This window comes from Suncus etruscus, chromosome 5 (genome assembly GCF_024139225.1).
Source record: "Suncus etruscus isolate mSunEtr1 chromosome 5, mSunEtr1.pri.cur, whole genome shotgun sequence".
In the NCBI taxonomy this organism is placed as follows: domain Eukaryota; kingdom Metazoa; phylum Chordata; class Mammalia; order Eulipotyphla; family Soricidae; genus Suncus; species Suncus etruscus.
Genome location: NC_064852.1, coordinates 24,190,356 through 24,478,713, shown reverse-complemented (window position 1 = coordinate 24,478,713; position 288,358 = coordinate 24,190,356). Strand labels below are relative to the sequence as shown.

At 41.2% G+C, this 288,358-nt stretch overlaps 2 protein-coding genes, 1 non-coding gene and 1 pseudogene across 3 annotated transcripts; 2 read left to right on the top strand and 2 right to left on the bottom strand.

The window, feature by feature from the left end:
* Positions 1 to 8,322: 8,322 nt before the first annotated feature.
* Positions 8,323 to 8,486, bottom strand: LOC126009901 (U1 spliceosomal RNA). Its single transcript, XR_007496071.1, has one exon. It is a non-coding gene; the product is annotated as a U1 spliceosomal RNA (small nuclear RNA).
* Positions 8,487 to 64,474: 55,988 nt separating this feature from the next.
* PRTG (protogenin) lies at positions 64,475 to 227,414 on the top strand. Its single transcript, XM_049772838.1, has 20 exons — positions 64,475 to 64,568; positions 66,864 to 67,166; positions 127,200 to 127,344; positions 128,747 to 128,880; positions 132,566 to 132,706; positions 141,224 to 141,382; positions 142,445 to 142,604; positions 144,622 to 144,869; positions 149,919 to 150,083; positions 153,786 to 154,091; positions 155,428 to 155,616; positions 196,232 to 196,327; positions 197,048 to 197,234; positions 198,113 to 198,240; positions 199,210 to 199,380; positions 210,711 to 210,893; positions 211,412 to 211,532; positions 214,279 to 214,438; positions 225,494 to 225,598; positions 227,010 to 227,414. Exons 1-20 carry the CDS (start codon positions 64,475 to 64,477, stop codon positions 227,412 to 227,414), a joined length of 3,600 nt encoding a protein of 1,199 aa, XP_049628795.1.
* Positions 117,479 to 117,599, bottom strand: LOC126010231 (uncharacterized; annotated as a pseudogene).
* A 22,880-nt stretch (positions 227,415 to 250,294) lies between the features above and the next one.
* On the top strand, positions 250,295 to 288,036 carry PYGO1 (pygopus family PHD finger 1). The gene is made up of 3 exons (XM_049773678.1): positions 250,295 to 250,426; positions 282,896 to 282,984; positions 285,725 to 288,036. Exons 1-3 carry the CDS (start codon positions 250,378 to 250,380, stop codon positions 286,847 to 286,849), a joined length of 1,263 nt encoding a protein of 420 aa, XP_049629635.1. The 5' UTR covers positions 250,295 to 250,377; the 3' UTR covers positions 286,850 to 288,036.
* The last annotated feature ends 322 nt before the right edge of the window (positions 288,037 to 288,358 follow it).

Sequence of the window (288,358 nt, the reverse complement as noted above, 5' to 3'; positions counted from 1 at the left end):
CGTTTGCCTTGAATGCTGAAGATCGGTGGTTCGAATCCCAGCATCCCATATGATCCCCCCGGTCCTACCAGGAACGATTTCTGAGCATTGAGCCAGGAGTAACCCCTCAGCGCTGCCAGGTGTGACCCAAAAACCAAAATAAATAAATAAATAAATAAATAAATAAATAAATAAATAAATAAATAAAAGACGACATGAGGAAATGGGAGCATATCCCTTGCTCATGGAGTAGGAGGCTTAACATTATTAAAATAATAATAATACTCCCCAAAGCATTCTACAGATTTAATGCAATTCCTCTAAGGATACCCAGGACATTTTTCAGAGAAAAAGATCAAACAGTCCTGAAATTCATATGGAACAATAAATCTCCAGAGGGGCCAGAATGGTGGCTCTAGAAGTAAGGCATCTGCCTTGCAAGCGCTAGCCGAGGAGGATTACGGTTTGATTCCTTGGAGTCCCATAGGATCCCCCAAGCCAGGAGCGATAGATATCTGAGTGCATAGCCAGGAGTAACCTCTGAGCATCAATGGGTGTTCCCCCCAAAAAAAATCTCCAGAATAGCTAAAACAATCCTTTGGAAAAATAAGGTGGGAGACATCACTTTTCCCAATTTTAAAACGTATTACAAAGCACAGTAATTAAAACAGCATGGTATTAAAATAAAGATAGACCCTCAGATGAATATATTTGAATATTCTTGATATTCAAGACCCAAATAGACTTGAACATCCTGAGACAGAACCTCAGGTATAGAATAAATGAATGCTTGAAAACAGCAAAAAATACAGAGTGGAGCAGGAAAGCTCTTCAACAAGTGATTTTGGGAAAACTTCAGCTACATGGGAGAAAAAATGAACTCAGATCTCTTTTTAAGGTGGTCCAAAAGTCCAATCAAAATGGATTAAAGACTTTAATATCAGACCTGAAACCATAAGGTACACAGAGTAAAATATAGGCATAGAACTCCATGACATTGGAGCATCTTCAAGGATGAAACACTACTGAACCAGCTAGTGAAAGCAAAGAAAAAAAAATGGGAGTAATTAAACTAAGAAGCTTCTGCACCTAGATGGAAATAGTGACCAGGATACAAAGTCTTTCTATAAATGGGGATAAATTATTCACCCAATAGTCATTTGATAAGGAGTTAATATCTAAGCTATATATGGCAGTAAGAGAACTTACCAAGAAAACTCACCTAACCCCATCAAAATATAGGGAGAAGAGATTAACAGAATCTTCCTCAAAGAAGAAATGCAAAAAGCCAAAAGTGGCCTTTTGTATAGTGGCTAAAAGGCACATGAAAATTGCTCCACATAATTAATGACCAGAGAGATGCAAATCAAAACAACAATGAGATACCAATTCACACCACAGACTGGCACACATCAAAAACAAGAACAGGGGCTGGATTGATAGCACAATGATAGATGTTTTTCTTGCATACAGCTGATCTGAAATGGACCCAGGATAGACCCAGGTTTGATTCCCAGCATCCCATATAGTTTCCGAGCCTGCTGTGAGTGATTTCTGAGTGCCACCAGGTGTGGCCCCCTAAAAAAACAAAAACAAAAAAACAACCAGTGCTGACTCAGATGTGGGGACAAAGGGATTCTCATTCATTGCTGGTGGTAATGTTGACTGGATCAACATTTTTGAAAAACAATATGGATATTTAAAAAAGAACCTAGAAATTGAGCTTCCATATGACCAGCAATACCACTCTTGGGAATATACCCTAGGAGCCCAAAAACATGGTGTAGAGAAGGTTTTCCATTCCTATGTTCATTGCAGCACCCTTCACAATACCTAGAATCTAGAAACAACCCAAGTATACGAGCACAGGTGAACAGATGAGGAATCAATCATACATATACTCAATGGAATACTATACAGCTGTAAGGGAAAATGAAGTGATGACATTTTCTTATACATGAATAGATATGGAGTGTATTCTGCCAAGGGAGAGAGATAGATATAGAATATTCACTCATTTATGGGATATTAAAAATATATAGTATGGTAATAATACCCTGATACAATAGAGATGAGGGCCAGGAGGAGGGCCAGCCAGTCCATAGTAGGAAGTTTTCCACAGAGTGGGGGCAATATAGTTAGGGAAGAGGAGGGACCACTACGACAATGCTAATTGTCATAGAAAATGATCATTAAACAAGAACTGGATGCTGAAAGGAGGCAAAGTGAAATGCACGATACTCTTTCAGTAGCAATATTGTAAACCACAATACCTCAAAGGAAAAAAGGGAAGATAAAGAAAGAAGGGGCAAGGAGGAAAATTATGAGTCAGATTGGGGATGGGAGGGTGAAAGGGAGACTGACAACTTTAGTGGAAGGAAATGTGTACTGGTGATGGGTGTTGGAATATTTTATGACTGAAAGTCAATCATGAATAACTGGGACTATTTATCTCAGGGTAATTCAATTAAAGATTATTAGTTATGGGCCCGGAGAGATAGCACAGCGGTGTTTGCCTTGCAATCAGCTTATACAGGACTTAAGGTTGTTGTTCGAATCCCGGTGTCCCATATGGTCCCCCGTGCCTGCCAGGAGCTATTTCTGAGTAGACAGCCAGGAGTAACCCCTGAGCACTGCCGGGTGTGGCCCAAAAACCAAAAAAAAAAAAAAAAAAAAAATTTATTAGTTATATTCCCTGGGTGCCGGCTCAGGTGGACTCTATCGTGGTCCTCAGGCTTTCCCCCTTCTCTCCCTAAACTAAGGGGGCGACGCATGGGGAGGAGGGCGGGCCGATGCAGCACTGGTGTATGTTGGGACATTCACTGGTAATTTTCTTTTTCTCATTGGTATCCATTTTAAAAACCGCACGGGGGCGCTATATATTGAAAAGAAAAATGAGAGGATGGACTCTCAGGCTGGGAAGAGACCAGTACTCTTTTCCTACTTGTTTACTTTCAGCAGCCTCTTGGCCTCTTCCTGCCTTCATTGTGTAACTGTGGTTGCTAACATACTAGGTTTCAGATTAGTTCCTACTCAAATGCATTTCCCCATATGGAACTGTGGAGCTGTTCAATAAAAAATTTCGGTAAAAGAGTCCCTCAGTTTAATGCTTATGATTGAACCATGTCATGGGGATTGTTGGACTTGTTCTTACGGCCCCTAAATGCGCCGATAATGCCACGTGGCATTGTTCCTTTTTTGCACAGGCACATTAAAATGAGAAAATACTATACATACAAACAAGTTCTTATCTTATAGAGATTGGAACACACAAATCTTGTAGTACAATGGGACCTTACACCCTGAACATTGACAAAATGACCTGGCACAGGCCTCAGAAGAATGGGCTTTCTCCATTCACCCCTGAACCAGGGAAGCTATCTACAAAATATCCAAGGTTTTTTTATAACAACACCTGGAGGCGACCCTCTACCAGGGAAGACCCTACCGCTGCTCTGACATCGAACTGCTCAAAAGAGACTTCCCTTAACAGTAAGAAGACTTGATAACATCAATGACCTGCTTACAGGACAGGGCTCTCTGTATTGCCCTTTAATTGTGAGGTGAAACTAGAGGATGCTCCACATCCTGACTTCAATATAAGATATGCAGATTCCAGGATCTTTAATACAGAAACATGATACCAACAACAGAGATTGTGTGAAAAATAAAAGTGGATTGGTACTACAGACAATGACTTGGATTGGACTAACAGTTTCCCTGGAGCCTTGAGTTGGTCTTATGCCAGGAAACTTCAGGGGTAGGGTCTCCTTGTATTTAGGCCAAGGCTTTTCCTTTCTATGTCCCTCATATTTTGGTGGGCCTATGCAAACAATAATTGCCACTCTAACACCTGTTTTACTGTGCTCCTTTGACAATCCTTAAGGAAAACAACCCACTTTAACTTTTGAGGTTAACTTAAACTAATATGCATGTGCATGGAAATGTAAAAAAAAGTACTATGCCTTCAATGTTTAAGGAGTTACATAAGTTTTATGGCTTTAGATTGCCTTGTCTGCTGCTAAGAAATATTATGTATTACAATCTGGGGACTTGAGGGACAAAGTAATTGTACATGGGTTCTGCTTTATTTTTCTTAATGTTCTTTGGCTGAAAGTTCAAAGTTAAGATATCAGCAAGGGGACTTCTGAGAATTCTGTTAATGGGTGATTGTCCTTCCACTGTAACTTTACCTTGCCCTCTTTCTTTGCACCTTTGTTATTATAATTAAAAATAAAAATAGAAAAAAATTATTAGTTATAGGGGCCAGAGCAATAGCACAGCAGTAGGGCATTTGCCTTGCATGCAGATGACCCAGAACGGACCCAGGTTCTGGACTCCGGCTTCCCTTATGGTCCCTTGAGCATTGCTATAGTAATTCCTGAGTGCAGATCCATGAATAAATCCTGAATATCACTGAGTGTGGCCCTAAATCAAAAAAATTAAAAAATTCCTTTTCATCCAGAAAGCTTTTTTTGTCTTGTTTTTATGTTGTCACATTTGCTTGCTCATTTTGTTCAATACCAGTAAAATATGTAGGTCCATATTATGATTCTGACCTGATTTGGATGAGAAAATTAAAACAAGACTCAACAACTGGGTTAGAGTGATAATACAGAGGGTATGGCATTGGCTTTGCATAAATCCAACCCAGGTTTGATACCTAACACCTCATCTGCCCCCCCCCCAAGCCTGCTAAGAGTAAGACCAAAGCACAGAGCCGAGAGTAACGCATGAGTATTGCTGAGTGTGCCCTCTACCTCCAAAAAAGGCCCAATAAGGACCAACTTCAGTCACAGAGGAATTAGGAGCTGGCCTTGATCTAGAAGAAGGTCAGCACTTTGGGTAGTCTTCTGAGCAATAGCTCCACCCAGGCTTTGAGGCACATATAGATGTTGTCTAGGAGCCAATCAATAATCATCCCTGGGTCTTACTATAGTCAGTTTGCAGGTGAGGCAGAACATGTGTGGCAACAGTGAACGTATCCATCTCTAAGACAAGACCTCAGCCAACTCAGTAGAAATTCACTAGATTTGTATTCTTTCACATGCGCTATGGACTTTCTAAGAACCAGACCTCACTAAGTCTCAGAATAATTTGTGTTGAGGCAGAGAGGAGAGTGTGGTTCAGCGGTAAAGCAATGAGGAAAGCTTCACGTAAATCAGAGTTCAATTCCCAGAACTAGAGGGAAAAAATGAATGTAGTAAAGTTTGTCAGCAGCGGACAATTGTGCTAAACGACTCAGCCTTGAACTGACCAAAACCAACACTGATGTTTCAGGGACTTAGGGTTCAGGAGTCCTGCTAGAACTTTCTGGGACTCCTTGCTGAGGATGTTCTGGTAAGGAGGATGAGTCAGGACCTTAGCTCTGTCCTTCTTTTTGAGTTTTGGGCCACATCTGTACACCCCATATGTGCTCTAGATTACTCCTGGCTCTGCACTCAGAAATTACTCCTGGCAGACTAAGGGGGTCATATGGAATGCCAGGGATCAAACCAAACCTGGGTTGGCTGCATGAAAGGCAGCTCCAGCCCACAGCTTTGTCCTTCTTGCACCTTCTCTGTATCCTGATCAGTTATCTCTCTTGCTTTGTGCAATCAGTGGTCCTCAAACTATGGCCCGCGGGCCACATATTGTATTTGTATCTGTTTTGTTTCTTCATTGCAAAATAAGATATATGCAGTGTGCATAAGAATTCGTTCATAAGTTTTGTTTTTACAATAGTTAGACCCTCCAATAGTCTGAGGGACAGTGAACTGGCCCCCTTGTTTAAAAAGTTTGAGGACCCCTGGTACATGTAGGTGTCTGTGTGAAGTCTCTTCATGTATTCTTCTTGCCTAGTTCAGTGACATTTTTTTTTTTTTGGTTATATCAGCCTCCCTCCCCTTTGTGAAGAAAAGGAGACACTGTTTTTCTTTCTCAAGAAATTTTATGGTTTAGTTGGGAAAGATCTGGCTCCCTGCAGAGTCCTGAGAGGAAGATCCAAGAAAGAAAATAATCTTGGATTTCTGGCATTTCCTGGATTCCCAAAGCATCCCTCAACAGCTGACATTGATAAAATGTCATCAAAGAGCTAGGTCAGTCACACTACAGTTTTTTTTCTTCCGGGAGAGTTGGGGGAAGGATTATTTTTGGTGTTTTGGGCCCTCCCACGAAGGCCTCCCAAGTAGTGATTAGGAGGCTCAGGGCCTCTCCTGGAGGTTCTTTGCCAGCCAGGCAAGCAGTTCAATGTAGGATTAGTTCTACTCTGACTCTGTGGAGTTAGAGATTATCTGGGTCACCCTAGCAGTTTTTAGGGGTCTCCGGGGATGTCCCCAGCAATGTTTGGGGAACCATATATTGCTGGGAATCTAATCAGTCTTGACCCCTATACCATCTCTTCTATCCCAATAATACAGATTTTTAAAACATCACTTCCAGGACCAGAGAAATAAAACAGGGATTAAAGTGATAAGATAGCAAGTAGGGTGCCTTGCACGCAGCCAACCTGGGGTGGACACCTGGTACTGCAGATGTTCCCCACAAAGGACCTTCGGGTGTGACTCCTGAGGGCAAAACTAGGAGTAAATTCTGAGCATTGCCAAATATGGCCCCGAAGCAAAGAAACAATTAAATGTACAAATAATTGGAGCTAGAGTAATAGTACAGCAGGTAGGGCATTTGTTTTGCTTGCAGCCAACCCAGGCCTGCTCCCCAGCATCACATTTGATTCTCTGAGCTCCACCAGATGTGATCCCTAAGCACCTCCAGGAGTAAACCCTGAATGCTGCCGTTTATGACCCCAAAACAAAACAAAACAAATAGTATCTCAAGACCTGAGGATGTGGTTCAAGTGGGACTGCATAGACACTTTGCATGTACAATGAATCCCTCCTAATATTTTCTGTTCCTTACCCACCAATATCACTACCAGCACCACTAGATGTGTTTTTTTTGGGGTTTTTTTTTTTTTTTGGTTTTTGGGCCACATCCGTTTGACGCTCAGGGGTTACTCCTGGCTAAGCGCTTAGAAATCGCCCCTGGCTTGGGGGGACCATATGGGACGCCGGGGGATTAAACCACAGTCCTTCCTTGGCTAGTGCTTGCAAGGCAGACACCTTACCTCTAGCCCCACCTTCCCTGCCCCAGCACCACTAGATGTGATCTAAAATTTTTTAAATAAAAAATAATTTTGACCTAAAAATACCTCAAATCATAGAATAAAGGTAGACATTTTATGCCAAAGCCATTATACCAGGGGTAGAGTAGTTACATTTCACCCAACTGACACAGGTTTGATTCTTAGCATCTCTTGAGCCCTCCAGGAGCAATCCTTGAGCACACAGCCAGGAGTAAGCCCTAAACATTACTGGATGTGCCCCCCAAAAATAGTGGATGGTTTAATAAATGGATGATTCACAACTGCCTAAAAATGAAAACAATCCAAATATCTGTCATCTAATGAATAAAGTGCAATATTACTTGATAAAGGAATAGAAATATTAATATAGTTTATAATATGTATGATCCTCAACAACATGAAAGAAGTCCGTCAGAAGACAATGATCATGGGGGCTGGAGAGATAGCATGGAGGTAAGGCGTTTGCCTTTCATGCAAGAGGTCATCGGTTCGAATCCCAGCGTCCCATATGGTCCCCCGTGCCTGCCAGGAGCAATTTCTGAGCATGGAGCCAGGAGTAACCCCTGAGTACTGCCGGGAGTGACCCAAAAACCACAAAAAAAAAAAAAAAAAAAAAAAAAAAAAGAAGACAATGATCATGGGACGGAGAAATAGCACAGTGGTAAGGCTTTTGCCTTGCATGCAAAAGGACGGTGGTTCGAATCCTGGCATCCCATGTGGTCTCCGAGCCTGCCGGGGGCGATTTCTGATAGAGCCAGGAATAACCCCTGAGCACTGCTGGGTGTGACCCAAAAACAAACAAACAAAAAAAAAACAAACAAAAAAAAGAAGACGATGATCTATGATTTTGTTTACATGAAATGTGAAGAACAGGCACGTTTTTAGGGTCAGGAAGTGGTTGGTATATATCAAGGACAGGGAGTGAGAAGAAGAGGGAGTGGAGAGCCAGAGACTTCCAGTTTAAAAACTGGAAGAAGCCGGCGAGGTGGTGCTAGAGGTAAGGTGTCTGCCTTGCAAGCGCTAGCCAAGGAAGGACCGTGGTTCGATCCCCTGGCGTCCCATATGGTCCCCCCAAGCCAGGGGCAATTTCTGAGCGCTTAGCCAGGAGTAACCCCTGAGCATCAAATGGGTGTGGTTGAAAAAAAAACTGGAAGAAAAAAATAATTAGGGAAGTGGATACTAGATTTTCTTTTTGTTACATTGTGGATTTTTTTCTTTATTTTCAGGGGAGAGCGTGAACACAGTCCCCCACTACCACAAATTATGCAGTCCAGTTTCCCATATTTGGGGAAATCGCAGGGGTCAGCACATCCGGAGTGCAATGGATAAGCCTCGCCCTGGGGAAACCACCTTTGTGATCATGGTATCTCTCCTGCCAGATAAGTATTACATTGTGGATTTTATTTTTAATGTTTTGCATTACAATGACCAATGCTTAAGGGCTACTCCTTGCACTGAACTCTGGCAGTGCTTGGGGGACCATATGGGATGTGGAGGGATCAAACCTGGTCAGCTGCATACAATGCAAATGCTTTACGGGTTATCTAGCCTACCATACTATGTCTCCAGTCCCTTATTACATTACATTGATGATTACCGAAAACCCTTCAGTTTCCTAAAACCATAGGAAAAAAACGGTGTTGGGATCGGAGTGATAGCACAGTGGTAGGGCGTTTTTCTTGCACGTAGCTGATCCCACGATGGACCTCAGTTCGATCCCCAGTGTCCAAGCAAGGAGCAATTTCTGAGTGTATAGTCAGGAGTAACCCCTGAGCGTCACCAGGTGTGGCCCCAAAACAAAAAACAAACAAAGAAATAAACAGCTTGAGTTTGTGCTCATGGCTGGGGGGGGGGTGCATAAGGATGTTTTTAAAAATTAAGGAACAAAATTACCAAAATGCAGTAGAAAAATGGGGAGCATATTTGTCAAATACATAAAAACATGTTCAAATTCGCTACTAAAGAAAGAGGTGCAAATTAAAAACAACTATGTTTCTCATCTGTCATTCTGGCAATTTTAGAAGTTGACAGTTCTGTGGGCATTCTGAGGAAACAAGCATTCTCACAAAATGCTGGTAGGAGTGCAAACTATGAAGAGTGATGCACAGCACTAATAAAATTACATGTAAAGTTTGACTCAAAAATGCCACTTCCTGGAGCCAGAGAGATACCTGAGCATCACCAGGTATGGCCTTAAAACAACAACGAAAAACATATTAAGAAAATAAAGAAGTTCCATTTCTTGAGATCTATCCTGAAAATGAATTTCTAGCACTGTGAAAATAGATGTATGTGAGGCTATTCATTCACTTTTGCCAGTGATTACAGGCCTGAATATTCAATCTCAGGAGATTTTTATTTTATTTTATTTTTTTGGTTTTTGGGTCACACCCGGCAGCACTCAGAGGTTACTCCTGGCTCTACACTTAAAAATTGCTCCTGGCAAGCTCGGGGGACCATACGGGATGCTGGGATTCGAACCACCGTCCTGCAAATGCCTTACCTCCAAGGCATCTCTCCAGCCCCAATCTCAGATTTGATGGAATAAATTTGGGTGGTTTTATTTGTTTTGGCAGGGGGAGCCCACACCCACTGATGCTCAGGCTTACTACTGGTTCTGCTATCAAGACTTAGTCCTTAACCTATATAGGGTGCTAGGAATGGAACCTGAATTCTCTACATGCTAGGCAAGCACCCTATTCGCTGTACTATTATACTTTGGTCCCTCATGCAATAAATTTGGTTCATTGAAAAAATGTAATACTGGGGCTGAAGAGATAGCATGGAGGTGGGGCGTTTGCCTTTCATGCAGAAGGACGGTGATTCGAATCCCGGCATCCCATATAGTCCCCTGTACCTACCAGGGCTGATTTCTGAGCATAGAGCCAGGAGTAACCCCTGAGCGCTGCTGGGTATGATCCAAAAACAAAAGAAAAAAAGAAAAAATGTAATACTAACCAGCTCTATAAAAGAAGGGGGAAGGTTTCTTTAATTTTAATTAAAATGGTATAATTTTATTATTAAATTAAAATGGGATAATTTTAAATAAAAAGATAACATGCCAAAGAATTGTGTGCAAGAAAAGCACCTGAGGGACCAGACAGATAGCATGGAAGTAAGGAATTTGCCTTGCATGCAGAAGGACAGTGGTTTGAATCCAGGCATCCCATATGGTCCTCCAAGCTTGCCAGGGGTGATTTCTGAGTGTAGAGCCAGGAGTAGCCCCTGTGCACTGCCAGGTGTGACCCAAAAATAAACAAACAACACCAAAAAAAAAAAAAAAAAAAAGCACCTGACACACTTCACTATCTCCAACCTGCAGCCCAGTTATTTTTTTTATTGGATCCCATCAAGTTAAAGACTAATTATATAGAGACACTATTCTTCATTTCAGAATTTTTTTTTATTTTTGGGCCACACCCAGTGGCACTCAGGGGTTACTTCTGGCTCTGCACTCATAAATAGCTCCTGGCAAACTCAGGGTACCATATGAGATGCCAGGAATTAAACCGGATCCGACCCACATCGGCAGCATGCAAGGCAAATGTCCTACCATCACTTCGGCCCCCAAATTCAGAAATTTCTTTTTTTTTTTTAATAATATGATTTTTATTTTGATCATAGTGTCTTACATATTGTTGACAATAACATTTTAGGTACATATTTACATAAAATCAGGGGGATTCCCATCACCAAATTGTCCTCCCTACACCTCCATTTTTGTCCTACCTCCCATTTACTCTTCCCTCACCCCCAGGGCAGCTAGAATATGTGGTCCCCTCTGTATCCAACCCACTACTTAGTAGTCTTGCACCTGTTTGGTCTTGATGCCTCCCTTATCTCCCCCTCTAACTGTAGGCAGGACTAGCTAGTTCAAGTTGCATGGTTTTGCTGGAAAAAGAGAAGATATATAAACTGGGGTAAGAGTCTAATACTCCAAAAATGGGTGGAATCCTTCTAGAGGCTCTCATCATCGATTTGGGAGATGAAGGAGAAAAAGAAGGTGAAACACTCCACCAGTACCAAAAAAAAGTGTCAATTATCCAGTGAGGACTCCAGCTATATCGATAAGCACCACAAAAAATAGACAAAAAACAAAACAAAACAAAAAAAGACAAACAAAAACAAACAAACAAACCAAAAACACGCCATGGTCTTGAAATAAGAAACATGGTATAGCCCATAACGAAAAAAGATAAAAGAAGAGAAAAAATTAAGTATAATTGGGGACGATTTCAATAATCACACCCAAACAGAGAAATCGACCAAAATAGATAGGTAAATAAAAATAATAATAACAATAATAAATGAAGGTAAAAAAATATATATAAAATAACCAAGGTTTTGTGCTTTTTGTATTTTTGTTTTTTCCCCTCCTGCTCTGGCACAGTAAATATTGGGGTCATTCGAAAAGGAATTCACTTGGCCTAAGAAATATGGGGTTTCTCCGTCCTTGGAGTATACTGTCATGGGATCAGCTCTAGACTTTGCTCAGGATCATTTATTCTCCCGGTGGTGTTTTTTTTTTTTTTTGGTGTGTGGAAGACTACTGCTCTGTCCAGGGTGATCCAATCAGAGCTCTGTGTTTAGAGGTCTCAGTATCTGCACAGATCCTGAGGTGGGACTTATGATGAAGTCAGTCTTTGTGGTTCTAGAGGTTCTGTTACCTCAGTGTCATTTTAATCCATCCTCTGTGGTTGGTGATCTTGGTCTTTGCACTGAACCTAGGATGGCACCTAGGATAGCGTCTTTCTTTGTGCTTCCAGAAGCCCCATTCTGTTGCAGTTGTCTCTGTCAGACCTTTGGGACTGGGGATCATGATCATTGTGCAAGTCATAGTTCAAACCCTAAACTAGGGCTTTTTTATTGGTCCCAAGATGTATACTGTCTGGTCGTGGTTCTAGTAGCCAGTCATCTGTAAGTCACGATCTTGGCTTTTGGACCTACCAAAGGGTGCCGAGTCTTCTGGTTTTGTCTTGTCGTTAGCTGGTAAGGTATGCTATTCTGCTCTCAGGTCAAGTTGTTCACATTTTCCTCAATGTCAGGATATCATGTTAGAGCTGGCCCTTGTTGTTGACCCCGCAATATTAAGGCTATCCCAGATGGAGTTTGTTTCCTGCAATTTCTTACCGGTTTATAGGTTAGTAATACTGAGACTACTACAGGTATTTACTAGTATTAAATAAAGTATATTGTAAATACTGAAAGTATGTTTCTCAAAGTCTAATAAGAAAAAAAGAATAGTGGGAAGGTTGAAAGAGCTGTATAATGTTGGATTAAATTAGGAAAAAATAGGGCCTGGACTGAAAGGTCAATGAGTAAGGTGCTTGCTTTACACACAGCCTGCCTGGATTCTATTCCAAGCATCCCATATGGTCCCGTTGAGCACCGCAAGGAATAATTTCTGAGTGAAGAGCCAGGAGTAGCCTCTGAGCATTGCCAGGTGTGGCCCAAAATGAAACAAAGAAATAGCACATCTGGTAAGACACTTGCTTTGCAAGCTGTCAACCCAGGTTTGATCCCCAGCACCCCATGTGGTCCCTCAAGGCCCATTAGGAGTGATTCTTGAGCACAGGGCCAGGAATAAGCATGTACACCATGAGGTGTGGCCCCAAAATAACAACTGAATTGCTCAGCTAGGCTGGTCCAAGGCTCAGCAAAGTAAGGGCAGTTGGCAAGAGGTCTCTGTGTGGCTCTGAGAGGCAAGAAGAAAGACTTGACTTGAAGCTGGCTCTATAAAAAGTGTTGGCGATTACAGAGTAACACTCCTTTTAAATGCAGAGACTTTATAGCTTTCTATTCAAAACAGTCCTGGACCACTGTTTATTCTCCGTGGGGGGCAGTTATAAAAGCCACCTTGTTTCACAGCTAAGGAGAGGTTATAAGGCCATTAAAATATATTTCTCTCTTGCTCTTTCTCTCTCTCTCTCAGTGTTTTAATAATGGCTCCCATGTGATACAATTAAAACTTTAGTTTAATCCTCTTGTTCTTTTTCAGACTCTGGGTAACAGTCAGAAATAGCTGTGTATTCATTTTTAAAGGGTACTTTCCCCTTAGAAGATTAGAACAAACGCTTCTTAGGCTGGAGTGATTCAATGGTTCCCATCTGTCACCGTATTGTAGCAAATAATGATAATAGCCCTTATAAAAGTTACCAGGAGTGGGGCTGGAGAGATAGCATGGAGGTAGAGCATTTGCCTTGCATGCAGGACGGTGGTTCAAAACCCGGCATCCCATATGGTCCCCCGAGCCTGCCAGGAGCGATTTCTAAGTGTAGAACCAGGATTAACCCCTGAGCGCTGCTGGGTGTGATCCAAAAAAAAAAAAAAAAAAGTTACCCAGAGTGATACTATAATGGGTAGGGCAATTGCCTTGCATGCAGCCAACCCAGATTTTATCCCCTGCATCCCATATGGTCTCTCAAGTACGCTAGGTGTAATTTCTGCATGCAGAGCCAGGATGGGTATAGCCCCAAAACAAATAAACAAAAAACACTACCCTCCTAAACTGAAGAGATAGTACAAGAGGAACACCTGAGTGCTGCTGGGAGTCACTCCGGAGTACAGAACCAGAAGTAGCCCCTGAGAACCAGAGGGTGTGGCCCTCAATACAGAACTGAACTATCCTTCTGAGGAAAAAGTAGCTATAATAATGTATGATTGGCCCTGGTATATAGAGTCACTTGGGGGTTTGTGCAAAAATTGTGTTTAACTCCTCATAACAACCTCACAGTGCAGACTGGGCATATGCCATCTCAACCTTCATACAGACAGACTCAGCAAGGCCTGTAGGATATGCATCACCTAAGAGCTTTATGTCTTGGCATTAAATGCCACTGTTAGGATAAGTTCAAGGAATAGAGACTGCAGCCAAGGTGTATGGAAGAGAAAAGAGTTTATTCCTATGAACCAAGAGTTCAGGTAGCCCTGGAAACTCTCTGCCCGGAACAAAGTGTCAATTCTGTTTTTATGTCTTTAAACACAGAAGCAAGCAAGCAAGTGGGCTTACACAAGCTACACTGCAGCTAAGACTGATGTGCCTTGAAAGAACAAAGTGTTTTGTAATAAACTGTTTTGCTTCAGTTTCTAAGCTTTGGAGATGCTGATCTTTTTTATGCTCTAAATTCTTCAACACCTTCCTTTACTCCCCCTTAGTGCCTAAATTTTTAATTTTTCTCATATTCTCAAATTTCCATCAACTTGCCTCACAACACCAAAACCTGTTCTGCTTGTTCACTTCTCCTGAGGTTTCCCAAGAAAACTCACAGCATAGCCACAACCATGCCCACCTCCCCAGACTGAGTCTCAACATCTAGAGGAGGCCATTTGGAGATGAGAATTTGCTTGCTCCAGCTCTGCTTGAGGAATGATTCTCAAGGAAGAGGAGAAAGCTCATTTTTAATGTATGGGTTCTTGCACTCAATAGGAATAGATTCTGCAGAAGTCTCCCCTCTCTGCCTCCCTCCTTTCTTCTCCCTCCTTTTCTTCCCTCTCCCTCCCTCTCTCCCTCCCATCTTCCCTTCTCCCCCCCTCTTTATCTCTCCCTCCCTCCTCCCCTCCCTCCAAAAGAACAATTATGAAAATGGCTTCCAAGAAGGAAACCATTACAAAACAAATTAAAGTTGTTCCATAGAAGAGAAATCCATTATCCATCACTGCTTCTGGAAACTTCAAGTAAGCACTTAGGTCTCTTAGGAAGATGTCGATGGAGCTGGCAATAGTGACAGGAGTTCAGAGAACACTGAGCCAGGGACAGTCAGTGCATTTTCACAATGCTTGGGGGACTACTTTTGCGAACTAGAGAGCACAGAACAGTACAAAGCAGCTTTTTCTCTTAGGTAGGAAGCATTCAACAGTGAGAGGCTTATTTTCCCCACATGACAAGTCCTGAGGTATACCAGCTGAGCTTGTTCTCCAAATGAGCAAGAGATTTACTCGAGCAGTATTTGCTAAGATTCTGGATAGGATTCTGGGGGATATACTGCAATTAGAAGAGAAAGAAGGAAGAAATTAAGGACATTAAACTAAAAGGGAAAGAGCTCAATGGAAAAAAAAAACGCTGTTTCTTCAGACAAATGAATTAGGCCTGGTGAGGCTCAAAAGTCAGGAGTTAGGACTAGGAATTAGACTTGTTGAGTGATAAACTGACTCAACCACACAAAACTGACTCAATTATATTTTTCTTTTGGTTTTGGGGAATAAACTTAGTGGCTTCATGAGTGAGATCCACACTGTCCCCTGAGCTACATCCTGGCCTCCAGAGGAATTATTTTCATTGATTTGTGCTTCTTAAAAATAGTCACATCTCTGGGGACCAGAGAGATAACACAGTGGTGTTTGTTTTGTATGGAGTCGATCTAGGACAGACAGTGGTTCGAATCCTGGCATCCCATATGATCCCCTGTGCCTGCCAGGAGTGATTTCTGAGCACAGAGCCAGGAGTAACCCCTGAGAGCAGCGGTGTGTTCCCCGCAAAAAAGTTACATCTGAAGCTAAGTAAGAACATGGAAATGAATGTGTGTGAGTAGAGGCTGAAGAAGAGGAGGAGGGTAAAGGGTTCTAGCATTAAATTGGAACATAATCTTCAAACACCCTTGTGGAACAATTCCTAGTGAAGCAGGAAAGCAGATGAGAAATGCCCCTCTCTCTACACCTCCATCGCAATGAGTTTTTGGGACAAAAATAAAACCAAGAGATGGGAATTGAAGAAGTCACTCTGTCGATAACCCTAAACTGCTAACTACACAGCCTGATAAGAACTCTAACTGACAAACTCTGTAGGTACAGAAGGCCAAAACCTGAGGCCAGAGGGCTGGCACATCAGTAGGGATTTGCCTGGCATGTGGCTGACCTAGTATGGACCTCGGTTCAATCCCCTAGTGTCCCATATGGTCCCCCAAGCCAGGAGCAATTTCTGAGTACAATGCCAGGAATAACCCCTGAGCATCACCGGGTGTTGCCCAAAAACCAAAACCAAAAACAAAAAAAAGGCTGAAAACCTTCTGGGAGAAACTCCAGCAGGTACAAAAGCTGAGCAAGGAATATCAAAGACCATTGATTACTCCTAACTCTATTCTTTGGCAGCCACCCTAGCAATGGATCTTACCTAAGTAGAAAGTCCCATATGGGGCAGGTTGAGACAACCAATTTGGAACAAAGGAAGTATGCATATTTGTGTTGCCAACCAAATGCACTTGGAACCTGAGCTATGTTGCACACATGTCCCCTTTTGAGATGTGTTCTTTTCTACTTCAATACTTTAACTTCTGATGTGTACTGGGGCTCTCTCTCCACCTTGAAAAAGCTTGCATTCTCTCTTGAACATGTCTGTGTGTGTGCATGCCTCCCACTATATATCTGTCTTCTCTCTGTTCTCTCTTTTTCTCTGTCTCTTTGTCTCTCTGTCTCTATCACCTGTCAATCTGTCTCTCTCTCTTTCTCCTCTTCAAAACTTCAAAGTAAACCCATTTTTATTTTACTGTTGTCTCCTTCTGAAAGTCTTTTCTGAGAGAGAAAGGCTATGACCCAAAAGGCCTAGTTAACGTCTGGGACTGATTTTCTTTTCCTGCAGAGATCAATGATCATAGCAGACTTTTATCAGTTCTAGGTTTCCCCAGCTTTACCCAGGCAGAGGTAGATAACAAAAAAACAAACAAACAATGTGTGTGTGTGTGTGTGTGTGTGTAAATAGGTAGATCTCTTTCTCAAGACTACTGCCTCTCTCCTGCCCACTCCATATTAGTAAACCACTGCCATCACTAGGGCAAATAATTTGTTGAGTTTTTACTGTATTCCACAAAGAAGCCGTATTTTCCAAATCAGAAACTTGTCTGACATTAGTCACTAATGGAGAGAACAAAGTAGAGTATGGACACTGTTTCTTTTTTTTAATTTTTAATTTTTAATTATGAGAACAAAGATGCAAAGAAAGATGACAAGGTAAAGTTACAGTGGAAGGACAATCACCCATAACATAATTCTCAGAAGTCCCCTTGCTGATATCTTAACTTTGAATTTTTAGCCAAAGAATATTAAGATAAATAAAACAGAATCCATGTACAATTACTTTGTACCTCAAGTCCCCAGATTGTAATACATTATAATACTTCTTAGCAGCAAACAAGGCAATCTAAAGCCATAAAACTTATGTAACTCCTTAGACATTAGAGGCATAGTATTTTTTTACATTTCCATGCACATGCATATTAGTTTAAGTTAACCTCAAAAGCTTAAGTGGATTTTTTTTAAGGATTAGAGTCAAAAGAGCACAGTAAAAACGGTGTTAGAGTGGCAATTGTTGTTTGCATAGGCCCACCAAAATAGGAGGGGCATGGAAAGGAATAACCTTGGCCTAAATACTAGGAGACCCTACCCCTGAAGTTTCCTGGCATAAGACCAACTCTAGGCTCCAGGCAAGCTAAATAGTCCAATCCAAGACATTGTCTGTAGTGCCAACACACTTTTATTTTTCACATAGTCTCTGTTGTTGGTATCATGTTTCTGTATTAAAGATCCTGGACTCTGCATATCCTACACTGAAGTCAGGATATGGAGCATCCTCTAGTTTCACTTCACAATTAAAGGGCAATGCAGAGAGCCCTGTCCTGTAAGCAGGTCGTTGTTGTTGTTGTTAAGTCTTCTCAGTGCTAAGGGAAGTCTCTTTTGAGCAGGTCGATGTCTGAGCAGTGGTAGGGTCTTCCGTGGTAGAGAATTGCTTCCAGGTAATGTCATAGACAAACTTGGATGTTTTGTGGATGGCTTCCCTGGTTCAGGGGTGAATGGAAAATGCCCATTCTTCTAAGGCCTGTGCCAGGTCATTATGTCAATGTTCAGGGTGTAAGGTCCCTTTGCACTACAAGATTTGTGTGTTCCAATCTCTATTAGATAAGATCTTATTTGTATGTATAGTATTTTCCCATTTTAATGTGCCTATGCAAAAAAGGAACAATGCCACGTGGCGTTATTGGCGCATATGGGGGCCATAAGAACAAGTCCAACAATCACCATGACATGGCTCAATCAACAGCATTAAACTGGGGGACTCTTTCACCAAAATTCCTTATTGAACAGCTCACAAAGAGAAGATAAAAAAGTGGTTAGAATCGTCACTGTATAAGAGAATATTTAGTAAGACTTATAGCTGTCAGAGAAAAAAACACATAAAATATTGAAAAGAAATACGTGTCCATTTTATGTCTTTTGAAATAGTTGGGGGTTGTTACACACAATGCACGGCTTTGGTCTGTGATTAGGATTGTGCAGTACTGAAGTTAAAAAGAGTAATGTGGGTTAGTGATGTTTGGGGGGTGAGAGAATTAAGGAGTAAAAATTAGCTTTGTAGGGGTGTGGGAAGGGGCAGAATACAAAATGGATATTCTGGATACGCAAAACATAATATAAGGATAGGGAATACTCTTAACGCCCCCGCGTGGTTTTCCACATGTAGATTGGTCAGAAATTGACAGTGACAAACAGTGCAACCGAGCAAATCTCAGCACACCCCAAGTTAGAACCTACCATTTCTGGCCGCCTGGGCTGGAACCCAGGGAAGGCCTGGAGGCCGGGGGCAGAAGAGGGGACGGCTGGGGGACTATCAAGGCTCCCAGCGCACCCAAGTTAGGGAGAAGGCCTTCCACATGGGGTCTCCCCAAACCCCATGCCGGTTAGAGATAGCCTCCAGATCAAGCCAGAAGCCAGGATCTGCCTGCATTCCACCCTGTGCCCTTCCCACCCTAGTGCAGGGGGAAGGGCGGGGAAAGCTTGGGACCCCATCCAGGAGGGACCCCACCAACACCCACTTTGTCTGGCTGCCTGGGCTGCCACCCCAGGAAGGATACTGTTTCTTGATTGATTTCTCAGGAAACATTTACTTTTTCCAGAATCTAAGCAAGTGGTGGATTCCATGCCACCATTCCTGAGTGGGCTAGGGACCTCCACTCTACAGATCAGGGCCTGTTCCCATTCAGTCTCACAGGCCAAAAAACATGGCCATCCTGGCAGAGAATTAGCTACATTTTTCCAGACTCGCAGAAACAGTCCTTTAATATCTATGACAAAATTGACTAAATTATATGCTTTTGTCCAAGAAATTCTGGAAAGAGAGTGGGAAGCTCAGTCCCTCACTCTTCTTCTGGGGAGCATATCTTCCTCTGAGCTTCCTTATAAGATGAAACTTGAATCACAGGGATTCAACAGATGTGAATTCATACAGCTCCTGCTTCATTCAGTTCTGCCGCAGATTTCACTTTGTCTCGTCACCTCTAGCTGACCAACTAGACCAGAGTAGGTGGAGAGTTCTCCTTGCTCTGAAGCTTTTGACACCCAAACAAGATGGCCGCCGTGTGTTCCTAACATTGCTGGAGGTTGTCTCTGCCAGGAGGTGGCGCCACTAATTCATGCTTCAGCAGAGATTTGGTGACCATTTGTTAAAGAGAAAAGGGCTAAGATGTTATCTAATCTAGCTGCTACCTCTAAATTGACTTTTAAATTTAGGCTGCTGGTATTTCCCAAGTGTGACGTTTGTGAAGGCTTCTTGTTGTTGTTTGCTTTTTGCTTTCTTTCTTCAGTATTTGCTTGCTTCCTGCATATCAAAGAGAACTGCGCTTTAACTGCTTCCGTCAAAGAAATCTGGCAAGATTTTCCCTTACTCCAAAAGCAAAACTACAGGTACCAAAAAGCATGCGCTGTTGAATTACACCAACAACCAGCCATTTGTATGCTATTCTAAGGGCACAAATGGCCAGTTCTTCTAACAATGGCAATTGCCAGGAGCTCACAAATACAATTTTGTAGTCTCAGATCTTTAGAAGCAGCTATGCTGGAGAGGTTAAAAAAAAAAAAAAAAAAAAAAAGGTTTCCTAGTCTTCTCAGGTTACCATCAGCAGTAAGTATTGCAGGACATGAGCATGCATTCTTTATTTTGCCGAAGGCCAATCTGGATATGTAAAATGAATTTAGGATAAAAAAATCTTAACTCTCTCCCACTTTTTTCTTTTTCTCTCTCTCTTTTTTAAAAAGAGTTAAGCAGAAGAGGAAAGAAAGAAGAAAGGAGGGAGGAGGAGAGAGAAAGAGAAAGGCAGATGACTTTTTTTTTTAATAATGTTCAAATCTTGTCTCTTCCCTCTCAGTCTTTTTTTTTTTTTTTTTTTTTTTTTTGTGGTTTTTGGGTCACACCCGGCGGTGCTCAGGGATTATTCCTGGCTCCAGGCTCAGAAATTGCTCCTGGCAGGCATGTGGGACCATATGGGACACCGGGATTCAAACCGATGACCTTCTGCATGAAAGGCAAACGCCTTACCTCCATGCTATCTCTCCGGCCCCATTGTCTCTTCCCTCTCAAGGAGTTGATCATTTTTTACACTCAAGAGCAGAAGATGTTGACATGTTATTGAACCATCGCCACTAATTTTCTCTATTAGTTTTATTTTTTTATTTTTTATTTTTTTTTATTTTTTTTTGGTTTTTGGTTTTTGGGCCACACCGGTTGGAGCTCAGGGGTTACTCCTGGCTGTCTGCTCAGAAACAGCTCCTGGCAGGCACGGGGGACCATCTGGGACACCGGGATTCGAACCAACCACCTTTGGTCCTGGATCGGCTGCTTGCAAGGCAAACGCCACTGTGCTATCTTTCTGGGCCCTAGTTTTATTTTCTTTATACACATAAACACTAAATATTTATTTGGTTGATGGACTGAACAATGAGTGGGATAAATCAAACTATCTTCAGAATTGATTTTGCCATTCTTAAGTGTTAGTTTATCAAAACTTCCATCTCTGGTATCAGCTTTAACAGAATATTTAGGATATATCCTTTTTGAAGAAAGGAAAATTATTTTCAGAACAATGCATTATTTTTTAAATCATTCAACAAGGACACGATAATTACTTGTTAATTGGCAATGGAAGCAGTCCAGGCAGGCATTTTTCACACCCTCTCGCATATTCTATTAAAGCTTAAACTGATGATTTTAGTTTGTTAGAAAAAAATCATATCACACATGGTCAAGTTTCATTAATGGAGATGTACATCTTGTCAAGTAAACCATTTTTCTTCATTGCTAACCAACTGCATGGTCGGTATGTAGCATTGACATGTAAGGAAAAGTGCTACATCTTTTTAGTCTTTTAGGGTTCAAGGGATAGGATAGCATCAAGGATTGCAACACTGGGTACAATTCACTGGAGCTTTTTGTTGTTGTTGCTGTTCTGTTAGGTTGTGGGTTTTTGTGTTTTTGTGGGGTTTTTTGCATTTTTTTGGAGGGGTGTCATGTCCAGCTATGCTCAGGGCTTACTCTCGTCTCTGCACTCAGGAATCAGATACTGAGGGCTGGAGTGATAGCACAACAGTAGGGCCTTGCACGCAGCTGACCCACGATGGACCTGGATTCGTTCCCTGGTATCCCATATGGTCCCCTGAGCGTGCCAGGAGCTATTTCTGAGCACAGAGCCAGGTGTAATCCTTGAGCACTGCTGGCTGTGGCCCCTCCAAAAAAATAAATAAAAGGAATCAAATACTGGAAGGCTCAGGAGTGCACATGGGGTGCCAGGGATTGAACATGGGTCAGATACATGCAAAGTAACTCTACCTGCTATACTGTTGCATTGGAGTTTATTTTGACACTGTTGGAAAGACAAATTTTACTGTAGCCTCACAAATTGCCCCCCTGCTCTTATTCCCACACCATCTGCAGAATGGAAGCAGTTGGTGTGTAGTTAGAGTTATATTTCCATCCACTGATGCCAATGGCAAGATGACTTCTCTGCCAGAGTCTGGCTTTCTCCTATCTCATGACAGAAGCCTCTCATCTGAGAATGCCACCATCTCCAGTAGGGGATACTAGACAGCCTCTCCCTATCTACCCAACCCAATGCCATTTAGTCCCATGCTTAATCTATCACACTTCTGCTGAGAAAAATGTCTTTTGTGCCTTTTGAAAGGAAATGTCTTTTTTTTCTGTTTTGAGACAGACACAGTCAAATTTTTATAAGCCTGGAAAGAGACTTTGGTCCTGTTGTTTTGTTTGAGACTTTCCCATGGATTAAATAATGATTGGATAGGTAGAGGCACCGTGATCCTATTATCGTTATGAAGAGCAATGCTTGATTGAAATGCATGTCAGTTGGAATGGGGATTCAATAGCATTCATTAGAAACATATGAAGGGCACATTTAGCACAAGACATCATATTGCATTGTCATAACTGTGCAGGAAGTAGAATTTGTCATTCCATCTCTGAGACAAGGAGACACGTTCAGATCAGGGAGGAATAATTTGCTCTGAGTCACATTAAGAGACCCCAGGAAGGGCCGGAGAGATAGCATGGAGGTAAAGCATTTGCCTTATAGGGAGAAGGACGGTGGTTCGAATCCTGGCATCCCATATGGTTCTCTGTGCCTGCCAGGGGCGATTTCTGAGCATAGAGCCAGGATTAACCCCTGAGCACTGCTGGGTGTGACCCAAAAACCAAAAAAAAAAAAAAAAAAAGAGAGAGAGAGAGAGAGAGAGAGACCCCAGGAAAAAAGGAAACTTGACTTTTTTGCCTGAAGGCTGAGTTGTCTGTGTCCTTTCCCTGTACCATGTGGGTGCACTTAACAGTGAAAGTTGTAATTTGTCATCCTTTGCTCTAGCAAGTCCTATATGTAAATAGCTATTTTAAGTTAGGACAGACTGAAAGACACCTAAAAAGTGGAGCTGGGAAAATGATGCAGTGTTGTTGCCAAAGGGAATATCAATGGTAACAGCATGATTGCCCTGAGTGTGAGCCCTGAGGTGAGAAGGCAGCAGCAGCTTGGGACACCAGGGTTTGGTCTGTGGGTGGAAGTGACTCCTTTTCCAGGCAGCACAGCTGCTTTGTGCACAAAGTCCAGGCAAACCTGGACCCAAGGAAGAGGAAAACACTAATGTAGACTCATTGAAGCAGGTTTATTCTCAGTTGAATGTCTTCCTGAGACAGCTCCTTATAACAGTAGAGTTTTCAAGGGCCCAGATTCAGCTATTGGGCCTGACTTCACATCTTTTCTTTTCCCTTATCACTGTGTGTTCCTGAACTTCAATTCCCTGATCTCTGATAACAACTGTTTATAGGATTATTAGATGAAGCCAACAAGCTCAAATATGAGCACTTCTTAGCATAGAGTTAACATGACACAAGTTCTACCTTCCAGTTTCTTCTAGGATTCGGTTACTCAGTTATCCCCTTCCCTCTACCATTTTCAAAAGCTCCATCTCTAACTCTCCCCTTAATCTGAATCCAGACTCTGGTCTTTTTATTCCAAGAACAGGAGAGCTCAAGGTGTTTTATCTCATTCCAAAATAGCAACAAGCCAAGACAAACTTTACCTCATCAATTTGCTGGTACCATTCCTTGTAGCTCCTGAAATCTCCTTGAATGAGGACTCCACTCTTTTTTTTTTTTTTTTTTTTTTGGTTTTTCGGGCCACACCCGTTTGATGCTCAGGGGTTACTCCTGGCTAAGCACTCAGAAATCGCCCCTAGCTTGGGGGGACCATATGGGACACCTGGGGATCAAACCGTGGTCCTTCCTTGGCTAGCGCTTGCAAGGCAGAGACACCTTACCTCTAGTGCCACCTTGCCAGCCCCTGAGGACTCCACTCTTAAAACTGCTGCCACCAAAAGATAGAGTCCAGGGGCAGGAGACATAGAAACCTTTAGTTTCTTCTTCCTGCAGAGCCAGCACAGAAACACCAAAGAGCATAATCCCTCCAGGACCCACACTCGGTAAGATGTCCCCACCCAATGAAGGTGGGGCTGATTCCTGCCATGTGATTGGGCACCCAGAGACTTAAAAAGGATGGCTGCCCCACTCTCTGCCTTATCTTTTAACCCCTGAACTCCATTTCTCCACATCGTAAAAAGCAATTTACAGCCTAAACAATGGAAATTTTTGCAGTACAACCCCATGTTTAAAGAATCAAGGTGGCTGCTCTGATAACCCAAAAAGTAGAAGACAGCTACGAATCCTCTCAAATAAGACGTTTAGTGTAGAATTATGGAAGATGTTCAAGGAGCTCAAAAAAAAAAAAAAAAAGACATCGATAGACTTGACTGGAGCACTGAAATTAGAAATTTTCACACTGAAATAACAGGTCTGAAAAACTCAGCTTATACAGCTCTTGCCAGATATGCAGTTTGGGAGACCCTATGCTGGAGGCCCTCTTTCTAGCCTGGGAAGTGCTGGGAGGCTTGGCAGGCCCCCAGCCATTCCCCCCTTTCTCCCCTGGACTCCAGGGGGAGGTACATGGGGAGGAGGACAGGCAGATATCTGGCTTCCGGTCTCCACTTTGATTCAGGAGGCCAGCTCTTGCCAGGTATAAGGTTTGGGGAAGCCCCATGCCGGAGGCCTTCTCCCTAGCCTGGGGAGTGCTGGGAGGTTTGACAGGCCCCCAGCCATCCCCTTCTTTCTCCCCTGGACTCCAGACCCTCCCTGGGTGCCGGCCCAGATGGCCAGAAGTGGGTTCAGGTAGACTCTTAGTGGTCCTCAGGCTTCCCCCCTCCCTCCGTACTCCAGGGGGGAGGTGCATGGGGAGGTGGGCGGGCAGATATCTGGCTTCTGGTTTCCTCTCTGATTTTGGAGGCCAGCTCTTGCCAGGTATGGTGTTTGGGGAAGCTCCATGCCGGAGGCCTTCTCCCTAGCTTGGGGAGTGCTGGGAGGCTTGGCAGGCCCCCAGCTGTCCCCCCCTTTCTCCCCTGGATTCCATGCCTTCCCTGGGTGCTGGTCCAGGAGGACTCTATAAGGATCATCAGGCTTTCAATACCTCTTCCTACACTAATCGGAATGTGCTTTGGGAGGAGGACAGGCTGTTGCAGTACTGGTTTATGTTGGGACAGTCATTGGAAATTTTTTTCCCTTGGTCTCCATTTCCAAAACCATGCGGGGGCTAGTGCCCCCAGGCGTACAATATATATTGATAGTATTAAATGCATATAGTTTATATATGCATAATATCCATCTTGTATTGTGACCTTGATACTGCCCTACAAAGCTCATTTCTAATCATTTACTGCCTCAGTCCCAACCATTATTTCCCCCATTTACCCATGTAAGTGCAGCTCATGACATGAAACTCACGACATAGAGTGATGAGTGCAGTTAGAGCAACAACTACACTGAAAACTATCATAACAATGTGAATGAATGAGGGAAATAGAAAGTCTGTCTTGAGTACAGGTGTGGGTGGGGTGGGGAGGAGGGATATCTGGGAAATTGGTGGTGGTAATCTTGCACTGGTGAAAGGGGGTGTTCTTTATATGACTATAATCATACAACTACAATCATATTTGTAATCACGGTGTTTAAATAAAGATAAAAAATGTGAAAAGAAGATAAGCTGTAAAATTTTACACACTGTATCCTCAAAATTCACTAGTCTTGATGTTTTTTTTTTGTTTTTTTTTTTTTTTGTGTGGTTTTTGGGTCACACCCGGCAGTGCTCAGGGGTTATTCCTGGCTCCAGGCTCAGAAATTGCTCCTGGCAGGCACGGGGGACCATATGGGACGCTGGGATTTGAACCAATGACCTCCTGCATGAAAGGCAAACGTCTTACCTCCATGCTATCTCTCCAGCCCCTAGTCTTGATGTTTTTTATATGATTATGGTTACATTGATTTGATGTACCACCTTCCTTTCTTTCTAGTAAAATAGAAATTAACTTTGTCCAGTTTTACCTTTGCTTTCCTAGTAAAATTTTATCCTCACTATCCTAGATAGGAATAGAAATTGCTGATAATTTCAACATTAATATGACTTAAATTTGTGACAAAATCACAACCTTTTCAGTTGTTCTTGACCTTTTTGTCTTTCTCTCTGAAAACTTATAATTTCAGGATGTAAAACTTCAATAGGAAATTAAAGTCAGCAGCTCTGGATTTTACATTCATGGTTTAGACCAGGGGTCTTCAAACTATGGCCTGCGGGCCACATATTGTATTTATTTCCATTTTGTTTCTTCACTTCTAAATAAGATATATGCAGTGTGCATAGAAATTTGTTCATAATTTTTGTTTTTACTATAATCTGGCCCTCCAACAGTCTGAAGGACAGTGAACTGGCCCCCTGTTTAAAAAGTTTGAGGACCCCTGGGTTTAGACTGTAAACTATCTTTAATCTCTTTGAATGACTGTCAACCTATCTATTACTAACAATTGCTCTTTGTAAAAAAATTACTGATAAAAAGGGTCTTCATTTATTAATAACATTTTTCCTGTTTCAGAGACACATGCATTAAAGCATAGACTTTGTAAAAAAAAGAAAAGAAAAGAAAAGAAAAGAAAAGAAACTTTCAGTTTTTGTCTGACAAGGGAATGGAGGTTATCAAAGGGTGTTGTTGTGGAATAAATGTCTAAGGGGTGCAGGATATTGATTCTTCGATGGTGGGCCTGGTTTCTTTTTTTTTTATGGTTTAATTTTTTTGGTTTTGGGGTCACACCCAGCAGCGTTCCGGGGTTACTCCTGGCTCTGCTCTCAGAAATCGCTCCTGGCATGGGGCCGAAGAAATAGCATGGAGGTAGAGTGTTTGCTTTGCATGCAGAAGGATGGTGGTTCAAACCCTGGCATCCCATATGGTCCCCGTGCCTGCCAGGGGTGATTTCTGAGTGTAGAACCAGGAGTAACCCCTGAGCACTGCTGGGTGTGACCCAAAAACAAAACAAACAAAAAAAATAAAAAATAAAAATCACTCCTGGCAGACACAGGGGATCATATGGGATCATATGATACCAGAATTCGAGCCACCATCTGTCCTGGGTCAGCTGTATGCAAGGCAAACACCCTACTGCTATGCTATCTCTCTGGCCCCAAAACAAGTTAATTTTTAAACTTTTTTAATTAATCAAGGTTCTGTGATTTATAATACTATTAATTATATTAATGATAGTTTCTCAAGCACATAATTCCTATAAAAACAAGTTTTAAAATAAATTCATTTTTTTGTTAGAACCCTCCAAAAGCAACCTACCATCATCCTGCTTTTCTCTTCATTGCTCCTAGCACACATCAGCACACATCAGCACCATAAAGTGTGAACAGCCTAGAGCCATACCTTCTTTTATTTATTTATTTATTTATTTATTTATTTATTTATTTATTTATTTATTTTTGGTTTTTCGGGCCACACCTGTTTGATGCTCAGGGGTTACTCCTGGCTAAGCGCTCAGAAATTGCCCCTGGCTTGGAGGGACCATATGGGACGCCAGGGGATCAAACCTCGGTCCTTCCTTGGCTAGCGCTTGCAAGGCAGACACCTTACCTCTAGCACCACCTTGCTGGCCCCAAGAGCCATACCTTTCTAAGAACAATTTTCCAAAACATACTGATAAACTGTCTCTTTTATTTTTTCCTAGACTCGGGGTTATTCATAAACATACCACAGAACAAAAAAAAAGAAAGGTCAACAAACATGTTATGGGAAGTTTAGAAGGTCTGATTACATTAGGAAATCCCATGGAAGTGGAGGGATTAGCAGTCCCCAAAGGGACAGAATATAAACTGCTTCCTAAATCCCAAGGACCCACTGTTTCTCAGTTCTTTACAAACTGCCACTAGATTTCAAGGTACATGGCAGAGGCATTTTCCTATAATGTCTTTATAAGTTTCTTAATGTCAGAAAACTGCTTTCTAAATGTTAGAAGGTAAATCAAGCCATTTGCCTTTTCCGATGTGAATGTTTAATTTATTGTTGAATTGTTCAATGAATGTGAATGTTCAATTTTGTCTTTCTCAGATCTGGAAAATTAGTATAAGGATTAAGGCACTTGCCTCACAGGCAGCTGACCCTGGCTTAATCTCTCACACTACATATGGTGTGACCCCTGGGCCCAGAGTCAGGAATAAGCACTTGAGCACCGCCCAAAACAAACTTAGCCTTTCTCCATTTCAGGTGAAGAGGAATTTCTGAAGGAAAGGATTTAAGATCTTTGCTAGTTTGACTTTTGACCATCTTCAAAATAGAAGTGGGAACAAGTATTTCCAAGACAACCTGTACATTATTATTATTTTTTTTTTGTCTTGTTTTGGGGCCACACCCACACATACTCAGGAATTACTCCTGGCTCTGCGCTTAGAAATCTCTCCTGGCAGGCATGGGGATGAGCTGCCAGAATTCCAACCACCATCCATCCTGGGTTGGCCACTTGCAAGGCAAACACCCTACCGCTGTGCTATGACCCCAGCCCCTGGGATTTTTTTTTTTTTTTTTACCTGGAATTTCCTTGTTGGCTTAGTAGTGTGTCCTCTTAGAATCTTTGAAGACCTTAACAAAGAAAACCTCCCACTTTCCTGCAGAATGGTGAGCCTTAAGACTAATGGTGGGCATAGCAGAGAGAATGGCTTGGTTTTCATCCTCCCTTGCCACTTCCTAGTTGTATGATATCAGAGACAGGGCACCCCTGCTCAATTCTATTAGCTGTGAAATGGAGGTAACTGGACAAAGTGTGTGGTGTGGACAAGTGTGGACAAGTCAATGAAATTTACTAAGCAGGGGGCCGGAGAGATAGCATGGAGGTAAGGCATTTGCCTTGCATTCTAAAGGATGCTGGTTCGAATCCCGGCATCCCATATGGTCCCCCAAGCCTGAAGGAACGCTTTCTGAGCATAAAGCCTGGAGTAACCCCTGAGTGCTGCCAGGTGTGACCCAAAAACCAAAAAAATAAAAAAGGAAAAGTAGGGGCCGGTGAGGTGGCACTAGAGGTAAAGTGTATGCCTTGCAAGCCAAGGAAGGATGGCGGTTCAATCTCCCGGTGTCCCATATGATCCCCGCAAGCCAGGGGCAATTTCTGAGCACTTAGCCAGGAGTAATCCCTGAGCATCAAACGGGTGTGGCTTGAAAAACCAAAAACTAAAACAAATAAGCAAACAAAAAAAGGAAAAGTACTAAGTAGAGAGGGGTCTGGCTCTATGTGTCATGTGAGCTGCATTTCTTCTTTGTCCTCCCCCTGAGCAACAGATCCCAAGAGGTTTTCTATAAATATCATTGGAAGAGAAAAAAGACATTTCAGAGCAAGGAAAGAGACACTTCGAAAGGTGTCCCAAGCAGATCCCTTGTTTCTCATTAATCCAACACTCACCATCATGCAGTTTCATACCAAAGGACTGGACCCAGGGATCATCCAGGCCCAGAGAACAGTCAGACTAAAGCCCTAAAGGCATAAGGAATATCTTTCCAGAGAAAAGATATGGGATTTGCTTTATACAAGTGCCTCCAAAGGAGGTACATTCAAGTGGAATTCTCAGGGAACACTGTTCTCCTGGGAGTCCCAGCAGAAGGTGGTAAGGTGGGGAGATACCCCCTCCCCGATGCTTTACCTACATTTCTTATAGCTGTGGCTCACTCTCTCTTACTTGAGCAGAGATGGAAAACTCCTTTCCCTTGGAGTCCACTGGGAAGGGTTTTGAAGTCCCAAATCTTGATCTCCTGCCTATTCTGAAGTTAAAAGGAACTGTATGATACATGGGGCCAGAGAGACAGTACAGCAGTGGGGCATTTGGTTTGCCAAAATCCTGGCCAACCCAGGATCGATGGTGGTTTAATTCTGACATCCCATATGGTCCTCCGTGCCTGCCAGGAGTGATTTCTGAGGACTGAGCCAGGAGTAACTCCTGAGCACCACAGGGTGGTGTAAATTATCTTGGCTGTTAAATCCTTTGTTGGGTATTTGTGAATCCAAGAACAGTCCCCAGAATGAGAAATTACTTCCCATCCCCTTGTCCCCTTTAGGGGGAGACCTTAGTAACATTTATCCGCAGCAAATAATAATCCACACAGACAAGAAGGATAGGGTGTAAAAGATTGGGCAAAGAGAGGGAGAGAATCCTCTTGCAGCCTGCATCTTTCGCAAAAGGCACCCTCTCCCCTGTCCATCAAGCTATTTAATGCCAACTCCACAGCGCCCCCACCTGAAAGGGCTAGGTGGGGCAATAGTCATAGAACAATCCTAAGGAAATACTTTTATATACAACAATTCCAAGAATAATCTTATGGAAACTTTTTCATATACTACAGGGTGGGACCTAAAAAATAATAAAGGGGGAGAATTATATAATACATATGAGGTATAAAACTGAGCCAAGGTCACGGGAGACATTGAATGTCCACCATCCAGGGACTCAGCTCTGAGCCTCTAAGACACAATCAGACAGAAAAAACTTCCTCCTCCCTTCTCTCTCCTTCTTGCTCCTCCTCTTCCTTTTCTCTTTCCCTTCCTCTACCTTTTTCTGTCCTCCTTTTCCTCCTCTTCCCTCTCCTCCCTCCTCTCACTCCTCTCTTCTCCCCTCCTTCCTCTCTTCCTCATCTCCCTCATTTCTTCCTCTCCTTCCTCCTCTCCTTTTCACTTTTCCCTGAAAAGTGCCCTTCTGCTGCTATGAAAGAGGGGCACCTTTCCCTTTCTCCTATCCTTTCCTCCCTCAGACCCTCCCTTGCCTGAAATATGATTCTGAAAGGGAACCTATGTCTGGAGAGGATTTTCTAGGACAAAGCAAGTAGACACCAAGGACTGTGCTGCTGACTATTAGGACCTTTGGGCAGGAGCTCTGTTTGCAACTCACCAAACCCCTTTTTTTACCTGCCACCTGTCACTCGGTGACAGGTCCCCTATTGGTTCTCCCTAGAGCTTTCCTACCTGACCCAGGGCTGTGCTTCTGCTTGCTCAGACTCAAACCACCCCCAGCCTTGGAGACCAACAGATTTACAGATTTGCGTGTGTGGATCCTTTAGTGTTTATCCCCCTTTTTATTTGGGGCCTCCTCTTTGAAAACCTAAATCAGGACTGGAGCATCTCACCAGTAGGTAATTGTCATTGTCCTGACAACAAAACCAATTGCTTTGGCCATGAATGGGAAGCCAACTTTTTGAGAGCGGGCCCATTGCTTTTTGTAACCAAATGCGGAGTTGCAGGGCAACTTGAGTCCTCTCAGGAATAATTGCTCTCCACTCCCACCTGCTACTAACGACTGCAGAGCTGTAACAAAGCAGAACTGTGGGCTTCCATGATGCTTTTCTTCTGGAAGAGGAGGAATAGGCACAGGAGGTGTTTGTAGGAGGAAGAGGAGATGTGAGGAGGAGTGAACCCCAATGAACTGGGTCCCCAGCTCAGTAGAACAGGATAGGTGCTTCCTAGAGGAATTTTGATAAAATCCATATGTTTCCAGAAAGAAAAGGAAGCACCCATGGCAGATGCAATTATAACATGAAAGAACCACCCACTGGCAATATCTCCTCGCCTCTCTCACTTTTTTTTTTTTCCGTATCCATATAGGATATCAGGGTTTGAGCATAGGTCTGTCGCGTGCAAGGCAAGTGCTCTATCCACTATGCTACCTTTCGGACCCCAATTTTTTTTTGGGGGGATAATCTTCTCTCTTTTGGGTTTCTGTTTGCCCAGCTCATTTTGAAGTACTTTGATTCTTGCCTAGAAGAGATTGGGTGTAGAGAATGGGTGCAGAGAAATGCTGCTTAGTGTGGGGGGTTTGTTTTTAAAACAGGGGGATGGTCAGAAGGCTCTTCCAGCCAGGGTAGGTCGGTGGTGTTGGGAAGCAGCTCTGCAGACGGAGAAATCTGTTTATCTTCACACTCAGGAGATGCCATCCCTCTTCCTCTGACAGCGAGTTGGAGAGCGCATTCCAGAAGTGGAGCTGTGTGGCCTGGGGCGAGGGGCCTTCTAATCAGCAGTGGGTCTAATGAGATAAAATGGGGTGAGAGCAGCAGGAAGCCTGGTGCGTCTTTCCCCCAGGTTTTCAGAAGAAACTGATCAAAGGAGAAATGGTATTTGTCAAGAGCCCAGAAAACTTGAAAGAAAATCACCACGGTGGGCATGGGTATTTGTTTATATTTGTCTAAGTTTCTGCAGTCTGGCTTGCAGCTATTCCACAGTTCTGCCCTTCCTACATCCCTGCACCCCTCACCCTATCTATTTCTCAAAGTGAGTAGGTTTCCTAACATTAAAAAAATTTCTCATAATTCTGTCATGTTTCCAAGCACCTAATTCATTCATGAGTTTATAGGTGAAGAGGAAACCACAATGGATCATGTGGCTTTTTCGACTTGAATTGAATTCTAATTAAAGGAGAATATCTCAAAATAGTTTTAGCTTTGTGTTCAAGTATCAGAATCAAAGTCTTGTGTGGTGGATGAAGAGAAACCAAATGTGTGTGTGTGTGTGTGTGTGTGTGTGTGTTGTGCGTGTGTGTGTGTGTGTGTGTGTGTGTGTGCGCGCGCGCGCCCATGTGCGTGAGCATTATAGGGGGCCTTTTTTAGATCAAAGACTTTCTCATTTGGTGTCTTTCCTTCTCTCTCCTCCTCCCCGCCCCCAGATCTGTTTGAAAAGAACTGAGATCTCCTTTCCCACACACAGACTGATAATGGAGGGCTGAAGGGGGAGGGGGACCTTGCTATGGTCAGTTCAGTCCCCCCAGTCTCTGATCTAAAGAGCCTGGTGGAAGGAGACTGTAAGAAGTTCAAAAAATAGAAACAAACGCTCTGCTTTGATTTTAGGGTCAAGACAGAGGGAGCCTTGCTTTGCTTTTCCTCAGACTAATAGCTGCCATGAATGTTCAGGTTCTTGTATCCATCGCCTTAGGTACCTTGCAGGCATCATGCATGGATTTGCACACTTTATCCACAGAAAACACTCTGTGATAGGTATGACTCCTGATTTCCACAGGGGGAAAATCTGAGGATAAAGGATACTCCCTGGCTTGAGGCCGCAGAGTAGGAGCCAACATCTACACCTAGGCCTGTTTTCTCCTCAGAAACAGAATGACTGCAGACCAGACCACCCAGATGCTATGTCCAAAGCAAAGCTAAGTAGAAAGGTCTACATGCATCTGGTTCTGGAAAGTTACATACGGGTCAGAAAATGAACCGTCCACCACAGTCAGACAAAATGAGTGATTTCTGGGGGATGGAGCCATCCTGCAAGGAGCAGGGTGCAAGCAGGGTGCATTTACAAGGCACTGAGTTTGATCTATGATGCCACCTGCCTTAGGCACTGTTGATTATCACCCCTATGAAGAGTAGAAGGGTATGCGAAGAGATGGTACAGCAGGCTAGAGGACTGCCTTGCATATTGCCAACCCAGAGTCAATCCCTGACACTATACACGATTCCCCCTGCACCACCAAAAGTAATCTCCAAGTCAGGCATAAGCCCTAAGCACTGCGAATGTGGCCCAAACCCCATCCCATCAGAAAATTATATATATAAATATATATATTATGGGAAGAATAAAAATTAGGAGTGGAGAGATAGTATAGTAAGGCATTTGCCTTGCTGTGGAAGACAATGAATGGCTCAATCCCCAGCACCACAAACATTCTCCAAAGCCCCAATAGAAATGATCCTTGAGTGCCCAAAGTACTGAGCACTGACAAGTGTAGCCTCCAAAATAAAAAATAAAAAAATAAAAAGTCAGATCAGGGCTGGAGCCATGGCGCAAGTGGTAGGGTGTTTGCCTTGCACGTGCTAACCTAGGACAAACCGAGGTTCGATCCCCCGGCGTCCCATATGGTCTCCCAAGCCAGGACTGATTTCTGAGCGCATAGCCAGGAGTAACCCACACACACACTCCCCCCAAAAAAGTCAGATCAGACATTAGTGAACATGTTTGTTGTGAGAGCAGTAGGGCCAGAGATTGGTTATTACGGGAGATGTTGTTAGCCCATTACTGGCACATCTGGAAACAAAGGCCCCCCTGAAACCCAATGCATTCCACACACATATAGCTCACTACCAGCCCCCTACTCCTTTGATGGGTCCTGCTGTGCCCTCCAGCTAGGATCCTGTTCTCTCCTCTCTTTTCCTGCCAAACTTTCACCATGAAAAATGGAGCTGCTCAGATCCAGTTTCCTCCTCCAGAGGACCTGCACTTCTGCTTCCTTCCACAGTTCTCCTGAAGGCTGGAGGATCACGTGAGTGGCTCAGTTCCAAACCCGAGGACATTATCTCTGTCTTCCTTCATTTGAACTTTCTGCACCTTTTGTCCTCGGATATTGGTTTTATATGGTTCTTGGATCCTCTCTACCTTGTACTCAAATCCTGCTTTATGTCCTATTTTCTCTCAGTGACATCTCCTGCTTTTATGGCTTCACCTGTCATCACTGTAAAGAAGGGACCTAAGGGGATTCAGTAGAAAGAGAACAAAAAGGGCCCAGAGAGATAGCACAGTGGTGTTTGCCTTGCAAGCAGCCGATCCAGGACCAAAGGTGGTTGGTTCGAATCCTGGTGTCCCATGGTCCCCTGTGCCTGCCAGGAGCTATTTCTGAGCAGACAGCCAGGAGTAACCCCTGAGCACTGCCGGGTGTGGCCCAAAAACAAAAAAAAAAAAAAGGAAAGAAAAAAAGAAAGAAAGAGAACAGAAGAATGCCTCAGTGGCATTGTACATATGAGTCCTGGGTTCAATCCCTAGTACAGAAAGAGAGAAAACTGTCCTAAGATGCACCTCAGCCACTCCTTCCACACCCGAATCAGCCACATAATATATATGTGTGTATATATCCCTTATCTCCCTCCTTTATCCCCCAGAATGCTAGTGCATCTAAAAGCATATATGTTAACACTAATGAAACCATTTTTTTTTTGCAGTTCCAGATAATTTTACTAGTGGTTTCTTAAAGGTTTAGAGTCAAAGGAGCACTGTAAAAACAATGTTAGAGTGGCAATTATCTTATATATACAATATATATATACGATATATACGATATATATATATATATGATATATATATATATATATATATATATATATATATATATATATATATATATATTGGTTTTTGGGTCACACCTGGCAGTGCTCGGGGGTTACTCCTGGCTCTATGCTCAGAAATCGCCCCTGGCAGTCTAGGGGGACCATATGAGATGCCGGGATTCAAATCGCCGTCCTTCTGCATGCAAAGCAAACGCACTACCTCCATGCTATCTCTCCAGCCCCAGCCACATAATTTTTTTTTTTTTTTGTGGTTTTTGGGTCACACCCGGCAGTGCTCAGGGGTTACTCCTGGCTCCATGCTCAGAAATTGCTCCTGGCAGGCACGGGGGACCATATGGGACGCTGGGATTCGAACCGATGACCTCTTGCATGAAAGGCAAACGCCTTACCTCCATGCTATCTCTCCAGCCCCACATAATATTTTTTTAATACTTTTCTTGAGAGCTTGTTTGGAGGTTCTGTCAGGGGAGTGCAGCTACTCGTATACCCTCGAATGGCCCGTCTCTATTCGGGGAAGGCCGTCCTCTTCAACCAGCACGCAGCTTCAGGAGGGGACACCCTGGAGCATTGAGGGAGGAAGGGGACACCCGCCTAGCCAGCCAGATCAGCCAAATCAACCCTGGCAATCAATGGGGTGACAGATGTCGCAGCCAGATCACCCTCACATTCTTTAATACTTTCTGAGCTTCATTTTCTTCATTGGGAAATTAAGGAATCACTAAACTCATAAATAATCAACTCCACACAATCGTCACACCATTTTAAAGTAAAGTTCACGTACACACATCACATCGCATCACATATGGTCACATTCAACTTTTTCTCCAAAAAAAAAAAAATTAAAGAAAGAAATTGATATAGTAAGCCAGAGAGATAGTAGAGTGGAGAAGGCACTTGCCTTGCACTCAGCTGACCCAGGTTCAATTTCTAGAGGGTCACATAGTCCCCAGAGCTTGCCAGGAGTGAATCTTGAACACAAAATTAGGAGCAAGTCCAGAGAACTGCCAAATGTGCCCCAAAACAAACAAACAAACAAACAAAAATTGGCATACATTCTGTGATGATTATGTGATTATGGAACACAGTCATAAAATATGAAGTCCACATTGATTTACTCAAGATTTAAACAACAACGACCTGCATACTGGACAGGGCTTTCTGCATTGCCCGTTAATTGCAAGTTGAAATTAGACGCCACTCTGCACCATCCTGACTTCAATGAAGAATATACAGATTCCAGGACCTTCAATACAGAAACGTGAGATCAACAACAGAGACTGTGAAAAATATAACTGTATGGACACTACAGACAATGACCGGGATTGGGCAAACTAGTTTGCCTGGAGCCTAGAAATGGTCTTATATCAGGAAACTTCAGGGGTAAGGTCTTCTTGTACTTAGGCCAAAGTTTTTCCTTTCCATGACCCCCATACTTTGGTGGGCCCATGCAAACGATAATTGCCACTCTAACATTGTTTTTACAGTGCTCCCTTGACTCTAAACCTTTAAGAAACCACTAGTAAAAATATCTGGAACTACAAAAAAAAAATGGTTTACATTAGTGTTAACTTATATGCTTTTAGATGCACTAGCATTCTGGGGGATAAAGGAGGGAGATAAGGAATATATGCTTGGAAACAGGGATGAAGGGAGGACAACACTGCTGGTGGAAAAGCCCTCATTTATTGTCACCGTGTACCTTAAATTACACTGTGTAAGATTTGCCGTTGTGTACCTTAAATATCACTGTGTAAGATTTGCTGTTATATATTCTAATAAATATCTGTCATTTAAATATAAAAAAAAGAAGAAAAATCCCTCACAAAAAAAAAAGTGAAGTCCAGGGCTGGAGAGATAGCATGTAGGTAAGGCATTTGCCTTGCATGCAGAAGGATGGTGGTTCAAATCCCAGCATCCCATATGGTCCCCTGAGCCTGCCAGGAGCGATTTCTGAGCATAGAGCCAGGAGTAACACCTGAGCGCTGCTGGGAGTGACCCAAAAAACAAAATAAAATAACATAACATAAAATAAAATAAAATAAAATAAAATGTGAAGTCCAAAGTTAGGCCTCATTATTATCTTTATTTTCTCACTTGCCATGCAAAGTAGTACTCTGTGACTTTCCCCCAAATTTGGAACAGGTTTTCTCCAATCTCAAATACTTCTGTTGCCAGTGCAAAACTATTGACGTTAAAAAAATATATATTGAGGCAAGAGCAATAGCACAGTGGTAGGTCGTTTGCCTTGCACGCGGCTAACCCAGACCTGGGTTCAATGCCCTGCATCCTATACGGTCCCCCGAACTGAGCCAGGAGTAATCCCTGAGAGTGTCCGGTTGTGCCCCCCCAAAAAATATATGTATAACAGTTGGTCAATCTCCTCGTTTGGACCTGCCATGAGAATTTCCTCTTCTTCAGCACACTTAAACCCTGGTCCTGAAGTTCAATGTTTGCATTGTGCAAGACCTCTTGAACATCCCATTTTCTCTTCCCTCACCCATTCCCAGTTCACAGAGAAAATGAGAGCATCTCAGCCTAAAGTTAGAGATAGCTTCACACCCTGGCTTTGATGCTCACTGGTGGGAACATTTTGGCAATGTCTTGCCCCTCTCAGGCCATTGATCTCCTTTTCACTGTTCCCCTCTGGAAACCACACTCTGCAGTTGCGGTCCACAGTGGGTTGTGTCTGTGGGTTTTGTTTTCACATGTTGGTGAGAGAAGTGATACAGGGACACCACTAGACATTGTTTTTAGTTATTGCGCCATTCCCAGTGCTGCTTAGTGGTTATTTTTTACTCTGGCTCTGAAATCTTTCCTGGTTGTTTCTGGAGACCATACGGGAATCAAACTTGTATGGCCATATGCAAGGCATATGGCACCCTACCCACTATAATTGTCAGTCGAGCCCATCATTAAACTTTTATCTTCATTGTATGTGGCCTCAGAAATTGATAAATGTCCTCCATTGCTTGAATATGAGGTAGTCTCACACACCTAATAGCTTCTTTGCTTCTTGAAATCCTTCCAGCAAGGATTGTACAGGGGTTGTGGTGCTTGTCTAATACACAGAGATGCTAGGTTAATCCCCAGCATCAGGCACCACATTTGGTTTCTTTAGCTCAATCCAAAATAATCACTGATCCTGGACTAAGTGCAAGCACAGCTGAATGTGACCCTCAAACAATAAATAAACCAAAATAAAGAAATTCTTTGAATGATTGTGCCAGAGACACACCCAAGGCTGATAACAAAGATCCCAACCTTCTCCCAACCCTTCTTAATTGCCCACCATCTTGCCAGCATCAATAACACCCTTCCCTTTCCACTAATAGAACAAGAACCATCCCTACAATGTGCAGTCTCTTTATGCCTCCCATGTTGTTTCCATTCACTGTTGATTCTTCAAAGAATCTAGGCAGCAGTGGTGAAAGAGTAAGTGCTTGGTTAGAAAAGTTTAGCCTTTTCCAGTTCATCTCTCCCAGGTCTATAAAACATCTGTAAGGTAAGTGTCTTGAAATCGTAGCATAAATTACAGGGAGTCTGTAAAGTAAGTTATTAGGAGTGTGTAGACTAAGTTACTAGAAGTATAGGGAATAAGTAGAAAGTGTAGTAGAGTAAATTGCTAGGATATAGAAAGTAAGTAACTAGAGCATGTTGGAGTAAGTACGAGAAGCTCGATAACAAAAGAGGGAAACAAACATCTTCTTTTCCAGCATTTTAGGATTATCCAGTAAGAATTTCACTCTTGGCTGGCACGATAGTGCAGTGGTAGGGAGTTTGCCTTGCATGCAGCAGATCCAGGACAGACCTGGCTCAATCCCCAGCGTCCCATATGATCTCCCTAGCCAGGAGCAATTTCTGAGCACATTGCCAGGAGTAACCCCTAAGTGTCACCAGGTATGGCCCAAAATCCATAAATAAATAAATAAATAAATAAATAAATAAATTTTACTCTTATCCAACACTGGTCTTCTTCAGAGGTTATGTTGAGTGGTGAGGAAGTTGGATTTAGAGAGCCACACTTATGCTTGAGCCCCAGTTGATGGGGCTCAATTCTTTATTTCCCTCTTCTCATATCAGGACTCTGCAGTAGATGGTTCTTGTGATACTTCAGAGTAGCCAAGACTCTTCTTTGAGGATGAGCTCCAGCCCAACGACCTTGGTCATAACTGATCTATCTGGGTGGCTAGTCCCCCACAGTGACCCCCTCAAGAACCAGTGTAGAGATGGGAGCCTGGAGGTTAAAGCTTAATCCCCTCTAAGGTCAGACACTGAGTCCAGGTCACCCTTGAAACTTCCTAGGCTGTTGCCCTAATCTACATTATTTTATGTTTTTTTGTTTTTGATTCTTTCTTTTGGTGGGGATTGGGGATTTTGAGGTCAACCCAAACCCAGAGTTGCTCAAGCTTACTACTGGATCCCTACAGTTTGCGTCACCGCTCCGGCCCTTCTTATGTTTTCTTAAACCCATCCTGCTGAGACTTCTGGTTTTTGTTTTGTTTTGGTCCGTGGTTTGGAAATTGCCACTTATGTCAGAACAAAATAGAAATTTGGGAACAAACTGAACAATAAATGCTCTTCTTAGCTGCATCCAAGCATTGAGATTCAAAACCAACTCCCTGCTCCCATCTCTCTGGTCAAGTGGAGGAGAGAGACAGAAAGATACAGACAAGGAGGAGAGAGAAAAATTACAACTTGCCAGACTGAAAGCCCAGAGGCAGAAAACTTCAAAAATCCTCCAGGGTCCTTTTTCTGAGCCACACATCTGCTCCCAGCCTTGTACATGCTCTCCTTGCTCTTTCTCAGTATCACTCAGTGTGACTGAGACTTTGTAGCTTGAGCTGCTCAAGCTACAATTTAAGCTACACTTAAGGAGCCTGTATCTTTTCTAGCTTCATTCCTTCCTTTACTAGCTGCCAGGTGCCTAGGAAATGAGAAGGTGATGTGATCAAGAATGGGAAAATATGTGTTCTTAATTTTTCTGCAGCTCACAGCCCATTAGAGCAATTTTACACAAGCAACAGATACAGTTTTGTTTGTGTTCTCCTAAGATGGGGTGCCAGGAAGTGTTAAGAGAATAGGTGTGGGTAAGGTAGGGGAGGGATTGTTGTTGTACTACAGATTATTGAAAAAAATATCTCATTGCCCCATGTCCAAGAGGGTTTCCGCAGACCCAGATGGGGTAGGCTCGGTTCCCCGTACAGGGCAGCAAATGCAGAGCATATTGAGTTTAAGGTCCAAACTTGCAGAGCAGGAAATATCTGCAGATCTGTAGCCCAGAGTTGAGAGGTCACACCTGAGATTTAAGGAAGCCATGTAAGATGAGCTGGAGTAGAGACTGAGAGAAAGGTCAGAGCAAACACAGCAGAGGTCATGAATTGACTGGTTTGATTAGCAAGTTTCCACCTTTCTGGAGCTATGAAAACAGCATAAGTGGAGTAGAAGTCACACCTCAGATTCTGAGTTTGGATCTTTTCCTGGGGAGAGGGGAGGGAAACAGTGTATGTGATGAGTCTTTCTCTCAACCAGCCCCAGGTTTTGCCAACACTTTATTATTAAATATGTTCCTTGATTTTATCCACCTATAATTAATATAAGTGTTTTGAGCACATATTGAAGATAGGCCAGATATTTATACAAAAAGAGAGTATATAGGACTTAAGACATTTTCATTAAGATTTGCATGTGGGGGCCGGAGCAGTGGCGCAGACATTAGGGCATTTGCCTTGCACGCGCTAACCTAGGACGGACTGTAGTTTGATCCCCCAGCGTCCCACATGGTACCCCAAGCCAGAAATGATTTCTGAGTGCATAGCCAGGAGTAACTCCTGAGTGTCACCGGGTGTGGTCCTAAAACAAAACAAAACAAAACAAAAGACTTGCATGTGGTGGAGTCTGGTTTGATCCCTGGGACCCTAAATGGTCCTTAAATCTCTTCACGAGTGATCTTTGAGCCCTGTGCACTGCTGGTGTACCCCCCCCAAAAATATAGAATACATATAAACATATATAGAGATATATAAAGATATATATAAAAATAAATCTTTATAGATAGATAGATAGATAGATAGATAAATAGATAGATAGATAGATAGATAGATAGATAGACTACTATATGATATATCTTTTTTGCTTTTGGGCCACACCTGGTGGACTCAGGGATCCATGTGGAATTCCAGAGATCAAACCCAGGTTGGCCACATTCAAGGCAAACACCCTATTCATAATACTATTGCTCCTGCCCTGGTATATTTTTGCTGTATTTTGGGTCATACTTAGTGGTACTAAGGTTTGATTCTTGGTTCTATGCTTAGAGATTACTACCGGGAGATGTTCAGGAGACCATGTAGGGTGCCAGAAATTAAATCCAGGTTGACCACATGCAAGGTAAGTGCCCTACCTACTGTATTATCTCTCCAACTATTAGACCAGATATAAAATGTTTGTTTGTGTGGTTGTTTGTTTGGTTGGTTTTGAGGACACATCTAGCAATGCCTAGAGGCAATTCTGGTTCTGTGTTTGGGGGTTGCTCCTGGCAGTGCTTGGGGAACCATGCAGGACTAGATATAAACCCAGGCCTCCTGCATGTAAAGCTTGAGCTCAATTTGCTTAAATATTTATATGGCCCATCGTGTCAGTTTTAACTTAAATATTTGAGGCCAAGAAGATGGTCTGCTGGTCTAAAGAGTCCATGTAGTAGCACTCAGGCCATGATTCAAACCCCAGTGCCATCTACATTTACTGAGGTGATCTTGGCCGGTTCAAGCGAGGGAAACAAAGATATTTTAGCTCCCTTTGGATTAATTGGGGTTGAATCTCATTGTACATTGTATTTAAAACCCAAACGAGGAGGTGCAAGAGAGTTTAACTGAGCTTTACAGGAGGCCTGGATTAGGTCCCCAGCATCATATGGTTCTTTGAACACCCTGAGCACAGAACCTCTCCTGATTGGAGCCCCCAAATAAATAAATTTTATAATCACAAAATTATAAAGAGGGTCCTACAGGTCAGGACCCCCAAAACTCCATGTTCTTTCTCCAGCTGCACCATTTATCTGGTCTACCTAGCTCCCTAACATAGAACAGGATTCTTCTCAAGACCTCCCAGACCATAGATATTTTTATCCCTATGGATTATACGGGGCCTGGGATATGCCTTGAAAAAAATAAAACATCAAGCTCTGGAAGGAGAAATACATTTGGCAAAACTGAGGTTCAGCACTGAAAAGAATGTACTAGTATCTTGGGGCCAGAGCAGTGGCACAGCAGTAAGGTGTTTGCCTTGCACTTGGCTGACCCAGGACAGACCTCAGTTTGATCCCCAGCGTCCCATATGGTCCTCCAAGCCAGGAGCAATTTCTGAGCGCATAACCAGGAGTAACTCCTGAGTGTCACTAGGTGTGGCCCAAAAACAAAAAACAGAAAGACCCAAGAATGTATCTCAAACTATTGTAATTTTTCTTCATCAGCCATAGAGACAATACTGAACTGGAACAGTGACTGCTATACCCATGGAAGTTCTTTCCAATGGCCTGGGTTCCTATGTACTCTTTTTCAAGTATCATAGGCAAAAAACTAAGCTCTTAATTGATAGAGGGAGAGTGAAACATGTTTTAAAAAGACTTAAAAGTAAAAATATCACCTCATACCAAATAAGATACATTAAAAAAAAAAAAAAAAGAAACTGAGAAAATGGAGGGGAGAAGAGTCCTGATTTGCTGTTGATGAGATTTTAACTGATCCAAACTTTTTTAGACAACAATACTGACACTCTTCAAAAGACAAAGAGCTTCTTTAGTCTTTAAGACTAGGAAATTCTGGGCTTCCATTTAACCCAGAAATTCCACTTCTGGGTATCTATCCCAAGGACCCAAAATTCTATTCAGAAAAGACATCTGCACTCCTATGTTCATTACAACACTATTCCCACCAGATCAAATCTGGAAATAACCCAAGTGTCCAAAAACAGATGGCTGCATAAAGAAACTACAAAATACCACGCAGCTTTAAGAAAAGAGGAAATCATTCAAGTTGCTGCTTCATGAACAGAGAGATATGAGTAGTATTATGCTGAGTGAAATTAGTCAAGAAGGATAATCTCTCTTATGTGTGGGATATAAAGAATAATAATAGAGAGGTAGCAAATGGCCAAAGGAAATTAAATATGAGATCTGATTTACAGAATTGAGTTTATCATGATGGGGAGGCTCAGAGGGGACTGGCATAATTGCAAGAGGAGGGACCCTGGGACATGGGTGGAAAAAGCAGGCACTCTGGCAGAGGTTGTGTTGTTTGAACATTGCAGGAATTAAACCCTGTTGCATTGTAAATCCTGGTGGCTGTCAGAGACTTCTGGAAGTTCAGAGGCCTAGGGGAGGCAGCCTGACCTGGCTCCAAAGGTCCCTGGAGATGTCAGCCACAAAGCCAGCAATCCTGGAGTGTTTGGCGGCTAAGAGTCTCTGCAGAGATGAGTGGGAAAGAAGTGAAGCTGGGCTATTGGTGGGGCAGCAGTTGTAGGACAGATTTGTATGTGTAATCCTCAGGGATTCTGCAGGGTTGGGGACTTGCTAGACTCCCTCCAAAATGCAATCAGCTATGAGGTCTGTATGGCCATTAATTTTTCCTGCTAGTTCACCACAAACTTTTTTAGGGAGCTGTTTGCTCGAAGGGTTGCCTTCCAATTTTTGATTTGAGCCTGTGTTTGCTCTGACTATTCACTTGTGTTTTAGGCATGTAGCAGAATGTTATAATTATTTGTTGTTGTTGTTTTTTGTTTTTGTTTTTTGTTATTGGGCCGCATCCAGTGGCGTTCAGTTCCTAGCTGTGCACTTAGAAATCACTCCTGGCAGGCTTGAGATCATGTGGGATGCCTGGAATTGAACCCGTCTCCTTGCTGGGTCGGGCACATGCAAGGCAAACACCATACCTCTGGCCCCTAAATTCAATTTTTTTTTATTATATTTTTGGTTTTTGGGTCACATCCGGCCGCGCTCAGCGGTTACTCCTGGCTCTATGCTCAGAAATCATTCTTGGCAGGCTCCGGGGACCATATGGGATGCCAGGATTTGAACCACCGACCTTCTGCATGAAAGGCATACGCTTTACTTCCATGTCATCTCTCCGGCCCCATTTCAATTTTGTTTTGTTTTGTTTTGTTTTGGGTTCACAACTGGCGGTACTCAGGGGTTATTCCTAGCTCTGTGCTCAGAAATCGCTCCTGGCAGGCTCAGGAGACCATATGGTTGCCAGGATTCGAACCACCATCTGTCCTCGAAGGCAAATACCCTACTGCTGTGCTATCTCTCCGCGCTCCGTCTCCCCGCCCACCATTTAGTTTTTAAATCTATTTTGCCACTCTGTTTCTTTCCTCTCCCCACTCCCCCACATCTAGTGGTGCTCAAGGATTACTCCTAGTTCTGAGCTCAAAAATCTCTCCTGGCAGGTTCAGGATGACCATACGTATGTCAGAGATTATACAAGGCAAACACCCTACAACTGTGCTATCGTCCCAAGCCCTACATTTCTGTCTCTTAATTGGTGCATTTAGTCCACTGACAAAGAGATTATTGCCATGGAATTTTGTGCCATCTTTCTGTAGAAGTTTAGTGTATATGTGGAATTCGTTTTATCTTAAAGTACCCTTTCAGGTCTTGTTCTTTTTTTTTTTTTATTGTGACTGAAGTTCATTACACAGAATTATTTACGATACATAGTGACAATGAATGAAGGGCTTTCCCACCACCAATGTTATCCTCCCTCCACTCTTGTACCCAGCATGTCTCCCACATCTCCCTCCTTTACCCCCCAGAATCCTAGTGCAAATGGTCTGCGCCTTACAGCTTGTTATAGGTTGGGTATCTATTCTGTTTGGTGTTCCAGTCTGGTCATTTTTTTATTTACACTACATGTTCATATGACTGGTCCTGGTATCATTCTTCCCCCCCCCCTCAATTTATGAGGCTGAATGATTCAAATTATGCTATTCTGTTGGAGGTAAAAAGGTTAAGGAAAAGAGGAGAAAAAATTTGGTATCAACTACTAAAAAAAAAAAAAAAATCACCGAATAATATCCACAAAGGTGGAAAAGAAAGAAAAAAGTGGAAGGGAAAGGAGAAGGAAAATAATATCAAAAAACAAACAAAAAATAAAACAAAACAACACCAGAAAAAGTGCTGCAGTGGCAGGGTTTGTGTTAACACCACCTTTTTTTTTTTTTTTTTTTTTTTTTTTTTTTGTACAGGCACAGCAAGTATTGGGGAAGGAAGGAAATTCCCGTGGCCTAAGAGATTCAGGGTTTCTCCACTCTTGAAGCATATTGTCATGGGAACAACCACTGGCTCCATACCTTCTCATTGCCATATCCCAGGTGTTTTTTTTTGTTTTGTTTTGTTTTTTTGTGGTGTCAGGAACCTTTCTTCTCTATTGTGGATGAGAAAATAAGGCCACTATAGCAAGCAATCTTGGTATTTGCGCAGGTCCTAGGACAGGGCCTAGGATAGAGTCTTTAAGGTTCTAGAGGTACTTTTCCACCATTGTTGGTGTGTTCAGTTTTCTGTATCATGTGCTCCATGTTTTTGCTCGTTCCCTAAGCTGACGTCTAGGAAATTATGGTTCCAATGGTTCTGCTCAGTCTCTGTTGTCAGAATTGGGCCTCTGTAGTAAGAAGTCTTGATTTTTGTAAAAGACCTGGGCTATAGCCTAGAGTAGGGTTTTCCTTAATGGTCTCAAGGTACGTTCTGTTCAGTCACAGTTGTCAGAGTCAGTTTTCTGTAGTTAGTGCTCTTATTTTTCATAGTTCAAAGGACAATACATCTTCTGATTTCCACTTAGTGTTAGGTGATGTGATAGGACCTCCTGGTCTTAGGTCAAGTTTTCATTTCCTCACTGTCCTTGTTGTCATATTAACACTGGCACAAGTATCTCTCCCAACGCAGCTTAGTTCCTGGTGTTGTTGCATGAGTTTGTTTCAGTTCTACGTCTGGGATCTGGGATTTGAGAATGAACTAACACTGTCCAATCTTGTGGAGACTGAGTTGTATCCACATGACATATGTCCAGGATGGGAGGCACCCTTGTATAAAAAGTGTGAGTTCTTATCCTAGAAGATAAGATCTTGTGTCTGAGTCCATGATTTCCCTTTATTTACTGTGCCTATACAAAAATGTATGGTGTCCTTTTGTATTGCTGGTGCTATTCCAGGTAGGGATGACAGGCTACATGTACAGTATCTGTGGTGTGGTCTGAACTTTTATCCCAGGCAAGACGTTTTCTTGGTTTTTGACCAAGCAGCACCAAAACTGGTGAGGGTAGAGAAAATATGTATATATAAAAAATAGAATATATAGATAAAATTGAGATATATAAGAAAAAGGAAATTGAGGAAAAAAGGGAAAAAGGGTATTTGAAAAAAGAAAGTGATTGGGGAGGCTATTTGTATGTTTAGGAATACATATCTTAAGATACATTATTATAAAGGTATTAAGCTAACATAGGCAATATAGGCCTCTCAATTAGGTCTTCTGAGATATTTTTGTGGGGAACAAAAGCCAAGGTACTTTTTCATATCAAAGACTTTGGTCTAGAGTTTAAGATGATTTGCAGCATTTCAGAGTCCTATAGTGTCCTTGAGCTGGGGGGTTTGCTGCAGCTGAATCCGGTATCATGCAACCATCCATGATTTGAAGAAGGTGAGAGGGGTCACAAGCTTGAGTCAGGAGGCTTATTGGTTGTGGTTTCTTGCTGAGACACAAGATGAGGGGTCAAGAGGGTGTTGTTCATTGAGGAGCTGGATGGTGGTCTATTGGGAAGGAGGTTGGTCTTGGTGCCTAACGAGTTAAAAACTAAGGGTAAACAGGGTTAAATAAGGGGGAGATAACAAATCCAGGTTGGGATATGGGGGGTAGAAAGGTCTCTGGGTGTGGAAAGGCAATATAGAAGAAGGGCTCTATACATTGTATAGATAAAATGTTTAAGGCTAAGGCTCAGTAGTCAGAGAGGACAACTGTATAGAAAGTAATGTTTACTTAGACACTGACTTTAGAGATCTATTTGAGTGCTATCCTCCATACATAGGATATTTCATTTTCTTACCTACAAATAGTCAAGAATTAGAATATTTTTGGACTATGATAAAAAGTGTATATGTTGCGCGGGCACATCTGTGCCCGCACGCTTTTGAAAAACGTTGAGATAAATCTGCTTTGGCTAGCTGTCCAGCCCAGTGCCCACCACATACCAGTGCAAGGGACCAACTCCTGGCGTGTGGCTTCTCCAGGCCCAGCTCTCGCCTCTGTAGCTTGCAAATGAATCTCAGGTCTTCTTTTAAAGTTAGTTTAGTTTCAAGTCTATGAAGTTCCTGAGCTGTTGTTCAGTCAGGAAGTTAAGTATCCTCTCTTCAAATCTGAATGATAGTCTGACTGGGTATTTTTGGTGTAGCATTAATTTCATTCGTTTTGTTTTTGTTTTTGTTTTGATTTTTGAGTCATGGAGTTCAGGGGTTACTCCTGCTCTGTGCTCAGAAATTGCCCCTGGCAGGCTCAGGGACCATGTGGATTGCCAGGAATTGAACAGATTTGGCCGCGTGCAAGGAAAATGCCCTACCACTGTGCTATCGCTCTGGCCCTCATTCAGGTTTTTTCCCTCCACTATATACCACAATTGCTTTCAGGCATGGAGTGTTTCTTTTGGTAAATCTGCTGTAAATCTTAAGAACACTTCACTCTATGTCATTTTCATCTTTGACCTTGCTACTTTGAATATTCTATCTCCTTTATTTCCTATACTTCATTTTTGTGAGGGTGCTAATATGTTCCTTTTTAAAAATACATTTTAATTGAATCACCATGAGATAACAGTTACAAACTTGTTCATAATTGCATTTTAATCATATCATGTTTAACACCTTTACCAGTGCACATTTCCTGCCACCAATATCCCCAGTTTTCCTTCCAACCTCCCTCATGCCTTCCCCCCTTTCTGTCTCCATGGCAGTAATTTTTCTTCTCTCTCCTCTCTCTCTTTCTCAGTCTACGTTTTTTCTTCTTTTTACTTTTAGATGTTGTGATCTGCAATACTGTTACTGAAGTTGTACCATGTATATAACTTTTCAGTATTTTATCTGTATCTATGGTTTCCATCATTCTGATTAGTATGTATCTTGGAGTATTTTTATTTGGAATTCTTTTGGTGATACCCTTAGGGCATCCAGACCATGGGTACAAGCACTTTCCAATTATTAGAACTTTTCAGCAATATCTTTGAGTGTTGCTCTTTCATAGTGGTTGTCTTCCTGGAATTCTAAGATGCCAAAGATTTTTATGGTAAATCTGCTGTAAATTCATCCTGAAGTTCTCTTGCCAGCTGTTCATATAAGACTCTTTTCCATCTTCTACTGTTTTCTGGAGATGTTATGCAGCTCATCTTTGAGCTCACTGATCCTGTCCTCAACAACTGTTACTCTGCTGGCGAGGTCTTCCAATGAGGTGTTCATTTCTCCTACCAAGTTTTTCAGTTCTGTCATACCTATTTGAAGTTTTCTGATTTCTGGCACTCTTGAGTCTTTTTTTGGCTGGGAGGCACACCCAGTGGCGAATAAGGGTTACTCCTGGCCCTGCTCTCAGAAATCAATCTTGACAGGCTCAGGGGAATTGAACCCAGGTCTGTCCTGGGTCTGCTGCTGCAAAGCAAATATCCTATCACTGTGCTATTGCTCCAGCCCCACTCTTGAGTCTTAATTAATAGCTGTGCATTCTATGGTTTCTTTGAATTCCTTAAACAGCCTCAATATTTCCTATCAAAGGTCTTTATCATGGTGCAGGCGCAGCGGTAGGGTGTTTGCCTTGCATACGGCTGACCTAGGACGAACCACGATCCATCAGCATTCCATATGGTCCCCCAAGCCAGAAGCGATTTCTGAGTGCATAGCCAGGAGTAACCCCTGAGCTACTGAATATGCACCCCGCCCCCCAAAAAAGTCTTTATCAAAGAAATTGGGCTAGCAGAGGTACCCTCTTTGCTCAGTAAGCATGATGGGGTTCTAACTTTCCTATCATGACCTTTGCAATTTGGCGGTGTTTATTGTGTGTTGTGGTGTGGTTGATTGACTGGGAGAAATGGACAGCCTGTGGCTGGGTGGAGCCTAGCCAAATGGCTGAAAGACCCCTTCCGGGTCCTGATGCTTATCTTTCCCGTGGGGCTTTGACCTGCATGCAAAAATGGTGATTTTGAGTCACTGAGGTCCCCATTGCTGTTCTGTCAGTTATACCTCAGGTTCTGTTTTGTTTTTTGGGTCACACCTGGCTACACTCCGGAGTTACTCCTGGCTCTACTCTCAAAAATCGCGCCTGGCAGGCTCAGGGGACCATCTGGGATGGCGGGATTCAAACCACAGCTGGTCCTGGGTTGGCCGCTTGCAAGGCAAACCACCCTACCACTGTGCTATTTCTCCGGCCCCTATACCTCAGGTTCTGGGACCATCTCACTACATTTTTCTGATTATTTTCTCTTCTTCCTCAGGTATTTTCTCCTAAAATATTGGAGAATGAATGAACATCCAGTAGCCAACTGCTGTCATGTCTGCCAGTGTAGTCAATAGGCAAACACCATAGGTGTGTGATTTCGGGGAGACATAGCAGAGTGCTGGGTCTCCAACTTCAGAGTCAGTTCCTGCAGGGCCTTCCTTGAAGACTGAGCATATCTGATTTTAGAGAGTTCAGTTCACTGTGCTGGAGTAAAACTCTAAAGCAGCCAGAAGTCAGCCCAGATTTCAGCAGATTGTCCGAAGAGAAAAAGAGGAAGCAGAGGTAGAGAAGATTCATGGCTAAGACTTGCTGTTTTTCTTTTCAAATTGATAGAGAGGGGTTAATGAGGAGGAAAGAAAGGTCCCTGAGTCCATTAAGGTATATGAAGCAAATCCCTGAACTTCTCTGGTTAAGACTCCAGTTCAAATATACATTAAAATATTCAGGAGGGAAAAACACAAATATCTAGCTGCTTCTTAAACCATGTATTAAACTATGTGTTACTGAATTTGCAATGACCAAAAATTAATTTTTTCATGTGAGTAATGAATCTGAAGTTTTCTGTCACATTTGGTAAATGGGAGAAGTGGAAGAGCCCTGGTCTAGCTAGTTTCTTCAGTTTTGGGGACACACGGAAGTATGCAGTACTCAATCCTGGCAAAGGAGACTAGATGGGAGTGGGCTGTTTGCTCAAACCCAGCTTCCAACATTATATCAAGAAGCTCTGTTCTAAAGTACTATTACAAGACAGCGGAGATTGGGGCCAGAGAGATAGCATAGAGGTACGGCATTTGTCTTGCATGCTTAAGGTCGGTGGTTCGAATCCCGGCATTTCCTATGGTCCCCTGAGCCTGCAAGGAGCGATTTCTGAGCATAGAGACAGGAGTAACCCCTGAGCGCTGCCAGGTGTGACTCAAAAACCAAAAAAAAAAAAAAAAAAAAAAAAAAAACAGTGGAGATTACATACAAAAATTAGGTGCTGAATAGCACACAAATTAGATGCTCAAGAAGCTAAACATAACCATACAATGCACACATCTTACCTAAAATCTTAGAAGCTTGTATTGACATGCTTTAGTAATTTGGTATATAAGGCAAGTGTTTAATTCTTGGGATAAGTATCCAAACACTCACTGTACATTCTAAGATATACAGAGAACAGTTTTTATATATAAGACTAATTCAATGTCTTCATTCCTAGAGAGATGTTATAAATAAATATAATGCATAAAATAGAACCAGTGGGCTGGAGAGGTAGCACAGTGGTAGTGCGTTTGCCTTGCATGCAAGCCAATCCGGGACCAACGATGGTTTGAATCCTGGCATCCCATTTGGTCCCCTGAGCCTGTCAGGAGCAAGTTCTGACTGCAGAACCAGGAGTAACCCCTGAGAACAGGATTAAGGCACTTGCCTTGTATCCCACCAAGCACTGTTCAACTCCCCAGTCCCACATATGGCCCTCATAATACCACCAAGAGTGATTCCTGAGCACAGAACTAGAAACACAGAACCCTGAGTACTGTTGGCTATAACCCTCCCAACACACTCATGCACAAATCGAATGGGATTTTCTTAAAATATTCACTACTCAGGAACAGGAAGAAACAAACAAAAATAGCTTTCCTTTAAACTATCCAAAATAGTGGGGAGGGATGTAATTCAGGGTAAAATACATGTCTTGCATGTGTAAGACCTGGTCTCCATTTCTAGCACTACAAATTTAAAATACCCCAATTGGCAGCATAAGAAGCAAGAACATATTGAGCAATCTCATTTTCACATATATTAAGGAGAAAATACAAGTCCCCAAAAGGCTAATTTCATCTCAGTCTGCTCATTAGGTTTTGTTTCAATTCTATCAATACTGTTGGAAAACGCATGAAGTCAAAAAACACTGGCAAAAAAATCAACAAGAACTGAAGGCCATTTCCTCTAGAAAGAATGAGGGGTTGAAGATTCTCTACTTCCGGTGGTTAAGACAGGACTGGACAGCCTGCCAATTAGGAAGAGGTAAGAACCACAGTATGTGCCCCTGGACTGAGGAGGTCAGCCAGTAAGCCTGTTTTCAAATCCTCTTGGCTTTTAGAAAAGAGCCCTGCTGGGAGGTAGTAGAAAAAAGAGAGGGAGGGACAGTGAATTGAAATGTTTTGAAAGTTCTCCACAAAAGGCAGAGTTCTTCTCTACCAAGCCTGACCTCTACTGCCCTCAGGAACTTGTTTCCTAAAGTCAGAATAACACTTCAGAAATGTTCCTGGCCAGCTCTATAAGCTGTCACTCACAATGAACAAATATGTTTTACTGAAGTTATCTTTTGGCCAGAAACTGACCGATTCTTCCATTTTCTTCACATATTATCCAAAAGTTTATTTGATCTGTATAAAAAAGAAATTCAAACTCATGCAAAATCATTTTCACTACTTTGAATGCTGCAAGAAAACACAAGTTTTCTAGTCTAGATTGGCATATGGTTTTGCATATATTTGCTCTGTCCCTATAAAACTGGTCAGGCTGCTCATCGAGGAGAGAATATTGGGGAAATGAGAATAAATGTTAGGGATCCATATAAATCCTGTCTTTGGGGCAATTGTCAATACGTTTTCTGGAGTATAGATGCTTAAATGGAAATAAAAGAAACTAAGGTAAGGCAAACCATGATTATCAGTTCTCATCACATGGTAAAATGTTGAGATATCAAGAATAACTAGTAAGAAATCACCAACAAAGCACAAGTAGACAATTAAGAACATTGCAGGGGCTGGAGAGATAGCATGGAGGTAAGGCATTTGCCTTGCATGCAGAAGAATGGTGGTTCTAATCCCGGCATCCCATATGGTCCCCTGAGCCTGCCAGGAATGATTACTGAGCATAGAGTCAGGAGTAACCCCTGAGCACTGCCGTGTGTGACCCAAAAACCAAAAATCAAAAAAAAAAAAAAAAAAAAAAGAAATCCATGATAATAATCTTAGTAATAGTAATAATCTTAGTAATAATTTAGTCAATAGACTAAATGCACAAATTAAGAGACATAGAGTGGCAAAATGGACTTAAAAATTGAATCCAGGGCCGGAGTATCCCCTGAGCACTGCCAGGTGTAACCCTGAACACTGCTAAGAGTGGCACACATACATACACACCAAAAAGAGCTTTGAATTAAGCAAAGCACAGCCGTCCCCCTCTGAGAGTTTGGAAAGACGGAAGGCTATCTGACTTTCACCCAGAAATAACCCAGAATCAAGGAGAAGTCAGGAGATGTCAGAGAGAAGACACAGGAGCCTGTGAAGTGTGGATACAAGCTGAGGTGTGTCAGGTAGCTGTGTTTGTGGCAAGGCACTCACCAACCTCCGCATGGCCCACACTGACCTTGTGTCTACTCTTCTCCTGGAATACCCATCCATACTGATTCAGAGTTAGTCTCTACAGCTTTTTGGACTTCAGAATCTGGTGACAGTGCTGGTGTGTGCCTTTGCTTTCTTGGATCACTCTGTTCTGGAGGACCTGTTCACAGGAGAAGGGGGCCCCAGAGAAAGAGAGGCTGTATTCTCATAAGGCATCTCTGACTTGAGAGACTCCTGGTTCCCTATCTGCCTAGAGACAGGCCAAATAACCATCCCTCCCAAAGACATCCATAACACTCCCTATAGTTGCCAAGGAGATAGCATAGAAGTAGAGCATTTGCCTTGCATGCAGAAGGACAGTGGTTTGAATCCCGGCATCCTATATGGTCTCCCGTACCTGCCAGGAGTGATTTCTGAGGGTAGAGCCAGGAGTAACTCCTAAATGCTGAAAGCTCCTGAGTAACTCCTGAGTGACTCAAAAACAAAAAGCAAAAACATAATACTCCTCAGAAATTGTAAATATGTTTGTGTTATGTGGTAAAAAGAATCCAAAGGAAGCAGAGACAATGAAGATTGAAGGCTAAGATGAAAATGGGGAGATTGACATGGATTGCTCCCTATGCAGCCGCAAGGCTCTGAATTGTTAGAGAGGGGGACAGAAAGAAGCTATGGAGAACTCCACTGCCTTTGCAGGCTCTGAAGGTGGGAAAAGGAAGAGAGAGAGGAATGTGGCTACTAGAAAGTCCAAAACAAATTCTCCCCAAAGCCTCCTATGAGGAATGCTGTTCTGCCAGCATCTTGCTATTAGCTCAGGGAGATGATTTCAGACTTCCAGACTTCCGAACTATAAGCTAATATGTCACTGTTTGTTTGGTTTTTAACAAGCACATTTTTATTGTCTAGAAATATGTTAAAGCCCCCCAAAAGATGCTACTCTCTTATTTCTTCTTCTTCTTCTTCTTCTTCTTCTTCTTCTTCTTCTTCTTCTTCTTCTTCTTCTTCTTCTTCTTCTTCTTCTTCTTCTTCTTCTTCAACACCTCTAATATAAAGGACATTATTACACCTTATTAAAACTTATTAAAACACCTTATTAAAACCAGATGTCCCGATAATGCTTCATCTATGTATTCTTCTGTATTTGCTAGCTGCATATTCATATAGCCATCTACAGAGGCCAGGTACCCTTTGTACACCATTCCCCACTTCAGTTTCACCATTACTGGTTTTTCTGTTAATCCATTGAGGAATGGTTTAGGATTAAGGGTAAACTCATCACAACTAAGGGCAAATGCTGCTGCTGATTCTTTGCCAACCCAGCTGTTGTCTGTTCCTCGTGACTGTTGTTTTAAGCCACTGTTAGTGGTTATTTGCTACAGTAATCATAGAAAAGTAATATACAGATAGTGACTTTGTAAAGATAAAAAAAAAGACATTCAGTATTATTTTAAGATATTTAATTTGGGGGTATTAATTAGCTGTCTATAGAGAAAACAATACATTTTTTGGTGCCTACTACTTCTGAAACAAACTTAGGCTATGGGAGGAACTTGGATCTACACAATGGAAAAGAGGCAGAAGAACTTTAAGGAGAGTATTAGTAAAAACAAACAAAAACCTCAGGGGCTCTGAAAAGACTGTCAATGGAAGGCTCATGGCCTTTAAAGAAGCAAATAGATGTTAATGTCAGGGGGAAAAATGGAAGTTGTAAGAAAAGCAAACCTGGGGACTGGCCTTAGCTCAGCAGTTACTTTGGCAAGCTTGGCCTTACAATCATCTTTGATGGTTCGAGACCCGCAGGTGCTTCCAGTTCTTTTTTTTTTTTTAAAGAAAAAAGAGAAAAAGAAAGGTAATCCTGGTTATAGTTGTTGAAATTTCACTGCAATGGTGTTCCATGCATGGGAAATCATAAATGTATTTTGTGAACTAAGTGGTCCAACTAAATTGATTCTAGGTAGAACTAGTGGTATCACTGTTACTAACAAAATGGAGAGAGGATAAAAATGAGAAAAAGAAGGGTCTGTTGCGAGGGCCCGGAGAGATATCACAGTGGTGTTTGCTTTGCAAGCAGCCGATCCAGGACCAAAGGTGGTTGGTTTGAATCCTGGTGTCCCATATGGTTCCCCGTGCCTGCCAGGGGCTATTTCTGAGCAGACAGCCAGGAGTAAGCCCTGAGCACCACCAGGTGTGGCCCAAAAACAAAAACAAAAACAAACAAAAAAAAGAAGGGTCTATTGAATAAGCAGTTTCAGGAGCTTCTTGAGTTTGAAATTCCTTTGTAAGCACTTCTAATAGGTCTTCCCTGACACTTCTCAAATATAGCATCAGACATTCCATCTTGAAAAATGAAAACACTGAATTACTTATTCTGAGCTCAGTTCTTATTGTATCACTTAAGATGTTCTCTAAGGAAGTAGTTTTTCTATGTCATAAAATGAGCATTTGTTGGCAGGCAGTATATTAAATGATAGAGATGAAAATTTCCTTTTGTAGTAACAGCCATACAACACACAAACTAGGAAATATATGTGTATGTCTATTTGTCAGAAGCACATGCATTAGTATTAAGGAACTACAGCATTATGAATCCCTGGATGGAGATTGGGAAGTGTTGGGAGATTGTAATCCAACAACAGCATTTCCTAAATAAGTCTAGTGCTTTATTTCCAGTAGGAGCAGGAATAATAGAAAAACAATTGTATAATAATGAATTTGATATTTCCTAGTAACATATGATACAGCATATTTTGTTTGGGAGGGACATACTTTCTAGCACTCAAGAGCCACGCTTAGCAGTGTTCGAGGAACCACATGCAGTACTAGGATTCAAATCCTTATTCTGTATCTCTCTGATCCTAAATGCATTTCAAACTTGAATTTATAGTGGTGATTGCTTTATAAAATGCAACTCAATCAATTATGGACTAGTGATTGTGTTTTTCTCTATATGTCTTACCAACATTTTCCACAGCAGGAAGTGCAGAAAACTTGGTATTCCTTGAAGCTTGATTTAATACCAGCCACTGGGTTAGAGAGATAGTATTGAGGTTAAGGCACTTGCCTTACATGTGGCTGACCTGAATTTAACCCCCAGCACTACATAGGGTCCCCCATGCCCTGCCAGGAGTATCTCTGTGCACAGAGCCTGAATTAAACTCTGAGTATAACCTGGCATGGCCCAAAATCCCTGTCACCCTCAACCCCCAGAAAACCCCCCACAAACACCAGTCAGGTGTACTGAGGGTGGGAAGACAGTTCAAAGATTCAAGACTGAACTCTTTCCCCTTCTCACTTCCCTAGCAACTCTATGACACACACAAACTCACTGTGAATTATAGACCATCAGTATCTCTCCCATCAATAGGAGACAAAGTGAAAAGCAGTGAATGCCTCCCCTAGAAAATTTGTGGATTCCTTCCTTGTCCACAAATACTAGCAAAATACTTTTCTAGGTACTTTGGCAAGATGCTGAGGCATGGTGTGTTATTTGAGAGCAGCCATCAAAGAGCTATAAATGTACTAAATAAAGGCTTAGCATGGGTGTGTCTGGAAATATAACACTGGAAGCTGAAGTCCTCACCAGCCTCTGGAGCACCTCTAATGAAGCATGAAAGATCAAGATTTCTCTCAGGTTTTTTTTTTTCTTTTTCCCACCCTCCAAACAGCATGAGAGGGGACTTCTTTAGTAGCCAGGAGGTCTGCAAAAGGATGAAATGGGAGATGGGTTCTTTCTTAATTCCATAGATCTATGGTGTGAACTTATTTATCCTATTACTTTTTGTTTCTTGGGTGTAAACATCTTTCTGCCACTTCCTTGATAGTACAGAGGTTAAGGCACTTGGCTGACCTGGGTTTAATCCCCAGCACTGCATAGGGTCCCCCACACTCTGCCAGGAGTGTTCACCAGTCACTCCTTACTGTAAGGTTTCCCCGTACAGAACTCTATTTACTATGTTTCGCTTCAATATCCTCAATATTGGCATTTTCTCCCCACCCCTTTATTTTCTTTTACTTGTATCAAATGCTGGAAAGAGAGGACCCATGAGAAATCCATTGCTAGGTCCAGAGATAGCTAGTGGGATATGCATTTGCCTTGCAAAGGTGAGACCTCAACTTCTTTTTTTTTTTTTTTTTTGGTTTTTGGGCCACACCCGGCAGTGCTCAGGGGTGACTCCTGGCTATCTGCTCAGAAATAGCTCCTGGCAGGCATGGGGGACCATATGGGACACCGGGATTTGAACCAACCACCTTAGGTCCTGGATCGGCTGCTTGCAAGGCAAACACCGCTGTACTATCTCTCCGGGCCCGAGACCTCAACTTCTAACCCTGGCTCTGCCCTTCATGTGCCAATGTGACCTGGTAAACTGTTGGTTTGAACTACAACCAAGTCTGTGAGCCCTCCAATATCCCCCACAAACTCCCTTCCTGGAGACAGCACACTATAGTGAGTGAAAACTACAATGAAGTAGATTAATTTCTAGCCATTACATCAATCACAGCAGAAGAAAAGAAAGGGAGGACCAAACAGGATAGGGCATTTGCCTTGCATGTAGCCATCCTCGTTCTATCCCTGGCATTCCATATAGTCCCCCAAGCACACCAGGAATAATTCCTGAGTCAGAGCCATAAATAAGCCCTGAACATTGTTTGGTGTGACTCAAAGACCAAAAAGAAAAAAAAAGAGAGAGAGAGAGAGAGAGAAATAAACTTTTAAAAAGCAGTGCTGGAAAGAGAGCACAATATATGGGAGTACATCTGCATGTATGTGCGTGCATGAGGAAGGCCTTAAGTTCAATCTCCAGCACTGTATGATTTCCTGAGCACAAAGCAAAGAGTAACTCCTGGGGATCACTGATGATCTTCTCACCCTCTGCCAAAAATTAAGCTCATTAATTTCAGATGGTAGAAGTTACCTAACACTTAAGTATCTTTTTTTTTTTTAAGTATTTTGTGTTTTGCTTTTTTGTTTGTTTATTTGTTTGTTTGAGGGTCATGCCCAGCAATGCTCAGGAGTTACTTCTCATTCTGTGCTCAGAGCTGTATGTTATGCATGCAGAAATTACTGATGGAGTTTTGGGGATCATATGGGGCTCTAGGGTTCTAACCCAGGTTGACTGCATGTAGGGCAAGCATTCTGCCATTGTACTCTCTCTTCAACTTCAATGCTTATTCTTTCTTACATGCATTGTGGTTGAGCTATGGGAATATTTGTCCAGTTATGATATTTAATCCTGTGGATTCTAGACTGATAAGCTTGAGCAAAGGCAGATGTGGACCTCATGATTGAGCTGTTCTGTCTGTAATTAAGGAAACAAATACATAGGGATCAGACTAGTTAACATTTGTGCATATTGCTTTCCTGTTTATGACCTTGAAAAGATTTTTTTACCCTTCTAGCCAGTGTCCTCCTCTGAATGGCTATTATAGCTGTTGTATGATCATCAGGACTTCCAACAAATTTACCCCCCTTAGTTATTTTTTGTAAATGTAGAGAAACCAGGCTTTTCCATGACCAGCCTTGAGTCCTCACCATCAAACGTAATTGAATAATGTTAGAGTTTTGGCTTATATCAAGACAAATACCATTGCTCTGAAAAATAAGATGTTCCTTGCCTATCACACAGCCCATGTTGTACCAAGTTGCTTTGTGGCAAACGGCGGCCAGTTCAAGAAGACCATGAATAGGACCAGAATGATAGGTCTTTTGCCTTGCACATGGCCGACATGGGTTTGATCCCAGAACCCTAGAGTTCAGCCAGGAGTGATTTCTGAGTGCAGAGCCAGGAGTAACCCCTGAGCGCAACTAGGTATGGCCCCAAAACAAAAACAAACAAACAAACAGGCCATGAACAAAGGATCATCCAAAACCAGTGGGGAGTGTCATTTCAGTGCATAAAATATGTAAGAGTTCTTGAGTAACAATTATTTTGCAAGAATCCATCAGTACTCTTAGTCCCACTTTCAGAATATTTTGGGTGAAATTGTGCTCCTGGGCAGAATCCAACTCCTCAACCTGGCACTAAGACTTCTTCTGACATGTCCCTGTCTTCCTTCCTTTCCAATGTGGCCTATACTCTCCTGTACTGGCCTGCATTTTTCTTTTCTAAGATGGGAATAGAGAGTTGGGTAACACCTGATAATTCTCAAGGCTTCCTCCTGGCTCTTTGCTCAAGGATTACTCCTGGAAGTACTAAGAGGACCCTATTCAGCACAAAGGATTGAACCAGGGTCAGCCACTTTGAAGACAAGTGCCTTAAACCCTGTGCTGTCTCTCTCTTCTGAACTGTGTTTTTCTTTTCTTTTTTGGAGCTGTGCTCAGGGGTTACTTCTGGCTCTGCACTCAGAAATTGCTTCTGGCAGAGTTGGGGGACTATATGGGATGCTGGGGATCGAACCTGGGTCTGTCTGGGGTCGGCAGTGTGCAAGGCAAACCTCCTACCACTGTACTATTACTTCAGCCCAAGATTCCTTTTTATTGGGAGGGGGTTTGGGGTCACACCCAGCAGTGCTCAGGGGTTACTCCTGGCTCTATGCTCAGAAATCACTCCTGGCAGGCTCGGAGGACCAGATGGGATGCCGGGATTTGAAAGGCAAATGCCTTACCTCCATGCTATCTCTCTGGCCCCAAGATTCCTTTTTTAAACAAATAAACCAGCCCCAAGATTTTAGTCTCTCTCTTTCCTAGTTTTTGGGCTATACCTGGTGGTTCCAGAGGACCATATGTGGTGCTGGGGATCAAATCCTGGTCCTTTGTATGCAAGGCAAAGACTTTACTGAACATACAATCTCTCAGGCCCCTTTCGTTCTCTTTCAACTCCATAGGTTCTATTATTCTCTAAATATCCTTGTTTTAAACTATGAAAGCAAAATTGGGCTTAGTAGTTATTTATGTCATTATCTTTCCTTCAAAGGAAGTAATTTTTGGAGGTTAAGCACATTAGAACTTCCTCCCTCTTCATTTACTAACTAACAGGAACTAGGCAAGGATATCACTAAGCCAAGAGTCACAAATGATTCTAATTTGATCTTTAAATGTTTGAACATTTTAAAATCAAGCTCCCTTGGAAAGTAAAAAAAAAAATCACTTTTGGATAAGTTTAACTAAGTAATAATAGAATTTATTTTATTTTATTTGTTTTTGAATCACACCCAGTGATGCTTGGGAGATACTTCCAGTTCAGTGCTTGATGAGTCATTTCCCGTGGTGTACCACTTTACATAGTGCTAGAAATTTCACTCAGGTCTCACACATCCAACACTCAATGTTCTACCACTGAGCTACAACCCTGGTCTTGATAATTATTTAATGAGTTACAAATCAGGTGCACTGTGTATACTAGTTATCACATTATAGCAGCACTAGAACTATGCTGTAAATCTCTTCATGGAATAAATATAACTTGAGACTAACTTATCTATATAATACTAAAATTTGAATTCTGGTCTATTGAGTACTAAAACCCAGGCTTTTGTTGTTGTTCACACCTAGCAGCTCAGGGCTTACTCCTTGCTCTGAGCACAGGGAATCACTGACAGCAGTTTCTCAGGTGCTGGTTATTGAGCTAGGTCTGCTGTACCAAGATTGTAACTACAGGGCTACCTACAATGCAGCAGATATTTTGTTGGACTATATGAAGCATTAGATAGTGAGTAACAAGTACAGAAATAGCTTATTCAACCTAATACTTATATCAACGTAAGACAACTATATAAAGGAATTGTAACTGTTAATGAGGGCATGTACTATCCTATTGCTGATATGCTAGACATTTTGAAGACACCAAAATTAAGTGTTGTTCAAAAGTTTTTATTTTAGCCACTGTGATTTAGTTTTACTTGTAGGGCTTTGCATATAACATTTCAACATACCAGACCTGGCTTCCAGAGTGCTTGTTTCCTTCCACCATTGTTCAGTGTCTCCTCTCACCCCACTTCCATCTCATTATCCTCATACCCCTCCCCATTTCTCACTGCTCTAGTAAGCTACATTCTGTTGAAAACTTCTCATATTCATTTGCTTCAAATAGGAAAAGAAAAACAGAAAGGAAGTTACCGGGAAAGCGTAGAGGAGGAAAAAAGCAACTAGTACTGGATACACTACCATAACTTTTGGTACACTACAAAATTATGGCATAATTAGAAGGGTCAATGAGACAGTATAGCAGGTAGGGTGCTTGTCTTCCATGTGGTTTAAGTTCCACTTCACTTATAGTTCCCCCAAAACCCCCAGGAGTAATTTCTGAGACCAGAGTGAGGAGTAATCCTATAGTACAGCTCGGTGTACCCTCCCAAAGGCATAATTATATAGTCATTATCACCAAGTCTATTGCATGGAAAGTAAAATCAGGAAAGTTCCATAGGTCTATTTAATCTCATTACACTATGTGCATTTTATTATGTGCATTACAAATCATATTATTTCATATTAGGTCTAGTGCTATCTTTTCCCCAATACAATTCCAGTTTTAGAGCCGTTTTCAAAGAAGGCTTCCTATGACTAATTAAAATACAGAAGAAAATGGGCTGGAGAGAGAGCACAGCGGTAGGGCATTTGCCTTGCAAGTGACCAACCCAGGAACAATGGTAGTTTGAATCCTGGCATCCCATATAGTTCCCCTGCCTGCCAAGAGCGATTTTTGAGCACAGAGCCAGGAGTAAGCCCAGAGCGCTACCAGATATGGCCCAAAAACCAATAAAATAAAATAAAATAAATGAAATACAAAAGAAATGGCAAACTGGCAAGGGAAAACATTCTTCCCTTGCTTATTTGCTTCTCTCCCCATTAACTCAACCTTTATTCTTCTGATTTATTCAGAAAGAGAGCATAAGAGCATCTTATTAGCCCAACTTATCCGAATATATGAGCACTTAGGGTCAATTGAAAAGGAACTGGGGGACTGGAGAGAGAGCACAGCAGTAGGGTGTTTGCCTTGCAAGCAGCCAACCCAGGACCAAAGGTGATTCGATTCCCAGCATCCCATATGGTCCCTCGTGCCTGCCAGAAGCGATTTCTGAGCAGACAGGAATAACCCCTGAGAGCCGCCGGGTGTAGCCCAAAAACCAAAAATAAAATTAAATTAAGTTAAAAAATAAAGAAAAGGAACTGGGAGAAGTAGTCAGGAGGGACACTGTCATAAAAAAGTCTTTAAAGGAGTTTAGCTGCAAAAGCAGTTAAGACTATCACTTTGGGGACCGGAGAGATAAGACAGGGCACTGTAAAGCTTGCTCGAGGCCGACCTGGGATGGACCAGGGTTCGATTCCCTGCATCCCATATTGTCCCAAGCCTACCAGGAGCGATTCCTGAGCACCACTTGGTGTGGTCCCAAAAAACAAACAAGCAAACAAAACCCCTCTAAAAAATCACTTTGAGTGAGCTCAATTTATCAGATATTTGAAACATACTAGAACATGAAAAGGGACAACCTCATTTTATTTTACCACCTCAGCATGTTCCCTTTTCATGAACCATCGTGATTCGGGCTGGATAGCATGGAGATAGGGCGTTTGCCTTTCATGCAGAAGGTCAGGTCGGTGGTTCGAATCCCAGCATCCCATATGGTCCCCGAGCCTGCCAGGAGCAATTTCTGAGCATAGAGCCAGGAGTGACCCCTGAGCGCTGCTGGGTGTGACCCCCCCAAAAAAAATAGTTCAAATTCACTTAAATTATAAGTTTTAGAAGGCAAGGTAATCAAGCCCCTTCTTAAATACAGTTAAGTTGAAATTGTTGTGAAGACTGATCCTGCTTATAAAAGGCTTTCTGGGAAGGAATTTTTACCTTCCAACAGATGTTCTAAAACTGTTGATTCCAGTCGCGTCTCATCCCCACGAACATAAAATCATAAGGAAGATTTCTGGAAGAGCCAAAGGCCTTGCTTGTGACGATGATGTCTTAATAAGAAAAGCTTGTTTGGCAGCTTCAATGAAAGTTAGGTTTCAGTCTGCACAGTCGCGACGACGTGCCACAGGTTTTAAATTCTGGCTTAGGAAATGTTAATTCACATGCAAACAAACGCGCTCTCTATGATTCCCTAGTTCAACTCTCTGATTACACGTTTAAACCTACGTTCAAACTCCTCCTTATTCTTCCTTTGCAGAGCGGTAAACACAGGCTGATGTGAGTGAGTTTGGCTAAACAAACTTCTAACAAGGTAGCCTATATCTAAAAACCTGGTCCCCCTCAGAGCCGACTCGGGGAGATTAGAAAATAAAAAACCCCAGTCTGGCCTCAACTAACTCCTTGGGACCGGGCAGGCCTTTTGTGTGCACTAGGATTCAATCTGATCAGGACACAACTAGTTCCATCATCATCATCATCATTATCATCATCAACCTCAGAGATGGTTGAGCATGCAGGGCACTTTCCAGGACCTCCAGGTTGCATCTTTGGGGGTGGGAAAGGACCCCTCGAAGCTCCATCCACCTCACCCCTCATCACCCCAGATGCCTCCAGTGCAAGATGACAGATCTCTGGAGCGGGTCACCCTCCTCTCCCCTGGTCCCACAGTTTCCCCCCTCAGGGTCTGTGTATGTGTGTTGCATCTTTGGGGGGAAGGAACTCCCCAGGCTCTATGCACCTCACCCCCCATCACCCCAAGATGCCTCCAGTGCGAGATGACAGATCTCTGGAGTGGGGTCACCCTCCTGTCTCCTCGCCCCACAATTTCCCTCCTTAGGGTGTGTGTGTGTGTGTGTGTGTGTGTGTGTGTGTGTGTGTGGTGCATCTTTGGAGGGGAAGGACCCCCAGGCTCTATGCACTCACCCCCCCCATCACCCCGAGATGCCTCCAGTGCAAGCTGACAGACAGATCTCTGGAGCCTCACAATTTCCCTCCTCCTCAGGGCGTGTGTGTGTGTGTGTGTGTGTGTGTGTGTGTGTGTGTTGCATCTTTGGAGGGGAAGGACCCCCATGCTCTATCCACTCACCCCCCATCACCCCGAGATGCCTCCAGTGCAAGCTGACAGATGTGTGTGTGTGTGTGTGTGTGTGTGTGTGTGTGTGTGTGTGTGTGTGTGTGTGTGTGTGAGTGAAGAGGAGGAGGGCTGGTCAGGGGCCATCGGGGGAGAAGTCTCCGGCCTTTCCCCGTCTCTCAACACCCTCCCCTCCCCCTGCCCCGTCTCTCTCCACCAGCGCGAGAGAGGGAGAGGGGGAGATGGAGAGAGGGGGAGAGGGGCCGAGGGGCAGAGAGGGGGAGAGGCAGAGGGTCCCCGGGGGCAGCTCGGCCTTTGTGGCTCCGGCCTCGGCGCGGGCGGGGAGAGGCGGGCGGGGAGGAGGGGGGCCGGGCCCCGCAGCCAGCTCAGCCCAGCCGGGGCCTGACCCCCAGGTGCATTGTCCGGCGGGGCCCGCCCCCGCCCTCCGGGCCGTGACCCGGCCGCCACCGCGGGCTCTCCCCTCCCTCCCTCCCTCCCTCCCTCCCTCCGTCCCTCTGTCCCCGGCCCGCAGCGTCTCCCTCCGCGCCGACCCCGCGCTCCCTCGGACCGGGGCCAGATGCAGAAAGTAGTCCCGCGCCCGGCCACTGTCCACTCGCCCCCGCCCGCCCTCCGCGCCTCACTCCGCCCCTCGGCCGGACCCCGCCGCCTCGCGCCTCGCGCCCCGCTCGCCGCCCGCGCAGCGCGCCCCGCAGCAGCCGGACGGACCGCGGGTCCCAGACAGCCCGGGCGGCGCGCGTGGGGAGGGAGGGTCGGCAGCGGAGGCCCCGCCATCCCACGCACCCACCCACCCACTGCAGCGAGGCGACGCGAGGCCAGGGCCGGGCCGGGCCGGGCAGGGCAGGCGGCGTGGCGGGGAGCATGCCCGCGCTGCCCCGCTGAATGGCGCCCGCGCTGCCGCCCCGCGCGGGGATGCTGCGGCCGCTCCCGCTGCTGCTCGGCGCGCTGCTGCTGCTGCTGCTCGGCCGCGTCCCAGGTGAGACCGCCAGACGGCCGGCCAGCGCGCATCAGCGCGGGCACGGAGGCGGACTGCGTGCGTGTGCAGCCTGCAAGGGTGCGTGGTGCGCGGTGTGTGTGCAGCCTGAGAGGTCGTGTGCTGTGATGTTGCGTGAAGGCTACGGGAGTGCGGTGTGCGTGTGCAGGGGTCGGCTCGGCCCTCACTCTCTGCTGCGGTGTGCGCGGTGCTGGCCGGGCCGGGCCGGGCCGTGGCTCGGGCTCTGCACCCCTCGATCCCTCTCCGTCCCTCCCTGGCGGGCCTCCGCGCTGTCCACTCGCGCCATTGTCCAGCTCCGGCTCCGGCTCCCGCCCCGCCCGCGCGGCCGCACGTGGCTTTATTTATCTGCTTCCCTTCGCGGGGCTGCGAGGGGCGCCGTGGCTTTTGGGGGGCGCGCTCAGCGCCCCAACCAGGGTCCCCCCCACGCACGCCCCCAGAGGAGGCGCTGGGAGCTGGGAAGGAGGCTCGGATCGCCAGTGGCCCGGCCCGTCTGGGTGCCCGCGAGGGCCGGAAGGAACGTGCCCCAAGCTGGGAAGGAAATGTGTCTGTCTAGGATTTTTATTTTGGGGGGGGGTGGGGGCGGGCGGGAGGGAAGCAGCGCTTTGGGGGTACAGGCTCAGAGGTGTCCGCCTATCTCTAGCCGCTTCCCCGGCTCAGGGTGAGCCCGGTGCAAACTTGGATGAGCTTTATTATTATTATTATTATTATTATTATTATTATTATTATTTTTAATGTTTTATTGTTTTTGATTTTGGGGTCACACCCGGCTGCGCTCAGGAGTGACTCCTGGCTCTGCGCTCAGAACTTGCGCCTGGCAGCCTTGGAGGGGACCGTATGGGATAGCGGGATCCGAACCTAGTCCTGGTCCGTCCTGGGTTGGCCGCGTGCAAGGCAAACGCTTCACCGCTGTACCTATTGCTCCGGTCCTGTTGTTTTTATTTTATTTTATTTTTATATTAATTTGCATCCGTGTGGATTTCACCTCCGGGCATCAAACGTGTTCCTGGAGAATAAGGGAAAAAAAACGTCCTAGTCGAGTTGATACCCAAGTTAGAAACCTGTGCTTGCAAGACTTGTTTCCGTTCCCCCCAGCCCCCAAGGAGTTTTCTGTTAGCAAGAGAAAAGGATCAAAGTCAGATGTGGCTCCGAAGTACAATGGGCGCTCTGGGGAGTGGTCAGCCAGGCACGGGGCGGGGGGTGTCCCTAAGGGTCACCCTAGTTGTGCTCCATTTGCATTTCGAAGCCCGAAGGAAGCGCAAGCTTTGAAGCACTAGCCTGCAGCCTGAGAGTGGGAGATTTCCAGGACCTGCCTCCGGGACAATCAGAAATCAATGGGGGTTGGAAGGTGGAGGGTTGTGTAATCTTGGCTTCACTACCGAAGGAAGAAACATTCTTCCCAAAGTCCCAGTCAACAGGCAAGACATTTTTGCGCAGAACAGAAGTGACTGAGATAGCACCCTGACAAGGGATGCTGTCCTGAGATTGGGGAGTCGTGTATGCGTAAAATAAATCTTGGTTCAATCTGATAAAAACCTGTATGGGTTGATTAATCTTTATCCCTTGACAGTAAAAACCAATTAGTCATGCTTTTCCCCAACAGTGGGAAGTTCTAAAAAAAGTGGGGGAGGAATGAAAGGTTCCTAATCTGATGACCCAACTTCTCAAAAAGTTCTTTACATATCTACCTTACTCTGTAAAAATGAGTCTTCTATGAGGAAAGGAGACAATGCTTGCTGTAAAAGACCAACTATAAAAATGTGGACATGTAATTTGTCACAAAAGATATAAACGCCCTTCTCAAAAGAGTAGGTGCCACAGCCCCTTTCCCCCCACTTTTCCCCTCAAAAAAAAAAAAAACCTAAAGGGATGAAGGAATCAAGGTGCTAGTTCAGAGAGTTGGGGTTTTGCTAATGATTTCTTGTAAAATTAGACTTTTACGACGTACTCTCTGTTCAAGATCTTTTTGACAAGCTTGTAAAAGTTGCAGAGTTTGGACGCGGGATGAGTTTGAAAATCTAGCAAGGAACTGAGAGCAGGATTCTTGCAAGACATAGACACTGAGACGCTCCTACGTTTTTAGGGTAGATGTAAAAGGACATTTCTCTGACTTGCTGAAAAGGTGTGCCACAATTTAAATGGACTTACTAAGCTGTAAGCCAACTACTGCGATCTATTAGACTTTGCCTTACTCCACTCTGAATGTGTTTACGATTGTGCGTTAAAAATGTTTTTATACCTATAATTCTGGCGATGACTTCCCCCCCTTTTTCCTTATAGGAGTATGGTGCTTTAGTGAACTGTTTTTTATAAAAGAACCACAGGATGTAACTGTCACACGAAAGGATCCAGTCGTTTTAGATTGCCAGGCTCATGGAGAAGTTCCGATTAAGGTCACGTGGCTGAAAAATGGAGCAAAAGTGTCCGAAAGTAAACGGATCCAGGTTCTCTCCAATGGCTCTTTGTACATCAGTGAAATGGAAGGCAAGAGGGGAGACCAGTCGGATGAAGGATTTTATCAGTGTTTGGCAATGAACAAATATGGAGCCATTCTCAGTCAAAAAGCTCATCTCATCTTATCAAGTAAGTGTTGATGTTTTTGATAATGTTTTTCATTGTTACATTTTTATGATTTCTTGATCCATTTATATACTTGTCCTAAATCGTATGTATATTAAGAATTTGCATGGTAACCGTTGATGCTAACTGAGGCCTGCAGAGAAGTTTAAGGGAAAAATCTACAGATGACTGGATATAAATTTAAGTGTTTCATACTTAAGAATTAGGCATAGAAGTGGTCCAACAGCAAAAGTTAGTCTCCTTTTATAAAAATTTTTTCAATTAAATTTAAACATCCCAAACAAATCTTTGTCTATTGAGATGGCTTTTTTAGTCATCTTTTAGTTGGCTCTTGAGTCCTAAACCTTTCTTATAACTCAACCTTCTGTTTCTTCCTCTGACTGCTCTAAGATCACCCATGTTGTTTTTTAATTGTAAGAGAGCGCATTGGTCTTAAGCCTTTGAAGTACCCACAGTCTTTTCCTGCTAGGAGGGAAGAGGATTAAGACTATTTCCATATTATGCGTAACAGACTTAAACCAGATCTGCTCACCTTTTTTCCAATTGTCATAAAGTTCTCTGTCTAATGATTTCCTTTGTATTAACAACCCCATCAGATCCACCATTTGTCCAAGTGATCCATTGCTTGCTTGGAGGCTTAACTGACGACTGTTGAGTGCCAAGAAGTGCCAAGAATGATAGAGAATGTCTTAGTTTTTCTGTGTCTCTTCTGTACTGTACCTCTGAGGTGATCAACCTCATTCAACAGCATTTCAAGACTAACAACACATAATTTAAATCTACAAAAAAAAAATGCTGTATCTTTAACAAGATTTTTTTTTGCATCCTAACCACGTGCTTTTCGTTAATCCACAAGAGATTATTAACACCAGACGTTTTCAACTACAAGATGAAAATTAGGAAGTGAGTCCTAGAGATAAAGGTATAATCTTTAGGAAATAGTTTCTTCAACAAAACTGAAATTTAGGAAGCTATTGTCAGAAATTTCCATATGACTTTGAGCTACTATAGAAGTCTCTGGCTAACTCATTAGTAATTTATAATTAGCCTTGTAATAAATACTCATTTCACTTTGTACTATACTGATTAACATCAACCTAAAAAATTGCAAAAATATTACTTTGAAATGTCAGGAAAGTAGAAACATTCTAGTTCTTACCCCTTGAAGAATAGGAGGTTCCTTTTTGTTGTTGTTGTTGTTGTTGGTTTTTTTTTTTTTTTTGGTTGCTATCATTGACTGTTTTTTCCCCCTAGATAGGATACCCAGTATAAAAGATACAGACTAGCAAACAGTGGGTTTATAGTAATGTATCTGTTCATTTCATTTTTGACTATTGTAACCTGTTATTGTAAATTTATGGAATCTTGTGATTTTATAGCCAGTCACTGTCACTTGTCTCCTTGGAGAGCAGGGGCAGGATAAAAAGGTGTTGGGGTTAGAGAGACTGAAAAAGTCAAGTATTTGTCATGAATATCCTTTATTTCTAGGACCCCCTAAGAAGCCTGATGCAATTTTGGGGTCCTCAGAACACTGTAACTAATGTTTGAGCATTTTCAGGTGTTTTTTAAATCTTTTTAAAAATAAATAGAAATAGATGACTAGATTTTAATTATTTGTGATGACATAGTTTTCATGTTATACATATCAAAAACTTGCCAGTGAAACCAAAGGGCATTGATTGCTATTTAATTATAAACAGTAAACACCTAATGAAGGACCACACTTCGCATATGTACCCACACATCTTATTTAATTCTGAGCCAGCATATTGGTAGAAACTACCTAGTATTAAAGATTTAAACTAGCAAACAGTGGGGTTAGAGTAATCTTTATAAAATATCTACAATATCCTTTCAAATATCTTCAGAAATCTCTTAACTTCCTTAGAGATAATGAAGTTGCAAAGTTAGTTTTAATATCTAGGTAGTTTCAGAGATGTAGGAGTGATTTTATCATTGATTTAGAGTTATACATATTCATTGTTATACATATTCAGCAGGAAGAGAATAGGCATTAAATGGACATTCTGGTGTTTTTTCTTTTTCTGTTTTTTTTTTTTTTTTTAAACATGTTCTCTCGTAGATAGCAGCAGGGTGCAGATATGTTCTTTTTATTTGTTAGTCAGAGGTTTTGTCAGCAAGTATATCTCTTTTGGTTTACAGGTTTAAGAGACTAGCACCTAGAAACCTAAAACTTTAATCCGTTCAAATTTTAGATTTTTAACAAGGCTATCAAATCTTGGTTTCTAAATTTAGGAAGTAGAAGCTGAAAGTTGCACTCTAGGCAAGAATTCCATTATTCATGTGTAAATTAGGAATTCACAGGGTTAAAAGGTTAGAAACCGGCCAGGATGAGGTTTACCCTTGTGATAAAGAGCAGATGACCCTCATTCATTGGCTAAAGCTTTCATGTAGCTCTTCTGCAAAGTTAGTTATTGCCATGAATTGTTCTTGAGGAATGCAGAAATTCTAATGTGAACAGGCCTTTCCTTAAGTGTCACTGTGAACTCTTATCTCCTCAGCGCATCAGAGCCTGGCTCAGGGGACAAGGTTCCTCCCCAGAGGCCTGGAGGCTTTACTTTCCTGTTGTTCACCCAAGCACAAAAGAATTTGTCTTAGTTTTTCTAAAGGAAAATATAAGGTTAAAGTAATATTTAGGGTTCTTTTTAAAAGGCAATCCTTTTTCTTGATAGCCTTTTAATGATTGCACATTTTCAAGAAATTAGAACCGAAAGGAAAGGGATACAACCTACTTTTAGGTTATACACAGTGATAAGAACAGAAGGTTAAACCGTTTCTTATACATTTCAATAGTTTGAACTTTGGGCAAAGCGGATATCCACTTTCATAGGTGCGAGGTTTTCGTACTATGCTGTTTAAATAATTCATAAGTAAGAACAAATCTAGAGACATTTTGATGTTTTTGCTTCCTGTGTGTTGAAGTAAGATATGTTCCATAGGAGAGCATCTGCATGGTAAAATGGTCTCATATTTCAACAACTTTAAATGAAGATAAGAGATATTTGAGAGAAGTAGGGGAGGAGGCAGTTGGGTTCTGTGATGTGTAAAAGGCTGGCTGTAAGCAAGTGATTGAGCAGGAAGCTAAGTGTTTATTTCCTTTCCATAAAAGGTGGAAATGGAAGTCTCAGGATAGAGGGAATGAGAGTAGAAAGCTGGCTTATGTTTGAAAGGTTTTTCAGAATGTTCACTGGGGTGAAAATAATTTTTAAGTGAACACTTAAAAACTGGAATACTTTAAAAACTGGAACAAGAATTACTGTGATTATGATGAACTTATTTTTTTCATGAGGTTTGTTTTCACATCTCTCTATAAGAGTGGGGGCTTATGTCTTTAATTTTAGAGATAATCCTTCTCTTAGGAGGCAGAGTGCTTTTCATGAGGACAGTATTCATTAAGTTTCATTTTAGATAAATCTTTTTTGTTCTGTTTTTGGACCACATCCGGTTGATACTCAGGATTTACTCCTGCTATGCTTTCTGAAATCGCTCCTGGCTTGAGGGACCATATGGGACGCTGGGGATCAAACCCAGGTCTGTCCTGGGTCAGCTACTTGCAAGGCAAATGCCCTACTGCCGTGCTATTGCGTGGACTCCTTGAGATGAATCTCTTTTTTTGTTTTGTTTTGGGCCACCCCCAGGTTACTCCTGGCTCTGCACTCACAAATCGCTCCTGGCTTGGAGGACCATATGGGGCGCCAGGAGATCTGAAGGGAAAGCATCAACTTTTACATAAGGGGATTTGGTTCAGAAGTGCATGTTTATCATAAAAGCTGACCATATTAAAATAGCAAAAGTTGGAACCAGAACGATAGCACAGCAGGTAGGGTGTTTGCCTTGCACATGGCTGATGTGGGTTTGATTCCATATGATCCGTGAGCCTGCCAGGATGATTTTTGGATGCAGAGCCAGTTAGTAACCCCTTAGTGCTGTGGGTGTGGCCCAGAAACCAAGACAAACAAACAAATAAAATGGCAAAAGTTATGTTGAGTGAGTGAGTGCTGCACTTAACTGTTCTAAAAGCTTATTTACAAGGCCGGAGAGATAGCATGGAGGTAAGGCATTTGCCTTGCATGCAGAAGGACAGTGGTTTGAATCCTGGCATCCCATATGGTCCCCCAAGCCTGCCAGCAGCGATTAGTGAGAGTGGAGCCAAGAGTGGCCCCTGAGTGCTGCCGGGTGTGACACAAAAACAAAAAAACAAAAAATGAAAGCTTATTTACAATGACAGTTGGTGCTTAAAGTTTCTCTACTTAAAAAGTTTATCAGGTGCTTGCTAGATAATCTCTGAACCATGGAACCAGGTTTTCCTATTTTACTTAATTAGTGAGGATTATTTCTCATTTTCACAGATCTGTAATATCTCAGTTTTTCAAAGTTATTAGATTAAAAAAAATTTTTTTTTTGATTTTTGGGCCATACCTGGTGATGCTTAGGGTTACTCCTGGCTATGCACTCAGCAATTGCTCCTGGCTTGGAGGACAATATGAGGCGCTAAGGGATTGAACTGAGGTCCGTCCTGTGTCAATTGCATGCAAGGCAAACACCTTACTACTGTGCCATCACTCCACCCTCTAGATTTAAAAATTTTCAATGGGTTGGGTGAGGGTTAGAGATCTATTAAAGTGTAGAATGATACTTTTCTTAAGATATATCTGTTTATTTATTTCTATTCAGTTTCTGAATGGAAATTTGCAAGTGCATTTTGTATGGCCCTCTTTTGTCAGCTCCAATTATTCTAGTCTCTGTTGTCTGATATTAGTTTGGCCACCCCAGCCTTTTTGAAAGAGTTGTTTGCTTGAAGGATTGTCTTCCAACCTTTGACTTTTAAGTCTGTGTTTGTTCATGCTCTTTAAATGTGTTTCTTGCAGGCAACAGTATGTTAGATTTCATTTTCTGATCTATTTTGCGACTCTTTGTCTCTAAATTGGTGCATTTAGTTCATTGATATCAAGAGAGATTATTGTCATGAATTTTGTGTTATTTTTTTTTTTTGTGGAAATTTGGTATGTTTAGTGGGGTTTGTCTTAGTTTAGTTTTTTTTTTTTTCCTTTGGTTTTTGGGTCACACCCGGCAGCACTCAGGTGTTATTTCTGGCTCTCTGCTCAGAAATCACTCCTGGCAGGCTCAGGGGACCATGTGGGATGTAGGGATTCAAACTACCGTCCTTCTGCATGCAAGGCAAATGCCCACCTCCATGCTATCTCTCCAGCCCCACCCTTTAGTATTTTAAAGTTGGTTTTGAATTTCTAAAGTTCCTGAGCTGTTGTTTTTTTCTTTGGTCTTTGAGTCACACCCAGCAGTGCTGAGGAGTTACTCCTGATTATTCTCAAAAATCTCTTCTGGCAAGCTCGGGGGACCATATGGGATGCCGGGAGTCAAACCAACGTCCTTCTGCATGCAAGGCAAATGGCCTACCTCCATGCTATCTCTTCAGCCCGTGAGCTGTTGTTTTTCTTTCAAACTGTGTATCCTTCTTTCAAACATGAATGAGTCTATCTGAGTGTAGTAATCTTTGGTGATGTGTTCATTTACATGTTTTTTTTTTTCACTATATCCCAACACTACCTTTGGGCCTAGAAGGTTGCTTGTGATAAATCTGCAAATCTGAAGGATACTCCTTTGTATGTAATTTTCTGTTTTGAGCTTGCTTGCTTTTAGTATTTTATCTTTTTCTATGGCTTTCATCATGTATCTAGGATTGCTTTATGAGTGTTTTTATTTGGGTTTCTTTGAGCTGATATTCGGCAGACAATTTAGGATGTGTGTTCATGCACTCTTCAGCTCTGGGAACTTCTCAGCAATGATGTCTTTGATGTTGCTTCTTCGTAGGGGTTTTTCTTCTTGGCTCTCTGGGACCCCAATGATTCTTAGGTGGATTCTATTGAATTTATCCCAAAGTTCTATTGTTATCTGTTCATTCATGCAGATGTTTTAAGACTCTTCTGATGTTGTGTGGAGGTATTAAGCTATTCATCTTTTTATTTATTGGGGGGGGTCACACCTGGCTGCACTCAGGGGGTACTCCTGGCTCTACGCTCAGAAATCACTCCTGGCAGGCTCGGGGGACCATATGGGACGTTAGGATTCAAACCACCGTCCTTCTGTATGCAAGGCAAGTGCTCTACCTCCATGCTGTCTCTCCAGCCCCTAAGTTGTTCATCTTTGAGTTCACGGATTTGGTATTCAGAAGCTGCTAATAACTACTGTTGAGGGCTTCCAAAGAGGTTTTCATTTCACCTACTAAGTTTTTCAGTTCTGTCATTTCTGTTTGAAGTTTTCTCAATTCTACTCTCATATCACCTTGAGTCCTATTGGTTGTCTGTTCCTAATACTAGTTGGATCTTCAGAACTACCATCTTTTTTTTTTTTTTTTTTTTTTTTTGTGGTTTTTGGGTCACACTCGGCAGTGCTCAGGGATTATTCCTGGCTCCAGGCTCAGAAATTGTTCCTGGCAGGCACGGGGGACCATATGGGACGCCGGGATTCGAACCGATGACCTCCTGCATGAAAGGCAAACGCCTTACCTCCATGCTATCTCTCCGGCCCCCAGAACTACCATCTTAAGGGGCCGGAGTGATAGCATAGTGGTAGAGCGTTTGCCTTGTACACGGCTGACCCAGGACAGATGGGTTCGATCTCCAGGGCGTCTCATATGGTCCCCTGAACCAAGAGTGATTTCAGAGAGCATAGCCAGGAGTAAACCCTGAGCATCACGAGGTGTGGTCCAAAAACCATAACCAAAACCAAAAAACCCAAGCAAACCAAAAGAAAGAACTATCATCTTCATGCACTATGTGTGGTGTGGTTCTGCATTTTCCATTGTGATCTTTGCAATGTGGTGGTGTTTTGAGTTGACGATATGTATTCTGCTTTGCTCCATATTCATGCTCTTCTTGGGGCACCTGAGCTGGGGTGAAAATGACTCTTTAGAGTCAAAGAGGACCTGCTGCCAGTCTGTCTGTGTGCCACAATTTCTTGGGACTTAGCTCTGAGTAGTCTAAAGAAAATTCTCTCAGCAGTTGTTTGCTCAGGGATTTGTTGTCATTGCTTTTATTTAATATAGCTGGGCCTGTTGATGAAGTACAGAGCAATTTAAAAAGCATCAAGAAAAGCCGAATATTTTAAAGGTAGTCTTAGATGAGAAGAATATTTCAATTAATAAACCAGCCCATTTAATATTTGTTTTAAAAATCATAATATTGTTTACTATAATTTTGAGGATTGACTTCTCTTTCATAGATGAGATCAAGTCAATAAAGATGGACCACTTCCAGTTGTAAGCTAGAATTCTGTTTTTATGGAAATTAATAATGATGATTTGTTGAAGTTTTTATATGAATTTTAAAAACAGCTATGCTTATTGAGTTTTTAAAAGAGAAATTCTAATAGTTATATCTCAAATTAAGTTTTCATTGTCAAGAATTTTAATATTTGTTGGAGCCGACGAGGTGGCGCTAGAGGTAAGATGCCTGCCTTGCAAGCGCTAGCCAAGGAAGGACCGCAGTTCGATCCCCCGGCGTCCCATATGGTCCCCTCAAGCCAGGGGCAATTTCTGAGTGCTTAGCTAGGAGTAATCCCTGAGCATCAAATGGGTGTGGCAAAAAAAAAAAAGAATTTTAATATTTGTGAAAGTTTATTTACAAAAGTTTATTCACTAAAGCTTATTTTTAAAACTCATAAGTTAAATCTTGGTAACTAAGAAAGGAAAAGGAAAATAGAGTTATAATCATTGAAACAATGTTAGAGGTTACCCTAAAGTGATACTTTGCAAAAAAGCAGTTAGAACGTCAACAGTCAAGAGTGGTGATGCATAAAAAAGTGGTAAAAGGTACCAAATGACTTCAGTGGCCAATTCTGAAATCAATTTGAAACCAGTTCTGAAACCAAGCGAACCACAATAGGGATATATGTTACAGAGGATAAAGGTGTCATCTTCACTAAGGATTCTGACACTAATCTGACAAATACTTTCCCAGTTTTTACATTCCTTGTTTTCTTTTCCTTTTTTTTTTTTAACTTTGGTTCTGAGAAACTGCTCTTGATTACTGAGCAGAAGGCAGAATTAAAAAATGTTTAATTTTTTAAAAGTTTTTGGAAGATTTCTGTGAGTGTGTGTGATGAGAGTGTGAAAGAGTTTGTGTGTAAAATAGCTTCAACATCTTTACTTATTGGATAAATCAACTGATTGTTAGAGGCTTCTGATTTCACACTTGCATCTTCTGGTCTTGGTTCTTGGGACTGATAGAAAGGAAGTTTTCTTTTTCTTTTATACCTCCCTTCCTTCACTAGTGCAACCTTCCTACCACCTCTCCCCCACCATCTCCCTTTTAAAAACAAAACAAAACAAAACAAAACAAACTTTATGCAACAGTAGTCAAACTGTTTTAGACAGTGTAACAGGCTTTTGTTTTGTTTCTTACTGAAATCTAGCCTGTTTTTCTCTAAATAAGTCACATTTTTTGGCATAATCCTCCCAAATGCCCCTTTATTCTTCTGTACTCCCCACTTCCCTTTCCTGTTGGCTATTAACACACATGAATAGCTGGAGTGGAACAGGTTTGTTTGTGCTCTGTGGGGCTCATACCACTAGTATATAGCAGTGCTTGCTTATGTACTTCGTCTGAGAGCCAAACTCACTGATAAGGTGTCACATGTATTCTGATTATAGTCTCATGTGGGCTTGCAGTGGTCCTCACATACCTGTGTATTTAGACTTCGGTTCCTGGCCGTGGTTTCTCAATATCTGTTTCAGTGTGCTCACTAACAATGACTATGTTTCTGTGGTTGCAGAACTCTCATCTGAGTCTGCTGTAGACATTGCCCTGGAGGTGCCTCCTGACTTTCTGATCCTGAATAGAAAACTTCTTCCCATTGGACACCAGGCTATTATTGTTTTTTCCCTATTTTATGATTGTTAACAATATCTTTTTGTTTGTTTGTTTATTTTGGGTCACACCTGGCAGTACTCTGAGTTTACTCCTGGCTCTGTGCTCAGAAGTTACTCCTGACAGGCTTCAGGGACCATATGGGATCCCGGGGATTGAACATGGGTCTGCAACATGCAAGGCAAATGCCTACCTGCTCTGCTATCGCTCTGATCTACACTATCTCTTTTTTGGGACTCCTTGTATGAACAATGCTAAATTTATTGGAGTATTATTTTCTATTTATATGTATACAAATGAAGAATGACAGATAGGAAAAGTTTTTTGACTGGAGAGAGAGCTCAGAATATTAGAGAGCAGGCTTTTAAGTACAGGAGGCTATATTTATAGATCTCTGAGCACAACTTGATATCTCCCCTAAAACCAAAAAGAAAAGGAAAGGAAAAGGTATTTAGAGCACTGCCAATGTTGGAGTGATATTATTCCTTTGTGTCTCTATTCCACACTTTGAACGGTGCTGATTGAGTACACTCTTTAGCCTATTTATTTATTTATTTATTTTTTTTTTTTTGTGGTTTTTGGGTCACACCCGGCAGCGCTCAGGGGTTATTCCTGGCTCCATGCTCAGAAATTCTCCTGGCAGGCACGGGGGACCATATGGGACACCGGGATTCGAACTGATGACCTCCTGCATGAAAGGCAAACACCTTACCTCCATGCTATCTCTCCGGGCCCAACCTATTTATTTTTTATTTCAGGATTTTAGATCTTTCATAAAGGCAATCTAGAGAACAAATGGAAAACTTTATTTAGCTCAGTTTACTGTGTTAAATAAGGGTGTGCCTTTTAACATTTTTCAACCTTTACTATCTTGATGTGATGGGTAGTTATACTTAAAAAGGGGAGATTTCCATATGTGCTCAAAGGCTTTTCTTGGCTCTGCTCAGGAGTGACTCCTGTGGTCTTCAGAGGACATTAGAAGAGCCAAGGACTGAATCAGGTTGGCCTAATGCAAGGCAGACACTTTTCCTGCTGAACTGTCTCTCCACCTTTCATATTTGTAATAAATTAAAATTTGTAATAAATTTAAATAGTATTTGTAATAAAGATAAATAATATTTGTAGTAAATGTTAAAGGAATTATTTTTCTCTACACAGAGAATAAATCTGTGTGAAATTCATTAGTAAACAGGCTAATATTTGCTTCTTGGTCAGTGGTCTGTTTAGATGAAATCAGTCATAGAATTCTTCACTTAATTTACTGGTGTATCGACTTGTTTACAGTAGAGGCAATTTGAATGTCTTCAAAGATGGTTGCATTTTAAGAAAACATCACGGAATAAGGGATGAGTAAATGGGCAAGAATTAGACACTATGACTTAATAAATTAGATTTAACGGTTCAGAGTGATAGCACAGTGGTAGGTAGAGCATTTGCCTTGCAGTGGCCAACCTGGGACTGACCCCGATTAGATCCCCTGGCATCTCATTTGGTTTCCCAAGCTACCAGGGTGATTTCTGAGCACAGAGCCAGGAGTAACCCTTGAGTGCTGGATGTGGCCAAAAAAAAAAATTAGATTTAACACTTGTCATTATAATTCTATTTAAAAGGTGTTTCTGGAGAGCCATAGGCACTAATGCTTTGAGCAAAACATTGCTGTTATAATTTTGTAATAAAATTCCAGAGTTTTAAATAAATTGCCATTGTAGATGTATGAGATTAAGTCCATCACATTGTAAGGGACCCATTTAAGTTACTGAGAAAAAGTTAAAATATCTTGGACTTTAATTCCTGATTTTGGGAGTCCTTGAGGTGTCATGAGCCTTAGAAGACCTGCTTTTGAAGAGTGGAAAGTTGTCAACAGGTACTGGTGATTTGAACTCTACCATTTGTAAGTCTAAACTCAGAATAGTTGTGCTCCTTTGAAAGCTGACAAAGAGTTGTATAACTGTGTGTGTGTGTGTTTTTTTAAGTAAATGTGCTAAAAAGTAATAGTGAATTCTGATATTGTTGATCCAGTTCTTGAGGGGTGCACACCTGGCAATGCTCAGGGTTTACTTCTGGCCCTTCTCAGTAATTACTCCTGGAGGGACTTGGGAAACTATAACTGGTGACAGGGATTAAACCTCAGTCAGTCACAAGCAAGGCAAGAGTGTACTATCTGTTCAGCACCTAATGATCCATTTTAAAAAATACTTGCTCCTGACTTTAAGTGTTTTCCCGATGGTGGGCAGGAGAGATAGTACGATAGTTAGTGCTTGCATGTGACCAACCCAGGTAGATTACTGACATCCCTGAGCCTTCCAGGAAGGATTCCTGGGTATTCCTGGGTACTAGTGACTTGTGCTTTAATTTTTTTTTTGGATGGGAGTTGTAGAATAATACTGGGAAAGTTAATTTCTTTAAAATATTAATATTATTTTCTTTCAAATGGTTAATGAACCATTTTGCATGTTAATGTAATTCTAATAGCTTAGCTGCCACTCGTAATCTAATTAAAGAAGCAAATTGAAATGTAGAATACTCATACCTCTCAAAAAAATCATAGGGTAAAAGTTTGCTAATTTCACATTGAGTTAGCTGTAAGTTTCAATATATAATTGCCCTTTATAGTAAGGAAATTATTATTATTATTATTATTATTTGGTTTTTGGACCACACCCGGCAGTGCTCAGGGGTTACTCCTGGCTGTCTGCTCAGAAATAGCTCCTGGCAGGCACGGGGGACCATATGGAACACCAGGATTCGAACCAACCACCTTTGGTCCTGGATCGGCTACTTGCAAGGCAAACACCGCTGTGTTATCTCTCTGGCCCCTATATTAAAGGAAGTTATTTATCTTAGTTTTAGTGTTCTATTATAAGAGTGCTGGATTTTTCACACCTTTTTATTGGAGATTATCATACAAGTATCCCCTTTACTGTTTTTATTTTTTTTTTTAATTATTTTTTATTTTGGCCTACAGCCAGTGGTGCTCAGGGCTGATGCCTGCCTTTGTACTCAGGGATCATTCCTGCCTATACTTAAGGGGCCTAAATCTAATCTAGTCTGCTACATGCAGTGCAGTTGTCCTACTTAGCATACTTTCTTTCAGCTCCTATTAATGTTTTGACTTTGCATACTTTACTTCTGTTGAACCATCTTCATCTCTTATACTTAATATGAAAAAAAAAATTGGCACGGTGTTGAGTATTGAATCCTGGGTATCACACATACAAGGCAAGTATACTAGCATAGTTCTAACATAGTTCCACATGTCCAGCCCTGTAATGAGATTTGAGGAGGAGTGCATCTGCAGTGCTCAGAAACGAATTGCTGAGGAGAGCAATTAGTTCTCCTGGTAGAGATGGGAGAACCATATTTGGTACTAGGAATTCAAACTAGAATTGTTACATGCTGGGCAAGCTCCTTATATCCTAAACTGGCTCTGTCTTGAACCCCCACCTAAAAGAAACCTTTTAAATATGATGTTAAACTTAAGTTTGCTAGCAATTTTTACAGACTTTGTTCTGCATTCGTTAGAAACTTTATTGGGGGCCTGGAGAGATAACATGGAGGTAGGGCGTTTGCCTTTTATGCAGAAGGATGGTGGTTCGAATCTTGGCATCCCATATGGTTCCCTGAGCCTGCCAGGAGCGATTTCTGAGTGCAGAGCCAGGAGTAACCCCTGAGTGCTGCTGGGTGTGACCCAAAAAAAGAAACTTCATTGGATGTGCATCAGAGTTGGTGATTAAATTCAGAGGAGGTACATGGTGTTCCTTCCTGTTGTTTTCTGGAAGAATTTGAAAGATTAATGTTAATCTGGCAGGATCGGGGGACCATATGGAATGCCGGAATGTGAACCATTGTCGGTCTTGGATCAGCTGCATGCAAAGCAATGCCCTACCACTGTGCTATCTCTCTGGCCCTCCTTTTTATTTTTTAATTTTGATGTTGAAATCTCTGAGGGAAAAATTTGCTTGAAAGTACGTTTAGGTTGATAGTTTCGTTTTTTCAGTATTTGATGGTATTTTCCCATCTTTTGACCTCTGATTCTTAGAGTAATTTATTTGCCTATAATGTCAGTTTTTTTCATCTACTATCTTCTTCATCTTAGTTTTTTTTTAAGATTTTTTTTAAAACTGATGTTTGAAAGTTTCATTGTGATTTTTTGGGGGGGATCACACCCAGGGGCAGTCAGGGTCCACTCCTGGCTCTACACCAAAGAACTGATCCTGGCAGGCTTGGGGGACCATATGGGATGCCAGGTTTTGAACCACCAAACTTCTGCACGCAAGGCAAATGCCCTACCTCCATGTGGCCCCTCACTGTGATCTTTTAAGGTGTAAATACCTTTTTGTTTCTCAAATCAGAATTTCACTCAGAATTCTGAGAACTTGAATTTTCATTGCCCATTATTCATATGTCGCAATCCAACATGTTAAGTGGCTTTTCTCCAAGCAATGCCATAGGAATTCAGACTTTTATCTATTTTGTAATACTGCCATATTTGATATATTGCCTTTAAGCCTATAGAATATAAGTTTATGGGCCCGGAGAGATAGCGCAGCGGTGTTTGCCTTGCAAGCAGCCGATCCAGGACCTAAGGTGGTTGGTTCAAATCCCGGTGTCCCATATGGTCCCCCGTGCCTGCCAGGAGCTATTTCTGAGCAGACAGCCAGGAGTAGCCCCTGAGCACCGCCGGGTGTGGCCCAAAAACCAAAAAAAAAAAAATATATATATATATATATAAGTTTATTATGAAATGATAAAATGCAGCTAGGGATTCCCTTCAAATCTGAGGAAAGGGATGTGGTGCCCCCTTCTCTGTTGTAACATTCACCAACTGATTCCACACATAAATCAGACCCGAAGTTCCTAGTCCATTCACACCTAAAGCCACTTTTGGCAAGGATCTCTGCTCTTTTGCTATTTTCTGTATATTGTAAATCTTTTGATTCTAATTTCCTCCATTCCAGCCTTTTTTGGGAGGAGGCTTTAACTGATTTTGTAGTGAATTCTTTTTATTTCCTTTTGCCTATATTTTTAGATAACTTTATTATTTCCATAAGTCTTATATTTACATTTAATTGAGGTCAGCTTAATTTCAGTGACTTAAAGAGATAGTTTCTGTGCTACTCAGTCTCTTTTCTGTCATTGTTCTAACAGACAATATACACTATAGCCTAGTAACATAGATTTATTGTTACTTTATGCATTCATCTTCACTGTTTTGGGGTCCACTGTGGCAGTTAGAGGACTGCTACTCCTGGCTTAGTGCTCAGAGGTCATTCTTTTCTATGGACAGTGTACTTTTCTTTATGACAGATTATTTCCTTATGTGAGTTGTCATTTTTACCATGGGCTCATGCTTTTCTTTGAGGGTAGCACAGCCAAGTGCTGCCTAGAAGCTATTTCTGGTGTTGCTCAGGGAACCATGCAGTGCCAGAAATCAAACCCAGGACTTCTACATACAATCATGTACCTTGATTCTTCAAACATCTTGTTAACCTCTAGGCTAAATACTTATGTTTGTGAGAGTGTTTTGCTTCTGTTTGGTGCCCCCCCAAAGTTTGTGAGCAATTTAGGGATTAGTTCTTGACTGTTTGACCTTAGTGTATGGTATACCCAAGTGTATGGTATAGATTGAGGACATGTGGTTTGTCACAGAACGACACATTTCTTCTTATTCAGGATAAAGTTTCAAGGTTGGAAAGATAGTACAAAGGTAATATCTTGCAAGAAGCTGGCCTAAGTTTAGTCCCTAGCATTGTATATGGATCCTCAAATCCTGCCAGTACTGACTGATAATGAGCATTATCAGGCATAGCCCCACAATAAAACAACCTATAGAAAAGAAAAAAACCTACTTATTGATAATCTTACTTTTTGGTTTGTTTGTTTTCTGGGCCATACCCAGTGATAGGGATTACTCTTTACTCTTGGCTCTAAACTCAGGAATCATGCCTGGTGATGCTTTAGGGGACCATATGGGATGCTGGGGATTTAACCTGGGTAGGCCACTGCTTGGCTAGTACCTTACCCAGTATACTGTCCGAACTTCAGGTATCATTTAGTCACCCTGTGATAAAACAAATTCACTTGTTCTTCCTAGAAACCTCGGTGCCTGAAGCCACATCTGAGTCATCATGGCACAAAGTGTTCTGCTATGACCTAATCCTGAAAATCAGTGCTGGGGACTATTCTGTTCAGCATTTCTTTTCTTTTCTTTCTTTTTTTTTTTATGAGGGTGGAGGGTAAGGGGCCCTCTGGACTACTATTTTGAAGGAATTGGAATAATTATGAAGTTTTTAAACATCAATTCTTGCTGTAGAAACTAGCATGCCTAATTTTTTTTTTTTTTTTTTTTTTTTTAGTAATTGGCTCTTAAGTTTCTAGCTTCACTTTTTTCAATAGTCCAGTTCTCTTCATTTTAGTGTTCAGCCTCCTTTCTGAGTACATTCTGTCTTTCCTCATTGTCTCTGACCAGGGCCACTTAAATGAGATTTTTCAATGCCTTGGTTAATGCTCTTTTCTATCATCAGGCACTTAAGAAAATTCTTAAGCACATTGTAGATGTTAAATACTGACTGATTAAGAATTCTTTGTTTAGGCTTATTTCTGACAGCACTGTCATTCACTTTCCCAACAATTGTTCATTGAAAACCAGGCTAGACTGTCAGAATTAATTATAAAATAGCTTAGAGACCAGTGATAATATTAGAAAAAAGGAATTAATGATGTTATCAAAACAGTATGGTTGTGTGGCAGTATAGTGAACTCCCAAGAGCATATGTGTTATAATTTTTGTTGTTGTTTCATTTTGAGCACATCTGGCAGTGTATAGGGGCTACTCCCCTTTCTCTGCTCAAGGGTTGCTACAGGCTGTGTGTGGGGCATTGGTCTGGGCTTCCTGTGTGTGAAGCATGTGCTCAACCCTTTACTTTTTCTCCTTGCTCTTTATATGTCATTATTTCCCACCTTTTTTTTTATTGGTTTTTCGGGCCACACCTGTTTGATGCTCAGGGGTTACTCTTGGCTATGCGCTCAGAAATTGCCCCTGACTTGGGGGGGACCATATGGGACACCGGGGGATCGAACCGTGGTCCTTCCTTGGCTAGCGCTTGCAAGGCAGACACCTTACCTCTAGCGCCACCTCACCGGCCCCGATTTTCCCACCTTTTTATATTGACATTTTCAGATATATTGAACATGAAAGAATGCTTAGATGTGGGCCAGAGCTATAGCACAGTGGATAGTGCGTTTGCTTTGCATGTGATCAACCCAGGTTCAATCCTTGGCATCCTATCTGGCCCCCTAAGCTTGCTAGGAGTGATTTCTGAGTGCAGAGTCAGGAATGCAGAGCCCCTTAACATTTCTGGTATGGCTCAAAAACAAGCAAACCAAAAAAAAAAATACCTGGATGTTGTTCACCTCGATTCTTGACTGTTAATCTTTTGTCACACTTCATTTTTCTGAAAAACAAGGAAAGTTTGAATACTTCCTTCCCATTATATCTTCTTTTTCTTTTATCTTTTAATAAGTTTTATTATTCGGGTCCTAGAGTGAAAGTACAGAGGGTAGGGTGTTTGCCTTGCACGTGACTGACCCAGGTCCTATTCCCAGCATCCCATATGGTTCCCCGAGCACCCTGAGTACTACCTGGTGTGGCCCAGGGAAACCCCCCCCTAAATTAATTAAAGAACCTTGATTTACAAATTGATTGGTAACTGAGTTTTAGACATGTTATTTGATATTTTGATTAATTGTTGGATTCTATTTGCTAGTATTTTGTTGAGGATCTTTGCATCTCTGTTCATCAAGGATATTGGCCTGTAATTCTTTCTTTTGGTCATGTCTCTGCCTGCTTTTTTTTTTTTTTTTTTGGTTTTCTTTTTTTTTTTCTGTTTTTATTTTTTTTTTTATTTTCTGTTTCTTATTTAAGAAAGAGGACAGGGTAAAGTTAAAGTGGAAGTCCAATCACCCATAAGCAGAATTCTCGGTAGACCCATCGATGATATCCCAGCCTTGATCTTTCAACCAAAAAAAAATTAAGAAAAAACAAAACTGAACCCATATACAATACAATAATTTGTCCCTCAAATCCCCAGTTGTATTACATACTATTTCTTAGCAGCACACAATATAATCCAAAGAGATTAGACTTATGTAACTCCTTAAACATTGAGGGCAAAGTACATTTATCTAGTTCCATGCACATGCTTACTAGTTTAAATTAACCTCAAAAGTTTTAGTGGTTGTTTTTCTTAGGATTGGAGGTCAAGGGAAAATAGTAAAAAATGGTGCTACAGTGGAATTTGTTTGCCATAGGCCCACCAAAATATAAGGGACATGGAAAGAAAAATTATGGGTCTAAATACAAGGAGAACCCTACCCCTGAAGTTTCCTGGCACAGGACTGACTTTAGGCTCCAGGCAAACTAGTTTGTCCAATTCAAGTCATCGTCTGTAGTGGCAATACACCTCCATTCCTCACATAGTCTCTGTTGTTGGTATCATGTCTGCCTGCTTTTATGTAGTTTCTTTGATACTGTTTAGAAGTGTTTCTGTTTCTTTAGTTACCTGAAATAGCTTCAAAAGATTTAGCAGTATGCCCTCTTTTTTGTTTTTTGGGTCATACCCGGCAGCACTCAAGGGTTACTCCTGGCTCGATAGTCAGAAATGGCTCCTGGCAGGCTCGGGGAACCATATGGGGTGCTGGAATTCAAACCACCGACTTTCTGCATGCAAGGCAAACGCCTTACCTCCATGCTATCTCTCCGGTCCGCAGTATGCCCTCTTTAAAGGTCCAACAGAAGTAACTAGTGAATCTAACTGGGCCTGGGCTTTTTTGTTTTGGGGAAGCCTTTTGATTACCATTTCAATTTCTTGACAGTAATATGTCTGTTCATATCATATGTCTGTTCGCCAAACCAGGAGCACTGCCAGATGTAGCCCCCCAAAAAAGATAGACTTAAGCTTTACCAGGTCTAAAATGGAGGTGGTGGTTTTGTTTTTATTTTTAGGCCACCCTAGTGATGCTCTGGCTACTATTAACACAATCATCTTAGTTTACTTTTGGGAAGTTATAGGAGTCCAAGAATTTTTTCCAGGTTCTTTTGTTGCATAAAGAGCTTATGTGGACCTGGATAAAGCATTGGTAAGGGAACTAGGGAAGACAATTTTTTATTATAATTGGGATTTAAAAATTGGTCCTACAGTTAGGTGTGCACAATAAAGTTAGGAGTAAAGATAAGAAGCGATTAGCATTTCTGTTTTGGGTTACTTGGTCAATGGTGATGCCACCTATTGAAATAGAGAACACAGAAGGAGATGCTAACACATGAACCAAGGTTGGAATTTGTCTTGAACATTGTTCATTGGCTTTGGGAAATGTCTAATTTGAAGCTGTCTAGATATTATTTCAAGAAAGCAGTTGAGAGTCAACAGAATTAGGGGCCAGAGTGATAGCATGCAGCTGGTTCTCACCACCCCATAAGGTCCTTCAAGCCCTACCCAAAGTGATCCCTGAGTACAGAACCAGGAGCACTGCCAGATGTAACCCCTCAAAAAGGTAAGTTAAGCTTCACCAGGTCTAAAATGGAGGTGGTGGTTTTGTTTTTATTTTTAGGCCATCCCAGTGATGCTCTGCCTACTCTTAACACAGTGTGCACAAAATGTCACAAAGTGTGAGTCACTCCTACCTGGCTCTGTGCTTGGGGATTACATCCGGCAGTATTCAGGGAATATGTGGGTACTTGGAACTGGAATCTGGTTTGGCTTCATGCAAGGCAAATGTCCTGCCTTGCAGGGGCCACTTGACTGCCCCAGAGTGGGTTTTTGGCAGGATGAATATGCAGTACAGGAGGCTCAGGCAACCAGAGACAGGAAAAGTATCAGGGAATTAGGTGATAGACCAGGAGAGTTAGACACAGAAGCTGGGTCCTGAGCGGTGGCGTAGTGGTAGGGTATAGTCTTGCATGTGGCTGACCTGCCAAGGTTCGATACCCTGGCATCCCATGTGGTCCCCCAAGCCAGGAGCGATTTCTGAGCATCACTGGGTGTAGCCCCAAAACAAACAAACAAACAAACAAACTAAAGAAATATAGGGGTCGGAGCTGTGGTACAAGCGATAGGACGTTTGCCTTGCATGTGCTAACCTAAGACGGACTGTGGTTTGATCCCCCAGAGTCTCATATGGTCCCCCAAGCCAGGATCGATTTCTGAGCACATGGTCAGGAGTAACCCCTGAACATTACCAGGAGTGGCCCCCAAACAAACAAACAAGAAACACAAGCCAACAGACCAGCTGTTGGGGGCCAGGAGGTAATACAGTGGCTCAGTCTCTTGAAATGAACTTGTTTGAGTTCCTGGTGCCACATAGTCTCTGGAGCATTGGGGTGCAAACTTGGAGGTCTCCAAACACCCTGGAGGCATGAGTAATCTCTGACAATTCAAGGTCTGAGCTCACAGCACTACATCCTTATGTCCTTGTGTCAAAACCTGAGCGCATCCCTCTGTCACTCCCTAACTCCCATCTTCTGAGCACCTATTTGGAGTTTTGCATTTTCTAAACCCCAAACACAAAATTCCTTCTCTATTTCTGTCTTCTAATGTGAAATCTGCCACAAAAAAATAGATGTTGTTTAATAAATACCAGCTATTTTGATTAGCCTGTATACTTGAAACAGTTTAGTAAAAGAATCACTTAGAGATACGGAACACAGTCATTAAATCCTATTTTGGCAACTCTTTGCTTTCTAAGCAACCTAAAATAATATAGTGCTTTTAAAAGTGTATTTTGGGGGCCTAGGGGAGATGGTACAAAGGAGTAAGGGTACTTGCTAACTCTGGTTTGATCCCTGGTACTATAGGGTTCCCTTGAGGTACTTGCCAGGAATGGTTTCCAGGATCAGGACAAAAGCCCTCGACATTGGCTGGTGTGGCCCTAACTCTCCCCACTCCACAAAATATATATTTAAAGCCAGTTTTATATATGTATGTGGCTTTATGAAAAATAACTTGAGTCTTAAGAACTATCATAATAAATGTATATTCATGATATTTAAGAAGTCAAATGAAAGTATTATGCTAACCACTTGCATGAATTTTTACAAGATGTTTTTCTTTTTAGAACAAAAGTTAACCTTTTTAAATGAGTTTTTAAATGCAGGTGGTTTTTATATAAGATCGTAAAAGTGGGGATGATTTTGAAAAATACAAAAATTTTACCTTAAATGTAGGGGCCGGTGAGGTCGCGCTAGAGGTAAGGTGTCTGCCTTGCAAGTGCTAGCCAAGGAAGGACCGCGGTTCGATCCCCTGGCGTCCCATATGGTCCCCCCAAGCCAGGGGCAATTTCTAAGTGCTTAGCCAGGAGTAACCCCTGAGCATAAAATGGGTGTGGCCCAAAAAACAAAACAAAAAAAAATGCTCTCTCAGGGCTGGAGTGATAGCGCAGCGGTAGGGCGTTTGCCTTGCATGCAGCTGACCCAGGAAGGACCTCAGTTCGATCCCTGGTGTCCCATATGGTCCCCCAAGCCAGGAGCAATTTCTTTTTTTTTTTTTTTTTTTTTTTTTGGTTTTTGGGCCACACCCGTTTGACGCTCAGGGGTTACTCCTGGCTATGTGCTCAGAAATCGCCCCTGGCTTGGGGGGACCATATGGGACGCCGGGGGATCGAACCGCGGTCCGTTCCTTGGTAGCGCTTACAAGGCAGACACCTTATCTCCAGCGCCACCTTCCCGGCCCCCAGGAGCAATTTCTGAGCACACATGAGCATCACCAGGTGTGCCCATAAACCAAAAAAAAAAAATTTTTTTTTACCTTAAATGTAAACTGCTAACTTACATGTTGTTAAGTTAGAGAATGACATTTGGTACACAAGACTAAATGAAATTATTGATTCCTGCTTCATTACTTACATACATTTATGACCAGTTTTTTTTTTTTTTAACAACATAGCACAGTATCAAAGGTCATAACTTTCTTTCTTTGGAAGAATAAAAGCTTTCAGATGGCAAATTCTAGAAACCTTCACTGTGGCCTTTTGCTTTCTCTCCCTTGCATAGAATTACCAAAGAGACCTTGTTGAAAGAAATATTTCATAAATCAACAGGACAGAGCCTTTACCCTCTGAGGCTTCTTACAATCATTGACTACTTGTAGAATTCCACTACAGGATAATAGTGTGTTTTGCTTCAATTTTGACAGGTTTTTTTTTGTTTTTGTTTTGTTTTTTGTTTTTGTTTTTGGGCCACACCCGGCGATGCTCAGGGGTTACTCCTGGCTGTCTGCTCAGAAATAGCTCCTGGCAGGCACGGGGGACCATATGGGACACCAGGATTCGAACCAACCACCTTTGGTCCTGGATCGGCTGCTTGTGAAAAGGGAAATCAGCCCCCCCCCACCAACCTTGGTGGGTGCCCTGCCCCTTAAGGAAGTCGTCACTGCCTCGGCCCCACCTCTACCCCTACCTCACGAATCATTGGTGTTATCGTAGCGGAAGTCCAGCCCTCAAGGACTCTTCTTCCCCTCCCACTTCCCATCCTATATAAGGGGGTAACGAGGGACCCACGAGGTCTTTGATTCTGGTGGGAATTCATAGACCCTGACCATTCATAATGGTCAGTATTAAAAGCACTTTTTAAAGCATCTGCTGGAACTCATAAGCCTCTTCATTTCTTTGCGCCGGGCAGCTAAAATTAGGACTTCCGGACCTTTCATTTTGGCGAGCCAGCCAGGAGTCCTCATTCTGCCCGGCACGGAGTTATGAATAGGTGTCTGGTGAGTTCTGATGTGTATGTGTGTGTGTGAAAGCGCGCGCTTTGCTTCATGTCTGAAAGTAAAGGCCCCAAAATCACATTGGCTTCTAGGATTAGAAGCCTCCAGTACAAGAAGTGGGGATTGAAAAGGGAAATCAGCCCCCCCCCACCAACCTTGGTGGGTGCCCTGCCCCTTAAGGAAGTCGTCACTGCCTCGGCCCCACCTCTACCCCTACCTCACGAATCATTGGTGTTATCGTAGCGGAAGTCCAGCCCTCAAGGACTCTTCTTCCCCTCCCACTTCCCATCCTATATAAGGGGGTAACGAGGGACCCACGAGGTCTTTGATTCTGGTGGGAATTCATAGACCCTGACCATTCATAATGGTCAGTATTAAAAGCACTTTTTAAAGCATCTGCTGGAACTCATAAGCCTCTTCATTTCTTTGCGCCGGGCAGCTAAAATTAGGACTTCCGGACCTTTCACTTGCAAGGCAAACGCCGCTGTGCTATCTCTCTGGGCCCCAATTTTGACAGTTTTTAATAGGAAATGGTTTATGGTAACATGTTACCTCTTGTCTCTGATGTAAAATGCCACATAGATTTTTAGTTAAAGTAATCAATTAGAAATAACGTTAGGGGGCCGGGAAGGTGGCGCTAGAGATAAGGTGCCTGCCTTGCAAGCGCTAGCATAGGACGGACCGCGGTTCGATCCCCTGGTGCCCCATATGGTCCCCCAAGCCAGGGCGATTTCTGAGTGCATAGCCAGGAGTAACCCCTGAGCGTCAAACGGGTGTGGCCCAAAAACCAAAAAAAAAAAAAAAAAGAAATAACGTTAGACTGTTTTGCCTGTATTCAATTCAACACTTTGAATTTATAAAAGTCAGGTCTCTTATGAAATTAGAATGAACAAGTAAACATTTAGGGATTCAAATTATTTTTTTCTTTAGGTGTGCCTTGTAATTTAAGCTTTGGCATCTATGGTTGAGATTTTCACTTTTCATCCAGGTGGCTGGCAGTGTGTGACGCAGGCTACAAGTTTTACTGTAACTGGGTCACCATTTCTCATGTGAAGTTTTTTCTTAGATATGATTGCCATTTGAAAAGGACAAACTTTAAAATTCATGACTATAGTTTGCCTTTTAGGGATTATCATGTATATATTCACATTATATATGTGATGTTTTTAAAATATTGTTTTCTACACAAATGAATTCAGAGTTCATAATCACAATTCTATTGTAAATCAATTAACATTGATTTCAAAAATTTTTCTCTGTTTTTATTTAAGTATATCCAAAAAGGAAGATAAATGTTTTTCTTTGTGGCTGGTCATTGAGGAAAAAAATTTAAATTATACTAGAATCTTGAAAGCAGATTCTCTAAATCCTGGCTTCAAGGGAGTTTGCATATTTTGAGACATTGCAGCATTGTGCTAAGATTTTCTTGATATTTCTAAGCCCCTCTAATGATTCCTTGCCTCCCAGATGGCTAAAGACCATCTGCTGGTTGACTCACAATAAGAGGGGTCAGGAAATGGTTCTGGGGTTGACAGAGGGAACTGCCTATAGGTGGTTTTTGCTGACATAAAGTTCGGTCTTTCACAGAGACATTAAGCACTGATATAGGGCTGATGCCAAATTTAATTTGTCAAATTTGCTGATTTTCAGTGAAAATTCATTTATAGGTTTGGGGCAGATGCCTTTTTTATTTTTGAGGAAAGTGCTGTGACCTGCTCTAATATGATAATTTAGGGTGGTTATTTACCTATGCTTGTCCTCCAGTTTGAACCATTGAGAAAGAAAAAATAGTTCATTGACATGCTTTGTTACTAAGGTTTCCTTTAGTGTTTTCACTCAATTCGAATTGTTATTGTTAAATTAAGCTAATGATAATTTTATCCCTTTTTGAGTATATTTCACTCCCTTTTTGTTTTGTTTTGTTTTTGGGCCACACCAGGCAGCACTTAGGCATTACTCCTAACTCCATTTAGAAACCACTCTTGGCAGGCTCAGGAGATCATATGGAATGCCGGGGAATTAAACTCAGATTGGCTGTGTGCGAGGCAAACGCCATACACCCTGTAATATTGCTCTGGCCCCTCACTGCCTTTTTGGCTTAAAGTTAAGCTCTTGCGGATTTTAAAGTTAATATTGTTTTCCCAGCCAATTTAAGACTGGGCCTCCACTATGCAGGGTTTTTGGGAAACTTCATTCCAGAGAAAACCTTGTGTGTAAGTTGTGATCCCAAACTAGACATTTATCTCTTCTAAGGAAAAGAGGATTAGGAACTTCCTGCTGCTTTGACAAACACTAAAAGCATCCTTTATGGCTTGGAGTTGCCCTGAGGTCACTTTTACAAATACTTTAAATACTCTCAAGGCCTCAGGTCAGCTCTGAACTCCAACCATTCTTGTTTTTAGGCATAAGAATTTAGAATTCTTATTAGTCTAGTAGCATTGTTTATGGAATCGATGCGTTAATCAAAAGCAAAATTGGGATTATCTAAGGAAAATATTCTTGTTTCTAAAGTCAGGTGAAATTTATCTGCCTGAACATTCAGGTCAATATTCTTTCCCTTTTGCAGGACCATAGTGGAAACTTAATTCCTTAGACAAGAAACATATGTAAACACTTTGCTTCTGATTTCATTTGATGATACTTTGTCATCCATAGTTTTATTTAAACAAACAAAAAAAAAACCACATTTTTTTTTTTTGGTTTTTGGCCACACCCAGTGATGCTCAGGGGCTACTTCTGGCTTTGCGCTCAGATATTGCTCCTGGCTTGGGGAACCATGTGGGACACCTGGGAACGAACCACTGTCCATCCTAGGTTAGCGAATGCTCTGACCCCTATTTAAACAGTATTTAGTAGTATCTTTGTAAATATCAAGAGAGCTGATACTTTATTAAATGTCTTTATTAGTTGATATTTTTAATGCCCGAATGACTAAATGAAATATGATTTATAACAATAAATAATGGTATTCTATTGTATTGGAGCATATTATCCTATAAAATAGAGATAAATCATTTAAAGGGACTGGAGTACAGGAGGTAAGGCTTGCAGCCAACTCTGATTTTATCCCCAGCACCACATATGTTTCCTCAGTACCACCAGGGGTCATCCCTGAACACAGAGCAAGCCCCTGAGAAATGCCAGTGATGGCCCCCAAACTAAAGAAACACTATAAGAGCAGAAAACTTAAAACACTCTCTGAAAGGTTTTATCTTAAAATCCCCTCTCTGGGAGCTGGAGAGATAGCATGGAGGTAAGGCGTTTGCCTTTCATGCAGAAGGTCATTGGTTTAAATCCAGTCATCCCATATGGTCCCCCAAGCCTGCCAGGAGTAATTTCTGAGTGTGGAGCCAGGAGTAATCCCTAAGCGCTGCTGGGTGTGACCCAAAAACCAAAAACCAAAAAAAAAGAAAAAAAAAATTCCCTTTCTGGAGTTGCCATTTGAGTTTATTAAACACTAAGGATTTTTTTTTATTTAAATAACTTTATTGCATACATGATTGTGTTTGGGTTTCAGTCCTGTAAAGAACACCACCCATCACCAGTGCAACATTCCCGTCACCAATGTCCCAAATCTCCCTCCTCCCCACCCAACCCCCGCCTGTCCTCTAGACAGGCTTTCTATTTCCCTCGTACATTCTCATTATTGGGATAGTTCAAAACATAGTTATTTCTCTAACTAAACTCACCCCTGTTTGTGGTGAGCTTCATGAGGTGAGCTGTAACTTCCAGCTCTTTTCTCTTTTGTGTCTGAAAGTTATTATTGCAAGAATGTCTTTCATTTTTCTTAAAACCCATAGACGAGTGAGACCATTCTGTGTCTTTCTCTCTCTCTGACTTATTTCACTCAGCATAATAGATTCCATGTACATCCATGTATAGGAAAATTTCATGACTTCATCTCTCCTGACAGCTGCATAATATTCCATTGTGTATATGTACCACAGTTTCATTAGCCATTCATCTGTTGAAGGGTATCTTGGTTGTTTCCAGAGTCTTACTATGGTAAATAGTGCTGCAATGAATATAGGTGTAAGGAAGGGATTTTTGTATTGTATTTTTGTGTTCCTAGGATATATTCCTAGGAGTGGTATAGCTGGGTCGTATGGGAGCTCGATTTCCAGTTTTTGGAGGAATCTCCATATTGCTTTCCATAAAGGTTGAACTAGACGGCATTCCCACCAGCAGTGGATAAGAGTTCCTTTCTCTCCACATCCCCACCAATACTGCTTGTTCTCATTCTTTGTGATGGGTGCCAATCTCTGGAGTGTGAGGTGGTACCTCATAGTTGTTTTGATTTGCATCTCCCTGATGATTAGTGATGTGGAGCATTTTTTCATGTGTCTTTTGGCCATTTGTATTTCTTCTTTGTCAAAGTGTCTGTGCATTTCTTCTCCCCATTTTTTGATGGGATTAGATGTTTTTTTCTGGTAAATTTTTGTCAGTGCCTTGTATATTTTGGAGATTAGCCCCTTGTCTGATGGGTATTGGGTGAATAGTTTCTCCCACTCAGTGGGGGGCTCTTGTATCCTGGGCACTATCCCAGGAATGCAAGGCTGGTTTAACATCTGTAAATCTATCAACATAATACACAACATCAACAACAAGAAAATAGAAATCACATGATCATATCAATAGACACAGAGAAAGCAGTTGATAAGGTCCAACACCCATTCTTTTTTTTTTGGGGGGGGGCCCACACCCGGCGGTGCTCAGGGGTTACTCCTAGCTGTCTGCTCAGAAATAGCTCCTGGCAGGCTCGGGGGACCATATGGGACACCGGGATTCGAACTAACCACCTTAGGTCCTGGATCGGCTGCTTGCAAGGCAAACACCGCTGTGCTATCTCTCTGGGCCCCCAACACCCATTCTTGATCAAAACTCTCAGCAAGATGGGAATGGAAGGAACCTTTCTCAATATAGTTAAGGCCATCTACCACAAGCCAGAGGCAAATATTGTCCTCAATGGAGAAAAACTGAAAGCCTTTCCTCTAAATTCTGGCACAAGACAAGGCTGTCCTCTCTCACCACTCCTATTCAACATAGCACTGGAAGTACTTGCTATAGTGATTAGGCAAGAAAAAGATATCAAGGGAATCCAGATAGGAAAGGAAGAAGTCAAGCTCTCGCTGTTTGCAGATGACATGATACTCTACTTAGAAAACCCTAAAGTCTCTATGAAAAAGCTTCTAGAAACAATAGACTCATATAGCAAGGTGACAGGCTACAAAATTAACACACAAAAATCAATGGCCTTTCTATACACCAATAGTAATAAGGAAGAAATGGACATTAAGAAAACAACCCCATTCATAATAGTGCCACACAAACTCAAATATCTTGGAATCAACTTGACTAAAAATGTGAAGGACCTATACAAAGAAAACTATAAAACTCTGCTCCAAGAAATAAGAGAGGACACGCAGAAATGTAAGCATAGACCCTGTTCATGGATTGGCGGGATTAACATCATTAAAATTGCAATACTCCCCAAAGCATTGTACAGATTTAATGCAATCCCTCTAAAGATACCCATGACATTCTTCAAATAAGTGGATCAGGCACTTTTGAAATTTATATGGAACAATAAACACCCTAGAATAGCTAAAGCAGGGGCCGGAGAGATAGCATGAGGTAAGGTATTTGCCTTTCATGCAGAAGGTCATCAGTTCAGATCCCGGTGTCCCATATGGTCCCCCGTGCCTGCCAGGAGCAATTTCTGGGCATGGAGCCAGGAATAACCCCTGAGCACTGCCGGGTGTGACCACACACACACACACACACACACACACACACACACACACACACACACAAATAGCTAAAGCAATCATTGGGAAAAAGAATATGGGAGGCATTACTTTCACCAACTTTAAACTGTACTACAAAGCAATAGTTATCAAAACAGTGTGGTATTGGAATAAAGACAGGCCCTCAGATCAGTGGAATAGGCTTGAATACTCAGAGAATGTACCCCAGACATACAATCACCTAATTTTTGATAAAGGAGCAAGAAATCCTAAATGGAGTAAAGAAAGCCTCTTCAACAACTGGTGTTGGCACAACTGGCTAGCCACTTGCAAAAAATTGAACTCAGACCCCCAGGTAACATCAGGTACTAAGGTTAAATTCAAATGGATGAAAGACCTCGATATCAGACCCGAAACCATAAGATACATAGAACAACACGTAGGTAAAACACTCCAGGACATTGAGACTAAAGGCATCTTCAAAGAGGAAACTGCACTCTCCAAGCAAGTGAAAGCAGAGATTAACAGATGGGAATATATTAAACTGAGAAGCTTCTGCACCTCAAAAGGATTTTTTTTTTTTTTTCTCTCGGTCCACACCTGGCTGGACTTAGGGTTTACTCCTGACTTTGCTCAGAGATGACCCCTGGTGGTGCTTGGGGGACCATGTGTACTACTGGAAATTGAATTGGGGTTAGCTGCATGCAAGACAAATGCCTTCACCCCTTCCTTTCTCTGTTTATATCCTTTGATTACCAGTTTCATTTCAAAGTATATGATAAATTTATAAGGAAACATAAGAATGCTCACTGTAGGGCCAAAGTGATAGTGTAGGTGCTTGCCTTCCATTGATCAACCTGGGTTTTGTCCTTGGCATCAGTATTGTCACACACAGCCAACCCAGAACGGACAGTGGTTCGAATCCCAGCATCCCATATTGTCCCCCATGCCTGCCAGAAGTGATTTCTGAGTGCACAGCCAGGAGTAACCCCTGAGTGTTGCTAGGTGTAGGCTAAAAATAAAAAAAAATGGAAGAAAGGAAGGGAGGAAAGGAGGAAAGGAAGGAATACCAGGGGCTTCAACTGTGTCTGTAATATTTCATTTTTTTATAAAAGATATTTGGGGGCTGGAAAGATGGTTCATGAGAAGGTACTTGTCTTGCATACAACTGACTCAGGTTCACGCTCCAGCAACCTGTGTGATCCCTTAAGATCTGGCAAGAGTTATCCTTGAGTGCACAGCCAGGAATAAGCCCTGAGTATGGCCAGAGCACTGGCTGTGGCCCAAAATAAACAATGGGAGGGGGAAAAAAAGAATTTTCTCAAGAAATAGGGTGGTGGGAGGGAGTTTAAGGAAACCTTGGGTTATTATTAGAGAGAGACTAACACTAATAGGGAGTTTGGAATTGAATACCTGCAATTCTATTACTAAAAACTTTATAATCATGATGCCACAATAAAATTATAATCATTATATCATTAAATTATAATTATATTAATCATTATGATCATTAAATGCAAGGATGTAGTTCAAGTGGTAGAATACATGTGAGGTTTATGGTTTAGTCACTGGCACTACATAAGTCCTTGAGCACTCGTGAGTATGGCTTCCACCGTGAAAGCAAAGGAGGGGCTATAGAAATAGTGTAATGGGTAAGGTGCTTGCCTTGAATGTAACTGAGCCAGGTTCAGTTTCCTAGTACAACACATGGTCATCTGAGCCCTTCAAGGAGCACTGAACCAGACCCACAAGTAATCCCTTAACACTGCTGAGAATCCAAAACAACAACAATAAGAACTTTGGAGTTTAGGATGTAACTCAATGGCAAAGTACATTCCTTATATTCATGAAAACTAGGTTCAATCCCTGGCACCACATACCAGAAAAATGTTTTGTATTTTGTGTTTTTTTTTTTCTTTCTTCTTTTTGGTTTTTGGGCCACACTGGGCTGCACTCAAAGGTTACTCCTGGCTTTGAGCTAAGAAGTTGCTCCTGCCAGGCTCAGAGGACCATATGGAATGCTGGGAATTGAACCTGGGTTTGTTCCGGGTTGGCTGTTTGCAAGGCAAACACCCCACCACTGTGGTATCACTTCGACCCCCAGAAAAATGTTTTATTCTGAAATAAATAGGTAAAATCAACACTATTTGATACAATTTGGTACAATATATATAATTTTATGTTATTTTATTCACTCATCTATAAATTTGAAAGAGTTTGAATATAGTCTTTAGATTAGTGGTTTAAAATGCTTTCCCCTATTTTGTCAGAGATAGTGTCTTATAGTGGCCTGAAATTATCTTCTGTTTTCTTAATTTATTTGGCAGTGTAGTTTAAAAGTTTATCTTGGGACTTGCGGGCATGGTTTGAGCATTAAGGCATGTGGCTTTGTACACAACCAATCCTGGCTCACTCCTCAGCACTACATGGTTGCCCAAACGTCACTGCTGTGGCTTGGAGACCCCTGAGCATTGGCAGGATAATCCTCAGCAAATCCTCAGCACATAGGTCCAAGGCTCTACATCTCAATCTTTGATTAGGCCCATTTGGCCAAGAATCACCACCCATGACCTCCGCAGCTCCCAGGCACAGCTTGAGAAGCCCTCTCATCCTCCCCCTGCAGATAAACACATGTTTTAACTGGCTTTTTATTAATTTTCTTTGGACAGAGGCACATCTGTTGGCGCTCTGGGGTTATTCTTGGCTCTGTATTCATAAATTGCTCCTGGCAGGCTCGGGAGACAATATGGGATGCCAGGAATCGAACCCTGGTCCATTACGGGTTACACTTGCAAAGCAAATGCCATATCACTGTGCTATCTCTCTGGCCCTATTAATTTTCTTTTGATGAAAGAAAATTTTACTTTTCATAAAGGCTTTTGCTGAAAAGGATATTAAAATTTTGTAATAACATCTGTCCTCATATATGTTGGGAAATTAGAATCATTTCTTTGTGTGGTACTAAATTATCTTGTTGATTCATCAAAGCTTCTGAGTAGTCAGTTAGATGGTACATTCCATTTGGGAAGCATCCCAATGATAATAACCAGATTATACATCATTGTTTTGGTTGTCTTCATGATCAAGTTGGATGCACAATGAGGGTTGAATCAGCTGCTCTTCTTTCAGCTTGCTATTACAATACACAAAGAAGGCAAAGCTACCTTAGGTACTTTTTTGTGAAGTTGGTTGAAACAGCAAAGCTGTGTTCTGGAAAGTCTTTGCTGGTGCAGAAAATGAACCTTTCTTTCCATAAATGAAAGCTATTATTTGAGACAAGAGTCTTTGTTTGACTTTTGGCTAGTGGTCAGGCATTTTATTTTATCATCTTGACTACAGTATGGGTTGTTTCATTAAGATTGGTTCATTAACTCTGTAGAGTTCACATTACTTATATCTGAAACTTACCAAAGATTTCTATTTTGGGGGGGGGGGTTTGGGCCACATCCAGTGACACTCAAGGGTTACTTCTGGCTATGCGCTCAGAAATCGCTCCTGACTTGGGAACACATGGGACAGCAGGGGATCAAACCACGGTCCGTCCTAGGTTAGCGCATGCATGACAAATGCTCTACCGCTTGCGCCACCACTCTGGCCCCAGATTCTGATCGTTTTATTTAAAAAGTTAGAATGCAGTTGCTATCCTTAGTTTGAAGTATGGGGATGCCTAACTTCACTGCCCATTTTTATTTGTTCCAGTTCACGTCCTATATCTTGATCTATTCTCTCATTGGGTTGTGCTTACTACCAATTCTGTGCTTAGGTACCACTCATGGTAGTTCTTGGGGAACAAAATGAGGTGCTAGTGATCAAATCAGAGTCAACCACATGCAAGGCAAGCACCTTATTACCTGTACTATATCTCTAGCCCTTCTGTTGTTTTTCAGAAAGTCATTTTTATGTTCTTTTTCAGAAATAACATGTTTTTTTAAGTATGAGAATTGTTTCTGTGGCTTTATTATAAACCATTAGAGGGGGAAAGGTCAGGCTGCTTGCCTAATCAAAATATTAAAAAGATATTTTTCTCAGTTAAATTTCCTTTACTTAAACCCCTGTTCCCATATGCATCTCATATCTCCCTCCTTTACCCACCTCCCCCAGAATACTAGTGTAACTGGTCCCCACTCATACAGCTTGCTGTGGATTAGGTATAGATTCTGTTGTTGTTGACTTTGGGTTTGATGTTCAATTCTTATCATTTTTTATTTCCACTAAATGTTCATGTGAGTGTCTGGACCTGGTACCATTCGTTTTTCCCCCTTAATTTATGAGGCTGAACAAGATGATTCAATCAATGTGGTTTTGTTGGAGATATAGATAAGAAAAAAAAAACTAGAAGAGGTTCTTCTAGGTGTTATAGATATCAGTTTAGTAGAGGGAAGGGAAAAAAGAAGAAAAAGGTAACAAGACCAAACAAACAAACAAACAAAAACAACAAAGCAATATTAAGAAAAAACAAAAAAACACAAACAAAAACAAACCTAAAACCAAAGCCAGCAACAAGGGGAAAAAATCACCCAAACAGCAACTACATGAAAAGGTTTCTGCCGCCGCCGCCGCCGCCGCCGCCGCCTCCTCCTCCGCCTCCTCCTCCTCCTCCACCTCCTCCACCTCCTCCTCCTCCTCCTCCTCCTCCTCTCCTCCTCCTCCTCCTCCTCCTCCTCCTCCTCCTTCTACTTCTCCTTCTCCTTCTCCTTCTCCTTCTTCTCCTTCTCCTTCTTCTCCTTCTCCTTCTCCTCTTCCTCCTCCTCCTCCTCCTCCTCCTTCCCCCCCCCTCTTCTTTTTTGCAAAGGCATATTAAGTATTAGGGAAGTTAGAAAGGGAATTACCTTGGCCTAAGAGATTTCGGGTTTCTCTGCCCTTGAAACATTCTGTCATGAGAACCACTACAGGCTCCATGCATGCTCTTTTTCTCTCCCAAGGTCTTTCTGTGGTGTCAGGCATCTTTCCACTCAATTGTGGATGATATAAACAGGCCTCTAACTCGTTATCTTCTATTTATACAGGTCATAGGATGAAGCCTAGGAATAGTCTTTCTTTATAGTTCTAGAAATTCTGTTCCATCACTGTTGTTGTATTCAGACTTTTATAATTGATGGTCTCAATTTTTGCACAGGTCCTAAGGCGAAGTCTGGAATAGACTCTTTTTTTTTTTTTTTTTTTGGTTTTTGGGCCACACCCAGCGGTGCTCAGGGGTTACTCCTGGCTGTCTACTCAATAGCTCCTGGCAGGTACGGGGGACCATATGGGACACGGGGATTCAAACCAACCACCTTTAGTCCTGGATCGGCTGCTTGCAAGACAATAGAGCTTTTAAATTATGATTCCAGAAGTTCTATTCCATTGCAGTTGTCACAGTCAGACCTCTGGGATTGGAGATCATGGTTTTTGTACTGATCCCAGGCCAAAGCATAGGCTAGGATCTTTTTTATTGGTTCCAGGGTAAGTACTGCTCAGTCTTGGCTTTCATTGTCAATCTTCAGAAGTTGGTAATCTTGGTCTTTGCATAGGTCAATGGGTGACGTGTCTTCTAATTTTATTTTACCATTAGGACGTTTTGCTCTTTGATCAAGTTATCGCCATTTACTTTTTGTCAGGATGTCATATCAAAACTGGCATAAGTTGGTGCTAGGGAGGTATTAGGAATTTCCCAGGGGAAGTTGGTTCCTGGTGCTGTTGCTGGGAATGGTGTCGGTTCTATGTCTGAGGTGCTAGGTCTCAGGATTGGATGGTTGCTGCCAGGTCACATGGAGTCTAAGTTGGGAACACATGATACATATTCAGGGTGGGAGACGCTGTTGTATTATAAAATGTATGGGTTCTTTTCTCTAGTAGATAAAAGTTTGTTTCTATACTTAAAATTACCCCTTTTTTAGTAGTATGCCTTTGTGAAAAGGAATGGTGCCATATTATATTGCTGGTGCATTTGGGATAAGAATGCCAGGCTACAGAATCTTTGTGCTCTGGTTTTAACTTGAGCTTTCATCCCAGGAACATCTTGTATGTTTTTGTACCAAGCAGAGCCAAAACAGGTGAAGTTAAAGTGAAAAAAATAATCAATGAATATACATGGAAATAAATAAAAATGAATTTTAGAAAAGGAATTAAAGAAAATAAGGTGTTTAAGGGGCTACCTTTTATTTGAGAATATACAGACTAGGAGGAATTTTTATAGAGGTATAAAACATATAAAGGAAATATAGGCTTCCTCATTAGGTCTTTCTTTTTTTTTTTTTTTAATTTTTTTTTATTTAAACACCTTGATTACATACATGATTGTGTTTGGGTTTCAGTCATAAAAGGAACACCACCCATCACCAGTGCAACATTCCCATCACCCAAGTCCCAAATCTCCTCCTCCCCCCCCAACCCCCGCCTGTACCCTAAACAGGCTCTACATTTCCCTCATACATTCTCAATATTAGGACAGTTCAAAATGTAGTTATTTCTCTAACTAAACTCATCACTCTTTGTGGTGAGCTTCCTGAGGTGAGCTGGAACTTCCAGCTCTTTTCTCTTTTGTGTCTGAAAATTATTATTACAAGGGTGTCTTTCATTTTTCTTAAAACCCATAGATGAGTGAGACCATTCTGCGTTTTTCTCTCTCTCTCTGACTTATTTCACTCAGCATAATAGATTCCATGTACATCCATGTATAGGAAAATTTCATGACTTCATCTCTCCTGACAGCTGCATAATATTCCATTGTGTATATGTACCACAGTTTCTTTAGCCATTCGTCTGTTGAAGGGCATCTTGGTTGTTTCCAGAGTCTTGCTATGGTAAATAGTGCTGCAATGAATATAGGTGTAAGGAAGGGGTTTTTGTATTGTATTTTTGTGTTCCTAGGGTATATTCCTAGGAGTGGTATAGCTGGATCGTATGGGAGCTCGATTTCCAGTTTTTGGAGGAATCTCCATATCGCTTTCCATAAAGGTTGAACTAGACAGCATTCCCACCAGCAGTGGATAAGAGTTCCTTTCTCTCCACATCCCCACCAACACTGTTTATTCTCATTCTTTGTGATGTGTGCCATTCTCTGGGGTGTGAGGTGGTATCTCATCGTTGTTTTGATTTGCATCTCCCTGATGATTAGTGATGTGGAACATTTTTTCATGTGTCTTTTGGCCATGCGTATTTCTTCTTTGTCAAAGTGTCTGTTCATTTCTTCTCCCCATTTTTTGATGGGGTTAGATGTTTTTTTCTTGTAAAGTTCTGTCAGTGCCTTGTATATTTTGGAGATTAGCCCCTTATCTGATGGGTATTGGGTGAATAGTTTCTCCCACTCAGTGGGTGGCTCTTGTATCCTGGGCACTATTTCCTTTGAGGTGCAGAAGCTTCTCAACTTAATATATTCCCATCTGTTAATCTCTGTTTTCACTTGCTTGGAGAGTGCAGTTTCCTCCTTGAAGATGCCTGTAATGTCCTGTAGTGTTTTGCCTATGTGCTGTTCTATATATCTTATGGTTTTGGGGCTGATATCGAGGTCTTTAATCCATTTGGATTTTACCTTTGTACATGATGTTAGCTGGGGGTCTAAGTTTAATTTTTTGCAAGTGGCTATCCAATTGTGCCAACACCACTTGTTGAAGAGGCTTTCCCTGCTCCATTTAGGATTTCCTGCTCCTTTATCAAAAATTAGATGGTTGTATCTCTGGGGAACATTTTCTGAGTATTCAAGCCTATTCCACTGATCTGAGGACCTATCCTTATTCCAATACCATGCTGTTTTGATAATTGTTGCTTTGTAGTACAGTTTAAAGTTGGGAAAAGTAATTCCTCCCATATTCTTTTTCCCAATGATTGCTTTAGCTATTCGAGGGTGTTTATTGTTCCAAATGAATTTCAAAAGTGTCTGATCCACTTCTTTGAAGATGTCATGGTATCTTTTAGAGGGATGGCATTAAATCTGTATAATGCCTTGGGGAGTATTGACATTTTGATGATGTTAATCCTGCCAATCCATGAGCAGGGTATGTGTTTCCATTTCCGTGTGTCCTCTCTTATTTCTTGGAGCAGAGTTTTATAGTTTTCTTTGTATAGGTCCTTCACATATTTAGTCAAGTTGATTCCAAGATATTTGAGTTTGTGTGGTACTATTGTGAATGGGGTTGTTTTCTTAATGTCCATTTCATCCTTATTACTATTGGTATATAGAAAGGCCATTGATTTTTGTGTGTTAATTTTGTAGCCTGCCACCTTGCTATATGAGTCTATTGTTTCTAGAAGCTTTTTGATAGAGTCTTTAGGGTTTTCTAAGTAGAGTATCATGTCATCTGCAAACAGTGAGAGCTTGACTTCTTCCTTTCCTATCTGGATTCCCTTGATATCCTTTTCTTTCCTAATCGCTATAGCAAGTACTTCCAGTGCTATGAATAGCACTATGAATAGGAGTGGTGAGAGAGGACAGCCTTGTCTTGTGCCAGAATTTAGAGGGAAGGCTTTCAGTTTTTCTCCATTGAGGATAATATTTGCCACTGGCTTGTGGTAGATGGCCTTCACTATATTGAGAAAGGTTCCCTCCATTCCCATCTTGCTGAGAGTTTTGATCAAGAATGGGTGTTGGACCTTATCAAATGCTTTCTCTGCATCTATTGATATGATCATGTGGTTTTTATTTTTCTTGTTATTGATGTTGTGTATTATGTTGATAGATTTACGGATGTTAAACCAGCCTTGCATTCCTGGGATGAAACCTACTTGATCGTAGTGGATGATCTTCTTAACGAGGCATTGATCCTATTTGCCAGGATTTTGTTGAGGATCTTTGCATCTGCATTCATTCAGTGATATTGGTCTGTAATTTTCTTTTTTGGTAGCGTCTCTGTCTGGTTTAGGTATCAAGGTGATGTTGGCTTCATAAAAGCTATTTGGAAGTGTTTCTGTTTGTTCAATTTCATGAAAGAGTCTTGCCAAGATTGGCAGTAGTTCCTCTTGGAAAGTTTGATAGAATTCATTAGTGAATCCATCTGGACCTGGGCTTTTGTTTTTCGGCAGACATTTGATTACTGTTTTAATTTCATCAATGGTGATGGGGGGTGTTTAGATATGCTACATCCTCTTCCTTCAACCGTGGAAGATTATAAGAGTCCAGGAATTTATCCATTTCTTCCAGGTTCTCATTTTTAGTGGCGTAGAGTTTTTCAAAGTAGTTTCTGATTACCCTTTGAATCTCTGTCATATCAGTAGTGATCTCTCCTTTTTCATTCCTGATACGAGTTATCAAGTTTCTCTCTCTCTCTTTCTTTGTTAGGTTTGCCAGTGGTCTATCAATCTTGTTTATTTTTTCAAAGAACCAACTTCTGCTTTCGTTGATCTTTCGGATTGTTTTTTGAGTTTCCACTTCGTTGATTTCTGCTCTCAGCTTGTTATTTCCTTCTGTCTTCCTATTCTTGGGTCCTTTTGTTGAGCATTTTCTAGTCTATTAGCTGTGTCATTAAGCTACTCAGGTAAGCTCCTTCTTCCTTCCTGATGTGTGCTTGCAAAGCTATAAATTTTCCTCTCAGTACTGCTTTTGCTGTGTCCCATAAGTTCTGAGAGTTTGTGTCTTTATTGTCATTTGTTTCCAGGAACCTTTTTATTTCCTTCTTGATTTCATCTCGGACCCACTGGTCATTGAGCATGAGGCTGTTTAACTTCCAGGTGTTAAAGTGTTTCTTCTGAGTCCCTTTGGAGTTCACAAATAATTTCAGAGCCTTGTGGTCAGCGAAGGTAGTGTGCAAAATTTCTATCCTCTTGATCTTATGGAGGTATGTTTTATGTGCCAGCATGTAGTCTATCCTGGAGAATGTCCCATGTACATTGGAGAAGAATGTGTATCCAGGTTTCTGGGGATGGAGTGTCCTATATATATCCACTAGGCCTCTTTCTTCCATTTCTCTCCTCAGGTCTAGTATATTCTTGTTGGGTTTCAGTCTGGTTGACCTGTCCAGTGTTGACAAAGCCGTGTTAAGGTCCCCCACAATTATTGTGTTGTTGTTGATATTATTTTTCAGATTTGTCAACAGTTGTATTAAATTTTTTGCTGGCCCCTCATTCGGTGCATATATGTTTAGGAGAGTGAATTCTTCCTGCTCTACGTACCCCTTGATTAATATAAAATGTCCGTCTTGTCCCTTAAAACCTTCCTGAGTATAAAGTTTGCATTATCTGATATTAGTATGGCCACTCCAGCTTTTTTATGGGTGTTGTTTGCTTGGATAACTTTTCTCCAGCCTTTTATTTTGAGTCTATGTTTTTCTGACTATTCAGGTGCGTTTCTTGTAGGCAGCAGAAGGTTGGATTGAGTTTTTTGATCCATTTAGCCACTCTGTGTCTCTTAACTGGTGCATTTAGTCATTGACGTTGAGAGAAAGAATTGTCCTGGGATTTAACGCCATCTTTATTTCAAAATTTGGTGTGTCTTTTGGGTAGTCTTGTCTTAGATTAGGTCTTTCAGTTTTTCTCTTAAGACTGGTTTTGTGTCTGTGAAGTTTCTGAGCTGTTTTTTTGTCTGTGAAACCATGTATTCTTCCATCAAACCGGAAAGTGAGTTTTGCTGGGTATAGTATTCTGGGTGAAGCATTCATTTCATTCAGTCTTGTCACAATATCCCACCACTGCTTTCTGGCATTGAGCGTTTCTGGTGACAGGTCTGCTGTAAATCTCAGGGAAGCTTGCTTGAACATGATTTCCCCTTTTGATCTTGCTGTTTTCAGAATTCTGTCTCTATCTGTGGATTTGTCATTGTGACTAGGATGTGTCTTGGGGTGTTTTTTCTGGGGTCTCTTTTGGTTGGTACTCTTCGGGCATGCAGGATTTGATCACATATATTCTTTAGCTCTGGAAGTTTCTCTTTAGTGATGTTCTTGACCATTGATTCTTCCTGGAAATTTTCTTCCTGGGTCTCTGGGACTCCAATGATTCTTAAGTTGTTTCTGTTGATCTTATCATAGACTTCTATTTTCGTCTGTTCCCATTCTTGACTAATTTTTCCATTGTCTGCTCATTTGCTTTAAGTTTTTTGTCCAATCTCTCCTGCTGTATGGAATTGTTATGTATCTCATCTTCCACAGCACCAAGTCTATTCTCAGCTTCTGATACCCTGTCCCAGAGCTTATCCATTTTGTCATTCACTTCGTTTACTGACTTTTTCAGTCCTGTTAGTTGACATGTTATTTCAGTTTGGAGTTTTGTCATTTCTGCCTTCATATTTTCTTGGTTCTTATTAGTGTTCTGTTCAACTCGATCCATGGTTTCTTGGAGTCTGTTGAGCACCTTCCATATGCTAGTCTAAAGTCCTTATCTGAGAGGTTGATTAGTTGTTCAGTCATTATCTGGTCCTCAGAATTGTCATCTTCATTCTCTATGTCTGATGCTGGCCTGCGTTGTTTCCCCATTGTCACACTTGTATTGTGGGTTTTTCTACGTGTTGTAGTGGTATTCATTGTCTATATGATGTAGGCAGCACACTCCTCTGGCTCCTCCCTTTCTGGATGGGCTGACTTGCCTCTAAGGGAGGGGAGTCCTCCGTGGATGAAGCCTCACACTGGGACAAATCTTAGGCCCGAGCATGCAACAGAGAAGACAATCCAGAGAGAAATGTTTGCTTCTGTGATATAGCGCCGTTCTTAGTGTGATTTTTCCTTCTTGTTGCAATGGAGTTCTTTCCTTAGAAAGAGTGCACGGCCGCGTAGCGAAGCGGAGCGGCCGTGCTCCTCTGAGCCTCTTTTTGCCCCACTCGCAAGAGTTTCACGCAAGAGGACAGTAGACAGACATAGACAGGTCACACTCACAGTCTTTCACAGCTGAGCCCCACTGGGCCGGTGTACTTTTGTGGATTTTCCCCGCCTGGTGTCACACACAGGGAGCCAGCTTTTGCAAAGGTTAGCCGGTTTTTATGCTCTGAAGTCCCTTCATTAGGTCTTTCGAGATATTCTTGTGAGGGGTGAAATCCATGTCCCATTTTCATCACATGTTTTGGTCTTGTTGAGTTTGAGAGGTGATTTGCAGCCATAAGGGATCTAGTAATGTCCTTGGGCTGGGGGTTCTTCTGGAGCTGAACTGGTAGCATGCAACAGTCCACATTTGAGAGGGTGAGAAGAAGGGCCACAAAGATTGAGTCAATAGGAGTGTTGTTTGTAGTTTCTTGCTGAGGCTTGAAATGTGGGCTGAGAGTGTTCTTTCACTTTGGGAGCTGGGTGATGGTTTATTGGGGCAGGAGGTTGGTCTCGGTACCTAATGGGTTAAGAACTGTGGGTTAAGAGAGTTAAATACAAAAGGATCATGGATCAGGATTGGGGAATGAGAGGATAGAAGAATTTCTAAAGGGAGGAGGAGTGATAATATATAAAAGGGGCATGGATTGTTTATATTTTAGGTTTGGCAATCTCAGAGGAGTCCACTGTCTACAAATTCATGCCCACGTAAAGATGAACATTAGTGATTTATTCCTAGGTTGTTGTTGGAGGCCTGATCCTTATAGGCTGGGTCTGAGCTCTTAAGAAATAATTGAGTTAAGAAAAGATAAGTAATTGATATATGGATTAGGAGAGAAAGGAGGGGGAAACAAAAGATAATAGAGAAGAGAAAAGAAGAATAAGTAAATATTGTAAAAACAAGTTGAAAAAGATTGGGCTGGTGCTTCAGTGTTGGAGGGTTTTCCTTTTTCAAGGCTCTTCCTCACTGACGGGGGTAGGCTTTGCTAAATAAGGGTTTTAGGGTTACATAGTGGCTGGAGCTTTTTAGGATAAACACAGTTTTGCTTTTAGTGTACTGAGTGGTGTGGTAGTGAGGATTATAAGCTGTGACTGCCCTTAATAGTATTGATCGCTGCATCTTAAGTATAGAGGTACTTTTTTTTTTTTTGTGGTTTTTGGGTCACACCCGGCAGTGCTCAGGGGTTACTCCTGGCTCCATGCTCAGAAATTGCTCCTGGCAGGCACAGGGGACCATATGGGACGCCGGGATTCGAACCGATGACCTTCTGCATGAAAGGCAAACACCTTACCTCCATGCTATCTCTCCGGCCCCTAGAGGTACTTTTTTTAAGGAGCAACTGACAGCGAGGGCATTATTAAACATAGATTGAATTGATGAAGAAAAGTAACAGAGAGAGGGAAAGAAGGGAAAAAAAAGAAGAGGAAAAGATAGAGGAGAGAGAAAGAAGAAAATAAATAGGAAGTAGTAACTTGCAAAAACATGTTTGATAATTGGGACCTGTAACATAGGTCTGTGGTGCGCCGTTGACTGTTCCAGTGGTCTGAATGAACATACGCTTTGTGTTCTAAAAGAAGACATAAATAAAAGGAAACGGTTAAATTAGAATATTTTATCGAGACATTGTCATAATGAGCACTGTAAACGGTATCTGTACGTTGTTTTGATTTGACTTATTGAATCCTTTACAAGGAGTTTGTCTATGGTTGTGGTGCAGAATTGTCTTTTGTATTGTTTTGATTACACATCACTTAGCAAAAATCTAAAAGAATAATTGTTTCCTCATTTGAAAAGGGGCTGTGAATGGCAAGTAGCATCTATTTCTCTTTTTCCAAAATAAAAATTCAAAGGCCTTTAATATCATAAAAGATTAAGTTGTGGAGCCAGAGTGATAGTACAGCAGGTAGGGCATTTGCCTTATACACAAATCTGGGTTTGAACATAGAGCTAGGAGTACAGCCAGGTGTTGCCTCCACCCAAGAGAAAAAATTAAGGTTTTATTGATGAAAATTTTTAGGGAACATGATGGTATAAATTTGATTTAAGCACTTAATATGGCAGGTTAGACCTGGCTTTGTTCTATAAAAGGCACATTCTTGGTGTTTCGTTTGGTTGGTTTTGGATTTTGGATCACACCCAGCTCCACTTAACCTTTACTCCTAATCTGCTCCTCGGGGATCACTCTTTTGGTAGTGCTCTGGGGGGCCATTTGGCATGTCAGCGATCAAACCCTGCTTGGCCACATGCAAGGCAAGTACTCTCCTTGCTGTACTGTTCCAGCCTCCATTCTTTGTGTTTTAAAGCACATCATTGGGAGCCTTTGTTTAGGAAATTAAACTTTTTAATTTTGTTGAGGACTAATTGGTGCATTAAAAAGTAACAAGATATTTTTATATTTATTGAAGTATCATGATTCATAATCCTGTAATTTATAATTTCATACAAGCAACATTCTAGCACAGAATCCACTACCAGAGTACTCCCTCTACCACAGTTCCAAAGGCCCCTCCACTTCAACACCCCTCTCACCTACCCTGACCAAACTCAGTTCTGTAGATCATGTCTCCAGTTCCGCTACCTTTAGCCATTTGTTGTTTCCTATGTGCATCTTTAACTCCCATACATGAGAGAGATCATTCTATGTCTGTGACTTGCTTCTGACTGACTCCACTCAGCATGATCCCCTTTATAGTCCCATCCGTGTCATGGCAAATTACTTGATCGTTGGTCTTCATACAGATGTGTCAATAGTCACAGTCTATACCACACTTTTTTTTTTGACTTATAATACTAAGTTCTATAAAATAAAAAATTTCAGTTTAAACTTATAACAACTTGGAATTTCTTTTTTTATTGATATCTTTATTTAAATACCTTATTACAAATATACCACACATTCTTGATACATTCATCTATAATTGAACATTTGGATCATTCATGTATCTTGGCTATTGTACTAAGCACTATAATGAACATAGGCTTGTATACTTTTGGATTAATGTTTTTGTGTTTTGGATATAGATACCAAAAAGTGGTATCTTTGGGTTGTACCGGAGATCTGGTCCTACTATTATGAGAGATCTCCATGCTGCTGTCCATAGAGGTTGCACCCATCATAAAATTATAAAATGTTTAAAGAGTACACAGTGGTGATATATTACACGGAATCATGTTAAAGGACTGTCATATTTTTGGTAAGAACATTAAAGTTCTACTCTGTCAGCACAGTGCAGAATTAGCAACTTCAGCCACCCTGTCTTTTTGGATCCTCAGACCTTTTTTAGAAAGTTGTTGCCTGGAATAGCACAATGGCAGGGCATTTGCCTTGCACTTGCCCAATGAGGGATGGACCCCCAGTTCGATTCCCAGCATCCCATGTGGTCCTGGGATCCTGCCAGGAGTGATTTCTGACTGTAGAGCCAGGAGTAACCCCTGAGCAGATGACCTCTCCCCACAAAGAAAGAAAGTTGTTGCCTTTCCCTCCTTCTTTTCCCTCTCTCCCAACTAGCTCCTGGCTATCATAAAAACAGACAAAATAGAAAAGTAGGAATCAATTTTATGAAGCAGCCATTCTCAAACTGAAGACTCCCATAAAAATGCATTTTTATCTTCTCATAATCTTCCATATTCTCAAGTCTGATTGTGTTTATTCTGTTTTTATATATTTTATTTAAACACCTTGATTACATACATGATTGTGTTTGGGTTTCAGTCATGTAAAGAACACCACCCATCACCAGTGCAAAATTCCCATCACCAATGTCCCAAATCTCCTTCCTCCCCACCCAACCCCTGCCTGTACTCTTAGACAGGCTTTCTATAACCCTCATATGTTCTCATTATTAGGATAGTTCAAAATGTAGTTATTTCTCTAACTAAACTCATCCCTGTTTGTGGTGAGCTTCATGAAGTGAGCTGTAACTTCCAGCCCTTCTCTCTTTTGTGTCTGAAAATTATTATTACAAGGGTGTCTTTCATTTTTCTTAAAACCCATAGATGAGTGAGACCATTCTGTGTTTTTTCTCTCTCTCTCTGACTTATTTCACTCAGCATAATAGATTCCATGTACATCCATGTATAGGAAAATTTCATGACTTCATCTCTCCTGACAGCTGCATAATATTCCATTGTGTATATGTACCACAGTTTCTTTAGCCATTCGTCTGTTGAAGGGCATCTTGGTTGTTTCCAGAGTTTTGCTATGGTAAATAGTTCTGCAATGAATATAGATGTAAGGAAGGGATTTTTGTATTGTATTTCTGTGTTCCTAGAGTATATCCTAGGAGTGGTATAGCTGGATCGTATGGGAACTCAATTTCCAGTTTTTGGAGGAATCTCCATATTGCTTTCGATAAAGGTTGAACTAGACGGCATTCCCACCAGCAGTGGATAAGAGTTCTTTTTTTCTCCACATCCCTGCCAACACTGTTTGTTCTCATTCTTTGTGATGTGTGCCAATCTCTGTGGTGTGAAGTGGTACTTCATAGTTGTTGGGGCAAAGAAAGCCTCTTTAACAAGTGGTTTTGACACAACTGGCTTGCCACTTGCAAAAAATTGAACTTAGACCCCAGTTAACATCAAATACGAAGGTAAAATCCAAATGGATTAAAGATCTTGATATCAGACCCGAAACCATAAGATATATAGAACAACATGTAGGCAAAACACTCCAGGACATTGAGACTACAGGCATATTCAAGGAGGAAACTGTACTTTCCAAGCAAGTGAAAGCAGAGATTAAAGGATGGGAATATATTAAGCTGAGAAGCTTCTGCACCTCAAAGAAAATAGCGCCCAGGATACAAGAGCCACCCACTGAGTGAGAGAAACTATTCACCCAATACCCATCAGACAAGGGGCTAATCTCCAAAATATACAAGGCACTGACAGAACTTTACAAGAAAAAATACATCTAATCCCATCAAAAACTGGGGAGAAGAAATCATCAGGGAGATGCAGATTGTGTTTTTTCTACACTTGAACTATTTCAGTGACTTTTTATAGCCTTAGAAAAGCTGTGGTTCTCAGTTTTATTGTTTGGTTACACCTGGTAGTGGTCAGGGGTTACTTCTGGCTCTATTCAGTAATGCTTAAGGGACCATCCATATTCAGTGACGGGGATTGAACCTAGGTCAGATGCAAGTACTATGTATTGTATTATCTCTCCAGCCCTCGTGCTTTTCAAGTTTTAAGGTGCATATAGATTACTACAATCTCTTTATAAAAAGCTGATAAGCCCTAGAGTCTGTGGGTGTGGCCCAAAAACAAAAACAAAAAAAGTTCTAAGGCTGATTCAGTTCAAAGATATCTGACAAGTCAATGGCATGGGACCAGAGAGAGTGCCCCATTAAGAGTGATCTCTGAGTAGAACCAGGATTAATCCCCAAGTAGAGCCAGGTGTGGCCTCAAAATGATAGTATGGCATTAAAGCCTAAATACATAAGTTTTTAATATCCAGTCTGTACCCGCCCATGCTGCATCTTCTACCATTTCACCTTACCCTTTGTTTATTCTACCCCACCTGCTAACTCTTGTATATATCCCATTGCCCCGACACATGAAATTGAGTTGTTTGACTGTGCTCTCTCTTGGTTCATTAATTCTTCCCACACTATTCCCTCTCTGCATGGAAGACTGAGGATTCTTTGCTGCTTATTTGTCATTTAGTGCTCACCCTCACATGTCACCTCCTCTGTGAAGTCTTTTCTGATTCTGTTTTGTACTGTGGTTTCCCATGCACACCCTGCACTTGTAGCATCTTCTGGGCTCAATTTTTTTTTATTAATTATTTTTTTTATTATTTTAATTATGACAACAAAGATGCAAAGAAAGAGGACAGGGTAAAGTTACAGTGGAAGCCCAATCACCCATAAACAGGATTCTCAGTAGTTCCATCGATGATATCCCAGCCTTGAACTTTCAGCCAAAGAACATTAAGAAAAACAAAACTGAACCCATGTACAATACAATTACTTTGTCCCTCAAATCCCCAGTTATAGTACATATTGTTTCTTAGCAGCACACCATATAATCTAAAGATATTAGACTTATGTAACTCTTTAAACATTGAGGGCAAAGTACATTTATCTAGTTCCATGCACATGCTTACTAGTTTAAGTTAACCTCAAAAGTTTTAATGGGTTGTTTTTCTTAAGGATTGGAGTCAAGAGAACATAGTAAAAAACAATATTAAAGTGGCATTTGTTTGCATAGGCCCACCAAAACATAAGGGACATGGAAAGACAAATTATGGTCTAAATACATGGAGACCCTACCCCTGAAGTTTCCTGGCACAGGACTGACTCTAGGCTCCAGGCAAACTAGTTTGTCCAATTCAAGTCATAGTCTGTAGTGGCAATACACCTCCATTCCTCACATAGTCTCTGTTGTTGGTATCATTCTTCTGTATTAAAGATCCTGGAGTCTGCATATCCCATATTGGGCTCAATTTTTATAGTGGACTTTAACTGTGTAATGGTTTTGTTTTTGTTAAGTTTGATTTGGGGTCACACCTAAAGGTGCTCAGGGCTTACTCCTGGCTCTGTGCTCATGGGTCTCTCAATGGGGCTCAGGAGACCATATTGGGTTGCTGGTTTTGATAAATTAAATTGGACTTATCTGATTGCAAGGTCTTATCCCCTCCCAGGTAGTATTTCTGGCCCTATTTATATTCCCTCTTTTTATAATTTTTTTAAGAATAGAGATTGAATTTGTTTAAATTGGGCAAGAAAGTATACATTGGTGAGTAATATGGTATATTGAGTAAGTAATATATAATCAGTGTTACTCATAAATATGTAATATTGTGGGCAAAAGACCCTCAATGGTGACATTGGGAGTGATGTAATATTGAGTTCAGTGGAAGGATGGGGAAATATGTTTTCACTGTTACTTCTAAGAAGATTGAAAGGAGGAGAAATTGGAGAAAAGGAAACCTATTTGTGCACAATGTACATTTCCCACCAGAGACCAAACTCCTGGGGCCAGATCAGTGTCACCTTTCTAAAGATGTATAGCATATCTTTTGGTGGACCCAAGCCATTTGGACAACCCAGCATGGGAATAGTTTAATAAAGGGATGGGGAGGAACATTGGCCTCCTAGTTCCACTGTTTATTATTTTTCTGATCCTGCTCAAATAGATTAATCCATTGGAATCATTTCTTCTACCTTTCAGTGAAGGTAAAGTTATTTATCTTTCAAGATTTTAATGACTGTTGAATGAGCTTGTGTGCTTGAGACAGATAATGAGATAATTCTCTTTTCTCCCTTGAGGGATGTGCATTCAAAGTAATAAATAAATGTAAGCTTCATTAGGCTGCAGACAAATAGCTTGGAACTCAAGGTTCCTCTTTATGAATTCACTGTAATAAGGTCCTCTTATTTGTGTTCAAAAACCCATTGGATTTTCCTGTTATCAAAGACTCTGGGTCTTTAATAGCTTTTAGAAGATTGAAGAGATATTCAGACATTTCATAGTTATTGGTTCTCAATTTATAAATGGAATGTCATTTAGTTGATATGAAGATATAGCTTATAAATGCTTTAATTATATTGCAAAACAAGCACTTACTAAATGTTCACCATGAATGTCAGGTTACTTGAAAGAGAAATGAAAAACAAGATTTTTATAATTTTGGAATTTGTATATAAAATTGTGGAAAAGGAGTATTATAATGTCTGTCAGTAAGTAATTAAATGTACTGAACTCTTCTATTTTTTTAAATGTTCTTGGGATCATCATTTGAAAAAAACAAAAGCGATCTTAATAGAAATGTTTTTGTATAATTTTGATGGATTTTGTGATTTTTTTTCTCATAAATTTCTACAAGGATAAAGTTGCTAGGTGACATGAATTAACTCTCTTGTTAATGCTTTCCTGATCCTTCTGTTTCTCTGACTGATGTAAAGTGTAAAATTGCATGGAATGTTCTTCCTGCACAGTTGAGCTATTAAGCAGAACTAATTCTTTATGGAATGACAAGGCATAAGAAAAGGCATCTCTTGGATTAGGCAATATAAGGCAATCACTTGGCAAATGGCTGAGGGGGAAGCAGTCTTGGGAAAGACAAAGCAGCAGCACTTTTTCTCTTATCCTTGAATTCTTAGCAGCCACACAAGTTGAACAGCTTTGAAGCTGGTTAATGTGGCTTACTGTGCATGTTTTTTCTGTACCATTTCCTGCTAGTTTCTGCCAGCAGAGGGGCCAAGAATAATCACTTGATAAATGCATTAGCATGTCCCAGACACTTCTGTGGCCACACAACGTTGCCTGGAAAACAGATAATTTGAGAAGAGGAAAATCCCAGTTGGGGACATCTTTCAAAGTGAGATCAGATTTTATTCCCAAACTAACAGCATTCTGTCTAGATTATGAGAGTCCCATATGGTGTCTGATTATTTTTAAAAACAAGTTTTTAAACTGAATATTAAGTTGCAGTTGGAGATCAAAGGCAAAGAGAGTAGCAACTTGTTTTTCATTTTATCAGCTTTAAAACGGAAATCAGGGAACATCAGTAGTAATTTCATAATGATTAAAGATTACAGAAAACATTTTTATTTTTGATTTGGAGGTCAAACCCAGGAGTAAGGACTATTCCTGGCTTAGTGTTCTGGAGCTACTACTAGCTTTGTTTAAAGGACAAATGGTATTAGGGATTGAACGTGGATTTCCTGTTGAGCTGTTTCTCCAACCCCGAGAAAGCTTGTTATGGTCTTGAATTTGTCCTGTTGATGTTTTGTTTCTGATTTGTTTAGCTGTGTGTTAATTTTTTTTCTTGTGCCTCAACTCTTCTTTAGATTCCTATCAAAAACAACTCCTTCTAGCCACATGTATTTCTGGGAACTTTATGATCTTGTCTGAAAAGTCACCCTTGTGGCCTGTCAGCTGATATTTTGGGGGTTGTTTGAGAGTGGGGACCATCATCAGTCCAGAACTTTATAAAGGAGGTTATGGAGAGCTGCTGCAGCTGCAGGTGAAGGAAGATCTCAGGAGAAGTTGGGAATTTCACCTTGCAAATCTACAGTCAATATAATCATTTCTGGATGAATGGGACACAAGAGTACATGGAAAATGTTGCATCTTTATATTAGCATTCAAGTGTGCAATTTGTTTTTGTTTTTGTTTTGTTTTGTTTTGTTTTTTTGCTACACCTGGTGACACTCAGGGATTACTCCTGGTTATGCACTCAGAAATCACTCCGGAGGGGCCGGAGAGATAGCACAGTGGTAAGGCATTTGCCTTAGACACAGAAGGATGATGGTTCGAATCCCGGATCCCATATTGTCCCCTGTGCCTGCCAAGATCGATTTCTGAGCATAGAGCCAGGAGTAACCCCTGAGTGCTGCCGGGTGTGACCCCCCAAAAAACAAAACAAACAAACAAAAAAAGAAATCACTCCTGGATTGGGGGACCATATGGCACACAGGAGGATTGAACTGTGGTCCTTCCTAGGCTAGTGCCAGCAAGGCAGATGCCTTACTGCTCCATGCCACTGTTTTGTCTTCTCAATTATTCAATTTAATCTTTTGCAACTTCTCCAGAGTTCAACAGTCTCAGTCAAATATGAACTAAAAAAGCTCTGAGGCTTGTCTTGAAAAGATGAGATTTTCTTGGACTAAACCAATTAACTCTAGGATAAATTCTTATAAGTCATATCAGTATAAGTATTCTTGTTTGTTTGTTTGGTTTTTGGGTCACACCCATTGTCATTCAGGGGTTACTCCTGGCTATACGCTCAGAAATCGCTCCTGGCAGGCTCGGGGGACCATAGGGGGTGCCGGGATTCGAACCACCTTCCTTCTGCATGCAAGGCAAATGCCTTACCTCCATGCTATCTCTTCAGTGCCCCCAGTATAAGTATTCTGAGACTTCCCAATCTGGGTTCAAATTCCAAGGGTGGGTGGAAGTGGGAGACGGCAGAAATGTATGTGCAGGACACACTGGCTCAGCACCTAGACATGGTGTTCCATTCTGAGGTATGCTGTTGCATGGACATTATGAACCCTGCAGCCTGATGCCATTTGCCTGCTTGTAGACCTTGCAGAATGGAGATCCTGCAGTGTGCACCTTTATGGAGATCCCATATGTAGTAGGGTGGAGATTCTGCAGCAAGTGCCTGTGTGAAGATCCTGCAACTGTGCTAGTCGGGAGACACACCACAACGTGGAAATCCTGTAGTCTGAGTGTGCTCTTGTAGTGATCATGCAGTCGATGCCCGTATGGAGATCTTATAGCATGCTGACATCAAAAGGCTGGGTGTGTGTGCATGGGTTCCCACATGTGTCTATGTAATGTTTGTCCAGATCCCCCACTTATAATGTTCTAGGTTCAGTGATGGCTAACCTTTTTGAGCCCGAGTGCCCAAACTGCTGCACAATGCCCGGTCCTCCCAACGACCAGTTCGGCCCTGTTGCCAGGTGAGCTGCAAAGCAGACACTGGCACACTTGCCTCCTGCCTTGCCACATATCTTAATTGCAGACCTTCCCGTGTGCCAGCTGCAAGGTCTTCTAGTGCTGGCATGTGTGCCATGGGTTCGCCATTGAGGCTATAGCTTATTTAGATTTACTTTTGACAAGTATTCCTGTTTATTTAACTGGGCTTGGAAAAGAATACAGGTCTTCATTCTACAGCTAAAATCCATTTATGACCCAGCAAGGAGCTAAGTATGATGTGTGTTTAGAAAACACACCTGAAACTTTACTCTCTCTCTAAAGAGCATGTGGAATGAATGGCTCCACCTCCAGGGAGATTATGACCTAAGATTACATCTGAATGGTAGTAAGTGAGCCAAGATGAGAAGTAGACTTGACTTCTTTGAAAGGGTCTCTCTATACCAACCCAGCTACCAGCATGTCAGTGACAAAGTCATTGAGAATAGTGTTATAGAAGAGACATTTGAAACCCTGAAGGCACTCCGCCTTTCACCTAATTTGGACAACTCTTTTCATATTCTTGAAGATGAGAAGCAAATTCTTACATTCATTTTTCTTTGGTCTGTTTATTAATTTTGTTTATCTTCCATGTAGGAGGAAGCCATATAGTGTTTGTCTTTCTGTTTGATATTTCACTTAGAATGTTATGCTATGTGTTTATATATTTATTCTAACTACTTATTTAGTCAACAAGCAAAATTCCCTGCTCCAATCTTCATTACTCATCAAATTTATAGTTTTATGAGACAGAGATTTTTTTTCTTTCCATTTTGTTTTCCTACTTCATTCACAATACAGACCACATCTGAAGTGTATATGGGATGAGTTTGCTGTGTCTCCTCTTCTATAGAGCCAGTGTAAAAAGCCAGGGCCTGTTGTAGGCACTGGGAGGCCAAGGTAGAGTTTTGTATAACTTTGTATAACAGCAGATTTTTTTTTTCTTTTGGTTTTTGGGTCACACCCAGCAGCACTCAGGGGTTACTCTTGTCTCTATGCTCAGAAATTGCTCCTGGCAGGCTCAGAGGACCATATGGGATGCCGGGATTCGAATCACTGTCCTCCTGCATGCTTACCTCCATGCTATCTCTTTAGCCCCTCAGCAGATTTTTTTAAGTTTTCTTGTTTTCAAAGAAGGAAAATGTCTATTTTAATGTGGGCTCAATACTTTCTTGATTCACTCTCTATGCAGCAATGTTCAGCTTGTGGGTATGTGTTAGGTTACACCGTATTCTATTTTATTAATATAGAGACTTCTGCCTCCCTCTGCCCTTCATCCAAGGCTTTTGAAATGTAAAAACTTACCTAGTATACATTAGCTTTGTATTGGTAATTTGTTACTGGATTCATTTTGGCCTGGGGGTGCATTGGAAGGGAATAAAAGCTGTTGGTTTTGGTGGGCTCCCCACTAGAAGGTTGGAAACCTTCTGATCCTGGTGCTTAATTCTAATGCACCCTTATGCATTGTGTGGATTATTAATTCTTCACAGCTTCCCTGCTCCAGACCCATTTTTCCTGGAGTTGGATTACAGTGTGTGGAGCCCAACAGGTATGAATCTATTAGATCCCATTTTTCATAAGAACAGAATTCTTGCAAGCAAGTGAAAAAAGTGTTTTGGTTAATCTGTTACTATCTCATTAAAAATAAAAGTTGTGAGAGTAGGCCTCAATAGTTGAGCTTGCATATAAAAATTGTCAGTGTGATTTGGTATCTATTTTTTTTTTTTTTGTTTTTGGGTCACACCCGGCGGCGCTCAGGGGTTACTCCTGGCTGTCTGCTCAGAAATAGCTCCTGGCAGGCACGGGGGACCATGTGGGACACCGGGATTCGAACCAACCACCTTTGATCTTGGATCGAGTGCTTGCAAGGCAAATGCCGCTGTGCTATCTCTCTGGGCCCCTGGTATCTTTTTTTTTTTTTATCTAGCATATCAAATAGCCTTTTCCTATGGAATATTATAGTTACTTTAAGGATGGTAAAAGTTCATTAATTGAAGTGAAAATAGCTTTATTAGATTTGTTGTTATGCATTAACATCACTTATAGATGTACTACCAATGAAAAGCTATGAGAATATTGTTATATACAATAGGGAGTGGTAGTCAAAATTAAAGTCAGTCTTCTCGGGGTAAGACTTATTTTCTTGTGTGGTAGTGAGTGAAGTTTCAATGTGTTTGCTCAAACTTTGGTTTGCCTGCTTGTTGTATGCAGGATACTGTTCTGGCCTCTTGCAGCACACAGATAAGAAATTTTCTGAAGAAAAGCATGTACATTCAAGACAGGGGTCCTCAAACTTTTTAAACAGAGGGCCAGTTCACTATCCTTCAGACTGTTGGAGGGCCAGATTATAGTAAAAACAAAAATTATGAACAAAATTCTATGCACACTGCATATATCTTATTTAGAAGTGAAGAAACAAAATAAATACAATATGTGGCCCGCGGGCTGTAGTTTGAGGACCCAATCTAGAATAATAGATGGGCTCTAGATTGTGGACTTAAATACATTGGAGAGTTAGAAAGTTCCTGGACAGCAGTGAGTAGAATTGACTTGAACTTTGTGTCATTTGTTCCAGTCAAAGTGAATGTGGGGACTGCCTGACTTTTTGCCAGATAGGATTGATAAGCCAATAAGGAGTCCAAGACATCTCAGGTATTATTAAAGGCATCTTTTCATATGGACACAATAGGAAGGTATCAGAAAAGGGCCTGTGGTACTTTGCTATTAGGATCTGTTTCTTTCATTGTGGACTGTATGGTTTTGCTGTTTGGACCTAGTGATGATGCTACTGGGGCCTGGCAGTGATGGGGCAGTGTGTGAGGTGCTGAGAATGAGTTTGGGACCTTACACACACAAGACCTGCAACTTTGTGGGCCATCTCTCAGCCATATGGTCTGCTCCTTTAAGTTCCTGGTCCCTAGCTTTGTTAGAAAAATCAGTAGCTTTCACTTATGTGTATTTGAAGACATTTAATCTAAACATTTTCCTTGAAAAACAAAGGTACACCTGTTTTTCAGAATTATCAAACAAGCAGGGTGAAATGTTCAAGTCTAGTGGAAGTCTACTATAAATCAGCTGCATTAAAAGGGGCCAGAGAGATAGTACAGTGGTAGGGTATTTTCTCTAGATGCGTCAGACCTTGGTTCAAATCTCCAGTACCACATTTTGTTGCCTGAGCACTGCCTGGAGTGAGACCTGGGCCTCTCATCTTGTTACATTATTTTTATTATATAGATTCATCTTTTCCTATAAAAATAACTTTAAAAAATGCAAGAGCTGCTAACCTTGCATACAGGTAGAGTGTGTTCAGCATCTGTTTGCAATAGTTCTCAGCTCTTTCTCAGCGTTTCTCAGCAGGGCATTCACTCAGTCTATGAGGCATTTGCTATCTTAATGCTTTGGTTACTTGTTTTCTCTCTATTAACTTTCTCTTCAGCTGCATGTCTGTTCTCAAGCTCAAACACTCAGAGTGAATTGGTTTTGAAAAAGCAAGAAATTATAGCTGAAGCCTGGAGTAGATAAATGCATGGCTGGAAAGATGGTGCCCCAAATACTGAACTTTCATGAATCTAAGATTGCACAGATCCTGCAGTAGTGGGCCCTGCAGAATGTGAGTCACACTCTTGAGCTTCTCGCAGCTCTCCTGAGCTTATTTGGCATAGGGGACAGACAGGGAGCCAGCAGAGGTGCTGGCAGGAAATTGGAGGTTGTGTTCCTGCTTAAGCCCCACGCATCCATGTTACCTCAATGTGGCAGTGGCCTTTTTTTTTGTTTTTGTTTTTGGGCCACATCCGGTGACGCTCAGGGGTTACTCCTGGCTATGCGCTCAGAAATCGCTCCTGGCTTGGGGGACCATATGGGACGCCAGGGGATGGAATTGCGGTCTGTCCTAGGTTAGCATGTGCAAGGCAAACACCCTACCGCCTGCGCCGCCACTCCGACCCCTATTCTTCTTCTTCTTCTTCTTCTTCTTCTTCTTCTTCTTCTCTTCTTCTTCTTCTTCTTCTTCTTCTTCTTCTTCTTCTTCTTCTTATTATTATTATTATTATTATTATTATTATTATTATTATTATTATTAATCATTATTATTATCCTCCCTGTTTGCTGGGAAGCAGGTGGCATCCAATACTACATCGTGCTTTGTTGAGAGCTGGCAACATGGTGCAGAACATAGGTCCAGATTGCTTTGGACGTGCCCCTAATCCCAGCCATATTTCCTGTTTTATTCATTGTAACACCTTAGAAATATGAATGGCATGTTAAATATTGTCATACAGTTTCACTGTAGAAACATCTACATTTTGCTTTCCAGTCAGTTAAGTTTGGGAGCCTTTTTTCTTGTAGCATTATTAGATCCTTTTTCCTTTTTCTTTCTTTTTTTTAAACCATAAATCTTAATAACAAGTGACTAAGTGGACAGGTGAAGAGGAAGAAGTCACACACATAAAATAGGCACTCCCTTTTATTGTGTTTGCCGGGTGTTTTTTGAAGACTGCGCATTTGTTTTGAGACCTTGTTTCTTGCCGGTTTTATAGAGCTCAGGCCTCTTAACAGCTACTCTTAATGACTTCTTATGGGGCTCTGGGTTTAAGTTAGTTTAGACTGGTAGGGAGAGAAACAGATCAGGTTTCACTAGCCTTGTAAAATCTGTCCTAACTTTGTGAAACAAAGTTTGCAGCAAGATGGATACAAACGTTTACATAAGAACACAAATTTGCATTAGAACACAATGCAATTGACCATTTAAGTAAATACAAAGTTTTGAAATGCTGAGAGATTGGTAAATGAATAGGTGGAGACTAACATTTATTGTAAATGACAAATGTACTCATCTTAAAGGATCACTTAAAAAAAGAGATGGGGCCTGAGAGCTAGTACGAGGGTTGGGGGCCATGTTTTAAGATGTTTGTGTTGATTGATGAATTTGGCATAGTGTCCTCATAGCCAGTGCTTCTCAAGTATTTTCTGTCATGCCCCCTAGGAAGAAGAAAACATTTTTCGCACCCCCGCTATTGTAAATAGTATCTTTATTAAAAAATATAAAATAATTTGAGCTGAATTTTTAATCAGAGGTGATGTCTGGATTGATGGCTACAATGAGCATGTTTTGCAATGCATAGCTTTTCGAAGCAGGGTTTGAAGCAGGAAGCTGCAACTCTCAGCTCCAGAGACATACAGAGACATAAACACGGGGCTTAGCTTGTTATGACAGTGTTTGCCGAGGTCAAACGCAGCCCCCTTTACTGAGTGTGCCCCACTATTTGAGAACTATTTGTAGCATAGCCCTAAGTGCTGCCGGGAGTAATCCTTGAATACAGAGTGAGGAGTAAACCCTGAGCAACAGTGGTTGCAACTGAGCTATGCTAAGCAACCACAAAACAAACTACAGAATTAAATTTATAAGACAAGAAAAATGCTTACTTGTAGGGAACATTGTTTAGTTCTGATATAGATCATATTTTCATGCTTCTCTAGCACTTCTAAGCTTTGCTAGAAACTGCATGTTCTTTTTATTGCAAAGTATTTCTCTTCAGATGTGCTTTTATCTTGCAGGTTTTTAGTTGATAATACTGATTGGGGAAAGAACCAAATATTCATGGATCACAGGTTATAATCTGGCCAAAGAATACTTAGATGTAAAAGAAAATGTCTTTTAATTAGGTAGGTAGCAAGTTTCTTGAAACCATGTCCAAAAGAGGCATATAATTTTTTAAATATTATTATTTTTATGTAATTCCATAAAAAAATAGGACCACTCGGGGGCCGGGCGGTGGCGCTGGAGGTAAGGTGCCTGCCTTGCCTGCGCTAGCCTAGGACGGACCAAGGTTCGATCCCCCGGCGTCCCATATGGTCCCCCAAGCCAGGAGCGACTTCTGAGCGCATAGCCAGGAGTAACCCCTGAGCGTCACCGGGTGTGGCCCAAAAACCAAAAAAAAAAAAAAAAATAGGACCACTCCTAGTGGTGTCAGGAATGAGCTGAGGACCTCATCTCTCATGCTTGGGCTTGTTCTCTGCCACTTGAGCCACATCCCCAGGCCACTTCAATTTGGTATTTCTAAAGAAAAAGATAGAAGGGGGAGAAGAATTAATTAGCATATATAATCCTGCCATTCATGATCTGAAGTAGCTTGTCTTTTTGTAATCTGCCCCCTAATAATTCACATTGAAATAGAGTACTTACTCTCTTCATATATTTTACTGCCAATCATATGAAAATGTATATTTAAAATGGGAAAATAATTTGTTTTTTTGTATTTTGTGTGCGTTGAGGTAAAAAGTTAAGAAAGAAAAAAAAAAGGAAAAATTGGGTCTGAGGATAGATAGGCCTTAACCACTGTACCATCTTCCTGGCTCTCTCAAGGCCTATTAATTATGTCGAAGTGCTTCTAAGCATTTTTGTGCTCTTGCAGTCTTACCTTTTTGAGCTTTGAGCTTGTTATCTCTCTCTCTCTCTCTCTCTCTCTCTCCCCCTCCCCCCTTTATTTGGCTTCTTGAGGATCAGAATGTACATGATGGGGCACAGCAGTTAGTATGCCAGAATGCCAGTCATGCCTCCTACCTGGATTCAGCTCCCAGCACCATGAACCAGCAACTTTACTATACAGTCTGTTGTTTCCAAAGGTTTTTATATAGTCTTTAGGATTCTCTCTATATATGATCATATCATCTGCAAATAGTGAAAGCTTGAGTTCTTCTTTCCGTCTGGATGCCATTGTTATCTTTTTCTTGCCTAATTGCTATGGAAGGTACTTCCAGTACTCTATAGAATAGAAGTAGCAAGAGTGAGCAACCTTGTGCCAGATCTTAGAGGAAAGGCTTTTAGTTTTTCCCCATTGAGTATAATGTTTGCCACAGGCTTCTGAAAATGTTTTTGACTCTGTTCCTTAATTCCCTTTATATTGACAGTTTTTATCATGAATGCGTGCTTGGACATTATCAAATGTTTTCTCTGTATCTGTTGCTATGATCATATGATGTTTATTTTATTAATATGATATAGTTACATCAATAAAATTAATTATATTATATTGAAAATTCCTTAAATTCTTTTATATTGACAGTTTTCATCATGAATGGGTGCTTGGACCTTATCAAATGCATTCTCTGTATCTGTTGCTACGACCATATGATTTTTATTTTATCGATATGGTATATTTATATTAATTAATTATATTATATTGATTCTATATTAATTGTATGTTATATAATATTGATTATGTTAATAAAATGATTGCATATGTTAAGAAGCTTCTAAGAAGCTGCAAGCACTAGTGCTATGATAGTTCCCAGGAGATCCTCCTGCTGCAACGGGGTGAGATCTGAGGCAGATGAGAACTACCATATACTGAAGTATAAGGTAGTTAGGAGGGCTGGCAATAGCACATGTATATTTACATACATATATACACACATATAGTCTTCACACTGGGATGTTTTTTAAGTTGTCCCTTTTAATAGAATGTTTATTTAGATTCAAAACTTCCTAAATGACATGGATTACAAGTTAATAGCTTTTTTTAAGGTTTAATAGTAAGTTTTGCTTTTATATAATGCCATTTGAAAAACTGAGTCCTTTTTGGATTCCAGTAAAAATAATAATGTAGCTTTGGAAACAAAATTTCTTGGATGTGTGAAAGAACACTCAAAAATATATTTGTTTTATAAAAATAAAACATTGTCAAATTAAAAGATGTGTAAAAGTGGTAAGAGAAGGTAACGCTACTCATTATTATCATACGTTCAGAGAATACATGGTGTATTCTACATTTTTGGGTTTTTGAAGCAACATTGTAAGTGGTGAATTAACACTTTTGCAGGGGCTAATTAATTTATAGAAAAAAAATCAGATTTGTATTTTATGATGATCCCTTTGGACTGTGTCTCTGTTGGCAAGAATGACTATTACCTAAGAGTCATTTTTTCGTGAAAAGAGTAGCATTAATTTTGTGTTTGTGAAAATCTTTTATTCACCTAATAGAATACAGAGGTGTTCTCACATCTGCTTCTCTGCAATTCCACATTGAGTCTGTTACAATATCTCCCATGTTAGTATCTCTGTAGTCCATAGAACACTTGAGAAATGTAGAAGGTGCAGTCTTTGACAGTGGTGATTATCCTACAGGTCTGCCATAAACAGTGGTTTGAAGGGAGGTTTGTTGCTGAGGGAGCAGAAATCTTTTGTTATATTTATAAATAAAGTATTGCTTTACTTTTACTCATCCATCCTTTTGTCAAGTGGATGCTTCTAAATATTTTCACCCTTATCCCTTAGCATTAATGAAGTCAAATCCCAGGTAGACAAATTTTGTCTTTTGTGATAGTTTACCCATCAAGTCATCTAGACTTTATTCTCTGTTTTTCTTTGTAACTTCTCACATTATTGTAAAGACGTCTTTCTTTCTTTCTTTCTTTCTTTCTTTCTTTCTTTCTTTCTTTCTTTCTTTCTTTCTTCTTTCTTTCTTTCTTCTTTCTTTCTTTCTTTCTTTCTTTCTTTCTTTCTTTCTTTCTTTCTTTCTTCTTCTTTCTTTCTTTCTTTCTTTCTTTCTTTTTTCTTTCTTCTTTCTTTCTTTCTTTCTTTCTTTCTTTCTTTTCTTTCTTCTTTCTTTTCTTTCTTTCTTTCTTTCTTTCTTTCTTTCTTTCTTTTCTTTCTTTCTTTCTTCTCTCTCTTTCTTCTCTCTCTCCTCTCTCTCTCTCTCTCTCTCTCCTTCCTTCCTTCCTTCCTTCCTTCCTTCCTTCCTTCCTTCCTTCCTTCCTTCCTTCCTTCCTTCCTTCCTTCCTTCCTTCCTTCCTCCTTCCTTCCTTCCTTCCTTCCTTCCTTCCTTCCTTCCTTTCTCTTTCCTGAGGTTGGGGGATTTTGTTTTGTTTTGGAGCCATATCCAGGGGTGCTCAGGGGTTACTCCTCCTGGCTTCATACTTCTGGAGTCCTGGCAGTGCTCGGGACCATATGGCATGCCAAGGATTAGCTTGTGCAAGGCAAACACCCTACCCACTGTACTATTGCTCCAGCCTGTTTTATTGATTTTTGTTCATTTGTTTGTTTTTACTTTTGAACCACAGAGTGAGTGGTGTTAAAAGCAAAATTTTGGACACATAACCACTTCGTGGAGTCCTCTCTTGAAATGTAAAAAAAATCTCTAGAAAATATCAACACTTAAGGATTTATATCCTCTGGAAATACCTTGAGGCTAAAATTAAGTTTGAATAGTTTCTACCATTCATCTGACACGCCATTTGTTTTCTCTTTCCTTGCTTTGTCTGCTTTAGACAAACACTGGGTGACATCTGTGTCCAGTAAGAAACACGTCTTTGTTTTATTTAAGATAATCTGTGGAATCTCACTCGTCTCATCGTCATCACCCAGTACTGACAGGCTGGTTTAAACAGCCTGTTGGTCTTTTGACTTGAGACTTTTTTTTTCACTCCATCTTATTTCACAGTGCTGAATTAGCTCTTCTGACACCACTCTTAACAGCACTCCATTGCTCAAAAATATTTTAGTGACGCTTTAATTTGTACCACAGTAAAATTCTGCTTCACTTTCTCTCTCTTTTCCCCCTCATTAACTCTGAATATATAATTGGTCCTTCTTACTCATATTCTGGGAATACAAATTGCACGTTTCCAGTTTGATTTGCATCCTTTTCCCTTATACCTGGAATGTTCTCTTTGTTACCCTTCTATCTAAATGATAGATTCTCTTTGGGTGATGGGTAGGTGAGAGCTTGTTCCACAGTCAGTTCCACAGTAATTGGGAGTTCTTTCCACTCCATGTTTAGGGGACAGTGCTATGCCAGGGATTAAACAGGGATCAGCAATATGCAAGGCAAGCTCATTAGCTCTAGACTATCTCTCCAGCCCCTAAATAAACTAGATTCTTCAACACTTATTAATACAGGTTTTTAACCAACTAATCTGTCTTTTGTCATTTCTCTTTCCTTTGAAATACAATAGTATTTCATGATTATACCACATAGTTTAGTATGTAATTACAGTGTACCACACAGTTTGGTATATAATTAAAAGCCATTATTATTTATTTTTGTTTTCTTGACTCCTCCAAATAGAGTGTAAATTTCTGGAGAACCTGTTTTAAATTATTTCATTTTGGAAGATATCAGACCCGTTGAGTTTGGAAATTGATCAATTTTTATATTTTTGTTTTTGTTTTTGAGCCGTACCCGGCAGCATTCAGGGATTATTCCTGGCTCTGCACTTAGAAATTGCTCATGGCAGACTCTGGCGACCATTTGGGACATGGGAATCAAACCAGGGTCCATCCTGGGTAGGCCATGTACAAGGCAAATACCTGTGCTATCGCTCCAGCCCCTGCCTGGTGGACTTTAAAAAACTATTCCCTCCATGATTCTTGTGCTAGTTATGTTGGGTTTGTCTGATAGCTGGTGCTCAAGTCTCATATATAATGTCTAGCATTATATTGTTTTCAAGTACAGTTTAATAACTTGTGTATTTATGTTCATTTGTCAAACTATTTTACAGCTATTTCTGCATTTGAAGTTCAGCCTGTTTCTACTGAAGTTCAAGAGGGTGGAGTTGCTAGATTTTCATGTAAGATTTCATCACATCCTCCTGCAGTCATAACATGGGAATTAAATCGGACAAGTCTACCTATAGCTATTGACAGGTAAATCAGCTTTTGTCCTTGTAGACTATAAAGGAATAACAAGACTTTTATCATGGGGCTATATGAGGGACAAGACCATATAGCTCAATTTTCATTAATGAGTACAGTATTCATATTATTATATTTTTTTGTTTTGGGGTCACACCCGACAGCACTCAGGGGTTTCTCCTGGCTCTATGCTCAGAAATCGCTCCTGGCAGGCTCGGGGATCATATGGGATGCCAGATTCGAACCACCATCCTTCTGCCTCTAAGGCAAACACTTTACCACTGTGCTATCTCTCCAGCCCCTGTATTCAGATTCTTAAAGACATTTCACCTAGGCAAAGAATTAGATTGACAGGCCCTGACAAATGAAGCTATAAATTCGTGTGTGTGTGTGTGTGTGTGTGTGTGTGTGTGTGTGTGCCCGCCCGTGTGTGCCCTGACAAATGAAGCTATAATTCATGTGTGTGTGTTTGTTCAGACCAGAGCATATTTTTAAATGATAGAACCTTCTGAACATTTGGATTAACAAGTTCAGTCATCTCTTCAATGCTGACTGGATGTAGCAGTGCTTGTGTAAGGGTGCTTTGTATGTGTAGAAAGTTGTTCTACCTTCCAATACACATGTGTGTATACATATGAACATACTTATAAGTAACTATAATTTTGGAGTCAAGAACACAGTATTAGCTTTTAAAAGTCTGTGACTGTGGACCAGAGATTTTGGAAAGCACATAAAACATGAGGTTCCATATCTATTAACACATACCCTCTTAATCCCTAACACTGCTGGGTATGAATTTCCACAACAATTAAACAAAAAGCTGGCAAGATTCCTGTCAAAGTACTTAGCAGTGTTCCTGAACAGACAAAAATCATTTGTTAAAATGATAAAGCACTGAATGGAAGAAGTTATCAAGGAAGTCTTTATCTTTTAGTTTTTGGTTTTTGGAGTTTAACCCTGTCTGAGGCTACTTTCAGACCTGTGTTTGGAATGCTCCTGGCAGTGCTCAGAGGCCCAAATGGAGCTGAGTCTTCCAAATTCACAGTCTATTGCATATGTATCTGGCCCCAAAGTATTTTTTTAAACTTACATTGAGTTTATTTTGAAAATATATAGACAAGTAGGGTTTTGACAAAAATAATATTAATCTGTAGGCTACAGTTACACGAATATAATTATATATATAAAATAAAGATATAATGTAATTAGGCTATTTCACAAAGTACATAGCACATTATTGTTTTAGAGAGTTGTGATACAAATGAAAACAACTGAATCAAGGTAATATTTTAAAAGATTTTTAAAAAGTTTTATATGACTCTTTAAGAAGTTGAATATATTATTTTTTGTTAGAGTATATGTTAAAATATAAAAATACTGTAGAATATGAAATCATCTTTCCTGTCATTAACAGGATAACTGTCCTTCCGTCTGGCATACTGCAGATCTATGATGTTGGCAAAGAAGATGCTGGGAATTACCGTTGTGTGGCTGCTACTGTAGCTCACAGACGGAAAAGTATGGAGGCCTCTTTAACAGTGATTCCAGGTAACCATAGAAGTTGGTTCTCTTTTTCGTTGGTCTAGCTATCTATTTACCTTTAGGGATAATAATGGGTGTACAAGAAGGACACTTAAATCGGTGTTTCTCAACCTGTTTCTTTCTACTGGTAGAACAGTGAGAGAAAATACAGAAATAGCTTGTGGACTTTGAAGGAAAAAAATTTAAAAAAAAATTTTTTTTTGGGGGGGGGCACACCCAGTGACACTCAGGGTTTACTCCTAGCTATGCACTCAGCAATTGCTCCTGGCTTGGGGGACCATACGGGGCATCGGGGATTGAATCCAGGTCCGTCGTGAGTCAGCCTTGTGCAAGGCAAATGCCCTACCGCTGCACTAATACTCCAGCCCCCCCACAATTAAAATTTTTATTTAAGTCGAGATAGTATAGAACACTTGCCTTGTATGCTGCTGACCCTGGTTTGATCCCAGCACCACATAAAGTTTCCTAAGCCCACTAGTCATGATCCCTGAGCCCCACTGGATATAACCCTAAAATTAAAACCAAGCCAACAAAATCAAATGGGAAACTTTATAGTTAAGAACTTGTATATCAGTATTTATTTATACAATATATTTATTGTATATCAGTATTTATAATAGTATCCCTACATGATATGTGGGGATAACTGTTTTTAAGCAGACTAGTAGTTGATGATTACTAATTTAAATCACTGTATCTATTTGGAAAATGTTATTTTTATTCATTAATTAAGCAGCTGTTTTATAGGTGACTTGTGCTAAAGTTAATATCCAAAAGGTGTTAATATTTTTGTTTTCTAAAATTTCTGCATTTTCTTTTTAAAATATGAAATAAAAAATTACTAAAAAGAGATAATAGTCATCCATTTCCACGACAATTGTTCATTACCAGTTCATTTGTGCCATTTGGAGTTTTAGTTGCTATTTGAAGAAAATGAATTATTTAAATTTTAAAAAGTTTATTATAAATATTAGTATAAAAGTTTTTTTAAAAGACATATTACAGCTTTTACATTAAAGAATGTAAAATAGGGGCCGGAGAGATAGCATGGAGGTAAGGGTTTGCCTTTCATGCAGGGGGTCATTGGTTCGAATCCCAGTGTCCCATATGGTCCCCCCATGCCTGCTAGGAGCAATTTCTGAGCCTGGAGCCAGGAATAATCCCTGAGCACTGCCGGGTGTGACCCAAAAACCACAAAAAAAAAAAGAATGTAAAATAATTTGCACACCAAGGCCTGGTTTCATTCCCTGATACCATATGGTCCTCCAAGCACCACTGGGAGTAATCCCCCACCCAAGCAAAGTAATGTTAAAAAGTACAAATATTAGGGACTAGAGCGATAGTAAAGGGCAAAAGATGCATGCCTCGCACATGGATGACCCTATTTTAGTCCTGGTTACCATGTATGGTTTTACATTAAGTCATAAGCATAACTCAAACACTGTCAATAGTGATGCATGAGCAGAGATCCAAGAGTAAGCCTTGATTGAGTATAGCTGGGTATGGTCTCACCCCCAAACAATAAACAAAAATAGTACAAGGAATTAAATAGCAAATAATTATCCTGAATTCCAACACCCAAATATTATTGTTAGTATTAAGTAAACAAAATTTTTTTTTCAATTTATTTTATTTTATTTTTTTGGGTATTTTGAGCCACAGCTGATGATGCTCAGGGGTTCCTCCTGGCTTGGGGGGGACCATATGGGACGCCGGGGGTGGGGGATCGAACCTCGGTCCATCCTAGGCTAGCGCGTGCAAGGCAGACACCTTACGGCTTGCACCACCGCTCCGGGCCCCAACAAATTTTTTTTTGGTTTTTGGGTCACACCTGGTGGCGTTCAGGGGATACTCCTGGCTCTGCCCTCAGAAATTGTTGCTAGTAGACACGGGACCATATGGGATGCTAGGATTCGAATCATTATCCATTCTGGATCTGCTGCTTACAAAGCAAATGCCCTACCACTGTGCAATCTCTCTGGGTCCTGAAATTACATTTTTTTTTTGTTTGTTTTGGGGCCACACCCGGCAGTGCTCAGGGGTTACTCCTGGCTATCTGCTCAGAAATAGCTCCTGGCAGGAACGGGAGATCACATGGGACACCGGGATTCAAACCTACCACCTTAGGTCCTGGGTTGGCTGCTTGCAAGGCAAATGCCGCTGTGCTATCTCTCCGGCCCCGAAATTACATTTTTAATGCTACTATTTAATCGTAGGAACTATCTATTCTTTTTTTTTTTTTTTTTTTTTTTTTTTTTGGTTTTTGGGCCACACCCGGCGTTGCTCAGGGGTTACTCCTGGCTATCTGCTCAGAAATAGCTCCTGGCAGGCACGGGAGACCATATGGGACACCGGGATTCGAACCAACCACCTTTGGTCCTGGATCGGCTGCTTGCAAGGCAAACACCGCTGTGCTATCTCTCCGGGCCCACTATCTATTCTTAAATGCCATCCAGTATCACAACTTTCTTTATTCTTTATTTTTTTTTCTTTCTTTCTTTCTTTTTTTTTTTTTTTTGTCATTGTCCTTCAACGCTCAGGATTTACTCCTAGCTCTGCAATCATGGATCACTCCTGGTAGTTCTCAGGAGACCTTATAGTATGTTGGAGATCAAACCCAGGATAACTAAACAAGGCAATTGCCCTATCTGCTGTATTATGGCTCTAGCCCAAAGTCACAATTTTCTTAACAAAATTAGTGATTAGTGAAAGTATTAAGTTTGAGTTTCAACTTCTGTTACAAAAAACACCCGCACGATTTAGAATAAAACTAATTGTCCATCATCTGGTGTATAGATTTTAAAAAATGTGTTTAGGGGCTGGAGCGATAGCACAGTGAGCAGGAAGGATGTTTGCCTTGCACACGGCTAACTTGGGTTCAATCCTTGGCACCCCATATTTACCCTGAGCCTGCCAGGTGTGATTCCTGAGCACCACTGGGTATGAACCAGAAATCCCCCGAAAAGTCTGTATGAGAGATAGTAGATGAGGTAAGGCCTTTTACCTTGCATGTGGCTGACCCAGGCTCAGTCCCCAGCACTGTCTTTGATCCCCAGGAATGATCCCTGAACACAGGTCAAGAATATGCCCTGGGTACTGTGAATTGTGGCCCCAAAACTAACGAGCAAAAAAGAAGACAACATTATGAATCATAAAAACATTATGCTAAGTGAATAGAAACCAGACACAAAAGGTTGTAACATATATTTTTTGGGGGGCGTGTCACACCCTGCTGTGCCTAGGGGTTACGTCTGGCTCTACACTCAGAAATTGCTCCTGACAGGCTTGGGGGACCATATGGGATACCGGGAATCAAACCACCGTCCTTCCGCGTGCAAGGCAGACACCCTACCTCCATGCTATCTCTTCGGCCCCAGATTCCTTTTAAATGGAATGTTTAGAATAAGGAAATCCAGAGAAAAAGTAGATTAGTGGTTGGTTGCTAGACCATTGGGAGAGATTAGGAGTAACTGTTAATGAATATTGAGTTTCTTTTTGAAGGTTATGGAAATGTTCTAAATTTGCACAGTTTTGAAAATAACAGAAAAAAACACTGTATACTGGTGAATTTCATGTTAGGAGTTAAATGTCAATTAGATTATGTTTTAAAAACTGAAAGGCTTTTAACTAATTTCATTCTTTATCTTATTTAGAATTTTCTTTTATTTTATATATTTTTTTCTACCCAAAGCTAAGAAGTCTACTAGATCTTTCCACACACCTACCATTATAGCAGGTCCACAGAACATAACAACATCTCTTCATCAAACTGTAGTTTTGGAATGTGTGGCCACAGGAAGTCCTAAACCAATCATTTCTTGGAGCCGTCTTGGTAAGTCTCAGGGAAAAATGGTTTTCCCTTAAGTTTTGTTTACTCTAGTAAGGCTGATAAAATGTTTATTTTGTATTTAAAGAAAACCACATATGCCTGTTTAGGGCTTTTTAATAATAAATAAATGTTTTCAAGGATAAATTTTTATATTTTTTTAAAAATTGAATCACCATGAATTACAAAGGATTCATAATTGAGTTTCAGGCATACAATGTTTCAACACCAGTCCATTCACCAGTGTCCACTTTACCCCACGAATGCTCTCAGCTGTCTTTTTATTCCTTTTTAGGCACTGTGGTTGGCAATACTGTTACTGATACCATCCGTATCACTTTACCTCCTTTCAGCACCCACTCCTTGTCCAGAGTGACCACTTCCCTCTATCATTGTTATAGAGGTTTCTTCCCTGACCTACCCCTATCCTGCTTCCCCATCCAGTGACATGCTTCCTATTGAAGACCAGTGAAGCACCAGCTGTTGATTTCTGTTGCTGCTGGGCTTCAGTAATGACAATACTCTATTTATTTATACCCCACATATGAGTGTGATCATGAGTGTATGTCCATTTCCTAAGTTACTTCACTCTTCACTATATTTCAGATTCATCCATGTAAATTTTATACTTTTATGATAGGATTGGGTGTTTTTTTTAACATAACTTTAAATCATGTTACATCATTAAAGTTTTTTTTTAATTATAGTTTTGGTAACAACTGTCAAAATTTATTTAGTATTGATGTTCAAAGGTATTGTTCCCCACCACCGCCATAGGACACACAACTGTCCACCACTGTCATCTCTGGTCAGTCCAGCTGCTGCCTCCATTGCTTTGTACTCAGTTTTGTAATTCAGGGCCAAGGGTTTGTTTACAAATGTCCATTCCCTGTTTTATTTCTCTATATTTCACAGATGAATGATATAATCTGGTATTTGCCCTTCTTTCTGACTTATTTCACTTAACATGATGCCCTCCAGTTTCATTCACATTGCAGTGAAGTGCATGGTTTCATCTTTTTAAGAGCTTTGTAGTATTCCATTGTGTATATACATCACAACATCTTTATCCCTTCATCTATCATTTGATGTTTAGATTGTTTCCATATCTTGACTGTTGTACTAAGTGCTGCAGTGAACATAGGTGTGCATATATCTTTCCAAGTGAATATCTTCATGTTTGGAGTTATGTACCAAGAAGAGGAATTGCTACTACTTTTCATAGAGACTGAATCAGACATTACCACCAATAGTGAATGGAGGTTCTGTTTCCATTCTATTCTCATTTATGTGGGACCTTACCTCAGTGTTTCTTTGATTTCCTTTATAACAAAGATGATGATGATGATGATGATGACGACACATTCATATTTCTACTGTAATCCAGACATGTTTTTCAGAAAAGTACCTCACCCCCTCACATTTTTTTTGTTTATTTTGGGACCACACCTGATGTTTGGGGCTCAGAAGTGATCCATGGTGGTGCTCAGAGGAACATATGTAATGCTAGAAACTTAGATTACTGTCAAGATACAGATAAGCACCTTAACCCTTATACTATATTGCTAGCCTCACTCCCCATTTTTAAATAGGTTTATTGGAATTATTGCTGTTAAATTATTGCTATTTTTGGTGTTTTTTTGGGGGGGCCACATCCTGTGATGCTCAGAGGTTACTTCTGGCTATGCGCTCAGAAGTCGCTCCTGGCTTGGAGGACCATATGGGACACCAGGGGATCAAGCCATGATCCGTCCTAGCTCAGCTGCGTACAAGGAAAACACCCTACCACTGCACCACCACTCCGGCCCCTGCCTTTGATTTTTTTGTGTGTGCTTCATATCTTGGATATTTGTCATCTATCTGATATACTATGTGAAAATACTTTCTCCCATTCAGTAAAGTGTGTTTATTTTGGCCTGAGTTTATTTTGCCATTCAGAAACTTTTAAATGTAATGTTAATTATTTTAAACTTTTCCATGCATTTTTTTTGTTTTCATTCACTTTGCCACTGAAGTTGAATAATTGAAAATACCTCTGAAGACCATATCTTAGAAATTTTTGTCTATTTTCCTCAGTATTTTTTCATAATTGCTTTCACTATTTGGGTATTTTGTAATTCCATACAGATTTTTGTATAGTTTATCCTAAGTCCTTAAAAAACGCCATCATAATTTTCATAAGGATTGCATGGATTCTGTATAATGCTTTAGGTAGAATAGCCAGTTGACATTGTTAATTCTACCAATCCATGAACATTTTCATTTCTTGTTGTTTCATTTTCAGTAGTGATTTATAGTTTTCAATGTATGTTTTATGCATATAGTTTGTTAAAATTGAATCCTAGGTTTTTTTATTTTTTGGACACATTTTAAATTTATTTTGGTTTGGGGGCCACATCTGGCAGTCATCAGGGCTTACTCCTAGCTCTGTGTTCAAGTATCACTCCTGGCAGAGCATGGGACACATATTGGGTGCCAAGGATCAAACCCAGAAAAGCCGTGCTCAAGACAAGAGCCCTACCCACTGTCTATCTCTCTGACCCTGATATTATTTTATTTACTTACTTATTTTGGGTTTGGGACTATGCTCAACAGTGTTTAAGGATTCTTCCTGGTGGGACTCTTACTGGGGACTGAAAATGAATCCATCACATTCAGGGCGAAAGCACCCAATCCTTGACACCATTTTAAATTCTCAAAGGAAAAGCTTTACGGTTTTTTTTGCTGTTGTATCTGATGTTGGCTGTTGGTTGGTTGAAAATCACCACTGCTACCCTAAAGAATGCTTCTTCTATTGCTTTTTTGTTGTTGGTGTTGTTTTTAAAATAAGAATGTATGCTGGGGCTGGAGCAGTGGCACAAATGGTGGGGCATTTGCCTTGCATGCTTTGACCTAGGACAGACTGCAGTTCAATCCCCCCAGCATTCCATATAGTCTCCCAGGCCAGGAGCGATTTCTGAAGTGACCCCTGAGCGTCACTGAGTGTGGTCCAAAAAGCAAAAGAAACAAAATACCATGAATATATGTTGAAGTTTTTCAAAGGTTTCTTTTTTAATCTGTTGGCATCATATTTCCTTTTGTTGATGTTTTATTGCATCGATTGACTTGCATATATTAAATTATACTTTTATCCCTAAGATAAATTTCACTTGATCCTAGTGTATAACCCTTTTTATATATTGTTGGATTTGGTTTGCTAAGATTTTGTTGAGGATTATTTCATTGATGTTCATCAGGGGTATCGATAATTATTTTTAGTGATATCCCTGTATGCTTCTGGTATTATGATAATATTGGCTTCCTAGACACTGTTAGGAGAGATTCCTGTTTCTTTGATAGTTTGGAAAGTTCTAAGAGGTATAAGCAGTAAATGAACCATCTGAACCAGGGCTTTATTTGTGGGGAAATTTTTAATTGCTATTTAAATTTCCTTACTTGTGATTTATCTTTTCATGCTTTTTCTACATTCTCTTGACTCAGTATTAGGAAAGTTGTATGATTCTAAGAATTTATTAATTTCTTTTAGGTTCTAAAAATTCATTCATTACTTTTAAGTTCTTTAGTGGCATAAATTTCCCCATAGTAATCTGTGATCTTTTATATTTCTAAGGTGTTTGTTATACTTATTCCTGAATCTCTGATACAATTAATTTGTGTTTTCTCTACAATTTTCCATTTTGAGTTTAGCTTTGGGCTTATTGATCTTGTTGATTTGTAAAAACAAACAAACAAACAAGCAGAGGCTGGAGCAGTGGTGCAAGCAGTAGGGCGTTTGCTTTGCCCGAGCTAACCTAGGACGGACCACGGTTCTATCCCCTGGTGTCCCATATGGTCCCCCAAGCCAGGTGCAGTTTCTGAGTGCATAGCCAGGAGTAACCCCTGAGCTCTTTTGGGGGGGTTGCCCCCCCAAACCAAAACAACAACAACAAAACCAAACAAAACCACCCAGTTTTTGGTATCCTTTTATTGTGTTGATTTTTGTGGTGTGATTTCTCCCTTTAGTTTTTTTTTATTTTCTTCTTTTCATTTCCCTTTGGATTTATTTGCTCTTTTTATAGTTTCTTAAGATATGAGTTTAAGTTATTGATTTAAGCTTTCTCTTCGTAGTACTGCTTATACTGGGTCATGTAGGTTCTGATAGGTTGTCTTTATTTTCTTTTTTTTTTGTGGTTTTTGGGTCACACCCGGCAGTGCTCAGGGGTTATTCCTGGCTCCAGGCTCAGAAATTGCTCCTGGCAGGCACGGGGGACTATATGGGACTCCGGGATTCGAACCGATGACCTCCTGCATGAAAGGCAAATGCCTTACCTCCATGCTATCTCTCCGGCCCCAGTTGTTGTCTTTATTTTCATTTCTTTTGTGGGAACTTTTTATTTTCTCTTGTATTACCTTTGTGACCCAATTATTATTTAATAACATGCTGTCTGTTTACAAATACTGGAACTTGTTCCAAACTTGATTTTTGTGTATATTTGGGGGATTACACCCACTGTGATCAGGGCTTACTCTTAACTGAGGGATCACTTCTGGTAAAATTTAGGGGACTAAAAATGGTGCTAGGGATCAAAACCAATTCAACCATATGCAAGGCAAGCATCCAACCTTCTTTAACCCCCAACTTTCTTTTTATATATGTCTATTCAAAGCATTGTGGTCTAAAAAGACAATAATAAGATTTCTATTTTCTTAACTTTGTAGACACTTGAATTGTGTCCTAGATCTATCCTGGAGAATTTTCCATGTTTACTGAAGATTCTCTATTCAGGTTTTAGAGCAGAGGGCTCTGGAAATGTCTCTTTGCCCTAGTCTCTCTCTTGGACCTTGTTTCTCTTTTGTACCTTATAATTAGAGTGGGCTATTAAGTCCCCCACTACTATTGTATTGCTATGAATGTATCTCCTTGGGTTTTTGCAATTGCTTTATAAACTTTGTTACCCTTTATTAAGTGCATATATGTCAATAAAAATTAAGAGTTCTTGGGGCCATAGAGATAATACAGTGGCTAGGATGCTTGCCTTGTACATAACCATTCTAGATTCAATCTCTTGATCCCTAGCCCTGCTAGGAGTGAATCCTGAGCATAGTAAGGTGTGGCCAAAAACAAACAAAAATTAATTCCTCTGGACCTATTGATCCCTGAAAGAGTATGTAATACCCTTTCCTATTTCATTGCTTTCTTTAGCTTTGGTACTGTTGATCTAATAATAGTATGGCCATCTTTGTTTTGTTTTTGTCTACTGTAGTATTTGTTTTCTAACCATTCATTCTGAATCAGTGCATTTTGAATTATGTCAAGAATTCAAATGCAATAAATAGGTAATAGCAAGTTAAGATTTTGTTTCCTGATCTACCCATCTTCCCTTTGCCTTTTGAATGGAGGGGTAAGTCCATTGACATTTAGAGAAATTGATGGAAATGATTTGATGCCATTTTTCTTGTTTTGTTTATTTTGTTCTGGGCCATACATACCTGGTCATGCTCAGAACTTTTCTAACTTCTGTTTTCAAGATTCACTTCTCATGTTGCATTGTCTAGCTAGGACTGGAATGTTCTTGGCAATATTCAAAGCAAGCACCTGCATGTACCCCTATACTGACTTTCTGATTTTGGTCATTTTTCCAGTTCTTTGCAGAGCTGGTTTTGATGCAACAAATGCCTTTGGTTGTTGTTTGGTCATTTTTCTGTGTGTGTGTGTGTGTGTGTGTGTGTGTGTGTGTGTAGTTGTGGTCATTTTTCCGATTGTTGTTTGGTCATTTTTTCATGTGTGTGTGGGGGGGGGTCATTTTTCTGAGAGAGAGTGATGTGTCTGTGTGTACCCCTGTGCTCATTCAATATTCTTTGCAGAACTGGATTTGATGTAACAAATGCCTTTAATTGTTATTTGTATGAGCCTCTTATCACTCCATCAACTCTGAGTGATATAGCCTTGCAGGGTAGAGGACTTTTTGTTGCAAGGTCTTTTCATTCAGTACTTTTGAGTGTATCCTTCAGAATCCTTTCCTTTCTTATAGAGGCTCATTTGAAAAATACACGAATTTCTGGGCTGGAGAGATAGCACAGTGGTAAAGCATGCCTTGCAAGCGGCTGACCCAGGACCAATGGTAGTTTGAATCCTGGCATCCCTATGCCTGCCAGGGGCAATTTCTGAGCAATGAGCCAGGAGTAACCCCTGAGCGCAGCCACCGGGTGTGAACCAAAAACCAAAACCAAAACCAAAACAAAACCCCACAAATTTCACGCAGTTTTCTTTATATTTCAAGTTTTGCATTTCTTGCTGTTTTAAGGAGTCTGTGTCCTTGTTTATGGAGTTCTTGATGCCCTTCTGTTTGGATTATTTCCGTTAGCTCTCTTTCGACCTCCTGGTTCAGAGCACAACACCCCTTCTTAAGCCTCAGGAAGTTCTCATGTACTGTCTCTTTTACATATTATTATTCCTTTCTGTCTTTCCGTTCCTTCAAGAATTCCTGACTCAAAGGGTGCTCTTCTTAACTCTTGCCCATTAAGTATGCATTTTCTTCATTCCTTTTAAATCTGTTTTCTATCACAACTTCTTTACAGATAAGGTTATATTCCTTGTCCCCATGTCACTGATTCAATTTTTAGTTTCTTCCATTCTGCTGCTGATTCCTAAATTATATTTATGTTCTTCTGCTGCTTTTATTCTGTTTCAGTAAATTCTTTGGTGTTTTTCTCCAGTTTTTCTTCAAATTTATTGAATTTTGTTTCCAATAAGCTCATTTCAGTGAATATCAAGGTAGCATCCAAGTTCTCATATACTGGAGAACTTTTATGGGCTTCTGTCTCCATTTACAACTGAGCTCCTTTGCCTTTATTTTTTTTTATTATATTTGTTTATTTGACTGGTGAGATAGCCTTGAGGTAAGGCGTTTGACTTGCATGCAGAAGGTTGGTGGCTCGAATCCCAGCATCCCATATGATCCTGAGCCTGCCAGGAGCGATTTCTGAGTGTAGAGCCAGGAGTAACCCCTGAGCCCTGACGCTTGTGACCCAAAAACAAATATATATATTTGGTTTTCTGATGCTTACTGGGAACTAGAGAAGGAATTCTGAGTTCCATGTGGTCTGAGTAGTGAGTGGTACTGTATTTGCACATCAGGCTAGTGCCTACAGTACTCATGATCTCAGGCAGTCACAAATGTCTTGAGAGGATTTTTTTTATTTTTAATGCTTGCAAGATCAGCATTATGCTTATGAGTCTGATTTGTTCTCACTTGCATCACAGGAGGGAATTTGTGGTACTTGTGCCCTGTACTTGATATAGCATCAAGGTCCAGTTGTCCTGAATTCTGGCCTAGGGTTCTCTTTTACTGTTGTCTGGCAATTGATGTGGCATCACAGTCTAGTAGATCTGGGCAATGCTGGGGGGGTTGTGGCCATGTGTGCCACAATATTTAGCAAGATTATTTTTATATTTGCTTGAGCTAGTATTAAGATGACTGCGTCAGGCCAGAGAGGCACCAGGATATCATTTGTGATTTCTCAGGGATGTTAGCATCCTGTTGCTTTCTCAGGAATAATTTTTCTCCCCCCATCCCCACCCTTCCCCACCCCATCCCAGCCTGGATACAACTGTACATGGTGTTGTATAGGGCCAGCAGTCTCTATGGTGCAGTGGGTGTAGGAACAAAGCTCTACCTGTTGGGATCCTCTGTGATAGATGTTATTTGACTCAAGTTGAAGATTAAGTTTCATGCATCCTCTTTAGAGAAACTTTCTTTGGTTCTTTGCTTACTGTTTGTTGGCTTGTTCTGTAGCTGGATCCTGAAAAGGTGGGGTTTAGGGGCTGGGACAAAGCTGAGGCTAGGACTCTGCAAGACAGTGTTCATCTCTAGACTGGTTGCTCCTGTCTGAGCAAGTGGGACTGTGCCACCCAGTTTTGGACTAAGGAAGTCATGAGACTCTGCAGCTCCTAGGATTTGATACAGAAATCATTCTGTATAAAAGCATAATGGCTCAGAAGTGTTTCCAGTGGGGAGTTGTATTGATTGGCGAGAGGGCCATAGCCAAGACTATTGAACATGCTTTCCCACTCCAGTGCCAGCTCCTCTTGCTCTCAAGATGCAGTCTTTGCAACTGTACTGCCAGAACCCCAGTTTGTTTTTTTAAATTAACAAGGGCCAGAATAAAACTGGTATCTGTGAGTCCTTTGTACATAGATCCCTCCTGTCCTAGATTGGTATTTTCTTTAGATTGCTAGTCTTGGGTCTCATTACTCTTTCAGTTATTGCCTTGTTGGCCTACCTCCATGGGAAATGTTCCTTAGTTCTGAAAGTTCACACAAAGTCCACCTTAGTCAATATCGAGTCTCTCCAAGTCATGGATCTTCTCTCCAGCAATTTTTCTAGACCCCTTGGATAATGCTATATCCATTCATTTTTATTTTATTCTGTTCTTATTGTGTTTATACCTTAGAAACACTCACAGTATTGTTTCTTCTCAGTTCTCTTGCCCCTACTTCCCCAATGTTACATGATTTTAACTACCATTTTCTCTGTGAAACAGATCACAAGTCCATTGATGTCTTTAATACTCGGGTACTTGGAAATGGTAACCTCATGATATCTGATGTCAAGTTGCAGCATGCTGGTGTGTATGTTTGTCGGGCCACTACACCTGGCACACGCAACTTTACAGTTGCCATGGCTACTTTGACTGTATTAGGTATGTTCTATTTTATATTCCAGTCTCAGTTCTGCATTGTATTTTACCATTGGCTATTTTATCCCAGTCATAGTTTGCTTTATCCTTTATTAAATATTGAAACATTATAGGAGGCTAAATAGAATAACAGTGAGTTTTAGTGAAAATTAAAAACCTATGTTTAAGTAAAACGTAAGTATCATTTTGTAATCATTCTTAATATCATTTTATAATATCATTTTATCATTATCTGTAAGTATCATTTTGTAATCATCCTTTTGTCCTTTATGTTCCTTATTATTCCCCTTTATCTCCTTACCCACTCACAAATCTATATGTTCATTGATCAGTCTAAAATTTCATTTTGTTGAGTCTTCAGGCTTTTATAAGCATCTCTTTAGACTTAGTTAACTAGAATTATAGTTCATTTTTCTGCATGGTCTTAATAGTAAACACAGAAATGAAGTTTCTTTGGTTTTTTTTTGGTTTTTGGGTCACACCCGCCAGCGCTCAGGGGTTATTCCTGGCTATATGCTCAGAAATCACCCCTGGCAGGCCCAGGAGACCAAATGGGATGCCAGGATTCGAACCACCATCCTTCTGCATGCAAGGCAAATGCCTTACCTCCATGCCATCTCTCTGATCCCGAAGTATTCTCTTAATTTATAATTTATAAATAAATAATTTAAAATAATAATAATTTAAATAATTATAAATAAATAATTTATAGAAAAGGCATCTGGTTAGAGAAATGTAGACTGTAAACAGGAAGCTGAGAAAATAAAATTTTTTTCAGGGGCCAGAGAGATACGGAGGTAGAGCATTTGCCTTGCATGCAAAAGGACGGTGGTTCAGATCCCAGCATCCCCTATGTCCCCCAAGCCTGCCGGGTGCGATTTCTGAGTGTAGAGTCAGAAGTAACCCCTGAGCACTGCGGGTATGACCCAAACACCAAAAAAAAAAAGTTTTTTTTCAGTAATGGGACTTGTTCTTTCATTTTCTATACTTTTTCTTGGCTCTTTAAATTGTTCTTTCTTGAGTTACATAATAAATGTTTCCCCCGCCCATTTTCTTTAAAAATAGCTCCTCCCTCATTTGTTGAATGGCCAGAAAGTTTGACCAGGCCTCGTGCTGGCACTGCACGATTTGTATGCCAGGCAGAAGGAATACCTTCACCCAAAATGTCATGGTTGAAAAACGGAAGAAAGGTACATTCAAATGGCAGAATTAAAATGTACAACAGGTAAGCTATGTCACTTCACTAATATTTAAGATAAGATATTATGACTTTAGTAATTTTTGTATAATTTAACTTTCACCGTCAAATTATCTTGGCTCATAAAGTGAAACTCAAATAAAAATTGATGTTTTGGGCTGGAGTGATAGAACAGCGGTAGGATGTTTGCCTGGCACACAACCAACCTGGGTTCGGCCCTTTGCATCGCATATGGGCCTGAGTCTTCCAGGAGCGATTTCTGAGCGCAGAAACAGGAATAACCCGAGTGCCGCCAGATGTGGCCCAAACCCACCCACCCCAAGTTGATTATATTATATTTATTATATTATGTATTATATTATGTATTATATATTATATTATATTTATTATATTATATTGTAATAAATATTTTAACATCATTATATCATAAATCTTCTTATATTTTATATATGGATCATGGAAGTATTAAATTATAATGAAATGAATGTTGGACCATTCACAGACCTGGATTTTGGTTCTGGTAACCACTGACTGGTAAAGTAATTAGCAAGTATGTTAACCTGGTAGGGTCTCAGTTTCTTTTTTGCATAAATAAGAAGGAAGGAAATAATTGATTCTTTAAGAATTCCTCCACAGCTCAAACTTCATGCATAATATTAAGAATTCATTTCAGGGGCCAGAGCAGTGGTACAAGCAGAGGGCGTTTGCCTTACAAGTGCAAACCTAAAATGGGCCACAGTTTGATCCCCCCAGCGTCCCATATGGTCCCCCGAGCCAGGAGCGATTTCTGAGCACATAGTCAGGAGTCACCCCTGAGTCAACCAGGTGTGGCCCAAAAGCAAAAACAAAACAAAATAATAATTTATTTTATTTGTATATACTTGAATCTTTTTAAAACATTCTTATTTTTATTTATCAGAATCACTAGTTTGGGTTGACCTGCATTTAATATAATATTATACTATGTAAATAAGACACTGTTGCAAAGAAATAAATTTCTTTAATAAAAAAATCTATTTTCAAAAATAAATTAAGTTGGGCTAGAGAGATAGCACAGTTGTAAGGCATTTGCCTTGTGCATGGTCGACCCAGGATGCACCTGGGTTCAATTCCTGGTATCTCATATGATCCCCAGAGGCTGCCAGGAGTGATTTCTGAGCGCAGAACCAGGAGTAACTCCTGAGCGCCGCTGGGTATGATCCCAAAACCAAAATAAATAAATAAATAAAATAAAAAATTAGGTTGTCTTAAAAGAAAACAGAATTTTTATATCTCAAGTGTTTACTTTGTGTAGAAACAGGAAATAAAAGTAATTTTAAGTAATCTTTACAGATTGTCAGTAGAGCAGATTACACTGGTTTTTATTCTTAGTAGTTTTTAGTTGTTGGGATTCTTTGTTTTTGTTTTTTGGTTCTTTTGTTTTTAGAGTACATCTGATGGTATTCATGGGTTACTCCTGGCTCTATACTCCTGGATCATTCCTGGTAGGGGTTGGGTGACCATATATGGTACCAAGGATCAGACCTGGGTTGACTGTGTGCTAGGCAAGCAAACACATTACACACTATTCTCTCTCTAGCCTAGTAACTTTCATCATTTAAAATTCAGGTTCACTTGGCAATAGCTTAACTTTATTTTTATTTATTTATTTAAAGAACATGCATCACATAATTAATCATAATACATATGTTTCCAGACAAGTGAAATCAAAGTTGTTGAAAAATAGAAAGAAAAATAAAGAAGAAAAAAAAGTAGAGTAACAAGCAAATTTGTAAAATTTATTGTATTTTCAATAAAGTCATTAATACCATGGCAGAAGGTTTAGCAAGCTCTTGTTATTAATTCTGTTAAATTGGGGTGCTCCTTTAGGAATGACAGCATCAAACAAATGACGTTGTGCAAAAATTCAAAGCACTACTACTACTATGATTTTTAGGGGCATGTACTTAACTGCCAGACCTACTGGAAGAAGGAAGATACGGGAAGGTATTTTTATATCATTTTTACAGCTTTCTATAGCACTGAATATTTTTTCTTTCCTTAGTAAATTGGTAATTAACCAGATTATTCCTGAAGATGATGCGATTTATCAATGCATGGCTGAGAACAGCCAAGGATCCCTTTTATCTCGAGCCAGACTGACTGTAGTCATGTCTGAAGACAGACCCAGCGCTCCCTATAATGTACATGCTGAAACCATGTCTAGTTCAGCCATCCTTTTAGCTTGGGAAAGGCCATTGTATAATTCAGACAAAGTCATCGCTTATTCTGTGCACTACATGAAAGCTGAAGGTAAGCAACTTGGAGAATCTATTTTGTCATGTGTGTGTTTTGGTTTTGGGGCCAAGCAGGTAGTGCTTAGGGCTTCTGGTCTGCTCAAGAATCACTCTTGGGTTCGATCCCCCAGCGTCCCATATGGTCCCCCAAGCCAGGAGCGACTTCTGAGCGCATAGCCAGGAGTAACCCCTGAGCGTCACCGGGTGTGGCCCAAAAAAAAACCAAAAAAAAAAAAAAAAAAGAATCACTCTTGGAAAGTTCAAGGGACTCTATGGGGCACCAGGGATTGAACCCAGTCAGCCACATGTAAAGTAAGCACCCTACCTGGTATCTCTCTGGTCCCTAATCTTTTTTCTTTTCATTTTTATTTGATTGAAGTCATTGTAATTTACCAAGTTCTTCATAGTTGGGTTTTAGACATACAATGAATCAGGGCCAGTCCCACCACTAGTGTCAGCCTAGCTCCACAAATGTTCCACAAGTGCATCCCATACCACCTCTCCTGCCCCCAGCCTGCCAGTATATCAGGCCCATTTTAAGTTTCTTAATCTTTTTTCTAAGTTTGATTTATCTTCAATATGAACAAATTCTTACATAACAAAATATTTTTAAATCTTACAGCATTATAAAAAGCACATAAATTTGTTTTGGGGCCATAGCCAGATATATAATCCAGGAATTACTCCTGGCTTTGCACTCAGGAATTAATTTTGGTGATGCTCTGGAGACCAAATGGGGTGCTGAAATCAAACCTGGAGAATGTTTTACCCACTATATTATTGGTGCTGGTCTCTGGTGTTCATCTCTCTCTCTCTCTCTCTCTCTCTCTCTCTCTCTCTCTCTCTCTCTCTCTCTCTCTCTCTCTATTTGGGGGGGGCACACTCGGCCACGCTCAGGGGTTACTCCTGGCTCTGCTCAGAAATCACTCTTGGCTCGGGGCACCATATTGGATGCCCAGAATCAAACATGTGGTCAAACTCATGCAAGGCAAATGCCCTACGGCTGCTATCGCTTCAGCTCCTGGCATTCATCTCTCTCTCTCTCCTCTCTCTCTCTCTCTCTCTCTCTCTCTCTCTCTCTCTCTCTCTCTCTCTCTAAATATTTTTTATTTAAGCACCATACTCCTGACTTTATGCTCAGAAATCGCTCTTGGCTCGGGGCACCATATGGGATGCCCAGAATCAAACACGTGGTCAAACTCGTGCAAGGTAAATGCCCTACGGCTGTGCTATTGCTTCAGCTCCTGGCATTCATCTCTCTCTCTTCTCTCTCTCTCTCTTTCTCTCTCTCTTTAAATATAAAATCTTTACTTAAGCACCATGATTATAAGCATGATTGTAGTCGGGATTCACTCATAAACAGAACACCTCCCTTCACCAGTGCAACACTCTCACCACCAATGCCCCCCTTCTTCCCCTTCCCTGCTTGTATTCGAGACAGGCATTCTACTTCTCTCACTCATTAAGATTGTCATGATAGTTGTTAGTGTCGTTATTTCCCTAACTGCACTCACCACTCTTTGTGGTGAACTTCATATTGTAAGCCAGTTCTTCGGCCCTCATCTCTATTGTCTCTGGGCATTATACAATAATGTCATTAATTTTTCATAAAACTCATAGATTAGAGAGACTATTATGTGTCTCTTCCTCTGACTTATTTCACTCAGAATAATAGATTCCATGTACATCTATGTATAGGAAAATTTCATGACTTCATCTCTCCTGATGGCTGCATAATATTCCATTGTGTATATGTACCACAGTTTCTTTAGCTATTCATCTGTTGAAGGGCATCTTGGTTGTTTTCAGAGTCTGGCTATTATAAATAGTGCTGCAATGAATATAGGTGTGAGGAAGGAATTTTTGAATTGTATTTTCTGTTCCTAGAGTATATTCTTAGAAGTAGTATAGCTGGATCATATGAGAGTTCGATTTCCAGTTTTTTGAGGGATCTCCATGTTGTTTTCCATAAAGGCTGAACTAGACGGCATTTCCACCAGCAGTGAATAAGAGTTCCTTTCTCTCCACATCTCTGCCAGCACTGATCATTTTTGTTCTTTGTGATGTGTGCCAGTCTCTGTGGTGTGAGATAGTACCTCATCGTTGTTTTATAAGGTCCAACACCCATTCTTGATAAAAAAAACAAAAAAACTCATCAAGATGGGAATGAAAGGAACTTTTCTCAATATAATCAAGGCCATCTATCACAAGCCAATGGCAAATATTATTCTCAATGAAGATAAACTAAAAGCCTTGCCTCTAAAATCTGGTACAAGACAAGGCTGCCCTCTCTTTTTTTTTTTTTTGTTTTTGGGCCACACCCTGTGACGCTTAGGGGTTACTCCTGGCTATGCCCTCAGAAGTTGCTCCTGGCTTCTTGGGGGACCATATGGGACACCGGGGGATCGACCATATGGGATACCGGGGGATCGAACCGCGGTCCGTCCTAGCTAGCGCAGGCAAGGCAGGCACCTTACCTCCAGCGCCACCGCCCGGCCCCAAGGCTGCCCTCTCTTACCACTCCTATTCAACACAGTACTGGAAGTACTTGCCATAATGATTAGGCAAGAAAAAGATAGCAAGGGCATCCAGATAGGACTGGAAGAAGTTAAGCTCTCACTGTTTGCAGATGACATGATACTCTACTTAGAAAACCCTAAAGACTCTACCAAAAAGCTTCTAGAAACAATAGATTCATTTAGCAAAGTGGCAGACTACAAAATTAACACACAAAAATCAGTGGCCTTCTTATATACCAATAATGATAGAGAAGAAATGAACATTAAAAAAACAATCCCCGGGGGCTGGAGAGATAGCATGGAGGTAAGGCATTTGCCTTGCATGCAGAAGGATGGTGGTTTGGATCCTGGCATCCTATATGGTCCCCAGAGCCTGCCAGGAGTGATTTCTGAGCATAGAGCCAGGAGGAACCCCTGAGCGCTGCCGGGTGTGACCCAAAAACCAAAAAAAAAAAAAATCTCATTCCCATTAGTGTCACACAAACTCAAATACCTTAGTCACCTGGCATTCATCTCTTAATGAAATAATCACACCTGTATTTTTTTTAGATTTCTGTATTGTTTATACTTTGGATATATAAGTGTAGTTTAGGTTTCTTTGTTTAGAATCAAGTACCAGATTTGTCTGCTAAAAACGACAAATTGCTTATGAATTTTATTTCAACCAAGGTAATGAGACTGATTACACTGATTTTCATATGCAGTTATAAAGGAGCATTGTTACATATATTACAGTGAACTGTACTATAGCATGTGTTTTTGTAGGGCATGCCTTTTGCCGTGCCTGGTGATATTACATATTACTCAGCCCTGCTTTGTGGGTCATAGGGCTCAGTGCTTGGTGCTGTAGTGCTTAGGATTCATGCTGAGCCCAGGGTTGAATGCTTGGCATCTGTTCTACTGCTTGAGCTATCTTCCCAGTCAATGCTATCTTATTTTTAAAGGGGAACATAAAATTTGTATGCATCGTATTGATTAATACTATGCAACTTTAATAAAACACCTTGATAATCTCATTCATCACAGAAAAAGTAGAAATGAAATCTGTCTAAAAGTCTTAACTCAGTAACTAAAATTTTACTAAGTTCAATTTCTAGAATAGTTGTTAGACTTTTGTTTCCTTTGGCAAAAATTCTATAAGAAAAAAAATCTTAACACTTCGTGATTTCTCTGCTGAATTTTCATAGAAACTATATAGAATTTTAAAATGTTTAGTTCTATACATAAACACAACTTAGCTTCATGCAGTGAACATTAAAACTAAATTCAGACACCCATCAACATGTTCTCTAATAAAATAGTGTGTAGGAACAGGTGTTGTTTTTTTTCCCTTTTCTTTTTCTTTATTTTTTTTTACTTTGAAGTAGTGTTTTGAAGGGAAGTATTTTGAATTTAAATTAGGGGCATGGTAGCAAGAATAATGGAAGTCTGATAACTGAGCATGTTTAAGCATGTTAATTCCCTTTTTAGTGATTAGGAAGGTAAAGGGAATGCTGGTTTTGGTGGAGACCACTCTTGTTTGCTATTATGGTGGTTTCATTAGAACCTCCCCATGCAGCTCAGTCTATTCAAGGACAGAACAAGGCCTTTTAATTTGAGCTCAAGGACCTTGTTTGGTAGGTCAGAAATCGTACTATGCAGTTCCTAATTAACAAGCCATTAGCCAGTCTGTTGTGAAATTCCTATAATTTTCTCTAATTAAAATGCTATCAAGTTAATTCAGAAATGTGGGAAAACTTAATAGTGGAATTTGCCTTCTGTTTTGTTTATAAATCCCATGGGAGGAGAAGGGGCTCTGTCCTTAGAGAATTTTGATGAAGTTGACGTGTATTTACTGTGAATTGCTTGCCAGGCTCAGTGGCTGCTAGTCTTCCTGTTCCACTTTGCAGGTTTGCTCTGTAGGGATTAGGTCACACAAAGACAAATCCTCTTATATGCAGTGCCATGCATATTTGTCTATGATTTGCTATTAAAAAAAAGTTTATCATGGGACAGAGAGTTTGAAGCACCTTCTGGGCCTCCAGTCCTTTAACTTTTATTCTAGATAAAAGAGCATCATACGTCAGTCAAATTTAATAGAATCTCTAGGGAAAAAGGAGATCTTTTTTGCAAGACAGCTTTTGGTGTGTTTTGCTGGTACAGAGTAGAGCCATCACATTCACTACTGTCTCTTCATTATGCTTTAAAAGAAAAGTTCCATGAAGGCATGAGTGTAGGCAAGTTAAATATGCACTTATAAATTACAGTATTCTAGAGTGCTAAATCCTGTTGAATTGTTGCTGCACTTTTTTTTTTTTTTTTGTGGTGTTGGTTTTAACTAGATACTAAGGGATATTTCGGGAAGATTATTTTCACTTTGTTCAGGAAAATTCAAACTAGCAATTTTAGCAAGATCTTATTGAAAATGAAAGCTTCTTAATTGCATTTTTAAAGAGTTACAAAGAGACCACAGGTTAGAAATTAGACCCAAGAACCAATGACAAAAATGGTAGTGTCATTTAAAATTTGAATATTCATGATTTTTAAACAGTGGTTCTTTAATACAGGTTTAAATAATGAGGAGTATCAAGTAGTCATCGGAAATGACACAACTCATTATATTATTGATGACTTAGAACCTGCCAGCAATTATACTTTCTACATTGTCGCGTATATGCCAATGGGCGCCAGCCAGATGTCTGACCATGTGACCCAGACTACTTTAGAGGATGGTAAGAAAAGGCTGTATAAGCATGAACATTAATCTGTTTAATCAACTCAAATGAATACATCTATTTTAAATTAGATAAAACATTTTCTTTTTGGATGAGAAAAAAAGTAGATTTGGAAGCCAACATATTATAATGTCACTTCAGATATGACCTTAATTTTTTGATGATAACATGGGAATAAAGAGCACTTTATTTATGATTCATATTTTGAATGGTTTCTTTTTGGCTTTTGTACCACACACCTGGCTTTGTGCTCAGAAATCACACATTTACAGGCTCTGTGGACCATATGGAATGCTGGAGACCGAACTCTGATTGGCTGCATGCAAGGCAAACTCCCTACCCACTGTACTATTGCTCCAGCCCACATATTTTGACTCTAATTTTAAAATCATGTATTGTATTTTTATGGCAATGCTGGCTGGAGGGGGTAGCATATGCTATGCTAGGGATCAATCTTAGGGCTTCCAAATGCAACACATGCACTGCAGTTCTTTGAGCTATCTCCCAAGTCCCTATATTACATTATATTTCATTTATTTTCTAGTTTAAATTATACACCCCTTGTAGTTTTTTTAATGCAGAATAGAATAAAATCAGAATTTTTTTTTGGTTTTTGGGCCACACCTACCAGTGCTCAGGAGTTACTCCTGGCTGTCTGCTCAGAAATAGCTCCTGGCGGGCACAGGGGACCATATGGGACACCGGGATTCGAACCAACCACCTTTGGTCTTGGATTGGCTGCTTGCAAGGCAAACGCCACTGTGCTATCTCTCCAGGCCTAAAATCAGATTTTTAAAGGTGTGAATAGATTATAGTTATACTGAATACTTATGTTGAATAAGGTTAGAAGTACTGGGGCTGGAGAGGTAGCATGAAGGTAGGGTGTTTGCCTTGCATGCAGAAGGACAATGGTTTGAATTACGGCATCCCATAGGGTCCCCCATTCCTGCCAGGGGTGATTTCTGAGCACAGAGCCAGGAGTAACCCCTGAGCACTGCCATGTGTAATCCAAAAGGTTAGAAGTACTAATTGTACTTTTGAAACTGAGAATTTGTGAAATTTAATACCTTTCAGCTAAAAATATTCTGAGAAAATCAAGTAGCAGTTACTTTAATTTTAGATGCATTGTACTTTTTCTACTTAAGGAGAAAATTGTTCACTTCGTTACTTGATCATGGGTTATAAAAATTAGTTTCTAATTTTTATTAGGCTACCATGACTCTTAGAACCACACGGAATTCCATTTTAAAACAGTCATTCTGGATTGATCAGGGAATAGCCAGGGATTGGCACACCATAGTGTTTGGAGTCTACTTATCCCAGCTCTTTACTAGAGGAGAGGGGGATTTATTTACTTCTTGATGATGCTCTGTGGGGAATATTACATGCTGAGTTGTTGGGTCCTCATTTCATTGGAAATACAAAATCACATTCATTTTGTTGTGTTTTGGATCATGTCTTGAGGTGTTCAGGGACTACTCCAAGTGTTCTTTCTGTTTATCTGTCATCTTGGTGCTGCTGCACAGAGTATTTATCTGCATGCAAAGCCTGTGTACCAGTCCCTGAGTCCTCTCCCCAGCCCCTTCACATTGATTTTTTTTTCATAAACAGAGTTTTTTCTTTTTCAACGTTTTTAATTTTTGTGGAATCATTTTATTGTGTTACATATTTGTGGGATTTGCTTTTTTAAACTTTTATTAAAGCCAAATGATTTACAGAGTCACTTATAGTTGGAATTTAGACATACTGTGTTTCATCACCAATCCCTTCTTCCCTCCACCAGAGTTTGCAGGTTTGCTCCCACTCCCTTCTCCATCCCCAGCTTTGCTACCTTGACAGGTCCATTTTCAAATTTGTTGAAATTTGGATCTCCTGTTTTCAGTGTTTACACTGTGGTTTGTATATTTAGCTAGACCACTCCTTTATGCCACCAATGTATTCAGCTCCCCATTACTTCCCATCTGTCTTTTCTTCTTTTCTTGATTTCTTTCCTTCTCTGTCTCTTCCCCAATATATTTTCCTGTTCCATGTATTCCTGATCCACTTATCTATAATTGGACACCTATGTTGATTCAATATCTTAGCTATTGTACTAAATGCTACAGTAAATAATGGTGTGCATATGTTCTTTTAAATGAACATTTTTCTCTCCTGAGAGATGGTAGATACACAGAAGTGGAATTTTTGGGCTAATTCTTAGTTTCTTGAGATAGCTCCATACTGTTTTCCACAAAGGTTAAATCAGGCAAAATTTCTATTGCAGGGAATATGAGTTCCTTTCACTACTTTCCTACCAACACAGATTGTTCCCAATATTTTTAATATGTACCATTCTCAGTCATGTGAAATGATACCTCCTTGTCACCTTGATTTGAATTTATCTAATAATAAGTGGCATTGAGCAATTTTTCATGTGCCTATTGATCATTCATTAGTCTTCTGTTCATTAGTTCCTCTTCATTTCTACTTCCCATTTTTATGGAGTTTTTGTGGTTAATATTTATGAGTACTTTATATATCCTGAATATCTGATGTGTTCAGTGAAAATAGTTTCTCCCATTTAGTTAACTGTGTTTTTAATTTTACCCCCATTTTATTTTGTCATACAGGAATTCATTAATTTGACATAGTGCCATTTGTTTATTTTTGATCTTCACCTTGATTTTTAAGATACAAATCTTATACTTAAAAGTATTTGCAAGGTGTTCTGACTCTAGTGTTGTAAGATGTTCTATTCTTGAATCTCTTCTCTTGTTTCTTAAGCATTTTGGTGGGATTATTTTGTGGAATTACTTGAGAAGTATCACCTATTTTGTTTGATTACTAAGGAGTTTTCTGTTCTCCCCAATGATAGAACAAATTGTAACTGATGAAAACCTTTCTTCTGTGTGCTTGTCTTTTCTTTTCCTTCCTTCCTTCCTTCCTTCCTTCCTTCCTTCCTTCCTTCCTTCCTTCCTTCCTTCCTTCCTTCCTTCCTTCCTTCCTTCCTTCCTTCCTTCCTTCCTTCCTTCCTTCCTTCCTTCCTTCCTTCCCTTTCTTCCCTTCTTCCTTCCTTCCTCTTTCTTTCTTTCTTTCTTTCTTTCTTTCTTTCTTTCTTTCTTTCTTTCTTTCTTTCTTTCTTTCTTTCTTTCTTTCTTTCTTTCTTTCTTTCTTTCTTTCTTTCTTTCTTTCTTTCTTTCTTTCTTTCTTTCTTTCCCTCCCTCCCTCCCTCCCTCCCTCCCTCCCTCCCTCCCTCCCTCCCTCCCTCCCTCCCTTCCCTTCCCTTCCCTTCCCTTCCCTTCCCTTCCCTTCCCTTCCCTTCCCTTCCCTTCCCTTCCCTTCCCTTCCCTTTCTTTCTTTCTTTCTTTCTTTCTTTCTTTCTTTCTTTCTTTTTGTTTCTTTCTTTCTGTCTTTCTTCTTTCTTTCCCTCCCTCCCCTTCCTTCCTTCCTTCCTTCCTTCCTTCCTTCCTTCCTTCCTTCCTTCCTTCCTTCCTTCCTTCCTTCCTTCCTTCCTTCCTTCCTTCCTTTCTTTCCCTCCCTCCCTCCCTTCCTTCCATCCTTCCTTCCTTCCTTTTTTTTTCTACTGAAAACCTCTGCTATATCTAAAAGAGTGTGTATCATGCTATGTGTTTTTGTTAGATAATTCAGTAAATGCAGGTGTGCTGGTTGATAATTTTGAATCTAGATATTTATTAGCACTGTTTTTCCCCATATGACTAGTTCCTCTGAGACCTCCTGAAATTAGTTTGACAAGCCGAAGTCCCACTGACATTCTCATCTCTTGGCTGCCAATCCCTGCCAAGTATCGCCGTGGCCAAGTGGTGCTGTACCGCTTGTCCTTCCGCCTGAGTACTGAGAGTTCCATTCAAGTTCTGGAGCTCCCTGGAACTATATATGAGTACCTACTGGAAGGTCTGCGGCCTGATAGTGTCTATCTGGTGCGAATCACTGCTGCCACTCGAGTGGGACTTGGGGAGTCCTCAGTGTGGACCTCGCATAGGACTCCCAAAGCCACAAGCGTGAAAGGTACAGTTCTAACTTCTGTTGAGAAAGAATGTTCCTTCTGAGTTGAATTTGTCTTAGTGAAGATTTTTTTTAAGTTTTGGGTCATACCCAGTGACACTCAGAAATCGTTCCTGACTAGAGAGACCATATGGGATGCCGGGGATTGAACCCAGGTCCATCCTGGTCTATCGCTGTGCTATCGCTTTGGCCCCTTAGTGGAGATTCATTTATGAATAAGTTATTTCTTTAGATTTCCATCAATTATAGGCATTATTGAAAAAATGTTTGCTGACCTGGATTCGATCCCCACATATGTCCCTTGAGCCCCACCAAGAGTAATCTCTGAGCTCAGGTCCAGAAGTAAGACCTCAGCATTGGCAAAAACAAAGGAAAAAATATGAAAAGAAAATGAAAAAAATGTTTGACTTCTTATTGACTAGGTTTTTTCCCCACAGATCTCAGTATAAAAATATTGATTATACTGTTTGTTCAGCAGACATTTAGGTACTTATTGATCTGATTCAAGCAGAATTTTAGCCAAATGTCATGCTATAAGAAAGACCACATTTATGCAGTTTTGCCATATATTCTTAAATCATCTGTTGAAAAATAAAAATCATATATTAAAATAAAAAATCTAACTAATAAAATGGTTAGACTAGGATATTCTAGACCCTTTTTTGTTCTGGGACCATACCTGCTGGTATGTTTGGACTAGTCCTGGCAGGATGCTTGTGAGAGAAGAGAGTTTGGTCATGGTTTAGACCTGGAAGAGTGAATGCTCCAGCTCACTGAGTGGTCTCCCAGCTGCTACAGCCATGTCTTGTAGCTTTTGTAGAATATAACATGACAGGTTTTATTGTTGTTCATTGATTGATAACCTATAACAAAGGAATATTAAATTATCAAAATGAGAAAGTACTTACTGCTTCTTTGAAAAGATAAAAATATTAATACTATTTTCTTCCTTAATACTTCTGTCATTTTAAGGTTGTATGTTATATCTTAAAGTAGAATGTGAGATTATTTGATTTTGCTTTTATTTTTGTCTTTGGGTCACAACCAGTGGCACTCTGGTTACTCCTAGTTCTGCACTCAGAAATTACTCTTTACAGGCTCAGGCGACCATATGAAATGCCAGGGATTGAACCTGGGTCAGCCATGTGCAAGGCAAATGCCCTACTTGTTGTGCCATTGCTCTGACCCCTAATGTGAGAGTTTGAAAGTGAACTAGAAGTAAAAATGGAAGAATACACTTCTTGCTGCTGTTAGGTGAAGACCAAGCAATTTAAAACATTCTGTGTTTCCATGTGAATTTCAGAGGTTTAATACATATATTAATGGTGAATTGTTCTAGCCCCCAAGTCTCCAGAGTTACATTTGGAGCCTTTCAACTGCACCACCATTTCTGTGAAGTGGGAGCAAGATGCTGAGGACACAGCAACTATTCAAGGCTACAAGCTGTACTACAAAGAGGAAGGACAGCAGGAGAATGGACCTGTACTCCTAGACACCAGCACACTTGTCTATACTCTCAGTGGGTTAGGTGAGTGAGCTGAACTGAACTTTGAACTTTTTCTTTATGTTTTCTTCTCTGACCACTTTATGTTCCCGCGTTCACCACACACTCACAGTAACTGCTTAGGATCTCACTCTCCCAAAAACTAAATGCCAGAAAGAAAAGCAAATTTCCATAGGTGAGGTGGGGAAGAGATACCTCAAATATTTTACCACTCACAAAGATGAGTTGAAAATCAGTTAATGAAGGCCAGAGAGATAGCATGGAGGTAAGGCGTTGGCCTTGCAATGCAGAAGGTCGGTGGTTCGAATCCCAATATCCTATATGTTCCCCTAAGCCTGCCAGGACCAATATCTGAGCATAGAGCCAGGAGGAACCCTGAGCGCTGCTGGGTGTGACCCAAAAACCAAAAAAAAAAAAAAAAAGAAAGAAAAGAAAATCAATTAATGACTTACCAAATCTCAGTTCTTTCTTTTTTTTTTTTCCTTTAAGTCAGTTATATTCAGGAACATTGCACCCCACTCCCACCCTATGGGAATGCAGAATAGTCTAATCTGTAACAGAGATATTAAAAATTATCTGTTAAAATTAAAAATCATTTGGAAAAAGACTTTGCTCATTCAGGCTCTCTGGATTAAAAGCCAGCAGCTCCATCCACAATACTTGAATCCACACAACTGCAGCCCTGCTACATAGCTTTCAAGTTTCCCAACCCAGGGAGTTCACCCAAGAAGAAAGCCCACCCCGTGAGTCTTTGCTGCCCTGTCCCTCACTCAGACAACACCTCTGTTGGGCCCTAACCCAGTTTAAAACTAAGGAAGGGGTTTAGCCCATGGAACAGGCAAGTATTAATAGCTCTCCCTCCCTGACAGCGGTCAGGAGGGCAGTGTGCTCTGTTAACTGGACCACTGGCCATCTGTGACCATTTTCAGCCAGAGCATCTGGCGGCAGCTGCCTGTTTAACAGAGAGTGATGTGTCTCGAGGGCAGTAGGTTAAGGAACCCTTTCAGTGTCCTGCATGGTGAATACTTGTTTTCACTAAGCTTTTCTGCATTAAAGTGGCTCTAACTGGAGCTAGATTTGCTAAGTGGGCTTGGAAATGAAATTTAAATGTTGTTTGCTGATTCACTGTAAATTGAGTTACAAACTGATGTCTCAAAATTTCATTTTTATTCTAACTCTTTCTGAGACCCTCATTGTTTTCATTTCTAATGATTATGTTTTCAATTAAAATGTGTTATTAGGACACATATTTCTTTGTTTCTGAGGTAAAGGAACATTTCAGTTCATTTGCCAACAATCCTAAAATAAGTATTTTTCTAAGACAGTCTAGCGCTAGATAAAAAAAAAAAAAGATGGTCTGCTTTAGAGATAAAAACAAATAAGTGAAAATGGCTTTTTGTTTTCATTCTATACTTTCAATTTGCTTGATCAGATTGTACATAGTCATGAAGATTATTGAAAAATATTGAGGGGCCGGGAAGGTGGCGCTACAGGTTAGGTGTCTGCCTTGCAAGTGGATGGACTGCGGTTCGATCCCCCGGTGTCCCATATGGTCCCCCAAGCCAGGGGTGATTTCTGAGCGCATAGCCAGGAGTAACCCCTGAGCGTCAAACGGGTGTGGCCCAAAAACCAAAAAAAAAAAAAAAAGAAAAATATTGAAATATTTTAATCTAATGCCTCAGTCTCCTGAACTATAGAGTGTTTTTTTTAAAGTGGCTAAAGAGGGAACTCACTGATGACTACCTCAACAGGTAGGGTATTTACCTTGCAAACAGGCACTCTATATAGTCCCCTAAGACTGCTAAGAGTGATTCCTGAGTGTAGAGCCAGTTAGTAAGCCATGAGCACCACCAGGTATTCTCCCCCCAAAAAACCCACAAATAAGTAAAGTAGCTCAAGAGATTCTTATATCTTTATTAGTACTACATAAATAGGCATTGGAATTATTTTTCTATTGTTTCTACTAGTTTAATAATTTTAAAATATGGGATCCTATTTTAATTAAAGTGACTTGGGGATTGGTAAGAAAGCATTAGGCTCATGAATTAATAATTTTTATGTTATTTGTTCTAAATGTGGTTTGAAGTTTTTTTTTTCCAAGATTTATTTTGGCATAGTGATTATTTTTACTTTGAAGTTTTCATTGGTAATCCTAATGTTTGACTCCATTTTTCAATGGTTATTAATCACAATAAATCACAATAATATAAAGTAAATAGTAGCATAATTGTAATCTGTGACAATACATTGGTTTCTTATCCTACATTTTGGTCTGTTTACTTCAGAAGTTGGCAAATTTTACATTTCTAATTGTAAAGATATTGTTTTCGTCATCTGTTAGAAACTGTTATTAGTTGTTCAAGTTTAATAGAATGGAAAGGTGCTACTGTTTTGTTGTTAGTTTATCCTTTGGGACATTGATATCATCTTTAGCTTCTCTTTTGCCAAAGAACCTTTGCTGCCAAAATCCACAGCTAGCATGCATAACAAGCATAAGATTTAGCATCAGTAATTAAGACCCAGAATGTTTCCTATCATTAGTAATGTGCGTGATAAGTTCAAAATGGGACTCACAGTGTCTGCAAGGAGTAGCAGTCAGAGGAGACAGACCTTGGTAATCATCATGTTAGAGTCTGTTAACTAAGCCACATGGTGAAATGAAGTCAGGTTTCTAGGTGTTTCTTTTTACTGTGACAGGATGGGATTTGGTTTGTGGTTAAAAACAAGCACACACCAGAGTCAAAATGCTAGAGCTGGAGGTAGTTGTCATCTTCCTGTAGTCAAATAAGGAGTTTGATGGCATTAAAAAGATAACTTTTTAAAGGGATCATTTTACTAGTAAAATGATGTTTTTCTTTTTTTAAAGAATTTGAATTATTCAGTTTACAAAACATGAAAGTCATGTTTTAGGGAACGTCGAAAAATTTTCAGAGACTTCTCCTCATTCCTCATACCGTCGAAGCCTTAGGTAACACAGAAAATTTAGAAATTGCTTATAGATGAAAATCGTTAAAAGGTGGTGCTTTTTCAAGTTCTCATTCCATTCTTTAATCTAATGTCAAAACACACTGCTTTATTAGAATGTACTGCTTTATAAAAAGTATATTGCTACAGAGTGGTTTTAGCCTATTTATTAATTTATTTCAGATAACCTGGTACTTTGGTATTTGCTACAGCTGGGACTCTTCAGATATACAATAAGCATATAATCAGAAGCATAAACATCACTAAGCCTCTGTCCAGATAGCTTTGTCCTCATCAAACAGCATTGGCGCCATGAGATCACTTTGCATTTATTTATTAATAGGCCAGATTTAGGATTGTTATGAAAACCTAACAAATTATTCCTGTCATTTATCACATATCAGACCTTTGAGGACATTCTTTATATTTTTCCTCACGTCTTCCCATGCTTTTTGGGGGGCGGGGGTCACACTCGGCGGCACTCAGGGATTATTCCTGGTTCTGCACTTAGAAATCACTCCTGGCAGGATCCAGGGACCATGTGGGGTGCCGGGATTCGAATCACCATCAATCCTGAATCGGCTACATGCAAGGCAAACGCTCTACAGCTGTGCTACGCTCCACCCTCTTCCCATGCTTTTTATCTCTATTGATTTCCACTTTTATTTGTTTGTTCATTTACCTTTTTGTTTTGGGGCCACATCTAGCAGTACTCTGCTTACTCCTGTTTCTGCACTCAAGGATCACTCACTCTGGCAGAGCTTGGGGGACCATTTGGGTTAGCAAGTGCCCTACCTCCTGTACTATGGCTCTAACACCTATTTTCCACTTTGAATAGAAATTGTTGCTCTGATTGTACTCTTATTCTTTCCTTTTATGGAATTATAAAATGAACTTATGTTAACAAAAATCAGTAGACTTCTAAAAAAAAAACGGTTGGAAACCATTAACTATATAAGGTAAGCCATAAAGACTTTCTTGCAAAGTATACCAGTAATAAAAAGTGTGAGTATCAAAGGGGGCATCTTAAAAGTATTACATTTTATTTCTGCACTACTAAATACTTTTCAGTGGGTTGAATCATACCTGGTATCTGGGAGGCCCAGTGTGTGGGGATTTAGCCTGGACTCCCGTGCACAAGCCATCTCTTCAGCCTCAATTAGTTTTAAGTTAGTCTTGCTTACATTGTGTTTACTCTTTTATCAAGCCAAAACATGCTGAAATGTCAACACAGATTTCTGGAAAATTTCAACTATTCTTTATTTATTGAGAGAAAAAAAATGAAATATTTCATGATTATCTACTTCCAAATTTTGAATTTGAGAAGTTAAAAAACCTGAAACCTCCCAGGGGTTCTGCGAGAGGATTCAATAGCTAGAAGTGCCTGTGTGTGAGGACTTGAATTCCAACCCCAATTTCAGCAGCTCTAGTGTCTGTGGTCCCCTGCAGGTGTGTGTACATACCAAGCTAGAGATAAAATCCAAAGTGACTTGCTCCTGGAGCTCAGTAGCCCGAAATTAGTAGTGAGTAAACAATGCAGTAATCCCAAGGAGCTGCACCAGCTTAGCCAAGAGAGAGCACTGTACCCTAAATGCTCTGTCAATAGATGTGCCACCTGAAGTGTAAATGAGTGCTAGGGAGCACCCAGCCAGGCACCTTGTGGTCCTGACCATCACAGCAACAGGGCAGGAACAAAACCCAAATCCTTTCTTCCAAAGAAAGGAACATTCCTGTCTAATATATTCTGTCACTAAAGGCTGTAACATTACAACAATGAAGATCTTCATTGCCAGTTTGCAACTGTTTAAAGACAGAATGTCGGGGTTGGAGAGAAGGCAGAGCAGATAAGGTTCTCTCATTGCACACTGTTACCCAGGTTCAATCCCTGTGCCCCATATAGTGTTTCCCCAGAGCCAGAAGTAACCCCTGAGCATCACAGAATGTGTCCCCAAATTTAAAAAAAAAATTATTCTAAAGGAAACTAAAGCTGAAAATGGAATGTTTGCAGATTGAGGAAACTAAGAACTAAAAGGAAAAAAAAAGTGTTCCCCAGGGTCTGGAGAGACAGTACAGTTCCTGGTATCCTATACGGTTCACTGAGCCTACCAGGAGTGATCCCTGAGCACTGGTTATGGCCCCAAAACTAAAACAAGAAAAGTTGTGATCAATCATTCATTTAAAAAAATGTTTCATAATATTGATCCCGTATATGGAAAATAAATTTTATTTTAACACATAAGTGATAGGGGAAGCTATTTGAACCTTTGGTTGATGCCCCTCTTTAAGCCACTTCAGAAACTGTTAGTTTTTTTCATTTATCCTCCCTCTGGTTGAATCCATTCTCTGGAGACATCTAGTAACAAACATAACGACGAATTTTCCCCTAAGAAAATCTGAGTGTCTTCATCCGGTACCTGGTAAACTATAGTGGTGCTACTTTACTAGTTTAAGCACTATAAGAAGCATAACTATGAATTCCACGGATCCAGGAATAAACTTTGAATCTTCAGTATGAAGCCAACAAACTTTCATTGTCACTCAAAATAGTACTTTTGCAGTCACTTAGCTACCTCCAGGGACTTTTTGCTGAGCTTGTAGCAGTTTATACATAACCCCTCACCTGGTGTGACTACAGTAAGAACTATTTTGATAGCCCCTATGCTATCTTGGTTCTCTTGGTTCCCTACTAAACACTAATACAAAAGCTCTTCAGTGGAACCAGAATAATAGTACAGAAGTTTGGGCACTTGCTTAAACACAGCTGACCAGAGTGTGATCTCTAATATCCCATATGGTCCCTCAAGCACTACCTGGAGTAGCTCCTGAGCACAGAGCCAGGAGAAACCCTTGAACACCAGACCTTATCTAAGTAATTCTTATTCAGAATGTGAACTTCCTAACTTCAGGGTAAATTAAATACATTTTTGTCCTCCTAACTTTATTATATATAGATAGATAAATTCTTGGTTCAAAAACACAAGAATTTCCATCTCTACTAATTTAGTTAACATGTCTTATTAGCAGTTTTTTGTTTTGTTTTGGGCTCATACTTGGTAGCATTCAGGGCTCACTCCTAGTGAGCTCATGGGACCATATGAGTTGCTGGGAATCAAACCTGGGTTGGTCGTGTACAAGACATAGTGATAGTTCCTGTGGTATTATCGCTCTAGCCTCTCTTTTCAGCAGTTTTATAGGAGGGACCACTCAGTGTTCTTGGACCTAACTATGCAGGTCTCCTGTGAAATGCTTCACTTGCACAGTGCTTGGGCCCCCAGACCAGACCCTTCTGGCTTGCTTCTGATGGAGAGAACTCAGAACCTCCCATATGTATTCTTCAGCCCCAACTATCTTCCTGGCCCTGCCCCTTTCTTTGGCTGTTCCACAGTAAAGTTTACCCACCCTGATTATCTTTGTGAACTTAACTTTATTTTCTATTATTTTAAAAAATATGTAATGAATATGTGTTGATTGAATGTTCACAGACTAAAGGGCATGCCTGTGGGTGGAAGGGCCTTGAGCACATTGGTGGTAGTGAAGGGAAGTAACTACACAAAGACCATTTGTTTTCAGCACCATTGTAAATTCATTACCTTGGAAATAATTAATTAAAAAAATAAAATATACCAAGTTAGCATGCCTTCCTAGGACAGTAATATGACTTAGTGGCAGAGCATGTATCTAACTTGAGACTCTCTGAGTTTGATCCCTATCTCTACAGGAACCTGAGAGCACCACCAAGATGACTCTGGTGTCCAAGTATTGACAGGCCTAAGCATGGAACTCATATCACTAGATCTGCTTCTTCACTTTTTAACCAGATCCCTCTGCATAGCTACTTGGTTTTTACCAGTGGTGGTGGGGAATGAGGGGAAAATAATAGGTTTATGCCTACCATCTGAGTATGTGTATGGTTGGACTCTTGAATGTTCAGAGAAAAATATGTTTATGTTAACGTGAAATTAAGGTATAGTCGAGAGCATTCTATTCTGGAAGCAAAGCAGATAAATGGTGAATGATGTGGCAAATAGAGATGTGAAAGAAAACCATTCCCATTATAGGAGCTTAAAAAATGTACAATAGAGTTAAATCAGGCTCATTCTCAGTGCCTTCTTTGTCCTACAGTGTAAGCAAGGTGGAGACATCAGATGGTATTAAGTGAGAAAGTAACAATCCTTGTTTTAGAAAGTTAGCTGGTAATTGTATTAAAAAGAAGTTTACCAAGAATACTGTGTGTGAACCAGGGACAGTGCAACAGAAAACCTGGAAATCAATAATAGTACAGCAGGTAGAGTGCTTACCTTGCAGCAAGCCTATGTTCCCCTGAACACTGTCTATGGTACAGTCTATGCCAGTCTCCTGAGCATTGCCAGAAATGCCAGAGCATAGAACCAGGAGGAAGTCTTAAGTACATCCGGGTTTTGCCCAAAAAACAAAGCAAAAAAAAAAGAATGTAGTTTTTTTAATTACAAGTTGCTTATAGGGCTGGAGAGATAGCATAGCAGTAGAGCGTTTGCCTTGCACGCGGCTGACCTGGGATGGGCCTAGGTTCAATTCCCGGCATCCCATATGGTCCCCCAAGGCTGCCAGGAGCGATTTCTGAGCACAGCGCCAAGAGTAATCCCTGAGCATTTCCAGGTGTGGCCCAAAAACCAAAAAAGAAAAAAAGAAAGCTGCTTATAAAATTGTTCTGTGGATGAAGAACACCTGTATATCAGGTGCTGAACACCTGGTCCAGCAAAGAATGCTTTCTTACAAGGTTAAATATTTCTATACTGTATTACTCAACAGTCCCATTGTAGGTGTTCTCTCTAGAAAAAAAACAAAAAACAAAAAACAAAAAACTTATGTTCATAAAGCATACTGTCCACAATACAGAACTCTGCACAGTTGCCAAACACTGGAATCAGTATATTTTCATGGGAAGGTGAGTGGGTAAACAAAGACACCCTGTTGCATTTCTACAATTCAGAGAGTCTCAGTAAGAAAAAAGAAATGAGCTCTACTGTTATTTGAAACAATTTGTGATGAGTTTCAGTGGAAGTATGCTGAGAAAAGGCACAAGTCTGCAAAGGTCACATTCTGTGCGATTCCTTATATGTGACATCCTCAAGAAGTAAAAATTCTGGATAATTGATTGTCATGGTTGGGCATATAGATTTTTTAGCTACAAAGGAACATGATTTCTTGATGTCATGGAATTATCTGCTACACAAGTCTGTATATGTGTTAAATAAAACAGTATACCAAAGAAGGTTTTAAATCAGAGACTAGGTTTGGATGTTAGCTCTTCATCCAAGAGAATATTTGTCTTGGTCAGTCACTTCACTTCAGTGAATCTCATTTTGCTGTTAAATATTCAAGATGTTCAAGATAAAAGTACTGTGTGGAGCCTCAACTCTGGGCTTTGGCATGTAGTAAGTGCTCAATTAGTTGTTTGACAGTAGACTTAATGAAAGTAGAAAGCTGGAATGATTCTCAAGAGTTCTGAATTTGGGGGCCGGAGAGATAGCATGGAGGTAAGGCATTTGCCTTTCATGCAGAAGGTTGGTGGTTCGAATCCTGGCATCCCATATGGTTCCCCAAGCCTGCCAGGAGCGATTTCTGAGCATAGAGCCAGGAGTAACCCCTGAGTGCTGCCGGGAGTGACCCAAAAAAAAACAAAAAAACAGAGTTCTGAATTTGGAAGCCCTCATTGGAATGGGGCTTTCAGAAATAAATCTAGACTTAAGGTAGTGGGGGACATTGAGTTTACTTTCAGTTATATTGGATTTTAAAGTTATTTGGGGGGGGGGGGGCTGGAGCAATATAGTACAGCAGGAATAGTATTTGTCTTGCACAGAGCTGACCAAATTTGATTCCCAGGGTCCCCTGAACCCTGTAGAGTGATTTCTGAGCACAAATTCAGATGTAAACCCTAAGTACCACTGGTACATCACTGGAAATAAATAAATTGTCCTAGAGGAGATTTCTGTAGTAGCTTATAATAAGATCAGATTTTAGAAGGTCTGAGATGGAGCAGAGTTGTGTTAAGGAGTTGAGTTTAGTTTGCTCCTCCCCAGTTCCAAAAGAGACAGTTTTGGTTTCGCTAACTTGAAAGACACTAGCAAATATTTGAGCAAACCAAAAATTTTAAAAATCAGCATCCGCATAACTGGGAAACAAAGATTGCTCCATCATTCCTTGGGAAAGTGGGGCACAGGTACCCCACAAATCTTGCTGGAAGTTCTCATACTCATAAAACTTTGAATATTCAGCCCAGTCATTTTATTTTGGTTTGGGGCCACAACCCGTGAAGGTCTGTTTCTTGGTGGCACTTGGGGGACCAGGCAATGTTGGGGATCAGACCTGGAACTCCAGCGTGACTCATTGATGCTACCTCTTTGAACTAACTGCTGTCTTTTTTTTTTAAATTGGGGGGGGGGGTTTTGGGGTCACACCCAGCAGCACTCAGGGGTTACTCCTGGCTCTATGCTCAGAAATCGCTCCTGGCAGGCTCAGGGTACCATATGGGATGCCAGGATTCGAACCACTGTCCTTCTGTATGCAAGGCAAACAGCCTACCTCCATGTTATCTTTTTTTAAGCAGTTTATTTATTTATTAATTGATTGGTTTTTGGACCACACCTGGTGATGCTCAGGGGTTATTCCTGCCTTCATGCTCAGAAATTACTCCTGACAAGCTCAGGGGACCACCTGGGATGCCAGGAATCAAACCGGGTCTGTCCCAGGTTAGCCACATGCAAGGCAGGCACCCCACTGCTGTTCTATCTCTGGCCCCTAACTGCTGTGTTTTAAAAAGATCAATTCTGTAGCCTCTGGTCTCTAAAATTTTCTCCATCTCGGTATCTATTTTGTGTGTGTGTGGGGGGGGGCTCACACCCAGCTGCACTCAGGGATTACTCCTGGCTCTGCGCTCAGAAATCACCCCTGTCAGCCATGGGGTACCATATAGGATGCCGGAATTTGAACCACCTGTCCTGGATCAGCTGAATGCAAGGCAAATGCCCTACCGCTGTGCTATCTCTCTGGGTCATCAATAACTCTATTCTGAATTCAGTGCATTTCTAAACTCTTGCCAGTTTCTTTTACTTGGCACAAAAGATAGAGGAATTTTAATTAAGAAATAAGCAAGGGAAATTAGTCACGAAATAGAGATGACAAATTCCAAATTGAGTTTATAGCAAACCAAGGACGATTTTTTTGTACTCTTTACTATTCTAAAGTATTTTGTAATCTGTTATTAAATGCAGTACCAATACTATTCAAATTTGCTTTCCTGCCCCTTTAATCCAGAGGATAGCCAAAAGCATTAAAAAAAAATCAATGTTCCCTCTGGAAAAATGAAAACTTCAAACTCTTGCTATAGAAGAATGGAATTACTAGCACTCCCGGGAATGTTGTACCAGTTTTATTTCCCATTGTAAAAAGATCACTCTGGATAGAGAGAAGAAAGACAGCAATAAGATGCCTCTCTGTTCTAAAAACAGTTGACATCTTAAATAATAAAGATCACCATGTCATAGCAGAACCCAAGAATAATCAGGAAAAGAAGCTTGGCGTTTGTTCCTGGATTTATAATATTACTCTTGAGTAATCATCACCTTCCCAAATGCTTTGAAACCTGAAAAGTTCTGTCTTGTTAAAATAAGTGTCTGTCTAGTTATTAAGTGAAGAGTGATTTGTGAGCCAAAATGAAAAAGGCTATTCCTTTTTTTTTTTTAAGGTTCAAGCATACTTTGGGGGTTTTGTTAAGAAAAAATGGATGCATTTGTTTAAATGGTTATCCTTTTGTGGGTTGGAAGTAGTTTTACTGCTTTCACAGCTGTGTGGCAAGTTTTCTAGCAGACAATGGTGGTGAGGAGGAGTCTGCATCTGGTTCCTCTTTGTAGAATGACTGAGAAGTTGATACACAGAGATTTCTGGAGAAAGGTCTCAAAGAGTGGCACTTTTTTAGTACCTAAATTAACTTCCTGGGATTCATATGCATACGTTTTGTTTTGTAGCTTAAAAAAAATAAGAAAGAAAAGAAGAAAGAGAAGCTTCTATCCTGGAACAACATAACTTCGATAACCCTGTGACCTTTGGTGCAGGGTAAAGATTTATAGTACTTAAGGAGCTTTCATTTCACATGCCTTAAGCAAAAGAGCCCTGAAAACAGTAAAGGCCCCTGTGGAGTCAGAGAGAATAAGCAGGATCAGAAGGTTTCAGCATTTCAGGTGCTGTTGTCTGAACTGTTGTGTGGTTTGGATCTGTCTGAATCACTTAATGTGATGTGTTTCCTGCTTTGAGTCTGATATCACTGAAGCATGGGGTATGCTGGAGATTGGGGCTCCCCTTGTCAGTATCCCTGTCTCCTTCTGAATGCTAGAAAGCCCCACCTTCTATAGACGCTCAATTTGAATTTCCTTTGAAAATATCTAGAAGGAAAAAAAATCAATATTATCCAAAGGGGTTGATACGTTTGCTTAAGGAATCAAAGCCACAGAAAACTTTTCCAAAGGGCCTTAAGGAATACGGGTGAAAGTGGAACCACCTCCTGTTTTTATATACTAAGAAGTCAAGTTTTCCTTTGGACATAAAATATAAAAAGCATAGGAGAACAAAATTAGTCTCCAGGAAAGCATATCTTGAATATCATCCCATATGATGTTTCAAATTAAGTGAAACTTCAGTTTATTATTGTTATCTACATCTACTTAATAGTTGATAATGCCCTTTATACTATACTTTTAACTTTATGTACTTTGACCCTAGAATAACCACTGTTCTCTACAGTGCTTTTTATTTCTATTTTTTATTTTTTGCTTCCTAAGGGCTAATATTACCTTAATTAAAATGACAATAAATTAATGTTTCCTTGATCTTAGGAAATCAATTATTATTGATTAACCCTTGATATCTTATAAGTCAAATTTCCATCTAATTTCTGAATGAAGGGAAACTTAATTAAACTACTTACACAGGTTTATGATTCTGGAGGCATGGTAAAATGTTTGACAGAATTGTAAACAGTTTTCCTTACAGAAGGGAAAACTTTTGTAGAAAATTAAATCAATACTGTCCATTAATCATACTGTGTCAGGCCTCAGACCACTTTGGAAGTTTCTGGTGAATGTAAAGAATCTTTAGCTGTGTGAGGTCCCAGAAGATCTAAGTAAGTTAAAGGAAAGGGGCTTTTTAAATGTCACCATTAGCACATGAAAGAAACCTGGGTACACAGAAGGGAAAAAAAACAAAAAACATTTGCTGTGGGGCTAGGGATACCAGCAATTGTCTTGAATGTGTGAGGCCCTGGGTTCCGTCCCAAGCACTGGGAGGAAAAATGCTGTGTAGTAGTTATCCTTGTGGCTTTTGTTTTGTTTTTACTTAAAGCTTATTCTTAAAAAACAAAAACAGTTCTATTAGTCTAAAGAGATAGCTACACTTTACATGTGGGAGTCCTGGATTTGATCCCTAGCACCATCAGGTTTCCCGCCAGGTGTGTCCCTAGAACCAAATCAGCTCCCTAGAACACAGTTATGCAACAGTTATACAAATAAAATGTTTATACACTTCTTAGTAGAGTGGAAAAGAATGGCAATACGCTTCATTACTTATATCATTACTGAGAATATTTTTCTTCCTTTGCCTTTACAAATAAAGGCATTTATTTTTTTGCATTGTTTGTCATAAACATAATGGGATATATTGTAGATGAATAATTAAATGTTATAGATATGCACACTAGAAAAAATTTTGTTGTTTTTGGTTCACCCCTGGCAGCACTTGGGTTTCTGGCTCTGCACTCAGAAATTCCTACTGGTAGGCTCAGGGGACTATATGGGATGCCAGGAATCAAACCCAGGTCAGCCTCCTGCAAGGCAAATGCCCTATCCACTGTACTATCACTCTGGCCCCAGGAAAAAAAACATTTTAAATTGGTAGAAAGGTAGTGCAAGTGTATGTGGCCACATCCCACAATTTCTATAGACACCATGTGTTTCTCCAAGAAACTGTGACCTAACCATTCCCTTCAACTTTTTTTTTATTTATATGAAATGAAAAAATAATCTTTGAAAGATTATTATACTAAAATAGTTAATCAGATGTTTCTGGTTTGGTTCAGTTTGTGGGCCAAACCCAATGACACTGAAGTGTCCTAGCTCTGTACGCAAGTGTCACAATAGTGCTCAGGGAACTGTTTGCAGTGCTAAGCATCATGCTCAGGCTAGTGTGTCCAAGTCAAGCAACTTCACCCCAGCTATAGAGGTTTTAGTAGATGAACTGTGGTATATAAATTGAGTAGCAATGGACATTAAAAGCAATGTTTTAGAAAAATATTGAGTGACTTGAGTCAGTTATAAACAGTGTATTGAGGGGAGGAAAGCACAGTTTAAAATCCCTCCCCCAAATATCAATTCTGTGTACATATGACTAGGAAAGGGAATGATAAAATCTAACAAAATGTTCACAATGCTGATGTCTCCGGCTGCTGGTGTGTGTGTGTGTGTGTGTGTGTGTGTGTGTGTGTGTGTGTGTGTGTGAGAGTGAGAGAGAGAGAGAGAGAGAGAGAGAGAGAGAGAGAGAGAGAGAGAGAGAGAGAGAGTGTTTAGGCAGTGCTCAGGGCTCTGCTCAAGGTTCTCCTGGTGAGGCTCAGAGGACCATCTGAGGTGTTTGGGTTGGTTGTGTGCAAGCCAAGTTCCCTACCTACTTTACTATCACTCTGGTCCCAGATTTTTAAATAAATACCCTGGGACTGAGTTTCATGAATTTTCCTATTGCAGACATATATTCAAATTATAATGAGAGTATCTGAGTTTCGTAGACTACAACGACCCAGGTTCGACCTCAGCACAGACTGGTTCTCCAAGGACCACTGGGAACAGCTCCCCCACCTTCAGTACAGAACAAAAAGCCCAGATTATAAAATAAAAATTGTTTTTAATACTCTAAACCTAAATTTTTAAACAACTAAATTTCTCTTATTTTACCAATGAAATGTTTAAATATAAAAGCATCTGAAGTTGTATACAGGAAACATTCAGTTTCCTATTAGAATACATTGTTTTTCAGAAAAATCTTGGTTGACTTTAGCTCCAGTTGTTAAAGATTTTTCATATGTGTGAAAACTATTAGAATATGTATATATATTAAATATCCTCCTATTGTGTGGTGATCTGCAGTAATTTTTAAATACCTAAGACATTAATGAATTGGGGCCAAAGCAATAGCACAGCAGGTAGGGTGTTTGCCTTGTACATGGCCAGCCTGGGTTCAATTCCTGGCATTCCATATGATCCCCTACCCTGCCAGGAATTATTTTTGAGCATACAATCAGGAATTAATCCTGAGTGCCTCTGGGTGTGACCCCAAATCAACAACAACAACAACAAAAACCCACATTACTGGGTTACCTAGAACTTGAGTAAGTTGTAGCCAATTCATTCAATGATGACATTATATCTAAACTTTCAGACAAGGCTGGGAATAAGGCTCAGTGATGAAGCACATGCCTTTGATCAATGAGGTATCTCCACGCATATTCACACACACACACACACACACACACACACACAGTTTCATCCATTCACACACACATACACACACACAGCTGGAAATATTCCACAGAGGTCCCCAACGTGTTCCCAAACATTCCATGCCCCCCCATAACCAGAAGTAATCTTGGAGATCCCAGGATCCTATAACTGCATTGCTAGGCCAACTATATATATATATATATATAAAGAGAGAGAGAGAAAATCCAAAAAACTCCCCAGCATTCTTTTATTTGCTGGCATGAAACTTACATTTGCAGTAGTACATTTAGCACAGTTTGAATATGGTAATATACTACTTTGGGGGAGTCCTAAAGAAAGCAGGCATAAATAACACAAGCCTGTTTTCTTACGGTGGGACATGAAGCTGCTAGATGGCCAACTCACAATTCCTATTTGAAAAGAAATCTAAGATTAGTTTCAAGCTGTCTCCCTGCACCTTTTCAGCCTGCTTCCCACTCCCTGCCGAGGGCTGAGGGCTGGCCAGCCAGCCACAGATGTTTCTGCAATGAAGCAGTACCCCTCCCACCAGGTCGCCAGGCTTCAGGACGTGATAAATGGTGTTTTCCATGTTGCCTTCCGAAAGGGTCAAATGGCACAGTGAGCCCACAACAGGGAAATGGAGAAATGTTTGTGCTAGGAGGAAATGTACTTGGTGGCTTCAGGGGCAGTGTGGTTGTTATGAATGTGCTCTGTAAGTCTGAAAAAATACTATTTGTAAGACAGTGATATATATGTGAGACAGACTGGGTTTGTGTGTTGACAGCCACTTAAATAAATCCTAAGATTATACAGTCAAGAACTTTGGATGTTTTTAAGGTAATAGTTGCTCTTGATAGAAACAGCAGCATCTGGGGCCAGAGAGATAGCACAGCGGTCAGGCGTTTGCCTTGCATGCAAAAGGACGGTGGTTTGAATCCCGCCATGCTATATGGTCTCCGAAGTCTGCTGGGGGCGATTTCTGAGCATAGAGCCAGGAGAAACCCCTGAGCGCTGCGAGGTGTGACCCCCCCCCCCAAATAAAGAAACAGTAGCAGCATTCAGGAATTTATTTCATTTTCTTATGGAAGACCTTTAAGCAAAATTTATTTGTACTTTTTTTGGGGGGAGTCACTCCCGGTGGTGCTCAGGTTACTCTTGGCTCTGTGCTCAAAAATCGCTTCTGGCAGGCATGGGGGACCATATGGGATGCTGGGATTTGAACCACCATCTGTTCTGGATCAGCTGTGCCAGGCAAATGCCTTTACCACTGTGCTATTTCTCCAGCCCCTTATTTGTACATTTTATAGCCTCAGTCATTCTCAGAAACCATCCACCTCCCATTCTAGCACAGTTTTTTAAAAACATTGAAATGATAAAATGTTACAGTAATACATTCTTAAAATCACCAATCACGGGCCGGGCGGTGGCACTGGAGGTAAGGTGCCTGCCTTGCCTGCGCTAGCCTAGGACGGACCGCGGTTTGATCCCCCGGTGTCCCATATGGCCCCCCAAGAAGCCAGGAGCAACTTCTGAGCGCATAGCCAAGAGTAACCCTTGAGCGTCACAGGGTGTGGCCCAAAAACCAAAAAAAAAAAAAAAAATCACCAATCACCCCATTATATTCTTTTCTAAATTGTTGGGGAACCAGTCTTATTCACATGGAACTGTAGTAATTTTGGGGATACTGGCTGTCATTTGGGGGGAATCTTTCCTTTGTCCTGTTCATCTCTAGATGGGGAAGTATCAACCCTGGGCATTATTCCATAGTATGATGGTTTTAGGGGCTCCCAGAGCAGTGCTCACTCATCTCACCATCCAACTGGTCTTTTTTTCTTCATGGGCACTCAAGAAAAGGAATGGCATAAGGAAAAATACATGATTATAAACTGTGTCAACGCCACGTTGAGACTCAGTGTGCAGTGCGTGGATGTCAGTTCAATTTATTCATGGCAGTGCTCAAGTAGGAAACAAATCCTAAATATTTTTTTTGGTTTGGGGGCCACACCCGGCGATGCTCAGGAGTTATTCCTGGCTATGCACTCAGAAATCGCTCCTGACTTGGGGGACCATATGGGATGCGGAGGATCGAATTGTGGTCTGTCCTAGGCCTTACCGTTTGCACCAGTGTTTCGGCCCCATGAACCCCAATATTTTTATGTGGACAGTTTCAAGTAATGGATTTGTTAAAAAGTGAAGAATAACTTTTACATTTCTTTTTCGGTTTTGGACCACACCTGGCAAAACTCAGGGCTTATTCCTTTCTCTGTGCTCAGGGATAACTCCTGGTAGGTTTGGAGACCATATAAGGCAGGGGTCTCAAACTTGCGGCTCGCGGGCCGTTTGCAGCCCTCCGTACAACATTTTGTGGCTGGCGGCCGTTCTTCAAATATTGCAGTATTTGCAATTATTCGCTTACCAAATAATCGCAATAAAAATCGCATTAAACATTTGCATACCCCAAGCAGTTCCGTTCGGGGAACGGATTTTTTCCTAACGCGATTTTTTATTGTGAATATTCAGTATATGAATAATTGTGAATACTTTGCGCCTAGTGCAGACGTCATTTCCACTGCTTCTGCCCGCTGTCCCTTGCATTATCGAGGCCTAAAGGAAGAGAAGGGAGAGAAGTTTATTATAGAATTAGATTTTGTCATACCTTCATCATGACTTCATCAAAACCTGCAGTGTAGAGAAAGATTGATGATGAGCACAGACAATTTCAGGAAAAGTGGGAGACACAGTATTTCTTTGTTAGGCACAGGGGCATCTCCACATGTCTTATTTGCTTAGAGAAAGTTGCATGCACAAGGAATACAACTTGAAACATTATTCAACTAAACATGCTGAGAAATGTGCAAAATATCAAGGAAATGAGAGAGCCAAGAGAATTGCCAGTCTTAAAGCTTGTCTAATGAGGCAACAAAATTTCTTCAAGAAAGCAACCAAAGAGAATGTTGCATCAGTCGAAGCTAGTTACATGGTTAGTGAGATGATTGCTAAGGCAGGGAAACCATTCACAGAAGGAGAGTTTGTTTAAAAAAATGCATGTTACAGACTGCAAGTATTATCTGTCCGGAAAAGAAAGGTCAGTTTAGCAAAATCAGCCTTTCTGCCAACACTGTGGCAGAGCGCATTTCTGACATGTCAAGTGACATTTATCGTCAACTGTGTGAGAAAGCCAAATGTTTTGATGCATACTTAGTTGCTCTTGACGAGGGCACAGATAGAACAGACACTGCGCAGCTCACAATTTATGTCTGTGGTGTTGATTGCAATTTTGAATTGACAGAGGAGCTGTTCACAATAATTCCAATGCATGGCCAGACCACCGCTAATAAGATATTTAGGCAACTGTGTGATGCCATTGAGAATGCAGGTTTGCCATGAAAGAGGCTTGTTGGAATAATAACCGATGGAGCGCCATCGATGACAGGGAGAAAAAATGGACTGGTGGCATTTGTTCAAAAAAACTTGAAGAGGAGGGTGTAGAGAAAGAAGGCCATTGCTCTTCACTGCATTATCCATCAACAGGCCCTTTGCAGTAAATGCCTGCCATGTGACAATGTGATGTCTGTTGTTGTGAAATGCATCAACCAAATCAGATCCAGGGGCTTAAGTAAAGCACAGGAGGTTCTGTGCTTTTTTAGAGGAAATGGAGTCAGAATATGGAGATGTGCTCTATTTTACCGAGGTACATTGGCTCAGCAGGGGAAATGTCCTGAAAAGATGTTTTGAGTTGAGAGAAGTGAAAGCCTTCATGGAGAAGATGGGAATGCTGTTTCTGAGTTGAGTGATCACAAATGGCTCATGGATTTAGCTTTTCTTGTTGACATCACACATAAGCTGAATGTACTAAACAAGATGTTACAAGGACCGGGGCAGCTTATCAGTGCTGCCTATGACAACGTGAGAGCATTCTCCACAAAACTTGTGTTATGAAATCCCAGCTCTCTCAGACAAACCTTTGCCATTTCCCAGCATGTGAAGAACTGTGGATGCAGGCATACCATTCAGTGGTGAGAAATATGTTGATGCTATTTTTAAGTTAGACAAGGAATTTGATCACAGATTTGCAGACTTCAAAAAGCACAGAGCCACTTTCCAAATTTTTGTGGACCCCTTTTCCTTTGATGTGCAAGATGCCCCTCCTGTGCTTCAAATGGAGCTCATTGATCTGCAATGCAACTCTGATCTCAAAGCCAAGTTCAGGGAGATTAGTGGAAAAGCAGACATGCGTGGGCAATTTTTGAGAGAATTGCCCCCCAGCTTCCCTGAGCTTTCCCGAATGTTCATGCGCATCATGTGCCTTTTTGGGAGCACGTATTTGTGTGAAAAGTTATTCTCCACATTGAACTTCAAGAAGTCAAAGTACAGGTCTAGACTTAATGATGATCATCTTCAAGCCATACTGAGGGTCTCAACTGCTTCCTCTCTAAAGCCAAATGTGGTTCAGATTTGTGAGAAGCGCTGTCAAGTCTCTGGCAGCAAGGAATAGGCAAAAGATGCCATGTTCAGAAGAACTGTTCATGATCTTCATTCAATGTTCTATTCATGTTCAGAATAAATAATTAAAACTGTTAATAATGACGTTTGAGGACTTTTTTGTGAAATCCCTTATGCAGCCTTGCCTCACCCCGACTTTGCCTCCTGGTAAATTTGCCCCCAGGTAAATTGAGTTTGAGACCCCTGATGTAAGGTGTCTCGAATAGAACCTGGATGGGCTGTGTACAAGGCAAAGGCCCTGCCTACTATTCTCTGGCCCCTGAAAAGGAACTTAAAAAAATGTTAAAAGATAAATATCTGACTAGAGAGATACTCAGAGGGCCAGAACACATATATTTTTTGGGGGTTTTTTTTTGGGGGGGCCACACCCGTTTGATGCTCAGGGGTTACTCCTGGCTAAGCGCTCAGAAATTGCCCCTGGCTTGGGGGGACCATATGGGACGCCAGGGAATGGAACCGAATCCTTCCTTGGCTAGCGCTTGCAAGGCAGACACCTTACCTCTAGAACCAGGTCTCCGGCCCCTAGAACACATATTTTGTATGCATGAGACCCAGGTTTAATCCCTAGCACTACATCAGCACCATCAGGAGTTGGCCCTGAGTACCACTGAGTGTGACCAGCCTCCTCCAACAACAACAACAATAAAAAACAAACAAAACATAAAAATGAAGACATCCGGGCCCGGAGAGATAGCACAAAGGTGTTTGCCTTGCAAGCAGCCGATCCAGGACCAAAGGTGGTTGGTTCGAATCCCGGTGTCCCATATGGTCCCCCGTGCTTGCCAGGAGCTATTTCTGAGCAGACAGCCAGGAGTAACCCCTGAGCACTGCCGGGTGTGGCCCAAAAACCAAAAACCAAAAAAAAAAAAAAAAAAAAAATGAAGACATCCAGGGCCAGAGATAGCATGAAGGTAGGGTGTTTGCCTTGCATGCAGAAAGACAGTCGTTCAAATCCAGCATCCCATATGGGTCCCCCGAGCCTGCCAGGAGCTATTTCTGAGCATAGAGGAGTAACTCCTGAAAGCTGCCGGGTATGACCCTTTCCCCCCACCCCCACCCCCCCCAAAAAAAAGAAAACATCCAATTACAAAATAACATGATTAAATGTTAGCAAATACAATACAATTGTGCTTCTTAGTTTTATAAAACAATCCAAATTGTTTAGGGGAAGCTTTTAGATCAGAGAATTTACCAACAGGATATACTTATTTTGTTAGGAAACTGATTCTCAGATGTCACATGTAAAGGTCTGTCTTCTAAATTACCCTGAACTCAGTAGGAGAGGGGATGTTTTTACTTGAAGTCAGAGGCCTATTTGTCTTAAGGCCCATGAGGGGGCCACACAGAACAAAAGGAACAGAGACATTTAAAGTTTAGACAAATATTCACCATAAGTTCCCAAAGAGAGCTGTTTTTCAGAAAACTTAGGCACAGTTGCGAATGGGCTGATACCCCCTAGGTCCATCTGCCACTCTGTTATGTTCTGATGTTCTTTCTATATTACCTTCCACCAGACCCAAACATTGTGGCCTGGATAGAGAACATAAAAAAACAAACAAAACTCTTTGAAAGGTATATAATTGTAAACAATAAAGAATGTTCCTGATTAATACTCCCTTAAAGAAAGTAAATATAAAACCAAAAAATTTTCTCTTAGCTAAAAATATGCTTTTTGAATCAACATTCAGGTATTATTTTTATAACTACTGGGAGTGAACTTTTCATGATACAGGACAGAGAAGTCCCTCTTTATAAGGGACTTTGTAAGGACTTTAAGGGACTTTGCACGAGCTGCATCTCAGTAAAATTTGCTCAGTTCACTTGTGGAATCTTCTCCTACAGTGAGCAACGCCGTGGCCTTTTATTTGGGAAACTGAAAAGCAGATCACGCAAAGTGCAAGAGTGATTTGTGTTGTTACTGTGCTTAACATGGCATTTTTGAGTGGAATGGCTCTCTCTGCTTCCCTTTCCCACCCATCCCCCTTAGCATTTTCCTTGCTCCTCTTCGGCTGGACTAGCTCTAGACTCTGGGTCAAAGGCCATGACCCAGGTGTCACAGTGTCTGTCCTACTGCCCTCTTCTGAATAATTAGATGGGGTTGTATTGTGTTGAAGGAACTGGCCTGGGGGCTCTGCATCCCCATGGCAGGTCAGTCCCAGGAGCTCTCCAGTTGGACTGCAGTGAACAATGAGCCTGAAAAGGCTCCCACAAAACCTCAGAACACAAAAGATTAAATTAGAAATGGACCTGTGGCCATACACAGGGCTCATGCTGCAACTTCCACCTTCCTCATTCACCCAAGCCAGTATGTATGTCTGTATATCCTCCTAGCTTCCCATTTGCCCATTAACTTATACTAGTAGATTTTCCCTATTGTTGCTTACTATCTAGACTGTTTTCTAAAGTTCTGAAGTGTCTTCTGAGTTATTTTAATAGTGACCTTTCATTGCTAAAAATAAGTAGAGCTTTTCTATGCAGTGTTTTAGCAAACAGTCAAAAGTAGTACACTCACACTTTCTCCTGGACATGCCTGCATCCCATTTGTTAGTGCTAAATTTCTCTTTATGGGACTCTCCCACCTCTCATACTTCCTAAATAAAACTAATTTTGGGGGAAGACTGGAGAGATAGCAAGGACATAGGGGGTTTGCCTTGCATGCAGGAGGACAGTGGTTCGAATCCTGGCATCCCATATGGTCCCCGAACCTGACAGGAGCAATTTCTGAGTGTAGACCCAGGAGTAACCCCTGAGCACTGCCAGTTGTGACCCCCCCCCAAAACAAAACAAAACAAAACAAAAAAACTATTTTTTTTTAAAAACAGAGCAATACATAGCAATTTGTTTGTTTGTTTTGGGGCAACACCTAGCAATGCTCAGGGGTTGCTCCTGGATTTGTGCTGAGAAATCATTCCTGGCAGTCTTGGGGGACTGAGTGAGATGCCAGGAATGGAACCGGGGTGTCCCAGATTAGCCGTGTGCAAGACAAACACCCTATCACTCTGCTATCATTCTGGTTTCTTTTTTTTTTTTTTGTACGTAGCAATTTTAATTTTTAGTGTTTGAGATCATATCCAGCTGTGTGGGGAAGTTGTCTTCAGTGCTCAGGATCATTTCTGAGACTTCTGAGGACCATGTGGTGTCTGGGTCAAACTGGGGTCTCCCACGTGTAACAGACTGCTCAGCCCATTGAGTATTTGCAGTACTTACATATAGCCACGTTTTTTTTGGTTTTTGGCCACACCTGGTGACACTCAGGGGTTACTCTGGCTGCGTACTCAGAAATCACTCCTGGCTTGGGGGACCATATGGGATGCGTAGGGATTGAACTTCGGTTCATCCTAGGCTAGCACACACATGACCTGCGTCACAGCTCTGGCCTCCACATAGCCTTTTTTTTTTTTTTTTTTTTTTTTTTTGGTTTTTGGGTCACACCTGGCAGTGCTCAGGGGTTATTCCTGGCTCCAGGCTCAGAAATTGCTCCTGGCAGGCACAGGGGACCATATGGGGCGCCGGGATTCGAACCGATGACCTCCTGCATGAAAGGCAAACGCCTTACCTCCATGCTATCTCTCCGGCCACATAGCCATTTTTAAAACTTACTTTCTTTAGGGGGGGATCGATTTTAAGGCCACATCTAGCAAGCTCAGGCATTACTCCTAGTTTTGCATTCAGGAATTACTCCTGGCAGTGCTTTGGACTATATGGAATGCTGGGGCTCCAACCTCCATCAGTCATGTGTCAGGCAAATGCCCTACTCTCTATACTATTGTTCCAGTCCCAGGCTTATTTTTTTTCTTTTCTTTTTTAAATTACTTTATTTAAAGACTTTTTATTTATTTTTTTTTTGTGGGGGGAGTTATAGACCACACCCAGGGGTTACTCCTGGCTATGCGCTCAGAAATCACTCCTGGCTTGGGGGACCATATGGGATGCCAGGGATATAACCACGGTCTATCCTAGACTAGCATGCAAAACAGACGCCTTACCGCTTGCGTCACCACTCAGGCCCCTAAATACCATGTATTAAATAGTTTTTCATAAACCAAGATCAATCCTACCACCAATTCTCTCCACCATTGTCCTCAGATTCTTACTTGTCCTACCCTCCTTGGCAGGTACAAAACAATATATTTTATATTGCTTATTTACAGGTAAGTGGTAATGAAATGACTTTTTATGTACAGCAGGAAGAAAATTTGTGAAAATTAATGTATTCTTCAATGAGGACATTACGTCACTGTTAGAAGGATTGCTAGGGGGCCCAGAGAGATAGCACAGCGTGTTTGCCTTGCAAGCAGCCGATCCAGGACCAAAGGTGGTTGGTTCGAATCCCGGTGTCCCATATGGTCCCCCGTGCCTGCCAGGAGCTATTTCTGAGCAGACAGCCAGGAGTAACTCCTGAGCACAGCCGGGTGTGACCCAAACCCCCCCCCCCCAAAAAAAAAGAAGGTTTGCTAGGCAATTTTTTGCTACTTAATTTTCTGTTTTATTTCTGAACTTTAAGTGGCTTTGAATTTACATTGATATCTAAATTGGTGTGTTTCTACTGGGATGATAATCTTTTTTCTTTTCTTCTTTTTTTTGGTTTTTGGGTCACACCTGGCAGCACTCAGGGGCTACTCCTGATTCTATGCTCAGAAATCGCCCCTGGCAGGCTGGGTGACTATATGGGATACTGGGATTTGAACCACCGTCTTTCTGAATGCAATGCAAAAGCCTTACCTCCATGCTATCTTTCTGGCCCCTGGGATGACAATCTTGAAAAAAAATTGAAGCATATGTGGTGATGCAGTCCAAGAATTCCAAGCTGTATAGGTGATATTTCAGCTTTTGTGAAACATGGTTTTTAGTTGCCAGAGCTTTCAGAAGTACAGGGAGCGCCTTCACTCCATCCAAAAACATTCTGGTATTGGAGCCCAAGCAACAGCACAGCAGTAGGGCATTTGCCTTGCACACATTCAACCCAGAACAGACCTGGGGTTCAATTCCTAGCATCCCATATGGTTCCCCGAACACTACCAAGAGCAATTTTTGAGTACAGAACCAGGAGTAAACCCTGTGCACCACCAGGGATGGCCCCCAAAATCCAAGAAAAAAGAAAGGAAGAAAACACCCTTAAAAAGGGTCCTGGGAATGACTGAACAACTAATCAACCTCTCAGATAAGGACTTTAGACTAGCAATATGGAAGGTGCTCAACAGACTCCAAGAAACCATGGATCGAGTTGAACAGAACACTAATAAGAACCAAGAAAATATGAAGGCAGAAATGACAAAACTCCAAACTGAAATAACATGTCAACTAACAGGACTGAAAAAGTCAGTAAACGAAGTGAATGACAAAATGGATAAGCTCTGGGACAGGGTATCAGAAGCTGAGAATAGACTTGGTGCTGTGGAAGATGAGATACATAACAATTCCATACAGCAGGAGAGATTGGACAAAAAACTTAAAACAAATGAGCAGACAATGGAAAAATTAGTCAAAGAATGGGAACAGACGAAAATAGAAGTCTATGATAAGATCAACAGAAACAACTTAAGAATCATTGGAGTCCCAGAGACCCAGGAAGAAAATTTCCAGGAAGAATCAATGGTCAAGAACATCATTAAAGAGAAACTTCCAGAGCTAAAGAATATATGTGATCAAATCCTGCATGCCCGAAGAGTACCAACCAAAAGAGACCCCAGAAAAACCACCCCAAGACACATCCTAGTCACAATGACAAATCCCACAGATAGAGACAGAATTCTGAAAACAGCAAGATCAAAAGGGGAAATCATGTTCAAGCAAGCTTCCCTGAGATTTACAGCAGACCTGTCACCAGAAACGCTCAATGCCAGAAAGCAGTGGTGGGATATTGTGACAAGACTGAATGAAATGAATGCTTCACCCAGAATACTATACCCAGCAAAACTCACTTTCCGGTTTGATGGAAGAATACATGGTTTCACAGACAAAAAACAGCTCAGAAACTTCACAGACACAAAACCAGTCTTAAGAGAAAAACTGAAAGACCTAATCTAAGACAAGACTACCCAAAAGACACACCAAATTTTGAAATAAAGATGGCGTTAAATCCCAGGACAATTCTTTCTCTCAACGTCAATGGACTAAATGCACCAGTTAAGAGACACAGAGTGGCTAAATGGATCAAAAAACTCAATCCAACCTTCTGCTGCCTACAAGAAACGCACCTGAATAGTCAGAACAAACATAGACTCAAAATAAAAGGCTGGAGAAAAGTTATCCAAGCAAACAACACCCATAAAAAAGCTGGAGTGGCCATACTAATATCAGATAATGCAAACTTTATACTCAGGAAGGTTGTAAGGGACAAAGACGGACATTTTATATTAATCAAGGGGTACGTAGAGCAGGAAGAATTCACTCTCCTAAACATATATGCACCGAATGAGGGGCCAGCAAAATATTTAATACAACTGTTGACAAATCTGAAAAATAATATCAACAACAACACAATAATTGTGGGGGACCTTAACACGGCTTTGTCAACACTGGACAGGTCAACCAGACTGAAACCCAACAAGAATATACTAGACCTGAGGAGAGAAATGGAAGAAAGAGGCCTAGTGGATATATATAGGACACTCCATCCCCAGAAACCTGGATACACATTCTTCTCCAATGTACATGGGACATTCTCCAGGATAGACTACATGCTGGCACATAAAACATACCTCCATAAGATCAAGAGGATAGAAATTTTGCAGACTACCTTCGCTGACCACAAGGCTCTGAAATTATTTGTGAACTCCAAAGGGACTCAGAAGAAACACTTTAACACCTGGAAGTTAAACAGCCTCATGCTCAATAACCAGTGGGTCCGAGATGAAATCAAGGAGGAAATAAAAAGGTTCCTGGAAACAAATGACAATAAAGACACAAACTCTCAGAACTTATGGGACACAGCAAAAGCAGTACTGAGAGGAAAATTTATAGCTTTGCAAGCACACATCAGGAAGGAAGAAGGAGCTTACCTGAGTAGCTTAATGACACAGCTAATAGAACTAGAAAATGCTCAACAAAAGGACCCAAGAATAGGAAGACAGAAGGAAATAACAAAGCTGAGAGCAGAAATCAACGAAGTGGAAACTCAAAAAACAATCCGAAAGATCAACGAAAGCAGAAGTTGGTTCTTTGAAAAAATAAACAAGATTGATAGACCACTGGCAAACCTAACAAAGAAAGAGAGAGAGAGAAACTTGATAACTCGTATCAGGAATGAAAAAGGAGAGATCACTACTGATATGACAGAGATTCAAAGGGTAATCAGAAACTACTTTGAAAAACTCTACGCCACTAAAAATGAGAACCTGGAAGAAATGGATAAATTCCTGGACTCTTATAATCTTCCACGGTTGAAGGAAGAGGATGTAGCATATCTAAACACCCCCATCACCATTGATGAAATTAAAACAGTAATCAAATGTCTGCCGAAAAACAAAAGCCCAGGTCCAGATGGATTCACTAATGAATTCTATCAAACTTTCCAAGAGGAACTACTGCCAATCTTGGCAAGACTCTTTCATGAAATTGAACAAACAGAAACACTTCCAAATAGCTTTTATGAAGCCAACATCACCTTGATACCTAAACCAGACAGAGACGCTACCAAAAAAGAAAATTACAGACCAATATCACTGATGAATGCAGATGCAAAGATCCTCAACAAAATCCTGGCAAATAGGATTCAATGCCTCGTTAAGAAGATCATCCACTACGATCAAGTAGGTTTCATCCCAGGAATGCAAGGCTGGTTTAACATCCGTAAATCTATCAACATAATACACAACATCAATAACAAGAAAAATAAAAACCACATGATCATATCAATAGATGCAGAGAAAGCATTTGATAAGGTCCAACACCCATTCTTGATCAAAACTCTCAGCAAGATGGGAATGGAGGGAACCTTTCTCAATATAGTGAAGGCCATCTACCACAAGCCAGTGGCAAATATTATCCTCAATGGAGAAAAACTGAAAGCCTTCCCTCTAAATTCTGGCACAAGACAAGGCTGTCCTCTCTCACCACTCCTATTCAACATAGCACTGGAAGTACTTGCTATAGCGATTAGGCAAGAAAAGGATATCAAGGAAATCCAGATAGGAAAGGAAGAAGTCAAGCTCTCACTGTTTGCAGATGACATGATACTCTACTTAGAAAACCCTAAAGACTCTATCAAAAAGCTTCTAGAAACAATAGACTCATATAGCAAGGTGGCAGGCTACAAAATTAACACACAAAAATCAATGGCCTTTCTATATACCAATAGTAATAAGGATGAAATGGACATTAAGAAAACAACCCCATTCACAATAGTACCACACAAACTCAAATATCTTGGAATCAACTTGACTAAATATGTGAAGGACCTATACAAAGAAAACTATAAAACTCTGCTCCAAGAAATAAGAGAGGACACACGGAAATGGAAACACATACCCTGCTCATGGATTGGCAGGATTAACATCATCAAAATGTCAATACTCCCCAAGGCATTATACAGATTTAATGCCATCCCTCTAAAGATACCCATGACATTCTTCAAAGAAGTGGATCAGACACTTTTGAAATTCATTTGGAACAATAAACACCCTCGAATAGCTAAAGCAATCATTGGGAAAAAGAATATGGGAGGAATTACTTTTCCCAACTTTAAACTGTACTACAAAGCAACAGTTATCAAAACAGCATGGTATTGGAATAAGGATAGGTCCTCAGATCAGTGGAATAGGCTTGAATACTCAGAAAATGTTCCCCAGAGATACAACCATCTAATTTTTGATAAAGGAGCAGGAAATCCTAAATGGAGCAGGGAAAGCCTCTTCAACAAGTGGTGTTGGCACAATTGGATAGCCACTTGCAAAAAATTAAACTTAGACCCCCAGCTAACATCATGTACAAAAGTAAAATCCAAATGGATTAAAGACCTCGATATCAGCCCCAAAACCATAAGATATATAGAACAGCACATAGGCAAAACACTCCAGGACATTACAGGCATCTTCAAGGAGGAAACTGCACTCTCCAAGCAAGTGAAAGCAGAGATTAACAGATGGGAATATATTAAGCTGAGAAGCTTCTGCACCTCAAAGGAAATAGTGCCCAGGATACAAGAGCCACCCACTGAGTGGGAGAAACTATTCACCCAATACCCATCAGATAAGGGGCTAATCTCCAAAATATACAAGGCACTGACAGAACTTTACAAGAAAAAAACATCTAACCCCATCAAAAAATGGGGAGAAGAAATGAACAGACACTTTGACAAAGAAGAAATACGCATGGCCAAAAGACACATGAAAAAATATTCCACATCACTAATCATCAGGGAGATGCAAATCAAAACAACGATGAGATACCACCTCACACCCCAGAGAATGGCACACATCACAAAGAATGAGAATAAACAGTGTTGGCGGGGATGTGGAGAGAAAGGAACTCTTATCCACTGCTGGTGGGAATGCTGTCTAGTTCAACCTTTATGGAAAGCGATATGGAGATTCCTCCAAAAACTGGAAATCGAGCTCCCATACGATCCAGCTATACCACTCCTAGGAATATACCCTAGGAACACAAAAATACAATACAAAAACCCCTTCCTTACACCTATATTCATTGCAGCTCTATTTACCATAGCAAGACTCTGGAAACAACCAAGATGCCCTTCAACAGACGAATGGCTAAAGAAACTGTGGTACATATACACAATGGAATATTATGCAGCTGTCAGGAGAGATGAAGTCATGAAATTTTCCTATACATGGATGTACATGGAATCTATTATGCTGAGTGAAATAAGTCAGAGAGAGAGAGAAAAACGCAGAATGGTCTCACTCATCTATGGGTTTTAAGAAAAATGAAAGACACCCTTGTAATAATAATTTTCAGACACAAAAGAGAAAAGAGCTGGAAGTTCCAGCTCACCTCAGGAAGCTCACCACAAAGAGTGATGAGTTTAGTTAGAGAAATAACTACATTTTGAACTGTCCTAATATTGAGAATGTATGAGGGAAATGTAGAGCCTGTTTAGGGTACAGGTGGGGGTTGGGTGGGGAGGAGGGAGATTTGGGACTTGGGTGATGGGAATGTTGCACTGGTGATGGGTGGTGTTCCTTTTATGACTGAAACCCAAACACAATCATGTATGTAATCAAGGTGTTTAAATAAAAAAAAAAATTAAAAAAAAAAAAAAGGGTCCTGGGGCCGGAGCGATGGCGCAAGTGGTAGGGCATTAATTAGCCTTGTATTCACTAACCTAGGACTGACTGGATTGCAGTTCGATCCCCTGGCATCCCATATGGTCCCCCAAGCCAGAAGCAATTTCTGAGCACATAGCCAGGAGTGGCCCCTGAGTGTCACTGGGTGTGGCATAAAATTAAAAAAAAAAAGCCATGCATTGTCAGCCCAAATATCAGCATACTGGAGTTTTGGTTAGTTTGGCATCTGCAGAGATCAGAGGTTAAGTGGTGAAGCTAGGACATTCGTGAAGCAGCAGTTATGGGTGGTGGGTGCAGCTGGCAGGGAATTGACTCATCATCTCCTTCAGACATTACCATTTTCAGCTGCACAGCTGATGTAGCCATATTTTGTTTTGGGGTCACACCCAGCAATGCTCAGGGGTTACTCCTGGCTCTGCTCAGAAATCGCCCCTGGTGGGCTCCAGGGACCATATGGGATGCCAGGATTCAAACCACCATCCGCCTTCATGCAAGGCAAATGCCTTGCAGTTGTGCTATCTCTCCAGCCCCTGCTTATTTTCTTAAGAGATTTTATAAGCCACTCCAGCAGACTCCATCCCTGTTCATTTATTTCATGTAAATGTTCTCAGGTAAAGATGATTGCTATATTTCCCTCAACTGCATTGTTTTTCCTACCACATGAAAGGCATTGGTTGGAGCCAGAGAGATAGCATGGAGGTAGGGCATTTGCCTTGTATGCAGAAGGACGGTGGTTCGAATCCCAGCATCCCATATGGTTCCCCGAGTCTGTCAGGAGCAATTTTTGAGTGTAGAGCCAGAAGTAACCCCTGAGCACTGCCGGGTGTGACGCAAAAACCAAAAAAAAAAAAAAAAAAAGCATTGGTTGAAGGATGGTGAGGAATAAAACTCACCAATTGTCTTCACTATAGTTGAATTTAGAAATGAATATTAGGCACCCTCAGACATCTACAAAGTTTTCTCAGTTTTTCTTTTCATTTTTCCAGGTCTCTTCCTGCCAGCTTTGGCTCCTGGAGCCACAGACACACAGCGGCAGAAAGAAACAAAGGCCTGGTTTTTGCCCACCAAACTTTTTTTTTTTTTAATTTTATTGTAGTCGAAGTGAATTACAGTTCTCTCACAGTAATATTTGAGGCACATAGAGACAATAAGTGAGGGGGCATTCTCACCATTAGTGTTGTCCTCCCTCCACCCCTATTCCCAGCATGCATCTCACATCTCCCTCCTTTACCCCCGTAATGCTAATACAACTGTTCCCCCTTGTACAGCTTGTTGTAGATTGGGTATCGATTCTGTTGTCGTTGACTTTAGATTTGGTATTCATGTCTGATCAGGTTTTTTTTCCACCAAATGAACATTCAACTGTCTGGCCTTGGTACCATCTAAGGGAAGAAGGGAAAAGAAAAAAGAAGAAAAAAGGCAAACCAAAAAAGAGAAAAACTAGGAGGAGTTTGTCTAGGTGTTATAAATACCGTTTTCCGGTGTATAAGACAACTTTTGAAACAAAAAAAAGTCAACCGAAAATCGGGGGTTGTCTTATACGCTGAGTATATCCCAAAAAATGTTTCAATATGCCGCTAAACGAAAATTGTCTGAATATTGCCACAAAACGAATTTTCCAACTCGATCCTGCACCAATCACTGCAAGGCTGCTCAGACCGCCTCTCTAACTCAGCCAATCCAAGCAGGCTTTTTATGCATGCAAATTATACAATGTTCTGTGAATCTACACTGTAAAAAGCCTGTTCAGATTGGCTAGAGTCAGAGAGGAAGTCTATTACAGTATAACCTTTGGACCTTTGCTTGTTGTGATTGGCTCACTGTGGTACATACAGTTGCAGCATAGGAATGTTTTGTCTGATACAGCGAATATAGGCCTAAACCTATGTTTTAACTGCAAAATTAGGGGGTCGTCTTATACGCCGGAAAATACGGTATCCATTTAGAAGAAGGAAGGGAAAAAAGAAGAAAAAGGTAGTAAAACAAGACCATCCAGAAACAAAAACAATTAAGGGAGTATCAACAAGATTACAAAAAGAATAAATGCATAATAAGCCAAAAACCAAAACCATCAGCTATGGAAAAAGAAAATAAAAAAGAAAAAAAAGAGAAAACAAACAAACAAAAAACCAGACCAGCAACTTCTTAAAAAAAAAAAAAAAAAAGGTTGTATTTCTTTTTTTTTTTTTTTTGCATAGGCACGATAAATATAGGGAAAATTACAGCGGGAATTTCTTTGACCTAAGAGATACAGGGGTTCTTCACCCTTGAAGTATACTGACTTCATGCTCGCTCATTTGCACACCCCACGGTCTTTTTATGGTGCCAGGAAACTTTCCAATCAGATGTGGGTGATGATATCCCACCTTTGTAGCTGGAGATCTTGTTATTTGTGTAGGCCATAGAGTGAAGGCTAGGAGAGGGTTTTTCATTATGGTTCTAGGAGTTCTGTTCCATCTCTGTTGTAATCAGTCTTCTGTAATTAGTGGTCTTTTGTTCAGAACCAAGAACAGAGCCTAGGATATAGTCTTTCAGCATAGTTCCAGAAGTTCTGCTCAGTCACAGTTGTCAAAGTTAGATCTCTGGAATTAGAGATCTTGGTTTTTGTACAAATCCTAGGCCGTGGCCTAGGTTAGGAACTTCCTCATTGGCCCCTTGATAGGTTCTGTCCAGCGGATATTTGTCAGTCTTCTGTAGATAGCAATTTTGGTTTTTGCTTAGTTTGCCCACCAGTCTTATCTATGATTATCGTGAAACAGCCATATACTTTGTAAAGAGTTTCCTGTTACACATTGTCCAGGAAACCAAATCTCCAAGAGTATTAGCATTATAGCAAGGAATTCATAAAATTTGACTTGATGGTCATGAATTTTGGTGTCTGAGTTCATCTTTAAGCAGAACCTTTGGTCTTCAGACGTTGGTTGAAAGATCTGGGTTTGTGTTAAGGTTGGGAATGGACACAGAGCTATTTCCTAAATACTAACATACTAGATTTTACCTTAAATTAAAAAAAAAAAGTGTGTATTTTAATACATATTTACATACATTGATATACATTACATACACATATTTATACATATTTATATATATGAAGTAACAGGGATAAACATTGATAATATTAGAATTCTTAATTGGCATCTGTTTATTCTGCCTTTGTTCTACCCTACATTTGATTAATTTGACTCTACAGTCAATACCACCCAGTTATTCAGCACCTACATTCTTTTTTCTTTGGGTAGTATTAACTATGTTACTTCATATATATAAATATGTATATACATATAAATGTATATATTGTATATGTAATGTCGTATCTGGCAGTGCTCAAGAGTTACTCCTGACTCTGCACTCAAAAATTGCTCCTGGCAGGCTTGGAGGATCTTATTATGCCAGGGATCGAACCAGGGTCAGCCATGTGCAAGGCAAATGTCCTACCAGCTGAGTTATCACTCTGGCCCCATCAGCACTTACCAGTACATTCTTTTTGCTCTATATATGTCTCCTCACTCATTCTTCTTTAGCATATTGTCTCCTCATTTAGATTTGTTCTCACCTGTTTACTCGCTGGCTTCTCAGGCATCAATGATTATTTGGGTCTCTTGCTCTTTAAAATAGGTTTATAAGTGGAGCCAGAATCTTAGTATATTACATAAGGTATATGCTTTATACATGACCAACCTGGGTTTGATTCTCATCACTCCATATGGTTCCCTGAATCCACTAGATGGAGTGAGCCCTGAGCACTATTGGTTATGGCTTAAAAAAATCCAAAGTTTATGAGCACAGAATAGATACTGAAGAAATAATTAAAAGCTAAATTGGTGGGGGGGTCACACCAGAGGTGCTCAGGGGCCACTCCTGGCTCTGTGCTCAGAGTCACTCCTGGCAGGCACGGTGGGCCATGTGGGATGTCAGGATTCGAACCACCGTCTGTTTGAATCAGTTGCTTGCAAGGCAAATGCCTTACCACTGTGCTATTTCTTCAGTCTCTAAAAAGTAAATTTTGAAAGGGCTAGACTATCATGGAAGATATGTTAGTTGGTGTTTATAAGGATGGTGTTGAAACATCTTTTCAAAAGGTATTTTCATTATTTTTAGGGTTAAAAATAAAACCAGGATGGGGCTGGACGGTGGTGCTAGAGGTAAGGTGCCTGCCTTGCCTTGGACAGACCGCAGTTCGATCCCCTGGCATCCCATATGGTCCCCCAAGCCAGGAGCAACTTCTGAGCGCATAGCCAGGAGTAACTCCTGAGCGTTATTGGGTGTAGCCCAAAAACCAAAAAAAAAAAAAAAAACAAACCCAAAAAACCCAGGATTGTGAACATATATTTTTGGATGTTCTATACAGAAAAGTGATTGAAAGGAAAATAAGAATACATGTACAGCGGGGCCGGGCGGTGGCGCTGGAGGTAAGGTGCCTGCCTTGCCTGCGCTAGCCTAGGACGGACCGCGGTTCGATCCCCCGGTGTCCCATATGGTCCCCCAAGAAGCCAGGAGCAATTTCTGAGCGCATAGCCAGGAGTAACCCCTGAGCGTCACAGGGTGTGGCCCAAAAACCAAAAAAAAAAAAAAAAAAAAAAGAATACATGTACAGAAATGTCCCTGACTTTTATAGGATTGCAAAATTTAAAATCATGTTTATAAAGCATGTTGGCATATAAAATAATAATGCATTTCCCTTCAACAATACATCTTTACTATTTTGTTATTACCAAAGCCAATACATATTATAAAACATGTAGAAATAAATAATATAGAAACATATAGAATATAGTGTATTATAAAACCTGTATAAATAGATACAATATAAAACATGCAGCAAAATAGCTGAAGGTTACACCTTTTATAGAGAAATCTAGCTACCACTGTAACATTTTGGAACCTCTTGCATTTAATCTTTGTTCCCAGTGCACTACATTCTCCTTGCATCTTAGTTCCAGGATTTCTGTTGTCCCAACCCATATCTCTTTCTTCTTGCTGACATGAATAAATGAGATAACATTCCATTCTTACCCTCTGTGACTTCTCTGCAGCATTGTACACTATCAACTGGTCATCTCTCTTGGTTTTCATGTCCTTTTACATTTTCAGTTCCCCTTGCCACTCTTAAAACTACTTCTCTTCCCAACCACAAGTGTCTGGTCCCTACTGTCTATTTTCCTTTGATCTCTTGTTTTGTTTTGTTTTTCAATTTGAAATTGATTGTTTATTAACTGACCAGATTACAAAAAATATGATAGGTCTCTAAGTGCATATGTCTAATGGTCTGCTCTTTACTTTTGCTAGCATCTTCACCTACAGAAATAGTGGTGGTCTTTTTCTTCATCCCACCCTGGGGAGAAGATAATTTAAAGGGCCAGAGGAAGTTGTTTGCCTCTTTAAAGTCTTTTCAGGAGTATAGATCTCATGAAACAGATCCTCCAGATAGACCACATATTTACCAAGAGTTTGTGCAATCAATGTTAGGGCAGTGTGCTTCTAGTTGATTTTGCCAGATTTTGCTTCTGGGTCAGCTCGTTGACTGACTTCATATCTGGGTACTTTTGTGCAGTACAGGGTTCTGTAATCCTCAACTTGTTCATTGAAGGTTCATTGAGCTTAACAAAGGTTCTATTGAAGATCTGAGGAAGGTGAAGAAGCTGCAGCACCTTTTGGACCTTGAGGCTCACGCTATTGATACCTCTGATCCTGATGACAAAAATCAGTTTGCATTCATCAAGAATGTAAAAGTTGTTGGAGGCCGGAGCAGTGGCACAAGTAGTAAGGTGTTTGCCTTGTACACTCTAACCTAGGACGGACCGCGGTTTGATCCCCCAGCGACCCATAGTCAGGATCCTAGAGTATATATGTATATTATTGGATTTTATTCCAGCCTGCCCTTTTATACAGAAAAGCAGGGATTAGAAATGATGGAATGCTAATTGTTATTTCATAATTAAGTGTACTGATATTGTTGCACATAGGTAACTCTTTTAAGTATTTTATAATTATTTTTCTCCTATCCACAGCCTAAAATAGAGGTAAATGCTATTATTATCAGCATCATAGCCATTTACAAAATATTTTAATCAGTGGGTATAAAGAAATTAAAATTCTCAGATTACAGTTCCCAGGTTACCAGGATAGAATTGGAAGCCAGGTGATCTGACTCGTGTGTGTGTGTGTGTGTGTGTGTGTGTGTGTGTGTGTGTGTGTGTGTGTGTGTGTGTGTGTGTGTGTGTGTGTGTGTTCGGAGAAAGCCCAAAAGCATCACACAGAGCAAGCTATTTAATTTCTCTTCGCTTTTTTCACTCATTGAGTCACTAGGAAAGCTAAGCCTTCTGTGTTTCTCAGTATCTACCACTTAAAGCTTAATATGCCTTAATTCACAGGGGTTTTTTTTGTAGTGTATGTGAAATTATTTAAGTATGAAAATCAGCCCTTCTCCCCTTCTGAGTCTGATTTGCATTTCATGAAATTGTCATCTGGAAAACAAGCATAGTTCTGCTTATCTGGTTCATACGTATCTGGTTTTTTATTACAAACACGTTTGTAGTTGGGTTTTAGTCATAAAAAAGAACACTCCCCTGCTTATCTGTTTTGAAATCCTCGTTTGTCGTTTTCCCGCTGACTAGCTCCCAATTTCAGCACACAGATGCCATCTAGTGACAGAAATTAGAAAAGCTGCTCACTCAAACGGAACAGTGCTTCCACTGTTAGTGGGCTTTGGGTTTTGTGGTCTTTGGAAACACATTACAAAGAAAAATAGGTACATTATCCCAAGGTTTCTGGTAGATCTAAAAATATCCTGCCAAAATTCATACTTAGTACAGTATTATTAAGTTCCATGCTTTTTTGTTTTGTTTTTTGAGTCACACCCGGCAGCACTCAGGGGTTACTTCTGTCTCTATGCTCAGAAATCGCTACTGGCAGGCTGTGGGGACCATATGGAATGCAGGGATTCGAACCAATGACCTCTGCATGAAAGGCAAATGCCTTACCTACATGCTATCTCTCCGGCCCCAAGTTCCATGCTTTGGAATGAAATTGGGTTCTTGATTTTTTTTTTTTTTTTTTTTTTTTGGTTTTTTGGTTTTTTGGGCCACACCCGGCCTTGCTCAGGGATTACTCCTGGCTGTCTGCTCAGAAATCGCTCCTGGCAGGCTGGGGGGACCATATGGGATGCCGGGATTCGAACCAACCACCTTTGGTACTGGATCAGCTGCTTGCAAGGCAAATGCCACTGTGCTATCTCTCCGGCCCAGATTCTTGTTTTGATTTTTGTTTTTTTTTTTTTGGTTTTTGGTTTTTGGGCCACACACGGCGGTGCTCAGGGGTTACTCCTGGCTATCTGCTCAGAAATAGCTCCTGCCAGGCACGGGGGACCATATGGGACACCGGGATTCGAACCAACCACCTTAGGTCCTGGATCGGTTGCTTGCAAGGCAAACACCACTGTGCTATCTCTCCGGGCCCAGATTCTTGATTTTTTATCATATTTTGATGATATAGGAACTTGTTGATTTTTTTTCCAATTGTAGAGACTTAGGGTTATAAATAACTATTTGCTAGCACAATTAACATAATGAGTTTGTTTTGCCCCACATACTTTTCTATAAATGATCTATTTTTTTTTATTAAGGTAGAAATTTGTTTTTGAAAACATTATTGGCATCAGGTTCTAGCAATGAGGGATGATTAGATAAATGTAGACAGTGTGGGGGGGTGATAGTAGATTTGACACTGAGGAATTATACATCATGTGAAGCCCAAATAGTAAACTGTTTCAGTGACCATTAAACACGAAACACAGCTCATTCATTCATATCTACAAATCACATACACCGGAGAGTCTTTGCCTGCTCTACATACCATCTTCATGAGGACTGAGTGAAGTTAGAACTGGACTTCAGTATTTGCCAACAGATAATGTGTGATATTCTTGCTTGTATGAATGAGCATCTTTGATCATTCATTTCACTTCGTCAAGGTGATTCCCATGTGTAGCGTGTTTTTAGCACACACGTATATAAGAATGCTTCTCTATTCTTCCAAGAAAATTCACTTGCACAGTAACTGCACTATTCTTTGTGGCTGTTCTTCCTGACCCTGCTGTTTATTTTAAAATTATATGTCCTGAGGCGGCTGAGTGTTGCATATGTGGCTGAAGAAGGACTGTAACAGGATATGGGGGTGTTTCAGACTGTTGATTCTGGAGCTGTTCCCAACACAGCAAATGATGTGGATGGAACTGCAGAGATTTAGAACTTGAGCTTCTTCAGCTCAGGTACATTCTTTGTGTATGTACCTGTACTTGGTATAATAACCCTAAAATCTTTATTTTTCACTCCATATCCTTACTTCCTCTGTTCATTGTGGAGCAATTTTGTTTTCTTCCATAGCTGAGCACTCCCACTTTTGGAAGGAACCCTGAGCATTGAGCCAGTGTGACCCCTGAGCTATGAGGATGGGACCCCAAATGCAAATATATTTGTCATTAAGAAATATTTGTACAAACTCGGCTGGTCCGATGGCAGTGGTTTATCAGAACTTATTAACGTCAGTGTCACAAAAGTTGGTATATAACTTCCCCACTGTTTAACTGGCTTAAAGAAAAAAAGAAATATTTGTACAAACTCTTGTTACTTTGGAGAGTTTATTTTATTTTTAAGATTTTAATCACTTAAGAATTGTATTTATTCATGATTAAAGTATGGTTCTGTGGTGGATATATTAGAAACAAATTTTTTACTTGTGAAATAGAATACTTATTTGTTTTATTAATATTAAGAGGTATATAATACATAAGTAAGTTAAGATTAGAAATGGAACTGACTTAGGATCCAGCTCTCTTTGTGTTAGTTATAAATCCAAAGGAAATTTAATCAGTGTCTCAACTGTGTTTTCATGGTCACACACACACACAGACACACACACACACACACCACTCACACACACACACACACACACACACACACACCCTCAGTATAGAAAAGGAAAGAGGGAGAGAGAATATAACAGCTAGAGTACTTGCCTTGCATGTAATAGCACCAAGTAGGATTCCCCTGAATCCTACCAGGAATGATCCCAGAGGGCAGAGTCAGTGGAAACCCCTGAGAATCACCAAGTGTGGACCCCCCTCCCCAAATACTGCTACTTGTACAACATGAACTTGCTATAAGACATTATACTCAATAAGATAAATCAGCCACAAAAACAAAATAGGGTACCATTTCACTTACAGAAGTAGAGAATGAAAGGGTATTGGGAGGAATGATGTTGGTCTAAGGATACAAGGTTTCACTCAGGCCAGATAAGTAGATTCTGGAGATGGAATGTACTATATATACAGTAATACTTGATTGTATGCTTGGAAAAGTCACATTGCAAATATTAAAGACAACAAATTTTACTAATCCTATACAAAGCAAATCTGGGGAAAGACTTTTTCTGAATAATGTTTATTTTTTTGTCATAAGCAAATAAATGTTATCACAAATAAACTAAATATTTTGTATCATTAAACTCTTTGCTATTTTATAAAATACATATTTTAAACTTTTATTTTTTTTTTTGGTAGAGGGTGTTGTTATTATGAGCTACACCTTGTAGTGTTTAGGGGTTCTCCTGATTCTACACACAGGAATTATTCCTGGCAGTGTTCAGGGGACTGTACGAGATGCTGGAGATCAAATTCAGGTCAGCTACATGTAAGACTATTCCTTGGCCTGTTGCTCTGGACCTCTTGCTCAAGTTTTATGATTTATTTCCTTAAAGGTCTCCAGAACCATTTTGGTTTTATTGATTTAATATGCATGAACAGAGACACAGCTACATGTTGCGATGACGAATGATTACCAACAGAGGGCGCACCCTCATACGCCTTGTTGAATTTCTTCTCTCAACTTAAAAATTCAGACTTGTGGAAAAGTGGGGGTTGAATAGACAGAGCAGCAGGGAAAGATATTGCCTTGCATGAAGCAGGCCTGGACTCAGAGCCAGGAGTAAACCCTGACCACTGCTGATGTCACCTTTCCCAAATAAATGTATATAAATGTAAAAATGTAGTTATAGGGACCAGAGAGAGAGCACAGCAGTAGGGTGTTTGCCTTGTAAATCCGGGACGAACCTGGGTTCGATCTCTGGCATCCCATAGGGTCCCCCGAACCTGCCAGTAGTGATTTCTGACTGCAGAGGCAGAAGTAACCCTGAGCGCTACCGTGTGTGACCCCCAACTTTTTTAACATAGTCTTAACATTCCCCCCCCCTTTTTTATGCATCTCCCTCAAGTATTCAAAGGTGGGGGGAGCATGCCGGTGGAGCTCAGAGGCTTCCAGGAATGCAGGGCCATGCTGGGGAGACCTTGATTCTGGGGACTGAACCTGGGTTGATCCCTGATTTCTGTTCTTTCCCTCTGCCCTGAACATTGTTTAACGGTAGGTAATAAAATATAACAATTATAATTCTCCTAAACTTTGGGGGTAAGGTGTCTTTCTTTGCATTCCATGCTTTTAAGTAGACACACATAACTAAATAAAAGTCCTCTTCATAATAGAACCTCTTATAAATGATTTGTTTGCACTAGTTTTTAATTATTTATTTTTTGCAGAGAGGGGTGGATATAACACAGCTTAGCTATGTTTAGAAAGTGGAGGTGCTGGGAAGATGGAGTCAGTCTCAGCTGGACTCAGTACTAGGATGGAGATGCAGCATTGCTCACATCCAAAAGTGCTGGGGCTATACCAGAAGCATTGAGAGCATTTGACCCTAACCTTCTGGTCATATCTCAAATCTTTGTCCCTGAGATCTTTGATCAGTTGAAGGAAAGGAAACATTACTTCAGTGAGCTAAAATGATTGTTGAAGTAGTTGGTATTGCACTCCAATAGGCTTCTCTTAAGGTAAGTTGTGAAGTCACTGTAGAGTAGAGAGAGGGAAATGTTTTCATTTCACTTAGCATAAGTATACATTCAGAAGGATTTTTGTTTGGTGGTGTTAGCATTCAGGCCATACCGGGTCATGCTCAGGGCCTGCTCTATGGGGGTTGAACCTAGGTCACCTGTGTGTAAGGCAGAAACCTTAACCTCTCTCTCTCTCTCTCTCTCTCTCTCTCTCTCTCTCTCTCTCTCTCTCTCTCTCTCTCTCTCTCTCTCTCTCTCTCTCTCTCACTCACTCTCTCAAAAGGTGTTTTTTTTGTTTGTTTGTTTTGGTTTGTTTTTTGGGCCACACCTGGTGACGCTCAGTGGTTACTCCTGGCTATGCACTTGGAAATCGCTCCTGGATTGGGGGACCATATGGGATGCCGGGGGATCGAACCATGGTCCATCCTAGGCTAGCTTGTGCCACTACTCGGCCCTCCTTGAAAGGTTTTCAAACCAAAGAATCTTTGTTCCTAAGCATGACTAATTATGGCCTTTCGGTGTTTTTGTAGATCCCAGAAGGAAGTATCATGTGAGGCTACTGGCTTACAGCAACATCGAAGATGGCTATCAGGCTGACCAGACCGTCAGTACCCCAGGATGCGTGTGTAAGTTGTGTTCAAAACACACCAGGCAAGCTTCACCTTTTGCCTTCTCTAAATCTGAGTCTTCCTGCTCTGTGGGGGGTTTGACAGTTTTAATTAATTATGCTTTCCCTCCACCCAGCATAGTATGTTGAATATAGTGTGTGTGTGTGTGTATATATATATATATATATATATATACACACACACACACACTATATTCAACATACTATATATATAGTTAAACAAATATGTGCTCAACAAACATTTACATGAAATATATTTAGTTATAAGTTTTTATGGTTTTAATTTCAGAAAACCCTGAGCTATTTTTCTTGTGGAGTGGGCACTAACAAAAAGGGAACACCCTGTTTTGTTTTGTTTTTTAACTTGCTTTTCACCTTAAGACTATGTCCTTCCATTCGTAATTTTCATGCTATCAGATCTTGTTTGGTTTTTATGGCCATTAAAAAGGGTATCATCCTAGTCTGAAATCTTTGTGGGCCTTCTGCATATCTGGCTGGTAGTGCCCTTGTCTATGACAGACAGACAATCCATGATTCCTTCTATGGCTACTGGGAGAGCTACTCACGTTGGAGTACTCTACTTTGGTCATAATGAACCCTGACCCTGGTGGAGGAGAAGCCTCATCACTTCGCAAGCTTGGATACTAGGGTTTTTACCCCTTCAACAATTTCTCCCTTAAAGCTTTGCGTGTAGCAGACCAACATTCTGTTTCACCAGCTGTCCGTGACCGCCTGGTTCCACCGCCACCGCCCCCGCATCACCTCTATGCCAAGGCCAATAGCTCATCTTCCGTGTTTCTGCACTGGAGGAGACCAGCCTTCACCACTGCCCAGACCATCAACTATACTATCCGCTGCAACCCAGTGGGCCTGCAGAATGCTTCCCTGGTTCTCTACCTGCAAACGTAAGTAACTGCCCTGGATCTTCCATCATTTGCTCTTTCTGCCAGGGGCCAGCCCTGATGAACAGGATCAAAGCAGAGACATTGCAGAGGATTAAGAAAATAATACAGAAGAGAAAAAACGTGGGGAGTAGGGGATTCCCAGCCTCCTGGACTCACAGCCTGACTGTCTTTCACGTTCAGTATTATTGCTTTGATTCAAAAATCATCAGGGGGAAGAAAACAACTTTCTTTGATCAGATGCCTGTCTTAATCTTACAGGGATATCCTTTCACATGTCATTGTGATCTTGAAGTTTTAGAAGAAATATATTTGCTGTGGCTTCTCTGAGGGATCATTTCTTTTTTTGGGGGGGTCACACCCAGTGGCACTCAGGGGTTACTCTGGGCTCTGGGCTCAGAAGTCGCTCCTGGCAAGCTCCAGGGACCAAATGGGATGCCAAGATTCAAACTGGGATCCGCCCTGTGTTGGCTATGTGCAAGACAAATGCCTTACTGCTGTGCTATCACTCTGGCCCTGGGATTATTTCTTGAATTTGGAAGGCAGGAAACAGATGAGCAGTCACAGGACCCATGTCCTAGCGGCTATCCACATCAGCACTAGTTTTCCTGATTTCAGGCTTCTATTTTCTGCCCATTCCACCTTTTCCCTCATTCTGTCTATCTTAACCCTTTGTCTCCAACAATCCTACCCATACTCATTTCTTATCTTCCTAGGCTAGCTTGAGCTTCAGTATAAACATTGGCATTTGGAGCATCATCTTATGAAATGGCCGGGTGGGGCAGGAGGTTCAGCACGCTCTCTCTGTATTGATGGAAATGCTGAGTCTTTCAGAAACAAGGCGCCACCAACATGAACAGTTTCATTGCTCCTTCTTACAGATCTGAAACTCACATGTTGGTTCAGGGTCTTGAACCAAATACCAAGTATGAATTTGCTGTTCGACTGCATGTGGATCAACTCTCCAGCCCCTGGAGTCCCGTTGTTTATCATTCCACACTTCCAGAAGGTAAAAAAAACGATCCCCAGTGGGGAGAACAAAGGCAAAGAAAGGGGAAACCAGAAAGTCAAGTTCCTTGAGTGTACTGTTTTCTCACACCTTCACTTAGTGATTCATTCCCTCTCAAAGACTCTGCCACCTCATGTCTTATGTGTGTGTATTGATTTAGATGTGGGAATAGATGAGGTTATTATTCCTTCCTCTGCCCTCCACTGTTGCAGAGGACAGTGCCATGGTGACAGGGGCCCATTCATGCTGTTGCAAGGCTCCTCACCATTCACACTTCCTCAGCTGTGGAAACTGCACAAGTTCTCCCTTGGAAAGTGGGGGACTCCTTCTCAGCTGAGGTACACAAGTCAGGGAGTCAGACTGGAGAAGTTTCCTGTGAGTCGCTGGGTATTCTCCCATATGTCATCAGGTTCTACTTCCTCAGCAGGTTGTGCGTGCATCTTTTGAATTGCGGTATTCACTGGGGGTTAGACCCTTTTTTGTTTTGCTTACACATGGCAGAGCTCCCTGCCATCCCTGACACTTCTAGCAGTTTCTAGCCCCTCCTTTAACCAGACATGTGTAAGCAAAACAAAAAAGGGTCTAACTCCCGGTGAATACTGCAGTTCAAAAGATGCATGCACAACCTGCTGAGGAAGTAGAACCTGATGACATATGGGAGCAGAGCTGCCAAATGGCATGTGGGATACCAGGGTTTCGAGCTGGGAGCACATAGTTTTTGAAGGCAGGTGCTATGAGCCATTCTTATGTGCTCGTCTTCTTGACTGTATATGTGTATATATTGTTGATTCTTCAGATGTTAAAAAATTAAATTAGCCTCCAGCGGAAGAGGAAAATAGTACCTTGCTGTGATCACGAAGGATTTGCAAAAGTCGATTTCTGGAGTTATTCTAGTTTTTCAGATTCATTTGTCAGCTAGTCAGGTGTGTAAGTAGCAACCCTCTTAGCGTATTAATGCTGTCTGCACAGCCCCCACAGGCCCCCCAGTGGGAGTAAAGGTGACACTGATAGAGGACGGCACTGCGCTGGTGTCCTGGAAGCCCCCTGGAGGCCCCGAGACAGTGGTGACACGTTATACCATCTTGTATGCATCAAGGAAGGCCTGGATTGCAGGAGAGTGGCAGGTCCTGCACCGCGAAGGTAAGGAAGGTCCTGATATAGATCAAAGGGAAAGTGAGTCTGAAGTAGTTTAAGTTCTCATTTAGGAGGAAACAAATTGTGGGGATTTAAAAACAATTTTTTAAGTGCTGTTATGGACTGGAACAATAGCATAGTAGGTAGGCTTTTCCCTTGCACATGGCCCACCTGAGTTTGATCCCTAGCATCTCATATGATTCCCCAAATACCACAAACCCCTGGGTGTGATCAAAAAAGAAAGAAAGAAATTTTAAGTGCCATTCTTTTTTCTTTCTTTTCTTTTTTCTTTTTTTTTTTGGTTTTTGGTTTTTGGGTCACACCCGGCAGCTCTCAGGGGTTACTCCTGGCTCTACGCTCAGAAATCGCCCCCGGCAGGCTCGGGGGACCATATGGGATGCCGGGATTCCAACCACCATCCATCAGCATGCAAGGCAAATGCCGTACCGCTATGCTATTTCTTCGGCCTCGAGTGCCATTCTTTTTTAAAACTGTTGCTAATAAAGTTTTATGAGTGCAACATTCCAATACCACCACAACCTCCCCATGGTCCTGGTTACCTACCCTACTACCCCCTACACTTTGAGTTCTGTAGACCAGTCAGTGAGTTCTGTTGCCTTTGGGAATTTACCACCATACTTTCACATGATCTTACATATGAGAGAGATCATTCTGTCTGTTTATTTCCTTCTGACTTGACAACTCTTCACTAACCATGATATACTCCAGATCCAAATCTGCATGACAATAAATTACATAATTTTCTTTTTCTTAGCCAAATATTATTCCATTGTGTATATGTAGCATAATATTTTTGTTTGTTTATTTTGGGCCAAACCTTAAAGCACTCAAGGGTTATTCTCTGTGCTCAGAAATTACTCCTAGTATGCTTGGGGAACCGTATAGGATGCCAGGGATCAAACCCGGGTCAGCTGTGTGCAAAGCAAATGTCCCACTCAGGGTGCTATCACTCCGGCCACTGTACCCTTAATTTCTTTACCCAGTCATCTGTTCTTAGACATTTGAGTTGTTTACAGATTGACTATTATGACTAGTAATATAGTAAACATAGGAATACAGATGTCTTTTAGGAGTTGAATGTTTGGGTCCTTGGGGCGTATATCAAGAAATAGAATTGTTCAATCTTATGAATGCTCCATTCTTGGTCTTTTTGGAAATATTCTTATTGTCTTCCAAAAAGACTAGACCAGTCAACATTTCCACAAGCAGTGATTAAGAGTTCATTTTTCTGTTCATCCATGCCACCACTGGTTGTTTCTGTTCTTTTTTAATGTGTGTCATTCTCTCTGGTGTGAGATATCTCATTATTGTATTTATTTGCAATTCTTTAAAAAGGGAAACATAGCTATTGACCACCTGTATATTTCTGTTCATCTCTCCTCCCCATTTTTTAGTGGTGTTGTATTTTTTTTTTTTGTTCAGTTTTACAAGTGCTTTATATACCTTGGATGTTAACTCTCAGTCAGCTGAGTGGTGGGAAAATACTCTCTTCTGGTCTCTAAGCTATCTTTTTATTCTCATCATGATTTCTTTGGTAGTTTGGTGTTGTGTTTATTTTTATCTTGTTGTTTTAGGGAGAGTTGTTTTGGATTCACTTTAGTTTTTGGGATAAACACAGAAACGCTCAGTGCTTACTCCTAGCTCTGTGTTTAGGGATCACTCCTGGCAGGCTCAGGAGGACTGTATGGGCTATTGGGATCAAACATGGATTGGCTATGTGCAAGACAGATGCCCTACTAGTTGATTATTGCACTGGCCAAGAAGCTTCTTAGTTGGATATAGTCCTATTTGTTCATACAGATACTCCTCGCTTAATGACCTACCTGTTTAGCAACTGCTTGCACTTACAACCATCTCTTATTTTATTTCATTTTAAATATCCTTTTTCCATCTTATACACTCTACAGTACAGTACTGTGGTTTTTGGTGCTTTAATGTACCTACTTTACTAACTTTATGTTCTGTAATACATTGCAGTACTATGTAAATTGCATGACCTATGCAAATTAAAACAAGTGGAAGTTTTCAGTTTGATCTTTCCCCTTATTTTACTTATTCAGAATACTGCATTGTCAAGTACTATGCATATACTGTACTACTGTATACAGTACATGAAGTTCCTCACTTAACGACCAAGTCTTTGAAATGAACTTGGTCACTAATTGAGGAGTATCTGTATTTGCTCCCATTTGCTTGGCCAAGGAATCAGATCATTGAGAATACCTTTAGATTTTATTTTATGAAGGGTTCACCTCATGCTTTCCTCGGTCTATTTTTATGAATTCAGGTTTTATATTGAGTTCTTTAATCCATTTTGAATTGACTTTTGTGTATGGTGTGAGAATTATTTATAATTTTATTAAAGAGTTATTGATAGTTGAGTTTTAGGCATATAATGTTTTAATACGAATTCCACCACATGCCTTGACAGGGACGTTTTAAAGTTTGCTTATTACAGTTTAGGTTTCCTGTTTTTAGTGTTGTTGAGTCTGTGGCTTGATATGCAGCTATACCACTCTCCCATATTGTCAGTGTGCCTCTTTGAGATCGTGCTCCTATTATTTCCCTTTCTCATCTTTCTTTTCCCTTTGATTTCTTTTCTTCTCTGATCTTCTTTTCTATATTATAGGCATCCTCCCTTTACTCCACTGCATTCCTTCATCTACTTATTCTATATACCATAGATAAGTAAAGTCATTCTCTTTGTCTTTCTTTTTCTGGCTTACTTCATTCTTTCAGTCCTATTTAGGTCGCAGCAGATTGCATGATTTCATCATTCTTTGCTGCTGCATATTTTTCCATTGTGCCTATATACGTCATAATCCAGTCATCTGTCATTGGACACCTACATTGATTTTCTATCTTAGTTACTGTACTTCAATGGATAATGTATATGTTCTTCTGAATGAATGTCTGTGTCTATGGCACATGGCAGCAGTTCAATTCTAAATTTACTGAGGACTCTCCATACTTTTTCCACAGTGGTTGAAAAAGACAATGTTTTCACCAGTGGTAGATGATATTTTACCACATTCCCACCAACACAGATTGTTCCCACTACTTTTGATATGTAATGTGAGATATTACTTAATATTTACTTAAGATTTACTTAATAATACGTGTTGATGAGCATTTTTTCATGTTCCCATTGGCCGTTCACTTGAGTTCTTCTGACAAGTGCTACTCATTTTCTCTCATTTTAATAGGGTTTTTGTTTGTTTGTGCATCTTTTTTTTTTCAGGCCACACCCGTTTGATGCTCAGGGGTTACTCCTGGCTACGCGCTCAGAAATTGCCCCTGGCTTGGGGGGACCATGTGGGACGCCGGGGGATCAAACCATGGTTCTTTCCTTGGCTAGCGCTTGCAAGGCAGACACCTTACCTCTAGCGCCACCTCGCAGGCCCCGTTTGTGCATCTTTTTAAGTACTTTATGTATCCGGGATATTAAGCTACTGTGTTGAGTGTGAATATTTTTCTTCCATTTAGTTAGCTGTCTTTTAGTTTGGGCTCATATTACTTTTACCATGCAGAAACTCTTTAATTTAATATAGTCCTATTTATTTACCTTTGCTTCTGTATGTATTTGCCAATGACATCTTATCATTCAAGACCCTTTTGATTTTCAAATCTTAGAGCATCCTGACTATTTTTCTTGGTGTATTTTATAGATTACAATCTAATCTCTAGACCTTTGATCAACTTTGAATTTCCTTTTGTGTAAGGTGTTAGAAAAGGATCCAGCTTTAATTTTTTTTACATGCTGTTATTCAATTTTCCCAGCACCATTTATTGAAGATACTATCTTTATTTCATGTCTCAGCACCTTTGTTGAAATAAGCTGACCATAAGATATGGGGATTTATCCTTGGGTATTCAATCCTGACTCATTGATCAAAGAGTCTATCCTTATTGCAGTACTGTGCCATTCTGATCACTATAGATTTATAGCATAGGCTCAAGTTAGGTCATGAGATACTTCCCACTTTCTTTTTTTTTAGTATGACTTCTCTTCTTTCATAAAAAATTTATTACTGACTCTTCTAAGCCCTTTAAGAATATCATCTGAATTTGGATAAGGATTGCTTTCAATCTATATTATAATTTAGGCAGGATGATCATTAACAATAATGATTCTTCCAGTCCATGAGCATGAACACTTCTTCCATTTTCTAAGGTTTTCTTTCTCTAAGTTATTCAGAGTTTTCATGGTATAGATCTTCCATATCTTTTGTTAAATTGATTTCTAAGTGTTCCAAATTTTTTGGCATTATTATGAATGGGATAACTTATCACTTTTTCCTCTGATTTGTAATTTGTCTATAAGAATGTGATTGACTTTTTGTTTGTTTGTTTTTGTTTGTTTGTTTGTTTTTGGGCCACACCTGGCAGTGCTCAGGGGTTACTCCTGGCTCCATGCTCAGAAATTGCTCCTGGCAGGCTCTGGGGACCATGTGGGATTGTGGGATTCGAACCAATGACCTTCTGCATGAAAGGCAAATGCCTTACCTCCATGCTATCTCTCCGGCCCCATGATTAACTTTGTTGCTAGCTACTTTGCTGCATTACTTTACTATTTGTAGGAGCCTTTCTGAACTCTTTATTCTATGTATATTATCATGTCATCTGCAAATAGAGATAATCTGACTTCTTTTTCTATTTTGGATCTCTTTAATTTTTTCCTTGCCTGAGTGCAATAGCTAGGACTTCTAACATTATATTGAATTAAAAAAAGACGGGCCCGGAGAGATAGCACAGCAGCGTTTGCCTTGCAAGCAGCCGATCCAGGACCAAAGGTGGTTGGTTCGAATCCCGGTGTCCCATATGGTCTCCCGTGCCTGCCAGGAGCTATTTCTGAGCAGACAGCCAGGAGTAACCCCTGAGCACTGCCGGGTGTGACCCAAAAAAAAAAAAAAAAAAGAGACAGTGGACACACTTGAATTGTACCTGATATCAGAGAGAATGCTTTCAGTTTTTCACCATTGAGAAGGATAATTTCTGTGGATTTAATGTAGATGGCCATAATTATCTTGAGGAGATTCCTTCCACCAAATTTTGTTGTTGTTGTTGTTCTTTCTGAGGCCACACTCAGCAGTGTTTGAATGTTATTCCTGGCTCTGCACTCAGTAATCACTCCTGGCAGTGTTCAGGGGACCAGTGGATGCTAGGAGTCGAACCCAGTTGGTTGCATGCAAGGCAAATACCCTACTGATAGCATTTTTATTATCACTCTGTTCCCCTCCTACCCCTAGTTTTTGAGGGTATTTATCAGGAATGCATGTTGAATCTTGTCAAAAGTTTTCTCTTCATTGACTGATAGGATCATATGATTTTTCCTTTTAACTAATGTAATTTACTATGTTAATTGGTTTGTGTATGTTAAATTGTACTTGCATCCTGTAATGAATCCTGCTTCATTAGGGTGTATAATTTTTTTTGATATGCTGTTGTATTCAATTTGCTAAGATTTTATTAAGGGTTTTGCATGTGTTTATCAGGGACATTGCTCTGAAAATTTTTTTGTAAGTGTCTCTGTCTATTTTGTGTATTACTGTTATGTTAGCTTCAGTAAGTCTTCTGAGCCCATCTGGACCATGACTTTTGTTCTTGAGATTATTCATTTGTTTCAATTTTGTTATGATTGGCCTGTTAAGTTTTTCTACTTCCTCTTCTTTTAGTTTTGGGATATTGCATGATTCCATTTCAGATTTAGGAATCTGTCCCTTCTAGGTTCTCCAACTTAACAACATAAATGTTTTTCTAGTAACCTCTCATTACACTTTGAATTTCTGAGTGATCTATTGTAATTTCTTCATTTTTTTAAAATCTTGAACCCAATTTATTTGGTCACTTTTTCCTTTTTCCTCATGAGTCTCATTAATGGTTTGTCTATCTTGTTTATTCTTTTAAAGCACCAGCTCCTGGTTTCTATATTATTGATTTACATTCTACCTTTTATTAGTTTCCTTCTATCACCTTTTATGTAAGCAGCCCATTTAACTCAATGTTTTCTAAGTAAATTGAACATTTTAGAATCAGGGATGGACTGCTTGATTAAACAAATTCTTACAGAGCATTTACCTCATACCAGACTCAGTGTTCTAGGCATTGACAATACTGAACAGGACTATACTTCTGTCCCAAGCAACAAGCAATCCCAGTAATAAGCAAATGTAAAAATTCATATAGTATCTAAGAAAGCCCTATAAAGGGAAGAGACAGTAAGGGAGACAGTCTGCAAAGTTCCTTAGGAAGAAATAGCGCTAGGCAGATTATTGGATATTTGTGCCAAGATCTGGAGTGAGAAGTGTGCTTGACTGGTAAAAGATGGTGCACATTCTATGACTGAAACTCAACTATGAATGTTTCTGAAACCATGGTTACAGAATTTTATTTACTTAAATAAATAAATTTTAAAAAAAGTGTGGTTGGTCAGGAAGGATAAGGCATGGTCCTGGGGCTCTAAAGGAAGGGGAAGAGCTGTAGGAAAACATGATGGTGGAAATAACTGTGAAGATCTGGGAGAGCTGACTGTGTAGGCCCTAGATTTTATTCCAGAAGAGAAAAAAAGACATGGGAATATGTTTGTTTAATCTGGGTTAGATTTGCAGGTCATACCTAGTAGTGCTTAGGGGCCATATCTGTCTTAGTACTCAGGTTGCACTCCCAGCAGTGCTTTTCAAGGGAACTCTGGTGGTACTAGGGTTCAGATCTACACCTTCTACGTGCAAAGCATATCTTCAACCTCTTGAAATATCTCTCTGACTCCAATGTGATGTGAGAATGTATTTTGGGGGCCACACCTAGCAGCGTTTAGGAATTACTCCTAGCTCTGCACTCAGAGAACTATTTCTTTAAAAATCAAATTTACAAGGGCTAGAGTGTTAGTACAGTGGGTACAGTGCTTGCATTGCATGCAGTTGACTGGATTCAATATATCTCATCCCATATATTCCCCTGAGCCATCCAGGAGTGATGCCTGAGCTCAGAGCCATGAGTAAGAAGCTCTGAGCACTGTTAGGTACGGCCCAAATCAATGTGTATACTATAAAAGTTACTCCCAACAGCTCCCTAAACATCTGATTATAAGGCAGCCAGAGTGAAAGTTGGGATTTCCAACTTTTGTAGATGACTTTGAGTGTTTGAGGGCCATAGTGATGGAGGAGGTGATAGATTATATTTGGAAAAGCAGCTACTAGATTTGCTATAGATTGATGTAAGGCATAAGTGAAGCTAAAATGGTGGTGGTGGGTGATCAAAATTACGTTTTCAACCTAGGCAGAGTAGTAATAAGAAGTGGGAAAGTGCAGTTCACAGAAAAGTTGTGATCTGGGAGGAAACCACTGGAGCCATGGGTCTATGGATGATAGTTGAGGCTATGAGACTGGATGTAAGTGCTAGAGGGAGTGAGACAAGGGAGGGATCAAAGAGCAGCATCTACTGGGCTTCTCCACCTGGAATCTTATCTTTCAGTTTTATATTCTAGATGAACCCTTCATTGGTGACAAATACTTCCTATGTAATTTATATTATTATATAATTATCATATTATATAATAATATTCTAATTCTATAATAATTCTAATAATATACAGTCAACAGTGATTTTATTGGTAACGTGCAAGGATTTGGTTAACCTTGATCCTGCCCTGAGACATTGCATTGTCTAGCTTGTGACTCTCTTAGTGCAGCTGAAGAGTCAGACACACAGAAGAGGCTAAAACAGTCACACTGGCAGGATCAGACAGTGCAGAAGGAACAACGGGCTGAGCTGCTTACCCAGATATATGGGAAGTGCAAGCACTTTGCTGCAGAGTAGCTCTTGAGTACTGCTGGGTGTGATCACAAACCAAAAAAAATTTAGGAGGAAAGGGGAAACACTTAATACATATACACAAGCACAGTACACACATAATATCCACACACCAACTCTATCCATTTGTTTTGTTTTTGTTTTGGGGTCACACCGGCGGCCCCAAGGGTTGTTCCTGGCTTTGTACTCAGAAATCATTCCTGGCAGGCACGGTGCCAGGATTCGAACCACCTCCGTCCTGGATTGACTGTGTGCAAGGCAAACACCCTATGGCTGTGCTATCTCTTTATCCATTTGTAAAACGAAAAGTGAGTGAGCAGGTTTTTTAGCCCAAATTTTATAATACTGTAAGCTAATGATAAATACATTTCTAAAAAAATAGGGAGGTTGAAATTTTATTTAAATTATTTTGTTGAGCTCATTCATTCTCTCTAAAATTTTTAAATAATAATATTTATAATTTATATAAATTTATATATAAGTATATAAATAATTTATATAATATATGCTATATATAAATAATATAATTTATAATTATATAATAATTTAAATAAAATTTCAATCTCACATAAATTTTACTTAATGATTTGTTTAACTTAGGAATTCTAAATTAGTGAAATCACTAAAAAGCAACGAACAGTACCTATGTTTTTCATGTATGTAAGCAAAAATTTATATCCTCATAATAATTAAAACTTTTACAGTACTCATATAAAGAATAATAAATGTCTGTTACTGGTCAATAACTTATTAAGTTTAATCTGTCCCTTGCAAAAACAACAAATAACAACAACAAAATAAAAAAGGACTTGTGGTCATAGGCATTTGGGAGCAAGAATCATGGTTGAATACAAAGATGAAAATATTCTTTAAATGGATTCAATGTGGAGTTGGCCTGGATTTAAGTGACATATTTCCTTTCAAAACCTATCTTTCTTTGATTGCTTGATTTGGTTATTCAGTAAGTGCCCTCTCTCTGTTACATTTTTGGTATTTAAGTAAAAATTATATTTTCTCAAAAAAAAATAGGGAGGATTGGAGAGATAGTATAGCTGGAGGGGCACTTACTTGCCTTGCACACAGCCACCACAGATCTGATTCCCCAAAGCTTTACTTACTCAAAAATGCCAGGAAAAAATCCTGAGCCCATCTGGTTGTGACCCAAAACCCAAAACTTATCATGAAAAACTTACCATGGAAACACTATTTAATTGGAAAAAAAGGACAATTTCATTACTGATATGTTTTCACTAAGTACTTGAAAAATTAAGTGTATGATATCTTGTGATAATTGAAGCTATTTAAATGTCTATTTGTGAAGAAATGGAAAACATTTTCCTTATAGTTAATGTGACATGTCATAGTAAATCTTGGAATTTTGCTTTTGTTTTGGGGCCACACCTAGTGATGCTAGGAGTTACTGCTGGCTCTGAGCTCAGAAATCACTCCAGTGGGTTCAGAGGACCATACGGGATGCTGGGGATTGAACCGAGTCGGCTGTGTCCAAGGCACATACCCTATCCGCTGTGCTATTGTTCGGGCTCCAAATCTTGGAATTTTTTAAAATAAGTACATAGTAACAGTGGATAGACTCTTCCTGATCCAAGCAGGGGTTCATGTATTTATTTAGCAGTTGCATCTCAAATAGCTGACACTCTGTCCAGGCCAAATTGAAACCCAAGAACATGAAAACAGGCTGCTTCACCTTCTCACATTGCGAATAGGCTCAGCTGCTTCAGGCAATGTGACCCACAGAAGTAGCCACTGAATCATGACCTCAGTTCCCAGATCACTCCTAGAGCTGCATGTTAGCAAATGCACACGAGTGACTGACCCTGACCTGAAGATACCTCTTACAAGGTGTTGTAAACTCTTTGAAACTAATGTAAGACTGCTGGGGAGTCTGGAACAGATGAGAAGAAATGTCCACCCCCAAACTCAGTGCTCAGCAATGTTGTGGACAAATTTCTGGTGCACCTGCTTTCTCAGCCTCAGGATTCATCCTTTCTTTTTTTTGTAAGAAAATACAATTTAGGGGCTGGCGAGATGGCGCTAGAGGTAAGGTAACTGCCTTGCAAGTGCTAGCCAAGGAAAGACCTGGGTTCGATCCCCCAGTGTCCCATATGGTTCCCCCCAAGCCAGGGGCAATTTCTGAGTACTTAGCCAGGAGTAACCCCTGAGCATCAAACGGGTGTGGCCCCAAAAACCAAAAAAAAAGAAGAAGAACAAATTAGTACAGTGACAGACAAGCAAAAACTCCACACAAGAAAGAAACATGCCAAGATATGGGTCCCAGGGAGGGCTGATTAGAATGTAAAAGCACCTGTCCTACAGGTGTGAAGCCTTGAGTTTCATCTCTAGTCCCACCACATAATGCAGGGCACAGCCCCACAGCAGATTGTGCCAGATTGTACTGTATCTTAGAACACACATGATCCCCACAGCAGCCCTACAGCCCTCAATGAGCAACACAAGAACGTGTTCAAAGCACCACAACTAAGTGAGGGCAAACATGACTCCAATTGAGCCACCAGTTGTGTCCATGCCCTGTTACAGAAACTTCAACAGCAAACAGCAACCTGGAGAGCATCCTTACTGCTCAAGCCAAAAGAGAAAATGCTGTTTGATACCCAATCTCAGTTAGGCATTAGTAATTTTTTTTTTGATATTTGGCCTTCATGAGTGAGGTACTGCCTTGTGGTGTTTTCCTATTTACTTTTATAAAATCTTAGATTATTACTATGACAGTGGAAACTGTATTCATGTTTTACACACACACATACACACACATAAACACACACACATACACACACACACCCCATGCTACTTTTAAGAACCACTGACTAAAGCAGAATTCCAGAGAGGAGTTATATAGAGGAAATGCGTCTTATGCAATGTCAAGGGAAAACGCATATATAAAAGTAACACATAAGGGGCCAGAGAGATAGCATGGAGATAAGGTGTTTGCCTTTTATGCAGAAGGACGGTGGTTCGAATCCCAGCATCCCATATTGTCCCCTGTGCCTGCCAGGGGCAACTTCTGAGCATAGAGCCAGGAGTAACCCCTGAGCACTGTGACCCAAAAAACAAGAAAAAAAAAAGAGGAACACATAAATATACTTGTACATCTGTGCACATACATTGACACATCTCATTGTGTATGATGGGAAATTGCCCTTTTATTCTAGTTACTCTTCATGTCTCCTACAATTCATATATGTTGCTTTCATAGTTAGAATCCCTTGAATTCTATGAATCCATGTTTCATAAAGGCCTATAGAAGAAAGGGGAGGCGGTTGGGAGGTCTGGGTAGAGGGCGATTGAGAAGGTAATGGTGCTACAACTAAGGAAGCGGGCGTGGAAACTGACACTGCTCCTAAAATATTAAGTGTTGTGAACCCATGTCAGATCAGTGCCACTTGATGTAAATGAGGAAGGAAAGTGACTACTGAAAGAATGAGCAACTGCATAAAACATGGCTAAATTTCTAATGAATTTGTTTCTAGGGGCAGTCACAATGGCTCTGCTAGAAAACCTGGTGGCAGGAAACGTGTACATTGTCAAGATATCTGCATCCAATGAGGTGGGAGAAGGCCCCTTTTCCAATTCTGTGGAGCTGGCTGTCCTTCCAAAGGAAACTTCTGAATCAAATCAGAGGCCCAAGAGACTAGATTCTGCTGATGCAAGAGGTCTGTCTACCAACCAGCACAGTACCTGGTGTAACTGTTTTTTCTTTATGAAAAAAAAAAAAAAAACTGCACCTTTTCTCCATCTCTTGGGCACACTCTCCTTACTTACTCCCTGGAATGTAATGGGGAAAACTCTTTCTCTAACAAGCCTCTCTCTTCACACTGGGCAGGGGAAGCCAGGACTGCTCTGTAGCTCAGAACATGAGATCTTTTTTACCTCCCCTCTGTTCTGGCCTATGTTTATTTCCACTCTAGAGAAGTCTGTATTCTCTCTTGAACACATATTTCCCCTCTTTCTGCCCTTTCACACCCCCGTAAGTAAGTTTCAATGAATCTTCAAAATAAATCCCTATTTGAGATTGCCAACAATACTCTTATATGTGTCTTCTGCATAGACTTGAATAATGCCAGGTTTTCCTGTAAAATGAAAGAAAAATGCACACAAGTAAATATTTGAGAGTTATAATAAGTGGAGTCACTTGTTTTTCTGATTGATTCTGCATAATTCTTTCTCCCAGTTTATTCTGGCTATTACCATCTGGACCAGAAATCAATGACTGGTATTGCTGTGGGTGTCGGCATAGCTTTGACCTGCATCCTCGTCTGTGTTCTCATCTTGATATACCGGAGTAAAGCCAGGTGTGTTCCTATTGCCAGAACTGCTGAAGCAGATGAAAACAGAAACATTTATGCTGTGGTAATTATAGAAAGTGTATTGCAATAAAGTACATTTTACAGGACTGAGATTTTTCTACTTTAAAATAAGTGTATAGTTGAGTTCTCAGATTTTTGCAGAAGGGGATTGAAAAGGGAAGGGAGTTCCTTTGGAACAGGAATTTATTTTTCTTTGCTCTTTTAGAAAAATGACGGTTTCACTTATATTTTGTTTGTTTTGTTTTGGGGCTACACCTGGCTCTGCTCAGAGGTTACCCTTGGTTCTGTACTAGTGAATTAATCTTGGTATATTCAAGGGACCATTTGGAATCCAGGCATTAAATAGAGATGCATGTACTCAGGCATACAAGTACATTCGCTCTTACAGTTAGTTACAGCTCAGCCTAGCTCCTCCCCAGCAAAGGACATATGGTTGGGATGGTCCAGATATGGATGAAAACAAATGTCATAACTCAGGACCGGTTTGGTTTTGTAGGGATTTTGTTCATTTGTTTGTTTGGGCCACACCCAACTGTGCTCAGAGAGTTTATTCCTGCCTCAGGGATCACTCTTGGTGGGGCTCAGGGGACCTTGGATTGAACCAGAGTCAGCCACATGCAAGGCAAGGGCCCTATCCACTGTACTATCTATCCTGTCCAAGATTGGTTATTTATAAATTCTGCCTGGTGGTCTCATCTGAAGTTTGACTTAGCTAAAATATCAGTATCAATGAAACTTAGTGAACTGTATGTTTTTAAACCTTTATTTTGTTTTGGAGCCACATCAGGTGGTACTCAGATGACTGCAATGTTGCATATTAAATCCAGGCCTCCTGAATGTAAAGCATGTGCTCAGCCCCTGGAGCTATCTCATCAGCCCCTTGTGTTTAACCTTTAATACATGGGTATTTACTTTTCAGATTTTGAACCACACACAGAAACTCAAGGCTTCACCTACCTAGGCATTCAGTCATTTCTGATAAGGGTGGGACTCTATAGCACCAGAAAATAAATGCAAAGATCCCACAAGCAAAATACATGCTTCAGCATTTGAGCCATCACCTTTGCTACTCCTTTATTTTCTTAAGGTTCTTTTTTAAATTAAAAAAGTACAGTCAAATGCATACCACTCAGAAATAACCACCACTAGATTCTTTCCATTAGCTCATGATATAGTTCACGTGTGTTCAATATTTATATATGGAAGTGCATCAGGGGAACAAGTTAATTTGTACATTAAGCTAGCTTAAACTGTCCCAAATTTGTTCATTTCAGTTTTGTTTTTATGCATGTGGTTCTTGAGATCCAGGATAAAACTAGCCTTTATATACAGATAAGGACACTTGTGAGCCAGGCCCATCTCTCCCAGAAAAAAATTTGGGGGGTGGGCAATACCTAGAGATGCTCAGGATTTACTTTGGTTTGGGGCTCAGGACTCATTTCTGATGGTCTCAGGGGATCATATGTGATGCCAAGGATTAAACCCTGCTCTGCACATACAACACAACCACATTACCCACTGTACTTTCACCTTGCCCACACACACACACACACACTTATACACACTCTCCCAGAAAACTTTATGGTGTGGGGGCCACACCCAGAAGCATTCAGGTGTTATTCCTGGTTCTATGCTCAGAAATTACTCCTGGCAGGCTTGAAAAACCAAATGGGATGCCAAGGGTACTATTGTTCCGGCCCAAAATTTACACATATTCCTTCATGATGACTGATTCTTGCAGAAGTGCTAGTGATTAGGGTAAATTACCCATTGTAAATTGTCATTTGAGGGGGTTAGTTTTGGGGGCACAACTAGTGGTGCTCAGGGCTTACTCCTGGCTCTGCACTCTGGGATCACTCCTGGTGGTACGGGGGAGAGGGTGGGAGTGGGGGAGTCCAGAAATAGAACCTAAGTTAGGTATATGCAAGGCAAGAGACTTAACCACTGACCTAACCATCTCTCCATTCTCTTTAATTGGCATTTAAATGGTTCTGTTATTGTACTAGTAAGAAAACCTAAAGGAGAACAAATAAATGTTAAATTTATAATGTGTATATCAGTAATAATTTAACATTTTACATATATAAAGAATTTTATGGGGCCGGGCGGTGGCGCTGGAGGTAAGGTGCCTGCGCTAGCCTAGGACGGACCACGGTTCGATCCCCCGGCGTCCCATATGGTCCCCCAAGAATCCAGGAGCAACTTCTGAGCGCATAGCCAGGAGTAACCCCTGAGCGTCACAGGGTGTGGCCCAAAAAAAAAAAAAAACCAAAAAAAAAAAAAAAAAAAGAATTTTATTAAGTATAAGTTTACATGAACCAAAACTGAAAGCAAATGGAAATAAAAAAGAATCTTCCTCAAATCATAAAAGTTTGCAGCAGTATTTAGAGTTAAAATGAATAATTCAGCTTTTGAAGATATTTTGAAATTAATATTTAAAAACTCCATTTCATGCAAAGTGGTACTTATATATGGTTAGCTTTAAAATGCTTGCCTAAAAACTACATTGAATATTTAGGCAACATTTTCCCCTTTTTTGTTTGTTTTTGGATTATACCTAGCATTTCTCAGCTCTTATTCGTGGCTGTCTTCTCAGGGGTTACTTATAATGGGAATCAGAGAACCACATGGGTACAGTAATTCAAAGCCAGATTAGCTGCATGTAGGGCAAGCACCCTACCCATTATACTATTGCCAACACTTTCCTTTTCTTTTTTAAACAATATTTCAGGAAATCATCTGCTTCAAAGACAGCACAGAATGGAACTCAGCCATCATCTCGTGTTGGTGCTTCTCTCGCAGGTGGACTTGAAGGAGGAAAGAATCTGGAAGGAGCTGTAGAAAACGAAGACTCGTTAATGATAATGCCAAATAGCTTCATTGATGCAAAGGTACTCTTGAGTGAAAAGCTGACTGCCCTATAGTACTCTCCATTTCACTGCCCATTATCTTCCTGTTTACTAGCTTATATATGGCCTTCAAGTGCGGGGTCCTGAAGCCCCCCAGGGGGGCCCGGCCAGCAGGAATTAGCTGGGAAGACTTCTCAGACAACCGCACTCCTATTTTGCTGGGTAGAAGAACAACCACACCTGTAAAAATCTAAGAGAGGTTAATAATAAAGACCCAAGGCAGCGTCTCACTGCTCAAAGGCAACTTTATTTGACTACAGCTCCTTCTTATATAGTGAAGGAGAAGGGGGCAGTACAAAGGTGATGTCAGTCATACTTTTGGCGCGAAGGCCCATACAAGGCAAGGATATATTTCAGGTTTCAAGGAACAAAGAAAGTAAATCATGCTCTAAATAAGGAAGTGGGCAGTGGGCTAGGGGGCTGGATGACCTTCAAGTTATGATGAACGTGCTGTTTCTATGGAAATTTCTAGTGACCTTCTAGCTGCATTCCTAATTGCTTGACTAACAGGAGGTGGTGCAAGATGTGCTTGCCTCAGTGATCTTGAACAGACAATGTAGCATACACTTATTGATAACAGCCTAGTTCACTCCGGAATGTGGTCTTAAGGAGTGAGGCCTAGTTTCTGATAACGGTACCAGGCAGCTTTGCTCTCCTCCGGGCTAGAGTTAATTATATCCTGCAGCTGCACATTCCTTTCTCTTTAGCTCAAAAACTCACAGCAAGACTGCAAATAGCTTTTAGGTGAAAAGCTGGACTATGGCAGAAAGAACAGCAAAATGGCCTCAAACAAGTCACAGTCCCCAACATCTCCCCCTTTCTCTTCTAATAAAAGAAGGAAAGTCGTGAACGGGTGGAAGAACCGTGTCTTAGGCTACAAGGTTTGACCAGGTCGGACACGGCCAAAGCCGCATTTAAAAGGTGGCTACAGACGCCGTGGGTGTGCGCAGAGATCCGAATTATGCGCTGTAGCCTTTTTGGGCCGTGCCCTAACTGGGACCTTGCTAATCCCGTCGTAGGTATCTCCACAGCCGAGAGCACAAGTGACGGAGTGAACTTCGTCTGTTAGCTATGCGCTCTATCTCCTGGAAACTTAGTGGCTGGAAAGGCGGCTTGGTGACTAAAGCCAAGTTTTCACAGGAGCCACGCGGGGTTAGACGCTGGTAGTTGACCTGAATAGAGGTTTTTGCCTTTTCATCTACCTGGTTCTTAATAAAGGCAGTGATTTTGCGGAAAATCCATGGGCCAAGAGAAAAGAGCAGCATGAGGCTAATAAGAGGGCCCAAAATAGTGGACAAGATTGTGTGGAGCCAAGGGGAAGAGAAAAACCAATCCTGGTACCAACCTTGTTCTTCATCGAAATGTTTTTGAAAATCTTTTATACCATCACCAATATGTTGAACGCTGTCTCTAACTAATCCAGTTTTGTCTTTAAAAATACAACATTGTTCCTTAAGGGCTACACAGACTCCCCCCTCTTTCATAAGGGCAAAATCTAAAGCACGACGATTTTGGAGAACAACATCAGCAAGGGAACTAACAGTATCTGTGAGAAATTGCAGACTAGTTTTGATTTCATTAATGTCTTGTTCTACTGCTTGAGTAAGAGTACGGAAATTGGATTGAGAGGATACAAGAGAGTAGATACCAGTGCCAGCGCCAGTAGCAGCGCCAACAGCAAGGAGAACTGCAAGTGTAACGGAGGTAAAGGGCTCACGACGGTGTCTAGTGAGGGATTGAGAAGAATGCGGATAAGGTGAAGTGCCTGTAGAGGGAAAAGTATATTCTGAATGAATGATGATTTTTGGAATGAGAATAACGAGAATACAGTAGTCATGTGAAAGGAGAAAAGAGGAACGAATGATGAAAGGAGTAAGGCCAGAAGCACAGGCAAAATAAGTACTATTGGGTGCTAACAGATAAGTTTCTGAAGAGGAAGAGTTGGAGATGTCAATAGTTTCGTTGCACACATCAAGTAATTGGCTGGGAAGTAAAGAGTCGTTAGGCTTAATGCAGAGGCCAGAGCCTACGACTTGACCGACTGTAATGCCATGTTGAGGTTGTGTGTTCCAACGGAGGTCGGAGGGGTTGGAGGTAGAAGAGAGGTTGCCAAAAACAGCGACACCTTCATAGAAGGGAGGTCGAGGAGAAAAACAAAGCCAGCATCGCTCATAAGCAGGATCTGTAAGGGCAAGAGCAGAAGCATTCATAAGGTTGAGAATAACCTGCGAGGAGGGAGAAGGACCGGAAGGCATAGTGAGCTGTCGGAGAGAAGGAGAAGCAGACGGAAGAGGAGAAGGAGGAGAAGGCATGTGGAATGGACCTGAATGAGGATGAAGGAAGGTATTAGGACCAACGGCGAGGGAACGGGAAGTTGGCAATTGTTTAAGTAAACGGATGGAAAATAGAAGTCCAGGGTCGGTACCCCGAATGTAAAGTCTGAGTCCCCACTGTACGGTTTGAGTCCAGTGATGCTGACGTCCAGCAGCAGTAAAGTTGATGAGGAGGGGGTTACACCAACCACGGGTAGTAGAGGAGGCATCGCAGCTTAGAAGAGGGTGAGTGTGTGAATCAGCACCGAAAAAGGGAGGAAGTGGGGGGCGAGAAACGGTGATGAAGTCCCAGGAAGACGAAGGTTTCCAAGAAGCAGTTCCAGTGGTTTCACAGCCCCAGGAGGCGCAGAAGTACTGGTCATGATTGCCACACTTATGGTCGCTGGAACAGGAGCGATGGTGTCCAGGGCAAACGTAGAAGGTGGTAAAGGGGAGTTTCAGAACGTCACGGCGAAGAACAGAATTGCAACCACCTTCAGGAGGGGCATAGTAGTCATAGCGGTCGATAGCGCGGGGTTGAGGCAGGCGAAAATTAGGGGTGCCCCAAAAGGAGCTGGCGCCCATGGCTAGGGCACAAAGATCGACTTGCAGAACAGGCCAAGGAGTGGAAGTGGAGAGGATGGAAGTTTGGTTAGCGACGTCGCCAGCCTCATTGATGATTTGCCAAGTGTAGTTGAAGACTCGATAGCGTTTGTTATTCTGGGAGTGGCAGACAGATGGGAGCTGGAACAGCAACAGCAACAGGAGGGCACGCATCTTGAACGGTGGTGGATGTAACAACGATGTTAGCGGCGATAGGTTCTGGAAGAGAAGGAGGAAGGGGATTCTCAGGGCTGGGAGCCCTGGGCGCGTTATAATGTTTGACCAGCCGGTCTGGAAGCCAGCGGGTGTTGCCTGTGTCTATGTCATGGACACAAGCATGGCCTTTGCCCCAGATTAGGACGGGGTGTGGCCCTTTCCAGAGTCCAGTGTGAACATCCTTCCAGAGGACTGACTGGAAATCAGAGGCAGTGTTGGGATGCCAATAGCGATCAGCCGCAGAGCGGTTCTGAAGATCGAGTGACAAAAAGTTAAGCACAAAGAGTGCATGGGCAAGCAGGAGACGGTGCTTGCCGTGGCGAGCATACAAGGTTTCACTTTCGCCAGAGAGCTTTATGAGCATGTTTTTTAAAGTTTGATTAGCTCTTTCCACAATGCCTTGACCCTGGGGGTTATAGGCAATTCCTGTTTTGTGCTGGATGCCAAACTTAGCACAAAAGTCTCGAAATTTGTGGCTAGTATATCCAGGGCCATTATCAGTTTTAAGAGCTTTAGGCACTGCGAGTGTGGAGAAGCAGTGCAGCATGTGGGCAATAGCATCAGTAGAAGACTCTCCAGTATGTAAGGAGGCACAAATAAAGCCACTGAAGGTGTCAACAGTGACATGAATGTATTTAAGTTTGCCAAATGCCGGATAGTGTGTAACATCCATTTGCCAAAGTTCACCAGGCACGAGGCCGCGAGGATTGACTCCAACGTGAGGTTCAGGAAGAAGAGAAAGACAGGATTTACAAGAGCGAACAATTTCACGAGCTTGTTCACGAGTGATAGCGTATTTAAGACGTAAGGTTTGAGCATTGAGATGATGAAGTTTATGGGCAAGAGTGGCTTGTTGTAGAGTGTCATGAGTAGGGGATGGAAGGGTGGTGGAGAGAAAACAAAGATTTGAAGAGGAGGCACGGGTGGCTTCATCTACAAGGGCGTTGCCAAGCGAGAGGGGGCCAGGCAGACCCGAGTGAGCACGGATATGTGACACGTAAAAGGAATTGGTTCGTTGTAGAATAAGCTGTTGAATGTGGGAGAAGAGTGTGAAGGCAGGAGTAGAGGGTTTAATAAAAGGTACTGTTTCCAAAAGTGGCAAAGAGGAAGCAATGTAATGACTGTCAGTATATAAATTAAAGGCTTGAGGAACCGAGAGAAAAACCTGATGAACGGCTTCCAATTCCACAAGCTGAGCAGAAGTGTGTGTGGTAGTGAGTGTATTGGTTGTTCCATCAACTGAAAATGAGGCAGTGCCATTAGAGCTGCCGTCTGTGAAGACAAGAGAGGCAGAGGGAATGGGTTGAAGTTTGGTGAGCTTTGGGAAGACAACTGGATGTTTGTTTAGGAAGTGCAAGAGTTTATCAGCTGGCATGTGTGTAGATAAAGTTCCCTGAAAATGGGTGAGAAAGAGGAGCCATGCTTGATCCATATTCGCTAGCCAAGCCAATTGATTGTGTGTGTATGGAAGAATGATGGTGTCAGGGTGTTTAGTGAAGAGTTTGAGAGATGTCTCACAGCCTAGATGTAAGAGCTGGAGGACAGAGGAAGTGTATGTAGAAAGAACTTTGGAAGGTGAGGAGGGAAGGTGAATCCAATAAAGGGGGGCGGATTGCCAGAGAACGGCGGTGGGTGTGAAAGCTGTGGAGCAAACAATGAGCTGGAGATCAGCAGAAGGGTTATAGTAGGTAATGAATTGGTTTTGGATGGCGTGATTGACAGAATCGAGTGCGGCACGAGCTTCTGGGGTAAGAGAGCGTGGGCTGGAGGGGTTGGAATCTCCTTGGAGGATATCAAAAAGGGGTTTTAGATCGCCTGTGGTGAGTTTAAGGTAAGGGCGGAGCCAATTAATGTCACCAAGAAGGCGTTGGAAGTCATTAAGTGTTTTAAGGTGTTGAGTGCGAATTTGAACCTTCTGAGTTTTTACCTGAGCTGGCAATAATTCAAATCCAAGAAATAAGTGAGGTGGAGAGGTTTGTATTTTGTCTGGCGAAATTTTAAAACCTTTTGAGGATAAGAGAGAAATTAATTTAGTAGAGACTGAGTGCAGGAGAGACTCATCAGGACAGGCAAGAAGAATGTCATCCATGTAGTGAAGGATATAAACTGAAGGATAAGAGTCACGGAAGGGATCAATAAAGGAAGCAACAAATTTTTGGCATAGAGTAGGGCTGTTAGTCATTCCTTGGGGTAAACTTTTCCAGTGATAGCGAGGGCAGGGACCAGCACAATTGGGAACTGGAAGGGAAAATGCAAAACGTTTACAATCTTCTGGGTGAAGGGGAATGGAAAAGAAACAGTCTTTGAGATCAATAATTATCTTGAAAGTATTAGAAGGGATGGCAGATGGCACGGGCAGGCCGGCCTGGGCTGCTCCCATGGGAATCATAGTTTTGTTGATGGCTCTAAGATCATGAAGGAGGCGCCATCTGCCGGATTTTTTGCGAATGACAAAGATGGGTGTATTCCAGGGAGAGGTGGAAGGTTCTATATGTCCAGCCTCGAGCTGTTCCTTTACAAGGGCTGAGGCGGCCTGGAGTTTCTCACCGGATAGGGGCCACTGGTTTATCCAAACAGGAGCATCAGAACGCCAGGTAATTTTTTCTATAGGAGGCATAGGGGCGTTTTGGACTGATACAGTATAAACAGAACTGAAACCAAGACCTTGACGGCCAGGATTAGGGGAGGGTTGAATGGGCTTGGAAATGCCTTGCAAGTTTTTCCCGAGGCCTTTAGAGGGTGTATACCCCTGTTTCATCATTTGAGCGAGAGCAGCAGGGTTTTTGCATTTTACAATATAAACACCCATTTGCTCCATAATATCTCGGCCCCACAAATTAATGGGCAGGTCAGGAACTATGTACGGACGGACAAGGCCGGTGTCTCCGTCTTCGTCCTGCCAGACTAGCTTATTGGCGCTAATGAGGACTTGCTTGACTGTGCCCGCGATTCCAGAGACAGAATCAAAAGAGGCTGTGGTGGGCCATTCTGGGGGCCAATCAGCAGGAGAAAAGCAGGTAGTGTCTGCACCAGAATCAAGAAGACCCGTGAAGGGTTTGCCTTCGATAGTGATAACAAGAGGGGGCCTAATTTTACACATGGCTCGCACCCAGAAAATGTCTGAGGAGCCAGGGTCCGAATTGCCACGGGCTTCCGGAAGAGAAGGCAATGTAACATTAAGGGGAAGCGGAAGAGCTTGCGCAATACGCTGCCCAGGTAGTACCTGTACTGGATAATAGGGGGCGACTGCTAAAAGTATGATTTCCCCAGTATAGTCATTATCCACAATGGAGGGCTGAATAATGAGGCCTTTATTTTGCCCCTGAAAAGCGACTATGGCGCCAGCTACTTGGGTGGCAAAAGAATGGGCATTTTTGCAAAGAGAGATCATCTCTTCAAGAGATCGAGACGGCTTGGGGGATTTCAAAATCTGACGGCAGGCGGGATTGGCATTTTCAAAAGCAAGTTGTTTAACAAAAGGATTGGAGGTGTCTGTAATGCCAGTGGTGCGATCAATAGCCTCAAGAAGGCGAGAAATAAAGGCATGATAGGGTTCATTGTCAGCTTGTTGGATCTTAGCGAGAGGAAGAGTAGGGGCAGAGGAGGAGGAAATAGCCTTCCAAGCTTTGAGACCGGCCTGGGAGGTAAGATTAAGCAATTGATAAGGGAGAGGGCGCTGCGTTTGAATGGTGTCATAAGGTTTGGAACCAGAAATTTGGAGGAATTCAAGCTCGTTGCCACGGGCGAGCTCCCTGCAGTTGTTAATAAATTCAGCTTCCCAAAGAACAATATGCTCAGGTTTAAGGCAACGGCGAACAGTGATTCGCCATTCAATGGGAAAAAGATTGCCACCATAGGAGAGACTTTCCAAACAGGTGAGGGTATAGGGGGCTTGAACGCCATAGTCCAAAACAGCTTTGCGAAGCTCCTTAAGGGAGGCCTGATCAAGATCTCGAATTTCTATATCCTCACGAAAAACTGAACCAGGGCCACGGTGGTGAGAGGGTGCAGGTGAGGCAGGGGGCGCTAAGGGTGCATCATCTGCTGCCTCAAGGGCAGGGATGTTTTCGTTGTCTGTAGCCTCCGCTTCTCTCGCAGAGAAAGCCGGAGCTAAGGGACGGGAGGGAGTGCGTGGAACAGCATCCGTGGCACGAGAGGAACGTTGTCTGAGGGATAGAGTGCCCCCAGCAGTCTGTGAGCGGGTGACCATAGGGTGAGAGGAGGCAGACGAGGAAGCAGGGGAGGCTTGAGGAGGCTGTGGAGCGACCAACAGGGCAGGGACGCTCGAGGAAGGATGTAAGATAGCAGGGTACGCTTGTGTCCCATAAGGTTTTGCTGCTTGAAGCAGCTCAGCAAGATCTCTTTCATTAATAGTAACATAACGTAAAGGAGTCTCACCCTCCGGAGGATTGGCATTGCTAGGTTGGGCGTCTTCTTCTTCTTCAAATGAGTCGTGCTGACTGGAATCGGCCGCTACGGAAGCTGAGTCCGCAGTGGCAAGTGCCTCGCGATCACGCCGCGCCCTTTCTAGGGTGCGGGGACCAGCGGGCGGAGGGAGGGGTAGGTTAGAATGAGGCAGTAGAGGCTGCTGAGGTGGAGGCGGGGGAAGGTCCTCGCCATTAGGAAGGAGAGCAGGAAAAATAGCAGCGCTAGCAGGTTTTTGATCACGAGATCGATGAAATTCATTAGTAAGTTGGGAGATCATGGAAGTAATAGTAATAAGGTGAGAATCTAAAGTAGTAGGCTTAGGGGGATCAGGAAAGGCACATTTTGGAGGAGCAGGGCAGTCATAAGGAGGAGGAAGTGTTTGTGTGGCTTGTGTGATTAATGAGCTGTGACAGGCAGCGGCTTCTTCTGCAGGGGTCTGTGTGCATAGAGAATCAAGTTCTTGAGGTGGAGCAGAAGCATGGACAGAAGTAATGGAGGGATATAAATGAGAAGCATTAGAGAGATCTTTAAGAGCATTAGTTACTTTGGAAACAAAGGTAGAAGAATCAGTGGTGGAGGGAGGACAAGGAGAAGGATTTTCAGAGGGAGAAGGGAGATGAGACAGAATTAGAATGAGAGGGAGTCCTGGAACACTCACCGGAGACTTGTTGTACATGAGATTCAACGGCATGGATGATGTCTTTGGCGGCTCCGGCATTTTTAGTTACTATGATATCTCTTAACAGGCTCCAATATTGGAACATAATTTTTTCCTTCTGTGGATCATCATTATTTACAAAATAATCACTCATTTCTTGTCCTATTTTGTCCCAAGTGGACGCAACAATTTCTGGACAGGTAATAATAAACCAAGGACATATATTATGAACGAACATAAGAAAATTACAAATATCCTTTTTGGTAACCTCTACATGTCTGGCTTTCAACTCAGACTGAATATCAATAATGAATTTAAGCTCAGTAGTCAATGAAGCACCCATGGTAGCGTATCCTAAGGGTGAAGCCCCAAAAGCCAATCAGGGGCGGCGATCAGAACGACTGGAAAAACTGCAGTTTAAATTTTTGATTAAGGCTAACTCGTTTCAACGCTTACCCTGATGAGGTATTTCCTGCGATTTACGAAACAGCTCCGGACTCGCCGACCTGTAGTCGTTCGGGGTGTGGCGGTGGTCTTCGAGCCCAGCGTTGGGCGCCAAAATGCGGGGTCCTGAAGCCCCCCAGGGGGGCCCGGCCAGCAGGAATTAGCTGGGAAGACTTCTCAGACAACCGCACTCCTATTTTGCTGGGTAGAAGAACAACCACACCTGTAAAAATCTAAGAGAGGTTAATAATAAAGACCCAAGGCAGCGTCTCACTGCTCAAAGGCAACTTTATTTGACTACAGCTCCTTCTTATATAGTGAAGGAGAAGGGGGCAGTACAAAGGTGATGTCAGTCATACTTTTGGCGCGAAGGCCCATACAAGGCAAGGATATATTTCAGGTTTCAAGGAACAAAGAAAGTAAATCATGCTCTAAATAAGGAAGTGGGCAGTGGGCTAGGGGGCTGGATGACCTTCAAGTTATGATGAACGTGCTGTTTCTATGGAAATTTCTAGTGACCTTCTAGCTGCATTCCTAATTGCTTGACTATCAGGAGGTGGTGCAAGATGTGCTTGCCTCAGTGATCTTGAACAGACAATGTAGCATACACTTATTGATAACAGCCTAGTTCACTCCGGAATGTGGTCTTAAGGAGTGAGGCCTAGTTTCTGATAACGGTACCAGGCAGCTTTGCTCTCCTCCGGGCTAGAGTTAATTATATCCTGCAGCTGCACATTCCTTTCTCTTTAGCTCAAAAACTCACAGCAAGACTGCAAATAGCTTTTAGGTGAAAAGCTGGACTATGGCAGAAAGAACAGCAAAATGGCCTCAAACAAGTCACAGTCCCCAACATTCAAGGCCTAAAGAATGAGGGCCAGAGCAATAGTATAGCAGGTAGGGAGTATACCTTGTAGGTGGCTGACCTGGATTCAGTCCCTGGCACCCCATATAGTCAGTCACCTGAGCTCTCCAGGAGTGCACCTGCACTGAGCCAAGAGTAAGCCCCTGAGCACTACCAGTGTTCTCCTACCTGAAAAAAAAAAAGCCTAAAATATTTACTATCTTCTCCTTTAGACAAAAGGTTTGTCAAATTCTTCTATAAATAATTTCCCCTCTCCTTCCCTAATAAAATATAACAAAATTTCTGTCAATTTTGATATTTTATTTTATGTAATTTAATAGGTGCCATTGATTTATAATAACTAATTTATTTTTACTATTTCTTTTATGCTTGTTGCAACTCAGTTTTTTATTTTATGAAACAAATGTAAGTCGTCCAGCTTACTTAAATCAAAACTTAAAAACTCTTGGTTAGAGCCCTAGGTAATTCCCTTGGGCTAGATAACATGAAAGGTGTTTTTACACATACGATACAAATAAACATACACAAACACACACCATCTTTGCCGTTTGTTGAGCACCTGTGCCATTTTATTTCATTACTTTTTAAGTACTTCAAACATGTGGAAAGGGCAGAATAATGAAATGAATAAAGAGTAATTTTCAGTAGCTCATATATTCCCTTATGTTTTTTTAACTATATCATTTGAAAATGTATTTTGAAGTCATTGTACCTCATCTCAAATACTAATACTTCATTTCATATGTATATACATTTTTGTTTTCAGCCACATTTGATGGTGCTTATAGACACCTGGCACAGTATTCCGGGATCACTCCCAATTATGAGATAACGTGTTGTGGGTACTGTATGTCGCTGAGGATGAAATCTGGGCCTGCTGCATGCAAAGCATGTGCTCATCCCATTGACCAATCTACACACACACACACACACACACACACACACTCACACACATACACATAATTTTGGGGGGGGTTTTTTGGGTCACACGCGGCTGCTCAGGGGTTACTCCTGGCTCTATGCTCAGAAGTCACTCCTGGCAGGCTCAGGGGACCATATGGAACGCCGGGATTCAAACCACAGACCTTCTGCATGCAAGGCAAACACTTTACCTCCATGCTATCTCTTTGGCCCCTACACACAGAATTTTTTAATAGGCTCCACACCCCAGTGGTGTTAAAATGTGGACCAGGGCTGAAGCTGCTTTAGGAGTTTATTAGGGCTATACCTGGAGATGCCATAGCCCCTCTTGATGCCAAGGATCAAACTCGGGACCTGACATACATGCTACACATGCTGCCACTTGAGCTGTCTTCTTGTTGCTGTGTCTTTAAGATGAAACCTAGTATATTTCTTCGAACACTAACAGATATCTTGGATTTGTTGTGTTCAGTTTGTGTGAAAAAGGGAATAGTGATTTTTTTCCCTTTTAACATTAAAAAATTGTGTGTATTACTTGTGATAAACTAACTGAAATCTATAATATTTATATCTTCTCCTTTTACTTTTCTCAGGGTGGAACTGACTTAAGAATTAATAGTTATGGTCCTATAATCAAAAACAGCTCTAAGAAAAAATGGCTTTTCTTTCAAGAGTCTAAGAAGACAAAAATTGAACAGGTAACCCACCTTTGTTGAGAAAAATCTTTAGCAACCTATGGTATAAGAAATGATATCTACTAAAGAGGATCATTTTAAAGGGTCATTCTATGTAAATGTATATTTGCTTTCATTTTTATGCTCTTTCTTGGGGTGGTTTTAGGAGAATAACTTTGTAGAAAGCCAGGGCGAGTGATGAAATAATCGCTGAACTGAGGATTGAAAAGGGCATATGAAGTGCAGATTTCAGACAATAGTGGGGGCAGAGGATTTTGCAGGAATGCTGTGGAAATCAGAGGCCACCACTGACTCCCAGTAACCCCAGTTCTCTCCCGCTCTTCAGAGAGCACTGCCCACATTCCTGTTCCTCAGTGCCCATTGCCTATACCACTATACCCCTGACATGTCTGTCATCTCAGCATGCACCACTCTCACTGTCCCTTCCTTCCCTTTTCTTTTTTAATTTTGACTAATTTTTCCTTCTATATTTTTTTAATTCTTATGAGGTGGTTTCCCATGCACATCATTCCAACATCCCATCCTTTTCCTATTGATAAAAGTCTAAAGTTAAATGGACCTTTTATTCTGGCAAAGCCTGGGGACAAAGCCTGGGATCAATGTTAGAGGGAGGTCAACTCTGGTGCTGGGAATGGTCCTGATTTACTATATATCTGAAATTCAGCTATGAAGGACTTTGTAAATCACAATGGTTTCAATGAAATAAAATTTAAGAAAAGAAAACCAAAAATAATAATATAATAAGTAAAACTGGCCCTCCGTAACTGGAGTTTAGCTACTTTTCCCCTTTGAGATTCCCCAGGCATTTCAGTCTCTATCCACATCCCAAAGATGTGATGTCCTGTTCCTTGGCATGTCTCTGTTGTCCCAAGGAGAGTGAATGTTTGTGAGTATACCTAGCAGTCTCCTGGCCAAGTCTGGATCCTCACATGTCCTGAGTACCAACTGGGCTCTGCCCATTCCCAAATCAGGTTGGAAAATGAATGAACACAAATACTCAGTTTTCTGTGTCTTTACTTAGTAAGTCTGTTGTTGGCCTGAAAAAAATGCACAGGAACTTAAATTTTGTTTATAGTACTTAGTCTCTGGTAAAATCAGTTTGTCACGCATAGTTTCATTTAACGTTGAAGTTTCCAAAAGCAATGTAAATATACCAAGATATGAGACATGAGAGTCTGTGAATCAATGGTAAGGCACTTGCCTTCCATATGTGAGAGCCTAAGTTCCAGGTCCAGCACCACTAAAATAAAATAAAATTAGGTTGAATTAAATTAAAATCTCCAATCTCCAAAAGATTGAACTATCAGATATCACTGTGTAATTGGAACAAATGCACTGCAATCTGCACAGAAACAACTCCTTCTCTTAAGACTACTTTCTCATAGCCGGCACTTTTCTATGTGTTTCTGCCTAGCCTCAAAGAAGATTCACACCAGCGGTTTGCTTTTACCAGCCAGGCACCACTGTCTTAATCAGCGATGAAGAGTCTCCAACCTCCCCCGGGCAGACCGCCAGCTTCCCAAGACCTTTTGGTGTGGGAGCGGATACTGAGCATTCGGCCAACAGTGAAGGCAGCCATGAGACAGGGGATTCTGGAAGGTTCTCTCATGAGTCCAATGATGAGATCCACCTGTCTTCTGTCATAAATAGCCCTCCCCTGGCTTCCCATTCCTTTACAGGAAGCGATTCAGGCGAGGTCCCCTCGCTGCAGAATGGTGAAGACCTGGCAGAGCTGGTGGATGCAGAGCTGTCTTCCTCTTGTGCTGTGCAACCGCTGTCTACTATGCTGGGCTTCGCCACAAATAACTTTGCAGCCTAACCAGCCTGCTTCTACTGTTCCCATGAAGGACAATGAACAGGGAGCCAAAGCCTTTTGTGAAAATCTCAATGTCGTATTGGGTATTTCAACTTGATTTGAATGTGTTCGGGGTTTTTTTTTTTGGAGGGGGGAATGTTAATTTTTTTTAAACTCACGTATATTGAATGTTTCATTGTCAGCAATGTGAAAAGATAGTCAAGATATTTGACTGGATTATAAAATTTATCACTGGAGCAAAGGGTAGACTTTGGAAAGCCCCTTTGCTGACTATCTACCTCAGTTTGCCTGATGGCGAACTCAGAAGACAACTTTGTTACCTCATTTATTGTGGTAGTTTATCCCAGCTGTGTTACTAATGATACTTCCTAGTAGCCTTTTCTTTCCATTGCGAGTGTGTGTGCTGTGTGTGAGCAAAGGAGTCCTATAGGTAGATGAGTAAGAATGTTTATTTGGAGCTCTGATTTTTTTTTTTTTTTTTTTAGGAAACTAGGATGCATCCGTGGGTTTGGGTACTTGGATACCTTTCTGACTGAGGAGACAAAATGTGGGGCTGTTGATTTGGTTGTCTGACCACAAACAAAGAAGGTGTATCTCCTTCGAGAACAGAACATCCCCACCATACGCAGGAGAACAAACTTGCAGAAAGGGGCCTTTCTAGTTCTGCTCCCTCAAATTTCTGCAGCCCTCTCACCAGCCCTCTTAGGGCCATCTGTGCCTTTCCCACCTCCCCTTTACCTGGTGGTTGGCCAAAGGCTCCACCATCCTGGTTTGCAAAGCACCCCATAACCTTTCCAGTGTTTATTGCAAAACTTCAGGCAGAAAATAGAGGTTCTAAAGATGTTGAAGAAGAGAATGTTTAATCCCAGTTTGTTTTAGAGAGGTGAAGCATTTCATAGTCTAGGAAGAAAAATGCAACAAGAGCCCAGACTTGAAGTTGTCATTGTAATAGTGCCTTCCATGATCTATTATGAAGTTCTTTGCCTTAGAGACCTTTGAAATATTCATGAAGTTGTTCCGGACAGGAGTTGAAAACATAGTTGCCTTACAATTTTCAAAACAGTGATTGTTTTTGATGGATAGTATTTGATCATCTTTTGCATTGTTTTCATGCAGGTTCTGTTCAGGGAGTTCACAACTCTTATCATCTTACTTGTATTTTCTTGAATTCTTATCATGAATTTAGCCTTCTTTCTTGAGTATTCCCTCATGAATGAGGAATGCTAATAATTCCAGGATTGAGTTGATCATCTTGCTGGTTTGAAATCAGCAAACTATTCGCTTAGTCACCTGTAACTCAGGCATGATGACTTGTAGATGTCCAGCAGATAGAGGGTCAAGAATTAAACACCTGGTGGAGAGAGCTGGTCTCACAGCCTTTAAAAGCTTGTTTTCCCCCAAATGATCTGATGTTGAGCCTCATTTTGAAAGAACTCTTAACAGATTTCTTCCTGAAACCTTTTATTTATAAATAGGGTCATATTTAACGATGATCTAAAATGGAAAGATTACTAAAGAATAGTCCCACCAACGCGTAAAGGTAGAACAATTTTAATTGTTCTTCATTTATAATGTTGTATCTAATTGGATATGTTCAAATGCACATGTTCATAAGGTACAAGCAACCATATACCCCCCCCATATAAGTATCTAAGTGTATGAACTTCGTGGCAACATTTAAAAAAAAAAAGAACAGAGCTTTAAGTGAACAATCTATGGCAAGAAAATATGCCCCTGCCTTTATAGCTCCTGTCTTATACTACCTCCTTTTAAAAATTATTCTAGTGTTATATTTTTTTCCTGTACTCAGGGAACATTTTGTTACTTTTACTTTTGAGCTGCCTCATGGAAGCATGGGCAAATTGACAGGGTATGGTGTGGTTTTTTTGTTTTTGTTTTTGTTTTTTTGGTTTTTGTTCTTTTTTTGTTAATTTGGAGGGTTTTTTTGGTTTGGGTTTTTTTTTATTGAGTTTTTTGTAAGGTTCATTAAGTTGGTTGTGGGACCAACTTTTATCAGAATCTAAAATTAAGGCATACATAATGAATTTTTAATATTTTATACTTTGATTAAAAGACAAACAAAATATCAAAGTCAATGCATCTTCTATCATACTATGGGACATATGTGTAGGACCGTATGAATTGATCTTGTTTTAAACATCTAAAAAATTTATCTGAGATCATTGCAGAAATTTTTTGTTTGGTAGATTTTTGATGAACAGGCCCATAGTTATTGTAGATCTTTAGACTAATTATTTGATAATTATTTACCAGTACATTTTTAACTTTTTCACTTTTGCATTTTGTTCTTACACAAATTTTTTCGTAATCTGTTACCAAAGAAATTTTAGTAGTAAGTTGAAATTTGACTATAATTCCACTCCAAATTAAATTAACTAGAAACATCTATAGATATGAAATTTATACAAGTAGCTACTAACCCAAAACAATAGGGTTTATATTGATTGTTGTAGTTAAATAGAATAGTAACTTTAACTACCTTGTTACCAGAGCATTTAAATAAATTCTACTACAAACAAGTAGTTTCAAAGAATTTTAAAAGGTGATTATTTTTTCTTCACCAAGTAAGCCTTCAACTATACAGTATTAAAGTATTTTTAAATTGTTGAACGTACTTGTTGAAGAGGGAAAAAAAATCTTCACCAAAGTTCAATATTTGGTCTCACTGAATAAGATTTTTAGTATACTGCAAAGACTTCTCTTTACCTGGCTAAAGCAAGCTGCAATGAAGTCTTCAATATGAAATTGTAACTAAAATGTGAAAGTTTTCATTCCACTCTGATGGTGGTGTTACTTCATGTGAAATAACTCCAGATGGGCTAATATGCAACTGGTAACTATTTTATGTTCCAAAGACTTATTTGCTGCAAGTACTGATAGTCTGTATGTCATTTTATGCCAAATATTATGATACTGCTCATCAGTATTTTCATACCAAAGACCATTAAAATATATATTGATTAATGTGTAAGTAAATAAAGATGAGCAGATTGGAAATAAATTTATTTAGCACCTAATAGGAAAATCTAGCTTTAGTAGCAAAAGATATCAAAGGACTAAGTTTACATAATTAAGAGCAATACACTTATATTGGTATTTATCAGTGTTTATATTCAAGTACTTTTAATCAGCAAATTTTTAAAAACCAAAGATATTTAAGGTTACCTTTGCATATAGGCAGATTTTAGTTGTGCATTAAACTATTGTTTCTTGTCTTTGTCTCAAGCAAATTTGTCTCTCCAGAACCTAGTCTGTGTAAAAATAGCAGACTTTCCATTATATCTGCTGATTCAGCCACAGGATGTTTTTGCCAAATGATCTGATACTTTCCTAAGTACCTTGAGTGTGAGATGTCAACAGAAATATCAGCAGATGTTCCATTGAGAGCAGTCCCTGAATCAGTATTTGTAGTCTTCCTCCTCCCGCTTGTAAAGCATTGCCTGGCTCTCTTCGAAAACTCAGGAACAATAGAGCACAACACCAAACAAATCTTCGAAGCAGGCAATATTTGCATAGATGTGCTCTTGCAAGTTGTCCATTCCATAGAATATTTTCAGTGCTTCCAAGGGAACAGATTCCAGACTATATATGAAATTTTAGGTGAAATACATTTCTTTAAATGAATTTTTAGGCCTCAAAGTAAGGACACCACTCGACCTACTACGAGGTAGCTTTTAAAAAAAAATGGTCTTGGGGCCGGAGAGATAGCATGAAGGTAGGGTGTTTGCCTTGCATGCAGAAGGATGGTGGTTCGAATCCCGGCATCCCATATGGTCCCCTGAGCTTGCCAGGAGCAATTTCTGAGCGTAGAGCCAGGAGTGACCCCTGAGTGCTGCCGGGTGTGACCCAAAAACCAAAATAATTCATTCATTTTTAAAAATCGGTGTTGGTACACCAGGAAATTAGGGCCTCAGTGAAGTTCCCTTTATTTGCCTTTTCTTCATTGGGAACAAGGATCATGATTGGCATTAGTGTTGCCATTCTTAAAGGGTCTGCCAGAAAACTCTCAATTCAGGAAGAATGTTCAAGTTCATCTGTTGATATCCTGGAAAATTTTGAGTATCCTAAAAAGATGGAATTGAAAGTATCTTTTTGATGCAAGAATATCTAGATGTTCTTCCAATTCAGCAGTAACTGTATAGTTCATTGAATGTAAAATTTAAATGCTGGCTATAAAAAATGTCAACCATAGTGAAAAAAAATCATGAACTTTTTAAGGCTAAACATATATTTTGTGTAACTTGTTCCTACCACATGGGCCTGATAATTGTGTTGGTATGGTTCTGGAGATCACCATATTACAAGCAGTTGTCTATTTGTGAGTTTTATTGATGTTTAGAACATGTACATAGAATTTTGTGTTAAGTTGATTTATACTCAGGACATATGATCCCATGCTAATGCAATGTGTATGTTTGCAGGCTTTAATCTCTGGCTGTTTCCCTTCTTCAGCCTCTTGAGGTGTTTTAAGAGTAGCCCTATAACCTTGCAGTTTTAACAGATAACGATTTTATTTTCTTCTTGCTACTGTAACAAGTTACTGCAAATTTAGATGTCCAAAATAACACAAATTAGCTTCCAATTGTGTGTGTCAGAAGTCTTCCCCAGGTCTCTGTGGGATCAAATCAGAATGTTGTTGGGAGACTGTAGGAAAGAATTGCATCCTTGTCTTTTTAGTTTGTCAGAACTGCAGAGCCCTCTCTCAGTCCTGCAAGCTGCCACACTTCACAAAGTGCATATTATCCTGAATTCAGAGATCAGGAAATTGAGATTTACAGTGTTTAACTTGCCAATATGACAGCTAATGAGTGACTGTGCCAAGATACAAACCCACACTGGTCCAGCACCCAAAATTATAGGGTTTCCACCTGTACATCTTGTCGAGTCAGTGGTACTCAGTTGCCTAGGTTCGTTGTTCCTTGCCCTGTGTCAGCACAACCAGTCCACTTGTGAACAGCCAGCAGGCCTAGAGAAGTCTTGGTTGTATCCATTTATTCACAGAGGAATGCAGGAGGCACTGAACTGTGCTTCACCCCTCGTCAGACACTGGCCTCCCCTTTCCTCTGTAAAACTTGTTTTCTCTCAGCCAAGATTGAATCTGAAGATCAATATTTGTGCCTGATGCTGCATTCAGAATAAAGTAGGCATGCTTTCTGGTGTCCTTATTTATTCAAGCTGTTGGAAAGAAGGAAAGGAGAGCAATTTCCTTCTTTGATGAGGTGTTCAGAATTGGATTTTTACTTTTAAATCCAGTTTCCATCTCTCTTACATAGGAATTTAACTAGGGAAAACCAGGTTTGGAATCAGTCATCCTTTTTTGATGGATCTGAAAAGTCAGTAATATTCATATGAATACAAACCCACACTTACTTAGTTTCATAAGCTAAGGAGAGAGGACTGTCATTGGAGCTCCTAAAGGCTCTTGATCATTTTGAAAATTATTTGGCAGAAACATCCTTTTTATTTTGTTTTGTTTTTGAGGTACGTCGGGCTTAGTCCTGTCACTGCTACCAGGGATCATTCTTGGCAGGCTTGGTGGACAGTATGGGGGTACTGGGAATTGAACCCAGGTCAGACACATGCAGAGCAAATCCCTACATCCTTAACTAGTGTTCCTGCCCCTGGCAGGAAATTTCTAAGTCTATTTCTGGTCCTCTGTGAAATAAGAATGATAATTTGTTTTTTTAGAATTTAGCAATTTAATTAATTTGAATCTTAAAAGAAAATTCAAGTGTATATAGTTACCATCAGAAAATTATTTCCATCAGACTGTGAAATATATCTTTAAACTATTTGGGATGAATTTGAATAGGCATCTAATTCTGGTTTACTCCAATCTACCTTTGGGAGATATGTATTTGGGGGGCGGTAAGAGAAAAATATTTCCCCTAGCTTTTTCTTCTTTGGGGGGGAGAGATTTTGGGTCACACCTGGCAGTGCTCAGGGATTACTCCTGGCAGGCTCAGGGGACCTTATGGGATGCCGGGAATCGAATCAGAGTGTCTGGGGTTGGTCACATGCAAGGCAAACACCTTATTGCTATGCTATCGCTCTGGCCCCTCCCTAACTTTTTTTTTTCGGCTATGCAGTATCTTCCTTAGCATAAATCAGGAGACTCTGAACAACTTTGCACATTTATGCAAGTTTCTGCCTTGTATAGTAGTTGTTGCAATGTAGGCACAACCCTTATATAACCCTGCCCTTTAAAAAATAGTTTTCTACATAAAATATTTTTCTACAGAATTGTCTTTAAAAGCAATTAGAATAGAAGCATTTTTAAAACCTCAAAATAATCTTTCTATTACTGCTTCCTGGACATCTATTTTGTTTGCAAATTAAAATGTTTACTCAGAAACTTAAGCCTTTCATGGGAATGTTTAAAAAGCCTGAACACACACACACACATTGCTTTAGCATCTCATTAGAGTAAAAGAGTTTGTCTTTTTATTGCCATTGTTGGATAATACTTCATGTCTGTGTATGTGTTATTTTTTTTTTCAAAGATGTGAATGAAATGCAAGTGCAGGACCAGTTCTGTTGTTTTACATTATGGGTGTTCTGGATCCTGTCACTCCCTATAACCGTTTTCTTATAAGGACGGCATTTGCAGTCTTGTAATGGACTCTAGAGCTCAGCTATATTAATTTTTGTGCTTGACTCAGGGGATCAGTTCTGTGAGCTCCATTGCATGAAGAAAGCAAATGTTTGCCCTGATTTTGAATGTACCTTTTTAATATTTCTTTAAACATATTTTCTTTAATAATGTGAGTTTGTTTTCTTTTCTAGCATCATAGTAAATATTGCCTAGTATTTTCCCCCTTCTCTGGGATAGTTGATATGCTATCCTGCAGGTCATGCCAAAATGAATAAAAGTTTAAATGCCAAAATGTTTATGAAACTGCTGTCTAAAAACTGATTGATTGCACAAACTTAATAAAAGTCTTTCTTAGCTAAAATGAAAAGTCTATATTTTCTTTCACTCTCCAGTTTTCTCCTGAGAAATAGAGAATTCCAAGTTGTTTTTTTTTTTTTTCCTCTTGGGATAAGATGATTAGAGTCCGCTAAGCAGGAGGGACTGAATCTGTTTTAGGTTTCCACAAACTGTTTTTGCCTGGCATTACTGAATCACAGCAAGGAATTAACAATTTCCCCATCCGAGTAGTGTTGCTCACCTTGTGAACTAAACAATACATAGCCTAAAAAGAATGGGCTGTTCAGCTAAACCAAGTTTATAATGCAGGTAGAAATTTTTCTTTAATTGTTGTGGGAAAAAGTGGTTGGGAAAATAAGGAAAAACCCTTCCACTAAAAAAAAAATCTGGAGGTAAAAGAAAAAACATGCCCGTACAAACTTTTTTTTAAGTTGCTGAATTATTTTTTTTAACCTCTTAGTTAGGAGAAAGAAAGGAAAACAAAAATAGAACAGTAAGTTCTTGAAAGAACATTGTACTGACTGGAGAACATAAAAATAAGTCATTGAAACAGAACAGAACAGAACAAGAAACTATTTTTAAAGACCAAGTATAAGGGGTGGGGGATGAATAGAATTTTCAAAAGCAGATTTTGGAAAAATCTGTTAACCAGAATATCATTTCCACTACAAGTATAGTGTAAACCTTCAAGGTGGCATTTTCTTCTTTAAGGATAACTATTGAACTTGCAGTACAAGCAAGCAGGTAAGAACTGTAAAACGGTGGTGACCAGGAGCCTACAGTTGAGAATAGCCCCGAAGGACTGCCAGGTCTGACCCCAAATCAAAATGACTGAAAGAAAACCCAAGCAAGTACCACTATGGTGTGCAAACTAAGTGGGATGCCTGCTGAGCTCAGGGGCAAGCACTCAAAAGTGTCCCACTCAGTGCAGGTAAGCATGCGAGCACTGCCTCACAACTCAGGACTCCCCTTAACACCCAGCTGAAATGTCTGAGCACTACATTACAAGCATTGAGCAACCAATAAATGTAATGATGGATGGCTATTTGGTCTCACAGTGGCTAATCCAGACAGTTTTATAACTTAAACAGATGCAAACTTTTAAGAAACCCAGCAGGAATCATACCAACAAAGGAATAAAAAGGAACAATGTTAAATAATATAAGAAATTGCTATCATGTGACTCCGAATTTGATGCAACAGTTAGACCTATTACTAACTACAGGGATGTATGTGTGTGTGTTTGTAAATGTTTGATTTGAGGCCACACTCTATGGTGCTTAGGGACTACTTATTCCTTACATTGCAGAGAAAACCATGCAATGCTGCTCCTATGTGCAAAAGGTATGCTTCATCCCATTGGACTCTGTTGCTGCAACAGTTTCTACAGGGGCCACACTCAAGTGTGCTTGGGAGCCTCCAAGACCACACTACCAGTACTAAAAAATGTGGCCACATGAATGAAACTCAATGTCTCAAATGTACCAAGCATATTACTCTGTTACTTGAGCTTTTTTTTTTTTTTGTGGCTCCTTCAAATGAATAACTTAATCCCATCCTGATAGCACAACAAATAAATCCAAATCGAGTTATTCTAGAAAATCATTGACCTGTACTTCAAAAATGTCAATAGCATTCAAGATAAGACTGAAGAAGGTTTAGTTACAAGAAAATGTGAGATACATGATAAACGCAGTTATCTTGCAGTTCAATGCCATGTCTTTCTCACAGAAACTGCTCAAGACACTGAAAATATTGGTGAAATTTAAATATGACAGTATATTTCATAATAGTTTCCTGGCAGTCAATTGCCCTAATTGAATTGTTTTAGGTTTCTGTAAGAAATTATCTTATCCTCTGGAAATACACATTGAAGTGTTAGAAGTCGAGAAACACCAGAGTTTTCATACTTTTGGAAACGTTGGCAGCTGAAACCACACCCACAAACACTGAAATATCAGTCTCAGAGCCCTCAGAGCTTGGAATTCCTGGACCACATAGTATTGCACATGCATATGTGGCGATGCAATAATACTAACTTTGTTTTGGATCACACCTGGTGGCACTCAGGAGTTACTCATGGCTCTGTACTCAGAAATCACTCCTGGCAGGCTCAGGGGATCATATTGGGATGTCAGGATTTTAACTGGGGTCCATCCTGTGTTGGCTACATGCAAGGCATATGCCTTACCTACCGCTGTGCTATCGTTCCAGCCCCAATATTTTTTTTTCAATACTGTCATCCCAGTAGGAACACACCAATTTAAACACCAATATGGATTCAAGGCCACTTAGAATTCAGAAACAAACCAACTGAAAACTACCAACAAATCACTCAGCAGACCTTCTAACAAAAGCTTAATTGTGAGATCATTAATTTTCACAAATTTTCTTATTGCTGTACTTAAAAAATGATTTTATCACCATTTACCTGTAAACCAACAATATAAAACATTTTGTGCCTGCCAAGGGAATATGCTTGGAAATGGGTGGGAAACTGGGGAAAGTGGTAGAGGAATTTTACATCGGTAGTGGGATTGGCCTTGAAACAAATATATTAAGAGCAACTATGCAATACATGGTCTTTAAATAAAAGATTTATAATAGAAACAGTAATATCAATAACAGCCATACTATAACAGGTCATCAAATAAAATTATTCTCACTACATGTAATTTTATTATAGCACTGAAGCCAGAGTTAAATGAAAAGTTTTATTTGGAGATCTGTTTTCGTTAAGAGTTCCCAGGAGAGGCCGGAGAGATAGCACAGCGGCGTTTGCCTTGCAAGCAACAGATCCAGGATACAAGGTGGTTGGTTTGAATCCCGGCGTCCCATATGGTCCCCTGTGCCTGCCAGGAGCTATTTCTGAGCAGATAAGCCAGGAGTAACCCCTGAGCACCGCCAGTGTGGCCCAAAAACAAAAACAAAAAAAACAAAAAAAGAATTTCCAGGAGCCTGACTCTTAAGGTAGGACTTACTATTTAAGTATACCTTTGTCTAGTGAGCTTCGCTGATGTTTTTTGTGCAGATACTGCATTTTGTACAGTTGAAAGTCTTTTGAAGCCTATGGTGAACAGATCTATTGGCACTATTTTTTCAACAGTATGTGCCCATTTCATGTCTGTGTCACATTTTGCTAAATCTCAAAAAGATTTTAATATGTTTCATTGTCATTATGTTAGGGTGATCTTTGAGCAGTGATCTTCAAGGTTACTAGTGTCATGGTTTGGGAGCCCCTCAAATCCCACCCAGGTAAGTTGGAAAACTTAATCAATAGTAGTCTGATAGTTTGTTCTTTCTCTGCTTCTCATGCTTCCCAATTCCCTGAGATGCAGATATTGAAATTAGGCCACTTAATAACGCTGCAATGAAACTAATTGTTCAAGTTAAAGGGAGAATCACATGTCTGGGGGCCGGGCGGTGGCGCAAGAGGTAAGGTGCCTGCCTTGCCTGTGCTAGCCTTGGACGGACCGCGGTTCGATCCCCCGGCGTCCCATATGGTCCCCCAAGCCAGGAGCAACTTCTGAGTGCATAGCCAAGAGTAACCCCTGAGTGTTACCGGGTGTGGCCCAAAAACAAAAAAAAAAAAGAGAATCGCATGTCTCTCACTTTCAATCAAAAGCTAAAAATGATTGGGTCAGGGGCCAGAAAGATAGCACAGAGGTAGGGCATTTGCCTTGCAAGCAGATGGCCCTGGATGGACTGTAGTTCGAATTCCTACATCCTATATGATCCCCAGTGCCTGCCAGGAGCAATTTCTGAGCACAGAGCCAAGAGAAACCCCTGAGCACTGCCAGGTGTGACCCCCCCAAAAAAAAAAGATTGGGTCAGAGAGATAGTATAGGGGCAAGGTATGCATCCCACCCAAGTTCAATTCTAAATACCAAATCTGGTTCCCTGAGGCCTACCAAGAGTGACCACTGAGCACAGAACCAGAAGGAAGTGAGATCTGACTCAAGCTCCACCATCGCCACCAAAAGAAGAAAGAAAAATAAATGTCATGGGCCAGAAAGAGTACAGGGGGTAGAATGCTTGCCTTGAATGTGACTGAACTGAGTTCCATCTCTGGCACTATATATGGTTCTCTAAAACCACCAGGAGTGATCTGTTACTGCAGAACCAGGAGTTATCCTGTGCGAAGCCAGATATGGCCCTCAAACCCAAAGCAAAAGAAACAATAAAGCTTAGTAAGAAATTGGAATCTTTCGGGGCCGGGCGGTGGCGCAAGAGGTAAGGTGCCTGCCTTGCCTGCGCTAGCCTTGGACAAACCACAGTTCGATCCCCCGGCGTCCCATATGGTCCCCCAAGCCAGGAGCAACTTCTGAGCACATAGCCAGGAGTAACCCCTGACCGTTACCGGGTGTGGCCCAAAAACCAAAAAAAAAAAAAAAAAGAAATTGGAATCTGTCTAAAAGTAGGTCTCTTGTACTAAATATTACTGAATTGTACTGAATGAAGTTTGTCATCTTATTGAAAGTGCCAGAGCTTCCCCACAATTTTCAGCAATTACCACTCTGATCAGTCAGAAGTTATTCACATTGAAACAAGATCCTGAGGCCGAGAGGTAGCATAGAGGTAGGTTGTTTGCTTTGCATGTGGCCAACCCAGAACGGATGTGGATTCTATTCCCAGCATTCCATATGGTCCCCCAGCCTGACAGTAGTGATTTCTGAGCGCAGAGCCAGGAGTAACCCCTGAGCGCTGCCGGATGTGGCCCCAAAACACACACACACACACACACACACACACACAAAATCCTCCATTAAAAACAGAAGATTACAACTCATTGCACACTCAGATGGTGCTTAACATTTTTAGTAATAAGACACTTTTCTTGGGGCCAGAGAGATAGCATTTCTGTGTTTGCCTTGCATGCAGGTCAGTGTTTCGAATCCTGGCATCCCATTTGGTCCCCTGAGCCTGCCAGAAGTGCTTTCTGAGCATAGAACCAGCAGTAACCCCTGAGCACTGCCGGGTGTGACCCAAAAAAAAAAAAAAACAAAAAAAGAAGACACTTTTCTTAAGGTATGTTCATTGTTTTATAGGCAATGTTATTAACATACATAATAGGCTCAAGTATGGACTACACGTAACTTGTATATGCACTGGGGGACCAAAAATTACATGTGGCTCCCTTTGTTGCAATATTTGTTGAATGACTGCATGCAAGGCAAACACCCTTGCCTCCATGCTATCTCTCCAGCCCCAAATTGACTTTTATTGACCTATTTTCTGATAATTCCACTTGCCATTGTGTTGTAACAAGCAATATGAAGAAAATTATTTTGTTTCTGCTAGGGAACAGGCTTAGGGGGTGAGTTGGAAACTGAGGACATTGGTGAATGTTGGTGGGAATGATATTGGAATATTGAATATTGAATATTGAATGCCCAAAATAGCTATATTATGAACAATTTTGTAAATATGGTGTTTAATTTTTTTAAATACCAGTTGTGGGATCCAAGCAAAATTACAGAAGGTAAGTTGTTCTGCACGCAGCCAACCTTGGTTGGATCCCTGGCATTCCATGTGGCCTTCTGAGCACCACCAGAAGTGATCCCTTTGTGCAGAGACAGGAGTAAGCCGTGGGCACCTCTGGGTGAGGTCCCAAAAGCAAATAAAAAAAGTAAAATGCCAGTTGTTCCATGGTTCATTTGCTGTTATCACACCAAGTTTGCTATGTATGTTAGGAGGTTCTGCCTTGCAGTATCTCAAACACAGACGTCCCTTGCTCATTTTCACATGCTCTTAGAACACAGTGTTGCCGTCTGCCTTTGTTGGCAAGTGTTTGTATCCAGAAATAAATCTGCTTTGCCTTGCTTTAAGACACAGAGCAAAGGAAGACAAAATACGTTTCTTTGCCGTATTGGTCCCATCAACCATGCCATAAGAAATAATGTGACTCACTGTATCTTTAGAATCAAAGGTATGTTTTTCTTGTCTTTTCTTCCTTCATGTTCTCATCATGTTCAGGGATCATATACTTGCTGTGCTCTTAGGGGTCACACTCTGGCAATCCATCTTGTAACTTCCACACTGGTGAGGTGGGTACTCTGTCAACAAGCCACAGCCTTTGATCTCTTGGAGTTTTGGGGGTTTTTTTTTGGGGGGTCACACCGGCAGCGCTCATGGGTTACTGGCTATATGCTCAGAAATCGCTCCTACCAGGCTAGGGGGGACCATATGGGATGCTGGAATTCGAACCACCATCCTTCTGCATGCAAGACAAATGCCCTACCTTCATGCTGTCTCTCCAGCGCCCAGCCTTTGGTCCTTTAACAGGAATGTTCTCTATCACACTATGCTGAGAAAGATACCAGGCACCTCAAGTCATTGGTTACTTACTGATTACAAAAGTTCATTACATACATATTACAATAGGTAGTCAAATTGGAGCACTAGCCCTGAAAGTGCACCCCAGTGTGAAATTTTTATATGAAATGGAGGGAACTAGACAAATAGCTCAAAGGGGTGGAGTGCATGCCAGGCATGTAAAAGGGTACCTTTCCTAAATTGGCCCCTAACCACATTGGGTATATCCCTGGAGGTCGCCAGTTTCACCAAGCCTAAGCATTAATCTGTCAGGTAAATATTGTAGGGAATAACGAGATGGACTGAAATAGGATTCGGGTGGTAGTCCTATACAGCATGCTTGTATGTTTGTCTGAACTTCGTCAGTACCACATAGCATCACAACAACAGGCAAGTTAAAACCCTCAAAGGGCTGGGCCCCTGAATTCCAAAGGAGTAACCCCTGTATTTAATAAATGGAGAACTAGGAGACCATATGTGCCAGGTATTGACCGAATACAAGGCAAGCACTTAACCCACAACACTATCACTCAGTTCCTTATTTTAGAAAATATTTACAATCTTAATCTAATTCTTTTTCAGAATATATTAATGAAAATATTGTGCGAATCAAAATTTGACTATAAAAATATACTGTTTGAGGGCCAGAGAGATAGCATGGAGGTAAGGCATTTGCCTTGCATGCAAAAGGATGGGGGTTTGAATCCCGGCATCCCATAGGATCCCCTGAGCCTGCCAGGAGCGATTTCTGAGAATAGAGCCAGGAGTAACCCCTGAGAGTTGCCGGGTGTGACCCAAAAATCAAAAAAGAGAACAAAAACAAAAAAAAACAAAACTACTGTTTTTATCTGAGCTATTTGAACATTAATATTTAACATGTATTTTTGTTTGGGGGCCACACCCACCAGTGCTGGGGCTTACTCCTGGCAGGGAGGGGAAGGGGATCATATCTGGTGCTAAGGAATGAATTGGAGTTAGCTGTGTGCAAGGCAAGTGTTTTAAGCTCTGGACTGTCTTTCTGGACTCCTAAGATTTCATTCATTTTTTAAAAAAACTTATCAATTAAAAATGAATTCATTCATTTCTAAATATTCATTGAGCTTTTGATTATGTCCTAGACAATAAGAAACAAGCACCAGGACAGCCATTGCTCTTATGAATTTGAAAATCTGGAAGTGAAGATAAAATGTAATCAGATAGTTCCAGAAATTTATATGTAATTATCAACTGTGAGAAGTGATGAAGAAAGAAACATGAAACAGAACCAGAGCCAGCTGAGAGGAAGGCTTCCCAAGGGGGCGAAATGCTTGAATTGAAAAATGAAAATAGAGTTTGAGTTAATTAGCCTTGGAGCAGAGAGAAGAGCATTTTAGGGGGAGGACAAAGCATCTGCAAAGCTCCTGTGGCTGAAGAATGAATGGTGGAGATTTCTGAGAGGTTAGAGTGCAAAGAGAACACACTGAGTGATTCTGGATGAGGCTGGAAAACCAGTGGAAATCTTAATGGCTACATAGTTCAGATTCATTTTTTTTGTTTTGTTTTGTTTCCCCATAAATTGAGTCTTAATTGTAATAGCAGTGGGAAGCCACAGAGATTCTTATAATCACAAATTCGTACTTCAGAAAAATAATCTGTCATGTAGAACTGAACCACTTCGTTGTGGGGATGGCAGAAGTGGAGGGAGGGAACCCTGAGACAATGGAGAAGGGAAGTGGACATCGGTGAAAGGTGTGGTGTTGGTATCTCATATGAATCCCATATGAATATATTAGTTTTGGGGCCACATCCAGTGACACTTAGTGGTTACTCCTGGCTATGCACTCAGAAATCGCTCCTGGCTTGGGGGACCATATGGAACACTGGGCATCAAACCGAAGTCCATCCTGGGTCAGTCGCTTGCAAAAAAACGTCCTACTGCTGCGTCACCGCTCTGGCCCCTTCAAAAAAATTTTGTTTTGTTATGGTTTTTGGGAGGTTTTGGGTCACACCTGGCAGCACTCGGGTTACTACTGGCTCTGTGCTCAGAAATCGCTCCTGGCAGGCTCAGGGGATCATATGGGATGCATGCAAGGCAAATGCCCTACCTCCATGCTATCTCTCCAGCCCCTCAAAAATTATTTTAAAAGAATATTAAGCACTCTGAAAATAATAATTTTGCAACTTCTTTCATATTAAAAGATTGGCTATTGGTGCCAGAGAGATAGCAGAGTGGTAGGGTGTTTGTTTGCCTTGCACGCAGCAGATCTAGGACAGATGGTGGTTCAAATCCCGGCATCCCATACAGGTACATCCCCTGTACCTCCCAGGAGCAATTTATGAACACAGAGCCAGGAGTAACCCCTGAGCGCTGCTGAGTGTGACCCAAAAACAAAAACAACAGAGAGATAGCACAGCAGCGTTTGCCTTGCAAGCAGCCGATCCAGGACCAAAGGTGGTTGGTTCGAATCCCAGTGTCCCATATGGTCCTCCATGCCTGCCAAGAGCTATTTCTGAGCAGACAGCCAGGAGTAGCCCCTGAGCACTGCCAGGTGTGGCCCAAAAACAAAACAAAACAAAACAAAAACACAAAACAAACAAAGATGGGTCGTATAGGGTTGGAGTATGGTGTGTAGGATCCTTGCCTGGCACATGGCCAACTTGGATTCTGTCCCCAGCATCCCAGATGGTCTCCCTCAGCCACTACCAGGATTGATCTGTGAGTGCAGAGCCAGGAGTAACCCCTGAGCACTGCCAAATGTTGCCCCAAAACAAAACACCAACCAAAAGATGGGCTAGTAGTTGCATGGAGAGTTGTCACTTGTCCCTGGAAAATGAGGACTTATTTTCCCATAGAAACTTCAATATTAATGTTCATAACAGTCAAAAACAGAAACTATCCATGTAGTCCTTCAATGGATGAGTGCTTTAATTGTTGTTTATTCATACCATGCAATACTGCTAAGGAGCTAAGAAGGGCAAAATATCAAAATACATTAACTGGAAGAAAATTATGCTATGTGAAGAAAACTTATGTCTAATTTTATTTGTGTAGTCTTCATGAAGAAATATAATTATACAAATATAAGATAGGTTCTTGCATGTGAGATTCTGGATTTGATTTCCATTGTCTTATGGCCCCTAAGCACCACTGGATGACGAACCTCCATATCAAGACAAAAAGGAAATTAGCGACTGATTGGAAGAAAGATGGGTTAGAGGTTGGGACTAACTACTCCTTTTTACTCTAAAAAAAGTTTTGGTAAGTGTGATAGAGCCTAACAGAGCTAACGTGGGATAAATTAGACTTACACTTTACTTCATTGGGCTGAGAGAAGATGTGAAAGCACTTTGAAAACATCAATCAATATGGAAACATAGTTATTGTTATGTCATCTCGATTGTAAAAAAGCCTGGTTGAGAAAAAACAGCTGTGCTAAGTGGTGACCAGAAGCCCATAGTGATGGTACAGGAGCATATTAGTAGACATGATTATGCAAGACTTCACATTTGATAGTTACACACACACACACACACACACACACACACATACACACGCACACACACACACAGTGGTAATGGATAAAGTCTGAAGAAGCCCTATGGAATTTTAATTAATTTCTTGGTTTTAATATTGTACCATGGTTTATTGGGATCATCATTATGGTATGTTTCCAAGACTTTTCGATAATTTTTTTTTTGCAATCTCTTACAAAATCTAGTATCATTTCAACATAAGTATACACAAAGAGTACTCTGGTTTGAGAGGGAAATGAGTTGAATTAAGGTGAATGTGTAGAGCCCGGAGGGATAGTATGGTAGGAAGAGCCCTTGCTTTGTATGCTGCCAACCCAGGTTCAATCCCTGACACTCCATATGGTCCCGCAAGTACCACGAGGTGTGATTCCTGTGTGCAATGCTATGGGTAATGCCTAAATACTGATGGATGTGCCCCCCCAAAAAAGTCAAAGGTAGAACCAAGGAAGGCTACAGGTTGCTTATAATTGTACAGAAGTAAACCGATGAATAATCAGCCCTGAATTTAGGTGTCTACTATGACGTAAAAGAAGAATAGACACCTGAAGATATTTAGGAGATAAATTTGTTGAATCTGGTTAATTCCAGAGTATTTTGAAGTAAGAGTGTTGCTTCATGGGGCTGGAATGATAGTAAAAGTGGGTAAGGCCCTTGTCTTGCATACAGCTGATCTGGATTTGCTCCCCAGCACCCCATATGAGCACAGAGCTGAGAATAAACCCTAATCACTGCCAGTTGTGACTCCAAAATAAAACAGAACAAAGATGTTGCCTCATAGTTCTATAAACTTAGGATAAAACAGTTGAAATATCAAAAATTTAAACTCTTGTTTTTAAGTGCATTTTATGACAAAATATTCTAGAACTAAAGATGCTATTGATAAGAGGTCACTTAAAGAGTTTTGCTAAAATTGTAAATGAAATTATTGTCAGGGTATGTTAATTATTATATGATGTTAACTATCAATTTATTACCTCTCACCCCCAGTTTGCCTTGTATTGCCTGATAGACAAAAAATGGAGTTGGGCGCCAGAGAGACAATCTAGGGGCTAATGTGCTTGCTCTGCGCATGGCCCACTTATTTGATTCCTAGCACTGCAGGCAGCACATGGTCCCCCAAGCAGAGTCATGAGCTCAATGAAATGTGATAATCAAACACCCCCCAAAGCCTGCCAAATGGAGCTGGCCCATTCAGATATTTCCTCTTTGCCAGCTCATATAATGCCATGCTTTGTCAATAGAGGACGCAGGAGAGAGAATGCAGAGAAGCCTCCTTCCACACTATTCCAGCTGCTTCTCTTCAAAGGTACCTGAATGACACATGGCTTCTCTAGTGTCCAGCTCTGCAGTTCCAGTTCCAGGAACTTACTTAGTGCCACCCTCCTTCAAAGCCAAGAGCCAGTAGCAGAGGATTGGTGCTGCTCAGAGTCCAAGGGTAGGTTGGGAGCTCAGCGTGGAGAGGGAGGGGGGCCTCTTAAATACAAGATACTGGTTCTTCCCTCTGTTTAATTTTCTCCCATTCTTTGACACTCTATTTCTTCCTATCTAATCCCCCCCTTCTGCAATCTCTTGCGGTAGCCAGTATTCCTCATAAAAAATGTAAATTGTTCCAATTACTCTGTGGTTTTTTGAATCCCAATTGACTTCTGACTCATACAAACTATCCCCCAAATTTGCTCTGTGGCTTCTGAGTCTGATTGAATTCTGACTCACATAAACCATTCCTCTAAATTTGCTATGAGGATCCCTCAACTCTGAGGATTTTATGTTGCTTGTTGTTGGTTTTTTAGTTTGTTTTGTTTTTTTTTTTTGGGCCACACCCACCAGGGGTTACTCAGGGGTTACTCCAGGCTCTGCCCTCAGGAATCACTCCTCGCAGGTTTGGGAGACCTTATGAGATGCTGAAGGGGAGGCCAGGGATTGAAACTGGGTCAGCCCTACCCACTGTGCAATCTCTCTGGCCTTCTCAACTCTGAGGTTTTGAGAGTACCTGTATGCATTGTCAACCAGTCTTCTGAATGTAGTTGGCAAATACAATAGAGGTTGCTAAGCTACACAGTTTCACATATCATGATTCAAACCATTATTACACAACTTCCAAACATCTAGAATTGGTTTTGTTTGTTTGGTTTTTTTTTTGTTTGTTTTTGGGCCACACCCGGTGGTGCTCAGGGGTTACTCCTGGCTGTCTGCTCAGAAATAGTTCCTGGCAGGCACAGGAGGGGACCATATGGGACACCGGGATTCGAACCAACCACCTTAGGTCCTAGATTGGCTGCTTGCAAGGCAAACACCACTGTGCTATCTCTCCGGGTCCTGGTTTTGGTTTTTATTTCTACTAAATTTAACAGATTCAGGCTGGAGACATAATACAAGGCTTAAAGTACTCACTTAACTTGCCTGGAGACAAACCCTGGTTCAATCCCAGCACCTCATACAGTCAGTCAGGGATCGCTTCTGAGCACAGTCAGGAACAGCTTCAGATCACCATTTGGTGTGGCCTCCCCGAAATAAATAAATGAAAAAAACTGCCATTGTTGGGAATCCAGGAGATGGTACAGAAGATAGAGTACATATCAAGCATGTGCCTGGCCTGAAATCAATTCTCCAAACCTCAAAGTCTCCTGAGCATTGCCAGGTGCTGCACTGGAGACCCCCTGAGGCTAGGGTGGCTTGAGGGGCCTAAGCAGCCTGGTCTGATTGGCCAAGATGTTCTAGTGGGAAACCTCAGCCTCCTGAGCACAGCTGTTTTTGAGGACAGAAACAGTTCATAGAGCTGGAGTGCAGACTTTGCATGCAAGAAGCCTAGGTTTGGGTCCCATTACATGGTTCCCTGAGCACCACTGAGAGTGGCTACTGAGCATCATTAGGTATAGCCCTACCCCCCCATAAAAAAATAAAAATAAAAAAAAACTTGTTTCCTTGTAAATTAATTTCTCTTCAGTGACTCACCAGTTTATCCTGTTTTAGGTAGCCCCCTTAATTCGTATCTATAGTTTAGGCCTATCTCCTGTCTCCAGACCTCCAACGTCCGTCAGTTATATTACCCACGCTAGATTATGGATATGAGTGCTAAATGACTTACACTGCCTCTTCGCATATATAACATCTTAGTAGAACACAGCCTCTTGTTTATATCGTCTGTATTTTCTTCCACCAATGGCAGAGTTGAACCATCATGACAGAGACTGTGATGGCCTACCAACCCCCATAACTTTTATCATCTGGCCTTCAACAGAAAAAGTTTGCTGATTCTATCAATCTATTAAGTTGTGCCTTCTATGAAACTAAGGCATGACTGAGTGTGCATTTTTATTTTAATGTAAAAAATATTTTGTTTTTTTTTTTTTTGGTGGGGGCACACATGGTTGTGTTCAGGGCTTATTCCTTGCATGTGTCAACCTTATTTGGCACCCTATGATCCCATGATCACCATCAGGTATCACCTAAAAACTAAATAATAACTATAAAGCAGATGGCAGATGAGTCAGGGCAGGGGTGAGGTGAAAGTTGAGGTAAAAATGAATGAATGTCAACATTACTGTAAACACATAACCTATAGTTTTGTTTGTTTGGGGGTCACACCCAACAGCACTCAGGGCTTACTTATAGCTCTGTGATCAGGCTTCACCCCATCAGTGCTTATGGACCATATGGAATGTTAGGGATCAAACCTAGATAAACCATATGCTTATAAGCCACATGTCCTATTGTATAACTCTGGCCCCTTAAACTATAATTCAAATTTTAAAAAATTTACGGATGCAATATCTAATGCTCCTGGCTATAAATCACTTAGAGGTGGTTTGAGCAATAATACAGAGATTACATACACCCTGTCAGGAGTAATTCCTGATTGAAGAGCCAGGAGTTAGCTCTGAGGGCATGATCTGGTGTGACACACTGAAAACAAAAACATTTATGGACAGACTTCTCCATGACATCATTTTCAGAAACTGTGATTCGGGAAATTGAGGAGAGGCTGGAAATAAGAAATTTTAGAATTTTAGAATATTCTCTAGATAACTATGATTGGCAGGAAGTAATCTTATCGAAATCAGATTTATCTTAAAAAAAAAGTCTATGGCCCAATAAGATCGTCTTTTTTGATGGATCATTAAATGAGATCAAATTCATTTCCCTTGATTGAAATATTATTTATTTCCTTCCTAGTCTCCAGTTTTAGGTGGTGGTAGTGGTGATGGGGATGCTTCAAGGAATCCCAAATAGCACTTATTTTCCTCATCTTCCTTATAGTTAGAGCTATATATAATTTAAAAAAAAATCTGTTTCCATATTGACAGATACGTCCACAACTCTCAACCTTTGGGGGCAATACGATTCGACTGGCTTTATCAGAATTTGGCATTTGCTTTGGGTTTTGCCACCCTTAACCAAAACTCTCATTTTTTTTTGGTATGAGGGCCACCTCCCTGTGTTTATTCATAGAACCAAAAAATACTTTTGGGTTTTGGAGCACTCTCAGCGATGTTTAGGGCTAACACTTGGCTCTGCACTCAGGGATCACTCCTGGAGAGGTTTGGGGGGAATATAAGTGGTTCTGGGGGCCAAATGTGCAACGCATATGCTTTTTTCTTGTCCTATTATCTCTATTATGCCACTGCTAAGAAACACCAGAATATGAAAGTGTGGAAGTGACAAAACTCCTGACTGCTGGAGGCAGCTTCCCTTCTGGTCAAGGGCTGCACCTAGTCTACCCCTAGGCTGGATTTTCTCACCAGCAATTTCTCCTAAATAGAGCACTTGTTTCCTGGATTCGAAGCCTGCCGATGAAGGCTGAGCCCTGACCAGGGACCTGAAGCCTTAGGACATCACCATGCCTGTGGGCGATCATCCTAAGGTCCCTGTCCGGGGAAGAAGAAAGAATGGAACTCTTCCAGTGTGTGTGCTTTAGTCCTAAATCCTTGTGGCACTCCTGGGCAAATACACCTCCGTGCTTCTGACATGCAGATAAGCCCAGAGACTCCTAACTGAAGTCTGCTTGGCGTCTGTACCTACACACCCACCTGAAATAGGTTGAGCGTCAAGTCTTCGTCCCCAAAGTCGGAAGATCCTGCCAAGGAAAGCCAAGAAACCTCCCGAAAGAAAGATTTGGCACCGTGGCCAGATCTGGAATGGAACTCAGAGAGACTTCCTAAGGGGCCTCCCTCAGGTCACACAGCCAAGAAGCGACTAAGCCCTGCAAGGAGGTGGAATTGTGTGTGTGTGTGTGTGTGTGTGTGTGTGTGTGTGTGTGTGTGTGTGTGTGTGTATGTGTGTGTGTGTGTGTGTGTCGTCTCATGCTTTCTCCCCAATGTGGGTTCAAACCAAGAGCGGGCAGAGGCGGTTTGCAAACAGGTGTCGGTCCAGACTGTGGAAAAAAAACATATTCCTTATGGAATCCCAAAATGTTTTTCAAGCCACCCCAGCCCCGGAGTCCGAGCAGCCGGGGCTCCGCGCACACGCGCCCGCTTGCTTCTGCAAAGTTTCCTGCATGGCTCGCTCGGGTCCCCGCGGCCTCCTCGGAGCGCCGATGCCCAAGTTGCGGGCGGCCGCGGCCGAGCCGGGGAGCGAGCAGGCTGAGCGAGCGAGCGAGCGAGCGTCCCCGCGGGGTGCGGGCGGGGCGGCCCCTGGGCGCGCGCTGCCCTTGCCGGCTTGCGGGGCCGCGGGCCCGGAGAGGCGCGGGAGGGCGGCGCGCGCGGGCCTTGGGGGGCTGGGCCGGGGCCGAGGCCGAGCGCGCGGCGGCGGTGGCAGTGGGTGGCGGTGGGTGGCGGCGGGCGGCGGGCGGGCGGGCGCCCCGGGGACCAGGCCACGTCCCCTTCGCCCGGCCCGGCCCGGAGCGGGCTTCGGCGGGCGTAGGCGGGCGGCCCGGCCGGGGGCTTTTGTGTCTGCAGCCCGTCCCCGTCCCCGCAGCCGTCCCCGCCTGCCCGCGCGGCTCCGCGGCTCCCGACGCACCCGAGCGCGCAGCAGCGGCCGCCGCCGCACATGCCGGCCCCGGCCGGGGGGCGGGGGCCCCCGGGCCGGTCTCCCCGGGCCCGCCGCTGAACCCCGCCGTGCCCCGCCGGCCGCCCGGCCGCCCCGAGGCCTCGTGGGCCCCGCCAAACTTTGCAAAGTCGCCCCGGCCCGCGCCGCCGAGACGCCCCGATCCCCGCGGCCTGGGCAGGGAGTCATGCACGGCCGTCGGTAATGTCCGCGGAACAGGACAAGGAGCCCATCGCGCTGAAGAGAGTTCGAGGTAACCGAGCCCGGGGTGGTGGGCTGGGGTACCCGGTGGTCCTGGGTGGGCCCGGGCGGCGGGGAGGCCCAGTTCTAGGCTGGAGGCCAAGTGGGGGTGCTCGGGCCGGGAGGATGCCAGCCAGCTCTCTGCATCCCTTCCACCTCCTCCATCCAGACTCATGCACAATGGGCATCTCTCTGGGGTACGGGGATTTTAGGGGGGGAGAAACGCGTACACACCCCCAATCAGGCCCACCCCGCCCAGCTTGCCCGCACCCCCCATAAAAGTAAGTTGAGCTGCTGGAGAGTTTGGGGCGCTGCTAAAGGTGTGTGTGGGGTGGGGAGAGCCTTCAACGTCTTCACAGCTGCCCCCTCCTCCCAGACAGAGCCCTCCCCCCACCACCCCCAAATTGCTTATTTATTTCCCTGGGGTTGGAGAAGAGTCGCTTCATAGCCTTTTTTTTGGGGGGGGGTCCCCTCTGGATTCGAATCTCTCTACCTGATGGCTTCCTTGCACATGAGTTGGGAGATGAGAGATGCAGGTCTCTGGCTGGCTCCCGTAAATGGGGAGTAAGTGGAGGCCAAGGGGATGTTGTCCCTCCCAGACAAAAGATAATGCTGTCTGCAAGTTGCCTAGACGCCCAGTGCCAGCTGGAATTTGGGGAGCCTGTTCCCCGGCGGCGGCGCTTCCATTTGCAGCTCTTTGTAGGATCAAAGCTGAAAGACTGAATTCAGAGTGGAAGCAAGCAACACTGTGCTCGCTGAGCAAATATTGATGGAATATCTACCATGTGCCCCGGGCACCGGTCTTGGCACCAGGAGTAGGATGACTGTATACCAAAGTCAAAAGACTGTCCCATTCAGAGGAAGAGGGGGCATTTGTGCGCGGAGTGAATAAGTCGATTAACCAAAGGTAGGGACTGTGCAATGCCAAGTGCCATGGAGAAGAAAAAGACGAGAAGAGGGTTCAGAAATGATGAACAACGGAGAGTTGGGTGCTCAAGCAAAGACCCAAAGGAAGTGCTTTGAGCAATCTTGGGGACACACTGGCAGAGCAGCTTGGGCAAAAGCAGCATCAGTGCAAAGGCCTTGGGTCTGCAGTTTGCCTGATAGATTCAAGTACCAGTATCGAAACCAGTGGAACCAAGGAAGCAGAGGACGTCAGAAGGTGGAGAAGGTTCCATGAGTGAGGAGCTGCATTTAAAAATGGCAGGAACTGGGCAGTTTTGAGTAGAACTATAACTGACTGAGACAGAAAGGCAGTTGCAATAATCCTTTCATCCAAATAGGATAAAGTGCCTACATTAGCAATTAGATAAATCTCTATTTGACTTGCATGACAGGACCAGGACAAGCCTCCCTTCATCTATGTTTTTGTTCGTGTGAACAGATTCAATCTAGGTAGAAGTAACGGGTTTGTGACGTGGTGGTAATGTGGTTTCCAGAAAACATTGACCCGAGAATATTTAGAATTGATTTTCTCACCCATTTAAACAAAAACATAATTTTGAGCAGAGTACTGAGGGTTTCTTTGGATTTGTTTTTTGGCTCACAGCAGTGATGCTCAGTGCTTATTCATGACTCTGTGCTCTAGGGTCATTCCTGATGGTCTTGGAAACCCTTTACCTGTGCTGGGGTTTGAACCAGGGTCGACCTCATGCAAAACAAGTGCCATAACTCCTGTGCTAGCCCTATGACTCCAAACTATTGTTTTAAGAAGCTGGGTATCAGCACACTCATTTGGTGACAGTTTTCCATTTTACTTGCTTCTCTGTATGTGGTTACGAATTGGCAACACCTTGAAGAAGTGAATCTGACGTATGAGTCTTCCGATATTTTTGCCATAATTTTTGCCTATTTTGATATTAAAGATAAAGCAAGCTATCAAGTCTACACTTTTTTTTTTTTTTGGTTTTTGGGCCACACCCGGCGGTGCTCAGGGGTTATTCCTGGCTGTCTGCTCAGAAATAGCTCCTGGCAGTCACGGAAGACCATATGGGACACCGGGATTCGAACCAACCACCTTTGGTTCTGGATCGGCTGCTTGCAAGGCAAACGCCGCTGTGCTATCTCTCCGGGCCCAAGTCTATACTTTTTAACATAAGTGTCAAATGTGATTTTTAAATAAATTGTGATTAAGAGTACAGAACTATATCTTGTTATAGCTCTCCCTTCCTTCGTTCCGTCCAGCTTTCCTTCAATTCCTTCCTTCCTTCCTCTCCTAGTTTTTTTTTTTTTTTTTTTTTTTTTGTGGTTTTTGGGTCACACCCGGCAGTGCTCAGAGGTTACTCCTGGCTTCATGCTCAGAAATTGCTCCTGGCAGGCACGGGGGACCATATGGGACGCCGGGATTCGAACCGATGACCTTCTGCATGAAAGGCAAACGCCTTACCTCCATGCTATCTCTCCGGCCCCCCTCTCCTAGTTTTGAGGTCATACCTAGTAGTATTCAAGGCTCTCAGGGCTTATATCTTGCTCTGTGCTCAGGGATCACTCTTGGTGGGATTCAGGAGACCCAGTGTGGTGCAGGGGATCAAACCCAGTTTCAATTGCACTGTACTGTATTGTACTGTCTGTCTCATTGTACTGTCCCACTGTACTGTCTCATTGACTCCAGCTACTACTATTTTTTTTTTTTTTTTTGGTTTTTGGGCCACACCCGGTGGTGCTCAGGGGTTACTCCTGGCTATCTGCTCAGAAATAGCTCCTGGCAGGCACGGGGGACCATATGGGACACCGGGATTCGAACCAACCACCTTTGGTCATGGATCGGCTGCTTGCAAGGCAAACACCGCTGTTCTATCTCTCTGGGCCCCAGCTATTACTTTTATTTATTCATTTAGGTTTGGTTTTGGGATCATATCCAGCAGTACTCAGGGGCCATTCCTGTCTCTGCATTCAGGAATTACTCCCGTAAATCATATTGGATGAATTATATTGTATGCTGGAGGTTGAACTTGGGTCAGCTGCATGAAAGGCAAGTGCTAGCTGTACTATCTCTTTGCCACACCCCACTACTATTTTTAAATTTGATTCCTTAGTTGTTGAAGTTGACTGAGGAGTCAGTGCAAGAATATTCTGAAAGGTGCTGGAGCAAGGTAGTATGCTTGCCTTTCATGTGCCTGACCTGAATTCAATCCCCAGCATCCAAGATGGTTCTCTCAGTACTGCCAGAAGTAATTCCTGAAATCAGAGCCAGGATTAATCCCTGAACACTGCTAGGTGTGGCTTAAAAAAATAAAAAACCATGAAGTTGTGGTCCTCATCCTCAGAACCCCAGAATACCACCAGGAGTAGTAGTTCCTGAGCACAATGCCAGGAGTAAGCCCTGAGCACTGCTAGGTGTGACCAAATAAAGTTATGAGACGGATTGGGAATCTGACTGAGCCTTATAGTGTTTATCTTGCACAGATGAGTCACTGCCAAAATAAATCAAATCAATGAACAAATAGGAATATTCTAAGATTTAGATACCAGAATAGATCACAAAGCCCTTTTTTAATAGTAGTAGGGGCAGTGAGATGACTCAAAGGACTGGAGTGCATGCCTTCCATGAGTGAGGTGATGGGGTTGACCTATGGCACTAACGGGCTGCTGAACACTACCAGGTGTGGCCCTGGCAACCCCAGATACTACTGAACCAGGCAGCACCCTGCCTAAGACCTGAGATGCTACAATATATGATCCATCAGGGCCACACAGTTTCGCCAAATGTCATCAGATGTCATAGGGAGTGGCTCTCAGACCCTCTGAGCAATGCTTTGGAGTTTCTACTCCCAAATAAAAGATAATGTGAGGAACAGTTATGACAATTTATTTTATAATAAGTACAATATTACTTTAAAAAAACACTTCTGCATTATTTTCTAATCTCCAAAAGGCATCAGATTATCCATAAAGAACAGTTCTGCTAGATTCCAGTGGCCTGGCACTTTCTGTGTATGATTGTAGGATGTAGAATTTACAGAGCAAACACCCTGGAATAGTAAACTGTTTTCAAACAGTTTCCTGTTTTCAAAGTTTCCTGTGCATTGTTGTATGCACATTGATTTTTTGACAGCAATCTATATCAGACATTAAAAAAAATTAGTTGTTGGGGCCAGAGAGAAAGCGCAAAGGTTAAGATATTTTACTCATATATTTTCAACTCCTGGTTGACTATCAGCATTGCATATGGCCCCCAACATCATAAGGTGTGATTCCTGAGCACAGAACCAAGAATAGCCCTGAATACTAATAGGTATGGCAAAAACCAGCCAACCAAAAATAATCCAAAACAAGAAGAAAACCAAAATACTAATTATCAAAACTCTTGACTTAATATAAGACTAATATTTTATAAATATATATAGTTTAAACTTAAATTACTAAATTGCCTTGTTCATAGAAAATACTAAGTGAATCTGTGAATTACATAAATTAACATATCCTCATCTTTATGCTGCTTTATGATTGTCCATGGTCTCTTAATGCTTAGATTCCCTCAGAATATCTTCTTATTTAAATTTTTAACTACACTCCTTTTCTCCAGCTATTTAGAACCCTTAGGTGTTGATCTGATGACAATATTTATTTTTTATACAGTAAATAGGAGTAGTTAGATTGTCAAACCTTGGGAATATATAGATGAAGAAGACTCCTGTTGGGGGGCCAGAGAAATAGCACAGCGGTAAAGTGTTTGGAAACAGTTGACCTAGGTTCATTTCCTGATATCCTGTTGTATGGTCCCCTGAATACTTCCAGGGGTTATTCCTGAGTGCAGAGCTGGGAGTAATCCCTGACTGATACTGGATGTTTAGCCAAAAAAAGAAAAAAGAAATGAAAACACCTATTTTTAAGGAATTGTTATTCGGGTCCAATATACTAACAAATGAATAGTCAGAAATGGTGATCATCAGAAGGAATAAAGGAGAGATTGAGACAATCAAGGAAGGGCTCCTGGAGAAACATCCTAAGAAGTAGTTGGTATTAAATGATGTAAAAAGAATGGTGGAGAGAGTGAGGAGAGAGAAAAGGTTAATGAAATTTTTTGTCATCTCGAGAACATTCTTTTGCAGCAAAACCACTTTTTTAAAGCGATGAAGATGTGACATAAAAGAAACTTGGTGATACAAAGAAAGACATAGCTAATAACTTGGGAAGAAAGCCAAGAGAAAGTCTATGTGAGTGTCTTTCTTAAACATTTGTGGACTTAATTTACTAGTGAAGTCTTAATATCCAGTTTTTAAAAGGACCTGCTGTGTTAGGTACTCACTGTTCTACAAGCTGGGAACAAAACAAAACAGTCCAATTTTCCCATAAAACAGCTCTCTGTGGATGTGTGAAGGGGAACAACATAAAGAGAACAAAGAAAGAAATAAAGAAAAAGAAGGAAGCTAAAGGCATTCATTTAAGATGGGAAGTGCTGAGAGCCTTTTAAAACAGCCTAGTAGTACTCTTACACTGAGCTGTTTCCCTGGTCCAAAGATGGGATTCTTCTAACCAGATTTAGAAATGATGTAGATGATGGACTTCTGCCTGTCCACACAGGGAGAAGCCATGCCTTGCAGCACATGGTTCACCTAAGCATGCCCAGGGTGGCACGTGATGTTTGTGGCACTCAGAGATATGGGAAAGAATAGACTCCTGCTCTCCCCCACCCCATACTGGTGGAAGCTATACCCAGGATCATGACCTCCCAAGAGAGTGATAACTTACGTAACCAAAAGATAATTTTTCACCCACATAAACTCCTTGGAGACTTCCTTGGCAGTGGGGAAGACTAATGGTGACATAAGAAAGAAGAGCCTTGAGAATACAAAAGGAACCATGGTAAAGCGGTGCAAAACCCCACCAGGCATGGTAGATGAAGACTGCAGACCCAACCAGTACTAATCCCCTCACTACTCTGAACTAGAATTCAGAGTAGAAATTATTAGAATTTTCAAAGAATTCACAGAAACAATGGAATGGACTGCCAATGAAACACAGGATAACATGAGAGCAGACAAGAGAAAAATGCAAACAGAAATGTCACAACTTAAAAACCTGGTAAGCAAAATGAAAAATTCATTGGAATGCCTCACCAGCAGAGTAACAGCTGCTGAGGACTGAATCAGTGAGCTGGAAGATGAAGTGCATAAAGCCTCTAGAAAATAGTAGAAGATGGAAAAGAGTTAAAATAAATGAACAAAAGATGAAAAAAAAAATCCTCAGAATAAATAATAGACCTTTGAGATAAATACAACAGATACAGTGTAAGAACCATTGGGTTCTCAGAGAGCCAGAAAGAAAACCCCTTTGAAGAAGCAACAGTCAAAGACATCATTACTGAGAGGTTCCCAAAATTGACAACCACATGCACCCACCTCCTGGACACTGAAGAGTACTAGCCAAAAGAGACCCAAAAAGAAACACCTTGAGGCATATTCTAGTTGCAGTATGAAAACCATAGATAGAATACTGAAAGCAGCAAGACAAAAAAAAGGACATAACATACAAAGGAGCATCCTTAAGATTTACAGCAGACTTATAACAAGCAACACTTCAGGCCCTAAGGCAGTGGTGGGATATAGTGAAAAAAATATCAACTAAATGACACCTCACCACAGAATACTACACCCAGCTAGACTCTCATTTATGTTTGAAGAAAGAATACACAGCTTCAGGGATAAACAATAGCTCAGGAACTTTAGAGTTTTAAAACTAACTTAAAGAACTAAGGGGATACTTTAAGGCAAGAAACTTCACAAACATACCAAACTTCTCCAACAAGATGTCACAAAATTCTATGACAATTATCTGTCTCAATGTCAATGGACTAAATGCACCAATTAAGAGACAGCAATTCAGAGTGGCAAAATGGAAGAGAAAATGGAATCCAATATTCTGCTTCCTGCAAGAAACACATTTTAATAGAGCAAACACAGATTCAAAGTCAAAGGTTGGAAGACAGTCCTTCAAGCAAACAATTCCCTCAAAAAGGCTGGGGTGGCGATACTAATGTCAGATGACATAGACTTTAAGCCTAAAAATGTTGTAAGAGATAGAGAGTGTCATTTCATAATAATCAAGGGATATGTATATCCGGAAAAAAAAAACACTCCTAAACATATTTACCTATAAGGGGCTAGGAAAATACTTAAAATAATATTTGCTTTGAGGGGATGAAAAGTCATATATATATCTTCTAAGCCCCTATCCATTTCTTTCTTCAAATGTTGTACATTGTTGTTGAGTTTAGCCTGGTTGATCTATCAAGAGGTGACAAACTAGTACTGAAATCTCCAAATACTATGTCTTGCTATGATGTCTTTCCTCAAGCCTTGCATGTAGCTGATCCAAGAGGGACCTGGTTCAAATCCTGGCATCCCATATGGCCCCCTGAACCTGCCAGGAGCGATTTCTGAGTGCAGAACCAGGATTAACCCCTCAGCGCCACCAAGTGTGTCTCCAGAACCAATCAATAAATAAATAAAAAGAAAAGAACAAAAACAATCAATACTGGCCTGGATGAGGAGAGAAAGAGACTCTTATTCATTGCTGGGGGAAATGTAGATTGTTCAAGATTATTTGGAAAACAATAAGGACATTTCTCAAAAACTAGAAATTGAGCTCCTGTATAACCCAGCAATACTAGTCCAGAGAATATATCCTAGGGACCCAAAAACACATTGCAGAACAAACATTAGCACTTCTGTGTTCATTGCAGCACTACTCATAATAAACAGACTCTGGAAATAACCCAAGTATCTGGGAACAATTAATAATTTGTTTTTGTTTTTGGGTCACACCTGGCAGTGCTCAGGGGTTACTCCTGGCTCTCTGCTCAGAAATCACTCCTGGTAGGCACGGGGGACCATATGGGACACCGGGATTCGAACCAACCACCTTTGGTCCTGGATCGGCTGCTTGTAAGGCAAACGCCGCTGTGCTATCTCTCCGGGCCCAACAATTAATAATTAAAAAAAAAACTGGTACATCTATACAATGGGACTACACAGATATTGGGAAAAAATGAAGTCATGAAATTTGCTCAGACCTAGACAGCTATGGAGAGTATTATGCTGAGCTAAATGAGTCAGAAGGAGGAGGATAGACATAGAATGTTCACACTCATTTGTGGGAGATAAAAGAAAAGATATTATGATAATAATATCCCAGGACAATGGAGATAAGGGCTAGGAAGACTGCTCAGTGGTAGAAATCTTGCATGGAGGTGGGAGAGTGCAGACAAGGGCCCACTATGACAAAGGTAATTGAAAATTATCAACCTCCTTTTAGCCAGAAAGGAGGGGAAATGATATGCATGATACCCCTTCTGTGACAATATTGCAAACCACAGTGTCTAAAAGGAGGGGGGGTTATCTATCATCGAGGCAATCAGGGGAAGATGGGATGGAAACTGGGGCTATTGGTGGTGGATAATGTATACTGATGAAGGAATGAGTGTTGAACACTCTATCACTGAAACCATGATCAGCTTTGTAAATATATTCTAATATATCTCCTGGTGATTTAATTAAAATTTTATTAATAACATTGAGGAGAAGTAGTATAATGGGTAAGGCATTTGCACGTGACTGATTTGAGTTTGATCCTCAGCATCTCATATGGTCCCTGAGCCCACCAGGAGTTATTTGTAAGCACAGAGCCAAAAGTAACCTCTGCATATCCCTGGATATGATCTAAAAGCCTCCCAAAAAGTTATTAAGCAAAGACAAAAATGACATCATTGGGGCAGCTGGTTCAGTGGTACTTACTTTATCTTATTATTTATAGAGAACATATCCAGCAATGCAAGGCTTTGCACTCACAAAGCAGGTGAGCCACCACTTGGGCTTTTCCTGGTTTAAGGACAAAATTTAGAATGGCAAAATAAAAAATGTGCAAAAAAAATGTACATCTTGTTTTGATGACTTTATGGAGGGTTTGGCTTAAATTGGAAAGGACTCAGGATATATAAAGTCACAGAATAAAAGGACATAAAAGTGAAAGTCTGATGCAAAGGTCTTTGATTTTGTTTTTAAGTTAGTTTCTGTACAGGTTGGGAAAGTGAGGTACCCCTGGGATTTGCCAGAGTGCAGTGAACTATCATGGTTGGGAACGAAGGTGAATGATCTGAGTCAGAAATAGAAATCTGGAAATTATCAGTAAACAGGTGGCTACTAATTGGTACCTTGGGAGGAGATGAGCTCACCTAAGAGAGTGCAGAATAGGAAGAGAAAGCATCGAGAATAGCAATTTTGGGCCACTAACATTTAGGAGACAAGAGGGGAAGCTGGCACTGAAAAGCTTGTGAGGAGGTTGCTAGAGAGAGAGAGAGAGGAAAAAACTATAGGAGAACATATGATACATATAAACAGGGAAGAGTTGACTTATGAGGAAAAGATAGCTGGCTATTTTTTTTAAGTGTTGAATGAAAGAACTTTTTTTTTTCTTTTGGTTTTTGGTTTTGGGGCCATACCTGGTGATGCTCAGGGGTTACTCCTGGCTATATGCTCAGAAATCACTCCTGGCTTGGGGGACCACAGGGGACACCCAGGGATTGAACCGTGGTCCCTTCTAGGCTAGCGCAGGAAAGGCAAATGCCTTACCACTTACACCACTGCTCCAGCCCCATGAAAGAACTTTAAACTGAGATGTCCAGTATATGCTTTCACAGCTCTGATTTATCCATGATCCAAATCTATCTCTCATCCAGAACTGTCCCAAAGTCCCAGAATGTCTGTCTCCTTAGTATGTTTTGTATTTTATATGTTTTATTTGTATGTTATTGGTAGTTCTGGGACTTCAACCCAGGGCCTCACATGTGTAAGGCAACTAACTGCTCTGCAACAGAGGTGCAGAATCAGTGGCCCCTTTCTTTTCTAATCCCTTGTCTGCTTGACCTATCTACAGCCACATCTTTAGTTCAGGTTTTGCTAATCCCTTTATCACAATAGCCCCTCTCACTGGTTTCCAGGCCTCCCATTTTGTCCTTCTTAATCCAGTTTCTACACTGCAGCTGAGGACAAATAACTAGATCTGAGTATTCACCAATCTGTTTGCTAAGTGGTTTAAGTGAATCATTTTACTTAATCCTTGCAGTGACCTTCAGATGTATTAGATAATTTCTTTGAGGTTCATAGTTAAGAAATTTATAATCATAAAGGGTAAATATATAGTTAAGTTACACTTCAAGTTTACCACACTAGTGGCAAAACTAGAGCCTAAACTCAAGGCTGAAGGGATTTTTTTTTTTGGGGGGGGGCATTAGTTACTCCTGGTTCTGCACATAGGATCACTCTTGGTGGTGTTCGGGGGACCATGTGGGATGACAGAGAGTAAACCTGGTTTGGCCATGTGCAAGGCAAGAGTTCTACCCACTGTACTATTGCTCTGGCTACTCAACCCTGAAGTCTTAGCCACTGTATTCTTGTACCCTAGTGCTGACAAAATGTGATTCAGTCATCTCACTCCCTTTTGTAAAATTCTTTATTTGTCCCTAGTTGCCTTTCAGATAAAAACCTCACTCATTTTGGTGGGCTCGTTCTCATTTGCCTATTCATTTCACTTCCTTCATAGTTTATGAAATGTTCTACCATCAGTTTCTGTGTTCCAGGTCTGAAAGGTAAAGATCTCTTCTCTTGAACCATTTACCCATTAAGACCAAGGCTTCTCTTGTTTTTGAATGCTAATTTCACGGGACCAAGGAGATGGCTCAAGTGATAGAGGATAAGTGTAGGATGTTTGAGGCCTTGAATTTGATCCCTGGCCTCATGTTCCCTCACTCCCATCTCCAGCATTGCATTTCATAGCCCCTATAAAATTTAAGGCTTAATTTTTTCTAGGCAGCCCTCTTTGGGGTAAGGGAATTTGGGAACCATACTGAGCCATGCTCAGGGCTAGCTTGCTCCTGATTCTGCTCAGGCATTACTCCTGGTAAGGCAAGTGTCTTACCTGTAATCTAGCCAATGCTCTTGAGTTTTCTCCTTTCTCAAGATTAAATAAGGGTTCTCCTTGGCCCTTGTCACCCAGTGTCAACTATGCCACAGTTTATCAGTTACTTGCAATTTAAAAGCCAAATATATATATGAAAGAAATGGCATGTTACTTTCAGATTGTGGATGCCTTACAAGGAAGAATTATTACTTTTATATATTTCCAAAGTTGGACAGATGTTTATGAAATCTAATTTGACGAATGCTAAAAAAGAGTTTGCAGTAAAGTGATTTCCCCCAAAGACAGAAGAATTGTCTCTTGGGGAAATAATGCAGTTCTCTCTTTTTAGCACTCTTACTCCAGGGATACTGAGCAGTCAAAATCTTCACTGTTTTCGAGACTCGCTTTAGTCAGTAATGATTCTTTTCTTCTTTCTGAAAGTTCTTAGTCTCTGCAGACATGCTAAAGTAAGAGAAAAATTACAATTTGATTCTGGAGACTGACTACCAGGGTTTCTCCCCCCACCAGTTCTGTTCTTCACTAGCTATGTGGCCCATAGGATATAAAATTTTTATGCATGAATTTTGTCAGCTGCAAAATGGCATTTACCTTATGACCATTTCAAGAATTAAGTAACTTAAACACTTAGTACTCTGGTACTTTTCAAGTTATCTGTTAACTGTTTACTGAAATAAAAAATAGGCATCTAAGATAAGCATTTCAATAAGTATAAGTGATATAAACACTTGTTTTTAGTTATAGTTAATTAATCCATAAGTAAGTAAAATATGGCATATTATTTTTTGTTTAGATTGAGAGTGAATATGAAGTAAATAGAGCTATAGGGTAAAAATATTGAACATAATAAGATTACAGAAACAAAATTTTTGTGACCAGAATGGATAGATAGTACAAAGGTTAAAGCACTTGTCTTGCACGCCTCTAAATCCCCCAGCACTACATATGGTTCCCTAGCACTTCCTGGGGTCCACTCCTGAGCACAGAGCCAGGAATACTGATGAGCACTATGTATTATGCCCCCCCAAATACAAATTTCTCAGGCTTCACAGTTTTGCTGAGAAAGATAAATACAACACTTGTATCAAATGTTTGTGAATATTCACTGTATTCTGCATGATAGTTTTAAGTTTTGGTTTACCAATTTGACTTATTTTTGGTAGGGCTGCAAAATTAAAGGAACTCTCATTTACTGTTCATGGTAACACAAACTGGTTCAACCTGTATGGAAAACAATATGGAGACTTTTCCAAAAATTAAAATTATAATTTCCAAATAACCCAGCAATACCAGTCTTAGGTTTCAGTCCCAAGAAGACAAACACTAATTCAGAAAAATTATAAATATATATATAATATATATAAATATATAAATTATAAATTATAAATGCACATCTAAGTTCATCAAAGAGCATTTCAGACACTTCAGATCTGGAAACAACCTAAGTAGCCAATGAAAATGAGTGGATATAGAAGTTTATATACATATATATGTATATATACATATTTATATATACACATTTATATATATACACAGACACACACATTGCTCAGTTTTCCATTTTGGTAAAGTATAGATGGAGCCAGAGGGGGTCATGTCAAACAAAAATTAGAGGAGAAAGACAGATAACCAGATGATCTTATTCGTGTAGATCTGAGCAAGGAGGAAAGCAAGGAAGCAGCCAGTGACTGCCTTCAAAACCTCTTAAATTGGAACATCTCTTGTTAGGTGAAATAAGTCAGAAGAAGGACAAACACAAGATGACCTCACTTATCTGTAGTATATAGAATAACTAGAAGAGGCAATGCAGAGTGTTAAAGGGGAGATAGCTAGATCACCCTTGACCTCATAGTATTCGAAGGAAGATAGAGAATGAAATAAATTGGAGAGAGGAAACACAGAGAGAATAGTGGGTAAGGTGCTTGCCTTGCATACTGCTGACCTGAGTTTTTGATCCTTGACACCCCATATGGTCCCCAGGCTCCACCAGGATGATCTGAGTTATATGCTGAGCACCTCTGGATGTGGCATCAAACAAACAAATAATGGGGGAAGTAAGAAGAAGCAGATGGGAAGTGACAGGGGGCAGGTACATTGCTGGGATAGAGGGGTGGGATACCTCTATATCCAAACCATAGAGCCAACACACTGTAAGCAAGAGATCCAAACTACAACAATGAAACTTAAAAATGTTTTTAAGGAAGGCAGGCTGATGGATGAGAGGGAAACCTAGGGACATTGGTGGAAGAAAGCTGATACTGGTGGTGGGATTGGTGATGGAATGTTGTACTCTGAAACTCTACTATTAATAATTTTGTAAATCATGGTGCTCCAATCAAAGTATTTTTTTTAAAATCTCTTAATAGTAGTGGAGCAATAGTATAGTAGGTAGGGTATTTGCCTTGCACATGGCCAACCCAAGTTTGATCCCAGAAGGTCCCAACTACCAGGAGTAATTCCTGACTACAGAGCTAGAACTGAGACTGCTGGGTGTGGTTAAAAAAAAAAAAAAGGGCCGGAGTGGTGGCGCTAGAGGTAGCCTGAGCTACCCTGAGAGCTAGCCTAGGATGGACCGCAGTTCCATCCCCCGGTGTTCCATATGGTCTCTCCAAGCCAGCAGCGATTTCTGAGCACATAGCCTGAGGGTCACTGGGTGTGGTCCCAAAAACAAACAAACAAACAAACAAAAAAAGACCCAAACAAAACTTATGCTTATGTTAAACCATCCTTGCATCTCTGGAGTGAATCCTACTTGGTCAAGGTGTATGAACTTTTTGCTGAGCTGTTGGGTCTTATTTGCTAGAATTTTGTTAAGGATCTTTGCATCTGTGTTCATAAGGATATTGGCCTGAGCTCTTTTTTTGTGTGGCATTTCTGTCTGCTTTTGGTATCAGGGTGATATTAGCTTCATATTTGGGAATGTTGCTGTATCTTCAATTTCTTGGAAGAGCCTGAAAAGTATTAGCAATAAATCATCTTGAATGGTTTGAAAGAATTTACTAATTAATCCATCTGGGCCTGGCCTTTTGTTTTTGGGATGTCTTTTGATTACCATTTCAATTTCCCCAATCACTATAGGTCTGTTCAGGTCTGTTCTGATATTCCAGATTATTTTGGTTCAGCCTTCAGAGGTTATGAGTCCAAGAATTTATCCATTTCTCCCATGTTCTCTTATTTTGTGGCATAAAGTTTCTCACAGTAATCTCAATTACCCTTTGAATTTTCTGTTTATAAAGTTGTTAAAATGAACTACTGATGACAGACAAGAGAACTTTGTTTGCCACATGCATTTGTTATATAACCTTTTTTATTATTAACCCTAAAACCATTTATGATTTTCTTTCATACAAAATTGGTAAAAATTTCTAGAAACTCGAATTCACCAGCAACACAGCTATTAGAAAAAGCCAAATATATAGTGTTATTGCAAAATTCTTGGCTCATTTTACATAAGGTACTGAATAGTTATTCATTGGTAATGAATTACTCATTTCTAAGCCATAATTTTTTTTTCCCTTTGGCTTTTGGGTCACCCCCGGCAGCACTCAGGGGTCACTCCCGGCTCTATGCTCAGAAATTGCTCCTGGCAGGCTCGGGAGATCACAGTGGATGCCGGGATTCGAACCACCATCCTTCTGCATTCAAGGCAAACACCCTACCTCCATGCTATTTCTTTGGCCCCAGGCTTAAAGTTTTAAACAAATGTTATTTGAAGGATAAATTAGATCACTAGCCTCAGTGTTTTATTTCTTTTAGTGTAAGTAATTGTAATTTACTTATAACGTTATAGTAGTTTCAGGTATATCGTATATTTGAATGTAAGTATAGTGTATGGTTAATCACTGCAATAATTCTTGATAACTTCTGTCAGAATATGTACTTACATATTTTTTCTTATGATCATAATTTTGTTTTGTTTTGTTTTGGGGCCACACCCAATGATGCTCAGGGGTCACTCCTAGCTATGCACTTAGAAATCGATCCTGGCTGAGGGGACCATATGGGATGCCGGGGATTGAACCCAGGTCTGTTCTGGGTCAGTTGTGTGCAAGGCAAATGCCCTACCACTGTACTATTGCTCCAGCCCCATGATCAGAATTTTTGTTTTGTTTTGTTTTTTGGGTCACACCTGGCAGCGCTTAGGGGTTACTCCTGGCTCTATGCTCAGAAATTGCTCCTGGGAGGCAGGCTCAGGGGACCAGATGGGATGCTGGGATTTGAACCATTGTCCTTCTGCATGCAAGGCAAATGCCCTACCTCCATGCTGTCTCTCCAGCCCCTCATGATCAATTTTTTTTTTATGATCAGAATTTTTAAGAACTACTCTGAGAGACTGGAGAAACAAGATAGGAGTTAATGTGCATGCTTAGCATATGTATGACCCCGACTCAATCCTCCACACTACAGGTCTCCAAGTTGATGTAGAATTGTTGAGATGAACACTGTGTAGGATACCCACTCCAAATATATATGCTCTCAGAAGCTATTATGGTATTATTGGCTAATAGTCATCATGCAATATAGTATAGCCATAGCATTTTTTTTTTGGTCCTGGATTGGCTGCTTGCAAGGCAAATGCCGCTGTGCTATCTCTCCAGGCCCAGCATTCTTTTGTAATTGAAAGTTTGTACATTTTGACCCCCTTTACCCAAATCCACATTTTTATCCCCTTGCCCCAGCCTCTGACAACTACCAATCTGTTCCACATTTATGAGCTTGTTTCTTTGAAATGCCATATAATTGAGATAAGGTATTTGTCTTTTTCGAACTTACTTTATTTAGCATTATGTTGGGGTTTGTTTGTTTGTTTGTTTTTAGGCCACACCTAGTGACACTCGGGTTACTCCTGACCATGCGCTCAGAAATCGGTCCTGGCTTGGGGACCATATGGAACACCAGAGGATCAAACTGCAGTCCGTCCTAGGTCAGCGCATACAAGGCAAATGTCCTATGACTTATGCCACCACTCTGGCCCATGCACTATATTCTTAATATACATTCATAGGGGGCCAGAGCAGTGGTGCAAGCGGTAGGGTGTTTGCCTTGCATGCACTGACCTAGCATGGACTTTGGTTCAATCCTCTGGCATCCACATGTTCCCCCAAGCCAGGAGTGATTTCTGAACACATAGCCAGGAGTAACCCCTGAGTGTCACGGGGTATGGCCCAAAAAGCAAAAAAAAAAAAAAAAAAAAGATGTATTTGTTGATTTTCTTCTTTTTTTTTTTTTTTTTACAGCTGAATATTTCACTTCACACAAATATACAACTCACACTACAATTTCTTTTTAAAAATGCTTTATTTAAGCACCATGGTTACAAAATTGTTCATTGTTGGGTTTCAGTCATACCAATGTACATCATTCTTCACCAGTGCACTCTTCTTTATTAATGGGTGTTTAGTCTGTTTCTGTTTCTTAGTTGTTATAAGCAATGTTGCATTAAATATCACTCAGGATACATGCATTCTTTAAAAAAAAAATCTATGCTGTGATTTACATGCTCACTTACAAGGGGTTTTCAGGCATACAGTGTTCCCACCTCCAATCTCACCCTGTGTCCATCCCTCTAGTGCTCACCCCACAGTTCCTCCCACCCTCCAATCTGACTCTTGACAGTTACATTTTGAAATTAATTGTGGTAGTTTGGGTTCCATGTTTACAGTAGTGTTCGATCTAGTAGTCTAGACTTATATAGCTAACCTTGCCTCTACTCCGTAGAAAGGCCCGGGGCCCCTGTGTTACTATCAGACCTCTTCTTACTTCCACCTTATTTTTTTTCTTAGCACTCCTGTTTCTGTAAATTAGAGTCAGTGTTTTTGCCAGCTTTTGTTCTTATCATTTTCTATATAGCTTATATAACTTTTACTACAGATTAATCAGAATATCCAGTATTTGTTCTTATCATTTTCAGTTTGTATTTGTTTTATTTATTTTCTTGCCTAATAGCTCTAGACATGACTTCTAAAACTACATTTAAAAGTAGTGATGAGGGGGCCGGAGAGATAGCATGGAGGTAAGGTGGTTTGCATGCAGAAGGACTGTGGTTCGAATCCTGGCATCCCATATAGTCCCCCAAGCCTGCTGGGGGCAATTTCTGAGTGTAGAGCCAGAAGTAATCTCTGAGTGCTGCTGGGTGTGACCCAAAAACCAAAAAAAAAAAAAAAAATAGTGATGAGAGGGGCCTGAGAGATAGCATAGCAGTAGGGCGTTTGCCCTGCACACAACCACTCCAGGATGGACAGTGGTTCGAATCCCAGCATCCCATATGGTCCCCTGAGCCAGGAGCAATTTCTTTTTTTTTTGTTTGTTTGTTTTGGTTTTTTGTTTTTGGGTCACACCCAGCAGCGCTCAGGGGTTACTCCTGGCTCTATGCTCAGAAATCACCCCTGGCAGGCACAGGGACCATATGGGATGCTGGGATTTGAACCACCGTCCTTCTGCATGAAAGGCAAATGCCTTACCTCCATGCTATCTCTCCGGCCCCAGGAGCAATTTCTTTTTTTTTTTTTGGTTTTTGGGCCACACCCAGCGGCGTTGCTCAGGGGTTACTCCTGGCTGTCTGCTCAGAAATAGCTCCTGGCAGGCACGGGGGGACCATATGGGACACCAGGATTCGAACCAACCACCTTTGGTCCTGTGCTATCTCTCCGTAAGGTTTTTTTTTTTTTTTTGGTCCAGGAGCAATTTCTGAGCGCAGAGCCAGGAGTAATCCCTGAACGCTGCTGGGTGTGACCCATAAACCAAAAACAAAAGTAGTGATGAGGGGCCGGAGTGATGGCGCAAGCAGTAGGGCATTTGCCTTACACAGCTAACCCATGACTGACTGTGGTTCAATACCCTGGTGTCCCATATGATCCCCCAAGCTAGGAGTACCGGGTGTGGCTCCAAAACCAAAAATAAGTAAACAAACAAACAAACAAATAAATATAGTGATGAGTGATGATGAGATTGTATGTGGGTAAGATGCTCACCTTGCGTAAGGTTAATTGAGGTTTGATTCCCCTAAATCACATATGACAGGTCCCCTGAATACCATTAGGAGAGACTCCTGAGCACAGAACCAGAGGATGAGAGGTTTTGTTTTCTTCATATCTTTCTCACAATTACTTCCTTTTCCTTTGGGAGGATTTTGTCTGGTGGTGCTCAGGAGCTACACCTAGGTCAGTGCTCAGGGGTCATATGTTCTGAGGGATCATATGTGACACTATACTATCTCCAACCCTTACCTTTTCTATATTTTTGTAGAGATGCTTATTTCAAGTTCTCTGCCTTTCTTAAAATTAGATTGTGTGGGCCTGGAGAGATAGCACAGCGGCGTTTGCCTTGCAAGCAGCTGATCCAGGATCAAAGGTGGTTGGTTCGAATCCCGGCGTCCCATATGGTCCCCCATGCCTGCCAGGAGCTATTTCTGAGCAGACAGCCAGGAGTAACCCCTGAGCATCACCGGGTGTGGCCCAAAAACAAACAACAACAACAAAAATTAGATTGTGTGTGTGTGTGTGTGTGTGTGTGTGTGTGTGTGTGTGTGTGTGTGTGTGAGTTATAGACTTCTAATCAGAGAGATAGTACAGTAGGTAGGTCAGTTGCTTTACTCATTGCTGACTCAGGTTTGGTCCCTAGAACCCTGTATGGCCTCCTGCCCCACAGGAGCACAGTGTCAGGAATAAACCCTGAGCACTGACAGGTATGGCCCCCAAGCCAAAAATAAAATGAACAGACATTTCCCAAAAGAAGATATACAGATGGCCATTATGCATATGAAAAGCTGTTTATCATCACTTATCAGAAAAATGCAAATTAAAGTGACTGAAATACCATTTTTATATCAGTGAGAATGGCATATAACAAAAATACAGAAAATAATGACATTTGTAGGGAGTGGTGGAAAAGGAATCTTCATTCACCATTGATTCAAATGTTGTTTAGTTTAACCTCTTTAGAAAATATTATGGAAAAGTTAAGACTAAAACTCCCATATGATCTCATGATTCCACCTATTGGCCTCCCCCCACCCAAACACAAAAAATTAATTTATTCATAGCCATGCTAAGTGTAATGGCCAGTTTATGGGAACAATTCAAATGTCCAATGACAGGTGAATGGATAATGAAGTTGTGTATATATTACAGTGGAATGCTATGCAGCTTTAAAAAAAAAAGACAAAAATTTTAAAAGGTAAAATTTTGTAATGTGTTGCCCCTTGGATAGAATTTGAGGGAATCAAAACATGTGAGACAGACCCTCAGATATATTATTTTTGATAAAGGAACAAACAGTACCAAGTGGAGCAGGGAAAGCCTCTTCCACAAGTGGTGGTGAGAAAATTGGTCAGCTACATGCAAAACAGCAAACTCAGACCTCTTTTTTTTGTTTTGTTTTGTTTTTGTTTTTTTGGGGGGGACCACACCCATTTGATGCTCAGAGGTTACTCCTGGCTAAGCGCTCAGAAATTGCCCCTGGCTTGGGGGAACCATATGGGACGCCGGGGGATCGAACCGAGATCCTTCCTTGGCTACTTGGCTAGCGCTTGCAAGGCAGACACCTTACCTCTAGCGCCATCTCACTGGTCCCTCAGACTTCTTTTTAACACCAAGCACAAGACAAAAAAAAATGGGTTAAAGACCTTGATATCAGACCTAAAACCATAAGGTATATAGGCAGAACACTCAATGACATTGAAGCTAAAAGCATCTTCCAAGGATGTAAAACCACTGGCCAGGCAAATGGAAACAAAGATAAACACATGGGACTACTTTAAGAAGCTTCTGCACCTCAGAGGAAATAATGGTCAGGATATAAAGACTCCCCATGGATTGAGAGAAATTATTTACCCATTAGATAAGAGATTAATGTCTAAGATTTATGAGACACTGGTAGAACTTAATAAGAAAAAAATCCAGTCCCATCATAAAAAAAGAAAAATGGGGAGAAGAGATAAACAGAAACTCCTCAAAGAACAAATACAGTTGGCCAAAAGGCACATGAAAAAATGCTACACATAGGAGATGCCATGGCTAGAACCCAGATCAGCAATGTCAGAGGCTGAGAAGGCATGACTCTGACAAGAGAAGTTTTCCTAGAGACTAAGTTTAATGGACAGGGTAGGGAAGCCAGGAGCCTCACAGCTAACTGCTAGGGAAAGGGGGAGAGGGGAGGAGGAGAGAGAAAGTGGGGGGAGAGAGAGAGGAGAGAAGAGAGCCCATCTAGGAAATGCAGCCTGCATCCAGGAGAAGCAGCCAATAGCAACAACATTCCCCCCTACCCTATGCACTTGAGCTGGGGGGGGTTATATACCCCCTAACTGCCACTAAATGACAATTACTAGGGGGCCATTTTAAAGGAACAGTCCCCTTTTATGACAGTTATGACAATGTAAACCAAGGAGCAGCATGCAAGGCAAAAATGGCTTACCATGTCCACTGTGCTATAGTGCCGGCTCCCCAATACATGATCTTTTTTTTTTTTTTTTTTGGTTTTTGGGCCACACCAGCGATGCTCAGGGGTTACTCCTGGCTGTCTGCTCAGAAATAGCTCCTGGCAGGCATGGGGGACCATATGGGACACTGGGATTCGAACCAACCACCTTTGGTCCTGGATTGGCTGCTTGCAAGGCAAACGCTTCTGTGCTATCTCTTCGGGCCCTACATGATCTTTTTTTTTTTTTTTTTTTTTTGGTTTTTGGGCACACCTGTTTGACGCTCAGGGGTTACTCCTGGCTATGTGCTCAGAAATCGCCCGTGGCTTGGGGGGACCATATGGGACGCCGGGGGATCGAACCGCGGTCCGTCCTACACTAGCGCTTGCAAGGCAGACACCTTACTTCTAGCGCCACCTTCCCAGCCCCACATGATCTTTTTTTAAAAAAAATATTATCTTTATTTAAGCACCTTAATTACAAACATAATTGTAGTTGGGTTTCAGTCATAAAAGAAAAATACCCCCTTCACCAGTGCAACATTCCCATCACCAATGTCTCCAATCTCCCTCCCTTGACATCAGCTTGGAATCCAGTCTTCCTGGTCCCCCAAGCCAGGAGTGATTTCTGAGCGCAGAGCCAGGAGTACCCTCCCAAAAAAATACAGCCTCTGGATGAGAATATATTTTCAAATCATATATGCAACAAGTGATTATTACCCCATATATAAAGAATGCAGACTTTGACAATAATAAAAACCAATTTTAAAAATGATGAAGGGAACTGAATAGACATTTCATACAAATGACAAAATAATACACGAAAATATGTTCATCATTTCTTATTGGGGAAATGTTAAAAAAGCACACACATTTTGACAGTAGTGCTTATTGAGGGTCAATGCAGTGTGGCCATGGTTCCCTGTAGGTTGCACCCCTTGGTTGAGTGTTCTTCCACTCTTGACTAGTGCCACCAGGAATCACTTCTAGAGTCAGGGATTACAGATAGCAGAGCTGCCAAATACAGAACCTAGCCCCATTTGTGCTAGGCATATGCAGATACTGGGGTCAGGCTCAGTGTCCTGTCTGCAGGGCAGGAACTTCAATTATTGTGTCCTCTCAATGCCTCCCTTGAAGATGGAATTTTGCCATGTGCAACAAACTGGGTGGGTAGACCTTGAGATAATATGCTAAGTGAAGTAGGTTAAATGGGCAGAGAGCCAAATTCATGGATATGAGGGATAAATGGAGCAATGGAAGTTAACAAAACAAAGCCATTAGCTAGAGAGAACAGCTTGGTAATCAGAGGAGAAGGGGATGAATGAAGTGGGTAAAGTCAATAGTCTGGTGGTGATGGATGAACATTAGACTTCTGGTGGTGATTATGATATAGTGCAGAGAGATGATTATAATGCTGTACACCTGTAATTAGAGAGTGATGCTAGAAATCAATGTTAACTTCAGTAAAAGTTATTTTAAAAGGAGGCCAGAGAGATAGCATGGAGGTAGGGCGTTTGCTTGCATGCAGAACGACGGTGGTTCAAATCCCGGCATCCCATATGGTCCCCCGAGTCTGCCAGGAGCAATTTCTGAGTGTAGAGCCAAGAGTAACCCCTGAGCACTGCCGGGTGTGACCCAAAAACCAAAAAAAAAAATTACAAAGAACACCCCCTTAACCAGTGCAACATTCCCACCACCAATGTCCTCCATCTCCCTTCTCCCCCACCCCTTGCCTGTATTCAAGACAGGAATTCTCTTTCTCTCACTACCATTGTCATGCTCACGATATGAAGCTTATCACAAAGAATGATGAGTTCAGTTAGAGAAATAACTATGTTGACAACTGTCACTGCCAGGATTAAGCCCAACAAGTGTGGCCAATAAAAGGAAAGAGAGAAAATCCATCTGAAATAAATCAGTTGATTCTAGGAGTTAAAGAAATAACTATCGCATAAGAAGCCTAGATTTCCTCCACGGCACTGCGAGACCCCCAAACACAATAGGAAAAGTCCCTGAGCAGTACTACCAAGTGTGTTCAAAAATAAACTCAAAATATTGATTCTAGGGGCTGGAGAGATAGCATGGAGGTAAGGCATTTGCCTTGCATGCAGAGGGTCAGTGGTTCGAATCCCATCATCCCATATGGTCCCTTGAGCCTGCCAGCTGTGAACCAAAAACCAAAAAAAAAAAAATAGTCTTATAAATAAATATGCATCTGTAATCAATCTTGCTGTTTTAAAAAAGTATTTCTCAACCTTAAAATATACTTATATTGGGGCTGGAGAGATAGCATGGAGGTAGGACGTTTGCCTTTCATGCAGAAGGACAGTGGTTCGAATCCTGGCATCCTATATGGTCCCTGAGCCTACCAGGAGCGCGCAGGGGGTGGGGGTGGGGGGGGAGACAGAGAGAGAGAGAGAGACAGAGAGACAGAGACAGGAGAGAGAGAAGAGAAGAAAAGAAAAGGAAAGAAAAACTAACCAGGGGGTTAGTTCCTCATTAAAAATATATATATATACACTTATATTATCTCTTGTGAAAAGCATTATTAAGGTGAAATTTGACAACGTATTTAGACTTCCTTGCACAAAACTAAATTTTACATATTTATTGAAAAATAAAAATTTTTAATAAAATTTTTTCCCAGATTTTTCCTCTTCTAACTATATTTTAATATAACACAACACATAAAAATTATGTTTACATAAAGGCTGGAGCGATAGCAAAGCAGTAGGGCATTTGCCTTGCACACAGCCAATTCAGGATGGACGGTGGTTCGAATTCCAGCATCCCACATGGTCCCCTGAGCCTGCCAGGGGCGATTTCTGAGTGTAGAGCCAGGAATAACCCCTGAGCGCTGCCTGGTGTGATCCAAAAACAAAACAAAAACAAAAACAAAAAATTTTTGATTCTAGAGTTAGAAGAGCCTGCTAAATGGGTAGCAGAGTTAAATAAGATTTAAGTTTTAACTATTCTGTTTCATTGTCAAGGTAGAAAGTAAAAAGGGCTACCTAAAATTGAAGAGAAACTAGAATTTCTCCAATATATTTTTATTTTGTTGTGCTTTACTTGTTTATTTTTAGTCTTGGATACTTTTTAAATATTTTTTTAGTGAAGAAACATTTAGCATATTTTTCAGTTTAACTTATTTTTCCATTATTAAATTTGATTGGCTGGCCACCAAGCAGATGGCCCTTGCCCATCTGGGCTGGAGGTTTACTGCAAGGGTCTAAAGATGTGGTGGTGTTTGACCTTGTTGTACCAGGGATCATCCAGGACAGCCTGTTGATGCTGGGTCCCCAATATTCAGGGGACCACAATATAGGGTTCCAGGGATTGAATCAGGGTTGGCTGTGTGCAAAGAAAGCAGCCTACTATTTTTTACTATCTCTCTAGTCCCCAGATTTTATGCTCTTATTTTAAAATTGATAATCCACTTTTGCAAATATATTATTTTTTGCTCTAGATACACAGAAGTAAAAGTAGAAAGTTTAGTGTCTGGAATATTAACTCAGCAATGATAGGTACTACCTGGTGAGAATAGAAGTATTTTACCAAGTCAGAAACCATGACAGGGTGGTCGGAGGGGTGGCGCTATCGGTAAGGGTGTCTACCTTGCAAACACTAACCTAGGACGGACCACGGGTTCGATCCCCTGGCGTCCCATATGGTTCCCTAACACAGAAGCGATTTTTGAGCGCATAGTCAAGAGTAACCCATGAGCGTCACCAGGTGTAACCCAAAAAACAGCAACAAACAAACAAAAAGAAACTGTAGCAGGCATTTATTTTGGTTTTGGAGCATCACCAGGAGGTATTCAGGGCTTAACTACTCCTGACTCTGTGTTCAGGGGTCACATCTGTTGGTGTTCAGGGGACCATATGAGGTATCAGGGATCAAACTCTGATTGGCTGCTTGCAAGGCAATCACCCTGCTGATTATCTCTCCAGCTTCATAATAATTTTTTGTTTGTTTGTTTGTTTTTGGGCCACACCCGGCGATGCTCAGGGGTTACTCCTGGCTGTCTGCTCAGAAATAGCTCCTGGCAGGCACGGGGGACCATATGGGACACCGGGATTCGAACCAACCAACTTTGGTCCTAGATTGGCTGCTTGCAAGGCAAATGCCGCTGTGCTATCTCTCCGGGCCCCGTAATAATACTTTTAAGGAAAAATAATATAAATTATAGCTAACACATAGTAAAGTGACAGATGTGCTAATGTTTTCACAGAAGTATCAACTGAGACAGGAAATTTCAGATTTATGAAACTTACTCATAGCCCCACAATTGTCTTTCTGATTCAGTTCATACAGTTATGTCTCCAAGGTCTCAGGCCATGACAGTGTAAAATTGGAAGGAGTTTGGAATAATTAAAATAGATATAAACTCAGAAAAGGGACTCTCTAGGGTTTGCACTCAGCTCCAAAATAGGATGCTACTCAGTCTGGTTTTCTTGAGAAAGATATCATGTAGAGCTATCCATGGTGTTGGTGTCCTCTAGAAGGCACAGGGTTGTTTCTATTAGCACTGGAACATGACAGAACTTCTGGCACAAACTGAAAGCATGGAAGCAGAGGAGATGGTAGGATACCACTGAGAAGAGGAATAGAGTGGGTTTATTCCCTCTTCCTTCAGCCTTGCAGGTTCCCTCTGGTACCATCATCTGCACAGATGAACTGGGGACCTGCAGAGAGTATAATGAAGTACTGGAGTTGGCACAGGGACTTTTTTTCTCTGCCAGTTTATGCATTGTTTGCACAGTTGTATAAAAAAGCTGGTCTGGTTTCTTTTTTTTTTTTTCTTTTTTTGGTTTTTGGGTCACACCTGGCAGCGCTCAGGGGTCACTCCTGGCTCTATGCTCAGAAATCGCTCCTGGCAGGCTCAGGGGACCATATGGGATGCCCGGATCCGAACCACCATTTTCTGCATGCAAGTCAAATACCCTACCTCCATGCTATCTCCCCGGCCCCTGTGTTCTTTTTTTTTTTTTTTTTTTTTTTTGGTTTTTGGGCCACACCCCGAGGTGCTCAGGGGTTACTCCTGGCTGTCTGCTCAGAAATAGCTCCTGGCAGGCACGGGGGACCATATGGGACACCGGGATTCTAACCAACCACCTTTGGTCCTGGATCGGCTGCTTGCAAGGAAAATACTGCTGTACTATCTCTCCGGGCCCTAATTTTTTTTTTAAATACCTTTAGTATTTTTGTAACCAAGGTGCTTAAATAAAGAAATTATTATTGGGGCCAGCGAGGTGGCACTGGAGGTAAGGTGTCTGCCTTGCAAGCGCTAGCCAAGGAAGAACCCCAGTTCAATTTCCCGGCATCCCATATGGTCCCCCCAAGCAAGGGGCGATTTCTGAGCGCTTAGCCAGGAGTAACCCCTGAGCATCAAACGGGTGTGGCCCCCCCCCAAAAAAAAAAATAGAAAGAAATTATTATTAAAAATTAAATTTAAATTTTTAATTTTCACATGTTTACTCAGCATATGTCATGATAGCTCCAAGGAACATGTTGTGACTTATAAGAATTGTGCAATTGTTCCTCAGCATATGGCCAGTTTCTCCTCTGCATCTGTTTGTCTGGTAGCTTATTAAAATCCAATTCTGTGGCTTGATACCAAAACTTAAGAATCATGGTCCCTGGGAATCTCAAGAATGTTTGAAGAGACATCCCATAGCTACTGACATGTAAGCACTGGTCCAGCTTCACAGCTCCATACTAATCTTGGCATCTGCAAGCCAAACTGTTTAACTCCAGTTTTACAAGTCTTGGTGTAAGAACTGAAAACTCTGGGAATCAGGCAGACTGAGTTCCTGCCCTGCTGTAGCCACAGCCACACCCCACAGCCACTGCTATGCAAACCATGCAAATGGCCCAACTTCACTGCTTTGTGACTGATCTCTGCAGAGATGCCAAACCAACAAAAAATTTCAGGTACACCAGTTTTTGGGCTGAGAACTCTAAGATCTTTTTGAAGTGGGACGGGCAGCTGTCACTCTTCCCACTCCCTACTTACTACTAGAAGCTCCAACAGCCACATCTCCCAGCAGACTCCATATAAGCAACAACCCAGCTTCATAGCTTCACGGCTTATCTCAGGAGAGATGCAAGCCAAGCCACTGAAACTCATTGGCCCAGTTGTACAGATCCTGGACTTCCTGTATGACACCTCCGAAGTCCACAATACTGACAGCCCCAGTATAACACACCAAATTAGGGCCCGGAGAGATAGCACAGCGGCGTTTGCCTTGCAAGCAGCCAATCCAGGACCAAAGGTGTTTGGTTCGAATCCCGGTGTCCCATATGGTCCGCCGTGCCTGCCAGGAGCTATTTCTGAGCAGACAGCCAGGAGTAGCCCCTGAGCAAATTAGATAGGAAAGTAGCATAGAAGCCAACTAGAACTAACTAATACAGAAGGCTCAGCTAGCAACAAATACTCAATAAACTCTCAATGACTTTAATGACCCTGTGGTGAGATATAACAGTTTTCACAAAATTTCTTTTACTGAAATTCGTTTTATAATTCCATTACCCATTTTTATAGCAAGCAATATAAAATAAATTATTTTGTACCTGTAAAGGGGACAGTTTTGTATGGGTAGGAGACTGGAGATAATGGTGGAAGGAATGTTACACTGGTGGTAGAATTGGTGTTGGAATAGTAAATGCCTGAAACAGCTGTATTATGAACAGCTTTTAAATAAAGTTTAAAAAATATTTTGAAGAGTAGCTAGGGGAGATGACGCCAAGGACAGGAATGTGTGTTGTATCTGTTGTCCAGGTTCCAGCCCTGGCATAGGGACCACATCCACCAGAGCTCAGGACTTAGTCCTACCTCTACACTCAGGGATCACTCCTAGCAGTGCTAGGAGAACCATATGGGGTGCCAGGGATCTGATCTGGGCACATACCACACTATCTCTATATCCTTCATAAAAAAAAGTTATCACAGACATTGGATGTTGCCCAACATCCCCCAATGACATAAACTAATGTTTGAAAATTACTTACATTGTTTTTTTGAAAAAAGTCATTAAAATAAAGAGGCTGAAACTCTGTACATTTCCAAATTCTCATTGTTCCCTTATCTTCAAAATGGGTATTCTGGGGGCTGGAGCAATAATACAGAGGGTAGGATGTGTGCCTTGCAGACATCTGACCTGGGTTTGATCCCCACACCCTTTATTGTCTCCTGAACCCACAATGTGTGAAGCCTGAGTGCAGAGCCAGGAATAAGTTCTGAGGATTTCCAGGTGTAGCTTCAAACAAACAAGCAAACATAAAATAGGTATAAACTAGGGAGATGGCTCAGAGGGTTAAAATGCAAGTTTTGCATGCTTAGCGCCACATGGAGCCCCTGGCACCATGGGGAAAACAATCACTGAACAAATTCTGGAGCAGCTGCCAAGTACTACCAGGTATGATTTTAAAATAAGAGTAAACCGGTACCACCCAAAGGATTCTTTGAGGACCAAATGAATGCAAGCATACAAAATGCTTATCATAATATGAAACAGCACACGTTAACCATTAAGTTAATGTAACTAAATAAAAGTTCACTTATTTTTGTAACAGTCTGATATTTGCCTTAGTCTTTGGGAGGGATGGAGAGGGAAGCAACCAAAAGGTGTGCAGAACAAGTTCCTCATAGGCTGTGTGGTGCGGAGAACCTTGAATATTCAAGGAAAGTGCTCCAGTCCTTTGTGCCTCTTTCTAGCCCAGTTTTTAGTCTATGTTACAACAGTTGCAACATCAGGGGCGGGAGATATAGTATGGAGGTAAGGCATTTGCCTTGCATGCAGAAGGACGGTGGTTCGAATCCCAGTATCCCATCGCCTGCTGGTGGCGATTTCTGAGCATAGAGCCAGGAGTAAGCCCTGACCACTGGGTGTGACCCCCCAAAAAAATTGAACCATCAGAAATTGTATTGCATGGACTCAATGCAACATTTATTCATTACCTGTGGATAAAGCAGCATTCTATTGAAGGATACAAAAGAAATAAGACATGTGTTGTCCTCACAGAGTTTAAGATCTAATGAATGTGGGAGGCAGATAATAAATACACATTTGCAGTGGCATATAAAGTCATGGTTAAATAAATTAATGAATCCAATTATTTGCCAAAGAACTAGAAAAGATCTGCTTTTATATGTGAATTCTGAGAAAGGGATAGCTTTACATTTATTTTTTTTGCAGGAGTAGGAATCAAATCAAGGTGTGTGCTGAAACACATCCCTAACCCAAGAAAGAGAAAAGAGAAACAGAGACCTAAAAGTAGCATCTCTCAAGTGAAGAGCAAAGGGAGAGGCTCCAGACACAGAGATCAGCATGCATGATCCTCCCTTTCTTCTCTTTGTTGTTGCTATGATCACCAGAGGTTAGACACACCTCTGTGGTCCTCAAACAATTTTTTCTAATTTTTATTATAATACTAAGTTGTTCCTAATACAGTCATTTCAGGCATTAAATATTCAAACACCAATCCTACCACTAGTATGAACTCCCTTCAACAGAATCTCCAACCTCCCACCTACCACCCTAGATTGCCTCTCAAGGCACAGATTCACTTCATATTGCTGGTTACAGCACAAGGGAAATGAAATTATCAAAACTTGATGTCAGGGCCGGAGAGATAGCATGGAGGTAAGGCGTTTGCCTTTCATGCAGAAGGACGGTGGTTCGAATCCCGGCATCCCATATGGTCCCCTGTGCCTGCCAGGGGCGATTTCTGAGCATAGAGCCAGGAGTAACTCCTGAGCACTGCCGGGTGACCCAAAAACAAAACAAAACAAAAAAACTTGATCCCAACACTAGTAAATTTGAAATGATATTCTGGTTTCTCTTCAATTTTAGGTAGCACTTTTGACGTCCTGCCTTGACAAGGAAACAGAATAATTAAATCATATTTAACTCTACTACCCATTTAGAAGGTTCTTCTAACTCTAGAATCAAATTTTTTGTTTTGTTTTGTTTTGGGGCAGTGATGCTCAGGGGTTACTCCTGGCAATGCACTCAGAAATCACTCCTGGCTTGGGGGACCATATGGGACTCCGGGGAATCGAACCACAATTCATCCTGGGTCAGCCACATGCAAGGCAAACGCCCTACTGTTGCACCACCACTCTGGCCCCTTGAGATGATATTCTAGTAAAGTCAGTTTCTGAGAATTCACTGGGCTGTGGTTGATGTAAGCTGAGTTTTCTGTATTACTGGAGCTTGATAGTTACTGTGTAACTTCCCCATCAGATTTCCTATAGTAGTAGGCTGACACTACTATAAAATATTGAGGTATCTCATGGCTGCATGTGGCTTCACACACTCATATATTTTAGTCAAGTTACTTATTGTGGTGGGTATACTCTCCAGGAGTGAGTACCACACCTAGTTGTGTGCATGAACATTATAGCTGTACTCTCCAGGAGTGAATACCGAATGGCGATTTCATTGCACAGGGCCCTTGCATACAGTGCTACTCAGGCTCTGCAATTCTGGAATGACCTGAGCCATCTCAGTGGTGCTTTTGGTCCCATGGCCACTGATTCTGGGATCCTTCAGTGCAGTAATCAGCGATGTTTAGGAGACCCTGTGGAGCTGAAGAATATAACTCAAAAAATCTGTATGCACTTTAATGGCGTACTATCTCATCTGCCCCTAAACTTAATATTTGTTTGTTTTCTTTGGGGCCATACCCAGTGGTGTTTAGGAGTTACTCCTGGTTCTGAATCCAGGAATCACTCCTGACCGGGGATCAACCTGGGTCGCCTACATGTAAGACAAGTACCCTGCCTGCTACACTACCAATTTAACCTCTGAGCTTTACTGTCAAACCAAACGTTAGCTTAGTCAGACATTGTTGAGAAACTAATAACATGTTTTTTGTTTTATAATAATTTTTTGTTTGTTTGTTTTTGTTTTTGGGTCACGCCTGGCAGCACTCAGGGTTTACTTCTGGCTCTACACTCAGAAATCGCTCCTGGCAGGCTCGGAGGACCACAGGGGATGCCAGGATTCGAACCACCGTCCTTCTGCATGCAAGGCAAACATCTTACCTCCATGCTATCTCTCCAGCCCATGTTTTGTAATATTTTTAAAAATTAAAAGGCACGGGATCGGATAGATAGCACAGTGGTAGAGCATTTGCCTTGCATGCAGCAGACCTGGAAGGGACCTGGTTTGACTCCCAGCATTTCATATAATTCCCCAGCCTGCCAGGGGTGATTTCTGAGTGCAGAGCCAGGAGAGACCCCTGAGTGCTTCTGGGTGTGGCCCAAACACCAATTAATCAATCAAAAAATAAAGTTTAAAAAAAAAAGTAAAAGTACTTATGTTATAAAACATATTACCAACCAATAGGAGGAGCTGTTGAATTAAATATTAATTATATCGTCCTGAATGGTTGTGGATCAGGGGTCTCAAATTCGCGGCCCTCGGGCCGCAAACGGCCCTCCATACAACATTTTGTGGCCTTGCCCTAGAGGAATCTTTTTTTGTTTTATTTTGTTTTAGTTGTTTGGGTCACACCCCCAATGTTCAAGGCTTACTACTGACTTTGCACTCAAGGATCACCCCGACTTTGCCTCCTGCGGCCCCCAGGTAAATTGAGTTTGAGACCCCTGTAAATGTGGATGGTGGTGAGATGGATGGCGAGGCCTTTCTCTGTCAGCAAGGCACCAGGCACCTGGCGGGTCTCAGGATTCAGGGTAGCAGTGAGAAAAAGACTCACAGGCAATCAGGTTCAGGAGACATCAGCTTTATTGAAGCCCTAATCACCATGTGTGGCTTCTAAGTTTAAACCTTTTAAGCAGGCTCCATAAGCCGCCCTGAACTTTAACCTGTTTCTTATCCTTCCATGCTGCCAGCTCCTCCAGCCTCTCCTTGCTTCTTCCTGCAGATCCCCTTACACCTCTCATGCAACCCTTTTGTGACCTTCCATAGACCCCCTCCCAGATATGGACTAGTCTGACCAACAGGTAATATTAGCATTTTGCCCTGGGAGGAGGTGACAGAAGCAAGCAGGAAGAGATGAACTATAAGTGACATAAGGTCTTGGGTGCTTTGGTGATGGTGATGGTGATGGTGCTATAGTTGTATACATCAAAACCATAAAGATTAACTCTTTTGTATCCATATTGCCTAGTTCTCATTTTTCTAAGACTCAAGAGGAAAAATCATTCAAATGTGCATGTTTTGGGGCCGGAGAGAGAGCATGGAGGTAAGGCATTTGCCTTGCATGCAGAAGGATGGTGGTTCAAATTCGGCCATCCCATATGGTCCCTTAGGCCTGCCAAGAGTGATTTCTGAGCATAGAGCCAGGAGTAACCCCTGAGCACTGTCAGGTGTGTCCCAAAAACCAAAAAAAAAAAAAAAAAAAAAAGTGCATGTTTTGATGCCATGATTCCAGTTCTGGAAATGACTTATTCTGGCACCTGGATTTTCTTTGCCACACCAACAATTATCTATAAATAGAATGGGGACTAAGTTATTGATTGGTAATAAAAGCATACTTTGAAATACTACTCCGTTATTAAATAATGCAGAGCTCTGCCTTGTCACAATATGAAGTGATTTCCATGTAAGAAAGCAAGATAAAGACCATGTCTAAAGTGTGCATGCCATTATTTGATTAATTTCTCTTAAGTATACTATTCTTGACTATATCTCGATTATCTTTGGGAGGGTAGACTAGAAACTAGTGACAGGGACTACCTCAGAGAAAGGGAACAGATGCCCAAAAGTTCAAGGGTAGGAGGAAAAGATTTTTTTTTTTTTTTTTTGTCTTGGGGCCATACACGACAACACTCTGGTTGCTCCTGGCTCTGCTCAGAAATTGCTCCGGAGGCTGGCAGGCTTGGGGAACCATATGGTATGCTAGGGATTAAACCTAGGTTGGTCACATGCAAAGCAAACATCCCCCACCCCATGCTATCACTCTTGCCCCGGAAAAATATTCTGTTTTCTTGAAAGAATAATGGAAAAACACTGTGGCAATTGGGGATGAATGTTTTTGGTTAAGAAATTAGTGAAGACTGGAAGAGAAAAACCTTCATATTTTATCTAACTATTTTTTAAATTTAGTGGATAATTATAATATTTCTTTGAGAAATATATAATTATTCCACAAGTGGAAATAGTATCCTGATTTTTTTTTTTAGGTGGTGATAGTGGACTGGAGGGGCTAGGAGGACCAGCAGGTGTACAGCTTGGAAGTCCAGATAAGAAAAAACGCAAGGCAAATGCACAGGTAAATTGCCATTTTTTTTAATAACAGACTTTCTCTGCTGATATGAGTAGCAGAGAAATAATGACATAATTTGAAATATGAACATAGGTTTTGTTTTCTATTCTTGTTAAGAACCTAACCATGAATCCTGCAGTAATTGCTTTTTTTCCCTCTCTGTTTTTTCAGTTTTGGAACCATACTCAGCATAACTTACTCCTGGCACTGCTGAGGGATCATTTTCATGTGGTGCCAGGTTTCAAACCAGGGTTGACCTCATGCAAAGCAGGCTCCTTACCCCTACTATCTCTCTGGCCCAATGATTGCATTGTTAACTTTTTTTTATAACTCTGCAGCAAATGACTTTTCTTGGGCTGTTAAGGCCTACAGTGAATATTGGAAGAAGGAAGTAGCAAAGAAGTTAAAATGCTCCTAATCCCGGCATCCCATATGGTCCCCCGAGCCTGCCGAGGACGATTTCTGAGCGTAGAGCCAGGAATAACCCCTGAGCATTGCCGGGTGTGATCCAAAAACAAAACAAAAACAAACAAACAAAAATGCTCCTAATTAAATCTAGTTTAAAAAGGTAGAAGACGGAGCAATAGCACAGTGGTAAGGCATTTGCCTTGCATGTGGCCAACACAGGACAGACCCTGGTTTGAATGCCGGCATCCCATATGATCCCCAAGCCTGCCAGGAGCAACTTTTGAGCACAGAGCCAGGAGTAAACCCCTGAGCACTGCCAAGTGTGACCCAAAATAAATAAACAATTATATAAATAAGTAGAAGTGCCTTTAATTCTAAAATAGAGACCAGAAAGATAATACAGCAGGTAAGGTACTTGGCTTGCATGCATCTTACCGGGTTTGATCCCTAAAATTCCATATGATCCCCTAAGCATCACCAGGAGTAATTCCTAGGCACTGAAGCAGAGTTAAGCCCAGTGTACTTCTGGGTGTGGTGACAAGTTTTACCTAAGTAGTGTTTGTGAATTCCATCAACATAAATTCTAGTAACATGATGTTGCTGTCCCAAATCAGCCATATGGCAGTACCTTTTGTCATCAATAATCCTCATTCCCAAAAACTAGTTGAAAATACTGGCTTTCATGTGGTTATGTTTTACAAATTTGAATCACAGTTTTTATGATGAAAACAGAGTTCATATGATGTGTTTACATATTAAATTTTTCTCTTCAATTTTGGCCTCTTATCTGTTAGACCTGTGAAATTTGAATTTTCCAATCTGAGACATAGAGCTTCATGCTTTGAGAATGCTTTCATAACTACTCCTGAAAAATTAGATGCTGTTTATTGTTCTTTAATTTAATGTCTGTTTGGATATAGAATTTTAGGGGTAAGGTTCTAGAGTTCAAGCCAAGTATATTAAAGGAAAATTATGTTACTAAAACTTCTTTTTGTAGGTGAAATGCATTTGGAGTTTAAGTAAAAATATATGAATTGTTAGAAATAGAAATGTGGGGCCGGAGAGATAGCACAGCAGTAAGGCATTTGCCTTACATGCAGAAGGATCGTGGTTCAAATCCCGGCATCCCATATGGTCCCTCAAGCCTGCCGGGGGCGATTTCTGAGCATGGAGCCGGGAGTAGCCTCTGAGTGCTGCTGGGTGTGACCCAAAAAAACAAAAACAAAAAAATAGAAAATCATTCCTTATTTATCTTGCTAAGTTATAGAAACCTACACAATTATATTGTTAACTATAAATGGACAAATAATTGACATTGAAAGGTCAAGCAAAGAAGTAAATTCAGGGGGCCGGAGAGGTAGCACAGTGGCGTTTGCCTTTCAAGCAGCTGACACAGGACCTAGGTGGTTGGTTCGAATCCCAGCGTCCCATCTGGTCCCCCATGCCTGCCAGGAGCTATTTCTGAGCAGATAGCCAGGAGTAACCCCTGAGCGTCGCTGGGTGTGGCCCAAAAAAAAACAAAAAATAAAAATAAAAATAAAATAAATTCAGGTGGGCCTGAGATAGTACAGTGGGTAAGGCACTTGGCACTTTCCTTGCATGCAACTGTTCCAGGTTCAAACTCAGGCATCCCATATGGTCCCTGAAGCACTGCCAGGAGTGATTCCTGAGTGCAGAGTCAGGAATAACCCCTGAGCATTGCCAGGTATGTTTCCCATTAAAATAAACAAAACCCGAAATGGAATTAAATTTTCATAACACTTCAAGAAAAATTGTACAAAAATGAGTTTCCTAAATGTTTTGATAACAAGATAATCAATTATTATTGAGGTGAAAGGTTTGGTTTTTGTGTCATACCTGGCAATGCTCAGCTGTTACTCCTAGCTGTGCACTCAGAAATTACTCCTGGTGGTGCTCTGGGGACCACATGGGATGCTGGAATCAAACCTGGATTGGCTGCATTCAAGACAAGTGTCTTACTTGCTGTACTATTGATCCGACCTCCTGTTGTTTCTGTTTTTTATGGGGGCCTCATCAGCCAACTCATTCATTGAGCAGCAATTCATTCAGAGTGCTTGAAATGCTGATTTGGTTTTTGTGGTGCCTGGGAATGGGTCTAGTGGAACCAGCTGGAGGTTTTCAGGGGCCACAAAGGCCAAAATTCTCTGTGCTGAGTTGACTCTAGAGCCACATCCTATAAAGCTCTGGAGCCCATGTGGTGTGAGGTTCAAAACCTGACCACCAAATATGTGTGTTACGTGTCCCTGCCCCAAACAGGACAGATTCATGTATTTTCTTTTATCTAAAACTTGTATCTTATTTCATATTCTCATTTCAGGGGCCTTCTTTTCCTCCATTGTCAGAGTATGCTCCACCACCGAACCCAAACTCTGACCATCTAGTGGCTGCTAACCCATTTGATGACAACTATAACACTATTTCCTACAAACCACTACCTTCGTCAAATTCATTTCTAGGCCCTGGTTATCCTGGCTTTGGAGGCTACAACACATTCAGAATGCCACCTCATGTCCCCCCAAGAATGTCTTCCCCCTACTGTGCTCCTTACTCACTCAGGAATCAGCCACATCCATTTCCTCAGAATCCTCTGGGCATGGGTTTTAATCGACCTCATGCTTTTAACTTTGGGCCACCTGACAATGCAAGTTTTGGAAACCCCGCTTATAATAATGCACTAAATCAAAATGTCAGCATGCCTAATCAACATTTCAGACAAAATCCTGTGGAAAACTTCAGTCAGATGCCTCCACAGAATGCTAGCCAAATACCCAACCCCGACTTGGCATCGAACTTTGTTCCTGGAAATAATACCACTTTCACCTCTCCGCTAGAACCAAACCATTCTTTCATTCCTCCCCCAAACACTTTTGGTCAAGTCAAAGCGCCTCCCCCTAAGCCGGATGTTAGCCAAGGAGCAACCAAAAATGCGAATCAAAATTCCTCTGCTCACCCACCGCACATAAATATGGATGATGCTGTGAATCAGAGTAATATCGAATTGAAGAACGTCAATCGAAACAACGCGGTGAGTCAAGAGCCTAGCCGCTCGAGTAGCACTGAAGCTGCCAACAATAGCTGTGCCAATGGGACTCAGAATAAGCTCCGACAGCCTCGAGGTGCCACAGATACGGGAACCACAGAGAAAAGCAATAAGTCCTCCCTTCACCCCAGCCGGCACGGCCTTTCATCTTCTGACCCTGTGTACCCTTGTGGAATCTGTACGAATGAGGTGAATGATGATCAGGATGCCATCCTGTGTGAGGCCTCATGTCAGAAATGGTTTCATCGAATCTGCACTGGAATGACAGAGACCGCCTATGGCCTCCTGACTGCAGAGGCATCCGCTGTGTGGGGCTGCGATGCATGCATGGCCAGCGAGGATGTCCAACTCATGCGCACACGGGAAGCATTCGGGACCCCAGCAGCAAGTAGTGACACTTAACTCCAGGGGCCACGAAAGGGATTGCTCCACTACATTGCCTCATCTCCTGTTTGATCACAGAGTCTCAGTGACACAGGATTTTAATGTTTCCCATTTTTAAAGGCACATGAAAAGAGGATTTACCTTTGAGTTTTATTACTGTTCTATTTCATAACTAGTGAAAATTCTGTCTTGTCTCTGTTTGCTATCTTAGATGGAAATAATGTATATGAAGATGCGTTAGAAAGTAAATGTTAGTAGTTGTTTATCCTAAGTCTAAAAGCCTCAGAAAGCTTCAAAATAATACAGAGCAAGGTAGGCAGTTTTTGACTTTTAAAAAAGTTAGAATCGTTGAAAAAGTGTTTATTTCAGCGCTAGACTTTGGTGATATCACATGAAGCATTTAGGTCAAAACGTTTTTTTTTTCTAGGAGCTACGTAGCATTTTCAAAATAAAATATACATAACTTAAACCGGAAGAAAGCGTATATCTTAGTGGATATTCCTAGAAATAATGTGATACCAGATTTCTCCTCCTCTGGGTTCCTTAAAATTAGTGATTCTCATATATCCAAGTCGGTTTTCCTGGTCATCTGTTTGTACAGAGATGAAACAAATGTTATTGTGTAGTATAAGCTTAGTAAGTATTTGTTAATAAATTTTCAGGTTGTACCACATGGAATTGACTATTGGATCAGCTGAAAATCGCAATTAGTAGACTTGACATGAAGTATACATCTTTCGTTTTGCTACTGAGAATTTTAATAGTATCATTATGCCCTAAAGTTTTCAATTATTGAGTTGTTTTCTGTGGTTTTCAGAGAAATAATTGATATAGTATCTTCAAAAGAATTTTAAATACATTTTGAAAATATTTTTATCTGGGACATATTACAGGTGAGCTAATCAAAGCTACCAGTTTGGCTTTGTGAGACTGATGCCAAAAGAACTCACTGGTGATTTGAAAGAACATATTTTAGGGACCCTGCTTTTAAAAGTGAGCTTTGGAAGCCACAAAAGTGACTCAATGGAAAACACATGCCTTGAATGCATGAGACCTAGATTTTTGTCCCCACCACTGAAGATGAGTTTGGTGGAGATCAAAATCCATTGTAGGCAAAAAATCAATTAAGAGCTATGGTGAAAACAAACTCAATAATTCAAGGCCTTGTAGCAGAAAAAAATTTGCTATAACTGGGGAAGTGTAAAAATGGATCTTAGAGTATTGGCTTTGGGGCTACACTCAGAAGTGTTCAGAGTCTATGCCAGATTCAGTGATCAGGGGTTGCTCCCAGTGGTTCTTGGGAGACCATGTGATGCCAGTGATTGAATCTGAGCCTCCAGCATGTAAAACATGTGCAATAACCCTTTAAACTCTCCCCAACCCCTAAAAAAAAATTATTTTTAATAATCATAATCTCTGACCTCTCCCCAAAATAATGTCTGACTGTTGATGACAATTTACACAATGCAAGTAGTGAAGTTCCTAAATTCATGCCACCAGGATAACCTCTCAGCACTAAGATGGGAG

What these genes read in the sequence shown, in the direction of transcription:
- PYGO1 (XM_049773678.1), top strand. Translation starts at nt 250,378, where the DNA reads ATGTCCGCGGAACAGGACAAGGAGCCCATCGCGCTGAAGAGAGTTCGA. An exon ending in CGCGCTGAAGAGAGTTCGAG is followed by an intron (nt 250,427 to 282,895) that starts GTAACCGAGCCC and finishes TTTTTTTTTTAG; the next exon opens with GTGGTGATAGTGGACTGGAG. An exon ending in AACGCAAGGCAAATGCACAG is followed by an intron (nt 282,985 to 285,724) that starts GTAAATTGCCAT and finishes TTCTCATTTCAG; the next exon opens with GGGCCTTCTTTTCCTCCATT.
- PRTG (XM_049772838.1), top strand. Translation starts at nt 64,475, where the DNA reads ATGGCGCCCGCGCTGCCGCCCCGCGCGGGGATGCTGCGGCCGCTCCCG. An exon ending in CTATACTCTCAGTGGGTTAG is followed by an intron (nt 155,617 to 196,231) that starts GTGAGTGAGCTG and finishes GTGTTTTTGTAG; the next exon opens with ATCCCAGAAGGAAGTATCAT. An exon ending in AGAAGACAAAAATTGAACAG is followed by an intron (nt 225,599 to 227,009) that starts GTAACCCACCTT and finishes GTTTCTGCCTAG; the next exon opens with CCTCAAAGAAGATTCACACC.